At 39.0% G+C, this 251,064-nt stretch overlaps 7 protein-coding genes and 2 non-coding genes across 24 annotated transcripts; 6 read left to right on the top strand and 3 right to left on the bottom strand.

Annotated features, from left to right (window-relative positions):
• Positions 1-9,055: 9,055 nt before the first annotated feature.
• On the top strand, positions 9,056-48,284 carry DNAAF4 (dynein axonemal assembly factor 4). 2 transcript variants are annotated; one of them, XM_045823236.1, is made up of 9 exons: positions 9,056-9,178; positions 9,543-9,690; positions 10,865-10,998; positions 20,174-20,405; positions 22,130-22,275; positions 23,456-23,565; positions 42,783-42,936; positions 43,989-44,094; positions 46,136-48,284. In XM_045823236.1, exons 1-9 carry the CDS (start codon positions 9,056-9,058, stop codon positions 46,243-46,245), a joined length of 1,263 nt encoding a protein of 420 aa, XP_045679192.1. In that variant the 3' UTR covers positions 46,246-48,284. The 2 variants fall into 2 exon arrangements, with proteins under 2 accessions (XP_045679192.1, XP_045679193.1); XM_045823237.1 differs by lacking the exon at positions 43,989-44,094.
• Positions 48,285-60,882: 12,598 nt separating this feature from the next.
• PIERCE2 (piercer of microtubule wall 2) lies at positions 60,883-67,995 on the bottom strand. Its single transcript, XM_045823512.1, has 2 exons — positions 67,739-67,995; positions 60,883-61,260 (listed from the first exon to the last, which is right to left on the bottom strand). The coding sequence occupies exons 1-2, from the start codon at positions 67,754-67,756 to the stop codon at positions 60,913-60,915; spliced, it is 366 nt and encodes a 121-aa protein (XP_045679468.1). The 5' UTR covers positions 67,757-67,995; the 3' UTR covers positions 60,883-60,912.
• Positions 67,996-68,134: 139 nt separating this feature from the next.
• On the top strand, positions 68,135-116,615 carry CCPG1 (cell cycle progression 1). 4 transcript variants are annotated; one of them, XM_045823924.1, is made up of 12 exons: positions 68,135-68,271; positions 89,912-89,980; positions 92,504-92,624; positions 96,534-96,610; positions 98,286-98,490; positions 101,001-101,096; positions 102,857-103,105; positions 104,493-104,504; positions 107,925-108,046; positions 112,395-113,803; positions 115,872-115,969; positions 116,490-116,615. In XM_045823924.1, exons 2-12 carry the CDS (start codon positions 89,921-89,923, stop codon positions 116,504-116,506), a joined length of 2,466 nt encoding a protein of 821 aa, XP_045679880.1. In that variant the 5' UTR covers positions 68,135-68,271; positions 89,912-89,920; the 3' UTR covers positions 116,507-116,615. The 4 variants fall into 4 exon arrangements, with proteins under 4 accessions (XP_045679880.1, XP_045679877.1, XP_045679878.1 ...); XM_045823921.1 differs by having other exon boundaries at positions 115,872-116,615; XM_045823922.1 differs by lacking the exon at positions 104,493-104,504 and having other exon boundaries at positions 115,872-116,615.
• PIGB (phosphatidylinositol glycan anchor biosynthesis class B) lies at positions 106,993-146,052 on the bottom strand. Of its 3 annotated transcripts, none has more exons than XM_045823927.1 (12): positions 145,920-146,052; positions 143,943-144,078; positions 143,359-143,476; positions 139,302-139,406; positions 137,500-137,618; positions 134,176-134,316; positions 126,386-126,437; positions 124,957-125,168; positions 124,292-124,356; positions 119,269-119,482; positions 117,277-117,457; positions 106,993-107,505 (listed from the first exon to the last, which is right to left on the bottom strand). In XM_045823927.1, exons 1-12 carry the CDS (start codon positions 146,050-146,052, stop codon positions 107,347-107,349), a joined length of 1,635 nt encoding a protein of 544 aa, XP_045679883.1. In that variant the 3' UTR covers positions 106,993-107,346. The 3 variants fall into 3 exon arrangements, with proteins under 3 accessions (XP_045679883.1, XP_045679882.1, XP_045679884.1); XM_045823926.1 differs by having other exon boundaries at positions 106,996-107,505; positions 137,500-137,630; XM_045823928.1 differs by lacking the exon at positions 106,993-107,505 and adding an exon at positions 116,602-116,977 and having other exon boundaries at positions 137,500-137,630.
• LOC123808985 lies at positions 107,300-107,403 on the top strand. The gene has a single exon (XR_006783871.1). It is a non-coding gene; the product is annotated as a U6 spliceosomal RNA (small nuclear RNA).
• PIGBOS1 (PIGB opposite strand 1) lies at positions 145,987-149,766 on the top strand. Of its 5 annotated transcripts, none has more exons than XM_045823933.1 (2): positions 145,987-146,099; positions 149,397-149,766. In XM_045823933.1, the coding sequence occupies exon 2, from the start codon at positions 149,470-149,472 to the stop codon at positions 149,632-149,634; it is 165 nt and encodes a 54-aa protein (XP_045679889.1). In that variant the 5' UTR covers positions 145,987-146,099; positions 149,397-149,469; the 3' UTR covers positions 149,635-149,766. The 5 variants fall into 5 exon arrangements, with proteins under 5 accessions (XP_045679889.1, XP_045679888.1, XP_045679886.1 ...); XM_045823932.1 differs by lacking the exon at positions 145,987-146,099 and adding an exon at positions 146,169-146,292; XM_045823930.1 differs by lacking the exon at positions 145,987-146,099 and adding an exon at positions 146,183-146,418.
• A 4,146-nt stretch (positions 149,767-153,912) lies between these two features.
• Positions 153,913-154,069, bottom strand: LOC123809069. The gene has a single exon (XR_006783942.1). It is a non-coding gene; the product is annotated as a U1 spliceosomal RNA (small nuclear RNA).
• Positions 154,070-157,259: 3,190 nt separating this feature from the next.
• RAB27A (RAB27A, member RAS oncogene family) lies at positions 157,260-222,670 on the top strand. Of its 6 annotated transcripts, XM_045823559.1 has the most exons (8): positions 157,664-157,807; positions 158,257-158,386; positions 174,071-174,187; positions 199,173-199,347; positions 202,025-202,110; positions 204,317-204,420; positions 208,730-208,853; positions 220,363-222,670. In XM_045823559.1, the coding sequence occupies exons 4-8, from the start codon at positions 199,195-199,197 to the stop codon at positions 220,559-220,561; spliced, it is 666 nt and encodes a 221-aa protein (XP_045679515.1). In that variant the 5' UTR covers positions 157,664-157,807; positions 158,257-158,386; positions 174,071-174,187; positions 199,173-199,194; the 3' UTR covers positions 220,562-222,670. The 6 variants fall into 6 exon arrangements, with proteins under 6 accessions (XP_045679516.1, XP_045679513.1, XP_045679515.1 ...); XM_045823560.1 differs by lacking the exons at positions 157,664-157,807; positions 158,257-158,386 and adding an exon at positions 157,260-157,295; XM_045823557.1 differs by lacking the exon at positions 158,257-158,386 and having other exon boundaries at positions 157,650-157,807.
• Positions 222,671-228,223: 5,553 nt separating this feature from the next.
• Positions 228,224-244,008, top strand: RSL24D1 (ribosomal L24 domain containing 1). The gene is made up of 6 exons (XM_045822735.1): positions 228,224-228,376; positions 232,484-232,597; positions 234,580-234,652; positions 240,465-240,528; positions 241,234-241,319; positions 242,825-244,008. The coding sequence occupies exons 1-6, from the start codon at positions 228,296-228,298 to the stop codon at positions 242,902-242,904; spliced, it is 498 nt and encodes a 165-aa protein (XP_045678691.1). The 5' UTR covers positions 228,224-228,295; the 3' UTR covers positions 242,905-244,008.
• The last annotated feature ends 7,056 nt before the right edge of the window (positions 244,009-251,064 follow it).

Here is a 251,064-nt window from a genome sequence, read left to right as displayed (position 1 = left end):
TCTGAATGGAAGTTGGACAGCCAAGAAGTTGAAGTAGACCCGTTCATCCAGACCGGTAGGAGGGGCAGAGAGGAGAACCTGGGTGCGGGTTGCGGTGCGGGTCACGGTGAGGAGAGCAAAGAGAGTTGGGCGCATAAGGCAACTGGGGGCCCATAAGGCATCTGGGGTGCGCAAGATCACAGCAGGTGGATCCTGAGTATGCAAGCAGCAGCTGGTAGACCCAGTGAGGTGCCGATTGTGGAGCAGGGCAGAGCACGCAACCCAGGATGCCAGGGAGGGGACTGAGGTCCCACAGAGAATGAAACTACCACCATTGTTCCCTCCCACCCCCGCCCCCACATACAACAACACAATCTAGCAACTGGGGTGCCCAGCCCTGGTGAACATCTAAGGCTCCGCCCCTCACCGTAACAAGAATGACCAGACCAAAAAAATTAAAAAAGAGAGAGAGAGACATGTCTCAAACAGAAGAACAGATCAGTGCCCCAGGACTCATCATTTTAAGCAACCAAGAGAGAGCCAGTCTATCAGATGCACAGTTCAAAACACTGGTGATCAGGAAGCTCACAGAACTGGTTGATTTTGGGCGCAAATTAGATGAACAAATGCAGGTTACCATAAAAGAAATGAAGGAAAATGCATAGAAAACCAATAGTGATGGGAAGGAAATGGACTCAAAACAATAGAGTGGACCAGAAGGAAGAAAAAAAAAAAACAACCAAACAGGAAAGAATGGAGAAATAAGAATTCAAAAAAAACGAGAAGCATAGGAACCTCCAGGACATCTTTAAACGTTCCAACATCCGAATTATAGGGGTACCAGAAGGGGAAGAAGTAGAGCAACAGATTGAAAATGTATTTGAACAAATAATAAAGGAGAACTTCCCCATTGTGGCAAAGGAAATAGACTTCCAGGAAGTCCACGAAGCTCAGAGAGTCCCAAAGAAGTTGGACCCAAGGAGAAACACACCAAGGCACATCATAATTACATTAGCCAAGGTAAAAATGAAAGTGAGAATCCTAGAAGCAGCAAGAGATAAGGGGACAGTAACCTACAAAGGAGTTCCCATCAGACTGTCAGCTGATTTCTCAAAAGAGACCTTACAGGCAAGAAGGGGCTAGAAAGAACTATTCCAAGTCATGAAAGACAAGGACCTATATCCCAGATTACTCTATCCAGCAAAGATTTCATTTAGAATGGAAGGGCAGATAAAGTGCTTCTCAGATAAGGTCAAGTTAAAGGAGTTCATCATCACCAAGCCCTTATTTTATGAAATGTTTAAGGGACTTATCTAAGAAAAGGAGATAAAAAAACATGTATAGTAAGATGACAGCAAACTCACAATTGTTAACAACCACACCTAAAGCAAAACCAAAAGAAACTAAGCAAACAACTAGAACAGGAACAGAACCACAGACATGGAGATCACATGGAGGGTTAGCAACAGGGGAGTGGGAGGAGGAGAGAGGGGGAAAAGGGACAGAAAATAAGTAGCATAGATTGTAGGTTGAAAATAGATAGGGGGGTAAGAATAATATGGGAAATGTAGAAGCTAAAGAACATATGACACATGGACATGACTAAAGGGGGGATGTAGGTGGGAGAGGGTGTACAGGGTGGAGGAGAGTGAGGGGGGAAATGGGACAACTGTAATAGCATAATCAATAAAATATATATAAAAATAACGATTTAATTTAAAAACATGAAAAAAAGAAAATGTGAACATAGCATACCTCTTTTATTTTAATAAATTAGAACTTCAGTTTTGTTAATAGAAAATGAATTGGAGAGTTCTACAATCAGCAGCTTAACTATCCCTGAAGCAGAATGGTATTGTCTTACTATGGTGACAATATTAAGAACACACTTGTGTAGGGAGAAAATAAGGACATCTGCAATAGTGTCAACAATAATTTTTTTAAAAAAGAATGAACTTGCTTGAATGACAAGATAAGGTTGTCAAAAGACTTTCAATGTTTGAAGCAACCATCAGGTGCCTGTAGTTTCACATGAAAAGAAGCTGCATATAGAGGCCCATGACAGGTTCATAAAACTTGTACATTCTGACTTCTGGCCAAGATGGAAGTGTAGATGGATACACTGTGCCTCCTTGCACAACCAAAAGGACAACAACAAACTTAAAAATAAAAAAACAACCAGAACTGACAAAAAATCAAACTGTATGGAAGTCCAACAACCAAGGAGTTAAAGAGGAAACATTCACCCCAGACTGGTAGGAGGAACAGAGACGGGCATCCAGGTGGAGAGGACTCACAGCAAGGCAGTGGCTGGAAGAGTGGGCGGTCCCACATTTGAATGCAGATAAACTGGGAGGAACAAGTGGGGAGCAAGACAGACCATGCAACCCAGGGTTCCAGTGTGGGGAAATAAAGCCTCAAAACCTGACTGAAAAAAAACTGTGGGGGTTGAGGGAGCAGGAAAAACTCCCAGCCTCACAGGACTGTTTGTTGGAGAGACCCACAGGGTGATAGAGCATACACAAACCCACTTACCAAAGAATAAGCACCAGAAGGGCCCAATTTGCTTGTGGGTATACCAGGGTAAGTGACTGAAAGGTGGCAGAGAACTGAGCAGATTGCATTGTTCCCTCTCGGACCCCTCCCCCACGTACAGCACCACAACTCAGCATGTGGGTTGCCCTGCCCTGGTGAATATCTAAGGCTCCACCCCTTACTATGTAACAGGCACACCAAGACAAAAAATATGGCTCAAATGAAAGAACAGATCAAAGCTCCAGAAAAAATACAACTAAGCAACAAAGAGATAGCCTATCAAATGCAGAGTTCAGATGCACTGGTAATCAGGATGCTCACAGAATTGGTTGAGTATGGTCACAAAATAGAGGGAAAAGTGAAGGCTATGAAAAGTGAAATAAAGGGAACCAACAGTGAAGGGAAGGAAACTGAGACTGAAATCAACAGTTTGGAGCTGAAGGAAGAAATAAACATTCAACCAGAACAGAATGAAGAAACAGAATTCAAAAACAATGAGGAGAGGCTTAGGAACATCCAGGACAACTTTAAACATTCCAACATCTGAATCATAAGAGTGCCAGAAGGAGAAGAGGAAGAGCAAGAAATTGAAAACTTCTTTGAAAAAAATAATGAAGAACTTCTCCAATTTACTCAAGTCTTAGTAAATCCCTCCCATTGATCTGCCAACAGCAACTATAAGAGGAGAGTGTACTCAGCACACACAAAGGGCACACCTTGAGTAGCCAGCTTGGGTGATAGGGGAGGCTGTGCTGCAGAACCCTACAGGACACCTACTATATTAGGCCACACTACCAAGACAGTGAGGCATAGCAGCTCTACCTAATACACAGAAACAAACACAGGGAGGCCAGCAAAACAAGGAGATAAAGAAGCACGGCCCAAATGAAAGAACAGATCAAAACTCCAGAAAAAGATCTAAATGAAATGGAGATGAGCAATCTATTAGATGCAGAATTCAAAAGTTAGTTACAAGGATGCTGAAGAATTTTGCAAGGACCTCAACAGCTAAAAAAAAAGACCCAGTTGGAAATGAAGGATACACTAATGGAAATAAAGAGCAATGTACAGGGAAACAACAGTAAAGTGGATGAAGCTGAGAATCAAATTAATGGTTTGGAATATATGGAAGCAAAAAACTACCATGCAGAACAACAAAAAGAAAAAAGAATACAAAAGACAAGGATAGTATAAGCAGCATCTGGGACAACTTCAAGAGGTTCAACAGTTGCATCATAGGGGTACAAGAAGGAGAAGAGAAAGAGCAAGAAATTGGAAATCTACTTGAAAAAAATAATGAAGGAACCCTTCCCTAATTTGGCAAAAGAAATATACATACAAGTCCAGGAAGCACAGAGTCCCAAATAAGTTGGATCCAAAGGGGGCTACACCAAGACACATAATAATTAAAATGCCAAAGGTTAAAGATAAATAATCTTTTTTAAAAATGTATGTACTCTATTGATTATGCTATTACAATTGTCCCCATTTTTTCTCCCCTTTCTCCCCCACTGCTCTGCACCCCCCTCCCACCAGCATTGCTTCCTCCACCTTGGTTCATGTCCATGAGTCCTATATATATGTTCTTTGGCTTCTCTATTTCCTATACTATTCTTAACCTTTCCCTATTTGTACCTATCATTCATGCTTATTTTCTGTATGTTTTTCCCCATTTTCCTCTCTCCCCCTCCCTGATGATAACCCTCCATGTTATCTCCATTTCTGTGATTCTGTTCCTGTTCTAGTTGTTTGCTTAGTTTATGTTTTAGGTTGAGTTGTTGATAGTTGTGAGTTTGTTGTCATTTTACTACATATGTTTTTTATCATCTTTTCCTTTGATAAGTCCTTTTAACATTTCATATAATAAGGGCTTGGTGATGATATACTCCTTTAACTTGACCTTATCTGGGAAGCATTTTACCTGCCCTCTTACTAATGATAGCTTTGCTGGATAGAGTAGTCTTGGATGCAGGTCCTTGCCTTTCATGACTTGGAATACTTCTTTCTATCCCCTTCTTGTCTGCAAAGTTTCTTTTCAGAAATCAGCTGATAGTCTTATGGGATCTCCTTTGTAGGTAACTCTCTCCTTTTCTCTTGCTGCTTTTAAGATTCTATCCTTCTCTTTAATCTTGGGTAATGTAATTATGATGTGCCTTGGTGTGTGCTTCCTCGAGTCCAACTTCTTTGGGACTCTCTGAGCTTCCTGGACTTCCTGGAAGTCTATTTCCTTGGCCAGATTGGAGAAGTTCTCTTTCATTATTTTTTCAAAGAAGTTTTCAATTTCTTGCTCCTCCTCTTCTCCTTCTGGTACTCCTATAATTTGGATGTTGGAATGTTTAAAGTTTTTACAGAGGTTCCTAAGCTTCTCCTGATTTTTTTTTTTTTGAATTCTTGTTTCCTCATTCTATTCTGATTGAATGTCCCTTTCTTCCTTCTGCTCCCAATTGTTGACTTGCGTCCTGGTTTTCTTCCTGTTGGTTCCCTGTATATTTTTTTTTATTTCACTTTGCATAGCTTTTATTTCTTCCTCTATTTTTTGACTATACTCAACCATTTCTGTGAGCATTCTGATTATCAGTGTTTTGAACTCTGCATTTGATAGGTTGACTATGTCTTCATCAATTAGTTCTAGTTTTTGAGCTTTGATCTGTTCTTTCATTTGGGATATATATTGTTTTTTGTCTCAGCATGCCTGTCACATTGTAAGGGGCAGAGCTTTGGGTATTTGCCAGGGCGGGGCAACCCATGTTGCGGCATTGTAGTGTTGTGTGTGGGTGAGGTTTCTGAGAGGAAACAATGCCTCTTGCTTGGCTCTTGCTCCACTTTAAGTCACTTCCCCTGGTACCCACAAGCAAATTGGACCCTCTGGTGCTGATTCCCAGGTGGGTGGGTTTGTGTATGTACTAGGATCCTGTGAGTCTCTCCAACTAATTCTCTTGTGAGGCTGGGAGTTTCTCCCACCACCGCGACCCCCACAGGTTTTTACTGCCAGAGGTTTTGAGGCTTTATTTCCCTGCACTAGAACCTTGGGTTGCATGCTGTGTGTTGCTCCCTAGTTCTTCCTCCTGGTTTATCTGCACACAAACTTGGGACCACCCGGTCTGCCAGCTGCCGCCTTGCCTATCTGGGCCTCCAGCCACCACCTTGCTGTGCATCCTCTCTGCCCTGGCTGCCCATCTCTGCCCCTCCTACCATTCTGAATGAATGTTTCTTCTTTAGTTCCTTCGTTTTCAGACTCCCACAGAGTTCAGTTTGTCAGTTCTGGTTCTTTTTTTTTTTTCTTGTTCTTCTTTTGGTTGTGCGAGAAGGTAAAGTGTATCTACCTATGCCTCCATCTTGCCCCAAGTCCAATAAAGAGAGAATCTTAAAAGCCACAAGGGAAAGGTAGTGAGTACCTACAAAGGAGTTCCCATAAGACTATCAGCTGATTTCTCAAAAGAAACTTTGCAGGCAAGAAGGGACTGGCAAGAACTATACAAAGTGATGAAAAGCACGGGCCTACAAACCAAGATTATTCTATCCATCAAAGCTATTCTATCCATCAAAGCTATTGAAGGACAAAGTGTTTCCCAGACAAGGTAAAACTAAAGGAGTTCATCATCACTGAGCCCTTATTATATGAAATGTTGAAGGTACTTATTTAGGAAAAAGATCAAAACTATGAACATTAAAATGAAAACAAATAACTATCAACAACTGAATCTAAAAAACAAGAACAAACTAAGCAAATAACTATAACAGCAATAGAATCATAGATATGGAGATCATTTGGTGGTTTATCAGCTGGCAAGAGGAAGAGGCGAATGGGGGGAAAGGTATAGGGATTTAGAAGCATAATTGGGTGGGTACAGAATAGACAGGTGGATGTTAAGAACAATATAGACAATGGAGAAGCCAAAGAACTTACATGTACAATCCATGGATGTGAACTAAGGGTGTGGTGATCATACAAGGGAAGCAGGGAACCTGTCAGATGGGAGCAATGGGGGAAAAGCTGGGACAACTATAACAGGATAATCAATAGAATACACTTAAAAGATAAAGAGAGAATCTTAAAATCAGCAAGAGAAAAGCAGTTTGTTGCCTACGGGGGAGTTCCCATAAGTCTGTCAGTTGATTTCTCAAAAGAAACTTCGCAGGCTAGGAGGGACTGGCAAGAAATATTCAAAGCTGTGAAAAGCAGGACCTACAGTCAAGATTACTCTACTCAGCAAATCTATTATTTAGAATTGTAGGGAAGATAAAGAGCTTCCCAGACAAGAAAAAACTAAAGGAGTTCAACAACTATTATTATATGCAATATAATAATGGGACTTTATTTAAGACCCATTAAAGGGACTTATTTAAGAAAAAGAAGATCAAAACCATGAACAATAAAATGGCAAAAATACATATCTATCAACAATTGAATCTAAAAAACAAACTAAGTAAGCAAGAAGAACAGGGACAGAATCATGGATACAGAGAGGGTTTTGATGGTTGCCAGATGGGAGGGGGTTGAGGAGGAATGGATGAAGAGGTGAGCCGATTGTAAGTACAAATAGGTAGTTACAGAATAGCCATGAGGATGTAAAGTACAGTGTAGGAAATGGAGTAGCCAAGGAACTTATACACAGGACCCACGGACATGAACAATATTGTGGGGATTACCTGAGGGAATGTGGGTTGCTGGGTGAAGAGGGCCAAGGGGTGAAAATCAGGACAACTGTTAATAGCATAATCAATAAAGTATATTTTTAAAAAAGACTTTATAATTGAATTAGTTTCAAAGCTTGTGAAACACTTTTTAGTTTAGTAAGTCATGAAACAGTGTATAAATTAATGATGTTTAAATTAACAGTTGATGTAATGATTCAGTAATAAAACTGATCAGGTTTTTTTCCCTTTTAAAAAAATTGTTTTTCAAGTACAGTTTTCTGCCTTTTCCCCCCATCCCTCCTCAAAAGGGGAGGAGATTTTAATTTTTTTCTTAAATTAATTCATTCAGAGTGTAAAAGCTTAATAACACTATGGTAGTCAGAAGAACAATTTCACCTTGAAGGTATGTATGTTCTTAACAAAGTGATTCATAATGTATTTTCCTGAAACTCCCAACTGGCATACAGTATTCTTATTATCTTTCATATATATTGTATTACGTGTGTTTTTATATAGTGGGAGAACATAGACTTGAAATTTTTATGTAAAAGGAATACATAAACCCTGTGTTTTGAAGATAATGCACAGTTTGAAATAAAATGGTAAAAGTAGAACTAGAATTAAAGGGTTGGAGGGAGGGAATGCCAAAACAAACAAGCAAACAAACAAACAACCATAAAGAAAGAACCGGTGGATTGATTGATTCACAGATTTCTGCACTTAGGCAGACAAGGGAAAAGAAGTCTAAGGTGGCTGCAGTGTTGAAAGTTACAGAACCTTGAGATGATGAACCACTGACAAATTTGGGTAAGGTAGTGAGGGGGTGGCCTGCTTAAAGGAAAAGATGTTTGTTTTTTTCCTCCCCAGTCTGTTGCTTCAAAACTTTTTTCAAGAAATTTTTCGGGACCTTTGAAATTTGTGTAATGGGCCCCCAAAGTGAGAAGTTTAAAATCCAAAGCCCTAGATGGCCAATTTTCTTAAAAAATTTTTAGTTAATTTTCCTTAATTAGGTAGCAAGTGCCCAATTTTCGTGTAAATTCACTGTTTTTAACATCAAATTCCAGTAATTTATAAATCTGATTTAGAGAAAACAGCCCGGGGAATAAACACTGGAATGAGAGAGATCAGGATCTTCATCGCGGTTCTGCCAGTAATCTGTGGCAATAGGGTTCTAGATTCCTTAAATATGTCGAATGACTATATGATCCTTAAGTCTCCTGCCTCCGCTGATCTTTAAGTTTCCTTCCTTAAGCAACAGTAAAACGTATCCGTGTGAATTCAACTTATCCTACAGGTGAGTTGTGGCAAGCATTTGTCAGGTGAGTCATAGGATCTTTTCTCCCCACCTCTCACACAATAGAGTGAACCCTACTTACAAGCTTTTTTGGTGGCCGTTAAATTATAGGATATGAAGAACTACAATAGTACAGATAAGATCCCGGGCCAGGATACGTGCAAAGCAGGAACACCAAAGGGTGCTAACTCTTCCAGCCTCCATCAGAACCAACTAAAGGCCAGAGCTTCAACGGCGCGTGGGCTTCGCACCTGCTTCTGGAGGGTCACGCTTTCCTACCCAGTAAGCCCATATTCTTGTTTGCATTCTCAGACGGGAAGATCTTTACTTGCCTAAACGAATGTGGGCCTAGTTTTCGGAGACATGCTCAGACTTTGCGGAAGTACTAAGACCCTAAGAAGTGGTCTAAAGACTCCTCCAACAGGCCCAAGCAGCGAGGAGCGGAATCCGCCTGGGGTCGCAGAGGCGGCCAGGCCTTCTCTGGGAACACCGGGTGCCTGGGTCCCGCCTGACCCGGAAGGGCTGGAACCTGGTAACCCCGGCTTCCCTAGCAACCAAGCTCGCGCCAGTGCTATCCGGCTGCACCAGCCGCAGGGTCTGCCTCCCAGGATGCCCCTGCAGGTGAGGGATTACAGCTGGCAGCAGACGAAGACTGCGGTCTTTATCTCTGTGCCCCTCCGGGGTGTCTGCATTAGAGAAGCGGACGTGTTCTGCACGGAAAACTATCTGAAGGTAGGAACGCGAGTCGTGCTTGCCGGGTCCCCGGGGCTGCGGTCCGAAGCTTCTGCGAGTGCGCCCAGGTGTTCGCGAACGGACGCGTCCTTCCACAGAAACGTCCTAAAACCTTAGTGCTATTGAAAGCGACAACAAACGAATCCGTACAGGTGATACCTCATCTGCAAGCAGCTGTTATCAAATCAGAGATTGTTTTTTATCCAGGGCTCCCTACATATATCTTGCTGATCTTTCACGATCTGGAATAAATTTATAGTAGGCATTTAAGGAAATGATTTTGACTTCTATCACTAATTTCTTAACGGCTGTGTTTTTAATTACTGTAACTAAATTAACCTTCGTTTCTCCCCCTTCTGAATAGGTCAACTTTGCTCCATTTTTATTTGAGGTGTTTCTCTATGCTCCCATAGACGACGAGAACAGCAAAGCCAAGATTGGAAATGACACTATTGTTTTCACCTTACATAAAAAAGAAGCGGTCATGTGGGAGACCCTTTCTGTGTCAGGTGGTAAGTTTTTTTAAAAAAGATTTTATTTATTTATTTTTAGTGAGGGGAGGGGAGAGAAAAAGAGAGGGAGAGAAACATCATGTGGTTGTCTCTCTTGCACCCTTTTCTGGGGACCTGGCCTGCAACCCAGGCACGTGCCCTGACTGGGAATCCAGCTAGGGAGTCTGGTTTGCAGGTGGCACTCAATCCTTGGAGTCACACCAGCCAAAATCAAATTTATTTTTTAATATTCGTGTTTTAATATGATTAGTTTTCTTTATAATTCTATGTATTTTATTTCATGCATTTGAAAACATTTATGGCTTTATTCTGCCAAGGGGTCAACATTTATGGCTTTTTTCTGCCAAGGGGTCAGATGCACTAAAAAGTTTAAGAACCCCTGCCTAGGACCTGATTCATCCCTGCCCCCCCACCCCCCAGACCTTACTCTCCTCCTCCTCACCCTCCCCACACCAAGTTTTCTCTCCTCCTGTTTTTTTCTCCCCTCAAAGTCTAGATCCCTTCCTGATTCCTCTTTCCCTAAGATAATTTACATCCTCCCTAATGAATCACAGCCTGTGTATAAAACATTTAGTCACTGAATATAAATTGGATCATAGCCTGTGTGTAAAACATTGAGTCACTGGATATAAAAATAATTGTGAATGGTAAAATTCTATATATAACAAGTCATGTTACTTTATAATTTTTGCTAGGGCTGGCCCTATACTCTTCATATGTATAAATTACCTTTTAAGTTTGTGAAGGTGATTGATCATACCAGATAGTCTCAACCCATTTTCTTTTCTAAACCCTGTAGTGATGATTTATTGTGATCAGGTTTATAAGCAAATAACTCTGCTTTCTCAACAGAGGAGGATATATGTTTTGTCTTTCCCCTCATCTTGTCTCCTCCCTCTGCTTCCTTCTCTTTCTCCCCCCCCCTCTCGGTTCTCCCATCCCCCCCATTTCCCCTTTTGTTTACCCCCTCTTATTCTGTAGTAATTACTATACAGTCACTTGCTTACATTTTAATGTTAGCTTCTTGGCCAGTTTAATACTGAGAAATGTTTTCATTTCTCCATATGAAGTTGGGTTCAAAAATATCTCATCCTCGTTCATAATATTAAGCAGTTTTCTCCTAGTAAAACAAATTTATCATAATCCTAATTTAGTGATATTCTTTATGTTTTAGTTGACAAAGAAATGATGCAAAAAATAAGGGAGAAATCTGTTTTACAAGCACAAGAAAAAGCAAAAGAAGCTATAGAAGCAAAAGCTGCAACAAGGCGTGAAGATCAAAAATATGCACTAAATGTCATGATGAAGGTAAATTGCACATTGATAGAAAAATCTTCTGATTAAAGAGATGATAATAAACTATGTAAGGATAATTAGTTCCAACCTCACCTTTTTGTTCATACTTTGGTTATAGGACTTACTACGTTATAGAGACTATCTACTAATTACATGTGTTCCTGAAAATCTTTTTTTAAAAGATTTTATTTATTTATTTTTAGAGAGAGTGGAAGGGGTGGAGAAAGAGAGGGAGAGAACCATCAGTATGTGGTTGCCTTTCACATAGCTCCAACTGGGGACCTGGCCCACAACTCAGGCATGTGCCCTGACTGGGAATTGAACCAGCAACCCTTTGGTTTGCAGCCTGTGCTCAATCCACTGAGCTACACCAGCCAAGGCAGAAAATCTTTTTTTTCAACGATTTTATTTATTTCTTTTTAGAGAGAAGGTAAAGGAGGGAGGAAGAGAGGGAGAAAAACATTGATGTGAGAGAGAAACATTAATCAGTTGCCTCTTGAATGCACCCTTACTGGGGACCCAAAGTTGCAACTGAGGCCTGTGGCCTGACTGGGAATTGAACCGGCAACCTTTCATTTCGTGGAATGAAATGAGCCACACCAGTCAGGGCCTGAAAATCTTTATGAAAGTTGAGGGTGTAAATATTAGATAATTATAGATTTACTTGTTTCAGTGAGAATTTTCTGTTTCCAGGGGTCTCAGAAATGATAAGGTTTTATGGTATATTTTACCCCCTTCTTAATCTTGGGATAATGGACACAATTATTTAAAACAAGAAAAACACTGAATATCAACAAATAAATATATTTTTAACTGTTGAGGATTTCAAGTTAGAGCTTTAATCAGCAATATATTTTGAGATATAATTTATATACCATACAATTCACACATTTAAAGCTTACAATTCATCCAGAGTTGTGCAACCATCACCACAATCAATTTTAGAACATTTTCATCACCCCCAAAGCCACCATGCCCATTAGCAGTCACTCTCTGTTCCTCCCATCCCCTAGCCATAGGCAACCACTAATCTAAGTCCTGTCTCTAAAGATTTACCTATGCTAACTTGTTTTTGCAAGTAATTTCTTACTGCACATTCTCATTTTGACATTGTGAAATGATTAAGGAATTTATCACAAGCATGATCTCGTCAAGAGCTCTGTGAACCCATGACTCTTTTTTTGCACTTGAAGCACTAGTATTGCTTTTATAATCAGAAGTTTATAATTCCAAAGATTTCACCACTTCTTTTATCACTTCTACTTGACTTTTAAATATAGCCTATCCTTGTATACTTTGTTTTTTACTTAATTAACCATGTGGTCAGCTGGCCAAAGATTTCTGCTTATAGTATACTTGATGAGTTCCAGTTTTTCTTGATTGTATTATCATTTCTGTCAGCCTTTTGATTTTTATAATTTTCCTGAATTTTATTTTTTAAAAAGACTTTTTTACATTTTTAGAGAGGGGAAGGGAGGAAGGAAGAGAGGGAGAGAAACCTCACTGTGCAAGAGATACACTGATTGATTGCCTCTAGCACACCCCCAACTAGGGACCTGGCCTGCAACCCAAGCACGTGCCCTGACTGGGAATTGAACTGGCGACCTTTCAGTTCACAGGCATGTGCTCAATCTACTGAACCATACCAGCTGGGGCAATTTTCCTGAATTTTAAAAAATACAAGCAAAATATTAAATTTGTGACAACAGATATTTACTGAACTAATAAAACAGGGTACTGCTGGCCTTGTAAAATGAGTTTGGGGGTATTCCCTGCTCTTCAATTTTTTGGAAGAATTTAAAACCTGTTAGTATTCTTTTCATTTCATTTCATTTCATTTCATTTCATTTCATTTATTTCATTTCATTTATTGTTGTTCAAGTACAGTTTTCTGCCTTTTCCCCTCACCCCAACACCCCAGCCTTCCCCACCTCCCTCTCCTGTTTCCACACTGCCCGCCCTTGTTATTGTCCATATGTCCTTTATAATTGTTCCTGCAAACCCTTCACCCTTTTCCCCTGAAATTCCCTCACCTCTCCCCTCTGGTCACTGTCAGCCTGTTCTCAATTTCAGAGTCTTTGGTTATATTTTGCTTGCTTGTGTGTTTTGTTGATTAGGTTCCTGTTAAAGGTGATATTGTATGGTATTTGTCTTTCACCGCCTGGCTTATTTTGCTTAATATAATCCTTTCCAGTTGCATTCATGCTGTTGCAAAGGGTAGGAGCTCCTTCTTTCTTTCTGCTGCATAGAATTCCATTGTGTAAATGTACCATAGTTTTTTGATCCATTCATTTACTGATGGGCACTTAGGTTGCTTCCAACACCTGGCTATTGTAAATTGTGCTGCTATGAACATTGGGGTGCATAGGTTATTTTGGATTGGTGTTTTAGTGTTCTTAGGATATAATCCCAGCAGTAGAATTGCTGGCTCAAAAGGCAGTTCCATTTTTAGTTTTTTAAAAAAATTCCATACTGAAAAACTGTTAGTATTCTTTTTCAAATGTTTGGTAGAATTTACCAGTGAAGCCTGGTCCTGGTCTTTTATTTCTTAGATGGTTTTTGATAACTGATTTAAGCTCCTTACTTGTCATTGGTCTGCTTAGATCTTCTATTTCTCCATGATTGAGTCTTGGTAGGTTGTATGTTTCTAGGAATTTATCCATTTCTTTTAGGTTGTTCGATTTGTTAGTGTACAGTTTGTTCATGGTAGTTTCTTATGATCTTTATCATTCCCATATTATCAGTTGTAATGTCCCCTCTCATTTCTGATTTTTATTTTAGTCTTCTCTCTTTTTTCCTTAGTCTAGCTAAAGAGTTGATGGACGTTTGGGTTACTTCTACCTTTTGGCTATTGTGAATAGTGCTGCTATGGACATGGATATGAAAATATCTTTTCCAGATCTTGTTTTCATTCTTTTGAGTATGTCTGTACCTAGAAGTGGAATGCTGGATTATATGGTAATAATGATCTGTTTTTTAAACCTCACCCAAGGATATGTTTTTATTGATTTTTAGAGAAAGAGGAAGGGAGAGAGAGAGAGAAGAGGAACATCGATGTAAAAGAGAAGCATCGATTGGTTGCCTCCCATATGTGCCATGACGGGTGACCAAACCTGCCATCTTTCTGGTGTACAGGATGATGTTCCAACCACTAACCCACCCAGCCAGGACAATAACTCTATTTTAATTAAACTTTTTTCTTTATTGATTCTTTTTAGAGATACACAGACAGACATTGATTTGTTATTCCACTTATTTATGCATTCATTGGTTGATTCTTGTATGTACCCTGACCAGGGATCCAACTTGCAAAACTTGGTATATCAGGACAATGCTCCAACCAACTGACCTACCCACCCAGGACCTACCTTTAATTTTTTGAGGACCTGCCACACTGTTCTTCATAGCGTCTGCACCTTTTTATATTCCAAGGAGCAGTGAATAAGAGTTTCAGTTTCTCTATATCCTACCAAAACTTGTTATTTTCCCTCTTTTTTGTTGTTTTAAAGATTTTATTAATTTCTAGAGAGATGGGAAGGAAGGGAAAAAGAGAGGGAGAAAAACATCTATGTGTGAGAGATGCAGTGCTTGGTTGCCTCTCACATGCCTCCAACTGAGTGCCTGGCCCACATCAGTGCATGAGCCCTGATGGGGAATCGAACCAGTGACCCTTCAGTTTGTAATCTGTTTAGTCCACTGAGCCACACCAGCCAGGGCTGGGATCGTTTTCTTAATTTCTATTTCTGTCAGTTTGTTATTGGTGTATAAAAATGCAGCTGATTTGTGGATATTAATTTTGTATCCTGCTACTTTGCTGAATTCATTGATTAGTTCTAGTAGTTTCTTGATGGACTCTATGATCAACTGGGATTTATTCTGGGAATGCAAGGTTGGTACATTTGCAAATCAACAAATGTGATTCACCACATAAACAAAATAGAGGATAAAAACCACATGGTTATAACAATAGAAAAGGCATTTGATAAAATCCAGCACCAATTTATGAAAAACCTCTTAGTAAAGTGGGATTAGGGGGAACATATCTAAGCATAATAGAGGCCATATATGACAAACGTACTGCCAGCATTGTATTCAATGGGCAAAAACTACAAGCATTTCCCTTAAGATCAGGAACAGGATAGGGATGTCCATAACCTCCGGTGAGGTCCACGACAAATTTCCCAGGTCTGTGGTCATCGGTAATTTCGAATTTGCCGATGTAACCATGCTTCATCATCACAGTTAGAAACTGGACGATGATGGCTTTGGATCATGGCCTGATAAGAACCTGGTGTTTGCTGCTTTTTTCAGCATTGTTGACACACTTGAGAGCATCAGCCTGAACAGTCATGTGCACCATTATGGCAGCGTGGAAAGATGGTGGGAAGAGTCATCTTCATATTTAAAGAATGGCTTTGCTCTTTATAGAATTTGTGGTTTATAGTTTTTATCTGTCAGTACTTTGAACATGTCATTTCACTATCTTCTGTCCTCCTTTGTTTCTAATGAGAAAACAGCCTTTAATTATATTGTTTCCCTGTATATGATGAGTCTTTTTTCTCTTGCTGCTTTTAAGATTTCCTGCTGTGTTTAGCTTTTTTACTAATTTTGTACTTTATGTTGGATATTTGTATTTATTTTCCTTTGGATTTATTGAAGTCGTTGGAGCTTAGGGTAATATTTTCATCAAATTTGAGAAGTTTTTATCAAAATTTTTCGGTAGTTTTGGTTGAAAACTAGATATTTTAATTAATAGATGATAGCAATTCTGGCTTCTGTTTTTTTTTTTAATTTGTTTTTTGTTTATTTATTCAAGATTATTTTTTAGCAGCTTCCCTTGATTTTAATTATGAAATCAGTCTAGTCTCCCTTGGATATACAGCTGCTGATGTCTCTGCTAAATTTTTTAATTTGTATTTTTTTAGACTGGCTTCCTTAGGGGTCTTCCCTGTGTCCGTATAGCTTAACTGTTAGTTAATGCTTTGGGCAGAGGTAGTAGAGGCCTCCTACCCTTTGCCTGTTGATCTGTGTGTCGGTTTGAGAATACCTGCAAATTTCGAGCCAGGTCTCCTGTCTCCCTTGGCTTCATTTTATGCCAGCCTTCCTGGGTCTCCCCCACAAATACATAGCTTTCTTTAGCCAGGATTATATGGTGAGCTTACCACAGACTTTCTATTGCCCTTGTTTATATGATCTTTATGTTAATTTTCTGACTAGTAAGTCACTTACCCTAACCAGGACCTCAACCTCAGACCTCAACTGCAGATTTTCCCTGTTTATTCCCAACCAAGTCTACAGTTTTTATCCCCTTAAGCCACAGGTTTTTCCTGCCCCACCCTGAAATGAGTCCTCCCTTTCTGCCAACAAAGCTGCAGGGTTTTTCATTGTTGTTGTGAGCTGCATGTTGGTAAAACTGCCAGTCTTGTTATTCTAGCTGGAAGTGGGTGGTTGAGAGCAACCTCAGGCTGGAGGGCACAGCCTCCCACTGTTGTTACCTGTAACTTTAGCAGTTTTTCTAGAACAAACCCTTCTCATTTTGCAGGCTGTCTTTGGTTAATTTCCAGTGCCTTGAAATTGTTGTTTTTGATAGATTTGTCCAGTTTCGTACTTGGTATCTGTGGATGGGAATTGACAGTTCACTCATCCCTCCATAAAACTTGCACATTTTCTTTTGTAGATGAATTTTATATTTATTTATTAAGCTCTCTAAGAAGTTCTTTTGGTATTTTGATTATATTTACATTGACTTTAGAAATTCATTTACAGAACATCAACATATTTATAATATTTCAATCTCCCTCCAACACCATGGCATTTATCTCCATTTCTTCAGACTTACTTTAGGTATCTCCAGCAAAATTATTTGGCATACGTAGGACTTGCTCATATTTTGTTAAGTTTATTCTTAGCCTTTTAAAGTTTTTTCTGGCATTTACTAATGAATAATTTTTTCCACTGTATTTTTCAAATCGCTTATTTCTAGTTTATATGTAAGTTTGTTTTTATGAGTTTGTATTAAGTTGATCTTATAAATGAGTGCCTTGCTGAACTTACTTTTTGGTTGTAATAGTTTGTCAGTTTGTTATTTTGATTCTTTTAGGTAGTCTACAATATTATTTACAAATAATGACAGTTCTGTCTCCTTATAATCCTTATTTATATTTCATATTTTAAACATTCTATTATATAGGTTACCTCTAGGAAAATAGTAAAATAGTAGGCATATTGGCCTTAGTGATTTTGCTAGAAGTATTTCTAATGCTTTGCCATAAAATTGAACATTGTATGGGTCCTTTTAGCAAGCTAAAATTTTTCTGTTATTCCTAGTATCGGCTGATGTTTTGTCATGTGTTGAGGTCATGTTGTTTTTCTCTTTTAATTTCCTAATATCATAAGTAAGAAACACCCTATTTGATCAAGGTATATTATAATTTTAATATTTTCTTCAGTTCAGTGTGCTAATATTTTATTTATTATTTCTGCATGTAATTGATAAGTAAAATTATTTTAGAAAGAACAATGCCTCAATAAACCATTCATTCCAAATTAAAAGAAATACAGACTTCCCCTTCTTCAGGAATTGGGTTTAGGAGTTGCTAATTACTCTCCTTTTAGTTAAATTTGCTGTCTATAGTAAAGCAATATCTCACACTTTATGGCATCCTTTTTTGAGCAGTACAAAGTACTTAAAATTCAGTTTCTTCATGTGTGATGATTGCTTTTCTAGCCTTCTGAATTTTTCTGTTACTAAGCATTCCTTCTTTATGTGGTAAGTGCCCCGTACTACTTTTGTTTTAATAAGAACTTCAGCCCTGGCTGGTGTGGCTCAGTGGGTTGAGTGTTGTTGGCCTGTGAACCAAAGGGTTGCTGGTTTGATTCCCAGTCCAGGCACATGCCTGTGTTGTGGGTTAGGTCCTCAGTAGGGGGAGCTTGAGGGGCAACCACACATTGATGTTTCTTTCTCTCTCTTCCCCTCTAAAATAAATAAATAAAATCTTTAAATAAAAAAATAAAAGAACTTCAAGAATTGTTTAACATTTGTGTATCTCTGTTTCTCTTTGATGTATATAGTTTCTCTTCTCCTTTTATCATAAATTTTGTAGTATTACCTTCTTTAAGTTTTTCTCTTCTTTCTAGTTCATACTGTCACATGCTCTGTGAAGCCTTTCTTGGATCTCTGTTTCTCTTTGATGTATATAGTTTCTCTTTTCCTTATATCATAAACTTTGTGGAATTAACCTTCAAATTTTTCTCTTCTTCCTAGTTCCTTCTGTCACATGCTCTGTGAAGCCTTTCTTGGTCCCTTCTTTTCCACATAACTCCCTAAAGAGTTAGACTATTTTTTTTGTCTCAAAGGTAGTTTATTACAAATTAAATTACACATATAATTATATATATAATATATGTAATATACATATATTTCCCTTAACTAAATCTTGGTTATGATAATAGAACTTTCCTGTTACTTTTGATTATAAGAGTAGTCTCATTTTGGGTAATTAAGACTGTCTTAACAGTTTTAAAAACTTCAAAATTCATTCCACTCACAGGCCTTATGAAAGGTAAGGGTGTTCTGACTTTTTACATACTTTTCCCTTCTTTCATGTGTTGGGGAAAAGAGGGAGGAAAGGAAAAATGGGAAACATATTATTAAACTGGGTGAAGTTGTCATCTCTTTTTAGGTTGTGGCTGCCTCTGGCTAACACTGACTGTTCATCATTCCCTGTTGTCAGGCATTAAAAGCTGGCTCATTGCCACATGCAGAGTCCTCCTGTCCCAACCTCTTGGCAGCCGTCTGAACTTTAGGATTCATAGTAATTAGCATCTTTTGGGCTTAGTTTAGGCCTTAGGTACAGTTCTGGGACTACAGGAAACTCGTGTTCAATATTCTGTGAAATTTATTTTAAAGTCAGTATTACACAGTTCAATAGAAAGATAACCAGTCTTCCAGAAGAGGCCATTAAATCATGCAGATGTTACAGGATACTTCTTCAGTATAGTTTTCATATGGATAATGTTGATTCTGTATCCTAAAATAATTCAGCCTCTAGGAAACTTGGTTCCAGCATGTCATTCTGTTACTGTGCCAGACATATTATTTAAATGTATATTAATTTACATTTAAATTAATGAAACAAAATGAAAAATCAGCTTCTCGGTCACTCTAGCTACATTTCTTAAAAATCTGAAATAATTAAACAGTTATTAGACTTCTGAAAAAAACTCTTGATATAACCTTGTGGTTGAGAAAGAGCCACATTGTAAGTGCTTAATTAACCACATGTGGCAGTGGCTGCTGACTTGGATAGCACAGAACATTAGCATCATCAAAAAAAGTTCTGTTAGACACTGCTTCTCTAGAGGATAGATGTGAGAATTTTTGTTCTCTAGAGGAGAGAGGTGAGAATATTTTAATTACCATGGGAAACTCAGATACATAGAGTTAGTCATATATACCAACCAATTTTTTTATTTCAGAGTTTTATCTTTCTTGCCCTTATGAGGGAAGTTTATAAAAGGGAGAAAGTTAACATATTCTTGTGTAGTATACTGCTTTTAACTTATTTGACATTTAGCTTTTCACATGGAAGTTCCAAATAACAACTATGGCAAACTAGCTGGCAATGGAATTCAAAGTTCAAACATATTCCAGAGACAAACTCTTTAGTTCATCCTTTCTATTTTTATTCTAAATATTCCTCATTCCTCAGGCGAAGGTTGGCACAACTGCAGTCCTAAGACAAGGTAAGACTGGCAAAAGTAAAGAGGCAAATGTTTGTGTGTGTGTGTGTGTGTGTGTGTGTGTTTAGGTTTTGGGAAAAGTGACTTGACTTTTACAATAGAAAAATAGATTTTTTTTGTTACCAAGCCCTTTGATATCATCTAATTGAATGCTTACCCACATTTTACTTGTGAGTAAACTAAAGCTAGAGAAAGTAATTTCCTAAGATTGTATCAATAGTTAATGGTAAATATGAACTAAAACCTATGTTTCACAACAACCAAATCACTGGGCATTTTGCTAAATTATTTACCATTCTCATTTTAATTCTTTACTTACTGCTAATTATTGCTGCAGATACAATTACAAGAGTTTTGAGGTAAGATTAATTATTGTAATGAACTTATTTTTAAAATGTTGCTTTTTATATGTTTTAAAATTTTTAGTAATTGTAATTGTTCACAGATTGAAGAAGAAGAGAGGAAAAAAATAGAATGTATGAAAGAAAATGAACGGATAAAAGCAACTAAAGAATTGGAAGCATGGAAAACATGTCAAAGAAAAGCTGAAGAACAAAAAAGAATTCAGAGAAAAGAGAAGTTACATCAACAAGAAAGGCCAATTGAAGAAGAAAAGAAAAAATTAAAACATAAAAGTCTTACCGGAAATTCAACATCTAGAAATATTGCCACGAAAGGTACAAGAATTACTTCAGTGTTTCCTGGGAAAGTGAGTCCTGCTGGTAAAGTATATAGGTCACTTTTGTTGTTGTTGTAACATATTTTTGATATTCGGTCCTTATTATAGTTTATTGAGAATAAGTATTGCAACACAAAGACTAAAGTAAAAGATTTATTTTGTCCTCTAGGAAGTAGTGAAGTTTTATGATAAAATGAGCAGAGATTCAGTGTTGTTTTTGCTTGTGTGCTTCCTTTTGAAATTTATGAAAGTGTTGTTAAATATGTATTTTAACTTATGTCTAAAAAGACTTGGGGTGGACTGTCAGTACGAGGGACATTCATTTATTTCTTTAGAGATACGAAACTAGGATTTTTATTAAAAGACATTTTCTTCACCTGACTCAGTAAAATGAGTACTGTTCGGCAAACAAGAGTTCTTCTGGCCTTTGATCCTGGTATGTTAAAAATAGTTAAAAGAACATATTTATTCTTTTTAAGGTTTTATTTCTTTATTTTTAGAGGTGGGGGAGGGAGAAAGAGAGGGAGAGAAACACCAATGTGCATCTGTTGTCTCCCACACACCCCCGACCTAGGAGCTGGCTTGAAACCCAAGCATGTTCCCTGACCAGGAATTGAACAAGGAACTTTTCAGTTTGCAGGCTGGCACTCAGTCCACTGAGCCACACCAGCCAGGGCAAAAAGAACATATTTATTGAAAGCTAAGAGTTTGATTTTTATCTCATCTTAGAATATTAAGCTTTGTTTAGTGTATATGTAGCAAATGAAACATTTTGTAGTAAAATCACTTGTATAATAGTAATAATTAACATTTATTGGTGATCACTTTATGCCAGGTGACTTTACTGGTTGTTTCACTCAGTTTTCACAATAGCACTTTGTGATAAATGTTGCTATTCTTATTTTAGAGGCAATAGATGTTCATAAAGGATAAACAAATTACCAATAAGTAAACCTGTGGTATTTGAACCGATATCTGTGTGCATCTGAAACCTATGTTCTTTCCACTTGGTTACATGTCATTACTACTTTAACAATGAGGTCTAGCATGTGGGAAAATCATTTAGAGTGAATATTAAGTAGTAACCATTATTAAATATTTTATTAACCATTATTTTATTGTGGTTTAATTTAACTACCACAATACCTCCTTCTTTAATGCTATTCAATAAAATATTGATACCAGTTAGAGTATATGAAAATATTTCATTCCATATTTCAAATACTGCTAAACAAATTTTATGTTTTCAAATACTGTTGCATCCAAAACACACTTTTATAAGGAAGAAGTATCTTCAAGATCTTGATGATACTGATTTTTACACAGCTTAATTCACTTTACTGATATTTTATTAATAATTTTATGTTTACCTTTATATTGAGATTCACTTACATTTTTTAAAATTTTTGTATTGATTTTAGAGAGAGAAACATCAATTTATCATTCCCCTTATTTATGCATTCATTGGTTGACTCTTGTATGTGCTGATCAGAGTTGGAACCCACAACCTTGGTGTATTCGTACGATGCTCTAACCAACTGAGCTACCTGGCCAGGACCTGCCATACTTTCAATGATGGATTTTACATTCCTTCCTATAGAAAAGTATCTTTGGTTTATTGGTATAGAATTTTAGAAGTAGCTTTGATGTATAACTTATTTAAAAGTCAGTGTGTTAAGTACAAAATGAGAAAAAAATAACTTATTAATATTGTTTTTGAAGGGAGAAACTCAGAAAATATATTTTCTGAGAAGTTAAAAGAAGACAGTATTCCTGCTCCTCGCTCTGTTGGCAGTATTAAAATCAACTTTACCCCTCGAGCATTCCCAACTGCTCTCCGGGAATCACAAGTAGCAGAAGAAGAGGAGGTAGGAGTACTTGCTGTTAGTTACAATGACCATAATGAAAATACTTTATTTTTTATTATTTCCTTATGAAAAAAATATATTTTTCAGGATTGTTTTTTGGGCTCCAGAATGCTGATGACAGAATACTGCTTTACTATGCAGTAGTCTTGCCTATTCCAAGAGATGAACTGTTGCATGTGCTATTTATTTTATGAGGTGCATCATTTTCTTTAGTAGATTTGTAAAGTTTGGATCAGTATGTGTTGTGATTAGGACAGATTTGAAATTTATTATTAATATATTATTACAATGAGTTATTAATATCAGATATTTTAGTGTTTGATGCTTTGTAATTAATATCTTTCATTCATTTATAAATTCCTGAGCTTTGGTATTTTAAATATTGTATCTTCAGTTATATAAGCACTAACAACTGCATTTCTTTACTGTAAGGTGTGAACTGATACCTCTTCCAATTGAGAAGTTGTGGATATAATTGAAGATACTTAAGATATAATGACAGTTTATAAGTATTAACATTTTTCTTTTTATTCAACAGTATATTACTTTTATAGTTTATTATTTTATATTAGCATACAATATTATAACTTTTTAATATAGAAAAATAAAAAGATAAACTAGAAAAGTAAAATAATACTCATATGAACTCCCAAATTTGAATGAAGTGTGCACTAGAAATCTTTACTCTTGACCAGCTATTAAAGTAAAAAAAAATTTTTTTAACATATAAAAACTGGAAGTTTAAAATCACCTTCTTTAAGTACTTTTTTAGTCTGCTTGGGCTGCAGTAACAAAATACCGTAGACTTGATGGCTTAAACAACAGACATTTATTGAATGTTTCATAGTTCTGTAAGCTGGGAAGTCCAAGATCAGCGTGCTGGGGTGGGTGGAGGGAAGAACAAGCACGCTGGTGGTCTCTTCTCCTTTTGTAAGGACACTCGTTCTGTCCTGGGGCCCTACCCTCATGATGTCATCTGAATCTCATTAACTCCCAATGGCCCCACCTCCGTATGGCATCACATTGGTGGTTATGACTTTAACATGAATTTTGGGGGACACAAACATTCACTACATAAGCAATAGTATTTCTGTCTTATGTAGGAAGATGGGAATCTAAAAGTAAGTGTTAATAACAAAAAGACCTTTGTGTCATTCATTAGACTTCATTCTCATTTCAGTGGCTGCACAAACAAGCAGAGGCAAGGAGAGCAATGAATACTGATATTCCTGAACTTAGGGACTTAAAAGAGGAAGAAAAGAACCCAGAATGGTTGAAGGATAAAGGAAAGTAAGTTGTTTGAACTCTGGCCATGAGATTTATAATAAATTTATGTAGACATTAGTTTTTCTGACATTTTCCAGATATCTTGACATGTTTGTGTGTGTGTGTGGTTGTTGGAGAGAGAGAATGCAAATAAACAGATTAGGTAGGCAGAGCCTCCATATTAAAAAGTCAGATCATATAACAATGAAGGCTGTTATTTTTATTTGTTTTTATATTTAAATGTCATAGAAATGAAAAAAATCACATCTTTTGGATGGCTTATTAAAAATCCTGTTTTGGTCCTGGCCTAGTAGCTCAGTTGGTTGGAGAGTCATCCCATACACCAGAAGGTTGTAAGTTCCACCCCCAATCAGGACACATACTTAGGTTGCATGTTTGACCCTTGGTTGGGATGCATATGGGAAGCTACCAATTGATATTTCTCTGTCTCATATTGATGTTTCAATGTTTCTCTCTCTCTCTCTCTCTCTCTCTCTCTTTCTTTTTGTGTCTCTCTATCCCTTCTCCCCCTCCCTCTCTAAAATCAATAAACATATTCTTGGATGAGGATTTTTTTAAAATCCCTTTTTAAATCACATTTGATAGAATACCTACCTAATACCTCCCTTAAAAATCTGTTTCTTAAAAACTAGAGCTTTGATTATTCATATCCATATTTTAAAAGATTTCCAAATTATCTTGTAAATTGTCATTTTATATCCAGGCAGTCCTTTTCCCATTTATTATATATATGTGGTTCCATGTGTCAATATTTTTATACACTTATCAAAAACAGTGAGTTCTGGCACATTCTGAGTGGCAACTCGATTCAAATTCATATTTTGAGACAATTGTAGATATTATTTATTATATATCATATATACATTGTATTTCCTATTGCTGCCATAACAAACTACCTCAAACTTAGTGGCTGAAAACAATACAAACTTATTATATTAACAGTTTTGGAAATCAGAAGTTCAAGTTGGGTTTCACTGGGCTAAAATCAAGGTATCAATTGTGATCTTTGAGGAGGCTTAAGGGGAGAATCCGCTCCCTTGCATTTTCCAGCTTGGAGGCTGCCATAAACACTCCTTGGTTTATGGCCCCCGGCCAGCATTTTTATCACCCTGAGCTCTGCTTCCATAGTCATATCTCCTTCTCTGACTCTCACTCCCCTGCCTCCCTCTTTCTTTCTCAAGGACACCTGTAGTTACATTAGTCCCATTTGCACAGTTTAGGATAATTTCCTGTCTCAAGATCCTTAGTTACATCTGCAAAGTCCTTTCTACCCTGTTGGTGAACATATTCACAGGTTCTGGTGATTTAGATGTAGACATCTTTGGTGGGGGAAAGGGCATTAGCTGTCTGTAAACCATATGTGTTCTCTCTTGGTCTTTCCTCATGTCAATTATAAACATCAGAGACTGATTTGTGGCATTGAGCTGGAGCTGGCAATTTTTCTGAGTGTTAGAAGCCTGGGGCTGATAAGTTTATTCCTTTTACTTCTATCAGTAAAACCCATTGTGAACCCTTCTCCTATTTCTCCCTTTCCCTCTCTGCCTCCTTGTCCCCCTCCCTCCCTTCTTATGTATTGAACCATTAAACATCTATTGATTGCTCGCTGTTTGCCAGACTGTGAGCTAGACTCTGAGCTGCAGAGATCAGTGAAGGAGAGAGATATATACAAATACTTACAACACTGTAAGGGAAGTACAATTTCTAGAAAAGAACAAAGTAATATGAGAGTACAGAGGAGGGACACCTAACCTTTATGGAAGGAAGGTAGGATCAGGAAAAACTTCCTAGGGAACTTAGTACCTGAGCTCCTTTTAATGAAAAGTGAGTTTGAAGAGGAAGGGAAAGAAAGGTATTCATTTCAGTCAGAGGAAACAATATGAGCAAACCCTCAAAGACAAGAAACAGTATGATATGTAGGTCAGGAACTGTGAGTCATTTATTTTTTGCTAAAACAAAATTTGAGGCTAGGATTAATAAATGTACCTAGATAAATAGGCAAGGGCATTGTATGCTTGATTAAGACTCTTGTATTTTATTTTGTAAGGTGGGGGGAAAATGTGTTGCAGAAACTAAGCAAAGGCCTTCAACTGTGGCATTGTTGTAGGTGTGAAAAGTGCAATTTGAAAAATATTTAGGATGTAAAATAGGTGGAACTTCTTTTTTTTTAAGATTTTATTTATTTTTATTTTTAGAGAGGGAAGGGAGGGAGACAGAGAGAGAGAGAAACATCAATGTGCAGTTGCTGGGGGTCATGGCCTGCAACCCAGGCATGTACCCTGCCTGGGAATCGAACCTGTTACACTTTGGTTCACAGCCTGCGCTCAATCCACTGAGCTACGCCAGCCAGGGCAGAACTTCTTGAATAATTTTTGGAGATTGAGAAAGGGGCACCTACAGGTGACTTCTGTGTTCCCAGTATGAATGATTGATTGCCTGATGCCACCGAATGAATTAGAGAATACTAAAAGAGGGGCCAGATAGGGGGGAATGCAGGTAAGTTCAATTTTGAGTATGTTGAGTTTGAACTGTCTTTGGGTCAGTCTGGTTAACAGTGTCCAGCAAGTTTGAAACTCGAGGGAGGCCGGCACTATAGATATAGATTTGGAGGTTATCGGCATTTATATGGTGATGTGGACCCCGGCTCATGGGGTCCGAGACATTGTGGATGAGATACGACAAATTCATACAGACTACCGAGTCCTGTGGAGGAAAAGGGACAACACAGCCACTCTCTCAAGGGGAGAGCACCCCAACCTTTGCCTTGACAAGCTTTCATTGCTCTTTTTGAGCACATTACATGATGGTCCTCATTTACTATGCAGAGGTTCACTTTAGTTGGTTACCTATTACAGAAAACAAAGGAGAGGATCCTGCTCATCACATCACAGAGGAAGGATATTTGCAAATGCAAAGGGAAAAGTAGTTGAACTGGTTACACTCATCCTTGGAAGGTTTAGCACAGATTTTAGGAAGTTACTTTAAAGATATGTAGTAAATGTTTGCTGCTTCAATTCAGGGTGAGGGAGTTTTAGCAAAAAGCAAGTCTCAAAATGGCCTAGGTACAATGCAGGCCTAATTCCCCACAGGAGAACCTATCCATGGGCATAGGTCCTGTCTGAACCCACGCCACGCACAACAGTTTCCTATAATATAGTAGTTGAATTTTTTCTTTTTATTTTGACAATACACTTATGAAAGCTGGGAACAGTGAAACAAGGAAGGGCTTGCGATAGAAGAAGCAACAGGTGAGAGCTTAGGCAGGGCTGTGCTGGCTCTCCAGAAATGTTATAGGAAAGAAGTGAGCCTATGTGGGGCTGCAGTTTGCTCATTGAAAAGTCAGAGAAAAGGGTGCCTTGGAGACAGGTTCATCGGGCTAGCCCAGGACAAGCTGCCACTGCACATTGTTCCTCTGGTTTCAGGCCACATGGGAACCTTTAGAGTTTAGGATATGCAGGCCTGAGAGGGAAGAAAGATGTGGGTGTACTCCACAGAGGAAGAACACACTATAGTAGTTGAATTTAGAAGAGTAGGGGAGATATCCAAGAAAAGTCTGTAGACCAGGAGAGTAATGGCTTGAGGATAAAACTCTGACCTACTAGCATTTGAAGGTCTGGCAAAAGAAAAGAGTACACAAAAATACTCCCAGAGCCAATAGTATAGAAACTTTAAGGATAGACTCTGGTTTTTCTTGTTCTTTAAGAATATAAAATGTTTGAATAGATTTGCAAATGCCACAGAAGAGATGATTAAAATGTCTCCTAAAAAAGTGGAGATAATGGGTTCAAAGCCAAGGGTGGATATATTATCTTCATTTTGTATTCATCCTCTTATTAAAAGTGACATGCATTTAAGATTTTTATAAAAATATATCTTCTGAAAAAAATTCACACAGCACATATGAAATGCAAGTTCCCCTTGCATTTCATCCAGTCTATAGGCCTCCTTCCTATCCTGTTCCCCAGCTGTACACACTCTAAATCATTCTTTTTTAAAATTATATTTCATTGGTTATGCTATTATAGTCCCAATTTTCCCCTTTTGCCCCCCTCTTTCGCCAAGACCCAGTCACTCCACTCTCTCAGAGAAACCACACACCATTGTCCCTGTCCAGGGGTCATGCATATGTGTTCTTGGGCTACTCTATTCTTTATGCTGTATTTTATATCCCCATGGCTATTCTGTAACTACCTGTTTGTACTTCTTAAACTCTTCATTTTTGCCCATCCCCAACCTACCTCTTACCTGGCAACCATCAAAATATTGTCTGTATCTATGATTCTGTTTCTCTTCTGTCTGTTTATTTTGCTTTTTAGATTCAATTGTTGATAGATATGTATTTATTGCCATTTTACTGTTCATAGTTTTGATCATCTTCTTCTTACAGAAGACACTTAACATTTCATATTATACTGGTTGGGAATAATGAACTCCTTTAGCTTTTTCTTGTCTGGGAATCTCTTTATCTGTCCTTCGATTCTAAATGATAGCTTTGCTAAGTAAACTTGGTGGCAGGCCCTTGGTTTTCATCACTTTGAATATTTGTCACCAATTCCATCTAGCCTGCCAAGTTCCTTTTGAGAAATCAGCTGACAGTCTTTTTTTTTTTTTTAAGATTTTGTTTATTTATTTCTAGAGAGAGAGGGAGGGAGAAAGAGAGGGAGAGAAACATCCATGTGTGGTTGCCTCTTGCATGCCCCTAACTGGGAACCTGGCCTCCAACCCAGGCATGTGCCATGAATGGGAATCAAACAGACCCTTTTGTTCACAGGCCAGCACTCAGTCCACTGAGCCACACCAGCCAGGGTCAGCTGACAGTTTCATGGGAGCTCTCTTGTAGGTAACTAACTGCTTTTCTCTTGCCGCTTTTAAGATTCTCTCTTTGTATCTAACCTTTGACATTTTAATTGTATTGTGTCTTGGTGTGGGCCTTTTTGGGTTCACCTTGTTTGGGACTCTCTGTCCTTCCTAGACTTATAGGTCTATTTCCTTTACCAAATGAGGGAAGTTTTCTGTCATTTTTTCACACAGATTTATAGTTTCTTTTCTTTCTTCTCCTTCTGGCACCACTGTGATGCCGATGTTGGTACACTTGAAGTTGTTCCAGAGACTGCTTATACTATTCTCCTTTTTTTGGATTCTTTTACTTTTTGTTGTCCTTTTTGCTTCTTTATGTTCCATATCATTGATTTGATTCTCAGCTTCATCCACTCTACTGTTGTTTCCCTGTAAATTGTTCCTTATTTCAATTAATGTAATTTTAATTTCTGTCAGGGTCATTTTATGCTGCTAAGGTCCTTACTAAGTTCCTTGAGCATCCTTATAACCATTGTTTTGAACTCTACATCTGATAGATTGTTTCTCTTGATTTTGTTTAGCTCTTTTTCTGGAGTTTTGATCTTTTCTTTCATTTGGGCCATGTTTCTTTGTCTCTTCATTTTGGCAGCCTCCCTGTGTTTGTTTCTATGTATTAGGTAGAGCTGCTTTGACTCTGTGTCTTGGTAGTGTGGCCTAATGTAGTAGGTGTCCTGTAGGGTCCCATGGCACAGCCTTCCTTATCAGCCCAGCTGGGCACTCAAGGGTCACCCTCCGAGTAAGCTGAGTACACCCTCATCCTGCAGCTGAGCTTTGATTGCTGTTGGCTGGTAAAATGGAGGTATTTACCCAGGCCAGTCAGCTGCAAGGACTGGCTGTGACCACTTACCAGCAATATCTGCTCTTCGTTGAGGATCAGCTGTGCAAGAGCAGGGTGGTATTGCTCCAGCATGGTCTGTAGCTGTCCACTGGGTGCGGAGGCTTTGGGGCTTCCCAGGTGGTGTAGGCCAAGGTCTGCCTCCACCTGTGTTTTGCCCAGAGCCACCCTGCCTGAGCTATAAAGTAATCTGAGATGGCTGTGAGATGGCTGTTGCTTGTGCTGGGCTTGGAGATTCCCAGGTGAAGCCAAGTTGTGCATCTAGAATGGTTGCTGCTGGTGCTGGGCCTATGGCTACTTAGCAAGAGGTGCAGGGGTCAGGGACTCACTGAAGCTGGCTGTTGCTCTTTTGAGAGAATTAAGTAAGTTATGAAGCATGAGCCAAGACTAGTCATTCATATGGAAAAGCAGCTTGTGTGGGCCAGTAAGTTGGATGAGACAGAGTCCCTGGGGTCTTCAGGGTGGGCAAATAGTGTTAGCCAATTTGATGGAGTCTCAGATATGGTACCAGCCTGCTGGCTCTGTGGCTCTGTAGGGCAAGGGTTCAGTAAAGGGACAATGGCCTCTGACCTCCTTTCTGTTCCTCAGCTCTAGCCTGGATGCTAGAAACTTCAGATTCTTCTTGTATGCCACTGGTGCCTTTTAAGCTGCTGCCCAGGTGCTATTGGGAGAGAGCTGCACCTCCAGCTCTCACCATGATGCAGGACAATTCAGTTTCTCCCTGTATGTTTCTGATGCCTTTCAATCTGCTGCCCCCATGCTGGAGCTCAGATGGAGTATGTCTGAGTAAGTCTATGTGCAGGCCCTTTAAGAGGAACTGCCTTGGACTCTAGCAGTTCCTGTCTTCCACCTGTCTCAGTCTCCACTGGTTACTTTTTGAAAGATTTTTTAAAAATTTATTTATTTTCAAAGAAAGGGGAAGGGAGGGAGAAAGAGAAGGAGAGAAACATCAGTGTGTGAGAGAAATACAGATCAGGCACTTCTCACACGCCCCCAGCCAGGGACCTGGCCTACAACCCAGGAATGTGCCTTGACCAGGAATCGAACTGGCAACCTTTTGGCTTGTGGGATGATGCCCTACACACTGAACACCAGTCAGGGTGGATAGTATTCTTTATTCTCATTTTTCTAATGCAGAAACAAGGGCTAGAATGGTTAATAAACTAAGCTAAGGTGGTGGTTAATAAGATGAACCAGGATTCAATCCCAGGTCAGTATGATTGTGAAGCTTGTATTCCAGCCACTGTTGCATACCTCTCAGAGATGAATGAAATCTTCTTCCCATCCTTTTATTTCAATTGATTAACCACAGCCCAGGTGGTATGCTATGCATCCTTTCAGCATGAGAGTGCTGGAGTGTGCATAGCAGAGTGGGCTGTCCTCTTGGATTAGCTACTTTCCTGTAGAAAAAGTTGACAAATTAATCTGAAGTAGGCAGAGATACTTTATTTTCTGAGATTAGAGGGAAGAAAGTGAGGACAAGGTAAGTTTCTAACAAGAAAAATTGCTTAGTGGGTACTGTTGAGGGCTGTGCTTGGTAGGAAACATGAATTTAGAGAGATGCCAGTCAGTACCACTGTGTGATTTACCTCCTATAGTGTTTAGTCTTTGGGTTTAAGAGTAGATCATTGAGTGCGAGTTGAACTTTTGACTGACAGGAACATCGGAAGACTAGTAGTGCAAGGAACCAGATTACTCATGGGAGAAATAACTCAGATGTTTAGCCATGAAGCCCAGGCTGGTTTAGAAAGGAAGAGATGTCATGAGCGGCTCAGTGGCCTGAGAAAAGGGAGCAATTACAAGAGCAGAGGGCTCTGTGAGTTGAAGTAGTTTAAAGGGAAGGTTGGCAGAATAGAAAGTTCAGGTCAGTGGCTGGGATTCCACAGTTTGATGGTCCTGAGGCAGTGTAGTTCAGCTGATGACAAAATCCAAGGTGTGGCCCTGGCGGTTGGTAGCAAAAATAGAGTTGAAGGGAAGGCAATTTGAATTAAGGACTTCTAGGTATTTCAAGGCTAAATTGATTAAGGGGTCATATAGGTAAGCCTTAGAACCTTCTGGAATTATAGAAGGAGTTGGGATGGAGACAGATACTGGGAGCCAAGTTTCAAAGCCCTCAATAAATAAAAAGGAATGATTTAAAGAGCCACTAAATGCCAGTGACCTGAAGACTATAGGCTAAAGATGTCAGGGGTCTCAAAGGATGATGACTTTTATGTAAAGGGGAGAGCTACTGCTAAGTGAGTCTGGAGAGTGCCAATGTCTGCTGTCCCAGTTCCTTACGTGGGGTGATGAGTGTCTGGTGAGGCTCCGTGTAGAGGGAGTAGAAGTAGCACTGCCCTCAAGGTAGAGCCAGGTTTATTTTAGAAAGCATTCTGTGGAAGATTTGTGGGTATAGGGAAGGGTTGGGATGGGAGGTAGAGTCAGTTAAGGCAGAAACAGGAGTAAGAAAGTGCAAAAGAGGTGGCAGGGATGAGAGTAGGAAAGGCTAATGAATAAGGACTTTAACTTGAGGACAAGGGAGAAGCATGCCTTTTGATCAGTGCCCAAAGATAACAACATTGGTGGACATGCTTAGACAGTCCTTTGGCACAAGGTGTTTTGGTGCTGGGACTGGCTAAAGGTCCTAGGCAGTGTTGGTCTGATCTTATTTCTTTAAAAAAAATTTTTTATTGTATATTTTTCATTTCCACTTATTCCCCTTATACCCACTACCCCTGCCCGCCCAGTCATCAGACTGTTGACCATGTCCATGAGTCCTTTTTGATCTTATTTCTAATATATACTAATGATGTGATTTGGATTTAAGAGTGGAAAGGGCAGATAAGATCATTGAGCCAGGGCTGAAATTTCGACTGATAAGTATAGCAAAAGACGTGTGTGTGTGTGTGTGTGTGTGTGTGTGTGTGTGCAAATAAATAAATATAAAATTGACTGCTGATGAGAGCAATCAATAGGCAACAATCTATTGCAGAAGTGTACTTCGTGGCAGGCAGCTATGACTGGTAGATTGTAATTACTTGAGTTCCTTTTGTTTTTGTACCATGTTGCCTTACAGTCTTCAATTAGGTAGAAAAAGAAGGAGGAGCAAAATAAGAGGAGAAGAGAGTTAAAAATGAGGAGAGATGGAAGAAAACTTAGTAACTAATGACAGCCGGGGAAACAGTGAAGCACAGTTAATCATAATGCCAAGCACAAACAGATAAAAGGAAAGAATTGTTAGAGAGAAATGTATCCTCTCTAGCAATGTAATGCAGTACAAAAGATAGAAACAGACATAATAGAACTGATTCAGAAGGAAGGTGTTGAACTTAAGGCAAAGGATGAAACACTTTCTTCTCCAGAGGCTTTGTTTTATGGTAGCCCTCTCTATTTACACAGGCAAAATGCCCTCTTATTGTACTACCCTTTCAGAGAAGGGTGTGCCTTTCAAAAGAGCAGTAATTTGAGGAAACTGTTTAGGGGGTTATGTGTATTCAAAACGAAGCTTGTAGAAAAAGCCACAGAATGTTTTTATTTTCTTTACCCAGCTTTCTACTGCTGTGTCTTAGTTTTAAATGTCAAATCTACCTTTTAGGAAAATACCTAATCTTATGTAATTTTATTTGCTCATGAAAGCATTTTAGCTTTTCCATTAACATGTGCCAGGTAGATTTTTACTGAGAACATCTCACATAAAATAGAGTCCAGGTGCTCATATTTAGACATGACAGGGTGTGACGTTATTTAACAGCCTGCGTGACTCAGAATCTGAAAATGACTTAATTGCTAACCTTCAAGACATTTGTAATCATCTAAGGTATAGAGACCATCGTTCTGTCCCACTGACATCGATCTGTGTGTGATTTTTAGCATGTTTTTTTTTTAACTAACCCTGTCTTAACCCCAGACTTTAAGTCCCTTCTTTCCCCACACTAGGTCCACTGGAATCACACCTGCATACCTCACCCTCCATAGCAAATTCTGATGTTAGATAGGAGGGAATTAAGTATCTATATAATTGTACAAATTAGCACCCAGCATCGTAGTACTTACTTTTGCTACATAAGATCACCTGCCCTAATTCTAGTGTATGAATTTTCTTTTTATTCTCTTAGCCAAGTACAGATTTTGTAGCCTGACTGATACTCCAGTCCTAAGAGTGAGGCTCTGGGGGGGTAGGTAGAGGTGGAAGAGGGTATGGGGGTGATAAATGGTGATGGGAAAAGAATGGGTACATTAAAAAAAAGAGAGAGTATGAGGCTCTGGCCCTGGTGGGGTGGCTCTGTTGATTGGAGCATCGTCCCATACACCAGAAGGTTGCAGATTCAATTCCCTGTCAGGGCACATGCCTAGGCTGTGGGCTTAATCCCTGGTCGGGGCACATGCAGGAGACAACCAATCAATGTTTTCTCTCACATCGATGTTTCTCTCTCTCTCAAGCCAATGAACATATCCTCAGGTGATGATTAAAAAAAAAAAAAGAGTAAGGCTACACTTTGCTTTTGCTTTTCTTCTTGCTGACCAAGTTAATTCTGCTTCTGAACCCCAGCTTTGTATTGTAGCAGCCTGCTATTTGCTGACAGACTAACCTAGTGCCAATTGGTCAGAATTTCTGGATGCTTGCTATTTCTGAATTTTCTGTAGATGTATTCTGTTTTGCTGTCTGGATGTCCTTTTACTTCATGTTGGATTTTTAAGAAATTAAATCTATAGGGTAACATTGGTTAATAACATTATAAAATTTTCAGGTGGACGACATTATAATTTGACATCTGTGTACTCTTTTGTGTGCTCACCACCAAAAGTCTAGTTTCCCTCATTGTTGCGCGTGGGTCACCGGCCAGCAGTGACCACGGAACGCTGTGGATGGCTCGACGAAAACATGCGAGAGAAAACACATGCACAGAGACAAACTAGTTTCTGTGGGGAAGTAGGGACGAAATGGCCACCCCCCTAGAGGGGAGTGCGCTGATTTACCGTCCATACCTGCTTTTATTAGGTTAATTTTCATAATAATTCAGGTAAAGTACAGTACTCATTAGGGGAAGTAAGGAACCATAGAAAACAAAGAACTCTGCTGGTCTATTGAGTTGGGGGTCAAAGAGCTATAAGACTGAGGAACAAAATAACTTCCTCCTAAGACCCTTCTCATTCAACTGAGAGCATTCTAAACAAAGAAGGTTTCACAGTAATTTACATATTCTTTCTTAGGCCTGATCACCCCAGGGAATCCGCACTTCTCAGTACAGAGCTGCACCACCCTGTCATTGTTTCAGGCTTAGGTGGAGCAAGGGAACTAAGGCAACTGGGAGACAAGGAGGTTTTTTCCCAGACGCTGAGAACTCAGGCTATGTCAAAGCCGAGGAGCGAGGGTCCATCACCCCCTTTTGCTGCAGCCCCCCAAGTCCTTCTTTTGGGGGGCCTCCCAAAGTGATCATTCCTGTCTTAGGTTGTTCCCCCCTGTGGGGAATCTTACCCGTCTTTGGCTAACCCGACCAAGCTTTTTGGGGTTCAGTTATGAATAAAGCAGCAGAAGCAGCATTCCTGCCAGGAAGATAAGCTTTTGTCTCCTTGCTGGCTTACGGTTCCAAGGGCGTTCCCTTAGCCTTAGCCTAGGCAGGGGTTTCAGCTCCTGATACCAGTCAGGGTGGTTCCCAACACCTCATGTTGGGCTTTTTTCTTTTTTAGTTTTTTTTGGGGGGTGGGGGCTGATATATTTTCTTTTTAAGATTTTATTTATTTGTTTTTAGAGACAAAGGAAGGGAGAAAGAGAGGGAAAGAAACATCAATGTGTGGTTGCCTCTCACACACCCCCTACTGGGTACCTGGCCTGCAACCCAGGTATGTGCCCTGACTGGGAATTGAACTGGTGACCCTTTGGTTCGCAGGCCAGCACTCAGTCCACTGAGCCACACCAGCCAGGGCTCATGTTGGGCTTTTTGATGCTGATTGCTGACCAACTGTTACTATATTCTCCCAACATGGCATACAGTTCTACTTGCCAAATTGATTTCCTTTGAATAATTTGGTCTGGGTCCATGCCCTGGCAAGAACTACAGTGGATTAGCTACCACACTTTAATGGACACTGGGAAATGTCAGGAGACTCATGGGTCAGAGACAAAGGACTTTGTTATTTAAGACACAGCAAGCAGCATGAGCTTCCTGCATGTTGGTTCCCTTTGCCCTTCAAGTCCCACAGGGCCATTTCACAGGTGGGCCCAGGTGGACGCTATACACACCGTAGGTTTGCACTATAGCTGAGAAGGCTGAGCTTAAGGAACATTTTTTATAACATTGTAAGCAAATCTGTCCAAACTTTGCCTCACAGGCAGATATTGTCTTTATTATACAGAGCAGCAAACAAATCTGCTTTGTCTTGTGGGGAGGCACTCTTTATCTTTCAAGGTTGCGTGCTATACAAACATCTCTCTCTCTCTCTCTCTTTTTATAGAGAGAGGGAAGGGAGAGAGAAAGAAAGAGAGAGAGAAACATCAATGTACAGTTGCTGGGGGCTGTGGCCTGCAACCCAGGCATGTGCCCTGATTGGGAATCAAACCTGCGACACTTTGGTTCGCAGCCCGCGTTCAATCCACTGAGCTACGCCAGCCAGGTATACAAACATCTTTGAAAAGATAGTCCTGAACAAAACCTATCAATGGCTCTGACATAAGAAATGCAGGAGACCCTTGGAGAACTGTCTCCCAACAGCCCCTTGTATCTGCCTACTTTTAATACATATCTGCCGAATCTGCCTTGCTTGGCTTCATTTTAAAAACTCTGTTTATGGAGAATAGATAGGTTTCTCATGCTGCTACCTTCTGCCTGACTTAAGGAACTTTAGATCTGTATTCTAAGATGACTTCTTTGAAGTAATTATAACTTTGTTCAGTTGCTTGTTTGTATGTATTTTACAGCCCCTGATATTCTGTTGCAGTGCATCTATTATGGCCTGACTTAGTATGTAGTATCCTTTTCCTCCTTCCATCCTGAGTGCTAAATTTGTAATGGTTGGTGCTCTAAGGCAAACTGGTACCAACTTTAGAAGCTCTTGAGATACCCAAGAATATTTTATACCCAGACAAGAGCTGAAAGAGACAAGGACTTTCAAAGTCCTTTGAGGGGCAGTGGGTGCATCAGTCCCTATTGCCCACAAAGCAGAGCTGTTCTGTCTTCTTGTAGAATGTGTTGCTCCCTGCCCCCATCCCAGTTTCTAAGCCCAGCTACTTTGGATTTTTCTTTCTTTCCACTTCACTTCTTTCTTATCATCCTGCCTCTTGTTGCTTTTCCCACACTCAACTCTTGTACAAAATGTTTGACCCCTTTGGCCATTGCCAGTTAGAATGTTTCTTTCTTTACAAAGGCAAACCAATCAGTCATCCTAAAAATGAGAGGAGTTTGCAATTGTCCTTGTCTCTTGAGTACAATAAGCACTCGATATATGTTTAATGAATGAGGACTTTTGCATAACTCTTTTTACTAGCATTCCCTTATTTTGGGCTTCTGGGTAGAGTTAATAGTTATTAGCTCCTCTGTTTAAATTTGATGTTCAATGCTTACTGCTTCTTAGAGGTTTAATTTTTTTCCTTTTTCTTTTAAAATTTGGTTATTTCTGAGTTCAGACTATTTTTGGTTGTTTGTAGTGGTATTGAATTTTAGTGAATATAATGTTCATATGGATTTATATTTTAATATATATGTAAACATTAAAAATTGTAAAACTTCATAATTCTTGCTATTATGCATCCTACAGTGATTTTTTAAAAATGCTGTTCATTGTAGCTCTTCCATTTGAACCTGGGAGAATTTTTCTGAAAAAACTGTTGTATTATAAAATTGTAAACTTGTATTAAAGGTGAAAGTGGAACTGTTCTTCAAATGAATATATTACTATAAGGTTTGTACAGATATATAGATCAATGGAATAGATAATCCAGAAATAACCCTCACATACCATATGGTCAAATGATTTTTGAAAAGGGTGCTAACACTATTCAGTGGAGAAAGGACAGACTTTTCAACAAATGGAGATGGGAAAACTGGATATCCACATGCCAAAGAATGAAGATTGACCCTTACCTAACATCATATACACAAATCAACTCAAAATAGATTAAAAAAGCTAAACATAAGAGCTAAAACTACAAAATTCTTAGAAGAAAACACAGGGTTCTGCATGATACTGGATTTGGCGATATTTCTTAGATGTGACACCAATAGCACAGGAGATTTAAAAAAATAGCTAAGTTATAATGCATCAAAATTAAGAACTTTTGCTCTGGTTGGTGTGGCTCAGTGGATTGAGTGCTGGCCCACAAACCAAAGGGTCACCAGTTGGATTCCTAGTCAGGGCACATGCCTGGGTTGCAGGCCAGGTTCCCAGTTGGGGGCACGTGGGAGACAACCACACATTGATGTTTCTCTCCCTCTCTTTCTCTCTCCTTCTCTTTCTCTCTCCCTCTCTTTCTCTCTCCCTTTCCCTCTCTAAAAATAAATAAATAAAATCTTCAAAAAAAATTAAGAACTTTTGTACATCAAGAACACTATTGCTGGGGACTTCCGGTAAGATGGAGGCTTAGGTGGACGCACCATACCTCCACATACAGGCAAGATTAGAACAACAACAATTTAGAGCCAGAATAACACCAAGAACTGACAGAGAATTTATCTGAATGGAAGTCGGACAGCCAAGAAGTTGAAATAGACCCGTTCATCCAGACCAGTAGGAGGTGCTGAGAGGAGGAGCAGGCGCGGGTTGGAGCACGTGGAGATCCGGGAGAACTGGGTGCATAAGGCAACCAGGAGTGTGTAAGGCATCTGGGACGCACAAGATTGCAGCGGGTGGACCCTGAGTCCACAAGCAGAGGCTGGTGGACCCAGTGAGGCAGCGATTGTGGACCAGGGCAGAGTGCGCAACCAAGGATCCCAGGGAAGGGACTGAGGTCCCAAGGAGAACAGAGCTACCGCCATTGTTCCCTCCTGCCCCCGCCCCCACCCCCACATACAACGTCATAATCTAGCGACTGGGGTGCCCATCCCAGGTGAACACCTAAGGCTCCACCCCTCACCGTAACAAGAGCGACCAGACCAAAAAAAAAAAGAGAGAGAGAGAGAGAGACATGTCTCCAACAGACCAACAGATCAGTCCCCCAGGACTCATCCTTTTGAGTGACCAAGAAATAACCAATCTATCAGATGCACAGTTCAAAACACTGGTGATCAGGAAGCTCATAGAATTGGTTGATTTTGGGCACAAATTACATGAAAAAATGCAGGTTACCATAAAAGAAATGAAGGAAAATGCACAGGAAACCAATAGTGAAGGGAAGGAAACTGGGTCTCAAAACAATAGAGTGGACCAGAAGGAAGCAAGAAACAACCAAGCAGGAAAGCATGAAGAAATAAGAATTCAAAAAAATGAGGAGAGGCTTAGGAACCTCCAGGACATCTTTAAACGTTCCAACATCCGAATTATAGGGGTACCAGAAAGGGAAGAGGAAAAGCAACAGATTGAGCACGTATTTGAACAAATAATAAAGGAGAACTTCCCCATTCTGGCAAAGGAAATAGACTTCCAGGAAATCCAGGAAGCTCAGAGAGCCCCAAAGAAGTTGGACCTAAGAAGAAACACACCAAAGCACATCATAATTACATTAGCCAAGGTAAAAATGAAGGAGAGAATTCTAGAAGCAGCAAGAGATAAGGGGACAGTAACCTACAAAGGAGTTCCCATCAGACTGTCAACTGATTTCTCAAGAGACCTTACAGGCAAGAAGGGGCTGGAAAGAAATATTCCAAGTCATGAAAGACAAGGACCTACAACCAAGATTGCTATATCCAGCAAAGCTATCATTTAGAATGGAAAGGCAGATAAAGTGCTTCCCAGATAAGATCAAGTTAAAGGAGTTCATCATCACCAAGCCCTTATTTTATGAAATGTTAAAGGGATTTATCTAGGAAAAGAAGATAAAGAAAAAACATGTATAGTAAAAGGACAGCAAACTCACAATTATTAACAACTACTCACAATTATTAACAACCACAAAGAAAAACCAAAAGAAACTAAGCAAACAACTAGAACAGGAACAAAACCACAGAAATGGAGATCACATGGAGGGTTAGCAACAGGGGAATGGGAGGAGGAGAGATGGGGGAAAGGTACAGAGAATAAGTAGCATAGATTGTAGGAAGGAAATAGACAGGGAGAGGGTAAGAATAGTATGAGAAATGTAGAAGCTGAAGAACTTATAAGTATGATACATAGACATGACTAAAGGGGGGGATGTAGGTGGGAGAGGGTGTACAGGGTAGAGGGGAGTGAAGGGGGGAAAATGGGACAACTGTAATAGCATAATCAATAAAATATATTAAAAAAAAAAGAACACTATTGCCCTGACTGGTATGACTCAGTTGGTTGGGTGTTGTCCCACAAAGTAAAGGTCGCCAGTTCAGTCCCTTGTTCAGGGCACATGCCTGGATTGTGGGTTCAGTCCCCCGATGGGGCATGTCTGAGAGGTAACTGATTGATGTTTCTTTCTTACATCAATGTTTCTCTCTTTTTAGCTCTCTCTCTCATCCCCTATATCTAAAAATAAATAAATAAAATCTTTTTTAAAAAGGAACACTATCAACAGTGAAAAAACAGCCCATAGAATAGAGAAAATATTTGCAAATCATATATCTGGTAAATAATATATCTAGAATATGCATATATATAAAGAACTTCTACAACTCAACAGCAAAAGATAATGTATCCCTATATTTATTAACATGGAAAGATGGTCATATGGTTGAACTTTTTAAAAATGTTCCAAAACAGCAATATATAGTATTGAGGAGGAAAAGTGGAGCAATATAGATAAGGGAGAGCACAATTCAGGGAAAGAGAGACTAGTGGCTTTTTAAGAGGAAATCTTTTTTTAAGGGTAGATACTTTTGGTCAGTAAGATGGGAAAGGAGGTGAACAAGAGATTTCTGGGAAAGGATTTCTTGCTCATAAGGATCATATTTCAGAATATACTTCTAATGAATATTAGAATATTAGTATATTCAGAATATTCTTCTAATGATTATTGTGCCTGAATGTGGCACCTTGTACTATGCAGCCATTTTACACCCATGAGGAAAACCAGCCCTAGGATGCAGCTCAGTACAATAGAATGGAGAAATGGATGGAACCTGGGCCTTTGATAACATCTTTGATGTGCTGGTTATATTGGGCATGTTCTTTCCCTCTGGACTTTTTAAATCATGGGTGTCAAACTCATTTTCACGGGCAGTCACATCAGCCTTGTGGTTGCCTTCAAATGGCTGAATGTAACTTTAGGATTGTATAAATTTAACTACTCCTTAACTACGGGCAAAGAGGTCCATGCTGCCGCTGGGTGGAAACAAGGTGCTGGGCCAGATAAAACAAGGTGGAGGGCTGGATTTGGCCCTTGGGCCTTGTGTTTGCCACCTGTGTTTTAAATGTAAGATCATTTATTTCCTTACTGACTTAAGCCAATTTGAAATGGGGTTCTGTTACCTGTGGTCAGTAACATCCTAGGCTGATCAGAAGCATTTCAGATATGGAAATTGTTGTCACAGATTTAGCTTTCTTAGTTTGTGAAGGTTAATTTAAACTTGAGTCAGACTTAGGTTAGATGTCACAGTGGTATCATTTTATCTTTTACTCAGGATTTACTGGCTGCTTTTGTGGGTCTGCTTTTGATGTTATCATGTGTAATATTTTAGAACTGTAAAGTATGCGCAATTGACTGGCAATGAATACAAAGATTTATATGGCACTTTGTGGGGGGGGCTCCACCCGCATGATCCCCCCCCACCCTCAGCCACCACAGATGAGAATAAGTCTATCAAGACATGATCTGCTTGGGGAGGAAAGGTGGCTGATCTCTCACAGGAGAAGGACCAAGAGCCTTTTCCTCAACGGCTTTTATTGGGTTCATTTACACAGGAATTCAGATAAAGCTCATTGCTCATTGTTGGTAAGTAAGGATCAAATAACAAGGAACTCTGAGGGCCTATTTTGAGTCAGGGTCAGATAGCTAAAGAGCTGTAAAAAACTTTGAGAAACAAACTTACTTCTTCCTTGGACCCTTATCATTCAATTGAGAGCATTCTAAACAAAGCAGGTTTCACAGGATTTTACATATTGTTTCTTAGGCCTGATCACCGGGGAACCCACCCTTTCCAGCATAGGGCAGCACCACCCTGTCAATGTTTCAGGCTTAGGTGGAGCAAGGGAACTAAGGCAGCCAAGAAACTAGGAGATTTCTCGCAGACAGTGAGGACTCAGGCTATGTCAAAGCCGAGGGGTGAGGGTCCATCACCCCCTTTTGCTGTAGCCCCCAAAGTCCTTCCTTGGGGGGCTCTCACATGATCGTGCCTGTCTTAGGTTGTTCCCCCCTTGGGGAACCCTACCCGTCATTGGCTAACTGACCAAGCATTTGGGGGCCAGTCAGGGTGAAGTAGAAGGAGCAGAAGTGGTGCTCCTGCCAGGGAGATAAGCTTTTGTCTTCTTGCTGGCTTACGGTCCAAGGTTGTTCCCTCAGCCTTAGCCTTGGTGGGGGTTACAGCTTCTGATACCAGGCAGGGTGGTTCCCAACAGCACTTCTATACTTGGCAAAGTAATTTTCCATTTTCCTTATGTTTATACATTTTTCAAAATTCTGAAAAACTAAAAAGAAACATTTTAAATAAATTCTTCAATTATGTACATCTGTTTATTTTAAGAGAATTTTGGAAGATTTGAACTGAAAGAGTATATCTATTAGGATGCTTTTGTTTGCCAGTAACCAAGAAAAGCCAATTTAAACTGGATTTATGTTAAAAGGAATTTATTGGCCAATATAACTAAAAAGCTAAAGCTGTATTGTATTTTAGGTAAAGCTTGATCTAGCAAAGCTTGTATCACTAAGGACTGTTTCCTTCCGCCTTTTTATTCTTTTCATAATTCCATGGTATCAGCTTTATTCTAGTATTTGCTTCTCCCATGGAGTTAAACAATTTAGGCTGTGTGCTTTCTTCACTTATATCCAGCAGGGGGAGTTTTTCCAATTTTTCATTCTCTAACTGTGCATTCTGAATGCAATTTTGGTCATAAACCTATCCCTGAGTCAATCATCCTAGCAAAACCCTGGATGGTGTTGCTCAGTGGATTGAGCACTGGCCTGCGAAATGAAAGGTCTCTGGTTCAGTTCCTAGTCAGAGCACATGCCTGAGTTACCAGCCAGGTCCCCAGTTGCAGGCCTGCAAGAGGCAACTGATGAATGTTTCTTTCCCTCTCTTTCTCCCTCCCTCCCTTCTCTCTAAAACATAAATAAAATCTTTAAAAAAATGTAGCAAGGAGAATGAAATATGTCTACTGGCTTAAACTATTGATGTCTCCCTTGGAGGTAGGGGCAAGTTCATGTGGATTACATGCTGATGTATGTGGAGTCAGTGTAGCCTACAACCCCAGTTGTACAGGGAATAGAAAATATCCTTAGATATTATTTCTGTGTTTCTGTTTCAATGTTATATATTTTTTTCTGTTTTTGTCTCATTAGCAAGTTGTTTGCAACAGAAAACTATTTGGCAGCTATTAATGCATACAACTTAGCCATAAGACTGAATAATAAGATTCCACTATTATATCTGAATCGGGCTGCTTGCCATCTAAAACTAAAAAACTTACACAAGGCCATTGAAGATTCTTCTAAGGTATATATATATCTTTATTTATATATGGTACTTTAAAATTGTTATCCTCCTATTTATTGGTTTAAATGATGCCCTTACCTTTTATATGTTAATAAATAATTGAAGATTATTTAAATAATAAAAGACTTTAAGAATCATCTTGCTTATTATACCTTTTTTTCTGAAATGAAAGATTTTTTTTTTCATGGACAAGGAACTGGTGTTTCTTGAGATTGGAAGTTAGAAAGTTTTCTATCAATTGCTACTATATTGCCTTGGTATATCAGTTGTAATTCACATGGAAATGAGTAAATTGTTGCCAGTTTGTGCTCACCTTTTTCCTTATTAAAATTTTGCACACATAATGCAAGGTAGAAGGAAAAACACTTGATATCACTACCACCCACACAGGAAAAGGCTATCTCAATAATTTTTTTCCATTCTCAGAATAACTTAGTATATCCTAATTTTCATTACAAATATCATGTCATTATTTTAAACTGCTAGTTTTTTTCTTTTTTTCATATCAAAGTAACTTGTTTTAAGGGAAAATCACATGCTAAATCTTTTATGTGACTCCTTGAGATAAAGGATGTAGAGGAAACAACCAAGTCCTCATACTTTGATCTTATTTAGCTACTAAACAAGAGATAATTTTTTATGTAGTTTTCCTTTTGCTAGTACACTTTTGTTATAAACAAATATTTATTGAATAAATGAATAAACTGAATCATCTAATGTGAATATAAAACCCACAAATTCTATTTAATCATTCTTGCTATTAAGGGTAAATCTTGAGAGGTTTCAAAGGATAAATCATAACTTTGGGGGAGAAGGTATGAACGATTGAATAATTCCTTACTTTTTTAAATATAAATATATGTATTTAAATTCCTGTGCTAGCTAAGCCAAATTTTGGGTGGGTGAGGGTTTGATGCTTATTTTCTTTCTTAACTTTTTATTTATTTTTACATCACCATTTGAGGCTTGTTTTAAAGTTAAGGCTTTTACCATGTTTTTGTTCGAGTTTAAATCAGAATGTTGTATCTTTCCCCTACTGTTTTTTTTGTAAGGCACTAGAATTATTGACACCACCTGTTGCAGACAATGCTAGTGCAAGAATGAAGGCGCATGTGCGACGTGGAACAGCATTCTGTCAACTAGAATTGTATATAGAAGGTAAGAAAATGATAGAAATATTTTGAGTTCCAAATTATACTCTGAAAAAAATATCATTGGGATTATTTAAGATCATACTTTTTAGGACTCCATTATTTTATATTTTTAGCATTTAATTTATTCTTTGTAATTTATCTGACAAAAAATGATTTCAAAATAGTTTAAAAATTAATTATTGTAGAAGGGAGTTAGAACAAGATGTAATCATGGAAAGTGCTGTGGTATTAACTTTTCCACGTAAAGATGTGTGATAAAGGATATAAATGACTCTCTAGGTGTAATAGAAATTTTTAAGTGATATTCTTTAGACACACACACACACACTCAGAAATCTAGCACAACGTGTGATCATTGCTTATATTTGTAACACTGTACCAAGGTTTATAACCAAGCCCCATGTGTACAGAAGCCATAGCACTTATTTAACTGTTATTGTTTTATATTTCTAATGAATTCAGGCACTATTTACGATTAGCTCCTCATGCTTGCCCCCAGGGCAAAGTATTGTAGTAGCCAGAGTTTTATCTTCAGTTCTCCGTCTCCCATACCTCTCTCCCCTATGCCTATTTAGCTTCCCTGCATTCAAGGCCTAATGGGCCCTAGTCTTTAAAAGTTTTATTATGTCTTCATTTTTCAAACTCGTTTCTGCCATTTTTAGAAGATTTTCCTAACCAAAACATTGAAATTAGGTATATATGTCCCATTTTTTTTAGTGCCTTAATCTAGCTTCATGTAGATAAAAAATACCAAGATAGGAATGAAACATTGTAATACTATCTTTACAAATTATAATAGCATTAGACTTTTTGAGCTAAAGATGAGAAAATGAAGGGTTGGAGAAGATAAGTGATTTCTATGAAGTGGCATGGCAAATCAATAGCACTTAAGAACTCGTTTCCAGCCTTGGCTGGTGTGGGTCAGTGGATTGAGCACCAGCTTGTGAACCAGAGAGTGGCTGGTTTGATTCCCAATCAGGGCATATGCCTGGATTATGGGCTAGGTCCCCAATAGGGGGCACGTGAGAGGCAACCACACATTGATGCTTCTCTTCCTCTCTCCCTTCTCCTCTTTCCAAAAATAAAATAAATAAATAAAAAATCTTTAAGCCCTGGCTGGTGTAGCTCAGTGGATTAAGCGCGGGCTGCGAACCAAAGTGTCGCAGGTTCGATTCCCAGTCAGGGTACATGCCTGGGTTGCAGGCCATGACCCCTCAGCAACTGCACATTGATGTTACTCTCTCTCTCTAAAAATAAACAAATAAAATCTTTTAAAAAAATCTTTAAAAAATAAAAGAGCTTGTTTCCCTTCTTCCAAAGAAATTCTTCCCATTGCCTTATTGGTAAAGATTTAGATTCAGTTTACACACACACACACACACACACACACACACGTACATATATATTTTAATATTTTAAACACTTTATTTATTCATTTTTGGAGATAACAGAAAGGAGGATGAAAGAGAGGGATAGAAATACAGATCGGTTACCTTTCCCACCACCCAAGTTTGGGGTGGTGGGCAGCCCTGGCCAGGAATCATCAGCAAGTTTTTGCTTTGCCTGGATGACGCTGCCCCAGCTGATCCACACCAGTCATGGCCTCAGTTATGCATTTTTACCAAGCCCTCCACAATGCTTTCCTTCTTCACCAATTTTCCTAAAGAAATTCTGTAGATATGATAACTGCAGAAAAAACCCACAAACTATAGGTTATGGGTTATATCATTATATGAGTTTTATTGATTCTGTTCATGCTTTAATGAGTTAAAGCTCTTAGCTTATTTGTTCCTGAATTTAAAATAACTGCTTTTTACTGAATCCTGAATGAACTCATTATACTTATTCCTGAAATCACTGAAAAATATCTATAGTCTATTAGAGATACTACCCTGTGTGTAAAGCTGGGCCTCTGATTTAAAACCTCGTACGGGTCCTGAACATGTTCTTAGTTGTTATTTTTATTTTTAAAAAGTGTTGTATAGATAATATAAGTAAGTATTTATGAAATATTTTTATTGATCATTATTATTGTATAAATATAGGCCTACAGGATTATGAAGCTGCACTTAAGATTGATCCATCCAACCAAGTTGTACAAAATGATGCTGAGAAGATTCGGAATATAATTCAAGGAACAGAACTAAAATCTTAATGACTGCTAGAAGCAGCTAGGTATTATAATGAGTATTGTTTTAAGTTTTTCAAAGATAACTGGAGGTATTGGGAATCTTTGTATATATTATGGCTGATTGTGCAGAATCACTTTATTTTAGTGCACTAGTTCTGTAGAGGGAAAATAGTATAAATCTATAGGAAATGATATGTTTGAGTTGAATGGCTTCTGAATAAGTAAATCAAAATAAGAATAATCTTATTTAGTTCTTTGCCTCTTTATATTAATATATAATTTAATTACATATTTTTGTTACAAAATTCAGCTTGCCTGATAACTAACAAAATACTTGTTGGTGGTGATTACCAGGACACTTCCTGATTCATTTTTAACAGGGTAGAATCTTAAAATGAAAAGATTATATTTATAAAGTATTTTTGTTTGTATCAAATATGCTATGTAATTGTCTGAATGCTTGACCCTGGTATAATCAATACTGATGTGTTCATGTAGTTTCCAAGTGCACAGAACTGTTTTTTTTTTTTCTTTAATGTCTCCACCATTTGTTGTTTGAAGTTAAATCAGTTCAATCTAGTAAAACAACTGTTTGGAAAACCTAATTTTCAATTTCAAACACTACCTGAAGATAAGTTTTCTAGTACCTTCAAGTACACCAGGGGAAAAAAGAGCAAAAGGTGAAATGTTAACTTAGAATGTTATGTTATTGACATTGGATTGCACCATTTGTGTTGTATCAGTGTGATGGTGCAAGCTTTAAGTAAAGACAGTACAGCTTCCCTTTTACTTATGGTAGTTGTCACAATTCTCTGATCATGTTGTTACCGCAAAGGGGACCTGGCCCTGAGTGGTTCTGCCAAGGCTGCTGGTAGTGTGTGGGTTCTTGACTTCATGCAGGAAAGATTTCCCAACGAGAGTTCAAGTGCTTTTAGAGGATGTTTATCAAAGCTGGGGACAGAGAAACAAGGAAGGGCCTAGGATAGAAGAAGCAACAGGTGAGGGACTAGGTGGGGAAATAAGCCTAGGTTGGGTTGCTTTGGCTCACTGAAAAGTCAGAGAAAAGGGGACCTTGGGGACAGGATCAGGGGGTTTACCTGGAATGAGGAGTGGCTGCCCACTGCTCCCTGGTTGCAAGCCTCATGGGGGTCCTTTAGAGTTTAGGAGATGCAGGCCTGTCAGGGAAAGAAGAGGGGCAAGGGGCAAAGGAAAGGCACAGTGTGCTCCTTGGAGGGAGAGTGTGCCTCTGGGACCTTCCTTTGGAGGGTTTTAAAGGCTGAGTGTTTATGGGAGGTCTTGGGGAGGATCTCAGTAGAATATTCATCAGCTTTATGCTGATGTACCAAATGAGATTTATTCCCTTAACTTCATCTGGCCTTGGGTGTGGTTGGCAAATAGCACTAATTGGGTTTCTGCTATCTACCACCCATAGTAGGGTGATTTAACCTATTTACCCTCTGGTTGGGGAGAAGCATAAACCATTTACTCTTAAGGGTCCTTGGTTACAGAAGATAGGATTTAGGGATTTACTAGATGGCCTTTAAATTACTTGGCCTTTATCTGTCTCAGTTTCCCTCTTCCACTTGTCCTGGCTTACTAGCCTGTTGTACAATATTTAGATGATTTTTAGGAAAAAAAAACTTGGAAAAGTTTTTATAGTATTTGGTCATCTGATGTCATTCAAGTGGATTATAAAACAGCCTTGTTTTTTTTTAAGGCAATGTTTTTATGAATGTATAAGAGATCCTAGATCAGCAATCTTGAAGTTTTAATTCTTTGAAGCAACTTTCTGTCCAGTTAGTCCTGATAATCAATCCTTATTCTCTGTCCAGTTTTTCCTTATAATCAATCCTGGTTTGTTTGTTTGCTTGTTTTTATTGTTAAAAATAAATGAAGCAAAATAAAGGTAGGTCTTCCTGTGTGTCAAACACCATTTTGACATTCAAAATATGTTGACCAACATAGTTTTTCCTCTGGCTCTTCCTATTACCATCCCAATCAGAAAACAAAAGGTTCCTATTAGCTGGAGGAAGTAGAAGGGAAAGTCTTCAATAGTTATTTATGAATATTTTTGACCCTATCCTCTAAATAAAGTCTTGGTTTAAATGCAACTCGTGCACGTTTGTATTGATGAAATACCTGACTTCGTATTGAGCAGTCTCTTATGGTTTCCAAGGGACTTTTGGTTTCCGTGGACATGGTGAGTGATAGAGCTAAAGTACTGATAAAGACACTTTCATTCCCTTTATGATTAAAGCTATGCCTCCCAAATAATTGTGCTATTGTTAAAGCCCGTGAATAAAAAGAAAAAAATTGTTATAGTTCTTTTTTTCATATGCCAGTTGTTTGATTAAAATTAATGTCAAAATACCCAGTAGATAAAAAATTAAATGTAGCCTTTACATAAATATCAACTGGAGAGATCTTTAATCCCCCACTACTGTGTGATGACCAATGTAAGTTAAGGGGGTCTCAAATGTTGGAAAAATGTTAGTTTCAGGTAATAGCTAATAAGTTTAGTAATCAATGTATGTAAAAAGTTATTGTTTCATGAACTGAAGGTAGGACCCACCTTGGCACAGATGAAAGAATGCTGCAGCTTTTATCTGGTTAACTTTTCCCTGAATTCCAAACTCCTTACCTGCACTTTTCTCCTTATAAAAAGGGTTGGTTTAAAATGGAATTTAAGACAGCCTGTTAGGGTACAAACCCGCAGTCTCCTCAGATTTCCAGCCTTCTGAATAAAGTGCCCATAAAGATTCAATCCCTGTCTCTGCTTATTGGGTCTTGTAGGTGACATCAGCACAAACCCCAGCTTTTCTGGTTTCACATTGTGTACACGATTATTAAAGAAAATTTGGTTATGAACAAATACCAAAACTGTATAAAAGTATTGCATACAGCCCTGGCTGGTGTGGTTCAGTAGATTGAGTGCCGACCTGTGAACCGAAAGGTCACTGATTAGATTCCCAGTCAGGGCACATGCCTGGGTTGCTGGTCAGGTCCCCAGTTGGGGGCGTGCCAGAGGCAACTGGTGGAAGTGCTGAAGATTGCCCTAATGCATGATGGTGTGGGGGTTAAAAGCTAGGCACCCCAAGATGTGCCTCTATAGGATGTGGATTGTTTTGAGCTAAAGGCAGTGTTAATTGAAAGCTCAGCAGAAACTTGTGCCCCTCTCTTTACTTAGAAGAACTTGAACTAGGGGCCTACCCTAATGGAATATTATCAGCAAAAGCTTCTTTGACCTATCTAGAAGGCAGAGCACACTTCTTTCTACTTACTAAACATCTATTCTTATCCTGCAATGATCCTTTGAAGCCCCCAAGGCACCTTACCTTATCCCTGTCTTAGAATGTCTTCTGTACCTCAGTGTCCCTTTTTATTTCTGAGCCCCTCATGCATATGGGGTCTCTGACTGTCTCATGTATGTGGGGTTCCCATGTATATGTATGTATTCGATTTGGTTATTTTTCTCATGTCTGTTTGATTATTAGATGAGCTGAAAGAACCTTGAGACTGGAGGAAAGTTTCTTTACCTGTAATAGGGTGCAGCCAAGGGGCCAAGGTGGGGGGGCCCAAATGGATTTGGAATGGGGTCCAGAACTCAAGGTGTCTGGGAAATATTAGGAAGTCCTCCTCCCTACCCCCACAAGTGTGAGCTGGGGAAAGGGACACATGGAGCAGGGCCATTGAGAACTGTTTTGCATAGCAACAGCTTTGTACTAACCTCTGGCATGGTCATTTAACATATCTATAACCTTCAACTGTTTGCATAGATATGTTAAATAGCTGTGGCCATGCTCAAAGCCAGGGGAATGGAAGTAACTTCCCCCACAAGATGTAACTGGGGGGACAGGTCCCCCGAGTTATGGCGCCTGCGTGGGAGCTTGGAGATGATTGGTTCCATGCCTGCCCAGAATCACGATGGCAGCGCAGTAAAGCTGGAAGGATATGAGAGTGCTGGCAAGTGTAGCCGATTGTGGGAGGAGTTGGAAATGGGGCTGCAGAGGAAGACTGGCATAGGGATTTAAACCCAGATGCGGCAGCATGGGAGAGAGAAAGAGACTCGGCAGCCATTGTGCAGGAGGACCACAACCAGAGAGAACCATTCGGTCTTTAGCAGAGTGGGCACTCCCGCAGCCCTGTGAGACAGAATCACTGTGCGGCTTTAGCAGAGAACCGCCACTAGGCTTTGGCAGAGTGTCGACCCCCCTTCTTGCAGCCATTGCAGAGAGAGAACCATGCAGCTATAGTAATAGAGGAGAACCACGCAACTTTGCCAGAGTGGGGACCCCTGCAGCTTTAGAAGGGGGAACCACCACCCAGCTTTAGCAGAGATCCCAGCAACACAGCTGATGGTGCTGGAACCAAGGGAGGCCTACCAGCCGAGCACGGATTACTGGGAAGAACTGGGGGCTGCCTGAACCAAGGACTTCTATTTTCTTTCCTGAGATACGGTACCCCAGACTGGGCAAAAGGGGGAAGGAAGGACTGTGTGTGTGTTTGTGGGTGTTTTAAGAGACTGGGATTTTGATGAAGACATTAGGTCACTACTTTAAGTCTGTACAGATTAAATAAACATTTCCTTTCCTTTTCACGAATCTCTGGCATTGAGAGATGTCTTTCCTATAAGGCGGCGGACATAACAAACCTGGGGGGTTCCTTTTGGTAATAGTATATTGCCCTTGGCCCCCTTTGTTCCCCCCCTTTGTTTTGTAACACTCCCCCACAAGGATCTAGTACTTGGAATTCCCAAAGCTGCCAAAGCTTCAAACAACCACCAAGCCCATCTTTGTGACCTTGTACCCAATTGTGATAAGCCTCTGTATATCAGGTTGGTGGAGGCCTTATGTGCTGAACACCAAATCAACTTAATTAAGGTTGATGACGATAAGAAATTAGAAGAATGAAAAAAAGGAGAGATTAGGGGAATGGATAGGTCTCTGTAAAAATGACAGAGAGGGAAAGCCCCACAAAGTGGCTGGCTGCAATTGTATGGTAATTAAGGACCATAGCAGAGGGAAAAGAATCCCAGGCCAAGGATGTCATTGAGGAGTATTTCAAATGCAAGAAATGAACAAATAAAAAACTTGGCTCTTGAAAAAAAAAGGTATTCCTGACTCTGGCCAGGTTGCTCAGTTAGTTGGAGTGTTGTCCTGATAGGCCAGGGTTCCTGGTTTGATCCCTGGTCAGAGAATATATGAGAATCAACCAATGAATACATAAATAAGTGCAACAACAGACTGATGTTTCTCTCTGTCCTCCTCTCTCTGTAAAATCAATCACTCAATCAATCAATAAAACAATTTTAAAAACACATTCCTTGAAGAAACTACTTTTAACATTACTTAAAACATACTTTATTTTTGCAATTTTAACGGCCTACAGAAACGTGTGGGGTTTTTTAAAAGGTTTTTTTGTTGGTTGTTTTATTTATTTTTATATTTTTCAAGATTTTATTTATTTTTAGAAAAAGGTGAAATTGGTTGCCTCTCACATAACCCCCAACTGGGAACCTGGCCAGAAACCCAGGCATGTGCCCTGACTGGGAATTGAACTGGCAACCTTTTAGTTCACAGTCTGGTACTCAATCTGTTACAGAACAAACAAGGGGGGCCTGGGACAATATACCATTACTGAAAGAAACCCCAGGTCCGTTATGTCCGCCGTCTATAGGAAAGATGTCTCTCAATGCCAGAGATTCGTGAAAAGGAAAGGAAATGTTTATTTAATGCTATACAAACTTAAAGTAGTGACCTAATGTCTTCATCAAAAATCCTAATGTCCCTTAAAACACCCACAAACAGACACAGTCCTTCCTTCCCCCTTTACCCAGTCCAGAGTATCGTATCTCAGGAAAGGAAATAGAAGTCCATGGCTCAGGCAGTCCCTGGTTCTTCCCTGGTAATCCGTGCTAGGCTGGTAGGCTTCCCTTGGTTCCCGGCACCCTCAGCTGTGTTGCTGGGATCTCTACTAAAGCTGGGTGGTGGTTCCCCCTTCTAAAGCTGCGGGGGTCCTCACTCTGGCAAAGGCATGTGGTCCTCTCTCCACCGTTCCAGCCATGTGGTTCTCTCTCCCAGGGCTATGGGAGTCCCCACTCAACCAAAACCGCGTGCTTCTGCCCACAAAGCTGCGGGGAGGAGGGGGGTCGCCATTCTGCCAAAGCTGAGTGGCGGTTCTCTGCTAAAGCTGCATGGTGATTCTCTTTTGCAGGGCTGCAGGAGTCCCCACTCTACTAAAGATGCATGGTTCTCCCTCAATGGCTGCCATGTCTGGGTTTAAATCCCCGCACCAATCTTCCTCTGCAGCCCCATCCTCCCACACTCGGCCACACTTGCCCTCAATCTGCTGTCCCTTCCAGCTTTTCTGGTCGCCATCGTGAGTCTGAGCAGGTGTGGCCCCATGTCATGGAGCCAACCTTCTCCAAGCTCCCATGCAGGCGCCGTAACTTGGGGGACCTGCCCCCAGTCACATCTTGGGGGGACTCCCTTTTCATCCCCCCTGGCCCAGAGCATGACCATAGCTATTTAGCATATCCAAGCGACTAGCCAAAAGCTATAGGTATGTTAAATGACTATGACATGGATTAGCTGCAAAGCTGCCCTGCATGTTCTTGCTCTGTGTGCCCCTTCCCCCAGCTCACACCTGTGGGGGAAGGGGTGAAGACACCTTAAAATCTCCTGGACACCTTGAGTTCTGGACCCCATTTCAAATGCCCATTTGGGGTCCCCTCTCTTGGCTGCACCCTGTAACAAATCCACTGAGCCATACCAGCCAGGGCTGTTTGTCTTAGAGACAGGGGAAGAGAGGGAGAAAAGAGGGACAGAAACATCCATCAGTTGCACACATCCCCAACTGGGGACCACCCTGCAACCCAGTCATGTGCCCTGACCAGGAATCAAACCTATGACCTTTTGCTTTGTGGGACAATGCTCAACCAACTGAGCCATGCAGGTCAGGGCAAAACATGCTTTTTGTTTAGTAAAACAAATTGCTTAGTACCATACCTAGTATATAGGAAACTCATAGAATTTTTAAACTATTATAGATAGTAAAAATCAGCCAACTTTATTTGGTCAGAATATATTGTTCAGATTCTTTTAGATTCTTTTTATCTTTTAATTTTTTCAAAAAATGTTTTCATTTATTGATTGATTTTAGAGAGCGGGGAGGGGAAGGGAAAGAGAGAAACTCAAACTGTAAAAGACACCAGAGTTCAGGCTGCCTGTCACTACCAAACCCAATAAACAATGACAGCGATTGAATCTTTATGGGCGCTTTATTCAGATGGCCAGGGATCTGAGAAGATGGCAGGCTTATACCCTAACAGACCATCTTCCCTTTTCTTTCCAGGCCAAGGATTTCATAGCAGGGAATAAACAAGGTGCGGTAAGTTGTGGAGGATACCGGCCAGCAGTATCCATCTCAGCTGAGGGTGTTCATCAAAACATGCTAAAAACATACACAGAGACAACCAGGTCCTGTGGGGGAATAGGAACAGCAGGGCCACTCCTCACGTGGGGAACACCTTGGCCACCCTCTCTCTGGTGGGGAGAGCGTGCCATTCCCCCTCTGGAGAGGCTTTTTGTTGGTTTTGTTTGAATAAGAATTCAGGTAAAAGCTCATTACTCATTGCTAGGAAGTAAGGATCAAACAATAGATAACAAGCAAGTCTGAGGGCCTATTTTGAGTCAGGGTCAAAGAGCTGTAAAACTTTAAAGAACAAACTTACTTCTTCCTTGGACCCTTATCATTCTACTGAGAGCATTCTAAACAAAGCAGGTTTCACAGGAATTTACATATTGTTTCTTAGGCCTGATCACCCAGGGAACCCAACCTTTTCAGCACACAGCTGCACCACCCTGTTATTGTTTCAGGCTTAGGTGGAGCAAGGGAAGTAAGACAGCCAAGGGATAAGGAGATTTTCTCCCAGATGATGAGGACTCAGGCTATATCACAGCCGAGGAGCGAGGGTCCATCACCCCCTTTTGCTGTAGCCCCCAAAGTCCTTTCTTGGGGGCCTCCCACATGATTGTGCCTGTCTTAGGTCGTTCCCCCCTTGGGGAATCTTACCCGTCATTGGCTAACCGACCAAGCATTGGGGTTCAGTTATGAATGAAGCATCAGAAGCAGCGTTCCTGCCAGGGAGATAAGCTTTTGTCTTGCTGGCTTATGGTCCAAGGCCACTCCCTCAGCCTTAGCCTTGGCAGGGGTTACAGCTTCTGATACCAGGCAGGGCAGTTCCCAACAGTAAGGGGTTTCGAAAGCAGGTAGAAGAAACTGCAACATTCCTGTCCTGGGCGGTTAGCTCTTCCCAGGGGCAGGTGGTCGTTTGCCCCTCCCTGGAACACAATGGCCTGGATGCCTCTACTTGTCCTCAGGGGGTAGTCTTTAGCAGTGCCTCAGGAGGTCTCCTGTTTTCCCAGGAGCCAGGATGGGCCTTATCTGTAGTTTCTGAAACAAAAGCTTTAACATATACATTACTTGGTAGGCTTATAACTATTTACCTTAAACTAAAATTTTCCAACTCTTAAGTCCCCTATCAAAACATTTATTTGTTGTTCCACTTCCTTATGAATTCATTGGTTCTTTTTTTTAAAAAAATATTTTATTTATTTTAAGAGAGAGAGGAAGGGAGAGAGAAAGAGAAGGAGAGAAGCATCAGTGTGTGGTTGCCTCTCATGTACCCCGGCACTGGGAACCTGACCTGCAACCCAGGCATGTGCCCTGACTGGGAATCAAACTGCAACCCTTTGGTTCGCAGGCCTGCACTCTAATCCGCTGAAACACCCCAGCCAGGGCCATTGGTCCATTCTTATATGCCCTGACGAGGGATCAAACTTGCAACCTTGGTGTAATTGGACAATGCTCTTAGCAACTGAAGTACCCAGGCAGGGCAGATTAGATTCCTGATAAGGTAAAAGTATATTTAAGATAGTCTTTTCGTTTTTAGTTAACAGAGGAAAAGGACTGAAACAAACTAGTAAAATACTCTTTTGGAAAGATAAGTTCAAGTTTTATTTGAAGGTGGGAGGTCAGGCTATATTTCCAGTAATGAGTCTGGGAATGGAACTGTAACTTCCAACATTATGATTGTGTAAAGGTGGAAAAATTTGTGTAAAGAATGTGAGGTTTTTTGTTTTTTTTTTTACTTAATGTGTGTTAAATATTTTTTACAAGAACTGGTTTTTCAAACTTATCTGAAATGGAGGCTTTCTTTGATAAAAATGACAAAACAATTTAGGGTTGCATAGTCCAAAATGTACTGCATTATTTAGTATATCTCACAGGTAATGAATTTAATAATTTACAGTCCACACTCTAATGCTTTTTTTAGGTTGTACTTATATAGTCCATGTCAATGTAAGGCATGTCCAAACCTGTGAGAATTTTCATGAGTTTATTTGAGCCAAACTGATGACAGTTGTCAGAAAGCAAAACCTTAATGGATTGAGAAAATGCTCTGGAAAATGGCAATTTTGAATCTTATTTTATATATCACAATCAAAAGAAGAGGCATAAGGAAGTTACAGGAAATCTATTGGTGATAGATCAGGGAGGTGGGAGAAAGCAAAGCAGGGAAACCTCTGGAATTAGACACAGACTTCTCTTACACAGGTGGGTACAGGATAGTTAACAGTCAACAATTAACTCAATAATAGTAACAATAAGGGGATTTATAGTCTCATCCCTAGCCACAGGGGTTCTGGAAAAAAAAGTTACTTTGACATTCCAAAGGTAAGATATCTTAGATGCAAAAAGACTATAGACAGGCTCAATTAACTGAAAGTTTTTTTTTTGTTGGGGAAGATTCTAGTCTAGGACAACTGTCCCCCATGATCTGCTTTTAGGAAAGTTTTTAATTTGAGACAATCCTATGTGGTTACTCTGGTCTCTGAGTTTGTAAGGCAGCCAGGCAGGCCTCCCCTGAGCTTCTCAGGTTTACTGTGTGGTCCCTTTTGTTCCACATCCAATTGGTGAATAATTCTGTTCATTTAGCCTATCCATGCCTTTAATTTTATCCACTTGAGTTCTTTAAAGTACATATTAAAGAAACATTACTCTGTGGTTGTCTTCAGCTACATTTTCTCTATAGAACTGTTTATTATAGGTCAGCAGTTCTCTAAATATGGCCCTATCAGCATACAAATATGTTATATTACAATCCTACCTTAAAAATTACCTTTGATGCTACATTTACTTCTAGCTATTGTCCCATTTCTCTGTTCTGGGTAGGGCGAAACTACTCTAAAGTAGTTTCTACTTCTTCCATTCTTTTTTTAAAGAGCTCATTTATTTATTTTTTAGAGAAAAGGGACAGGAGGAGGAGAGTAGGAGAGAAACATCAATGTGCACGAGATGTGCAATGTGCACCAGTTGCCTCTTGCACCACCCCACCCTGCAACCGGGGAGCTGGCTCACAACCTGACCTTCCCATTTGCAGGCTGGCACTCAATCCACTGAGCCACACCAGTCAGGGCCTTCCATTCTTTATAAACCTACTCCTATACAGTTGTCCTCTCCACCACATCACTGAAACACTTCTTTCTCGTTGAGGTAACAATGACCTCCACATTGCCTAGTCAAGCCCTCAGATCTCCATTCACTGTTATCTCCCAAGATAAATTTTACATAGTTGGGGCATTCCTTTTTTTTTATTTTCTGTTTTCTTCTTCCTTTCTTTTTTCTTTTATTTTTCATTCCCTTTTAAAACAAATTTTTCACTTGGCTTTAGGCATCACAGTCTTCTAATTTCTTCTACTTCACTAATCACTCCTTGTTGATCTCATTTGTTTATTCCATTCATTCTCCTGATTTCTAAATGTTGGAGTTCTGGGAGCTTAGTTCTTGGGTTTCTTTTCCAATGATATTTTATCTTACCTGGTCTCATGATTTTAAATATTTGTGTCAATAGTGGATATTGTTTAAATTTATTATATTCAAATTCGGCTTCTCCCTTGAACTCTAGACCTGGTATTGAATTGCCTCACAGCAGCTGATTTTCCCCAGAACTGTCCCTTCACTTCCTTCAGGGCTGTGGCCAAACATCTTATCAGAGACTTCCCTGACTAACCTACCTAACCCAGCTTCTTGACTGTGCACTCCTTCTCCCCTAACTCTATTTATTTCTTTGTAAAAAAAATTATCTATTGATTGATTTTAGAGAGACAGGAGGGGAGAGAAAGAGATTTGTTGTTCCATTTATTTATGCATTCATTGGTTGCTTCTTGTATGTGCCTTGACTGGGGATCAAACCTACAACCTTAGCAAAACAGGACAGCACTCTAACCAATGGGGCTACCTGACCAGGGCCTTATTTTCTTTTATAACACTTATAATCTGGCATGTTTTATACATATAGACACACATATAAACATTTACATGTAATATATGCATATATAATATTTAATATGTATAAATGTGACATATATTTATAACTAAATATATATGTATATATTTATAATTTGCAAATATTTGTCTATATATCAATCTGTAACATGTGTAACATATTAACAAATATTTACTATATACATTTATGTGGGGGGGCTCCGCCCACAGGCCCCCCCCATCCCCAGATGAGAATAAGTCTACCAAGACATGATCTGCTTGGGGAGGAAAGGAGGCTGATCTCTCAAAGAGAAGGGCCAAGAGCCTTTTCCTCAGTGGGCTTTTATTAGGTTCATTTTGCACAGGAATACAGGTAAAGCTCATTAATCATTATCAGGCAGTGGGGATCAAACAATAGATAACATACAAAGAACCATGAGGGCCTATTATGAATCAGGGTCAGATAGCTAAAGGGCTGTAAAACTTTGAAGAACAAACTAACTTCTTGCTTGGACCCTTATCATTTAATTGAGAGCATTCTAAACAAAGCAGATTTCACAGGATTTTACATATTCTTTCTTAGGCCTGATCACCCAGGGAACTGCCTTCTCCAGCACAGGGCTTCACTGCCCTCTGTCATTGTTTCAGGCTTAAGTCAGGCAGGGGGAGCGAGGCAGCCAAGAGATTAAGAGACTTCTCTCAGATGGAATGAGGACTCAGGCTATGTCATGGCAGAGGGGTGAGGGTCCATCACCCCCTTTTGCTATAGCTCCCTAAGTCTTTCCCTGGGGGTCCCTGTGATCATGCCTGTCTTAGGCCGTCCCCCCCTTGGGGAATCTTACCCATCATTGGCTAACTGATCAAGCATTGGGGGCCAGTTATGGATGAAGTAAAAGGAGCAGAAGTGGCACCCCTGCCAGGGAGATAAGCTTTGTCTCCTTAGTGGCCTATGGTGGGAAGGTCGCTCACTCAGCCTTAGCCATGGGGGGGGGGGGGGTGGTTACAGCTCCTGAAACCAGGCAGGGCAGTTCCCAACACATTTATTTATATATATATTTGTATATATAAATAAATAAAAATAAACATGTGTACATATTTATGCATGTTTTTTGGTCTGTTTTCCCCTACTAGGATTTACTAGAATCTAAGCTCCATGAGGGCAGGCTCTTAGTGCCTAGAATAGTCCCTAAACTTTAATATGCAATGAATGGCTACATAATGGTATTCCAGACAGTGTGCTTGATCTCAAGATATTCATCCTGAGAATTTTAGCAATAACAAGAAAACAAAAAGCCTAACAACCTGTCATAGTAAGGAACATTAGTCTAATATGTAGATTTTACACATTAAAAAGTTGACTCTACTTGCCACAAATTGATCACCTACAGTGAAGGGAAAATGGCTTGTATAGTTTATGTGGAGAAAAAGCTAGTACATTCAAGTTCTATTGTATTATTTGCTTCAAAATCATGTGCAGTCCCTCAATTTTTGCTGTTTTAGAGGTAGTGAACAAAACCAATTTTTCTTCTTGTTTGTGCTGTTAACAAATAACAAATTCTGAAAGAATTTCATGAGGCTGTAGAGTTTGCACTGTTTCCTCACATCAAGCCTTTTTTTTACAGAAGATCATGCTTTTCTGATTCCTTAGTGACTCACAGGATTATTCTTTCTAATTGATGCTAATATCCTGAACCTAAAACCAAAAGGGAGAAATAGGTACAGTGACAGTAACAGCTTTTTGGTAAAAGCAACATCCTCTTTGGATTTCTTTTGGTTAGGGAAAACATGTAGTAATGCAGGTCTTCTGTAAAAGTGAAATGGTATAATACAAACTTTCAGAAAATGGAGGACACTCTTCATTTTACACCATTTTGGCTTATGAAAGGTTTCCCAGGAATACTGTACTCTTGGATAGCAGGGGAAGCCTGTATCAAACTAATTGCATTTATAAAACTATGTCACATTCTCTCACATCTTTATACTTACATACATTCTGTTTTTTCTGCTTGGACTGACTTTTCCTTTGATTTGGCTTTACCTTCTCCAGGATGCTTCTGATCAGGTTGGTCTCATAATTTTTTTTTTTTTTTAAGAGAGAGAGAGAGGCCTGGCTGGTGTGGCTCAGTGGATTGAGCACCAGCCTGTGAACCTAAAGGTTCAATTCCCAGTCAGGGCACATGCCTGGGTTGCAGGCCAGGTCCCCAGTTGGGGCAGTGTGTGGGAGGCAACCACACATCATTATTTCTCTCCCTCTCTCCCTCCATTCCCCTCTCTCTAAAAATAAATAAATAAAATCTTTAAAAAAACAACAGCAGAAACTAACATCATAAAATTTAAAAAGAGAGAGAGAGAAACATTAATTTGTTGTTCCACTTATTGATACATTCATTGGTTGATTCTTGTATGTGCCCTGACTGACCAGGGATCGAACCAATTACCTTGGTGTATCGGGATGATGCTCCAACCAGCTGAGCTAGTTGGCCAGGGCTCCTTGGTCTCATTTTGAGCCATTGTCTCTATGTCTAAAAGACTTTTGTATACTTTACATTGCATGAATTATCGCATATTATTAATTTGCCAATCTCTTAAAATTCACTGAAACAATAAGATTGTCTTTTATTTTTGTTACATTTGCATAGTATAGTATCTGCCATAAGCAGGTATTTAATAACTGTTTGCTGAGTGAATGAATAACAAGTCCTCTCTTCCACAAGCCTGGCAGAGGGAACTAACATTTCCCCAGGTTTGAAGCCATTACTTGAAATAACACAAAAGTGGGCAAACTGGTCAGAGTCTTTATTTTAATCTTTTTCTTAGACCTCCCGTGTTGTCGTGATAAATATACTCAATAGGCAATTGAGATCATGAAAGTTTTTTGATGTGTGGGGCGTACATGTAATAAATAAAGTAAGGATGTACAAAAATGCTTCTACCTTTTATGCTGCTTTTCTGAACACATTTGTATTTAAGAAGTCAATGTCAGCCCTGGCTGGTGGCTCAGCTGGGTGGAGTGTTGTCCTGTACACTGAAAAAAGGTTGCGGTTTCAATCCCCAATCACATACCTAGGTTCTATCCCTGCTTGGAGCATGTGTGGGAAGTGGCCGATCAGTACTTCTCACATTGATGTCTCTCTCTGTCTCTCCCCCTTCCTCCCTCTCTAAAATCAATAAACCGTATTCTTGGGTGAGGATTTTTTTTTTTTAAGTTCATATCACTCAGTTATCAGGTGAAATGCTTCATTTCTTAAAGATATTCTTTAAATTCAAATATTTTTATATTTCAAATTAGGAATTCTAGCCTTAGTCTTAAAATTCATTTTTTCCTGAGTTTATTTTCTCTTAAATATACAAAGGAATACATTTTCATAGAGTGTGTTGGAAATTAGGAAAATCAAGGGTTCTGCTTCTGTCAAGTGCAGTATTGAGAGTGTTATTTTGATAAAATCCAGTAGCTCTGATACGGCTTGAAAATTCTTGCCCTTTTGGAGTATAATTGCAGGGAAAAAACTGCGGTATAGGTGAAAATCCACCATAAGCACTTGAACTGGTTTTATACATGACCATCTTAGGTTGTGATAGTGAGGTTGCTGTATGGAGTGTCTTTGGATCCAACATGCAGGAAAACACAGGATTTCCGGGGTTCACACAAGTAGGCAGTTGTTCCGGTTTAATTTCTGTGTCTGAATTTGAAGCTGAAGCACTTTTCTTATCCTAAAACATAAACACATCAAATCATTCTCAATTATAAAGTTCTGGAAAAAAAAACAAAACTATTCAACTTAGTCCCAACCCTATTTTATACCACTCACAAAAATCAACTTGAAATGAAGACTTAAATGTAAGATCTGAAACTGCAAAACTCCTAGTAAAAAAATAGGAAAAAATTTCCTTCATATTAGTCTTGGCAAGGATTTTTTGGATATGACCCTAAAGTATAAGCAACAAATGCAAAACTAAACAAGTGGGACTACATCAAACCAAAAAGTTTCTGCACAGCAAAACAACAACAACAACAAAAACCATCAACAGAATGAGACAATCTATAGAATGGGAGAAAATGTCTGTGAACCATATATCTGATGAGGGGTTAATATTAAAGATATTAAAAATATATGAGGAACTTGTGTAACTCAAAAGCAAACAAACAAAAATCTGATTAAAAATTGGTCAGAGGACCTGAATAGACATTTTTCTAAAGAAGACACACAAATGGCCAAGAAGTACATGAAAAGGTGTTTAACATATGTGGAATCTAATGAACAAATTGAATTAACAAGCAAAATAGAGACAGACTCATAGATAGAGAGCAGGTTGACAGTTCTGGGTCAGGAAAGCACTGAGAGGGTAGAGGGATCAAGCAAAAAGGAAAAGAACTCAGGGACACAGACAACAGCGTGGTGAGTGCAGTGCAAGGGAGGAGGTGGGTGAAGGTGGAAGAGGATCTAGGGAAGATAAATAGTAATGGAAAAAATACAATAAAAGTTAACTATTAAAAATATGTACCTACAGCAACACCTGTCCAGAAAGTATCAAGCTATGTAATGTGAAAAATAGAGACATTTATTGAAGAAGATACAAGACACAAGAAACATTGTACATAGGACAATGACACCTCAGTCCCCTTCAAAGTAGGCACCCTGGGACCTCACACAGTTCTCCCAGTTACCATCAGCTGCCCCATCATATTTTACTGAATCTCATCGATGTTCTGAAATCTCTTCCCTTTCAAAGGTGATTCTAGTTTTGGGAAAAGCCAGAAGTTGCAGGGTACCAAATCTGGGCTGTAGTGGGGCTGAGTCACCTGTGTGATTTGATGTTTTGCCAAAACCTCTGCACGTGATGTCAAGCATGAGCTATGATGCATGATTGGGCATGTCATGATGAAGCTGCCAATCACCAGCTGCCCATATCTGCAGCCTTCTGAATCACCCAAATAGTTTCCGTAGAGAAATGTTCAAACTTAACACAAAATCTGATGCAGATTCATTGCTCTACTCACTTTTTTTTGAATGTGACGGCCACACAGTACACATGCTCACCCAGGGGTATCCACCACCCCCACTGACTAGTACAGTGAAGTCATCATTGTTCATGCATGTGCATTCCAGTCCACTCTCCTTGGCTGCCAGGTTACATCAATGTTGCACAAACCGTTCTTGTTATATTAACAATGGTTGGACTTTTTCTGGACAGAACTGGTATTTGAACCAGAATAAAGTTGTAACAAATAAGTTTAAACACACGCATATACAATGAACAACATGAGAAGACCACAATGAGATATTATCTCACACCTGTTAGAACTGCTGTCATCAAGAAGTGCAGAGGTTAACAGGTGCTGGCAAAGATGTGAAAGACGGGAAACCCCTATGTACTGTTGGAATGTAAACTGGTGCAGCCACTGTGGAAAATTGTATGGAGGTTCCTCAAAATATTAAATATATAACTACCATATGATTCAGCAATCCCAATCCTGGATATGTATCCAAAATAAATAAAATTTGGGGAAGGAAATTTTTCCTCTATCCTAGGTTCTTTTGGCTAGTCTAATAATCAAATTGACATGAGACAGGTTAGCAGTAGAAAAACAAAAGTTTAACAAAGTTTAAAAGCTTGTGTACTTCATATAAATGGGAGAGACCCAAGGAAATTGAGCAAGTCTGAAATGGGTAAAGCCACTACCTTAAATAATATCACCAGCTAAAGACAAAATATGTGGTGGGTGGGCAGTCGGTTATGGGAGGGGGAATTACCAGGAAAGCACAGTAGCCAAGTGTAAGGTGGTTTAGCAGATTTAAGTCCTCAACTTCTCCATTAATAGTTGTTTCCAGAGATCAGGTTATCCCCCCTCTTCCTCCTAAAGTGAGGGAGTCACCCTTACAAGTGGAAATTTCCCTTATACAGATACATATAAAAAAAGCTTTTACAAAAGGGTAACTTCTCAGTTTTTAGAGCTTTTCCTATGTTGGCAGCTTTCTTAAAAATAATCAGCCTAAGCCCTGGCTGGTGTAGCTCAGCAGGTTGAGCGCGGGCTGCGAACCAAAGTGTCGCAGGTTCGATTCCCAGTCAGGGTACATGCCTGGGTTGCAGGCCATGACCCCCAACAACCACACATTGATGTTTCTCTCTCTCTCTATCTCCCTCCCTTCCCTCTCTAAAAATAAACAAATAAAATTTAAAAAAAATAAATAAAATAAAATTAAAAATAAAAAATAATCAGCCTAAACTAGTCCTTATGCCAGAGGCAATAAGGGATGGCAAATTTTGTTTCCTTATAGAAACCACTATCTCAAAGAGATGCCTGCACCCCCATGTTCATCATGGCATTATTTACAATGGCCAGGCCACAGAAGCCACCTCCATGTCCATGGAAGGATGAACAGGTAAAGAAAATGTGGTATCTATACATAATAAACAGAGAAAGACAATTACTGTATGACTGTACATATTATTTGGAATCTAAAAAAAAAAAGCCAAACTTATTAAGAAAGAGTAGAAATGGTGGTTGCCAGGGGCTGGGAAAGACTGGGGGAAATGAAGAGATGTTAGTCAAGGGGTATATACTTCCCGTTATAAGTTCGGGGGATCTGTGTACAGCGTGGTGACTATAGTTAACAATACTGTATTATCAGCATGTACTTTAAAGTTGCTAAGAAAGTAGATCTTAAATATTCTCACCATATACACACAAAATTGTAACTATGTGAGGTGATGGAGGTGTTAACCTTATTTTGGAAATTGTTTCACAATATATTAATATATCAAATCATCATCTTGTATACCTTAAACCTACACAGTGTTACATGTCTGTTATATCTCAATAAAGCTGGAAAAACAAAACAAAAAACGTAGCCCTAGCCACTCCACTTTTTTGGGAATCCTGTTCTCTTGAGGGCATTTGGGAATAATGGTGGGCATCCCTTCCTAGCCTTTTGGCTAAGATCAAGTGTAGAGTAATGGTGGTTGAGTGCTCTGAAGGAAAACAAAAACAAAACCCAAGATATTTATGAAAATACATAGGAAGTTCTAACCTACTGTGAAAGGCTAAAGAAGGCCATTCTGGTGAAGTGTCATTGAATCTAAAAGTATAAGGCAAGGAAGGAAAAGACAGAGGTGGGAACAAAGAAAAAGTGTGGCCCAAGTCAAGTAAGTTGATGTGAGAATAGAGGGGCAGATGCCAGACTGCAGGGTGGTGTTGGCTGTGTTAAAAATCTGGATCCTTATAGTAAAAGCAAAGGTGAGCTATTTAAGGGTTTTATGGAGGAGCATGCCATGATGTCAAAAGTTTTAGTATGATTACTTTGGCTGTTGTCGGGGCCTTGAGTGGGTGTGGAAAGGAGCTATATAGCAGGCCAGGTGATACTCAGGCTACTGGTTCCTAGATCATACTTGGAGTTATAGTCAGTCCTCACTAAAGGCTTATAGAGTCTTGGAATTTGAGTGAAACCAATTTTACCATAGGCTAACTGATATAAACAAGAGTTAAGTTTGTAGGGCATCTCATGAATGTTATCACAAGGACTTGCTGTACTAGCTTATACCTTTGTTATAAAAGATGTGGCTAAGTGGTGGTCAGGGGTTTAAAAGGCCTTTGGGAGGAGTTAGAATGTACTGGGATATGGGGGACCTAAGCCATTGCCTGTGCTGGAACAAAAAAGGTATGTGTCACTGGCTTAACACCTGATCACGAGATTCCCCATTATCAGAAGCAACTGAAGTTTAGCCAGCAGGTCTCAGAAGCAACTGAAGTGTAGCTGAAGGCATCCTGCTGGAAACCAGGTGAATCTTCACTGCTCCTCCCCTCTCCCTGGAGCTTTTTCCCCCAGAACAAGGCCTATAAATCTCCTGGACTTTCTGTCATTGAACCAGCCATCTCCAATCATAGGACGCTGTCTGGCAAACACTTGTACCCAGGACACCGGGGGCAGATCAGCAGGGTAACCTACCCCCCCCGGGGTCTGCTACACACCCTTAAAAAAACCTTCTACCCTTTCCCTTGCAGCTGTAGTCGGCTTGCACTCAGCCCGCCTGATCTCAGCCTCCAATAAAACCCCCAATTGGCTCTTTTTGGCTCCTGGTCCCTTCCTGGCCACCTCAGCTACCCAACAGGAGAGAGAGAGGGCTATAATGATACCTACATGGATTATACAAAAACAAGTCAAGCAAACTAATTGGTAAATTTGTTTGTATTTGTATTTCTCCTGCTGTAAGGGTTATAAAAGCACATATTAAGTGTTACCAGGGCTGGTTTCTGATGCTGGTGCTCATAATAGCTGTGTGACTTTGATGAAATTGTTTTTACAAGGGTTCAAGTTCCTTGTCTATGAATATAAATTAAAGGAGATGGATTAGATAGTATTGTATCCTAATTTGAGGACTCCCTTATTGGGGCTCTCCAAAATAACAGTAGGAACTGATTTTCTTTTTCTTTTCTTTTTTTTTTTAAGAGAGGGGGAAGGAGAGAGGGAGAGAAACATCAGTGTGTGGTTGCCTTTCACACGCCACCCTACTGGGATCCTGGCTTGCAACCCAGGCATGTGCTCTGACTGGGAATTGAACTGGTGACTCTTTGGTTCGCAGGCCAGCTCTCAATCCACTGAGCCACACCAGCCAGGGCAAAACTGATGTTTAATTATTCAAAAAGCATAAAGGAAAGTATGCATTAATAAATGCACTCTGTGGGGGTCCACGTAGGCAAAAAGTTTCGGTAGTTAAAAAATGTCTAGATTTCCTCCGTAAGGGAAAGCTTCTTAGGTGGAAGGTGGCTGCCCTGTGATTTGTGGGGAAAAGTACCAACTCTAATTTACTTTATGGACACCCAGTCAGGTTGCCCAGGGCAACCTCAGGCACAGAGGACTCCTTTTCATCACATCACCCTCCACCACTGGCTTTAGAATTCTGTAATACAGAAAACCAAATCTAGTCAAAATAGACAATAAATTAGCTGATAAAACTTTGTTGGTATAATTTGTACCCCACAATCTGGAAGTTAGAGTCTACCTAAATCTTTTAGATCTCCAGGATAATTCACAAATGTTTATAGACTTAGAAACAAAATACCCATTGATTTTACTTTACGTCTGAGGCCCTCACTACAGCTTTCTTATTTGGGTTTCACCCTCTTTAAGTCTGATATACTTTTTACTTTTCTTTTTTCTTTTTTATTGACTTTATTGCGGTTACACTGGTACCAAAATTACATAGGTTTCAGGTGTACAATTCTATAACACATTCAAATCTCATATTCTTAAATGTGGAGTTCAAACTAGATACAATTGAAAACAAAATAGCCTCATTCACAGAATAATGAAAGGATTATTTTAAGTTAACTGCCAGTTATTCACGGGGTCAGAAACTGTTTTGTACTTAAGGATAAAAAGGTAAACTAAAATTGTAAATGATTATTTTAAAATTGACTAGAATTGGCTATGAAAGTGCCGTGAAAAGAATAAAAATCTATAAATAGATGGTATTAGCTTACTTACTAATTTAATTTTTAAGCTTCTCCTAGAATTAGACTCACTAGAAGTCTGTGACTTTTCAAAGTTCTTCGGTATAATCACACATATTTAAAAAATAATAAAAGCGAGCCATTGAAATAATAAAAATATCCCTTAGAGAAGCTGTAATTATGAAGTTAAAATGTTTTTTTTTGATGTGTCACAGTTGACATATCACAGTTAAATATAGTGACAGTTAAATATAGTAACCTCCAAAGCAAAAGATCTGAAAGCCTAATTTTGAGGCATCCTTTTATTTCAGCTGAGGCCCACCATCTTCCTTGTTAATGTTTTCCTTTTTTTTTTTTTTGCCACTATTGAGGGACGAAAGTTAAACCTTAGCTTTCTCGTTTCCATCAATAGTGAGTATAAGTGCACCATATCCTTTGATAGCTCATATCTTTTGAACAAGGTACAATGTAAACAAATGTAAAGTTTACAAGGTGCGTTTTCAAAGCTATGACCTCACAGCTTGCAATAGGGTAGGAGTTGCATACCATCCCCAATCATCTTTACACCTTCAGAGCAATTCTGGCTTAATGCAATAATGCACATTTGCATCTGTGTAGCCTAGTAGTTGCCTAGAAATTTTTTTGGGGGGGAGGGGTCAGATGGGACTACGGGTGCCCCAAATTTAAAGCAAAGAATATTAACATTCACAAAACATCCAGCCCTTTGCCCAAACCCACCCAGTCATACTCGGTCATTCTCGGTGTCGTCTTTGTTTATTTTTTCGTCAGAGTCTTCCAGTAGCAGACCGCAAGAAGACCGGCGAGTGCCCCAGGGGATGCGGCCTTTTTAGTACACCCAATTAAATCCGTATCAATATCCGGAGCAGTCCTCCAGGGTGAAACCGCGAACCCTTTGGAGAGATTGTAGCAGCCCGTCTCCATAACAACCAGCCGCGGCGCTTCTCCTACCAGCGCCGGGCCCGGATGTTGTGAGGCTCGCGGTCCCGTGGCCCGGCGTCCAGCAGGCTCTTCGCGGCGTGCCGCGCGCCTCTTTGGGAGTCGTAGTTCTTCTCTCTGCAGCTGCCGGACTAAAGGCGCGGGAGAGACTACGAGACCCAGCATGCACTACGGCGGCCCGCCGGCCGCCGCCTCTCGGCTGCAAACGCTTGCAAGCAGGTTGTTTTTATGAGAGGCGTCACTGCGCTCTGAGCTGTGAACACCGCCACCGCGACAGCCTGCACAGTGGAGCGGCGGTGGGGCTGCCCCTTCTGGTACGGTCTCGGGCGGGTTTGCACCGAGGGAGAGGAGTCGCGGCTACCTGTCGCGGCCCTGGTTGGCACCGTAGGATCAGCCTGGCGGAGGCACTCGCGCGGTCTCATCTAGGGTTGGGGTTGCCGGGCCCCGAGTTCGACTCCTGTCGCCTGGAGCGGGCTGGGTGGCCCGGTAATCCTAGTTGCACCGCCCCCCCCCCCGCACCCCTCGCGGCCAGAGTCGGTTCCTGAGGTGTCGGGTCTGGTGGTCTTGCAGCCTCCGATCCCCACGTGGCGACCCCAGCGGTGCGCCAGGGGTGGGGGGGAGTTGACCGCCCCGGGTACCCTCCTTTCTTCACTGGGCTGGTTTGGGGTACTTCTCGGTCTTGATGGTGAGACTCCATATGGTAAGATGTGATGTGCGTCACCCTGCTTGGTTTTCAACTGGCCCATCTATTTTGGTGACGTTTGAGCCCTGTGATGCCAGGAATAGAAAGATTAAATATTAAATAATGCCGCTGAAATTTCTTCTTGTACGCCAGGCTGATAATGATCAAATCTCCCTCCATATCCTTGTTCTTTACCCGGCCGCCTTTAGCGTTGGCGTTCCTAATCGATAAATTCTCTGGAGAAGCTGTCCGTTTAGTGCCTTGTATGCGCTACACGTTTCCCTTGTTTAATGAATCCAACTGCCATTGGGAGCGCCAGTTTTAACGAGCTCAGCCCATTAAGGCACTTTGTTGTGTGGTGAAATTTGCACTGCTTTATTTTAGCTATCTTAAAAAACGGAATGGAGTTTTATTGTCGCTAGAATAGGTAACTACTTTGGTACTGCGAATTTTTTGCGTCTTCCAATAACGTTACATCCCCTGGATAGTCCTTGAAACGTCACTATTAGTCCATCATATCTGTGCCTTAAGGTTTCAATCTTAATTAGGCCCCCAATTTCTTGGTGGTATTTGGTGTGAATGGTTTACTATTCTGTCTTGAGCTCTGATTCTAAAAAGGAAGGGAAAGAGGAAGTGGGGTGTTATTTCAATGCATAATTTAATTCTTTATCTATGGATGGGATTCTAATTATACAAACTTAAAAAAATCATTCTCAAATGTGTAAATTACTTTTAATAAAAGTAGGTTAGAAAATAGTGTAATTCTAATTTTGCAAACCGTATACATAGAACTTAGAAGCAATTATATGTGTATATGAAATGTCAGCATAAGAAATGTTTAAACTGTAGGGAATTTTTATGAGTTTATTTGAGCCAAACAGACAGCTGCCAGGAAGCAAAATCCCAGCCGACTGAGAAAATGCTCCAGGGAATGGCAGTTTTGTACCTGATTTTACACATTACAATCAAGGGAGGACACCTAAGGGGGTTACAAGAAGTCCACTGGTGATAGATTAGGAAGGTGGGAGAAAGCAAAGCAGGGAAATCTCTGGCATTGGATAAAAAGTAAAACCAATAAGACACATGCCTCTTACATTTGTGGGTATAGGATAGTTAGCAGATAACACAATAACATTAAATAACAGTAACAGTGAGGGGTTTTGTGGTCCCTGTTCTGGTGCAGTGAGGGTCCCCAAAAAGAAATTACCCTAACATTCCATAAGTATGTTACTTAGATGAAAACAGGCCTTCCTTGAGCTTGTTCAGTTTAGTATGTGGTCCTTTTTGTGTCCCAGAAATAAGACTCAAACAATAGTTATAAAAGTGAAACTACAATTAAGATTTTTTTACACTTTCTGGTATTTTGCGGACTTTCTATAGAAAAACTTAGTTTTAAAAAAGACAATAAGTACGGCAGTTTCAGTTATAAAGATTCTTTAAAAATTACTTTATTTTTAAAAGATTTTATTTATTTTTTAAACAGAGGGGAAAGGAGGGAGAAAGAGAGGGAGAGGAACATCAATGTGTGGTTCCCTTTGATGCCTCCCTCCTCCCACTGGGGACCTGGCCCTCAACCCAGACAAGTGCTCTGACTGGGAATCAAACCTGTGACCCCTTGGTTCACAGGCTGATATGATGCTCAATCCACTGAGCCACACCAGCCAGGGGGAAAAAAAAATACTTTAAAAAGCAAATAAGTAACAAAGAAAATTATGAAATAATTGTTGAAAAGGACAAGAATTTGTTGGGACTGGAAAGGTCAAATAACCTGTTGACAATAATTCTTAGCCTTTGTATATCATCTCATTTTGGTTTGTTTTTTCACTTTGTACAGTAAAATCAGGCAAAAGTGCTTAGGCTTTCTTCAGTTAAGGCAGTGCAATCTTGATTATTCCTGTAAATCCATCATGTGACAATATATGGGAATATTAATCTGAAAATAATCCAGATCTGGATGTAATAGAATCTTTCATTTATTGTTTTGTAAGTACTTGACAGTGGAAGTAAAGAAGTTAAGCAGTTACATGTCTGATATTTTGAACATGGATAGATAAGTAGCATATTATTTTGCCCACATTTAGTTTTCCATCATACAGAAAGGGCCATAATGTTCTGTAGGAATAGCCTATGCATTTTTGTAATTTTCAGTCTTGAAAGATTGAGGTTTACCTCTTCCCCAATTGTCCATTAACAATAAAATACCCATTCTGAAGCTTTTTTTTTTTCTTCCAAGCTCCAGTATTCATACTTTATTTTCTTAGGTTATCTTCTTTGGAGCTTTACTTCTCTCCCCAAATTTCATTTTTTTTTCAATGTTTTCTACCTATATTTTGTGTACTGTGTTGGTTTGATATTTTATTAGATATTTTGGTCCATTTATAGGGCATAAGAAGCATGCATAGTTAACATGTATGATTTATGATTTAGTTCCCCAGTATTGTTCAGGTTGTATAATTATATTCTTATCCAAGTTAAATAAAGATTTTAAAAAATTAAGTGAGCATGAACTGCTAAGATCATAGAAGTAGTAGTTTCTGAACTTGTAAAGAGTAGGGATACAGCAACAAGGCCTGTTAAGCCCAGGGTTTTTTAAAACAAAATGCAGACTCATCTAACAGTGCAGAACTATTAGAGGCTGAATTGCATTTGTGTTTGTGTGTGGTTAAGGTGAGGAAGTTGCCATATTGTATGTGATAATTTACATTTTCAAGAATTTTCTTCCTGGCAGTTCTGCAATTTTGACTAGATTGAAACAGCTAAAAAATATGAGTCAGTTTCAAAGTCCATGTCTCATGTATTGCACCAGATAAACTTGAAAATAATCTCTCAGTTTGAACTCCAAGATGAAATTTAGCCCTGTAATCTGGGGAGGATTGCAACTGACTGATATATTTTGGAATTTTTTTTAAAGGGCATTTAATGTGTGGAAACCTGTTTAAAGGCCTATAGGGTTTTTGAAGGAAATATTCGAAAATAAGTAGAGTGAGGTAATGATTTTCCTCTGTCATTACAGGAAGTCTATCTAATTTTTCTTTGGTGCTTGTCTAAAAATCACTACCCTAAAATCTTCTGATACTTTTTGCCAGCATGATGGGAGGTAAATAAGGAGCATTGGATTGGGAGTCAGGATGTTTAATTATGTTGAGCAAATAATGTAATGTGAGGGGTCTCTATTGTTTCTATTTGTGTTGTAAGTGATAGCCAGTTATTTACTTCATGGGTATTTGTGAAGATCATTCAGATACGAAAATACTATTCGGTTAATGACAGAGTGAATCATACAAAGTATTATTGTCCTGCTTAAATAGCATTTAAATAAAACATTATGCATTTGAAGTGTGATGACTCCATGTGATACTTTTTGACTGGAAAGTTTGATGGAGAAATAATCAAACATGATCATGATTTGGTGTTTCTGGAAGAGCTTTTTTGCTTTTTATTTTTTTGATTGAAGGAAACCTGGCCCCTCTCCTGACTGTGACTTTGCACTCTGCTGCCTTAAAGGTCCTGAAACTGCAGTGTGCTTTTTTTAGTTGGGCTTTTAATTTTGGCTTTGATTTGTTTTAATTGCACATCTAAAGTATAAGGAAGATCATCAGTCTAACTTAACAGTAGAAAGTGGATGTTGTTTTCTTTTTTTTTTTTTTGAGGTATTCAGAAGTCTTTTTAATATCTATTTTAGAAGAAGAAATTTTAGTGAGAACACACTAGAAATTAGTAATATGTAAAATATATAACATAAAGTAAAATAGGTATGAGGTCAAATGTTTAAAAATTTAGAAATTTATTTCACACTCAGCAAAAGAAAATCTTCCAAAACCTGCCTAAAATGTGGGCAGTGGATGTTGTTTTCAATGTTAAAATGGTACTTTAAGTTGATTTCAGGAACAGGTCCACTGGGAGAGATACATTGTATGTGTAAGTAAGCTGGTCTTTCAGTGCAAGAAATAGTTTTTGAGCTTAGATGCCTCCTGGGTAAGTCAGCCTTGCCTGTTACAGTTAGGTTGACATATTACATGTAAAAAAGTGTTTTGGAAACTTTGTTAATGAATTCTGAGGACTTTATGAGAATAAATATAAGTAAATGAAAGAGTGAAGAAATAGTAATTTATCATGGGTTAAGACTGTTTATTTGGTTAGTTGGTAATGCAGATAAATCTTTGCCAATATTTTTAAGATTTTTAAAATTTATTTTTAGAGAGAGGGGGATGAAGGGAGAAAAAGAGGGAGAGAAACATGGATGTGTGAGAGATAAATTGATTGGTTGTTGCTTGCATGCCCTGAAGTGGGGACCTGGCTGGCAATCCAGAAATGTACTCTGACTGGGAATTGAACTGGCGACCTTTTGGGTACTCAGTCCATACCAGCCAGGGCTTTACTAACATTTTTATTTAATTTACTACTAGAAAGTAATAGTGGATATATAGGAATATATATATTTAATTACCTATTTTGTAATAAGGTGTGCAAACTTTTAAAAATGGAAGACAGTAAAAATGCATAAAATTCCTTTTTTGTTTTCCATCTTTTTTTCCAAATAAAGTTGTTGAAGACAGTTGTGAAAAAAATTAGAACAGACATGGCTGGAGTGGCTCAGTGGATTGAGTGATGGCCTGTGAACCAAAGGGTCACTGGTTTGATTCTCAGTCAGGGCGCATGCCTGGGTTATGGACTGGATTCCTAGGAGGGCGCATGTGAGAAGCAGCTGCACATTAATGTTTCTCTCTCTCCCTTCCTTCCCCTCTTTTTCAAAATAAATAAGTAAAATCTTTAAAAAAATAATGAGATAATCCTTTTGTGAAATATATGTTTAAACAAAATATAGATTGTATGATGAATATGTATTTTTAACAACTGAAAACTGATTTTTTAAAAAATTTTAGAATAGAAGAAAGCAAAGAGTCAGAATCCAAGAGTTTTAATTATTTATCCATGATAGGGAAAGGGAGCCCAGAGGGGCTTGTGGTGCCCAAGTGAGGACAGTATGGAGCTGTGTTAAACTTACGTATTTGTTGGCTCTTTCAGGTTTTTCCAAAATTAAGATATAACAATCCTGGAAAGTCAGGATTTTTCTCAGAAAGAGAATACCTGGTGGAAAGAATATTTCTAAAGAATTTTATCTATTGATTTGAGAGAGAGAAAGGGGAAGGAAGTGAGACTGATTGAAGGAAGGAGGGAGAAAGGGACATTGCTTTGTTGTTCCACTTACTCATTTGTTTCTTGTATGTGCCCTGACTGGGGGTCGAACCTGCCACCTTGGTGTGTCTGGACAACACTCTTACCAACTGCACTAGTGAGCGAGGGCCAAGAATATTTCCATACTAAGAGGTATTTTAATTTTCCTATAGGATTTTGGGTTCGTAATGCCTATTCACTTTATTTCAAACTTTTTATCAAAGGTATGGCTTCTTTTAGATTGGGGCAAAAAGGGGATACTTTTATCTTCAACTACCACAGTACTTGCTTTTGTTTCCCAACTTGAGGGATGTTACATCATAGAAAGAAACTTGTGAAGAAATTGTATTGACTAACTTCTTGCAGAGTTTATTTTTTAGATAAAAAGGTTAATCTGCTGCCTCCTTCTGAGCATAAAGTGAAATTACTACTCCTGTTCAAGACTTTTTCCCCAGATCCTTATCTTTAGTGATAGATTTCAGTGTTTTAAGTGGATTTCCACTCAGAGCTAGACCTGCTTGTCAGAGATGGATTATCTTTGCTTCCACTTACCAGGAGGCAGGACAACTGTAGGACCCTTGTCTCGATGCCATAAGTACTGCTCTGTGGACTCATCCAAGACCCAAGTCTTCTCTCTGCTGTCAGTTTTCCACTGATACCTCAGATACTACATTTTTTAATATGATTCGCATTATGCCCTTAAAATATCTTGAAGAAACTGATCATCTAGAGAATGATCAGATTTGAATCAGTCATTCACTGTATTGAAAATTGGGTTTACCTTTTTTTTTTTTTGGATTTATTTACTTATTTAATCTTTATATATTTTTCCTATTACCATTTAGTCCTGTTACATCTCCTCTTCCCAAGCAATCACCACACTGTTGTCCATGTCCAGGAGTCCTTTTTTCCTTTTTCCTTTTTGTTCAATGCCTCAACCCTCCCTAACTACCGCCCCTGCCCCCCACAACTGACCCCATTAGCTGTCATCTGTTCTCCATGTATAAGTCTGTCTCTGTTTTGCTTGTTAGTTCAGTTTGTTCATTGGATTCCACGTAAAAGTGAAATCATATGGTATTTGTCTTTCTCTGACTGGCTTATTTCACTGAGCATAATGCTCTCCAGTTCCATTCATGCTGTTATAAAGGGTAAAATTTTGTTCTTTTTTTACTGCTGAGTAGAATTCCATTGTGTAAATGTCCCATAGTTGTTTTATCCACTTACCTATTGATGGACACTTAGGCTGCTTCCATATCTTGGCAATTATAAATAATGCTGCAGTGAACATAGGGGTGTATGTTTGTTTATTTTTAAAAATGTTTTTCTTTTCTGCTGATTATAAAGGTAAATGCTCATTGAAAATTTAGCAGATATATTACATAGAGACTTTTCTTAGATTTGAAAGATACTCTTGAAAATTTAATACATTGTATATAGATTAATGTAAATAGGATTTTATTATACATATTATTTTCTGACATTTTCCTTAACATATTATAATAATCCTATGTCAAGACATGTTTGTTTTGTCAATGGCAGCATTAATTATAGATATTGTAGTTTTTAATAAATTCATTGTTGGTAAAAATTTCACTCCTAATTTTATGTTATAAAACTTGTTCTAATTCCCATGTAGGAGTTTCCATCAGATAAATTCTGGGGTGCACGAGAGGCAATGACACATTGATGTTTCTCTCCTCTTTTTACCTCCCTTTGCCTCTCTCTAAAAATGAATAAATAAAATCTTAAATGGATAGGAAATAAAATACAATTGGTAGGTCACAGGGTATTTGCCTGTAAAATTTGGTAGTTATCGCAAAATTACTCAAAAGTAAAACCAGAAAAGTCAGTGTTTGTTCTGTCACTACCAGAACCAATAAGTAGGACAAAGATGACTCTTTATGGACGATTTATGTGGATGGCCAGTGATCTGAGAAGACTGCGGGTTATGTACCCTTAAAAAGTGACTTAATATCTCTCAAGCTGACTCTTGATAAGAAAGGGTAGGTAAGGGGTTTGGGTAAGGGTAGGTAAAAAAGTTAACTGGGTAAGAGTTGCAATCCAGCACAGATTTTCCTAGTACTTCTTTATCTGTTGATCATAAAGTCTTTATCTGCATCACCTGCAGTCCCTCCCCAGAACACAATGGCTCAGATACCATCTCCATCCCTTGCAGACCCCCTGGCGCACGAAGGTTGAATTGCTGGTTGACCTCCTGGTATCTTGTAGTCTGGTTCTTGGAATAACAGCATTAATCACTTAAGCCTATGAACTGAGGTTAAAACCATTAACTCTTAAATTTCCCTACCAAAAGGATAGTAATCTACATTTCCAAAGTTTATGGGGTCTGGTTCCTCATATCTTATTTAATTTACTGACCTGTTTAATCTTCTTAATCAGTTAGACATTAAAATAATCTTTCTCTTGGGGTATCTTTGGTAGCAAGGTACAGCATAGTTTTTTTACTATAAGCCATTTTTGTGTCTTCTTATTAACAGTGGTTCCCATCCTGTTTGGCACCAGGGATTGGTTTCATGGAAGATACTGTTTTTGTGGACTGGGCCAGGGGATATTTTCTGGATGGTACAAGCACATTACATTCAAGTTCACCTGCTCTGTGGCCTGGGTTCTCTGGCCCGGGGTTTGGGGACCCCAGGTCTATAAATTTCTTACTCATGTTCCTTACTGAATGTTCTATTCCATTTTTTAACCTCTTTCTTATTTATTGGTGCATTTTAAATGCTTTGAGAACTCTGTCATTTATGTCACAGATATATTCCCAATATATAATTTATATTTATAGTGACTTTTATGATTATGATTTTTATATAGTAAAATATTTTCCTTTATGATTTCTGCATTTTGTGTAAAGCTTAGAAAAATGATCATCTTTCCCCCAGGATTATAAAACTTTTTGAGGGTTGTTTTTGTTTTGTTTTGTTTTTGGTTCTTTTGTGTTTTCATTTTATATCTCTAAATCTGTGTGCCATATTCTTACCAACTAATTGGTCCTGAAGTTTTTTTGTTGTTTCTTAATTTTTTTAAAGATTTTATTTATTTAGAGAGAGGGAAGGAATTGAGAAAGAGAGGAAGAAACGATGTGTGAGAGCTATATTGAACGGTTGCCTCTCATATGCCCCCAGCTGGGAACCTGGCCCACCCCTGAGTGGGCCTAACTGGTGGGAGTCTAACTGAGTGGGAGTCTAACTGGTGACCTTTTGGTTCGAAGGCCAGCACTCAATCCACTGAGCCACACCAGCCAGAGCTGATCTTGAAGTTCTGTGAAGCATTAAGTAAATAATGCTGATCTTTTACAAGACAAACAAATCATGAAAGTCATCAATTTGAAAGTCTTTCGCAACATCACATTTATGAAGTTTAATGGAGGCTTTGGTTTTTGAGTGATATAACTTAGCAAAAATTGATTTTTTCTTCCCTGCTTTGGGAGGTAGGTGAAGGAGAACAATGAAATTGCCTTTCTCTCATTTTTTAAAAAAATGATTTTACTTTTAGAAGGGAAGGGAAGGAGACAGAGAAGAAGAGAAACATCCACATGACAGGGAAACCTCTGTTAGCGCCTGGACCAGGACCTGAACCCACAACCAAGGCATGTGCCCTGACTGGGAATTGAACCTGTGACCTTTTGCCCAACCAACTGAGCCACACTGGTCAGGGCCTGGTTTTCTTTTTTTCTTTCTGTCTTTTTAGTTAAAAGCATTTTATGTGAAAGTGGCTCTTACTGCATCTCTTTCATTTTCTACCTTCCACACAATCCACGGGAATACTTTTGTCATGTGTTTTGAGTGTCTAGGTTGGCAGCTACCTCTTAGTTCCATATTCAGATATGTTGTCCCTTGATCATGTTTTGAAAGCAGCTGAGTTTGGCCTTTGCTTGGTGAAAATATTTTATAAGATTTATCTGCTGTAAATAGTTTAAACATCCTATAGAACCCTAATCTTTTTCAAATAAAGGGTTTACTGACCATTCTAGCCAGTAAGCCTTGGAATCAACTTCCCTAGGGTCAACTTCTATTTCCCACGGTGCAAAAATCTAGTGATTTTCAACCAGTGTCCTGCAAGAATTTTTAAATCATGCAATACCTGACTATTTAGTCAGGGCACTGACTTCTTTTCCCTTTGTTTGTCAAAGAAAAAAATGACAACAGATAGCACAGCAATAGCTGTCAGGTTTGTCGGATAGGCAAAGATATTTTTTGGCGGGCTACAGAATTTTAGTTATTAGTTTATGTGTGCCATGAGATGAAAAAGGTTGAAAATCACTGCCCTAGTGGGTAATAAGCATTCCTACGCTAGGTTTCTTTATTGCCAGAGTTTGGGGACTGGAATAAGGTTGACCTTGTAAATAATTTTTAAAAAGTGTAAACCGACCCTTCACTTAAGATCAGACTATTTGGAAGAAAGAAAGCAATACAGTGGAAGCTTCTTCCCTCCCACAATTAATAGGATGGCAGACTTTATTTACTGAAAGAGACATTTCTTACCATTTAACTCCAGAAGTACTTAAGTTAGAATATTTTTTGAAATGTGAATTTGTGCCAAATTATTAGTAAATCTTAGATGATTTTTTTCTGGCATCACTAATGTTTCATCAACACCTAACATCAATTAATGGCGAAATAAATTATGATAAATAGAACAGTCTGTTACATAGTCATTAAAGTCATTTTTTAATAATTTACATAGCCCTGGCTGGTGTGGCTCAGTGATTTGAGTGCTGGCCTGTGAACCAAAGGGTCCCTGGTTAGGCTTCCAATTAGGGCACATGCCTGGGTTGTAGGCCAGGTCCCCAGTAGGGAGTGTGCGAGAGATAACCACACATTGATGTTTTTCTCCCTTTCTTTCTCCCTCCTGTCCCTCTGTCTAAAAATAAAGTCTTTAAAAAGATAATTTTTATAAAACATTAAAAAAATTCTTAAGCAGTTAATTGGGAAAAGTAAGATAGAAAACTCATGGGCCCCAAAGCTTACATAAAATATTTGGGAGGGTATATTCCAGGTGCATTTAAATAAAATTTGTAGCAAATATAAAGTGTGCCCCCATTATTGAGGAAGACTTACTTCACCCATGTTTTTGTTACCTTTGTACATGCTCTTCATTCTGCCTGAAATGGCCTCCTCCCTTTTATTTGCATGTTTTACTTCTGTTCATGCTCACCTTGTATGTTGCCTAATTTTTGAAATCTATTTTGAGCCCTAAAAGATACTAATTAAAATAAAAGGGTTTAAAACAGAGCCATATAGTTGTTGCTCAGTAAATATTTGTTGAATGAATATGAGTGAATGAATGAATGAATGGATGGATTTATCTTAATTGCTGGAAGGGTGGGGGGGCAATATAAATGTAGACAAAATACAACAAGGTAATAATGAACATAGAGGTAAGAATTCTAAAATGGAATCACGAATGAAGATATTAACTCCACACAAAATATACACTGTGAGGTTCTTTATTCTTTTATGTGTGTGTGCTGCACTGTTCATTATTTCAGTACTGAAGTCAGTTTCACATGTCTCACATTCTCCCCTGTCCCTCCAGTTTTGTCAAGATATAATTGACGTATAACATTGTATTAGTTTAAGATGTACAAGAGGTTTGCATATTCTTACCAAGGCTAGGTGTATGAGGGAAAACTCTTCAATGACGTTAGCCAATTGCTCAAGATAAGCTCAGTTATTCTAACATGAAAATCAGAAACAAATTTCTGCTTATGGCCCTTCTAAAGATCTTTGAAAATGTATTTAACTATGTGCTTACTCACCCTTTCAAGGAACAAGATGATAAGTTCAGTAGGGCTCTTTTTTTAACGACTTGTTAACATAGATTAGTGCTGTCACAAAACAAGGTATAGGTTAGGGGTAAGGTTAAGTAAGATGTGGGGTGCTCTTTGCACTATGCAGTTAAGAGTAAAGTGCCTTTGGCTAGATCTGGACTAGGCTCCACTATCTTTGCTGAGATCATCTTCAGTATCATATGAAGAATGCTGTTTTTTTCTGACAGACATAAGAGTATTATCTGGTTGACTGCTGCAAGCAAGGCGAAGTCTTAACAGAGGCCAGCTCCAGCTGGAGACTCACATCTTTTTGTTGAATAGGTTGTCATAAACTTTGGTAAGAGGTTGTTTTAAAACCAAGGAGTACAGTAATAGGAATCATACCACATGGGTGATGTGGCATTAGTTCTTATCAAATTTCCCTTCCTTGCCATTGGAGATTTTTAATAGTAAGCTAGAATGGGCAACTACGCCCCACACCTAGCTGGATGATAGTGGATTCCTTAAGCTTTTCTACTTAGACCCATTCTTGTGGTGGTTAGTGATTTTAGTGGCCCTAAATCCCTGTTGAAAATAGGCACGATTAAAAATATATTCATAATTAAATGTTGCAGGTTTGATTCTCAGTCAGGGTACATGCCTGGTGTGTAGGTCATGACGCCCAGCAACCGCACATTGATGTTTCTCTCTCTATCTCCCTCCCTTCCCTCTCTAAAAATAAATAAAATCTTTAAAATATATATATACATATATTCATAATTACACTAAGTTTAACAGGCAAGTGTAAGGACTGGGCTAGACCTGAAATTGGAGTTGTACTCATCTCATTAGTATTTCTGATGTTTTACTTCCTGATATGAATAAATCAAATGCTTGCATGTCTTTTACTATAGATGAATAGAATGATGAGATTGGAGATTAATAAGTATGTATTGTGTGACTTTTTTCTGACTAGTAGGTCAATTAAAATTTGTATGTGACATTAAAAATAAAATTGGAGTTCTTTATCAAATTTTGAACTTACTAGTAATTGGTAAAGTAACTCAAGGGAAAAAAGTAATATAAGCCACCATTAAGCAAGTTATACTAAGAAGTATGGAAGTTATACTAAGGATTAAGAAGTAAATGCTATAGATTCAAGGGAAGGAGGGATCAGTGTGTCAGAAACAGTGGTTGGTCTCTGAGAACTTAATGGAGAAGGGCTGAGCCTTAAATGCAGAAATTAGAAGGAAGGAGAAAGCGTTCCAGGGAGTCTGACTTGATTAAGCATAAATATGGAGGTTAGGGCTATTCATTCTATGTTCAGAAGACACAAAACAAGAAATTACTTTGACCAGGTGATACATTTCAGGAGGAGAGCTAATCAATTAATTGCAAGGCAGACTAGAGCCAGATAGTGGCAGCTTTTGGATGTCACCTTAAGAAATTTGACTTTATTGTACAGAACACTTCTCAAAGTCAGGGGGAGACTTTTGAATGGGAAGAAGTATTTGGAAATAAGTATTGTACGTAACCTGCAATCAATTTTATCTTTGCCCGTATGTGTTTAGATTGGTTGTGTGTGTTTAGGGGGCACTAAGAAAAGAGCTGAAACTGTGATGAGTACCAGTGATAAAAACGGCACTTTATTGGTACAGGATCAGTGGAACAGAATGGAGACTACAAACTGATTCTTAAATGTACGGGAACTTATAAGACAAAAAGTAGCATTTTAAATCAGAAAAGTTATGGAATATTCAGTAATTAGGATATTTCCAACTCACACCCAAAGGGAAGAACTCCAGATGCATAAATGAAAAAGCTAAGTGTCAAAGGGAAAACTGAAAAACTATTAGTAGAAAATATAGGAAAATAGATTTTATAGTCTTGGGAGTAGGAAAGACTTTCTACCAAGATATAAAATATAGATGCTATAAAGGACACAGTATTCTTTATTCTCTATCCTCTACCCTCTACATTTGACTGCATAAAATTAGAAAAACCACCTAAGAAAGAAGATATTTTTAAAAAATTGAAGCATGCTAGAAGGAAGCATTTGCAGTAGGTATAACAATGAATTCATTCATGACCCAACTTAATAAAGAACTTCTGCAAGTCAACAAAAACAACCCAGTTGGATAGTGACATATGAACGTTAGATGATTCACAGAAAAGGAAATACACAGTGCCAGTAAATATTGGAAGAGACTGCAATCCGCTCAGTCATCTAGGAAATAGAGATTAAAATAAGATCTTTTCTTTTTCTCATGAGATGATCAGAAATTAAAGATGGCTGTTACTGTGTTGGTGAAGCTGTGGAGAAGTAGGTAGCCTCGTATGCTGGTTGGAGGCCTTCTCTAACAACCTTGTTTAAAATGCCAATCTCTATTCCCCACTCCTAACATTGTTTTTCTCCTTGCATTATTTTTCTCCATAGTACTTGCCACCTGGCTTACAACATATTCTGCTCGTTTGTATTTTACTAGATATAAACTGCCTTCTACTAGAATACAAACTCATTGGGGGAGGCCCTCCCCTGCCCCTAGTGCTGTATCTCCAGCACTTGGGTAATAGTTCACAGTACATAGGTGTACAATAAGTGTATGTTGAGTTTATGTTCCAGATCAAGATGGACTCATTTAAAATATTTCTGTAGGGTTGGTATTGGACAAAAAATAGAGTAGAAAGAACATTTACCTATTATATCCTCACCCGAAGATATGTTTATTGATTTTTGGTGGAGGGGAATATCAATGTGAAAGAGAACCATTGATCAGCTACCTACTGTGCACGATCCGGCTGGGGAGTGAACCTGCAGTGTAGGTATGTGCCCTGACTGGGAATTGAACCCACGACCTTTTGGTTTACAGGATGACACTCCTGTCAATTGAAGCAATTGGCCAGGGCTAGAAAGGACATTTTAAAGGTTTCATTAGTTGGAATCTTGAATCCTCTTCCCTTTTTCAAATAAAATCTAGTTTGAAGTAGGCATCTTCATATTGTTTTGTGGAGATAAAAAGTTTCAGAACCTTGAAAAGCATTATAGGAATAAGTTCTTAAAAGCTTTCTAGACTGACTCATTTTTGATCACATGTATAGTAGTGCAGCAGCACTTTTGGGACTTTTGCTGACAGCCCATTGGCTGGTTTACTTCGGAATTATAGACGTGTGGGAGAATAATGCCCCTATTATTCCTCATCATGTCTAATTCTAGAAGATACAGTGGTTGAAACCTTACCTTTCTGTAGTAAAATGTAGCTACCCAGGAATGATGAAGGGCACCATCATGTCAGGTACCAGTCAGTAGGTTATACTTTATGGGTAAAATTAATATTGTTGCTGTGTTGTTAATTTTGACAGTTGGCACCTAAAGTGTTTTAAAATTATATCTTTGGTCTATAACTCTGCCCTAAATTTAGCCTACAGCTGCCTATTTGTTGTTTCCAATTGGGTGTGATAATATCTATCTTAAATTTAATATGCCCCAAACCAATTTACCAGTTTTCCTCTCCTAACTTACTGCTTTTGAAGTCTTCCTGTCTCAGTTCTTGTATTTGTTCAGGCCAAGAGTCATCCTTCATACCCCTAATTCAGAATCTATCAGGAATAGATAGATACTGTTGTCTCTACCTTCAAAATACATGTATAATCTGTTTACTCCTCACTGTCTTCACTGCTGCCACCCTGTTTCAAACCACCATCTCTCAACAGGATTATTGTAGTAGCTTTGCAAATGGTCTTCCTGCTTCTTCTGTCTTTGCTTCCCCATAGTACTGTCTCAATAAGGCAGTCAGAGTGAGCTTTCTATTCCTTTCCTCAAAAATCTTTTGTGACTTAGTATCAGTAAAAAGCTAAAGTCTTAGGATCTGTAATTATTACTTATAAAACCCTTAAAAGGGGAAGGGTTTGCGCATTTACATGCGGTCAAATTATAATGAGAGAAGAACATCAGGGTTCCTCCAGAATTTTTAGTTAACAGTGTAGACTTGGGTCACCAACTGTACTATCACCCAAGAAATCTGTTTATCTTTCTTGTTAACTACCTAGTATGTGTCCAGCAAGCACTATACTATGTGCTGGGAATACATAACAGGCAGGCAAATAAGCAATTACAGCACAGCATTCTACTTTTAGTAGATTAGGGAAACTACTAGTCTTTGGGACTGAGGTCAGGGAATGCTTCACAAAGAAGTGATGGCATTAGCTGAAATAGGAAGCAATGGGCACAAGATTTGGGTTGGGATTCATGGGTGGGGAATATGCAAAACTCCAGAGTTAACAGAAAGCCTTGCCTTTTGGGGCAGTTGAAGAGTTTGAGGGAAAGGGATTTGCTGGAAAAAAGATACGATGCTAGAGAGAAAACTAAGATACTCCAAGCCTTTTGACTGTTGTTCTGAAGACGATGAAAAAGCTTAAAAGTTTTAAGGAATGACATATGAGATAATCATTTTAGGAAGATCACTTACAATGGCAGCTTTCAGAGTCAGTATCTTTAGGGTGGGGCTCAGAAATGTACTTTTTAAAATTTGCTTTAATTGCACCACACTTAACTTTTTGAGAACAGCTGAATTAGGGTGGCTGTCTAGTATGACTGAATTTTTCTCATCCAAATTGTTACTTTGGTGTTATGGTTAGTAAGAATCTTTTTTTCCTTATTTGGGCTAGATGTCAAGCTTGCCCTTCATTCAAGACAAGTAAATAAATGGGGGGCTGGTTAAAGTGGGCTCTTTGATTTGAGACATTCAAATACGCTGAAGTCCCAATTTAGCTGTGTATTTAATTTTCTTTTGAAATGTTTTTACTTCATCTCTGAGCTAGTAGAGTATTTTGTGACAAAGCAAAAGCTAGGAATCACCTGTTTTAAAAAACTTTAAATGGAAATTACCTAGAGAAGGGTAGGGAATACACACATATTAAATATCCCTGATTGTGTCTGATAACTCAGAAGTTTTGGAAGGTTATTAAGAAAATAAAGCATCTGCTCTGGCTGCTGTGGCTCAGTAGATTGAGTGATGGTCTGCAACCCAGAGTCACAGATTTGATTCCTGGTCGGGTCACATGCCTGGGTTGCGGGCCAGGTCCCCTTTTGGGGGTGTATGAGAGGCAACTGATTGATGTCTCTCTCCCATGTTGTTGTTTTTCTCCCTCTCCTTCTCTCTCCCTTCCTCTCTCACTACAATTAAATAAATAAAATCTTAAAAAAAAACCAAAGAATCAAAGTCTCAGGGTTGAGATGCAGGAGCAGTGAGAATGTGGGCTGCTAGAAGAGGCAGAAGATGGGGTATAAAAAGGAAGGAGAGAAGCTTTGTTTTCATTTTTAAAAATATTTTATTTATTTATTTTTAGATGGGAAGGGAGAGGGAGAAAGAGAGGGAGAGAAACATCAATGTGTGGTTGCTTTTCACAAGCCCCCCCACTGGGGGACCTGGCCCACAACCCAGGCATGTGCCCTGACTGGGAATTGAACCAGCAGCCCTTTGCTTCGAAGGCTGGCACTCAGTCCATTGAGTCACACCAGCCAGGGCAAGAAGCTTTCTTATGGTGAAGAAATAATGCTTTTTTGACTTCAGCTGTTTAAAAAATATTTTGGGGGGGAGGGGGTGGGGGAGGAAGAGAGGGAGAGAAACAGCAACATGAGAGAGACATGGGTTGGCTGCCTCTCACACAACCCAGAACTGGGGACCTGGCCTGCAACCCAGGCATGTGACCTGACCAGAAATACAACAGGTGACCTTTTGGTTTTCAGGACAACACCCAACCCATTGAGCAACATAAGCAGAGCAGCCGTTTTTCTTTATATCAAGGTCCTGTTTGGTACTTTCTTGTTGCATAGAGAAAAGTTTTTCAAGTTTACTCACTTAACCACAAATCTGGTAGTTATCCTGTGCATTCTCCTTTCCATAATTGGTTATTTAATTCTCTTATAAAAAAGTCTTTTCTGTCTTTTCAAATTTCTGCTAACCCCTCCCTTTCTTCTTTAACTGCATCAATACTGGTTAAATTTAGGAGCTCATCTTTATCATGGAATATTGCACTGATTCCTTGAATCTCACAGATCTAGGCACCCTTCAGTTGCTTTCCCATCTTAATATATGCCCTTTTAAAAATTCATATTTGTTCTTACAATACTCTACTCATGCTAAAATAATTTCCTTCCTTAAAACTTTATTCTTTAACTTTTCTGCCTTCTCATATTTTTAAGTCCCAAGAGGTCATGGACTTTGTCATGTTCTCGACTGTATTTCCAGAGCCGAGAAGAGAGCCTTCTATAATCCTGGTGCTCAGTGGCTAAAGAGCTTCAGGGAATACATCAGGCTGCTGCTTTTTTTTTTTAAATAAAGATTTTATTTATTTACTTTTAGAGAGAAGGAAAGGGAGGGAGAAAGAGAGGGAGAGAAACATTAGTGTGATACATTAATCATTTGCCTCTCCCACACCCCCAGTTGGGGACCTGGCTGGCAACCCAGGCATGTGCCCTGACTGGGAATTGAATCAGAGACCTTTTGGTTCTCAGGCCAGCACTCAATCCACTGAGCCACAGCCGCTAATCTACTGAGGCAGCTGCTTTTTAAAAATCAGTTATATATGTATATATAATTTATATTTATTTTATATATTATGCATTATATATGTAGTGTATATGTGTGATATTTTATTCCCTTTTCCTCACTGATACAACACATGTCAAATATCCCAGATAAATGAATTTCTTTAGGTTTCCCTAGTCTCTGTGGTGTTTTTTTCCTTCTCAAGAAGGTAGAGAAGGCAATAATATGACTCATGCTGGTTTGTTTCCTTCAAGTTCTTCATGCTAGTCTCATGCTGCTTCTAGTATGTGATTTGGTTGTTAGAATAAGCATTGTTTAGGCAGGATCTGTAAGTTCCCTGGAGCTATTGTGGAAGAGCTTATGTAATAAATATATAATTATGAACTTGTTAAAAAAATACATAATTAACTTAATTGTTTAGCATGACTCCTTTTCAGATTGCCTCGTACGTAAATCAGCATTTTGCAACCAGAGTGCAGTTTAATGCTCGTATAGAAATGAATTACACCATTGAAAAATAACTAAAAAATTTATATGTTTATCAAATCTAAAAATTTCCTGTTATTAAATGGTAATATTTTCAACTAATTATTCTCATCTTAAAATAATATTCAACAATTTTAAAAATATATATTTATTTTTAGAGAGAGGGCAAGGGAGGGAAAGAAGGGGGAGAAACATTACTATGTGGTTGCCTCTCGCATGCCCCCTACTGGGGACCTGGCCTGTAACCCAGGCATGTGCCCTGACTGGAAATTCTAACTGGTGATCCTTTGGTTTGCAGGCCGGCACTCACACCACTGAGACACCCCAGCCAGGGTTATATTCAACAGTTTTGGTATTTTTTCCAGAATATATTATGATTTGGAGTTTCATTTATATGTTCTTTTAGAGATCCTGTACTTTTACCACTTACCACCAACTAGTTCTCAATAATTTAATTATTTTAGTTTATTTTTTTACATTTGATCTTTATTGTATTTTTTTCCATTACCATTTAGTTCCCTAATACCCCATCCTCCCAGCAATCACCACACTGTTGTCCATATCCATGATTCCTTTCTCCTTTTAGCTAAATCCCTTCACCTCCTCCCCACCCCAACTAGCTGTCAATCTGCTCTCCATCTTTAAGTCTCTCTCTGTTTTGCTTGTTCAGTTTGTTCATTAGATTCTACATATGAGTGAAATCATACAGTATTTTTCTTTCTCTCATTGGCTTATCTCACTTAGCATGATGTTCTCCAAGTTCATCCATGCTGTAATAATTTTATTTTTTACAAACGTAATTAAACATAGGTTTTAGATTTAAGGATTTCTGTCCCCCTTGCCACACATGCACACAAGAATACTTTATGAGGGTAATCTTGTATTTCCCAACTGCAAAAAATGGCATTTAATAGTAGACATAGCTTGACAGAAAAGGCACATGTTACCAGTAAATAATTGTTCAGTTTAAACTATGAGAAAACTTAAGAGCAGGCTACTTATATCCTTTCCCCTGAAAAAATAATAATGATATGAATATAGTAATAGTAGCTACTATTTTGTTGAGATTACTGTGTTCTAGTCACTGTGCTAAAGGCTAAACATGGATTATGCCATCTAATCCTCAGAAAGTCTTATGAATAATAATACTATTGTTAACCCAATTTTCAGATGAAATGGAGCCTTACAGAAGTTATCTTGTCTAAGACCACAGGTAGAAAGTAGTGAAGTCAAAACTGCAATCCAGGCAGTTTGCCTTGGAAACTTCTGTTCTCATCCATTCTGCTATTAGTTTAAAAGGACGGAAAGAACCCAAATACTAGTCCCTCCCATCATTGTTACTTTTATAAAGTAGTGTTAAAAGGTAGAAGATATAAATGAAAAAACTCATGATCCCACTAATTGTAGGAGGTTGGACCCACAAACTCTAAAAACCCTATACTATTTGATTACGTTCCTTAATCAAGAAAAAAATCCTTGCCATCAACAAATAGTCCAGAGAAATGAAAAGTACCAAGAAACAAAACAAACAAAATTTACTTACAGTATGATTAGGCTTACTTCACACTATATGAATACAGTATATCCCAGTCAAGAAATCAGTAATTCTTGTGAAGTTAAAAATGTCAAGAGAAACAATGTATATTCACATATTTTATTTACTGACCTCTCTGAAATATGTCAGAATTCATATGGCTAATGTAACTTTTCATATTAAAATGTTCAAATACCTAACAAAAAATATGTTAATGTAGTATTCAACATGTGACCATTATATTAGGTGCTAAAATTCAGGTTACAAATATAAATATCAAATAATATCATACTGTTGGTTTAATAGAAAATAAAACAGTTGTGTAGTCATGCTCAACATGTTGTGAAGTAAAGAGAGAAATGGGCAAGGGTGTCAAAGAGGTATGCAGAGATTTAACAGTTCATGTTATCTGTAGCCCTTCTGACAAACTGTATAGGGAAATACATGACAAATGCTCTCTCTGTAATATGGTGGCTTCAGTTCATCAGTGGTCACTGTGTTCATGCATTTTAAGCACTGAAAACTAGATTCAAAGTCTGTTCAACAAGCTAATAATACTATAAGTCCCTTATATTAAAAAACATACTTTAAATTTAGAAAGTTCAAGATATAGCCTACTTGTTTTCACAATTTAGATACAATTTAGATTATACTACTGTATGTAATGAGATATACTGCTGTGCACAGTTAATTCTAGTTAACATATTTTATATTTGTTAGTCATCAACAGCACACATTTTATATCCAAAAAAGAAATACTTTCAATCCAGCAAAATTTGTTACATTTAATTTCTTTTAAAGAGGAAGAAACTAACCTTAAGAATAGGCTTTTTTAAAGCTCACTTTCAAATTATTGATAAAAACTTACTAAAAGAGGCCGTGGCTGGTGTAGCTCAATGGGTTGAGCACAGGCCTGTGAACCAAAGGATTGTTGGTTCAATTCCCAGTCAGGGCACAAGTCTGGGTTGTGGGCCAGGTCCTCTCCGTAGGGGGAGTGCTAGAGGCAACATTGATATTTCTCTCTCCCTCTCTTTCTCCCTCCTTCCCCCTTTCTCTAAAAATAAATAAAATCTTTTTTTAAAAGTTAAGAAAGAACTTAGAATGTCTGTAAAATATTGTATGGAACCTCATTTATAAATCCTTATTTGACCATTCTCCTTTCCTCTGGCAAAAGAATAATTATTTATTAAAGATTTTATTTATTTATTTTTAGAGAAAGGGGAAGGAATGGAGAAAGAGAAGGGAGAGAAACATAGATTGGTTGTTTCTTGTACATCCCCAGTCAGGGACCTGGCCTGCAACACAGGCATGTACCCTAGGTGGAAATCGAACTGGCGACTCTCTGATTTGCAGGCTGGTGCTCAGTCCACTGAGCCATACCAGCCAGGAATAGGCTTTTACTCTTTGCTGTCAGTTTCCTGTTCACTGTTTTGTCAACTTCCTCACTCAATTAAATTGGGTTCTCCTTTCCCTTCAGTTCTGCCTGGCCAAATCCTACATTTTCTTGCAGACCCAGCTTTCTTCTTCATTCCAACAATATGACTCCTTAGAGTATTTCTAGCTCAGGAGGATCTCCTTGTCTTAAAAGTATTTACTTATGTGGACATACAATTATATCCTTTATGGTAATCCATGGGTGGGTTGTCTCAGTTTCAACTGAGAGGTAGTAAGTCATTTTTCATATTTGGGTCACTTACAGTACTTCCTATAGGATTTTAAATAGTATGTCTGACACATTAATATGTTTTTGTGTTTGCAGGCCTCAAAAATGTCTGAAAATTCCAGTGACAGTGATTCATCTTGTGGTTGGACTGTCATCAATCATGAGGTATGCTATTTAATACTTTTTATAAGGCATTTTGTAATATTACAGTGTTAAGCAGTAATTTAAACGAGGTTCTTTGAAAGCCAATATTTTTCTACATTTAAGTATGTGCTTTCTTTGTCTATAGCTTGGACATTTTCCCACCTACATTAAATTTTATTACTGAAAACTCTTCATGAACCAGAATCATCTACATTATTGTACATTATTTTTCTCACCTTTGAGACAGTAGGAAAATATTTATTGAAGGTTTATTATTGGTCAGGTCCTATGCTTTACCTACATTCTCATAATTTTAAATCTCTGGTATAAATTGTTTTCATTCTCATTTCATAGTTGAGAAAAGTAAAGCTTAGAGAATTTGAGTAATGTGGCCGAGAATAGGTAACTGGAAAATATCAGAGCCTGCATTTAAACAAAACAGAAAGGAGCATGGAGAACATGTGCTCCATTTATAATAGGTATTAGCAGAAAATATGTATTGATGGAAAAAGGGCTATGGCTAGAACTTTATTACAGAATGAATTTTATATAGAAGTATGATGTTATAAAATTAGTATATAATAAACATATTCTCACACTGGCAATATATGTTCATTTTAGGAAAATCATAAAATATTGATGAATAGAAGCAATAACAAAAGTCATCTATACCTATTACAGTTTTAATGGATTTATCTGTTTTCCTGTTTGCTTTTAGGATCTCTTAAGCTTTGCTTGCTTTTGTTCATTAATAAAGATTTTAAATGGTATATATATGTATATATATATATATATGCATATATTTTTATCCTCACCCAAGGATATGTGTATTGATTTTAGAGAAGGAGGGGGAGGGAGAGACGGAAGAGAAACATCCATGTGAGATTCCCTGTGCGCCCTGACTAGGGATCCAGCCCACAACCTAGCCATGTGACCTGATCAGGAATTGAATCGCAGTCTTTTGGTGTATGGGATGACACTCCAACTGAGCTACTTAGCCAGGGCCAATGTGATATTTTTTACAATTTGATAATTCAAGATTTAGACAAATGGCTAGTTATATCTTCTAGAAAACAACATTAACAAAAAAAGATTGCTTTTTCCACAGGAAAGTTTCACAGTTTAATACCAGCTGTACCAACTGGTTTCTTCCTTCCTTCCTTTTTGGTGAGGTAGTTGTTTTTTTTTTTTTTAAATAAGTAACTTTTCTATTTTTAACCTGTTTTCTATGAAGCTTAGATGAACTCCCATAGCAACAATTTCTCCGTCAAGCATAATTAACTAGGAGCAAGGCAGCTGTAGAGGTCCTACTTGTGGTTTGCAGTGTGAAGCAAGACAACAAGCGAACCATTCTGGCACTTAGACATGTGTGTCATCAGGGCATTCTGTATTAGGGGTGTCTTGTCACAGTAAATCATATCTATACTTTTATGTCTCTTCCCTCCATATCTGGTTATCAGGTTCTACTCTTCTTTTGCTCTTGTCTCTTACATGTGTTTCCTTTTCCTTTCCCATTGCCCCCATTCTCATTTAGGCCAGAACCGATCTCCCCTGTGATCCCCAGCCCATCCTTAACCTTGCTTCTGTTTCTGTCATTCTCCTACCACTTTAGGCAATCCCAAAGACTTACATTTAGAATTCTTTAGTACTCAACTCGAAACCCACTTGTTTAATGAATTCTTTTAAAATTTGTTGTTTTGAGCTATGTTTATCAGGAGAACTCAGGCCTTTTGGTTTCATCGGTTAGTAAACTATAGGAAAATTGAGGGAGGAGTATGGGGAGAGGCAGAATCAAATGAGTGGTTAACTTTATTTTGCTAATTAAGCCACAAGATCCACTATTTGATTAAAGAAAAGACAGCCTGATTGAAGCTGAAAACAAATTGAGAACCAAAAAATGTTGTATGGCAGTTTTTACTTCTTATCGCTCATTTTTAACTTTACAAATGAATGATAACAAAACTTAAAAAAAAAGTCTGACATCAAAGTAAGGATAGGTTTGAAAGTAATAATCTAAAATTATATAAGCAAAGTTTACTTCATTAATCTGATGGGTTCGTGTTAAGCCTTGTCCTTAAACTTTTTTAGTTTTACATTGCTATAAGAAGTAGTTACTTATATGTGGCTGTTTATCTGAATAGGCTATAAATTTGAATTTTGGATTCAAATATTTTATGTCTTATAATACCTGTAACAAACTGCCTTGTCTATAGTAGTAGTTCTTTACTGTTGAGTATAAGCAAATTAGTAGAAATGGATAAGTTCAGAAATTTTTATCCTTTGGGATTCAAATTTATTGCTTGGGCTTATAAAATAGTCATCAGATCATCTGACTTCTGTTTTAGAATCTAAACCTGTTCTCCATTATGCTGTTTCCCTGCCATAGACCTTTATGGACTAAACTGAACAAAAAGTAGTTGGATTAGATCTGTTTTCTTTGGAGTATGGCAGCATTGAGACTTGTGGTAATGGAAGCATCAACTTGTAGTCAGACCTAGCTTTGAGGAGCTGATAGATAAATAACCGGTTTTCACTTCTCTCTAGGGGTCTGATATAGAGATGGTGAATTCTGAACATGGGACAGCCAGTGACAGCTATGAGCTCTCCCCAGAGGATTCATCTTTAGAGCAAGAGGAGCCACAAGTATTGCAATTAGAGCAGGGAGGTAAGAGGTTTAAAAAGTCTGGTTTTTAATTTTTTTAAATAGGATGTGTGAGGGACGTTACAAATCTTACCCTCATCTGGCTACTCTAAGTGACTGGGTCACTGAAGGACTGGAAGTTGAGTGTGTGGGTGGGCAGGCAGGCCTGCAGAGCCTGGCGGTACCGTCCTGCGCAGGGGCTTGTTTATTTGCAGCTGTACTATGTTTGGGCCTCCAGATAACTCTTTGATATTACATGTGTTAGTAACTCAGTAATATTAATCTTGATTAAGACTAGTGATGTCCAAAATTATTGAATCATCACAAGTGATTTACTAAACTCATTTCCAGTTATTGTCACACTTAAGAGCACTTTGGGTAGAGGTGGTAAATGATATTTAACTACTGTATTACATTTATGTTATATATAATCATATGAGTTTGATGTTCATATTAATTAGAAATATGATACCCAGATAATTAGTGCATACTCTTAATCTTCATATTTAAATTACCATTATTTCTTTTTTAATATATTTCATTGATTATACTGTTACAGTTGTCCCATGTTTTTTTGTCCCTTTTATTCCTTTCCGCCCTGTAACCCACTTCTACCAGCATTCCCCCACCTTAGTTAATATCCATGGGTCATACATGTAAGTTTTTTGCCTTCTCCATTTCCCATACTATTCTTAATGTTCCCCTGCCTATTTTGTACCTACCATTTATTGCCTGTACCTACCATGCTTCTTATTCCCTGTACCTTTTCCCCATTCCCTTCCGCCCACTCCCTGCTGATAACCCTCTCTGTGATTCTGTTCCTGTTGTAGTTGCTTGCATTGTTTGTTTGTTTGTTTTTAAGTTCAGTTATTGTGAATTTGTTGTCATTTTACTGTTAATATTTTTCATCATCATCTTTTTCGTAGATAAGTCCCTTTAACATTTCCTATAATAAGGGCTTGGAGATGATGAACTCCTTTAACTTGACCTATCTGGGAAGCAGTTTATCTGCCTTCCCATCTGAATGATAGCTTTGCTGGATAGAGTAATCTTGTATGCAGGTCCTTGGCTTTTATGACTTGGAATACTTCTTTCCAGCCCCTTCTTGCCTGTAAGGTCTCTTTTGAGAAATCAGCTGACAGTCTTATGGGAACTTCTTTGTAGGTAACTGTCTCCTTTTTGCTTGCTGCTTTTAAGATTCCCTCCTTCTCTTTAATCTTGGGTAATGTAATTATAATGTGTGCTTCCTTGGGTCCAACTTCTTTGGGACTCTCTGAGCTTCCTGGACTTCCTGGAAGTCCATTTCCTTTGCCAGATTGGGGAAGTTCTCCTTCATTATGTTTTCAATTTCTTGTTCTTCCTCTTCTCCTTCTGGCATTCCTATGATTTGGATGTTTTTAAAATCATTCCAGAGGTTCCTAAGCCTCTCCTCATTTTTTTTGAATTCTTATTTCTTCATTGTGTTCTGGTTGAATGTTTACTTCTTCCTTCTGCTTCAAATTGTTAATTTGAGTCCTGGTTTCCTTCCTGTTACGGTTGGTTTCCTGTGTATTTTCCTTTATTTTACTTTGCGTAGCTTTTATTTCTTTCTCTATTTTGCGACCATACTCCACCATTTCTGTGAGCATCCTGATTACTAGTGTTTTGAACTCTGCATCTGAAAGGTTGGCTGTCTCTTCATCATTTAGTTCTATTTTTGGAGCTTTGATTTGTTCTTTCATTAGGGCCATATATTTTTTTGTCTCAGTACTCCTGCTGTATTGTAAGGGGCAGAGCCTTAGGTATTTGCCAAGGTGGGGCAACCCACTTCACTGTGTTGTGGTGTTGTATGTGGAGGAGGCGTCCAGAAGGGAACAGTGCTGCTTGCTTAGCTCTCAGCTGGCTTTTGTCACTTGCCTTGATACCTACAAGCAAATTGGGCACTTCTGGTGCTGATTCCTGGTTGGATGGGTTTGTGTGCATTCTAGGACCATGTGGGTCTCTCCAACGAACTCTCTTGTGAGGCTGGGAGTTACTCCCACCACAACAACTCCCACAGGTTTTTACAGCCAGAGGTTTTGAGGCTTTATTTCCCTGTGCTGGGACCCTGGGTTGGATGGTCTGTGTTGCTCCCCAGTTGTTCCTCCTGGTTTATCCACACACAAATGTGGGACCACCTGCTCTGCCAGCTGCTGCCTACCCTGGTCCTCCAGCCACTGCCCTGCCTCGAGTCCTCTCCTCCCTGGGTACCTGTCTCTGCCCCTCCTACTGGTCTGGATGAATGTTTCTTCTTTTTAACTCCTTGGTTGTCAGACTTCCATACAGTTCAGTTTTATGGCAGTGCTGGTTGTTTTTTTGTTTTTAAATTTGTTGTCTTTCTTTTGGTTGTATGAGGAGGCAAAGTGTATCTACCTACCTCTCCATCTTGGCCAGAAGTAAAATTACCATTATTTCTAAACTTAAAAAAAATTACTAAACATGTAAAAAGAACATTCCTCCCTTACTGCCACCCCAGAGAATCCACATGGAGGTGCACATACTAGAAATATAATAGATTATGCCTGTTAATCTTATTTTTACCTTACCTGTTAATTATTAATCTATTTGAACTGTGATTGTCCTCTTTCTTTCTTTTTTTTTCTAAGATTTTATTATTTATTTTTAGAGAGGGAAGGGAGGGAAATAGAGAGAAACATCAATGTGTGGTTGCTGGGGGTCATGGCCTGCAACCCAGGCATGTGCCCTGACTGGGAATCGAACCTGCGACACTTTGGTTCGAAGCCCAAGCTCAGTCCACTGAGCTATGCCAGCCAGGGCTTGATTGTCCTCTTTCATGGCTCAGAGATCTCTTTGAGAATCTGAAAGCTAGGAATAGTACCTCCACCCAGAATACATGTATATTAAAAAAATCTCCATACTCCTTAGGAGTCCCTGGACTCAAGTATACCTTTATTGAGGAGTCTTACCTGCAGAATAATATTCTGTTAGGGACTGTGTAACACAAAAGCACTGGGTGGTTGTTTTCCTTTTTTGGGGGTATGGATTAAATTATATGAGAAATATATGTTCATGATAGGAAAAAAGAATGAGGAAGAAATTTAAAACCATACACACACACATATTTTTTTGGTCTGTAGATAATTGCTGTAACCATTTAGTATACAGGGTAGGGCAAAAGTAGGTTTACAGTTGTAAGTATGTGAAAGTGTATTCTTGTATTATTATTTATTGTTGTATTACTTTCCATATGAACAACTATAAACCTACATTTACCCCACCCTGTATATTCTTTGCTATGCATAAATTTATGTTTATTATATATTTTAATATTATTTGTTAATATTGTATAGCCTTCTTCATTAAATATCTAATATTATGATCTCTTGTTTCCACGTTTTTTCCTTTGATGAGTTTTAAATAAAATATGTTTGCTACAGTGACATCATTTTTCTGCGTTCAAGTTCTTGTTTTTTACTGTCTATTTTTTATTTTATGGAGTTTGTAATTTGAAGCCATAATTTTGATTCCTGTGTTACTAGACATTAATGGTCATTAGAAGAGTGGTACCTTTAGTTTGAATAAATGTTAAGAATGCAGGATATATCTGCCATCAGATTTCTGAGAATTGATTTTCCATGTTAACAGGTTTTTATAAAAACCTTGGATTAAGTACTTTGTAAGGTAGAGACAATATTTATTTAGAGATTGTATTGTTTTAGTTGCTCCTACATGAGCTCAGTTCCTTGTCTAAACTTATCACCTGACAATTTCAAATATTGAAACAATTATATTTGAAATAACAGATCGTTTTAGCAACAGAAGAATGACTTTGTGTATCATTTGATTAAATCTATTAAAAAATTAGGAATACATTTTATGTACTCAGATTATTATTATATTTGTAGATTGTCAAAGGGACAAAGTATAACTAAATTGATTTTCGCTTTATATCAGCGAGCAGCCAAAATGTCACAATGTTAGTGGAAGAAACTGCTTATCCAGCTTTGGAGGAAACGAAGTCAGCACGTGAGGTAAGCTGTGTTTTAATCTGGAAATATGGTAAACATAGAGAATACTACTTAAAGCTTCCATTTCTGGTTGTGCATTCTGTTCCTATTTGAATTATAAACAAATTTCATTGAAAATTTTGAGATCCCCAGATCGATTACTTTTAATTTTAAAATTATTGGCTTTTATTTAAATTTCTGATTGAGAAATCTTTTAATTTAGACAAGTAATTTCTTGGTCATTTATGATCAGATAACCCTGAGAGATTACTTTCTATAGAACTGCACTTTTCATCCACATTCCCCCTTTTTGGTCAAATAGTGTGGTCTTAACAGTGCTAGGAAGGCTCATTCTAGGAAGTCTCAGTATTGACATCTTGTGAACACTGGAGATGGGGCAATATTGTAATCATGGGATTTGAGTTGAGGCTGTTTTCCCAAAAGGAAAAAGGCAGTTAAATGGAAGACAGTCAGGTCTCATGGTCTTCACTGTGAAAAAAATACTCAGACCATTTCTATCCTGTAAACTGTCATGACTTGAGTTCTGCCTTCCATCTCATTTCTCTGTGTTTGGATCAAGTATAACACTTTTGTAAGCCACGAAAAGGGTGTTAACAGTGATAGATGTTCAGCCATCATAAACAGTTGTACTATATAGGAGAACCCAAAGAACAAGTATAACTATTATGACTAATATCATTAGCAGACAGGAGAGGACAAAATGGATTCGGAGTTCGATATTAATCCATAGGTATACAGGCCCGTTGATGTCTTGTGATATAGTTTGTCTGATTAGGTTGTGTTCCTTTTTTTAATTCACCACCTGAGTATGTGTTTATTGATATTAGAGTGACAGAAAGAAATGGATTTTAGAGAGAAACGTCCATCAGTTGCCCGCCTCCGCACCCATACATACTCCAACCAGGGATCAAACCCACAGCCCTTTTTTGCCCTGACTGGGAATTGACCCTGCAATCTTTTGTTGCACCAGATAGTGCTCCATCCAGCTGAGCCACCTTGCCAGGGCACATCCTTGAATTACTGTATTTTGCTGTGCATAATGCGCTCTTACGTTTGGTGCGCATTATACACAGGATTGTTATGCACACGGCATGTAATCATTGTGCCCATATATAATACACATCCTTATTTCTCCCTCAAAAATTTGGGCAAAAAAGTGTACATTATACATGGAAAAACACACTGTTTTGAGAAATTAAGCAAAACAAAGGTCAGTTTTTATATTTGAGAAGAAACTAAACCTTATCCTTTAGCAAGTAATTGACTTCTAGATAAAACTAGATGATCTTTACATGGCATAGCTATTAAAGTTTATTACATATATAACCAGGAAAATTTAATCAGTCTTTTAAATGGCTCCCTGAGTTATGCTAAAATAAACCCATGAAACTGGTGAGAAATCTCTCCTCTCTGTGGTCATTGGGTGGTAAAGGTGGGCTTCTTAGCATCTGTAGCCTACCAGGAGTAGGCAGCAGTTAGAGAGTCCAAGGGATTTGAAGGTGTTTACATACTAAAAGATGAGCCTACTATTGAGTAATCCTTTCCTATGGGCAGAATTCATACCTTCTAGTTTAAGCCCTACTGCTTACATACCATTATTTACTTTGAACTGTGTAGAAAACATAAGGCCCTTAAATAATTGTTGAATTTAACTGTCTCTAAAATTGTGATTCTTTAGGGAGAGGAAGAAAGGTCACCTGAAGACAATGTCTACTTTGGAACTGTCAGTGACGATTCTGATATTGTTACCCTTGAGCCACCTAAGTTAGAAGAAATTGGAAATCAAGAAGAAGCCATAATTGTAACAGATGTACAGAGTCCAGAAGACTTTAATATGGGCTCTTCTTCTAGCAGCCAGTATACATTCTGTCAGCCAGAAACTGGTAAGTACTATATAAAGAATATACTGATAACAGACGTAAGGAGCCCTGTGACCACATTTTATATAATTGTTTGTTTTATAATCCTAAATCTCAAGTTTTGAATATATTTGAGTCAAACTCAAGAAACACATTTATAAACACATTTATAAAATTTACTGTCATTTAATATTTTCCTAGACTCTAGAGCCTAGAGCACAGTTGTCTTTAACAGTAAAAAGTTATCTCTTAATCATTAAGTGAAAGACAAAATATGAAAGTGAAAGACAAAGCCTCAAGGAGGTTTGTTAGTATCTCAAACACTCCAACCAAAATGTATTTGACATTTTTTTTAGATCTTTTTAAGATTTTATTTATTTATTTTTTGAGAGAGGGGAAGGGAGGGAGAAAGAGAGAGAAAGGAACATCAGTGTGCAAGAGACATATTGATTGGTTGCCTCTCTCATACCCCCAACTGGGGACCTGTCCCACAGCTTTGGCATGTGCCCTGACTGGGCATGGAACCAGCAGCCTCTTGGTTTGCAGGCAGGCCAGCACTGAATCCATTGAGGCCACACCAGTCAGGGTACACATTCTTTAGATCTTTTAAGAGTGGGAGATTGAGCCATTTTACCTAAAGATAGGAGAATGTTAAGATTTTTACCTACATTAGTAAAAATTTTCTATTGTAGAAAAAGTGAAAGAAACTTCTCACTGAAACCTTTCAGATTTACTCAATGATTAGTCATTTAATAAACATTTACTGAGGGGTACCATGCGCCAAACAGGGCTCAAGTAGATGTCAGTACAGCAGCATCCCACGTCCCTGACTTTTAGATTTTAGATTGATTTATGAAAATGCGTGAATTGTGTCATGTCTTAATGCAGTTAATGCCTGTTGTTTAATCATTTGGAGGTTAAAGCGTAAGTTACTGAACTAATTCCCTTCTAGAATTTTTTGGCTCAATTTTAGGGTCATAAATGACAACTTTCAATGTGATATAATATTTAAATACAACTTATTGGAAAGATATAAGAAACAAACCTATAATTAATCCACAGTTGCAACTTAAGGGTGAATTACAGGAAAGAAACCTTGGAACACTATCAGTAATTCCAAGAATTTCCTAAGTTGATACAGAAACAGGAGCATGTAGTATCTGTTTCAGATCATTTCCTTAGATTTTACCAATCTTTAATATTTACATTTATCAGAATCATATAAAAGAATTTCTATTATTGCAGTTAAAGTTAATAAAATGTCAAGTAGAGATTTAAAAAATTATTTCATTTAATAACGAGTTATTTTCAATTAGTGTATCAGTAATTTGCCTATAAACAAGCTTGAAAACACTTGATTCAGATGTTGAAATACTCATCTGGCATTCTCAGTGGTCATAGAGAAACTTCAGCCTTGGCCAGAATAAGGCTAATGTAATTGATTTTAGAATCCATTTTAGTCATCGAATTTTATTTTATTTACTTAAATATAGGAATCATGCTATATTCAAGTCTCCCCCCTCCCCCTCTTTTTCTTCTTTTTTAAAAGACCATGCTGGGCCTTGGCTGGTGTGGCAGTGGATTTAGTGATGGCCTGTGAAGCAAAGGGTTGTGGGTTCGATTCCCAGCCAGGGCACATGCCTGGGTTACAGGCCAGGTCCCTAGTAGGGTATGTGTGAGAGGCAACCACACATTGATGTTTCTCTCCTTCTCTTTTTCCCTCCCTGCCCCTCTCTCTAAAAGTAAATAAATAAAATCTTTAAAAAACCCACAAAACTTAAAATTAAAAAAAATTTAAAAAACAGAAGACCACGCTAGTTTAATTAGAGAATATTAGTAGGCAAGAAAAGGTACTTGAAGCTAGAGTTTTGCAAAAGGGTCCAATCAGACATTTGAGAAATTTACATGTGCTCTTAATTGTTTTTCAGATAATTGGACACTTCAGAGCACATTATTCTAGTTTTTATCTAACTTTATAAATTTGAACTTTGGAATTTTATAGATTCAGTTAAGAGGTATAGTTTATTAGGTATATTTTTATCCATTGCTGTTCCTCCCAAAGGACAATGTTAAATAATAAAAAATGACATTGGGCTATGTTGAAAAGACTACATAGAAATCAGTTGCACAATTTTTGTTCTCTATCCCTTTTCCCTTTTTTTTTTGGTTTGTTTTTGGTTTAAGTTCCTGCTACCCATTGGTTACTTATTTTGTTTTTTCCTTTTCCTTTCTCCATCTCTGTAGGATTTCAACTTCAGTTTGTTCTTTTAAATTAGATTCTTGTGACAGTAATCTTTTATTGATGTAAGAAGGCTCCCCACCCTCTTCATGTGGCCCTCTTCTCCCCTGAGAGAGCAAAGGATGTAGTTGTAGAAAAGTTTGTATTGTATTTTTTTTTTAAAGGCATGCTTGTAAGATTTTGATGGAGCACAAATAACAATGTTAAATGATAATTAAAATAAATATTTTCAGTTCTTTTTCCTTTTATTTATAATAAAGCTTTATACATCTTTTTCCCTGTTTATTCACAAAAGAAAGGTGGTGGGAGAAGCTGTGGAAGATTCCTGAATGCATAAGGGGATGGGATGATCAGCTGAAACACCACGTTCCTAGCCAACTCGCTTTCCAAGGTGGTGTGACTAAATGTATCAGCTTTTCTAGAGCTGAGTATGCCTAGTCACATTTACTGTTTACTTAGTGCTTTAAAGATATCTGTTGTCAGCTATGGTACTCTATAAACAAGTGTTCAAGTTGATTTGTAACAAAGCTGGCTAAGCTTATTGCATGCCTTTGCATTGCTTGCATCTTGGACTGTGGGCCAAACAAAGCTTTAAAAGGTATTTTATAAATCAAAATACTTCGACAATTAAAATAAAATTTTAAAAAATACTTCAGCTATCATATGTATGGGTTAAAAAAGATGGAAGCATTAGATAATGTGAATTTATTAATATGGGTTAAGCTAGTTTTTTGACTTGAAATGTATAACGAAGGCAGTATGTTAATGTAGAATTGAAAGTTTATTTGAGGACTTTTGGCAAAAGGTTTTTTTTTTTACATTTACCCATCTTAATACTATCAGAACGTCTGACTTAAATACTCCAACCATGGTCATGCCTTTGTATTATGTAATGCTTTGTTTAAATCTTCCTTTCTTTCTCTTTGTCCAAGATATGTATAACCTGACAGCTGAGGTGAAGGTATCTTGGAAAAACTAGTGATCTAGAATAATCAGATAAACATGATGGGTGTGAGGGTCATGAACAAAAAGCTCTCTCACTGGCATCTGTGTCACTAAACCTTAGGAATATTCGTTCATTCAACAGTGCCTTCTGTCTTTGTGTTTGTTGTTGTAAATGTGAATGTTAACTGAATTCTCCATGAGTCTTCTTTAAAAAGTATTGCCTAACCTAAGTCACCAGTTTTCCTCTGGCATGGATAACCTGTCTTTTGAAGAACGGTTTTGCTTTTTTGAAGCATGAATGTTGGTTGTTTTGTAGCTCTGTGCATCAAGTTTAAGTTCACATTTTATCCTTACTTTCAGTGCTTTTTTTCTTTCTAACTGGCCTGGGGGAATTATTATTGAGTCATATAATCTTCTCTGCCAACATGTAGTTTATTGGTAATGTGAAAACGTGTTAATAGATTACACATGGGAAAAAAAAACGAAGGTAATTTTTCTAGTGGATATGTTTCCAGGACTTGAGATTTCTTGTGAATTAAAAAAAAATTTGTTTACTCTTTTTTTTCATAAAGAAGGAGCAGCACCAAACTGGTCCTTAATATTGGAGATAGCTATTGTGTCACTTCCTCATGCTGACATATTTACTAGAGGGTAAAATTAATAGCCTTCTAGTAAGAGTGGCAGTTGAAGGGAAGGGCTCATCTGACATCTGGAAACCTGTGTTAAACAATAGTTCTTTGAACTTTGATTGTAGACTCATGGGATGGAAGTGAAACTAGGGTCCAGATATACCCACAGAACTGCTTATGCGTGTCCCTCGGTTCCTTAAACAGTTGAGCTTAAATTAACATCTGTTTGAAACTGAATGAAGAGATACAGGGTTTGTTTTTTTCTTTTAGAAATAGTATTTGTAGCTCTAATATCAAAGAAATTTAACAGACTATGAGAATGATTATTCCAATAGTATAAACTACAGGAGAGGTGTAACGAAAGACCTTCAAAGACATACAATATGATTGACAGATTCTTGTGTATCACAGTTGAAATATTTTATGCTTTGGCAATATGTTGACAAACCTGAAAATTTGGGGTTTTGTTTTGGTTGTCTTATGTAAAAAAGGCATGAAGGGGTGGCATTAATTATTGTATATTTACTGGCAAATCTTTTCTAGAATTTTTAATACTCATCTACATTTTTTTCAATAGTATTTTCATCTCAGCCTAGCGACGACAAATCAAGTAGTGATGAAACCAGTCATCAGCCCAGTCCTGCCTTTAGACGACGCCGTGCTAGGAAGAAGACCATTTCTAGTTCAGAATCTGAAGAGCGACTGCTTCCTGAACAAGAAACTGAACCCCCTAAGGAGTGTAAACGCCATTTCAGTAGTGGCCTCAATAAGTGTGTTATACTGGCTCTGGTGATTGCAATTAGCATGGGATTTGGACATTTCTATGGTAAGTAATTGATAAGCTGATGGCATAGGGTAGAAACACTAAGAGTGAGGAATCTTGGGATCTGTTTTAGTGTCCTATGTGCTTATATGATTAAACACATAGGACATGTGTTTACTGTTTGTATGATTAAAATATAACCTTGAAAAGCTTGCATCCTGTTTGATCCTCAGTTTTCTCAACTGGAGAGTGGAGATGGTGTTGCCTATTTCACAAAGCTGTTTTCACTTAAATTAAGCAGTATTTGTTTAAGAAATGGAAGGATTATTAGCATTTATGTTTTTATCATAAGAAAAAGATTGGAAGATTAAAAATCTGAAGTGCTTACCGGGAGGCAAATCATTTATTTTAAAATCATAATTAAAGCAATTTGAACTTTATTAGGAGACTTTATTAGGAGGATTATTTAAATCCCATTTGAAATAGTTATAATAATTGTTGCTCATTATTTCTGCCTTCCCCTTTCATGTAAGCTTTGTATTTTGTTGCATTTGTTTTATAGTTTAGCATTATATTTTGCTTACTATTAATCTTGTTAGTGTTTTTTTATGTATATTGATTATCTTAATGCAAAGCCTTTAAAAGTCCCTTGGTTGAAAAGGAAGGAATTCTATGTGGTGTTATTTCATTTGAGTGTCCAACAGTTGAATCTTATTTAAGGTACATATTTTTGCACAAAGATGAGAGCGTAGCCCTGACTGGTGTTGCTCAGTTAGTGGAGCGTCGTCCGGCATAAGTGAAAGGTCACTGGTTCAGTTCTGGTCAGGGCACATGCCTGGGTTGTGGGCCTGGTCACTGGTTGGTTCACATGTGAGAGGCAGCTGATCGATGTTTCTCTCCCTCTCTTTCTCCCTCCCTTCCCCTCTCTCTAAAAATAAAAAAAAAATCTTTTAAAAAAAGATAAGTATTTGAGAACTGAACATTAACACTCTGCTTTATTAGAATCAAAACAAATGTCTTAGATATTGTCAACAAATTTCAGTTTGTCTTATATTAACTACATTTAGATTTTTTGAGTATGTAATTCACAATTTAATTTTCTGAAGTATTCCTGTTTTGCTATTTTATTCTGCCAGTGTGTTCATTATATAAAGATTGAGGAAATACATGTACTCTTATGTTGATTGTGGAAAAGATAACATTATTCAACATAGTACACTGTTAGGGTAATTAATGAAGACAGTTAATGCTTGATTTAAATCAGTCAGTAAAATATATTTCTTATAAGTGCCTGCTTGAATTTAATACTGAAATACTATCATTTATATCCTCCCTTGAAGTTTGTTGTAATGAGATTTAAGTTGAAATACATATATTTAACTTTTTTCATTATCTAGCTGGAGCAAATGTGTGAATCTGTTTTTTTGAGCATGATTCTTTTTCCCTGCAGGTAAACATGGAGGTAACAAAGGAGAAGGTCTTATCTTAATCTTTTTTCCTACTAAAAATAGAACAGTGATTTAATGTTTATCTAAATTCCATTAAAACCTCACCACTTGCATGAACTTCTAAGTATTTTGTAGAAAGATCAATTTACAGAGGAGTGCTTTCAAAATTGAGAAATTATTGCCACTATTTAGGATCTTGGTTACTTGTAAAATTTACTTTAATAATTATATTTAACAAAACATTGTCCTGCGATTGAAATTAGCTTTTCAGAATATGAAAAGACTAAATAATACAGTGTGAAGAAGGTTGATATAGTAAGAAGACTGGCTCAATGGACATACAAAAACTTGACTGAACAACTTACTACTTTTTTCAGTCACTGTTTAAAGGACATTACACTTTTTTCATAACTCTGGCACTAATCTCAATGTTAAGAGCTCTTTTGAGTTGACTTCAGAGCCACTTTGAATTTCTCATGCACCATGAAGTCAGGTGTTGCATACCATAATGTCATTTGCTTTATAATTTAACGAAAACATACTACTAAGTGAAATCACTCAGAACATTGACCAAGTTTGGCTCCATAAAATTTTGGAGTTTCAGACCTAGCCTGGAAGGAAGAGAAAACTAGCATGACTGAGGATAGGAAAATGGTGTACTTAAAAGTATTTGGACTGCTGCAGGTTCTGAAACTGCATATAAAAGTTTAAAGAAAAATCTTCATACGTGAAGCACCTATCTTCCTTACCTTTCTTTGCTCATAGACATCCGTGTTCTAAATTATTAGTGGAGTTCAGCTGGACTAGTTTTCTCAAGAAGTTTCTTGAAGTATTGATAGGCTGTCCTGCTCTTCAATAGGTAATACAACAGAGTATAAGTAGGTGCCACGGTGTGTAGCATAGACAAAGAACATAGCTCAAAGGCTATACTTAGTCAACCTGGAGGTGGTAAGATTTGAGTTGTGTTTGGTCTTATTATGCTTATGCTAGGTGGAAGGAAAGGAACATTCCAGCAATGGAGAACCTGATAACCTGAAAGTAAACTTGCTGGGTTTGGGAGCAGTGAGGACACTGCCTGGACTATAGCAGGATTTTTATTTAGAATAATGGAATGTAAAGTTGGAATATGTGGCATGCTGTTAACATTGTCAAACATCTTGGAATGAGGACAGGGGAGTTTGATTTATAGAGTAACCTGATGGCAATAAGTTTAGAGAAAAAGTGCAGGAAGGAAAATGGTGTGAGGAAAATTAGGCCAGTCATCTGGGAAATTTTGTAATTTAGCTATTTGGTGATTAGACCCTTAATGATAGAGATGGTGGGGATGGAGAGAAGGTTGGTGAAATAAGGGACACTGAAGTAATAATGGAAAATAGAACTTTGAGATAGGATACCCAAGATACTTGTTTTTTTTTTGTTTGTTTGTTTTTTGTTTTTTTGTCTTAAATTACCAGGAGTGTGCGAGCTGCTTTACTTTTGGAGATGGGGGTATGGCTGGGGAACAGTTTTATTTAGATGATACAGGAAATAGATGGTGAGCCATTTTGGTTTTTACTGAACTTTATTCTAGAATGGTTTAGGGTAGCTGTTGAAGTTTGATTTTTTGTTTGTTTCCCTGAAGTTGTTCCCAGAATTGTGCCCAACAGACAGCTGGATATATTGTATGGAAGCTCTGGTCAGATTTGTAGAGAAGTCTTAACAGCAATGATAGCAAAAACTGATAGTGGGTTGGTTAATGTAATTAATATAGATAGACGTGTACACATGACCAGAAGGCCAAAGATTGTATTTTGGGCAGTAACACTTTGTAGTCAGGCAGCTGAAGATTTAGGAAAACAACAAAACAAACCCCAAAACCTCTAGGAGTGGCTGCTTTCTTGCTCTTGCAAGGGGGTGGGGAACCGGAGTGAGACTGACAGTCATCAAACATGCTATATAATAGTACTGCCAATTCGGGGCTCGACACATAATTCTAGGTTATTTTCCAGTGAGCAGAAGAAATTCATCCTATTAGAAGTTTGAAAAGAAAGATTTTCTGTCACTTGGGGAACTACATATGTATTTATTTCAACATTTAAAAAAAATCAGAGATTCTTTTGAGAGATACTGAAACAAATTTTCCATGCTTTTATAAATTGGAAAATTTAAAGAGGGGGTATGAATCCTAAGAGAGTATCAGCTGTAAATTGGTAACAGTTGTCTGTAATTTGGCAAAGGATTTCCCTTTAGTGTATATCAAGCTGTACTGAAGAAATTAAAAATTAATTTTTTAGCAGTAAGAGAAGAAATAGTAAACTATCATTACATCTACTCATTACAAAATTCTTTACATAAGGCTATGCTACTCAGTGGATGTAATACTAAAATTGTCAAATGCATTTTGCCTTATTTTTGATTGTGGTGTTTTTGTTCTCTTATGCACGAAGCATGTAGCAGCATGTGAACAGGCATGTATTGGCAAATTAACATTTTAATTTTTAAGGTGATTTTAATTTTTTTAGTTGGTTTAAGATCCCTGTAGCACTGCTGGGATAGGGATGGTGGTGCTGTAGTACAGATGTAACAAACACAGAATGCTCTAAAGATTTGGCTTTGAGAATGGTGGGTGATCACAGTTAGTCATTTATTTTCCTTGCTGTAACTTTTGAGTTTGTGTTATATTATTTAGGAGAATTATAGTAAGAAAAAAATAGGCGTTTTTGTTTTTCCTTATAAACTGTGAATAGACTCCATGCTTTCTTTCTTTCTCTGTCTGGGAGAATGCAACACTTTATGTATTTCAAAGAGCCCTCAAAAACAACAGACCTGAGTCCTCGCACGAGCAGTACATACACTGAAAATGGAACGATACAGAGATTAGCATGGCCCCTGCACAAGGATGACACACAGTTCCGTGAAGCATTCCATATTTTGTGCAGTGTCCCAGAGGGCATCCTCATACTGTTTAATTAGCTCAGAACAAGTATGAGTCAAGGCACAATGTGTAGCTCTCAATAGCATAATAGTGACATTCCACTGTAAAAAAAGAAAAAAATAAACAGACCATAGTGTCTTCTTTATAGTAAGATAAAAACATTACCATAAATTGTTTTCTTTGTTAGGGTAATATGGACTGGCTTGTTTTAATCAAAAGGATTGTGAGCTGCTTAAATATCTCTGGGTATATGAGAAATAAAAAATATGTTAACCTACTTGGCATAATTTATACTATATTAACATCCATCCACTACCATTTGATGAACGATATCATGAGACTTATTCATACTTTGTTTATATATTCAGAAATTTTATAGAACTGTGAAATGCTAATATTTTGAAGAAAATGATCCTACCTTGATTAGTTACATATATGTACATTAAATGTTTTATTATATGTTTAACATATTGGTAATCATAACATTTATGTTATCTCTAATAAAAATTTTCATTTTTAGGCACAATTCAGATTCAGAAGCGTCAACAGTTAGTCACAAAGATACACGAGGGTGAATTGAATGATATGAAGGATTATCTTTCCCAGTGTCACAAGAAACAAGAGCCTGTTACAGATTATAAGGTGTGTACTACTAACACATTTTTTAAAAATATATTTTATTGATTATGCTATTACAGTTGTCCCATTTTCCCCCTTCACTCCCCTCCATCCTGCACACCATCTCCCACCCACATCCCCCCTTTAGTTATGTCCATGTGTCATAAGTTCTTTAGCTTCTACATTTCCCATACTATTCTTGCCCCCCCTCTATTTTCTCCCTACCGTCTATACTACTTATTCTCTGTACCTTTCCTCCCCTTCTCCTCCCCCCACTCCCCTGTTGCTAACCCTCCATGTGATCTACATTTTTGTGGTTCTGTTTCTGTTCTACTTGTTTGCTTAGTTTGCTTAGTTTGCTTTCGTTTTAGGTGTGGTTGTTAATAACTGAGTTTGCTGTCATTTTACTATACATGTTGTTTATCTTCTTTTTCTTAAATAAGTCCCTTTAACATTTCCTATAATAAGGGCTTGGTGATGATGAACTCCTTTAACTTGACCTTATCTGAGAAGCACTTTATCTGCCCTTCCATTCTAAATGAAAGCTTTGCTGGATAGAGTAATCTGGGATATGGGTCCTTGTCTTTCATGACTTGGAATACTTCTTTCCAGCCCTTCTTGCCTGTAAGGTCTCTTTTGAGAAATCAGCTGACAGTCTGATGGGAACTCCTTTGTAGGTGACTGTCTCCTTATCTCTTGCTGCTTCTAGAATTCTCTCCTTAATTTTAATCTTGGCTAATGTAATTATGATATGCCTTGGTGTGTTCCTCCTTGGATCCAACTTCTTTGGGACTCTGAGCTTCCTGGACTTCCTGGAAGTCTATTTCCTTTCCCAGGTTGAGGAAGTTCTCCTTTATTATTTGTTCAAATAACTTTTCCACTTGTTGCTCTTCCTTTTCTCCTCCTGGTACCTCTGTAATTTGGATGTTGGAACGTTTAAAGATGTCCTGGAGGTTCCTAAGCCTCTCCTCATTTTTTTGAATTCTTGTTTCTTCATTCTTTTCTGATTGAATATTCTTTCTTCCTTCTGGTCCACTCCATTGATGTGAGGCCCAGTTTTCTTTCCATCACTATTGGTTCCCTGTGCATTTTTCTTCCTTTCACTTAATGTAGCTTTCATTTTTTTATCTAATTTGTGAATAGAATCAACCAATTTTGTGAGCATCCTGATCACCAGTGCTTTGAACTGTGCATCTGATAGGTTGGCTATCTCTTGGTTGCTTAAAGGTATTGGTTTTGGGGCTTTCATTATTTCTTTTGTTTGAGCCATCTTTGGGGGGCGGGGTCTGGTGGTGCCTGTTATGTATGAGGGGCGGAGCCTTAGGTGTTCACCAGGGCAGGGCAACCCAGTCGCTGGGTTGTGATGCTGTATGTGGGGGTGGGGTCAGAAGGAACAATGGTGCTTGCTCCACTTTGTGCTGGATTTCAGTCCCTTCCGCCACTTCCTCCAAGCAGACTGGGCTTTTTGGTGCTGATTTCTGTGTGGGTGGGCTTGTGTATGTTCTGGGACCCTGTGGGTCTCTCCAATTAATTGTCCTGTGAGGCTGGGAGTCTCTCCCAGCATCTCAACCCCCACAGGTGTTTTCAGTCGGTGATTTGAGGCTTTATTTCCCTGTGCTGGGGCCCTGGGTTGCGTGGTCTGTCTTGCTCCCCAGTTTCGCTTGGTTTATCTGCACGTGAATGTGGGATTGCCCGGTCAGCCAGCTGCCTTGAGCACTGTGCCTGGGGTCTGCCAGCCACCTTTTTGCCGAGACTCCTCTCCACCCAGCTGCCCAACTCCCCGCCTTCTACTGGTCTGGATGAATGTGTCTACTTTAACTCCTTGGTTGTCAGACTTCCATACAGTTCAATTTTCTGTCAATACTGGTTGTTACGTCATTTCTAAATTGTTTTCCTTATTTTGGTTGTGCGAGGAGGCACAGTCTGTCTATCTATACCTCCATCTTGGCTGGAAGTGTGCTAACACATTTTATTAAAAAGTAATTGTTAGCCAATAATTAATGCTATTCAGATTACGGGTACAGTACAGAATAGCAAATCAGTAATATTGGTAATTGTTGATTCTGTACTGTGTCCTAGTCATTGTACTCATGTACAGTATTTCTCTTATTTCTGACCACAACCCTGTGAATTAATCAAGTCTTAACTTTATTTTAAAGATGGAAAAAGGTTCAGAAAAAGTTAAATAACTTTCCCAAGGCTAGCAACTGGCACAGCTGAATTTGATTCTGACTTCAAAGGTGTTAGTCCTAATCACTTATATTATAGTTAACATTATTTTAAGTCGGTATTATATGAAATACATATCATTATTATTAACCTAATTTTTATAGAGCCAAGCAAAACATTTTCATTCATTCATTGAGAAAGAGGAGTGTTTGTAGCCTAAGGTCTTCCCTTAATCAAGGAAAACAGTCAGCCAGTTTTTTTCCTCTGGTTTCTTGTTAGTTCTGATGCAAGAGATAGCATGTTATACTTTCCTACCTAAAACTCACCTTGTTCTAGCAGGACTGTGTTTGTTCATTCTGTCCAGTTACCTAACACATTTGTGGATTTATGAGGACCAGCAAAATAGCTAGTCTCCCATCTAGTTCTTCCCTGGGAAGGGTGTGTAGGGATTGTAGATAAATTCAGGGTAGGAAAAGAATAAACTGTTCCTTTTTCCTTCACTTTCCCCTCATTTCCTTTACACTTTATGTAGTATCCCTTATAGGATTATGATTATGTTTCTTTGGAAGACAGAATCCTATTTGACATCTGAATTATATCTTTCAGGAAACAACTATGGAAGTTGGTTGTAAATATAGTTTTTCCTGCCTTGGTCAGAGAATGTTTTCAAAAGAGTATCCATTTTCTTTCACCAGAATGGTTTCTGGTTCCTTAGGCTTTTAGGAGACTCACCCCGCATAGGTCTTTACTGAGTCAGTTCTTGCAGAGCACTTGTCTCCATCTGTTAAATGTTAGATGTGGTTTGGTTTTTTGAAGATCATCATGGAAGACCTGCCCAGGATCTGCTTACCAGTCACTTAATTCAAGAATATGGAGTTTACTGGATCCTGCAGTCATTCTCTGGCTGCATATGACTGTTCATTTAAAGATAATGCTACATCCCTCAGTTCTCCCCCACAGCCCACTTTTGTTGGTTAGCTGAAACTTGTTTTCTCTTACAGAGCAGGTGAAATGAGTATAATGAAACTTTAATAATTCATTCTCTGAAGATTAATGAGCCAGACAGTGAAACATCCATTTCAGATAGTTATTTTTAAGTGGAAGATACTGTCATTCTCTTAAAGGCCCCCCCCCCCTTTTAACTTGTTTGTGCAAATTAGCTATTTTTCTAGTCTGATTCATTTGGGATAGCTGTATTTGTGGTAAATCAAGCAAAATTTAAGTATGATTTTGCAGATTTATACATAAGATGTTTTAACTGACTGAATACTGTTAATAACCATTATTAACCTATATAAACATGTTGTTTAGTTTCTGGCTATTTTGCTTAGTGTGTTACTAATGCATATGTTGAAAGAAAAATTAGACCACTCAAAGCAAACTTGAACTGCAGCAAACTTTTATAAACCTGATTGAACATAACTTTTTTCTATCAAAGGTGCTGACCTTGGAATTATATTACTAATCTTCTCAGTTTCTTTAGAATATTACTGAATTTGGGGGAATTAGTTATAATAAATGTTACCAAGATTCATTCTGCCCTGTAAAGTGTAAGAGAAATTTTATGATTTATCAGAACTTAGAGATGTTGATTTGTATAGGACTAAGAGGTTTCAAATAGGATGAAGATTATTGAAAGCTTTCTCCTTCTAAGAGTGCAATGAATATAAAGAGAATTTTTGAAGCATCATGTCATCTCCAGTTGTAATTATACTTTCCATGAAAAATATTCTCTCTCACACAAGGATCAGAGAAGCCCTTAGTCCTGTCTACATTCTTGTGATGAGCCCTATCAGGAAAGATTGGAATCCTGTAGTCAACACATAGGAGGCTAATCTCCTTTTCTTCTAACCTGTAAGTGGGCCTAGAAACCAGTAAGGATTACAAATGACTATGGGAAATACTAATCAGAAGTACCCCATCTCTAGTTTTAGAATCCTGGAGACAAACCAAATTCTAATTTTTAACAAAGTCTTCAATCATGCAGTGCTCTTATTTTGGTGTTGTTCTGCTGTGCATTTTTGTGTATCAACCTTGTATTTTCCAGTTTTCATACATTGGAAATACATAAAGACTAGTCTATACATAAAGACTATATATTTGCATAAATATACACTAAAAATTTATGATGTATTATATGTTAAAGATTTAAATTCAGCTTTTAAAACACTTGGCATTTTTCTTCTCTTTCACAAAAATTTAGTCATTGAAGGAAAACCTTGCAAAGTGTCGGACCCTTACTGAAGCAGAGAAGATGTCCTTTGAAACTCAGAAAAAGAACCTTGATACAGAAAACCAGTATTTAAGAATATCTCTGGAGAAGGAAGAAAAAGCCTTGTCTTCACTACAGGAAGAGTTAAGGAAACTAAGAGAACAGATTAGGATATTGGAAGATAAAGGGACAAGTACTGAATTAGTTTCAGAAAATCAGAAACTTAAGCAGCATTTGAAAGAAGAAAAGCAGAAAACACACAGCTTTCTTAATCAAAGGGAGACTCTATTGGCGGAAGCAAAGATGCTAAGGAGGGAACTGGAGAGAGAACGACTAAAAACCATGGCTTTAAGGGTGGAACTTCAGCAATTAAGCTCTAGGCAGTCAGCTGGCAATCCAGACTCTCCCAATGTATTGACTGAACAGAAGGAAGTAGAAATCTTACGGGAAAGACTTACTGAGCTGGAGCGGAAGTTAAACTTTGAACAGCAGCGTTCTGATTTATGGGAGAGACTGTATATTGAGGCAAAAGATCAAAATGGAAAACAAGAAACTGATGGAAAAAAGAAAGGGAGCAGAGGAAACCACAGGGCTAAAAATAAGTCAAAGGAAACATTTCTGGGTTCAGTTAAGGAAACATTTGATGCCATGAAGAATTCTACCAAGGAGTTTGTGAGGCATCATAAAGAAAAAATTAAGCAGGCTAAAGAAGCTGTGAAGGAAAATCTGAAAAAATTCTCAGATTCAGTTAAATCCACTTTCAGACATTTCAAAGATACCACCAAGAATATCTTTGATGAAAAGGGCAATAAAAGATATGGTGCTACAAAAGAAGGAGCAGCTAAAAAACCCACAGTTTTTAGTGAATATTTATATCCACAGTATAAGGCGCGTACACAAAACCAGAATAATAGAGGCCCTACCATGCAAAAAGAGGGAAGGAAAGGAAAGCCAATTCATTTTGAAGAATTTGGAAGAAATACAAATTCACAGAAATGCAGTGCTGAACATGGCTGTAGTGAAAATTATAATTCTTTCAGAAAGGCTTGTTCTGGTGTATTTGAATGTGCTCAACAGGAATCCATTAACCTATTTAATATGAAAGTGTTGACTCCTGTAAGGATAGATGAATTTAGACAGTTAGTTGAAAGGTACTTAGTAGAAAAATTGGATAGTTTTCATCATTGGAAAGAATTTGATCAGTTCATCAATAAGTTTTTCATACATGGTATCTTTATACATGATCAGAAGCTCTTCACTGACTTTGTTAATGATGTTAAAGATTATCTTAAAGACATCAAGGAATATCAAGTAGATAATGATGAAGTGTTTGAGAAGTTGGATGAATACATATATAGACACTTCTTTGGTCACACTTTTTCCCCTCCATATGGACCCAGGTCGGTTTATATATCACCATGTTGTAATAGTTTTTAACATTTATAGATTGGATAGCATTTTATCATTTGATAAGTTGCTTGGAATGCTACTAGTGCAAAGTACTCTTTGTAAAAAAAAAAAGTACTATTTGTAAATGTACTTTATTGCTAGAGAATTTAGAATACATTAAATTTAAACATAATTTTAAGTTAATAGATACTACAAATTGAAAAATTTATATAATCAGTTTGACTTGAGCAAATAGGTAGTTTAATTTCTACCTGAAAAATCAGTTAAAGGTGTATACATCTTAGTTTATTTTGTTTCTGTAAGATTATTTTCCTTTAATCTTTTATTTACTTTTGGTAAGCTAGGCATGAACAGTGCAAATTAAATTTTGAAATCAGAATAGTGGAGTAACAGTTCAGATGTTCCACTTTTCATTTGTCAATTCCATTTACTAAATTATGATATTTAGTACACTTACTACAGAATTATTGTTGATAAAGGTAGAGACATTATCAAGGAGGCAAACTTGGCAAGCCACAAGTTTTAACGTGTGTGCTTTGTAAATAACTACTAAAATTAATGATATCTATTACTTACCAGTTCCATATTCTGTAACATGAAACTTGACTAACCTTCAAATGTTAGCTTTATTTTTTTACATTTGACATAGGTATCTTTTTGAATAAAAGTAATGTGTCTATAAAATAATGAGACTGGTAGTGGTGAATTTAGTCATTTAATTAGTATCTAGTAGTACTACAATGAGCAAAGCACTGTGAGGCTGCCCTGAGGAAACACGAAAAATTCTTGCTGAGAAAGAAGTCACAAGCTATTGGAGAGATAGGTAAATTAATGGAGGTATAGAGGCACTGTATGTAGTGGCCTCAGTCTAGGATATGTGGGAAGGCTTTATGAGTGAGTGGCTTTTCAACTAAACATTTTTAAACTAGCTTTTGAAGGAAAATTGAATTTGTTAAGCAGATAGGGTAGGGCATTCCACTCAAAGGGAACTTTGATTTGGAGATCTGAAGACATGCCACTTCAGGGAGGCAAGGGTGGTGGAGGAGTATGGATAGAAGAGAATATGTAGCTCATGAATAGCTTCATTTTATGCTCCAGGACATGCTTTATTGCTTTTTGGATCAGTGGCAGCAGTCTGAAGAAAGTCATTGGAAGGGCGAAGCTAAGATGGTCATTAAAACAATACAGACGCGAAGTGACGAGGATGAGTGGAAATGGGGAGACAGAATTGAATAATACACAGAAAGTAAGATTAGTGATATTTCTTGTTAAAGAGAAGTAGAAAGTGACAATGGTTTCCATATTTCTGGGTTGGGTCATTAGTTGGATAGTGAAAGTACTAAGATAAGGAATACCAGGAGGTTTTAGATATGGGGAATTGGAAATGAGAATCGTGCTTAGAGGCACCTATTGACATCCAAATGGAAAGGATTTGTTATGTGACTATCTGTAGCCCAGACTGTGTGTGTGCCATCTAGGCTGGAGTTACTTATCGGACTCTTGGGGAACACCAACATGGGGGTTATAGGAAAAGGAGGCTGAGAATGACAAGACCAGAGAATGGCATCATGAACAACCAAAGATGATCTCAAGTAAGAGGAGTATATGTGTATCAAATGCAATAAAAAGGACTATTTCTTGGCTTGGGAATTGGGTGGCCATGGATGGCATTATAGACTGTTTGAGTGACATTGTGACAGAGGCCTGATTAGAGAGAGAGAGGAAGACAGTACATGTAGACATTGTGAACTTTAGCTGTAGGACAGGAAAAAAAAGGCTTTGTTTTGTGTGCAAGAGATGAATATACATTTCTGCTTTTTCCAGGAAAGAAAGAAAAATAATTTTAAAAATCTCATTATTTTATCGTCACATTTTTTTACCCTATAGGATAAAATATAATAGTCTGGCATGGTTACACTATGATTGTACTTCAGATTAATTTAACATCCTACTTCAGAGTGTTCAGATAATAGATTAATAGAGAAAAACATTGAAATTGTTCCTTGTTTAAATAAATTTAACTCTAACCTAGATGAAAAATGTGTTTACTGCTTTCAGTCGACCAGATAAAAAGCAACGTACAGTAAATATTGAAAACTCCAGGCATCGAAAACAAGAGCAGAAGCACCCTCAGCCACAAGCTTATAAGAGGGAAGGTAAATGGCATAAATATGATCGCGCTAATGGAAGACACATGGCAAATGTCGAAATAGAATTGGGGCAATTGCCTTTTGACCCTAAATATTGACCATTGTGATTAAGTTAAATTAGAAAACTAACAAATGTGGATGCTTTCTACAATGTTTGGTGTTGAAACTAGGATGAGATTATCAAGATAACAATGTCTTTTTACCATTTCTAAGTTTGATGACTATTATTACTTAGAAGCATCAAACAAAAGCTTACTAACCTGCTGTTGTTTAGCTTTGCTGAATATTTTTCAGCATTGGAAATGTTCAACTGTAGTCCAGGTACACAACAGATTTTGTGCATGAAATGAGACTTCCTTTCAGTGTATGAGTTTAAAGCAAACCCAAATCATACAGGACAAAGTGTAATTAACACTGATATTTGTGTTAAATTTGCAGTAGAGCTTGATAACAGCACATTGTGATGGAATTTTTTCTTTACATTTTATAATCTTACTCTTGCTTCTTGTCTTTTTGTGGGTTCAAGAGCCCGTTGACTTGTGAAGAATTTGCTGCCTTCTTATGAGCTTGCTGACTTGTTCTCTTATGAAATTTCTTGCACATCTGAATATTGTGGAAGAAACAATAAAACTACCACATGAGGAAAACTAAAGGTCTTTATTTTAAAAACCTGGCGTTGTATTAATATACGATTTTATACTTTGTGATATTTTTCATACATTTCCTCAGTAGTACTATTTGGTAAAGCAGTTCATGGGTTTTTTCATGTTCCACGAAATCTTACCCAGTGTTTATTAGAGTAGGTAGGCAACATCTGAGTATTTCTACCTAGCAGTGTCTATTTCCCTGGGAAGGATCTCAACACAGTTCAGAATTTCATCTTCTCTGGAGTTTCCCTTTTAACTTCCGTTCATAGACATATACATGACTTCCAGTTCGACCTTCTGGCAAGTGAGTGTGGAAGAAAACAGCAGTTCTCTCATAGTTTCTTGAAATCAGGAAAGCACTTATTTCCTAGAAATAAATATTTAAATAAAGGCTACATTTTGCTAAGTACTGGTTTCAGAATTTTAGAATGACCCATTGATTTGTGCCTCTACGTTTTTAATAAAAAATGCAATTCCTTAAATTAACTTACGCAAATTACATAGTTGGATACATACAGATATTGATACACATAGAAGTGCTGATTTTGTCTGGGGAAAAGACAGCTACCAACTATATGGGTTAAAGACCATAAATATGTTGTCTGTTTCCAAGTGTTTACTAAACCTAAGGTGAAACTGTTTTTCCCTTTTTTCATGTTTCCTTACCTCTTCCAAAATGCTGAAGAGGATCAAGTAAGTAGGCAATGTTGAATTGTTGTGAAACTCTTCATACAACCAGCTTAAGGGATTTTGGTAAAATAGATCTGCTTCATCAAGATACTGACTTTTTCCAGTCAGGTCTGGGGGACATTGGAGAAATCTCATCGGAAGTGGGTAGTGAACATGGCTATGAAAAGAAAATTACCATTATAGTTATAAGAAGTTTAAAAAGTGAAAGTTTTCAAATTATTCTTAAGATATATAATGTTTACATAACAAAATGTGAAATCTGAATGTAAATTGGGTTCCAGTTTAGGTGAAGAGGCAAGCCTTTAATGTAGTTTTCTCAAAGATGTATGATCCTTACAACATGTACCTGTGCAGCAGCAGCATAACCTTTATTTAAGTAAGATCCAGTGATAGCATTATATGTTCACTGGTTAAAGTCCAAATAAGTAATGGTTCTACTGTGTATGGAAGACTATAGCAGATATAAAAAAGATGGATTGATAAATCATGATAAATTAATGCGAGTTACTTGGACCATGCAAAAAGCCATGTTTATAACTTTGCCTCAGGAAAATTTAATAAAAATAAATACATGATAGAAATTTAGTTTTATCTTTGAAATGCATAGAAAGTAAATTTACACAAGACCTAATACTTTCATGACTTTTGTAATTTTGGAAATAAGGGGAAAACAGAAACAGCTGGCACCTTGTGTTCCAAAGTAGACATCACACTTTTTTTGCTGCATTGTGTACTTTGAAAAAATGTAAGATGAGAACTTGGCAAACTATACAAAAGCTTGAGACTTTAAGCACTGCTACTGTGTATGGAAAGCAACTTGGTACCTGTAGAATTTTTGTTCTCTGTAGTGTTACCACTAATGTGAGCGTGGAGGGATGGTGAATGTGCCTCTTTCAGCTCCAGTCTTTTTTTATACAGTAGGGGAAGCTGAAGTTAAAGGGACACTTGGGGTTTTACATGTAACCTGTGACTTTTTTGCTAGGCCATTCTAATTTTCCAAATTATGTATTAATCGTTGACATTAATGACTGATGTAAAGAGTATTCAAAGAAATGTTACATTATCTTAAAAAGACAACTTGGATACTAGGTTGACTGTGCACGTGCAAAATTAACTTCAGACTGTTTAAAGCCAGATTAATAGGTGTAAAATTTTCTACATAAAAACTGTTTGCCCTTGTACTGATATTAGGCAGTTGATAACTAATACACCTTCCTGACAAGCATAGGGCCAAATGGATGTCTTTAAATGCCCTGCATAGTTAACGCAATTTTATTGTTTTATTCCCAGAAACACCTAATTCAAATATTACAATATCATCTAATTGAGTTCACAAGTGAGACAACTGATATCCAAAGAGATTAAAAAGACTGGTTAAAGACCAGTGCAACAGTCAGCAGTAAATCTAGACTAGAAGCGAGTGTTTTGAGATTAATTCAAAATTGTAATACATATAAGATGTATGTATCAAAAAAATTTGTAGTAAGATCGGTGATAATTTCTTTACTAAGAAATTAATCCCTGGCTGATGTGGCCTAGTTGGTTGGAGCATAGTTCTATAAACTAAAAGGTTGAGGGTTTGATTTCTGGCCAGGGCACTTGCCTAGTTGATCGATCGATGTTTCCTTCTCTCCCTTTTTTCCCCTCTCTCTAAAATCAATAAGTATGTCTTTGGGTAAGGATAAAAAAAAAAACCCAAACCATCAAATAACCTATTAGGTATATATTTAAATCAAATCAATTAAATCTAAATTGTTTAAAAATTTTGAAAAGGATATTGAGGTTAAAAGCGGCATATGACTTCCATCAACATAGTTCAAATGGTTTTTTAAAAATTTATCTGAATAAATGTGGAGCTTCAAATTTTTTATTATTGATCAGTGATCCATTAATTAATCTAGGAATCTGAAAGTAATTTTAAAGTAGTTTCATTTTCTTAATAGCATAAAGTGGAATAATTTTTGTTACCTATATAAAGGAGTAGAGTGGCAAGGCATCATTACAAATACTGAAGCTGCAGATTCATTGGGATTGTTATAACAGAGTTCTTGAATATGAGTCATAACATCCAAAGTACCTCGTTGATGAACTAAACCAGTATAGAGTGCAAGGAGCATATTTGATAAAAACAGGAAACTTAAAGCTGTTTTTTTCCACATTTTCAGGTGATTTAGTGAATACCCTGTATGAAAATAGACATGATATGTTTAATCATAACACTGGCAATCTTGCTTTCTTATAACTAAGCAATTGTTCACTATAAATGCATTTATAGTATTTCATGGAATTAGCACAGCTGTACTGCTGTCATAAACAGGATATAATCAGTAGGTTGCTCTGACCATTCACTGTCATTGTTTTATTGTCATCTGGGTCTTGACCTTTTTATAGGAAAAGGAATAGAAGTACAATGGGAAGATTATGGCCGGGGAGTCCAACAGACCCAGATTTGAATTGTTGCTCTGGCACAAGTTGCTTTACTTTGCTGAGCATTAGTTTCCCCAGCTGCAAATGGGGTAACAGTACTTTTTTTCAAGTATTAGTAAAAAAGGTGTGTGTCAAGTGCCTGCCCTAATACATAGTAGTTACTAAATAAATAGGACTTTTATTTATTCCATTACCTCTCTTCTCTTTAGTATCTGAAGCAGTAGCAATGGATTGTGTATACACAAGTCCCAGTAATTCTGGAGGAAGTACAGTAGAATGTCCTTTTAAAAAAATACATCACTGGGCTCCTGGGAGATTTTCAGTGTTCATTATGAGTGGTGGCATGGATCTCTTTTTTTGGAAGAAGAAGAGCCAAGTTTTTTTCCCCCACCACTCCCCCACTATAGTGTTGGAAAATTTGGAGATGCTGAACAATTTTACTTTTTTAATGCGGCAGAGGTTTGTCCCCCTCCCATAGTCCTACTCTCTAGCAATAGTCACTGATAATGCACATATTAGGATCTGTTGAAAATACCTTCAAAGAACAGGCCTTTTCAGTGGAAAAGAATGAGCTTTCTTGACATTAGATTTTATGCTCAACATACATTGTTTTCACAGAAATAGATAAATAGTTATTTTAGAGTTTGGGTGTTGGGGATCCAGTCTCTGGCCTGCCTGAAATTTTAGCACTGATTCCCATTGGGGCAAGCCACTGTTTTCCATGACCATCACCTAATTGACTATTATCAGCTGTCTTAGCTTGGCTCAATCACTAAAAAAATAACTGAACATGGGTAAAATTAACTTTGCACTGTTACCATTTAAACTACACTAACAGAGTTGACTTAGGAAGAATTGTAGTATCACATTCACTCAAGAAGTCTTAAATGCTCGATTCTGTTCCTCTATGAATGTTCTTAGGTAAAGTTACCTACAGTTCATTACATTCAGTAGTATATCACATGTCCATTTTGCCTAGCACTGCTCGAAACTGCTTTGATGAACCAAAGAATGTTATGAAAAGCAGTGTGATACAGCCAAATCAAGAAACCCAAACATAACTTTACACTTAAATTTAAATCTGTAAGATTTTTGAAATGGTAAAATGAGGAACCTACTAAAGAAAATGAGAACTAGAATTAGCTTTATTCGAACTGAAATACGATTCCAAGTTCTGCTACTTGTAATAATTCCAGCTACAGATACAACAGACCAGCAAATACAACTTCAAAGTGAAGTGCTTAGGTTGACAGGCAAAAACCAGAATCTTCCTGGTGGGTTCAAATTACAAAAGGGTACATTAAAGCCCACTCTGGCAAGTCCCTAACTCTCAGGAATGTTAGTAAGTATACCATGGGCCTCTAATGTGGCTCCCTCATTAACAATTTTTTCATTCACTAAGCATTCACTTAAAGCATTATCAGAAACTGGCATTAGGGATACAGTAGTATGGGTACCATACAAAATGGAATACAGAGTGGTGAATGTTGTAAAAATGGTATTCTGCATTGAATGCAGGAAGATACTGTGCTCGTATTCCTAGCTTCAATATTGAAGGTCTTTTAAGTTAGGTAGTGCTTATGTTGGTTTTTCACTTTCTGAAGCTAGCTCACTTTAAAATGATGGATCCTTTCAGTGAGAAATGAATCTCCCTATTTGAAGAAATAAAGATAATTTGGGAAGAGAAGAAACAATTAAATAGTCTTGAGTTTGACTGAGGTTTTTCAAACCATCTAACACTGAAAAGTTTCTGGGGGGTGGGGGAGGGTTTAGAAAGTAGACTTGCTAAAGGGAGAGTTGGAAAAAGAACAGCTTTAATGCTAGACTGATTTACAAGAGAAGCCCAGAATTCATGGTTTCCTTATAGGGAAACAGTGGTTTCTCTTATATTTAAAAAAAGTAATTAAGAAGGTCCTAATAGCTACCACCCAGTAAATCTACTTAAATGTACATACAAACAAGGAGATGCAGTTTTCACTAAAAGGGCCCGCCCTAAACTAACATGAGCTAGCTTACAAAATTTGTTACCACCCTATAATGTAAGCCTGTCCTAACTTGAAATATAAGACCCTGCTCCTAATTACTGCATAGGTTTTCTGTCTATCCTGTAAAACCACTTAAATCTTTCAGCTTCATGTAATTTCCATGAGAACAAGGATATAGTATGAATCCTGGTGACTACCTGTCAGAATACAAGCCCCTTCGTTTTACATAATGACGTTTAAATCTAAGAATTTCACTGTTAAATAGACCAGAGGCACCTTTATTTTATGGATAAGGAAACTGAGACACAGGTTATAAAGTTCACTAAGGATCAGAGCCAATTTAAGAAGGTATGTTTTTCTATGGTTAAGTCCTATCCTATTTTTGGATAGAGCTGAGGTACACAAACTAGAGAAGAAAAGTTACTGCAGATTGAAAGAAGGAACATAATTATTCTCTTCCTGTGTCCAGCCCCTACATGAGCCTGAAGTTCATTTTGCATCTCAAATCTGCCCTGACTGGGACCGTGGTGGAAGTGACAGTGTGCCAGTTCAGTTCCATGCTTGGGCCTCAAAGGGTCTTGCACACTTCTGTTCCTTCTCTTGGAACCCTGCTTTACAGTAAGTGAACAAGCCCCAGCTACATGCAGAAGAGCTAAGGTATCTTGGCCTATAGCTAGCTGAACCCCAAACGTGAGAGCCCTGCCTAGGTCTGTAGAGCTGTGTGTACCTCATCTGCAGGTAATCGCACTTAAGTGAACTCAGTGGAGATGGGAAGAACTACCCAGCTGAACTGTAGACTTGGAAATAATAAATGGAGCTTTAAGTCAGATTTTGAGGTACCTGGTATACACATCAATTGCCAATAGAAGTGTCATGTTCATATAAAATCAGGTTCAAACAGTTCATACAAGAATAGAAGAAAACTGGCACTTGAAGTACGAGGTAACTCAAAATTTCAGGTGTTAGAAAAGACTCAAACTGGGCTATTGAACACATCAAGGACTCCAAAGAGAACTGTTGTTTGACATCCATCCTGAACATCCAGAGATTTTTGTCTAGGTGAGCTCACTATTTAATTGGTCCTCTTTTTGGAACCTTACGACATTAAAAGAGGTCCAGTTCTTAATGGCAGTATGAGTGTCCCAAGAATCAAATTCTGGGGCCACTCAAGAACCTTGGGTACATCCTGTGAGGTCAGGGGTTCTGGTGGGTCTCGGTCTTTCAGGTATCCTTCTGAGTGGATGGACACCAGCTGGGAAAACGATTTTTACCTGTTAAAAGAGGATCTCTCAACCCTCAATAGCATTTTATCTTAAGTCTTTGGGACTGGGACCTAGAGATTACTGGGATCCTAATACTTAAGTCTTTTGGGCTGGGAATGAGGTTCAAAAAGGCAGTCTTTCCCTGAAACACTTTGTGAAGAAGATACAAGTGAAATGCTGGAAAACTCCAGATTATAAAAGTGAAATCAAAACAACTTCCTAAATTAAACAACACGTACATATTTGTCTTCCAATAGTTTGACAATTCTCACCATGGCAGAAACCAAACAATTTAATTATAACTAACTCAAGTTCATTACAAAAAAAGATAATGAAAACTGGTTTATGAACAAATTTGCTGTGGTAAATGAGCCACTATTCTTAAAACAAATAGTTGTTAGACATCTATTTTTTATTATGTGCCTGCACTATATATAAAGTATGATCATAAAGCAATGACATTAATTTTGGTTTCAGTACTTTAGATATATAAATACAGAGGATGTATATTTGTACTTCAATGCAAAGAGTACATCTGAGATCTGAAAGAGATAAAGTGTATGTACTTGGTCAAAGAAGGCTGCCTAACCCTGGTTCTTTGGAGTTGCTTTATAAGTAAAAAGGTTGATGCTGTTAATTCCCTAGCTTTGCCCTGTCTCTAGTCCCAGTTGATTACTCATTTCTTCCTCCCCAGTCCAGTGATTTTTTTAGTGATTAATATTTGAAGGAAATCAACAGTCATTTATTTTGAATTGAAGTTAATAAAGTTTCAATTCATAGTTTCTCCAAAATAAGCAGTGTAAAAATTCCAAAGCTGAATGATATAAAACTCTAAAAGTGACATATAAAAAAAAATTGCAAAGACCTACTGGAAAAGATGAAGGGCCAAAAATAAAATCAGGTGTGAATCACTTTACAAATTGCATATGCATTAGAGTGAGTCTTAAAGAATTAAAAACTAGTATTAATAGCTACAAGTATATTTACAGAACAAAACTTACTAATATAATCATAAAGTATCTTTTCTAAAATAGACATTATTCCATCGCTTTTTAGTGAGAGATTTCCAATAGCCAGAAACACTGCCACCAGAGGGCACTTCAGACAGTGGATCCTTATGATTTCATCTCACTTTATAGGACACAGCAAAAAGGATAGTTAGGCTGCAAAATGAGAATACTGCAGTAACATATTTTATTATTAGAAGCAATTCTCTTTTAGCCTAGTTGACAACAAGTATTTTAGACTTTAATGAGAGTTTACTGTCTTTTACCTACTTCTATATAATTTGTTTCTATATTGAACAAAAATACTTACCACAGAATACCATACAAAATGGTAAAACTGGATAGATAAACCTGAATTCTTTGTGGCTCAACATGCTATAATAGAAAAACAATAAAATATTTTCTTATATTACACACTTTAATAAATTAATGCATTTAAAATGAAACAATTAACAGGACACGTTCTTCGAAGTACTGAGACTGAATTTCTTGCTTCAGGAATGAGTATCACATTTTTCAGTTGTAAGGTGATGTGTTAAAAATAACCCTAACATTTGATGTGAGTGTCTAAGGTGCAATTACATTCTAAGAAATTTCTGTTACCAATCCAAGTCACATTACTCAAATTTGGAAGAAAGATGCATACATTTTCACTTTAGAATATTACTTCTCTGGTTCCTTCCATATTTAAAATTTTGGTAGTCTGTTTTTTAAGACCTAGAGATTAGGTCTTAAATGAAATTTGTTCAACTTCCTAAAAATTGAATGTAATCTTTGTTAAGTAAACTAAACTATCAAAACAATTCATTCTATCTGAGCACTGGTGTAATTACTACCTTTTCTGTTTGCTAAATTATCCCAATTAACAAGTCATAATCTTTAATGCATCTCCAAAAGGTAACAGTTTACTTTTTGAAGAATTTAATTTCTTGGTAACATTATTAAAATTAACTATTTGAACAAATAAAATCTTACCTGTAAACCAGAAGTGTCCACAGCACAGTCACCAAAAGTATCTGGTACCTCTTTGGGGCTAGAAAGCAGCCATGAATAAAGAAGGGTAGGTGAGTGCCCAGAACAACTGGAAATCCTTGACTGAAGTACCAGTGCCATGGATGAGAACCATAAAATGTTCCCAAATTCTGCAGCACGTTAAATTTCAAAAAATTATACTGAACCAGAGTCCACTGGCATAGTTGAAGGAAAGAGAAACAGAAATGTGTTAGTGCCAAGCATGAATCTTTGGCATTAGGAAATTTGGCAGTATCTTGTCATTAAATCAGGAATGAAGCCTAAAAACCAAGTAATAGTTTACAATAATAATTTGGATTAATGATCATATGAAGTATTTTTTTTTATGTTCTAAGTATTAATGTGTTCTTTGTTAATTTGTAAAAAAGAGGTTTTTGAGATTCAAGAAAGTGAATACACATTCAAATTTTGACCTTAAGTTTTACATAAAATTAGAGCTAAAGCCCTGGCTGGTGTGGCTCAGTGGACTGAGCCTGTGAACTGAAAGGGCACTGGTTCGATTCCCAGTCAGAGCACATGCCTGGGTTGTGGGCCAGGTTCCCAGCTGGGGGCATATGAAAGGCAACCAATCAATGTTTCTCTCTCTCTATCCATCCCCCTCTCTCTAAAAGTAAATAAAGAATATCTTAAAAAGTAAAATACATTCTTTAAAAAAATTTTTGATTCCAGTACCTCACATCACATATTACCTAGTACGATAAAGCTTTGGAAACACTGCAGTTTGAAGTATGATACAAAGCAGATAATCAAAAGCAACAACAGCTAGTGTTGAGTACTTGCTTGTGCCAGGCACCACTGTAAGCATTACATGTGTTATCTCATTTAGCCCTTTAAGGTTATGAGACAAGTACCACAATTGTTTCTAGGTAAAGAAACAGGCAAGAAAGGTACATGACATATCCAAGGTCACACAGCTAATAGCAAGGGCACTACGCAATCTGATTCCAGAGCCCTTAAGCGACTGAAAAACAAGTAACTTAAAAACAACCAACAGTTACGAGATTAAAATGCCAAGCCAAATGCTTGAAGAATAGAGTATTATGGTTGATTTGAATTCTTAATGATTACCTTGAGGCCAACTAAAGTCATTAAAAAAAAAATCTAACATTTACTGCTTACAAATCTGACAAAAATGCCTTACAAAATGTACTCCTGAATTTGAACTAGGAGTACACAGTTCTGTTATATAGAAAGTGCAACAACTTGAACCAAAGGCACATGTTGGCAGTCTTTTTTAATGATTTGCCTGTGTTTCCAAATACTCATGAACTAAAAAATCGGGTCAAGCTTATACTGTAATAAATAGCTAGATTTACATCTGTTGTACATCTATTTACAATCTGTTGTAAATACCTTAATATATTTTACTCACCTGACCAAAAAACATACGATCGATTATCAGAGAACAACTCAAAGCGACAAATCTGAAAATGAAAAACAAAAGGATGATTAACATTCTGAATTTACTGAATATCCAGTATTGGCATATGGGTTTGCAAAAAGTGCCTTTTATCAAAGCCATTTTTGAAAAAGCCACTTTAAAAATGTTTTAGTTTCATATACTGAATATGGATTTACATGTTTTGAAAGACATTACATAGCTGCATTTAAGCAAACTTAAAAAAGTACTAAACACTGTGTTATGTAATGCTGCATAACAAATGATCCCTAAACTTGGCAACTTAAAACATTTATTTTCTCAGTTTCTCAAGTTAAGAATTCAGCCAGGCACAGCTTAGCTGAGTGTCTCTGGCTCAGGGTCCTTCATGAATTGTCAAGATATTCGCTGGGCTGGTTAAGATGAAGGTGTAGGTAAATGTGCCTCTCCTTGGACGATGACAGCAAAAATTAGTACTAGACTACAAAAACATCACCTGGAACTGTCAAAAAATTAAGCAGTGTGTAAGTCCGACAACCAGGGATTTAAAGAAGCCACAGTCATCCAGACAGGTAGAAGGGGTGGAGACGTGTGGAGGTGCGGAGAGGTGGAAAGGCATGGGGAGAAACAGAGGCACAAAGTGGCACAGAGAAGTGTGGAGATGTGGAACAGGTGGCCCCACATCCATATGTGGTGGATAAAAATTGGGAGAGAGATCTCAGGAGTGAAGGATCCCAGGCAGACCACGCAGCCCAGGATTCCAGCACCAGGAGGATACTGTATTTCGCCATGCATAATGCACACATTTTTGCCTAAGTTTTTGAGGGAAAAATAAGGATGCACATTATACGTGGGTAGTACTAATTCCATATCTATATAAATGTTTTTAATTTTTTAACTCGTGTTAAAAGTGTAACTCTAGAAAGCAATAATGATATCCATATACAAAATAATACCCTGGAATATGATAATCAGGTTTGTTTCTAGATATAAATTAAAAATTGAATTTAAAAAATAAAATGACTTTTTCCCTGAAAGTTTGGGCCAAAAATGTGGGTATGCATTATACGTGGAGTGTATTATACACAGCAAAATACAGTAAGTCCCCATAACTTCGGCTGTAAAAACCAGTGGGGGGTTGGTGCAGCAGAAGAAACTGGGACTCTCAAGAGACTCCTCTTAGTGGGTTGGCAATAGGCTTACGACTCATGCAGACTCACCCCCTCTGGGATTCAGCACCAGTGGCATACAGGAAGAAATTGAAGTGACTGGCAATAAAGTGAGTGCTGGGAGACAGCTTTCTCCTGGGTACGACTCCAGACACCAGGCAGCAGAATTATCCCCTCTTTTGAGCCCTCTTCCACACAGGTTGCCCTGTTCTGAAGACTGTCTAAGGCTCCACCCCATTAAATTCACAGGTGCACTTTTATACAGTAGGCCACACTACTAAGACAAGCAGTCAAAGCAGCCCTGCCTAATACAGAGAAGAAAAAAAAAGGGAGGCTGCCAAATTGAGGAGATAGAGCAATATGGCCCAAATGAAAGAGCAAACCAAAACTCCAGAAAAGGAACTAAACAAAATGTACCTAAGTAATCTATCAGATGCAGAGTTCAAAAAAGGTTATCAGAATGCTCCAGGAACCCATTGGGTATTTCAACAGCATAAAAAAAGACCCATGCAGAAATGAAGGTAAGTGAAATAAAGAAACATTTACAAGGAACCAACAGTTGTGTGGATGAAACAGAATCAAATCAATGACTTGGAACATAAGAATAGCAAGAAGAAAAAATTTTAAAAATGAGGATAGGCTAAAGAGCCTCTGGGCTCTTTAGACATAGAACATCTTTAAACATAGCAACATCCAAATCATAGGGGTGCCAGAGGAAGAAGAGGAAGAGCAAGAACTTGAAAACTTACTTGAAAAAATAATGAAAGAAAACTTCCCTAATTTGGTGAGGGAAATAGACATACAAGGCCAGGAAGCACAAACAGTCCCAAACAAGATGGACCCAAACAGGTCCACACCAAGACACATCATAATTACAAATGCCAAAGGTTAAAGATAAAAAGATAACATTAAGAGCAACAAGACAAAAGCACATAGCTACCTACAAAGGAGTTCCCATAAGACTGTCAGTTGATTTCTCAAAAGAAACTTTGCAGGCAAGAACAGACTGGCAAGAAGTATTCAAAGTGATGAAAAGCAAGGACCTACAACCTAGATGACTATCCAGCAAAGCTATCATTTAGAATTGAAAGGCAGACAAAGTGCTTCCTAGACAAGGTAAAACTAAAGGAGCTTATCATCACCAAGCCATTCTTATATGAAATGCCAAAGGGAATTATATAAGAAAAACATCAAAACTATGAACATTAAAATGGCAATAAATTCACAACTATCAATAATTGAATCTAAAAAACTAAGCAAACAACTAGAACAGGAACAGAATCATAGGTATGGCGATTATAGAGGGTTATCAGTTGGGCAGGGGAAGGGAGAGATTAAGGGAAAAGGTGCAGGGATTAAGAAGCACAAATTGGTAGTTACAGGGGTTGTTAAGAACAGTGCAGGAAATGGAGTAGTCAAAGAACTTACATGCATGACCCATGGACATGAGCTAAGAGTGGGGAGTGTTGCCAGAGGGAATGGGGGTTACCAGATAGAGTGGGACTAAGGGGAAAAAGTTGGGACAATTGTAATAGCATAACCAAAATATATTAAAGAAAAACCCAAGGTGTTAGCTAGAATTATAGGTTCATCTCAAGGCTTTTTGGGTGGTAATGGGGAGATTTGCTTCCAAGTTCACTCACAAGGTTATTGGCAGAGCTTAGGCTCCCCCATGTGACCCTCTCCTTGAAGCTGCCTCAAGACATGGCATGTGGCATCCCCCAGCACAAGCCAACTAAGAAAGAGTGAGACAGGCATCTTAGATGGAAACCATGATCTTTACAAACCAGTTGTGGAAGTGACATCCCTTCTGCCATTTCTGTTTGTTAGAATTAAGTCAAAATGTCTGCTGCATGCTCAAGGTAAGGGGATTATACAAGATTACTAGAATTATGATTTAATGAATATTAAGGTAATGAGATTAGTGGAGGGCATCTCAGGCTGCCTGTGACAAACACACACAGAGCAGAGGATGAGTATGTGGCTTCATGAACCATCACAATATGAACATAATTGTGTGACTGTCATATAGATCAGGACACAGCATCAGTGGCACTTCAAAAGGTCCCTTCATCCCTCCAACCAGTCAATCTCCACTCCCTTCCCAAAGGGGACCACTACCCTGACTTCTGACAGTATACAGTTTTACCTTTTTTGAATTTTACATGGAATCATACTATATATACTCGTGTCCAGTTTCCTACAATCAACGAATGTGAGATTTAACCATTTTTTTTGTATACTGCAGCAGTACATTAATTCATAATATTGTACAGGATTCCACTGAATTCGTATGCCACAATGTATTCTGTTGGTCACTGTGCTTCCCTTTTTTAGGTAGTATTAACAGTGCTATGAACATCCTTTGACTCATCTTTTGGTTCCCATATATATGCCTTTCTGTGAGTATACACATAGGGTTGAAATTACTGGGCCCTAGGCTGTAGGCACAATCAGCTTTAGTTTATACTTAATTCCAAAGTGTTGTATCAATTTACATTTCCACAGGCATATATAAGGGTTCTATATCCTTTTACACCACTTGGGTAGATTCATAGAAGCATGTCATGATGATTTTCTTTACATTTCCTTGATGACTGATGAGGTGAGTATTTTTACACTTCCTAGCTATTGAAATATCTTTCGAAGTGCCTGTTCAGGTCTTTTCATCAATTTTCTATTAAGTTGCCTTTTTCTTACAGATTTTTGTAAGTTCTTTATATAATTTTTGTTATTTTATATTGTAATTTATACATTTTTGTTTTTTTGTATTGCAGATACCTTCTGATCTATGCCTTGCTTTGCTTTTTCACTACTTAATGGTGAATTTGATGAAAAAAGTCTTGAATTTTAACATATTCAAATTTATCTATCTTTTTCCTTTATACTTAACACTATGTTCTATTTAGGAAATCTTTGCCTCAAGGTCACAAGGATATTCCATCATATCTGGCAGAAGTGCTACTCTTTTGCTACTCTTTTACCTTTACATTAGTATCTTTTTTTTTCAAGATTTTATTTATTTATTTTTAGAGAGGGGAGGGAGGGAGATAGAGAGAAACATCAATGTGCAGTTGCTGGGGGTCATGGCCTGCAACCCAGGCATGTACCCTGACTGGGAATCGAACCTGTGACACTTTGGTTCGCAGCCCGTGCTTAATCCACTGAGCTACGCCAGCCAGGGTCCTATATCTTTAATTCCCTTGGGCACAGGTGGCAAACACAAAGCCTGTCACCTTGTTTTATCCGGCCTGGCACCTTGTTTCTACCCAGCAGCAGTGCCAAGCTCTTGCTTAACTGTTAAGGAGTAGTTACATTTATACAGTCCTAAAATTACATTTGGCCCTTGGAAGGCAACTGCAAGGCTGATGTGGCCCCCGGTGAAAATGAGTTTGACACCCCTGCCTTGGGTTTTTGGTTTTTATTGGGGGGCTTATGGTGGCAAGTCAGAATCAATATTAATTTTTTATATGGATATCCATAATTCTATACTTATTGAACAGACTATCCTTTCTTTCTCTGCTGTACTCCAACATCATTGGAGCCGGATGCTGTTACAGATGCTGGAGATAGAGCAGTTTAACAAAGTCCCTGCATTCATGAAGTTTACATGTTAGTGGGGAAAGACAGATAGCCAAACACAAGTATGCATTTGTAATATATATTTGCCAATTGGCAATAAGCAATAAAATGGGCATTTATGTCTGGGTCTGTTGCTGGACCCTGATGTGTTCCACCAGTCTATCTGTTTTACCTTGCATTAATTACCGTAACTTTGTAATTAATCTTGATATGTAGAAATGTGAGGCTTCCAACAGTTTTTTCCTCCAATATTCTACTGGCCTTTTTTTAAAAAAAAAAGATTTTATCTATTTATTTTTAAGAGAGAGGGGATGGAAGGGAGGAAGAGGGAGAGAAACATCAATGTGTGGTTGCCTCTCACACGCCCCCTACTGGGGACCTAGCCTGCAACCCTGGCATGTGTCCTGACTGGGAATCAATCAACAACCTTTCAGTTCACAGGCGGATGATCAATTCACTGAACTACACCAGTCAGGACTCTATTGGCCTTTTGCAGTCTACTTAAATTTAAAATCAGCTTATCGATTCACCATCCCCCATCCCCATATTGGGATTTTAACTGTATTGCACTGAATAGATCAATCTGGGGAGAACTGGTATCTTTAAAATATTACGTCTTCCATCATGAACGGCATATTCTTCCATTTATTTAGGTCTTCATTACTTCCTTCCAATAATGTTTTGTAGCTTTCTGTACAGAGGTCTTATATACCTTTCATTATTTTATTTGTAGGCATCTGATGTTTTTTGATGCCACTGTAAATGATACTTCTTTTAACTTTTGTTTTGACATGTTTTCTGAGGAAAGTTGCAAGAACAGTACAAAAAATTCCCATATATCCTTCTCCTAGTACCCTAAATATTAGCATTTTACCATATTTGCTTCATCCTTTTCTTTGTCTCTTTAAATATAGTTTTTTTCTGAACTGCTGACAATAAGTTGCAGTCAAAATTCACCTGTATCCCTAAATACTTGAGTGGGTATTTCCTAAAAATAAAAAAATTCTCTTATGTAAACCACCAATCCTCACAGTCAAGAAATAAACACTAAGTCTTTATGGCTATCTAATTTATACCTTGTTCAGATTTTGCCAATTGTCCCCAAAATGTATTTTATATAAAGAAATAAAAGCTCCTGGTCATATGTTGTGTTCAACTGTCATGTCCCTTTAGTTTCCTTCATGAAGTTTACGTTCTAGTGTGGAAAGACAGTCTTTTCCCTGAGCCTTTTGACTTTGGGAGCAGACACTGTGTCTGACCTCTGAATCATCAAATGCTAGACACAAAGTATGTTAAAGCTTGCTGAATGACTAAACGATATCATAGTGCTAAGAGTAAGAGGATTTTCATCCCCCTCGGTGTAAAAGCCTAATGACTACGCCCCTGTTCTCCCTCTGACCTCACTATCACATTGTCCCAAGCTCACTCTTTTTTAGACACACCGGTCCCCTCCGCTGCTCCTGGGAAATGCCAAACAATCTCTGTGTCAAGGCCTTTGCACTTTGATTCCTTTGTCTGGAATATTTTTTCCTCCTCTACATGGTTCACTCAGACCCCTTAGGTTTTGGCTCCAGTGTCACCTTATCATGGTGGGGTCTTCCTCAATTACTCTGTAAAATGTAACACCCTTTCCACCTTGCACCAGCATTCTATCCTTCTTATCTCATTATTTTTTCCTATAGCACTTATCGTCAGTTGACAAATATATATTACAAATGCATGCTTGTGTTTGGCTATCTGTCTTTCCCCACTAACATACAAACTTCATGAATGCAGGGACTTTGTTAAACTGCTCTATCTCCAGCATCTGTAACAGTACCCGGCACACACTAGGGTTAAATACGTAAATATTTGCTGAATGAATGTATTACATTCAAAACAATTTTTATAAAACAGAAATGACAACAGTGGTTTAGTTACCAGATGAATTAATCCTTTTTACTATTATCAAAAAATACTTGTATAGAGTGTATACTAGTATATGAAAAGATCACTGTTCTACCTGGCTGGTGTAGCTCTGTGGATTGAGCACGGGCTGCAAACCAAAGTGTCGCAGGTTCGATTCCCAGTCAGGGTACATGCCTGGGTTGCAGGCCATGACCCCCAGCAACCGCACATTGATGTTTCTCTCTCTCTCTCTATCTCCCTCCCTTCCCTCTCTAAAAATAAATAAATAAAATCTTGAAAAAAAAAAAGATCACTGTTCTAAGAGTCAGAATACATTCATCCCTTATTAATAAATAACTGTGTTGGATACTCTGCTAGATACTTAGGTTAAGTCTGATCTTACAGCTCAAAGTATAGTTAGAAGACCTGGGTTTCAATCTTAGTTCCATCATAGCAACCAACCTAATGACTTTGGCTGACTCATTTTTAATATCGCCAAGTCCATTCCTTCCACACAACAAAAACACCTACATTGCTAGATGAAAAATTTTGAAAATCATGTGGTAATATGTGAATGCACATTATAAATTATAAAGCTATGTACAAATGTAAAAAAAATCAAGTTTCTCTAAAATGCACCCAGGAAATATTTAAGAAATAATGCATAGGAAAGTTCTAAGAAGAATTGCAAAGATTCTTTCTCATTTAAGCAAGTTAAAATACTTATAGTTAACCAGAATCATAAATATTGAAATATAAATTTGGGAATATTTTGTTTCCTTAGTCTGATAATTCTTATTGACATTAGAAGATATAATTAAAAGATGTAAAATTATTTTTTTAATCATCACCTGAGGACGTGTTTTTTAATTTTAGAAACAGAGAAAGAGAAACACTGATTGGTTGCCTCCTATACACACCCCAACCCTGACTGGGGACTGAATCTGCAACCTAGGTGTGTGCCCTGACCAGGAATCAAACCCACAACCTTTTGATGTATGGGACAGTGCTCCAACCAACTGAGCCACTTGGCCAGGACAAGTTGTAAAATCATGTTCATAATATATAAATTACAGGTTATTAAAATTAAAAAATAAGAAACTATATAAAAAATAAAATCAACAGATGGACTATAGCAATACATACCCTACAGGTAAGAACTGATGTAGAATAAGATCAAGCTTTCTCTGTGCTTGCCAGAAATGTCTGAAGAACAAAGGTATCCATGGAATGAGAGCTGTGGGACGAATTATGAAGGCAAGTGCCACCAGGGATGAGTACTTGACACTATAAACAAGGAAAATGTATTGTCAAGACAACTGGCAAATGAGTTTAGAAGTTATCTACTATTTACACTTTGATATAACACTTTGAAAAAAATGGGGGCATTTTCCTTTTGGTATAAATAGCTATGTGAACTTGGGAAAGTTACTTATACTTTCTGGCTCTTAAATTTTTCTCATCCTTAAAAATATAATATCTAAGGTTTTTCCCAGCTCTAATATTTTGAAATCAACAGTTCTTCTACGTCTTATCGTTGGTCTTGTTTGCTGAAAGGTATACTATCTTTCAACCATACAATCCTGCCAGTTGCTTTCCTGATGGAAAAATGACCGAGTCTCCCATAGGAATATCAAAGTCACACAAAACCATTCTCTAAGAAAGACACCAACTGTATTTAAATGAACATTAGGATTATTTAGGCAATGCTGGGCTTCTGAGCCCATATGATTTTATTTTGAAAGCTGCAAATTATAGCCAACATGTATATGATTTAAAAAAACTGCCATAAAACCTAAATGATGGATCATGAATAGAAATGTGGATTTTTACTATTAGGACTTCTTTCAATGGCTAAAAAAGATTTAATCATGGACTACAGGCAGAAAATTATCACCCGGAAATATTCTTAGCCCTGCTAAAAATTGAAAGCTAGCAAACAAAAATAACTTTATGGTACTATTATTTACCTGTTAACAATTACAATTATTATTCTTAGAATTGACAATCCTAACAATTATTATTGTTAGAATAATAATATACAATTATATTATTATTTATAATTCTTTACAATTCTTACAATTTTATTAAGAATAATTATATAATTCTTTACAATTATTAGTTATAATTGTAACTAATAATTGTAAGGAGGTAACAGCAAAGATTTCAAATTCAAATGCTTACACAGATCAAGTAAGTGCTCAAAATGAGTGATGTAGGCTATGTGTGGACTCTGATATTGTCATGAAGGGATCCTGGCCCAAAATGTTGTTAGACCTTCTATTTTATTTTTTCCCCAAGAGAAACCAGAAATCCAGATGTTATGTAAGATTATCCAATTTTAAAACTTGCCAAGCAAAATAAAACAGTTCTGGCTTGCTCTGACTTGCAGACAAGTCTTCTGCTATAGTGAAACTTTCTAGGGGACAATCAAATGTATATTTCCAGTCCTAACCTCACCCCCAATTTTCAGGCTTGGACTTCTTACTCCTTTCTGACAATTTCGACATAGATCTCTTCGTGGCGTTCAAAATCAAGTGTCTGAAATGAGTTCCGCAACTTCCCCTCACACCTGTTCAGTGTCTAGTATGTAAGTTAACCCATCACTCAGTTTCGCAGTCTTAAAATCTTGGAGTCACCTTAAATAGCAACTTCTCATCCATACACCCACTTTGTTTCTCTCCTATTCCCACTGGCATAATTTCACATCAAGTCCTGACATTTGTTGGGAATCTTTTTGTAGTTTTTTTTTCGTATTGCTCAGAAACATTGCTTTACTTAATAATAACGTCATTGTTATTATCAATACTTACTGAGCACTTTGCACTAGGTCCTATGCTGTACACTTTACATGGATTTTTATTTAATTTCTATGACAGCTATTCTGTTATTCTCTTTTTACAGAAATCAGTGCTTAGATATTCTCATACCACCCTTAAAAATCTTTCACTTATAATACTTGGATTTCAAAGTACTTTGCAAAATGTCATTTACTGACAGGCTAGGAATAGTACCTGTCATGGAAAGAATACTTATATAGTGGTGACTTGTCCCACGTGGTCCTCCTTTCCTGACTGTTTTGGAGAAGGGCATCTGAGCCCAGGCAGCCAATGTAAGGCTGACCAGTGTGAAAACTATGTCCAAATAGGGACAATGACATTAAAAAGACCTAATCAGATTCTCTCAGGTGAATGAGAGGTACACAGGAAGTGGACAGAGAGACTGGCTAAGCCTCAAAATGATGGATGACTAAAACAGGGATTCATAGGCTGGGCTATAAAGGCACAAGAAAATAGCCCATTCCTCAAAACTACCTTGCATTCTGCATAACCTTCTAATTCTTGTGTGTGGCTGAGATATTCTGTAATTTTCTTGCAGGCCTGACCACAAGCCTAAAATGCCCATTTTCCTTATTTGCACTTTTTGTCTTGTAGTCAAGTCCTCATCATATAGATAATTGAATGACTATTCTTGCAGTCAGGAGTCTAATGCAGAAATGATCTTACTTAATTTCATCCTCATAACCACCTTTTTATATACGAAGAATGGACACTAGTTTCTTAACTAGACTCAAACTATGGCATGCTCCCTTTCATTACATCCTAAATACCAGCTACTAAAGAGAATTCTTTCAAAATCAGACATGATAATGTCCTGCTTCTCAAAAGCCCCCAATGGTTCCCTACGACCTACCTATAAAGTTCTACTTCTGGAGAAGGGCCAAGTTCCTTTCAGCCTCATCCCTTATTCTCTTCTCCCATAAACCGTACCACATATAAGCTACTTTGGAAAAACTGCCAGAAATACAGTGAAGCTCCCCCACAGCTCTGTGACTTTGCTCATGTTGTTCCTTTCACTTGGTATTTGTTTCCCCAGTTTATATGTATATGCCCAAGTGAAGTCCATATATTTTCCATTTGCCCTTCTAGATGTGTTCTCTACTTTTCACCTACTGCATGTGCAGGGAGGCTCACCTATATAGACCCTATCAATGGGCTATCTTGCTTTCTGATTGCCTTTAGCTAATTGGAGGATAGCAAGTTGAGTCAGGGTATTTCATTCTCTCAGCTCTCTCTTTGTTATGGCTACAGGCTGGCTGTGCCTTCTGCTGGGGCCTGGTGAAAGTTACAGATCTGCATGGATTCTAGTAATGTTTCCTCTCCTTGCTCCTTGGGGCCAAGGAGTAGTAAAAACTTCCTGATGAGCCCAGTCCTGGGGTACTATGGTATCTCCTTACTGGTTTTTCTAAACATCTATATTCTTGTAAATGGTCTTTTTATTAACCTCTCCTTAATTACTCAGTTTGAGAATATCTGTTTCCTGCTATAATAAATGTATCCATTAAAAATTTATTGTTGTAATAAACTTCATCAACATTATGGAGTCCACTGGACATTGAAATATGTTGATATTTAAGATTTTTCAAAAGCATGCTTTAGAGTTTTGTATATTAACAGTAATATATCTTACCTGTTCATAGACTTTGAACCTTCCAAAGGATAGTAGAAAAGAGCAATTATGGTGAGAACAGTTTCCATGGTATTGGTAAGAGTTCTGGTACAGCAATACCACGTGAACCAAGAGCATAACTGGCAAAAAAACTAAGAACAATTATGAGCAAATATATACGGAGTGGGAAATTGACTTTTAGTGTTCTATTCTACAGAAAATAGCCAGCAAGTCTAAATAGTGCAAAAATCCTATCAAAAGGTAAGTAATGTGAAAAGTAGGCATGCCCAAACATTGTTTTTGAGAATTTGTATCAAATACAGGTCTATGATATCAGATCTATATTTATTAAAGTTAAGTTTATACTTTCAGATACATTTTTATGGCATTGCATTTGATCTAATCTCACTTCCCACTAATAAAAGGCACAAAACACAAATCCTTTGATGGTACAGTTTATAGAGAACTGAAGTTTATAACTATGTTCTCCTAATCAGTATTACTGAACTTGTTTTATAGTACTGCCAAGTAAATTGATCATTTTTATTGATCTTGGTTTGGGATGTTGCCCTATTTCTTGATGGAAAATTAAAACAACATAAGAGAGAAAAAAACCTATCAGGAGACATCATTAAATTTTAATTTGGAGATTGATTAAATTAATCAACCAGTTTTTAGAAAACTATGTAAACATCATCAGTAAGTCTACAAAACAACTACCTTAAAAGAAGCCTATTAGTTGATGCAAGGGTGTTAAACAGGCATACTAGCTTCCTATCTCCTTAAATATAGCCTTTAAAAATTGTTTCCAATTTTTGTGGAGTTAAAGGCTTTTCCTAAACTAGAAAAACCTAGTGCTTCTACTTTGGAGCAAGGATTTCAAAGGCACTATGCCTCTGTCATTGTAGGCTGAGCCTTCAGCAGTGTACAGAAACAGAAAGTAGAGACTGTTTTTATTCTGGAATCAATTAGCAAGGGCTCATTTGCTAAACCAATCTGTCTTTTTAATGCAAATCAACACACTACCTGCAAAAATATGTCCTGTTAATCTTTCATAAGTTAATATTTATTAATAGTTATGTTATATCCCAGAAATGTGTTGGTGAATTGGTTACTCGGAATTTGAAACATATTTTCCATTAAAAACAGTATTAAAAAAGGTAATTAAGATTTCTAGGGTGGCTCAAATAAGCTTACTTTAGGAAAGAGCCAAAGTAAAGTAGCAACAGTATTTCAGCCTCCAATCACTCTTCAGGATATGGATTAAATGGGAAAACCCATTCAAGATTTGACTGTGAGATCAGGAATCTATCTTCCCACTGTGAAATAAGCTAAATGACAAAAGACTGCCTTTTACACTACCTTCTCTCCCTTAGACAGTCCAGCTATTTCAAACACTCTAGCCCGAGGTGAAGAATGCTTCGGTGAAAAGGTATTTCTCAGGCTGAGGAATAGTGAACAGGGCTGTAAGTGGCTGAGGTCATTGGTGAGGTAGGCAACAATTTAGAACTATTCCTACTGAATGTTATGGCAAGTGAAGCAAGGACTCTGGCAACTGGAGGAGTGAAGATGCTTCCAAAGGCTGTCTCCTAGGGTTCAGCCTCTCTGGGTTTGAGGGCATCAGGGACTGCTGCCTGGGGCCCAGTCCGGAGAGAGATGGTGTGCACCACTCGCATTCTACTGTCCTTGATTATGGAAGTACCTCTGTAAGGCTATATGAATTGTCTTCTGAAACCAGTTGGGGAATCGATATTGTTCCCTGTCTTTCATGCTTATAGGAATGAGATGACTGGCATAGAGTTTCTAAAATGTTCAAGACTTACCACCCATTTTGCTACTTGCTGATTTTCTAGTTGCTTCATTAATGAATAAAGCCTCAAGTCGGCTATAGCAGACAGAAGTGCCTGGGCAAGTCTAGGAATCCAAATCTTCATGGGTGGAAAATAAAAGATATTAAAAACATCTGTTAGTTCACACTGAATCACCATGAGATATCAACAAGCTAATCCAACTATCAATTGAAAGCTGTACTTAGTACAAAAGTAAATATACTGTATTATTTTATTCTACAAAAATTGCTGTTTTTCTACAAAAATTACATTAATTTTTCATGTAAATACCCAAAGTAGTTTTACCATTATCATATGTATATATATACACATATATATAACACACTACTAATTTTAGTTTAAAAAGTCAGCAAACCATTTCATTCTGTTCAAGTTCTATTTTAGAAGCATAGTTATTTTCATTAGGATAACAATAGGTAATTTAAAATAAGATGTTTATAGTACTGTGTGCTAGGTGCCACATTAAGTATGTACTTTATATATATCAGCTCATTCAGTCTTCCAAATAATCCCATGATATAGATAGTATTTTATAAATGAGAAAACTGAGGTGCGGAGTGGCTAGGTAACTTACTTTCCCAAGGCTGTATAGCTAGTTAATGTGAAAGCCAGGATTCAAACACACGTCTCCCTGACCCCAGAGTCTAAGCTCTTAGCGATTAAGTTACAATGCTTCCCCATCTTACAATATAGAAAATGAAATAACATTTAGATGACATTAAAGAGTAAATTTTAGAGAAAATTTAAAAGAAATTAAAAATATTATATATATATACACACAGGGGTGAACAAAAGTAGGTTTACAGTTGTATGTGAAACACAAGAGTTTATTCTTATATTATTATTTATTATTGTATTATTTCCCATAGGAACAGTTGTAAACCTACTTTTGCCCATCACTGTATAACTTAGAGTTAGTAATTTTAATGCTATACATTAGCATCTTAAAGTTTTTTAAAAAAGTGTGTCATAGTTATCATTAACAAAATAGCACTTTGCTGTAGAGCATAATTTAATGTTGGTTTATTCAAAAGATGTTTCTAAAAATATATAAATTCGTATTTTTGTTGGCTCAAAATATTAACTTTACATTATAATTAGAGCTGCTTAACTTTCAGTTGCCTATGACTTCTAACACTTTAGCTTTGTGTTCTTTTTCTTTTCATTAACCTGTAAATAACTGCTTAAATCTTACAGGTATAAGTATGCTGTACTTCATATTTTCACTTAAACTGTGCCCCATCAAATGTAGTAAAGGGCACCTATTACATACCTTTTGTTTACTCTGCATGGAGATCTATAAGCTCCATGCTTACTTTCCAGGCCTGAAAGTGGTTCATTTGAAAACTCAATTTGGCTACAAACTTAAATGAGCCAACACTGTAAGGTAGCCACTAAAAAAACTAAAAGAATCCTTGTGCACTGAGAGAAGTGTAGCACTGAGAGAAGTGAAGTAAATGGTCCCACTATACTATTCTGAACGAGTTACCCTACCTTTCAATACTATGCTCAGTCTGGAGACCCTCATTTTAAGGTGGGTATTAATTACAAGATATTTAGAAGACATTATCTGATTATGAGATGTAAAACTAGAGATGTTCATCCTGGATGAATACAACTTTCTGAAAGCCTGTCATGTAAAAATCTTAAAAGCAGGTAGATTTTAGCTCAACACAAAAATAAGTGGAGTTGTAATCTCAGTTATTAGCAGTCTCTTCAGACACTTAAGGTACCATCATTTTCCAGGTTAATTGGAAAAGTTAACAACAGTAAGGACCTAACAAATAATAGTTTCATATGGTTTCTGGAAAATAGAAAGTAGTGGTGTGGGGTAAAGAAGAGAAGGAACACGCCCGGGGTAAATCTGGAACACCAAGCCTGGGTTGGCAATTTACCATTCTATAATCCTGTTCTTTAAGCTCCTGATTCCTCCCTTGAATTCCAGGAGCCAAATGCCCTTGGACCATCTTCTGACTATTTAAAGCCCCATTGTGGTACCTCATCAGGTCTCCCTTCTTTTATTTTTTAAAAGATTTTATTTATTTATTTTTAGAGAGAAGGGAAGGAGGGAGAAAGAGAGAGAGGAAAACATCAATGTGATTGCTTCTTGCATGCCCCCTGCTGGGGACCTAGCCCACAACCCAGGCATGTGCCCTGACTGGGAACTGAACCAGCAACCTTTTGGTTTGCCGGCTGTCACTCAATCCACTGAGCCACACCAGCCAGGGCAGGCCTCCCTTCTTATCCTCCTTTCTTCTCACATGTTCTAAGCCAGCACTGTCTAGCAGAAATAGAATGTGAACCACATATGTAATCTAAAATTTTATAGTGATCAAATAAAAAAGTTAAAAAATCAAACTGATAAAATGAATTTTGTTTAACCCAGTATATCTAAAATACTCATTTTAATCAATATTAAAATTATAGAAATATTTTACATTCTTAGTTCATACTAGGTCTTTGACATCCAATATGTACTTTATACTTATAGCACTTCTCAATTTGGACGACTCACAAGTATTTTAATAACCGGCTAGTGGCTACCATATCGGACAGTGCAGCTCTAAGTCATCCCTCATTTTGTACACACACCTTGTACAGTTTAGAGAGAAATGATCTGGAAAGACTTTGGATCTAGTTTTAGCTCTGCTTTTAGCATGATGTGACCTTTGTCTATGTAAATACTTCACTTCTCTGACCCCTTCTAGTTCCACATTAAATGATCTTTATTTAAAATAATCAATATGATGGTATTAATGACTGATAGCATCCTGATTTTCTCCACCTGGAACATGACTAAGTGCTTTTTTGGGAGGGCTTGTGGTGTGGGGTAGGGATGGTGACCAGGGTAGGTTTCCTTTAAATCACAAAATGGACAGGTGGGGTCAGCTACAGGTTGAAGGCAGTGGGCAGGTCTTGGAGGAATAGGAAGTTTTTCTGTCTTGAAGACCCTTTCATTTATAATACAACTTACTTCCTGGGAAATGAGGCATCCTTGGTGACACTGTGTATATCTGCCCGTGGTTCCAGACTATGCAGACTATACCCTGCATGATCTACAAGCTAGTGGCTAGCCCTGAAAGGAGAAAAGAGAATTCACAGTTCCTAAGTTCTGCCTGTGTCCATGACAGAATCTCTGCTACTGCTCAGGATATTTCCTGATGATCCATTTCACAGGTCTGATCCTTGTTTCTCAGTAATGGCGAATCAAATACCATTGGGAAGGGGAGGGTACAATCCTGTCTTAAAAAACACAAACAAACAACCCCCTGCCCCCCAGAACCTCAATGTCTTTCAGTCTTCAAAAACCCCTCAGGATTTAGAGTGCCTTTGTAATTCTGGGGTACTTCCCTAACAGAAAATGGGGAAGGCCCTAAGTTCTGAGTCCAACTTGATGATAGCTTCAAGGATCCTGACAGTGAGGTTAGAGAAACTTTTGTACCATTAGTTCTTCCTTTGTATCCTCTCCTAACAAATAACCCCAGAAATCCATGATCCAGGAATTACCGCCCTGTTTATTATTGATGCCTAATTACAACATAGCACAATAACTGTGCATAGCATTAAATTTTTGTTAAATTAATTTTTCTAAGTTTTAATTTCAGTACTAAATTCTCAGTGTGTTTATATGTATTTAATCTTCATAAGCTCATACAACATGGTCTTCTGCTCACAAGTTAAAAAAAGATACAACCTGCTCTCAAGTGATTCTCTATGAAGGAAATATACTTCTAAAGTCTAAATAATTAATATATAATATAGTCATTATGAAAATCTTAGCAGAATTGCTCCCAGCAGGACACTTTCATGCTCAGTCTTGTGTTTTAGCACATATTAAAGACTCACATCACAGGATGTCTTTGGAACCCTGTGCTTCCCAGATATGGTCAGAGTTTAGCAACAGTAGCCATTTAAAAACAAATTTCATGATACCAATCAAACCATTTAGTTAATATACACTAACATTAAAAAGAGGATGGAATAAATCTACTTTTAAGGACTATTTTGATTACTCTTATGTAAAACTTACCAGCAGCTGAACATTATCTTTCCCCAAAAGATGCAGAATCTTGTAAATGCTTGCAAAGATTAAGGGGTAAGTGTAACCTCTTAATCTTTCTGTCCATTCCCAGGTCAAATAACCATAATTAGTAATATTAAGGACTAATGTTAAATATCATTGAAACGAAACCTACTTTCATTTTCATATATAAAACTATGTCATTTTTTGATACAGCAGCTGAAAAACACAGCATTTTTTAAAAAACACAGAATTTTATATTAGATATTGAAATTAAAAATGTAACTGGCCAACTAAACTCTTAACTTCAAGACAGAAATGTGTTTTTTTACCTCATATATGTCCTCCACAGTCATGAACACTGTGGGAATATATGCTAAAGGTTAAGTCAAATACATTAACATCAAAGAGATATATATATATTTTATGCATAAAATATATTTAGAAAAGTAGAATAAAATAATGGTGTACTTTGATAAATTAAAATTATTCGGAGAAAATATGAAGGACTGATTGAAAATGTGTAACAGAAACTGCCAAATTCCTAAGAGGAATACACATTCCTAATTTGAAGAAGAAACTACAAAGGATATTTGAAAACCATATGATGTGCAACTTCAAGAGACTGCCAGTACTCATCTGGAACAAAACTTGTCTGGACTAAAAAGCAGTTACATATTCGGAATGTTATGGTAAACAAGACCAGATAAATGCTTTCACCAAGAAGATCTGAAAAACAAAACAAAACAGGTAATTGTGGCACAAAAGTCAGGCAAGTGTTGCTTGCAGAACTGAAGTCTGCTGCTCTGTTTGGCCCCTTGTCCAGGCTCTATTAAGGCATATTAGTGAACTCTGGCCCCTCCAAACTACTCTCAAAGCAGGGCCTCACCGCTGGGTGATTTACCACTCCTTTCACTTAACCAATCTTTCTTGCAACTTATTATATAAAGAGAAGATAAATACTGAAAAAGTGATTGGGTTAACTAAGGCTTTAGGTGGATCCTATATGTGTATCTAATGAAAGAAACCAGCTAACAAATTACTAATTTAGGTAGCAACTTTTTGTATATGTGCCAAACAGTGATCTGTAAATTAAATACAATGATCTGTACATTTTTAAATAAACTCAGTAGCCAGGCACTGAGTTTATTTCTCTTCATGCATAATCTCATTCAGTCCTCGAAATAATGCTATGGGGTAGATATTTGCCTTTTACAAACGAGGAAACTGAGGCCCAGAAGTAAATTGCCTTGTCCAAAGTCAAAAAGGTTGTAAATGACTAAACAGGATTCAAAACCAGGTCTGTCTGTTGACTCCAACATCCTGCTCTTAACCATAGATGGACAGCCGCTAGGCTAAATAGAGAGTATTATTTTTAAATTTAGTTGCCAAAACTTAAAAAAATCAGAATTTATATTAAAGTCTCTGTTGCAGCATTTCAAAACTAAGATGTGGCAACACAGAGCTCAACTGGCAACTGACTGGTACTGAAATACAGAGTGCTTTGACTTACTTAGCCTTGCCTGTGTTGACCTCCTGAGTATGAGTTTGCAACCTACCTCTGATCCACTGTGATTCTTTTATCATTCTGGGGTCCTGCCAAGTCTCCTCCCTTATTTTCATGAAACACATCTTCAATGTTTCTCGGACAATTGCGACATTCAACACAACATACATGCCCCCATTTGAACTCTCCTCTTCCAGAAACACTAGAAGAAAACTCACTGGACTATCGCTGTTGCCCGCCCCCCACTCGCGTGCCTTTTCTCTGTGGACTAAGGCAGAAGAAAAACATACTGTTTGTTGAAAGTATGGTAATTTACTGTCCTCACTAACCTTTACCTTGCTGGCATGCAACTTCTAACAAGGCCTGGGGTAGGGGAAGGAAGCAAGAGGGCTGGGGCCCAGCAGGCTCTCCTCCCCACCACCCCTAATGCCCGGTCACACTCCTCCGACCCTCACTTTCCATTTAGCAAAAAGATTTCCCCTTTTCTTAAAAATTTACCTATTAATGTTTTAATTTTTACTGAATGTATAGGTTTCCTCTTTGTTGTTCTCAGGTTTCCAGAGGAGTAACTAGGCATTCATTTTATACCGCCCGTTTAGTCCTCGTCACATAAAAGGCAACAGTCAATAATTACTGAATGAGGAGTCCAGCTTTAATAAATCCACCCCCACCCCAACTTGCTGGGGTGATTTTTCTCCTGCCAACATCACATCCTGACCAAAGAGAAGGCAGCGGGAACAAATGAAATGGGGCAGGATCGGACCTGGTCCCACTCCAGGAACCAGCCCCTCGCAGCTGCTAAAGCTTGGGTAACGCCTGGCCTGGGTGCCCCCTCTAAATTAATAGGATGGCTGCATCATGCCTAGCCACTTCACACGGCTGCCGGGAAGGCGGCACTAAACAACACACAATACAGTGCCTTGCAAACTGGCAGGGGTGAAGAATCTTGTCTCCAGCGCACATCGATTTCTCGGCACCCCTACCCAGCAGGTGGAGCCCTCGCTCCGAGCCCGCGACTTCCCGCCACAGCCTCTCTCTGGGTGTCCTCAGTCCTCTCACTCACCCCCGAGGCGCCCCGAGCTCTTCTCGGGGCTCACGTAGAGAACCGACTTTCTTTTTCGCAGCTTCACCTTCTCGTGGGAGCGGCTCTGGAGACGGCGGAAAAAGAGGCTGCTGTCGCTGGGATCTCGCTCCATACCGCTGGTGCTCCGGAGATCCGGGGCCAACACCTTCCTCAGCAGAGGTAGGCTGTCATAGCGCGCACTGCTTTTGGACTCACTAAGTTTGGCCTCTGCGAGCAGCCGTCCGGGGCAGACGCGGAGGGAGCTGGGAAAGGGCAACTTCCGCGAACTCCCAAAGGTGGTGATTTCGCCGCGGAGAGCTGCGGTTTTGGTCCGGGCTACTGAACTTTGCCTAGGGCTTGCCCGCAGTTTGCGGTAGGCATTTCCCTGTGTCGCGGAGGTGCTGCCGGCTCCGGTTTTGCTGTCTGTGCGCCCCGGGATCCGGAAACTGCTGGAATGAGCGGATATCATCACCCTTTGCGGGGACAGGCGGGAGGCGGGGTCAGTGATTTGGAGTGAGAGCTGAACGGTGGGAGCTGTCTGAATGGTAATGGTGATAGTACAGGCATACCTCGTTTCATTGCGCTTTGCTTTATTGCGCTTCGCAGATATTGCGGTTTTGTTTTGTTTTGTTTTTTTTTTCTAACAACTTGAAGGTTTCTGGCAATCCTGAGAGGAGCAAGTCCATCGGCGCCATTTTCCCAACAGCATTTGTTCACTTTGTGTGTCAGTTTCACGTTTTGGTAACTTGCAGTATTTTGTATTTCATCATTGTTATATTTGTTATGGTGATCTGTGATCAGTGATCTTCTGTGTTACGATTGTCATTGTTTTGGGGTGCCACGAACTACGCCCACATTAGAAGACATTGGACTTAATTGATAAATGTTTGCATTCTGACTGCTTCACCGCTGGCTCTTCCTCTGGTAGTCTCCCTTTCCTCAGACCTTCCTATTTCCTATACAACAATATTGAAATTAGGCCAGTTGATAATCCTACAATGACTTCTAAGTGTTCAGGTGAAAGGAAGAGTCGCATATCTCTCACTTTAAATCAAAAGCTAGAAATGATTAGACTTAGTGAAGAAGGCTTATCAAAAGCTGAGATAGGCCGAAAGCTCGGCCTCTTGCGCCAAACAGTTAGCCAAGTAGTGAATGCAAAGGAAAAGTTTTTGAAGGAAATTGAAAGTGCTACTCCTCTGAATACCCGTATGATAAGAAAGCGAAACAGCCTTATTGCTGATATGGAGAAAGTTTTAGTGGTCTGGATAGAAGATCAGACCAGCCACAACATTCCCTTAAGCCAAAGCCTGATACAGAGCAAGGCCCTAACTCTCTTCAATTCTATGAAGGCTGAGAGAGGGGAGGAAGCTGCAGAAGAAAAGTTTGAAGCTAGCAGAGGTTGGTTTAAGAGGTTTAAGGAAAGAAGCCGGCTCAGTAACATAAAAGCGCAAGGTGAAGCAGCAGGTGTTTTAACAGATGAGTTGCTTCTTATGAATGAGCAAAGAAAGTGGTTTCTTGAGATGGAGTCTACTTCTGGCGAAGATGCTGTGAAGATTGTTGAAATGACAACAAAGGATTTAGAACATTACATAAGTTTAGTTGACAAAGCAGCAGCAGGATTTGAGAGGATTGACTCCAATTTTGAAAGAAGTTCTGCTGTGGGTAAAATGCTGTCAAATAGCATTGCATGCTACAGAGAAATCCTTCGTGAAAGGAAGAGTCAATCCAAGCAGCAGACCTCCTTGTTCACTCATTTTAAGAAGTTGCTGCAGCCACCCCAGACTTTAGCAACTACAACCCTGATTGGCCAGCAGCCATCAACATCGAAGCAAGACCCTCCACCAGCAAAAAGATTACGGCTCACTGAAGGCTCAGATGATGGTTAGCATTTTTTATCAATAAAGTATTTTTAAATTAAGGTATGTACCTTGTTTGTTAAACATAATGCTAACGCCCATTTCATAGACTTTAGTACAGTGTAAGCATAACTTTTATAGGCACTGGGACACCAACAGCATTTGTGAGACTTGCTTTATTGTGAAATTCTCTTTATTATGGTGGTTTGGAACCAAATCTGCAATATCTCCGAGGTATGCCTGTAATCATAATTATAAACATGTTTGGGTGATCACACAGTAACAATTTGTTGCACGAGGTGGGCAGGGTAGCCTGTTGTACAGATGTGGAAAATGAGGTTTAAAAACATAAAATGAGTTGGTCAGCATCAGCTGGCTAGTGGCAGAAGAATAACTTTCTTTTTTTTTTAAGAATGAAACTAATCTCCTTTCTTTTTAAAAAATTTTTTTAAAAGATTTTATTTATTTTTAGAGAGGGAAGGGAGGGAGATATATGTATATATATATATAGAGAGAGAGAGAGAGAGAGAAACATCAATGTGCGGTTGCTGGGGGTCATGGCCTGCAACCCAGGCATGTGTACCCTGACTGGGAATCGAACCTGTGAAACTTTGGTTCGCAGCCCGCGCTCAATCCACTGAGCTGCGCCAGCCAGGACTATTATTATTGGTATGGTTTAATGATCAATTTCCCAAAGAGCAAATAAACGGCTCTTCTTTTTTCTTTTTAACATTTAGCAGACATGGATTTAACAGATGCTTAGTGATGTCACTTATCTGAGTTAATGGTAGAGTCCAGGAGAAAACAGGTTTTTTCTTTTCCAGATTTAAATTACATTTTAGTGATTTTTTTTTTTTTTTACATTTTAGTGATTAAGGGTAAGCTAGTTTCTAGCGTCAGTTCTACCCCTAATGATTTTTGTGACCCTCAGGATTGATCGAGGAGGCCATGAAATATTGTTTTAATAATGAAACTATGTAAATTCTTTGCTGTCCTCATTCATAAACACCTACCTAGTTTCTCCAGAGACTAAGATGTTGGCAAGGAGTGTAACTTTTCAAGAAGTGCTAGAGTCTTAACTCCTCTACTAGAAGTAAACCCAGCCTAATCTCTGTTATATTTTTGTCAAAAATGGATGGCAAGTGATTTATATTTGATGTCTACTTGTACTTAGTAAAGGATCAAAGAGAACTCATAAAATTTTAGCTTGTTTTTTAAAAAACTATTGTTTTCAATTATACATATTGCCAAAAATATGAGATAATAAAAATGGGCTAATAATGAAAAGTAACATTTCTCTATCTTCTATTGCCAGATGGCATTGGTATGCTTTAAAGGCATAAAGACTGTGACTCGCCCTTGTCCCACTTCTGCCCTTTTAAATTATCCACTTTAAACCTTTGAGCACATTCTGTAACAGGATTTAGCTTTGTTTTACACCATCTCCTAGCCCTCTTTTCCATACTCCCTAAATATATGTATTCCTTTTTTAGTTTAATCAGTGATATTTACATATTATGACGAAAACACTGTTCACTCTGGAGCAAAGTAGTGCCATGAAATCTTTAAAAAGAATCTTGTTCTAACTTATTGCTTTGTTTTCCATTTACTCTGCACACAGATCTGGAGAGATTTCCTGAGTGGAGTGTAATTTTTCAAAACCATCTTTGCACTGTGTGGCATTTATTGAAAAAATGTTTGGGAGATTGACTTTTCCACAACTACTTTTTGCTAGCATCCTTGGAATTGCTGGAGGAATATATATTTTTCAACCGATATTTCAACAACATTCCAGAGATCAGAAGGAATTAAAAGAGAAATTGAAAGTGGCAGAGGAATCAGAAGAGAAGACAAGTTAATACTACATGCAGTTAAACTGTAATTGCTTCAATTTCCTTTGAAATTATGCATTGACTATAAGTAGTCTTGTAAAAACTTCTCAAAATATATGTTAAACATAAATAAATCATAGATGATGATTTTTAAAACTAGCACTGCCGATCTCAGTGTTTACTTTTATTTGCCATTTTATGTCTTTTCACCAGGACAGATTAGTAATTCTCTTCTAAGCCAAAATGAATGTCTTCAGAGATACTTTGTTTCTTAGTAGACATTTATTTTTCTGGGAATGCAGCATATACAGTATCATGGGGAACAGTCTAGACTGTATCTATACAGTAGCTGGGAATGGTGTCCACTGTAGTCTTTGTAGATGGTGTGAACCAAGTTAACCATCTCAGGCAGAACGCCTCTCAATTAGCCTACAGTTAGCCTTCATCAGTCTTTCAGCTCCAGCCCTTTTCCATCCCAGAAAGAGTGAAGTACATTGAGAATTGGTGTGGCTCAGATCAAATGGTTTTGAGGGGGCATATGGTGTTATATAGGGTGGCAAATATGACACAAATCTATTTAATATAAGCAAATTTGCATTAATGGTGGTTAGGGAGGAGTTAATTTGTTATGAAGCTATTCATATACTGAAAGGGTATTTTGAGGTTGCTAAGAACTGATACTTTGTTTATTTTTTCTTTTTGTATTTTTTACATTAGTTTTTAACCTAACACTGTTAAACTTGATATTTTCAATGAGATCTACAAATGTAATCACGTATGTACAAAGTGCTTTTTAAAAACTAAACTCATTTAAAAAAATAAACTTATTTTTATTGATTTCTTTTTCTTGAAAGTAAATGCATTATAACTTAATCAGAGCTATTCACATTGAATGGACAGTATGGGTATTTTTTTTTTAAGTAAATGAAGAAAGAATTACAAAAGTAGTACACATCAAAAAATCCAAACAATACAAAAATGAACACAGAACCATGCATACATTGATTTAATCAGCACATTTAACAGTTTAGTGAGCTTTTGAGGCTTTTAGGCATATAAAGTATATAAAATTTTTAATTAATGTACTAATATCAACCATCTGACAGGCTTGCTTTTGCTTGGGATTCTGTTATGTGTGTCTCATCATTGTGGGCCCCGTCTCAAAGAGCAGCCCCTCTCTGAGATAAGGTGGTGTATAGAGTTGAGAGAAAGTGAGGAACTGAGAGGAAACCTGGAATTGTAAACTTACACTCAATTGTGGCAAATAACACATCTTTTCACATTCTGTTGGTTTTGAGCATGCCATGTGGTCAAGCCCAAAGTCAAAGGCAGGAACATAGACTCTTCCCACAGGGTGCATAGTCAAGTCACAGGATGATGGGTAGCAATACATAATCCTGTTATATCCAAGGAGTAATCATCTAACATCCAGTTAAACTGAATTGCTTTTGATCCTCCTTTGGAGAAGGATGCATTTAGTCAGTTTAGTAGGATGAATTGATTTTTTTTTTTTTCCAGTAAAGATACTGCAGCCATTCCAATCAAAGTCAGAATGAGGTACCACTTCACATACATTAGTATGATTGCAATCAAAAAGAAAGTTTGACAAAGATGTGGGGAATTAAAACTCTTGTTGATACACTGCTGGTGCAAATATAAAACACTAGCTGCTGTGGAACAGGTTGATGCTTCCTCAAAAAAGGTAAACCTAGTGTTGCCATATGACCTAGCCATTCTACTAGATATATACCTGAGAGAAATAAAAAGCGTCCACGTAAAAATTTGTACACAAATGTGCATAACATCATTATTATAGTAGCCAAAAAGTGTAAATAGCCTATATGTCTATCAGTTAATGAATGGATAAATAAGTTGCGGTTTAGCCACACTATGGAGTATTACTCAGCCCTAAAGAGGAATGAACTATTGATACATACTACAACATGGTTAAACTTTGAAAACATGAAAGCAAGGTGGGTATAAGAGTAATTCTATTTGTCCCTGGCCACTGTAGCTCAGTGGATTGAGCGTGGGCTGTGAACCAAAGGGTCACCAGTTTGATTCCCAGCCAGGGCACATGCCTGGATTGCAGGCCAGGTCTCCAGTGGGGGTCATGTGAGAGACAACCACACATTGATGTTTTTCTAACTCTCTCCCTCCCTTCCCCTCTGTCTAAAAATAAATAAACTCTCTCCCTCCAAATAAAATCCTAAAAAAGAGTGATTCTATTTGTATGACAGGTCCTGAACAGGCAAATGCATAGAGACAAAGTAGATTAATGACTGCCAAGGACTAGGGGAGAGAAGGGATAGGGGATGACTGGTAATGGATATAAGGTGATGAAAATATTGAACTAGATAGAGGTGAGCATACATCTTTTTGAATATATTAAAAAGTACTGAAATCACACACTTTAAAAGGGTACCATGAATCTATTAGCCATCCCCACAGATCCCTATTACTCAAGACAGTCTGGTTTCACTCCAACCTTTGCTTTCCAGCTTAGTAGTTATCTCCTGCCATCTGCCATTCAAAAATTCTATTATTTCTGACTGATTCTAGAAAGCCATGTTGCCACAGCAGCTTCTGTCAATTTCAGCCCATAAACAACCACCACCACTGAGCATTCCAAAGTTGTCAGTGGTCTCCCCAGCAGTGCATTTTCATCCTCACCAGTGCCTCCGGGAAAGGAATATCAAAGCCTTCCAGTTAACAGAATCAGGGGATAGTTTCTCCAGTCTCATTATAAATCCATTCTAACTCCAAAATCAGGAGTGCAAGATAGGAGAAGAAGAAGAGTTAAAGGGGAAAGCCAAGACAATGATAGGTTATCAAGTGGGCCACTCGAGTTGATCCTGGAAGATTTTCTGAATAGACTTTTACATGTTTCCCAAATTATTGTTTTGAAGTAATTTTGAACTTAGAGAAAAGGTAAAAAAATAATAAAAGGAATTTTTACATACCTCCTATCCAAATTCCACAGATGTTAAAACTTACCATGTTTGATTTAATCTTCCTCTCATCTTTCCATATTTATGTATGTGTGTTTATATATACAAACACCCACATTATTTTTCAAAACCCGTGAGGATAAGTTGCTCACAGGATGCTTTTTATCCCTAAGTATTTCAGTGTGCAAGTCCTGAAAACAAGGATATGCTTTTTCCTAGTTGCAGTATAATGATCAAGATCAGAACGTTAAGATTAATACAATATTATTATCTAGTCTCAGATTTTATCCAGATTCTACTGAGTCCCATTAATGTTCTTCAGAGCAAAAGACAATTTTTTTCCTGCCCTGCAATCCAATCCAGGATCACGTTTGAGTTTGGTTGCCACGTCCCTGGTTTCATTTATTCCGGAGTAGTTCCTCAGTCATCGCCTTTCATGGCATTGACACTTTTTTAAGGACACTGGTTTATTTTATAAAGTGTTCCTTAATTTGGGTTTGATTAATGCTTCCATGTGATTCCATAGATTCAGGTTATGCATTTCTGGTAGGAATATTGCAGAAATGATGTGTCAGTATGGTTTTCAGATTCCTATTTTATTCCATGTGTCACAATCTATGACTGTCACTAGGCTGACTGCATGATTTGTGGGGCCCAATGCAAAATCGAAATGCAGGGCCCCAGGTGTGGATGAGGAAGTTAGTCTCCTCATGGGTCCACCACTCCAACCACAGCAAATCCCAAGGGATTGCAGCCTCCATGCCAGAACATTTTTGGTTCCTGGGTGGTAGTGAAAGGAAGCCCCTGATGCATGGCACAGGGCATGTCTTGTGACACTGACTTCTTGCCCATCTTCCAGAGTGCTATGGGGCACGTGCCCAACCCTCACTCCTCCTGCACTCGTGCCCCAGTGGAAGGCAAAGGTGGAGTGTGGGCTTGCCTCAGCCAAGGTGACCTAGTCTGTGCTCTGGAGCAAGGCTGTGAATGCAAGGCTGGGCAAAACCCAAGGGTCCAGGGGTGAGGAGTGGGCAGTCATAGGAGTCAGAACCATGTGTGAGCAGACTCCAAGCCCCCTGTGTGTTTTATTGTGCCATCAGATTTCACTTATGAAACATAGATTTAAAGATGAAATTATCAAGAATTCTATGATGGTAACTCCAGAGCACTAAATTCTGAGTGCAGAGCCCTGTGTGACTACAAATTGCACGACCACAAAGCCAATCCTGACTGTCACTATAGTGATTTATTTTGATGTTCAGATTGTCCCAGATTTGGCCAGTTGGAGTGCCTTCAAACTGGCTACTCTGTCCTTTTTAAAAATATATATATATTTTATTTTATTCAACTTTTTAGCCAGGGGAGAGTGCAAACACAGTCCCCCACTACCACAAATTATGCAGTCGAGTTTCCCACATTTGGGGAAATCACAGGGGTCAGTGCATTCCAAGTGCAATGGATGTGCCGGGAAGACCACTTGCTCAATCATGGTATCTCTCCTGCCAGGTGAGTATAATGTCTTTTTTTAAAAAATGTTTATTTTATATATGAAAAGTAATATTAAACATCTAAAACTTGTGTTCAGTTTAACAAATACAAAACAAGACTTCTAAAAATTACAAGTAGGCATAAAATACTTAAGAATATACTTTGACAACCACAGTGTTCAGAGGGTTCATTTTTGGAAAGTTCTGTTAATGTAGCTTAAAAACAACAATATATTGACAGTCCTAATAAAAACACACAAGTCCTTAGCCGAGGAGCAGCCCTCTCCCGGGACGGACCCCATGTCCTTCTGACGGGTGCGTGTCATTTTTTGAGCACTCCCTCACTTTCTGGCTCATCCTTTTCTCTCCTAGACCAAATTTTTTTTTCCTGAAAATAGAAACAAAATTCACATTAAAAAAATTAACTGTTAACCTTTTTAAATTGTACAAACCTGTGGCATTCACTACATGCGGAGGGTCGTGAAACTATCACCTCTATCCAGTTCAGGATATTTTCATTTCCCAAAAAGAAGCTCCTTGTGCAGTAGCAGTCACTGCATGTTCCCCATGTGCCCAGCCCCTGGCAAGCAGTCTTCTTTCTGTCCCTATGGATTTACCTCTTCTGCATGTTTCATTTAAATGGAATCATACATGCTGTGACCCTTTGTGACTGGTTTCCTTCACTTAGCATAATGTTTTCAAGGCTCATCCATACTGTAGTATGTATCAGTATTTCAGTTACCTTGGCACTCATCGGCTCAAACCCAGTACTCATTGCATTTTGATGAGAAAAAAAATGTTTTAGCACTTGGCACTTGCTTGGGGCTCGTTGCACTTGCTAGAACTTGTATGAGTCATAATGCTGCCCTGAAAAAGAAAATGCGTTATCACTCGTTGCTTGCCTGCCACAAGTTCTGGAATGAATTAATGAGTGCCAAGTTACCACTGTTTATACTTTGTATAGCAGAATAATACTCCATTGTATGTATATACCATGTTTTGTTTATTCGTTCATCCACTGATGGACATTTAGGTTGTTTCTACCTTTGATGATTGTAAATAGTTCCTCTATAAACATTCAGGTGCAAATATTTGTTTGAATACCTGTTTTTAATTTTGGGGGGCACGTTTCTAGGAATGGACTTGCTGGGGCATATGGTAATTCCTGTTTAACTTTTTGAAGAATTGCCTAATTATCTCCCAAAGTGACTATATCATTTTGCATTCCCATTAGCAAAGTACAAGGGTTCCAATTTCTCTGCACCCTCACTAACACTTATTTTTCTTTTTTAAATGATTATTTATTTATTTTTAGAGAGGGAAAGGAAGGGAGAAAGAGGGAGAGAAACATCGGTGTGAAAGAGATACATCAATCGGTTGTCTCTTGCACACCCTCAACTGGGGACCTGGGCACATGCTCACAACCCGGGCATGTGCCCTGACCAGGAATAGAACCAGGGACACTTCATTTCATGGGCTAGTGCTCAGTCCACTGAGCCATACCAGCCAGGGTTTATTTTTCTTTTCTTTTAAAAAAAAAGTTACGGCCAACCTAGTGGGTATGAAGTGGCATCTCATTATGGTTTTGATTTACATTTCCATAAAGACAAAGACATTGAACCTCTTTTCATGTGCTTGTTTACCATTTTTATGTTTTCTTTGGAAAAATGTCTATGCAAGTCCTTTGCCCACTTTTTGATTGTCTGTCTTCTTTGTTGTTGAGTTGTAAGAGCTCCTTATATAGCCTGATACTATATTCTTATCAGGTATATGATTTGTAAATATTTTCTCCAACTCTGTGGATTATATTTTTACTCTCAACAGGGTTTTTTAATGTATCTTTAAAATTATACATCGCTTTCTCTGGGAAGTCTTGGTTTGGTGTCCTTTATCTGTGTTCAGTGGCAGGCTTTAACTTCCTTACCAGGGATTTTACTCACCACACTGAAGTTAACTGCTTACTAGGTCTTTTAAGTTCCTTAAGGGCAGAGACCAACTTATCTCGTTAATGTTTGCATTTCCAGTACCTAATGCTTGACTCGCTGAATGAATAAATGGGCCATAGCACCACTGTCTGTTTTCTGATCTGCCTGCTAAACTGCTGGTGACAGCCCTAGCAGCATGCAGAAGTGGGGAGGGCTGAAGAGGGGGAATCTTCCAATATCTTATCAGCCATTAGTAGGTGCTGCATTGTTGTGCCCCACCCCCATCTTAGCTGATCAATGACTCCCAGTGCTGTTTCTCTACATGTCGGCATGGGGCCACTTTTCCTGTCTTACCCTCAACCAACAGCAGTCCATTGGCCCTTCTTTCAATGGGGTGGCATTCCTTGAAACCATTACCCTATGGTGAAATCTGTTATTCTTTACTCTGAGATCACTGTGTTATATCTGCCTGGAAATATTAGATTGAATGTATATTCAATATCTGAAATATCTGGCAATGTCATATGGTTATTCTACACGTGATTTTGTAAATTAGGCACACATCTGAGAAGCTAATTGTACTGTGATGCAAACTGCGAATAGTTACAGATTGGAAGGACGACGGGGCTGGGCAGGTGGGTGGGGGCAGCTGGAATTTGTGGTGCAAGTGGAGGCAGACCAGTGAGATAGAACAGATGAGAGGAGAAGCTGGACTAGGGCTTCCAGTCATTTTGCATTGTTTAAAAGTGGAATTATTTGGTTCAGAAATGCTTTGCCTGAGAGTCCATAGGGGCAGGCCCAAGGCCATTGCACAAACACACCCGAACACTGGAGGAGAAATTTGGCTGTCTCTGAGTGGGAGCCTGGTGCCCCACACCCGCTTCCCAGCTGCAGGTCCCAGCTTGCCCACACAAACCCGCTGGCGTTGAGAGAAGGTAGCGCTGGGGGGCAGCAAAGGCACACAGATTTCTCCTAACTGTATTATTATTATTATTATTATTTGCTTTTTTAAAAAAACGAATTGCTCTAATACTCTCTTAGAAATTTAATTTAGAGTGATTTTATAATCAGAAGTAGGCTGCACGACCAGAAACCCCGTTTGTCATTTTCTTCCAGAAATACATGTACTTTCCCCTCTATCATTTTCAAAAAATGCCAGAGCTTTCCCTTGTCTTAGGAAGGCCATGCCCAGGCCTACGGAAGAGAAGCTGGCGGGGCGGGATGGACCATGGCAGAGCTGGACACCCGGCGCACAGCAGGCCCCAGAGGAGGGCTTCAGGAACCCCGGGCAGGCACACTTTGCAGCTGCTCAGCACTTCGGCTACCAGGTAGAGACACTGATCTGATGCCTTACAAAACACTTTTAGAAAATAGCTTTTGGAGGAGAAGATTTGGCGAGAGTCACCAAACCATATGTCGGAGCGCACCGATTCTGGAGCAGTTTGCAAAAGTCACCCTGTGTCCTAAACGAAAACTGTGTCCTAAGGTTTCGCGCCTTCCAGGAAGGGGCAGTGGAGACCTGGCTGGGGCCAAAGGAGGCGAGCGGGACCTATCCGTGGCTCTGAGGACCACTCAGCAGGTGCAGCGGGTCTTCGAGCTGCGCAAGAGGCGGCGCCCGCCCACCACCCGCGCAGAGTCGGGCGCGGGGGGAGGGGGTGCTCCCCGAGGTGACAGGAGGAAGCGGGAGGTGGAGGGTGAAGAGGAGGTCCCGCCCCACCTCGCTCTCCTTTACGGGAAGTGATGTGGGGCCAGACGGAAAATACTCGCCAAAAAAGGACGGCAGCAGGTTGCCGCAGTGTGCAAGGAGGCAAAGCAGCGTGGGGACAGCGGGCTGAGCCAGGTGAGGCGGGCGGCTGCTCTCAGTCGGGGAGGCGCGCTCGGGCCACCTGCACCCGCCAGGTTCCGCTTCATCCCACAGGGCTGAGCCGGGCAGCGGGAGACCAGCGCGTCTGGCCCTGGGGCTGGGCTGGAGGCTGTGACTTCTTCTCTCCCCGCCTCTGGGCGGCTGAGCTAGCCAGAAAAGTTGCTTTGCTGCTCCCAGAATGGCTCTGGATGGCCATCACGCAGACCCCACGATGACAACCGCCTGGGATGGGGGTCTGCTTTGGCGCGAGGTGCTAATGCAGTGTAGTCCCAGGTTGGTGTGGGGGTGCTGAGGTCAACTGTGGGTGGCATCCAGGTGCGAGGGTCCTCATCAGAGTGGGAGGAAACTTCTCTGGGAGGAGAGGAGGAAGGTCCCAGGCCTCCAGCACTGACCTCTAGTTCTTTTCTCCCTCTTGCTGTTTTCAGTTGAATTTTTGAACATTTTTACACCACCTTTGTTGGTCTGGGTGTGGACAGCAAACTAGAGCGGTGGCAGAGGTTTCTCCCTTCTTCTGTCAGTCAGACAGAAAACTCTACCTGGCATCCAGGTCCTCAGGTATTGACTGGTTTTAGTACTAATGTGATGACAGATTTCAGTAACTATTGCCAAAGGCTTGTCTGTGTCCCAACGGATCACAGATTACACAAAGGCCTGAAGAGAAGGCAATCTTGTGAGCACTTGATTTTGCCTTCCCAGCCTCTGGTTCCTGCTGGCCACCTGGCCACATGGCCTCAGAATGTTCTGCCACAGGGCTCTTTTCCTTAGCTCTGGGCTAACAGCTGTTTTCCCTGTACTGGATGGCTTCCCACTTTATGGTTGGCCCATCAATCAATGTTGGGAGGGGTGAAGAGTATTATGCCTTAAAAGTTTTCTGTAATTATTGCTGATTTAATTTGTTGATGCTTCACTGTTCCTTTCTTCTTCTTCTTCTTCTTCTTCTTCTTCTTCTTCTTCTTCTTCTTCTTCTTCTTCTTCTTCTTCTTCTTCTTCAAAACTTGCTTAGGGTGGGGCATAATCTGGAATACAGGGTTTCTGCAGGTGGTTGGAAGCCAATAAAGGTTAACATAATGCTGAAAGAACTTGACTGAGGATCATTCTCTTCTGTATTTTATATTGCTTTTCATTCACATTTTCTTCCTTTCCTTCTTTCTTTCTCCCTCCCTCCCTCCCTCCCTTAATTTACATGGCCTGCTTTGATGTGAATTTTAATGAAGTATAACTAATTTATTTTTTCTTTTGTTGCTTATGCTTTTAGTGTCAAATCTAAGAAAACATTGCCAAATGTCAAGTCATAAAGATTTATGTCTGTTTTCTTCTAAGAGTTTTATAGTTTTAGCTTTTACATTTCAATCTTTAATCCTTTTTAATTTTTATATACAGTATGAGGTTGGGCTCCAAATTTATCCTTTTTCATGTTGATATCCAGTTCTCCTGATAGCCTCTTTGTTGAAAAGGCTATTTTCCCCCCTTTGAATGGTCTTGGTGCCTCTGTTGAAAAGCAATTGACTGTAAATGTGAGGGTGTATTTTTGGCTTTTAAATTCTACTCCATTGATCTATATGTATTGCTCTTCCTACTCTTACTCTAGTACCGTACTGCCTTGAATACTGTAGCCTTCTAGTAAGTTTTGAAATGAGAAGTGTGAGTCCACTTTGCTCTGTTTTTCAAGATTATTCTGGCTATTCTGGATCCCTTGAATTTCCATATGAAATTTAGGATCCACAACTTCTTTCAATTTCTGTTGCCATGGTTTTATAACAGATGCAAGGGTTTTGGAGTGGGCAACAATCTGTAGGAACCAGACTCTTGATTTTTCCATCTTAAACCTGCTTTTCCCTTAGTCTTCCTGATCTCAGTCAGTAGCAGTTTCATTTTTCCAGATGCTCAGGCTAAACACCCAGGAGTCACCCCTGGTTCTCCTCTTCTTTCTCTCATGTCCCCATCTAATCCGTCAGAGAATCTCACTGGTTCTTCTTTGAGAGTATATCTAGGATAATAATCTTTTCTCAGCACTTCCACTGCCCCTATCAAGTTTCTATCATTTCTGTCACCTGGGTCACTGCAAAAGCCTCCTACAGGGCCCCCTGGCTGCCACCCTCACCGCTCTGCAGTCTGTTCTCAGCACAGCAGCTAGAGTTGTTCACTCCACTGCTCAAAACTCTCTGATGGCTTTTTACCTCAGAAGAAAAATGAAGTCTCATCATGGGCTATAAGCCCCTTACATGGTACATGGCTTCATCTCTTATTACTTTTTCCTTTGCTTATTCTGCTTTAGCCAGGCATACCTCAGAACCTTTGCACTTGCTGTTTCCTTTGCTTGGAATGCTCTTCCTCCAAATGTCTGCATGGCTTTCTTACTCATTTCATTCAGGTCAAAAGTCATCTCTGTATTATATGCCTTCTTGAACCATCCCATCTAAAATAGCATCCCTCACCCTTCTCATCATTTTATGCTCCCTTATCTGGCCTATTTTTCTTTAGAGTATCAATAATACTGTCATCTCTCTCTCTCTCTCTCTCTCTCACACACACACACACACACACACACACACACACACACACACACAACATTTGTCTTCAACTGATAGACTATAAGCTCCATGAATGTCAGGAATTTGTTGTGTTTACTATTGTATGCATAGCATTTAGAATGGTTTCTGGCACATAGTAAGCACTCAAAAAATTATTGAATGATTGAAAAGGGAGTGGGAGACTGAGAAATGGATATCGCTCTGCTACTTCTTCCTTCCCATTTTATCTAAGAGAAGTAATGTCCATAGTTACACTAACATCTAAGTGTCTTTCCTTCTGTCCTCCTGTTTTCCCCAAGAAAACGACCATACCCTCCTTGGAAAGGGAGAGGTAAGACAGCGGAAAGGTGAGGGCTCTGCTCTTCCCACAGTGGCGTGCAGAGCCTCTTCTCTGGATCCTGGGGAGCTTGGGGTGGGGGGGACCTTTCTGCGCCCGTCTCCAGCGATTCCATCTCTTGTGCTGGTCTAGGGGGAGAATGAAATTCCTTGGAAATTCAAAAAATAGAAATTCATTTCTTGATGAATACTTTCTACTGCAGTGAATTAATCTTTCTCTGGCATCTAACTGAAATTGCCATCTTGGAAACCCATTTTAACATTTAATTAAATGACGACTTTAGATTCAAATATTTATGTGTGTGTCCTTGTTTCCACGGCAGATTGTAATATCCTGGAGGCCAAGCATGACTTCAGTTCACTTTTGAATTTCATACTGCCAGGTATCTTAGACAAAAAGGACTGTTCAATAAACTCTTGCTAAGTGTACCAATAAGTTAATGAATAAACCTGGATTTATTTTCATCATTTGAAACTTCTAGTCCACACATTTAATTTTTCTTAGCCAATACCTCCCAGTCCCCCTCCTCCTGCTGCGGCTGGTGGAGCAGTATTGGCCCCAGTCGAGGGGGCTTTCCTGCTGCTCTTTCCCAGGGATAATTGAATGAATTGACCTACGTTGTATGGTGATTCATCTATGTTAGTTTTAAAAATTGAAGCTGCCTTCCATTGTTATTTAAACTTATCTTGGAATGTGCCCTACTTATATCTTCACTGCAAAGTGTGAAAAATGATTATTTTTACATATATATGAGATATATATTCCTAGTAAATTATGATAGGTTTGTTGTTTCAAAAACAAAACAGGGCTGCATGTGGAAGTGTGAGCCCCTATATAAGGTGGAGGGACTCCTTTCTCCTTGTGTGTGTGTGTGTATCGAATCACCACGGTGTATGCTTTGGATAACTTACAATTTTATTTTTATTTTTAAAAAATAAATAATAATTTTATATGTAAGTTATACCTCGACAAAGCTGAAATTAAAACAGAAAGTTTTAACAGAGCCCCTAAGAAGCAAGATTGCCTTGCCATTGTTAAAATAAGGTTGCCTTCTGAAAAGAGTAATTTTTCCCTTTCATTGCCTACGCTTTTTATGCCTTGTGCTGTTTTTGCTTGGATCACATTTATTCCTCTGACTCTTGGTCAGGAAGCTCGTGTTTACGATCTGGTTTCCCTTAAGCTGATTACCTTGGGAGCAGACGTGAGCACTGAGTTGGAGGAAGAGATAAAGGGTGGGTAATTAGCTTGATGTCCATAGGACGAGATGTGGGGAGTGGTGGGCAGGCAGCGTGTTTGGCCTTCTGTCTGCCCATGCTGTACAGAACGCACACCACACTCTTTCTTGTGTGAGTGAGGTCTGCTGGCACTCATTTTATTTACAGCCTTGTCTACTGGAGAGGAATGTTGAAAGTTACTCCTCTTTTCCTATCTTTTGTCTCTATACGTGCTTCTCTTGAGAAGGTCTCCCATTTTGTGCCTCAGCCACTCTTAGAAACACCCACATATATGGAGCCAGATTTCTGGGTTTTAAAATAGAAATTTTAATGTGGGGTCAGAGGTAGGGTACAATATTCAGCCAAAAAAAAGGCATTTTGGATAAACAATGAATAATATTTTACTGTAAGTGTGTTACCTGCAATGTTTGGGACATATTTATACAAGTATTTTAAAAATATTTGTTGTTTTTATGAAATGCAAATTTAACTGTGTTTTGTATAAATCCATGTTAATGCACAGGCAATGCATCGATCACAATAATGTTCATTGAATGACCGAGTGATTGCCCATTTTGGTGACTGCATGTGCCCATCTTAAGGAAGGAGAGGACTTGTAAATTCAAAAAGTATTAGAATGGGGAAGAAGTTGGAGAAGATTCAGTTTTGCTCTAGATTTTTGTAGTGAAGGAAACTCACATCCAGAGACGTTAAGTCACATTGCAAGATCACACAGTGGCAGGGCCAGAAATGGAACTCTGGGTCCCGCGGTTGCTCTGCTGCATGATGTCTTCCCTTAAAAGATCATGTACAAGTTGCTCATGTTTTTGTGTTGACCCTTAATTACTTTTGTTGCCACCCTCACATAATTACTCCAATATCCTGCTGTCTTCCCAGGCCCCAGATCCAGTGTGTGACAGGCAAAGACATTCTCAGGAGACACCCTTGATTTTCCCCTGCAAGCCACATGACTGTCAAAAGCTACCATTTGATTGTAATCCCTGTAATGATGCCAAAAAGCCTGTCATTCTTTTGACATGTTTTTATTCCTTTTAAGGTCTTGTTAATATATTTATTCCTTTTGAATTTTTATTGCAGGATGCTTTGGTTAAGGTGGACCTACTGAGAGTAATTCCAGAATAGACAAGTACTGCATTGTCTTACTGAAAGCCTGCTTGCTTTGCATGGCCCATTCCTATGAAACTCCTCATCCTTCTGTATTTTGGTAGAAAAAAATGTGGAAAATATGTGGTGAGAACCCATATAGGTAGATAGGTATATGTGACTAGCCTTTTAGTGATGGGTCCTTATAAAACAGTGGGTTATTTTATTGTTATTATAAAGTCATTTGCATCTATTTAAGTAGTCTTGAAAATGAACATAGCCTTGTTCATATAAAGTCTTACCAGCTGCCAGGTTTAAGCATAATAATAAAATTGGTTGCCAAGAGACTACAAAGTCTGTTGGTTCTTATTAACTGCAGTTCAACTTTCCTGCCCTGATCCTACCACCTGGGTAGCCAGTCAGCCAGCCAGTCTTATCTGGGTTGTCTGGTTATGTGTCTGCTGTGTATTTGTATCATTGAAAACAAAGACGGGGTCTCAGTCAGCTAAATGGAGGTGATGGCGAGGTGTTTCTATTCTTGCTGTACCGCCTCTGACATGGGAGGAATGAGACATACGGAAACAGGTCATGTCTTAAGTGTTCGTTGAGATACCTAAGAATTTTAAAACATAATCCATGGTTGTGGTCAGGATTTCTTTCTTTCTTGCAATGTGTGATTACTTTTCATGATGAATCTCACCACTACAAGGGAATGACCCCAAAAATGAGTAAAGGGTTCAGCATGCCTTGGCAAGATACGGTATTGTCCTTCCAATCAGATACTGGAGACCAAATGTGGTCCAACAAGCTGTTGGCTGTTCCCGTCTGGGTCTCCCGTCATCAGGGACAAGGCCAGCTCTCCATCTCCTCCACCCCCCCCCCCCCCACACCCACCCCTGCTTCTGCGCAGAGGGCTGGGAGGCCAGCTGTGGTATTTCCTCCGGGAGTGACTTAACCCTGTGTTCAGGAGCTCCTGCTTGATTATGGAGGAGCCGACATGGCTGGGAATCAGTAGCCTGCTTTTTAGTCTCTGATATTGCTGATAGTTAACTATGTGATATTACACCAGTGGTTCTTAATTGAGCCAGTGTTTGACCTCCTCATTCCAGGGGACCATTAGGAACATCTGGTGACATTTTTTATTGTTCCAACTGGGGAGTTACTATTGGCATTTAGTTGGTACAGGCCAGGAGTGCTGCTAACACCCTACAATGCACAGGACAGCCCGTCATGACGAAGGATTATCCTGCCCAAATGCCAGTGGTGCTGAGGCTGAGAAACCCTGCCTTAGACAAGTCACTGAACCTCGCTGGCCTGCAGTCGCCCGAGTTACACATCCTCTCCATCACATACAGTTACTAAGCCTCACTGTACTACTGCTGTCTTTCTAATCTCTCCCTCACCCCAGTTCTAAGTCATTAAATGTGGACTGAGAGCCACTGCCCTCAGGGATTGTGTGGAGTGAGGTCCTTGTGGAGGGGTCAGGTTGGCCATTTGAGAGGCCTGGGCCCTGTGGGGACAGCCTGTCAATAGGAAGTGAGAGCCGAGCTGTAATACCTCTGCCCCGAGATTCAGTGCGGGTGGGGGAGCCTGCCAGAAAGCACAGAGTGTTGTGACTGAAGGCTTGGCGCCTGAATTCCTCAGAGACCTGAGCTCTCAGCACCTCAGATGGTGGGCTCGCAGATGCCCAGGGGGGTCTACTTCCTGAAGTCCCCTGGCCCCCATACCCTTGTGCCAGAGGTGCCTCAGACACCAGAGTTTCCCAAGGAAGTAATGACTGGGCAGTTTCTTCATTAACACCCCATTTCCTGCTTAACTAGAGCCTCTCTGGGAGATTAAAAGTCAATGACAAAACCCTCTAACCTGAGTCATTAGCCCATTTTGCCACTTAGATTAGGAAACCTCATTTATTCCACTTAGAGCATCATACAATTTAAGAGCTAGTAGGCACCTTAGAAAGCACGTAGTCCAGACCCCCTGGTTTCTAATCAATTACCCATGGCTAACTGATGGCAGAGAAGGTGTTAGAAGATAGGTCTGTTGATTCCCCCTTGTATTATTTCTATATCCTTATGCTAATATTTCTTGATTTTAACCAGTTGTAAGAGGGGCAATCTAAAATTATGTTGTTGTGTTGTTTAAAGGAAGTGACTTTCAGATGGAACTTCACTAGCAACCAGTGTCTCTTGAACCCTTCTGAAATATCACAGGAAGTGAAGCAAGTGTGTTATGGTATCACCCACGGCAGCGCAGCCCAGAAATATCTTTGTACCCGCTATGGCTATGTGCCAGGCACCAGTTAAAGACCATCATTTCTTGCCTGTATTGCTGCTTTTCTGGTGCCATTCTAGCCTCTGTCATTCACCCCTCTCCACAGCTCATTCTTCACACAAAGCCAGTGACCTTTAAAAAATACAAATCAGATGATACCCTCATATCCTTCTTCTGTTTAAAATTCCTCAATCGCTTCCCACTGCAGTTGCTGTGATAACTAATCATTGAACCTCAGTCTGTGAGGGTCTATGGTTTGAGCCCTGCTGGCCTCCATGACCCTCCGCTCATTCCTGGGCCTCCATCTTCCAGCCTCATCTGCTCCTTTCTGCTCCTTGGAAATGCCACGCTCATTCCTTCCGCAGAGCCTTTGCACTTGCCCTGAACTTGTTCTCAATGCCTTTCCTCCAGATCCTCATCTGGCTGGTCCCTTGGCCTCATTCAAGTTTAATTTCAAATGTCACCCCTGAGAGGCCTTCCTTGACCACTGCGTGGAAAGTAGTCCTCCAGTCACTCTATCCTCTTATTGTGTTACTGTCTTCATAGCACTTATTACAGTTTGAAATGATTTTATCTTTCTGATCACTTATTTATTGTCTGTCTCTTCCTGCTAAAATGTTTTCGCCATGAGGGCAGGGACTTTGCTCCGTGATCGACTGTTTGCTTAGCACCTAGAATAATGCCGGGCACGTGGAAGATGCTGAGTTAATGAGTAAGTAAGTGAGCAGATGGTATTAGAGGAGACTGCTTGACACATTTAGTTCTGTGTAATTCCTGATTTGTCTTACACATTGGAATTCGTTTTATTTTTTAAACTAACATCAGAACGCCAGTTCATTGATACACAAGTAAAGGAACTGTTAAGCTGACTTGTTTCTTTGCTTTGTGCTCACTCCCTGCAGTTAAAAGCTCCATGGGAAGCAAATAAAAAAAGAGAAGGCAACTTGGTAAGCGCAGGCTCAGGGCACAGGGACCTGGAAATCAAAAGACCGGAGAGCTCTACTGCTGGCAGCGGCCTGCAAGATTGCCATGGCAATGCTTCTTCAAAACTGGCTGCTCAGGAGAATCGCACAGGGAGATTTTACTTAAAACACACTCCCCCCCCCAGACACATTTCAGTCTCTCCTTTGGAGATTCTAACTTTTTAGGTTTGGCGTTAGGTCTGGGGAATCCATATGTTATTTGAAGTGCTGCTGTCATGACTGATAGTGCACAGCCAGGTTTAGGAATAGGAGACCAAGCCCACCTCTGTCCCCAGGTGAGGAAACTGAGGCTCAGAGGGATCATGCGCTTCACCCAGGGCCACACATCTAGTGAGCTGGCAGATGGCACTCCTCTCTCCCAGTCTCCTCTCTGCTTTTCAAAAAACATAGCAAGGATGCTGAGTGAACTAAGTCAGACAGAGAAAGACAAATGCCATCTGATTTCATGTGTTTGTGGAATCTAAAGAACAAATAAGCAAAGAATAGTAGAAACAGACTCATAAATACAGAGAACAGACTGATGGCCAGAGGGGAGAGGTGTGGGAGGACTGAGTGGAAAAGGTAAAGGGATTAAGAAGTACAGATTGGCAGAGAATGGTCCCAGGGAAGTAAAGCGCAGCGTGGGGAATATAGTTGATAATAACTATGCATGGGGCCAGGTAGGTACCTGCAATACAGGGGGGGTCACTTTGTAAAGCATATGAGTGTCTAACTATTATGCTGTACACCTTAAACCTATACACAATCATATTGAATGTAAACTGTAATTGAAAAATTAAAAAAAAAATAGAACAATTGTCTGGACCAGAGGCAGCCGAGCCTTGGAAATTATTGGTTTATTACTTTTTTCTATGTTTACATGTAACTAACCAGTCTGGTATCAAACAGGAAATGCCTACAGCATAGTTTTAGTTTTTTATTTTTATTACCAAGCATCAGATTGGTTAGACTTTCGATCTGGGGGCTGTAGAGTGGTGGAAAAGGTGTGGTTCTGGGACCAGCAGCGTCAGCACTATCTGGGTGCCTGTTAGACATGCAGGTTCTCAGCCCCATGCCAGATGGACCGAATCTGAAACTCGGTCTGTTCTAAACCCTCCAGATGATTCTGAAGCCCAGGGAAGCTTGAGAACCTCTGTCTACCAGGACATTTTACAAGCCTACCATTGGTTAGAGCTGCCGGCCTCGGCCTTTTAGTTGGTGACTCATTAAAGTTGAGGCTTTAAAGTAAGCCAGACATCTGCTTTCCTTGGTGACATTTATTCAAAGCAGACTATAGTTATAAATCTTCATTAGAATACCATACACACAACAAAGGAGAGGGGGCGGAGTCATACTATTTCACACCTGCTGTGTGCTAGGCACTATGCTCAAGGCTATTACTCGTTATCTCATTTAATCCTCACAATCTGCGATGGGGATATTATTATCCTTCTTTCACAGATTTGGAATCTGAGGCTGGTGGTGGTTAGACGTGGTCTTCCTACAGGTTATTTGCCCATCTGTCTTTGTACATTTTGCTGTTTTCTCCCCAGAGCAGCTGCTCTCAAACCTTATTGTGCATAACCTCCCCCCGCACCCCTGGGAAGCTTGTAATAAATGGAAATGCCTCAGTCTCCCTCTCAAAGATCCTAAATCAGAGGCCTGGATGGAACTCAGGACTTTGGGTTTTCGTCAGGCGGTCACGCCAGGTGATCCTGCTGCCGGTGGCATCAGACAACCCTTGGAGAAATTCTGTCCCGAGTCCATTCATTCTTGCCCCAGCGGTTGGACCAGATGACTCTTAAAGCTTCTCTGAGGGTCTGTGGTTCTCCAGAGTTTCAGGCTCCCAGGCCTTGGGCACTGGGGGGCAGGGGGCATGTTGGCAGAAGTAATATGAACACGGGAGGAGGGAACTGAGGAGGTGAAATGGAGATGTCTCTCCTACGCCTGGCTGCTCGTTCTCTCTCTGCTGCCTCTTGGAGGGTTCCCAAGCCGTGTGCTGGCTGTAACTTGTGGCCCTGTCTGTTACCAGCCCCTGATTGTGCAACTTTGCTTACAGCACCTTCATCCTTATGTTGTTAGGGTGCACAAAAGTGACCAGTTTTCTCCAGGTGGTAGGTAATATCTGTTCAGTACTGAGATACTTCAGCTTTCGAGGTCAGAAGTGGTGTTTCATGTGTTTGATGATATCAGCCTGTATTTTTCAGGGATAGAATTGACATATATAGTGAGTGAGTTATCAGTCCATTCAGAGACAGTGATTTGGTGTCCCTATGAAGGAAGAAAATAAGATGCAAATTTTAAAGAGAATATCAGGTATCATGCCTGATGTTCTTCTTTGTGAGGTGGCGTCTGATTTCCATCCAAAAGTTTAGAAGCAGCTACTGACATAAATATTCTAAGTCTTACATTTTGTGAAAAAGATACATGTATCAAAAGCTCATGGAAACCTACCAGGCCTTTGCCCAGTGTAGAAGTCACCGATGTTGAAATATTAAATTCCTTTAATATCCTGAAAGAAATTGTATAGGACAAGGGTGGAAATTAACATGTGCAAACATGTCAGCTGTCCAGTAAGAAAATAACCCAGGCACAGTTAGGTTTCTAGGAATACCTTGTTTGCCACTGATATCAGAGTTGACCATAACTGAGTACAGTAGCTGGGGCTGCCGTTTATTGAGACCTTGCTGTGTGTCAGGAATTATACAAAATCCTCTCATTTGTTCCTCAACAGACTTTCAAAGTAGATATAATCCTTCGTTTCACTGATGAAGGAACAGGCTCAAAAGGATTAAGTCCTTTGCCCAGCGCTGGGGCTGGGGTTTCCAGGGACTCAGGACTTCCGGGGTGCGTGGGGATGGCTGGTTACTCCGAGTGTCCCCAGCTTACTGACCCACAGCTGGTAGCTAGGAAGTAAGCCCAGTGGGTTCTGAGTGGTCAGGCCGATGGCTCACGTATGGAAACTTGCCGATTGGCCTCACAGAGAGCCCTTCAGAGTATTTCTTCATGCCCATTTTCCTCTGTTTACACACAGTTCTAAGGAGCTTGGTTGTGAGGTTTCTTTTAGAAACTGCACACTGGGAGGGGACGGAGGGCAGAATCTGGAAAGGCATGCTGGTTTCCACGGTGAGGGACAGCCGACTGACCGACAGAGAAGGCGTGGGCAGGGAGAATGAAACATGAACTAATAAAAGACAAAATCAGTCCAGAGGTCAGGAGGCATTCATTATAAGGGCAAACATATCTTAATGAGAAGAGCTATTATTGAACATTTATTATGTGCCAAATACTGTTTTAAGTACTTTATAGGTATTAAGTTATTAAATGTAATTAAATAATTCAATTATGACAAAAATAATTCTGTTATTGTCCATTCCACAGATGAGGAAACTGAGGCACAGACAGGTTAAGTAACTTGCTGGAAATCACACAGCCAGTGAGCGGCAAAGCTGAGGTTCAAAGCCAGACAGCCTGTCTGCAGGGCTCCGTGCTCAACCTCCTGCTTCGTGTGGGTCCTAGCACAGCGAGTTAGTGATGTTTGTTGTGGTGTTCTGAATCCTCTGAAAAAAATAAAGTATGAGCATTCCATTTTATTTTGTATTATTTACTTGTAAAGATTTTATCAAGGTTATACATGGATCTAGACCTACAAGGCGTGTTGAAGAGTCTCCTCTCCCAGCTCACTTCCTGCTCCTCGGTCCTCCGCTTTCAATTTTTGCAGTTAATTGACTCTAGCTGGTAGTTACAACTCCTGTCTCTAAATGACACACTTCTATTTCTGTGGTCAATTTGATTTTGTTTTAGGCATTACCGAGTGACACTTTATTATGAAAGAAGAGAATTTTAGCTCGGTTCTCTGCCTACCCCAACCACCGATGTGTACCACTTCCATCCCCTTTTTCTTCCTACAGTACATCACAGTTTTAGTTAGATCAATATGTTGTTGGCTTCTTTTTATCTTTAGGCCTTCTGTCCAGGGTTGGGCAGATTGTCCAGAGGATCATTTGCACACCAGTTTGTGGAGAATGCCTGCATTCTGGAAGTCATTGTGTAGGTGGGTGGCTGGGATAGGGGAGTTTGTGTCTCAGTATTTACTGTGTAACTTCTCACTGCATTTCCCTCTCCACTGATGGTTGCTCTTCCTCTGAGAGCCTTCAGGAGTCTGACCCTCAGAGTTTTACTCTCTGCAGAGAATAAACCTTCACCCTCCACCAGAGCTGGAGGAGTTGCAAGGCTGGGATCTAAGCAGGCTTCCACCATGTTTAGCCCTGACTTTACCCTCCCCCACCTCCAGAGGTGTTTGGGGCTATGAAGGCCTGAGCCTTTCTGGGGGTTCTGTGACTGACTGTTTCTTGGCTTTCCCTACTGGCAGATCAGGAGTCAGCTTTCCTGGTCCGCTAATTGGTTACCTCCTGTCCGTCTACTTTCTAGCATCCAATATTTTATTGCAGTTATTTTCACTCACTCTCTTTGTCCTTGTAAGTTTATGTCTAAATGAAATAAAATTCCCTTTATTGTTATAGTAGTGAGATTTGGCCATCTTATCCTGAAGTCTGAAGGACATTTTAGAAAGCCTTCCATGTAGAAGAGTCAAAAAATGCTTTGCTGCTCTATTAGGAAGGCTGATAGTTCTGGGGAAAATGGGGTTGCCTAAATTTTACTTGCTATTCAAAGTGTAGTTCTAGGACTAGGAGCATCAGTATTACCTAGGCATCACCTGTGTGCTTGTTAGAAATGCAGATTCCTGGGCACCACCAGTCCTACTGAATCATCAGTAGCATTTTAACACAACCCTGGGAGAGCCCTATGTATGCTGAAGACTGAGAAGTGCTACTATGAAACTTTATGCCACTCTTGTAATTAGACTAAGCTAACACTAATGGACTTGAATCTGGTATTTAAAGATCTTGGCTCATTCCCGTACTAAATTATCATCCAAATTCTAGAGTTGCTGTGAGATAGTAAAGAGGAGTGCCTAAGTTTTCATGAAAAGGCACCCTCATCCCATTTATACATCTGAGTCTGTGACAGATGTGAACCCAAAGTTCTGGCTCCCACGGGAGATGTCAGAGTGGTTACGTTCCGACTTTTTTAGTTGCTCACAGTTCTTTGGGTTGGTGACGGTGCCACAGAACAGCCCGCACTGCTGCCGAAGTCCGTGGGGGTCTGCTGCTTACCGCCTGCGGGGAGACCTCTGGAGCCCGAAGTCTGGTGGAAAAGGAAAAGGGCTTGCTTGTTTAAAGGCTATGCAGTTTTGGAATGCCGGCACGTTTCTCCCTCAGAGGCCCGCTAGCTTTAAAACGCCCAAAGACTCAGAACCCCTCTGCCAGGCCAGTTTGAAAAAGTGCGTGGAATCCCCTTTCCTATACTAAAGTACCGAGCTTTAGCCCCGTGGCTCAGTGGACTGAGTGCTGGCCAGTGGGCCGAAAGGTCGCCTGTTCGATTCCCAGTCAGGGCACACGCCTGGGTTGCGGCCAAGTCCTCAGTGGCAGCGTGGGAGAAGCAACCAGTTTATTTTTCTCTCCCGCCTTTCCTCTCTCTCTAAAAATAAACAAATAAAATATAGTAAAGTACCATCCTCTGGGGAACGCAGATGTCTGCAGCATGATTGTTCAGGCAGCTTAGTTGGTTCCCACTTCGGCCCTAGGCGTCTCTCACAGGCCTGTGTGCGCAGTCGGCGCGCGCTGCCCTGGCTGTCTGTGCCAGAGGGGGCCCACAGGATTCCCAGACTGTGCCAGCTCGTGTCCACCGCCTCGGGAACTCAGACCTGCTGTGGCCCCCTGGGCTGGCCAGGGGAGCGGAAAAGCCCGTTTGTTCCCCTGTGCGTTGCATCTTAAGGACTCGGCCCAGAAATCCACGCTCGACGGAATGTCTGACTTTTTCATCCATGTGCACCAACGCCTGCCATTTTTGTCAGCTCCCCAATGTCTTTGACTCTCTTCCAGTTGCCGTTTTGCTCGAGGGGGCAAAGTTCCTAGCCAAGTGCAAGGACGCACAACCCTCTGGGTCCGAGGTGGGGCCGCGGGCCCTCACAGCTCACGCAGGCTCTGTACCAGCTTCTGCAGGCTGCATCACGAGCTGCTCGACTGCCAGGGCAACACATGTTCGCACAGTTGCATTGCCTTTGTTTACAGTAGCCCCCAGGGTGTGGGATGGCTGTGCTGTGGTTTTGGTCGCGTTTCCTGCAAACCTTCAGCCTGTGAGGGTGGGTGCTGGCTCTTGTGGCTCTTGGGTTCTCTTCCCCCCTCCGGAACAATCTGGCCCGACCCCCCTGGGACTTTGTAAATTGGATAGGTTGAGTCTTTGGTGACACTTTGCACTGCTAAAGTCAGAGGGTGGCAGAGGAAAGAGTCATTGGTTTTATGTCCAGCATCTATCTCAGTGACAGGAAAATGTTCAATAAATGATTATGGACTGAGTAAATCAAATGAGACAATTTCTGTGTTTAAGATATCACCAATCAACAAGAAATAAATCGATAATTATCATACAGGGCTGACCTGTTCGAGGAAAGAGTAGTACAGAGAAGGGGTATCCAACTCAGCATTGCTCCTTGGAAGAAGGAGCCAAAGGGCTAAATCTCTCTGGGAACAGAGCTTGGTGGGTTCAGAGCAGTGGCTTTCAGTTCAGCAGGTATCAGAACCACCCCGCAGGCTCGGTAAAACAGACTGCTGCACCCTTTCTTAGAATCTCTGATTCAGCAGGCCGGGGGTGGGGCCCAGAATGTGCATTTGTAACAATTTTCCAGGTGATGATGATGATTTCACAGTTTGCAAACCGCTGGTTTAGAGATTTACAGATAGTTCCGGTGGCTGGAGGCAGGAAGCAGGGAGTGGTAGGCCACTGAAGGCCAAAGCCTAAGGAGCACGGATTTCATTGTGGAGGCGGTGGGGAGCCATTGGCAGGTTTTACAGAGGGGAGTGATGGAGCCCCGTTTGCCTTTTGGAAAGATTACTTTGGGTGAATGTGGAGGATAGATCAGTGGTGGTGCCAGGTTGTAGGCCAGAAAACCAAGTAAGTGGTTAATTTTAGCCCGTCAGATGAGCAATACAAGCTTGGAGTAACAGGGAGAGAAGGAAAGAGCCCCAGGTGTGGGGGCCAATTGGAAGTGGGTGGGGAAGAGAGGGAGGGGCCACTGCGGCCTTCAGATTTCTGGCTGGGTGTATGTTGGGACTGTGCTACTAAACGCACAGACAGAAGTGGGTCTGAAGCAGGGTTGGGGGGGGGCGGAGTGCAAAGGAGGTAAGTTGAGGGTAGCACGTGTTGAATTTGAGATGCCAAGGAGATATCTGGGTGGACGTCTGCAGTAGACAGTTTTACTTACGGGTCTGGAGGCCAGGAGCGAGAGTTCTAGTAAGCCATCCCGCCCTCTCCCTCCACCACTTCCATTTACCTCCTTTATAATTTGTTTAGATCAAGCATTGTATTTGTAAAGAAACAATATTAGTATAACCTTGGAGGGGCTTGAGGACACGATACTTTTAAAGATGTTTTTTCAAGAACACAAATGTTCGGCTTTATTGATTGGGGGAAAAGAAAGAGTTGAGATATGTGTTAGTGTTCTAAACATAGAAGAGGTTAATACAGCCACTTTCTGTCTGGGAGGCCAGTCAGAGTAGGGTTTAGTAAACTTGAAAGGGTGAAACCACTTGACTGGCTTGCAGACCATATGACGAACAGCTGAGACTAATTAGCTGGATTGTGGGTTTTTACAGAGATGCCTGATTTTGAAAGTGGATGGGGCAAACTGCTTTTCAAAAGACTCTTTTGAAAACTTTTGAAGTAGGTGATTCTGACTTTAACATTTCTCTTTGTATTAGACAAAAGTAAGCTTTTTGAAGAGGACATGTGATTGGAAGTTGTCTAATTGTTGAAGTGTTGCGAACTCCAGTCCCTAAAGTCATAGAAAAACAGCCAAGGATTTATACTTTGTCAAGGTATGGTTTTACATTTATCTTTTTTTTTGAGAGGTTTTGTGTTCTGCCATGTCATTTTGAGGTACTTAAAGTGTATACAGTTTAACATAGAATGCCACTGCACATATTAGTGTTTTTTTAAATCACAGACTTCAAGATGTCTGCTAAACTTGGTTAGTTTGAAAAGTGTATTTTCAATGACCAGAGAGTGGGTATGAATACTGACTGCATTTTTCCTTTCTTTTATGAACTTTAAGAAAGTAGTAGGCTTTTATTCTCAGATAACATGTTGATTAAGAGAGCTGACTAAAGAATTATATTGCTCTAAGTGTCTTGTTCATCCTCTGAGGATTTTATTCACGACAATTCGAACTTATTGGGATATTGTTTTGAATATTGTTAATAGCTTTAATGGAGAAAAGCTTTATGTTAAGTATGTGTTTTAGCATAAGTTGGTATTTTATAAGGTGTATTTTTCCTATGAATTAAATTTGCCTTCAGATTATTAATGTTGATAGGTTTGGTAATGGCATTGTGGTTACGTATGGCAGAGTCCACATGTGTGGGGGAATCATCCCCCACATATGAGAGATCTGGGTGAGGAGTATGATGGCACACTCTGTTGTACAGTCCTCTCTACTTTTGGATTTATTATACTGCTTGTTTGCTAGGGCTGCCATGCCAGAGTGCTGAGAACTAGGTAGCTTAAACAATAGACATTTATTGCCTCATAGTTCTGGAGGCTAATAGTCCGAGATCACGGTTTAGGTAGGTTTGGCTCCTTCTGAGAGCTGTGAAGGAAGAATCTGTTCCAGGCCCTTCTCCTTGGCTTGTTGATGGCTGTCATCTCCCTGTGTCTCTTCTTGTCATCTTCTGTTTATGAGTGTCTGTGTCCAGATTTCTTCTTATGAGAATACCAGTTATACTGGATTAGGGTCCACCCACTTGATTATCTCCCTAAAGGCCTTGTCTACAAATAAGGCCACATTATGAAGTACTAGGAGTTTGGACTTTAACATACAAATTTTGGGGCAACCCAGTTCAACTCATAACAGATAAATTGGAAAGATTTCATAATGACACATTTTAAAGATTTGCCTGCAAGTTCATTCAATAATCATTTGTTAAGCTAAGAACCTAGACTGTGCTGGATGCTGAGTGAAGATGAGTAAGACATGGTCACTGCTCACTAACACTAGTTTAATCAAATTTAAGGATATAACTTCCCGCGTACATGTTCACTTATCTCTTCCATTGAGCTGTGGCCACTTTCACAGTCGCAGTCCTTGGGGCACAATTAAAGTCCTGGCACATGGGCTGTTCAGTATCTTTTGAGAGGCACCAGGAAGGGCTATCTTACCCCCAAGTACCCTCATGATAGGCTAGGTGAGTGGAAGGACCCTTAATATTCATCTAGTAAAACCGCCTCATTTCACAGATGAAGAAATTGAAGCTTAGAAGTGCTAAGGTCATTTGTCTGATTAGTGTCAGAGCCAAGGCAGGCTTGACTTCCACTTAGTGTGCTGACCAATACCTCGTTTTGTTTTCTTTGCCACAAGTTCATGCTTTTCATCTAGGACCAAACCCAGAGTCCCATTATGAGAAATCGCCGTGGGAAATAGCCTTAATAAGAAGCTGACATTCTCTGTCAAAATTCTTGGATTATAGGTACAAAAAAAAAAAAGCTTTGGAGAGTTTATTCATGAGGGTGTTTCATCCCTAAACAAAGGGGTTTAGTCTCATCTTGGCTGCTCTTTCTCAGTGTCTTACATTTTTACCTTGTCCTTTCCAGACACAGTATTCAGTGGCTCAGCAGCCATTAGAATACAAACAACAGTTTTTCTTCTTTCTTGTTGCTGCCCACAAGACAGGAACTGCGGCAGAAAAAGAATGCTGATGAAACCTTGCCAACCAACAGGATGGCACCATGGCAACTAGGACCTGCGCATGTTGGCAGGTCTCAGAGCCCAGGGCTGCCTCTGCTTCTGCCCTCTCTAGACCCTCAGTTCCTGAGTGCACAAGGAGGAAATGCTCACCACTTCCCCCTGTTTCTGTTTTCTCTTTTTAGGATTAAAGCTTCCTGAGATATCTGCCCATCTTTTGCTATTATTATTTCCTTCTTCTTCCCTCTGAACTTGGTTGATTTAGAGTTGGAGCTCAGGGTATGGCATACGTGATAGCTGATGAGTCATATAACATGCCCATTAAAAACTAAAGCTGATTTGTGCAGAAGCCATCGTTTTTTTTGTGCCGTCTCGCAATAGGACGGCTTCCTGCTTTCTTCTGTGTTTCTGATGCTGCTGTGTCTGGGTGGGTCTCCTGCCCTCTGTGCAGAGCAGAGGCTGGATTCTGTAGGGACTGGAGGGCAGGGAGGTAAAGAATGAGATGAGGGTGCTGCCTGAGAGGTGAGCTTGCATTATTGTTGCTGCTTCTCTGGAGGCAGGAGCTACCCAGCTCAAACAAAAGCTGAGAGCATCAGTTTTTTGTTTTCCCCATTTCATACGTGATTAGGCTTCTCTGCTCCCTGATGTAATCTGCACAGGACCCTTTAGATATGAGTGCTAGATTCATCACTCAGCAATATTAAATGGGTCCACTGTTTCACAAGAGGCAAGTCCAGACTGTTTTAAGCTCACACCTCTGTGCTGGGGTGACTGATCCAGCTTAGGGACTATCATTTTAAAAATCTTCTTCCTAAGTGTCCTTCTTGAATCCCTCGTACTGATCCTTCCCTCTTGGCCCTCTCTTCACTCTGATTGTCCATCTTATCTCTCCTTGGACCCAAGAAGTCAACTGCGTTAGATGACTCTAAAACCCATATTGTTAACCCTTATTTTTCTTTTGAGCCCTACTTCAGTTTCCCAAACGCCAGGTAAACACAACTCTCTGGAAGTCCCTCAGACATGAGGGACATTTACTGGTCATGTCCCAGACAGTATAACGTAGGTGAGAGTATATCTGGGCCCAGATTTTGGCTCTGCCTTTTACTGGCTGTGTGACCTTAGAGACTTTAACCTTTCTGTGCATTAGTTTTTCTCATCTGTAAATTAGAGAGTTCACAGGGTTGTTGTAAGGATTAAATTTGTTAGTATTTTAAAGGGCTTAGACAAATACTCAGTAAGCATTAGTTATAATCATCTCAAATCATCTTTCCCTCTTCTTAATGATAATACCATTCATTCAGTTACCAAGCTCAAAGTTTTGGTTTTCTTTAATGCCTATACCAGTCAGTTAAGAAGTGATACTGATTTTTCTTCTTCCTGAATATATCCTGAATTAATTCCCACCGTCATCCCCACTGACACACTCCATCATTCCACATAGTCTCCTGATCCTCTGTGTATTCCCAGTCTCCACGTGGCTGCCACAAAGATCTTTCTAAGGCACAAACCTCGTGTTCCTTGCCTTCGAAAAAGCCTGCAGTGGCCTCCCTTACCCAGAGGAAAACACGCAAACATGTCAGTGCCACATAAGAGCCCTCACAGGCCTAGGTTCCAAACTCCTATCTTTTCAGCCTCTGTCTGGACAAGCACCCATTAGCCACATCCATCTACCAAGTCCCCTAAATGCATCATAAGCTTTTTCTGTCCTAGTCAATCACCCCAGTTCTTGCTCCCTTCTCATGGCTCTAAGCCTGACCTGTGCTTTGTACCCGAATGTGAGACAGCCCTTACCTAATCCCATCAAAAATCAGTAACACCTTTTGTGGGGTTGGCATCAATCCATTTTGTTGACAGTGTCTATTTTCTTCAAAGGATAATGCTTATTCGACATATGACATGAAGTCCTTTACCACATCATCCTGTGAATTGTTCAGTACTTTTGGCAGTCCTAACTAGCACAGTAAGACAAGAAATAAATAAGGTATAGAGACTAGAAAGGAAAAACAAAATGGAATATTTTTAGCTGCCTAACACATTATTATTATAATTGTCTAACTAACTACAATTATCACTATTGTTTAACAGATTATTAGAATTAGTATAGTTAAATAATAAATAGAATGTATATATATATATCACTCACAATAGTGACAACAAATAAAGTATCAATAAGTCTAAGAATCTTTATGAAGAGAATTTACTTACTGGCAACGTTTTTAAGGCATTTAAAAGACATAAATATATGGACATGGATAGGTAAATTCAATACCATGAATATGTCACTCTTCTCAATTTCATCTATAGATTAATGCAATCCAGTCAAAATCCTCTTATGGTTTCTGAGGAACTGAGATGGAAGTGAGAAAGGTCAAGAATGTACATAGTAAAGTGGAGGGGACTGGTCCTCCCAGATGCAAAGCTGTATTGTAAAGTCATAGTAATTAAGGTCTTGTGACATTGGTCCAGGTGTAGTAAAAATGGCCAAAGGGACAGAAAAGAGAGAACCTTTAAACAGATCTTCCCATATATGTTGAATCACTAAGGAAAGGATAATTTTTTTTCAGTAAATGGTGCTATGACAATTAGGTATGTATCCTTCAGAGAAAAACAATGAAAGCGGATCTTTCATACACCTAACGAATCACCACATTTTTCGCACCATAAGGAAAAATAGAAAAAAATTTTGAAGCAAAAAATGTGGTAAAATATTTAATAACATAAGTAATGTAATATTTCACTAGTGTAAATGTAAACAGAACTCAACAGCAGCATTAACAACCATTATTCCTCCAAAATTGGGGAGGGGGGTGCATCTTATAGTCTGAAAATACAGTATGGATCAAAGACTTAAATGTAAATGGCAGCACCTTTAGGAAATAATATAGAAGAATATCTTTATCACTTTAGCTAAGGAAGGATTTCTTAGGCATGATATAAAGAGAAATAACTATTAAAAATATTGACAGATTTGACTACTTGAAGAATGAGCCATTAAAAAAGTGAAAAGACAAACCACAAACAGGAAGAAGATATTCGCAACATCTGTAACTGACACAGGACAAATATCAGGAATATATGAACTCCTTCCTGCATGTCCATAAGAAAAAGACAACCCAATAGAAAAACAGGGAAAGGATGTGAATGTGTTTTTTTCCATCAGCAGAAACTGAATGTCCAACAAATTTTAAAAAAGATGCTCAACCACATTAACAATCAGAGAAATGCTAATTTAGATCACAACGTGTTACCATTTGGAGAAGTCTTACAATAAACACCAAATGTTGAAGACGTGAAGCTGGGAGCATAAAACACTACACTGAACAACAATTTGGCATTATCACATACTACCGGACATTCACATACCTATGCCCGAGGAATTTCACTCTTTGTGTATCCCAGAGCAGAGCCTCCCCTTTGGTGTGCCCTGAAGTGGTTCAGTTGTGTTGAGATATTGAACCCCTCTTCTCTCAGAGTGGATGGGCAGGGTCTGGCATTGCTGGAGCTCCCAGATCTGTTGCCCTCATGAGCATTTGCCCCACTCTGTCATGCAAACACGAAAAAGGTTGGTAGGCAGTTTCCTGGAGAAACTCTTGCTGGGTGCATCAGGAGACACACACATGCATATTTATTGCAGTGGTGTTTCAATGAGAGCCCCTAAAATGTGGGATGCAGTTTAGTTAAGCTAATTCTCCTCTGAAAACCCACAGGCATTAAGTAACTAGAGAAGGTTTTGGCATGGTGTTTCTTAACATCAGTGGTACAAGTGGTAGCTATTTCAAGCCAGATGAGAAAAAGGCTGAAGGAAGATGATATTACTCATGACCAGTATGCGTTTTCACTACCATATAGTCGGCTGGGTGTGTAAGACATGGGAAAGGTCTGAGTTTTGAATCTGAGTAGATGCCTTAATAAAAGCTCCCCAAAGGAGAGAATGCTGTGCAGCCAAAGTGACACCCAGTTGTCTTCGCTGACATTTCCCTCTTACTTACCTCCAGATAAAGTGTCTAATGACAGAGGAATGATGTCTGCAAATGAAATGTCATCAGAACAGCAGGGACTGCCCGGCATGTGCCGTGTAGTTTAGTTTGGCTGGGAACACCCTGCTGTGATCCTTGGTCTTACATGTTCTCTCTTCTGTGGTTTGGACAGTCACAGCCTTCTCTTCGGACCTTTCACTGTTGGTCCCTCTGCCTCTGTCCCAAGGACAGAGATCAATGTGGGACCACAGGGAAGGGGGATGGTTTTCCGGAATGTCTCTTTGTTTACCCATAACACTCAGTATGTTTTAATCCAATTTCATCATCTCTTCACTCCAAAAATATGATACCCATCCTCAAAAATCTTATGTCCACTCCAACTTTCTCCCTTCCCCCCATTTCAAACATCCTGTTTCTGTCCGCAACACCACATTCTTTGGAGTTCTTTCTCATTGTTTGCTTTGACTTCTACCCAGGGTGGCAATGCATTCTATTATTTTTAAATTAACGTCGCATAAATATCTTCTTCCTGTTCGTGGTTTGTCTTTTCACTTAAAAAATATTTTATTTATTTTTAGAGAGAGGGGAAGGGAAGGAGAAAGAGAGGGAGAGAACCATCAGTGTGTGGTTGTCTCTTTTGCTACCCCTACTAGGGACCTGACCTGCAGCCCAGGCATGTGCCCTGACTGGGAATCAAACCAGCAACCCTTTGGTTTGCAGGCCCACATTCAATCTACTGAGCTACACCAGCCAGGGCTGTCTTTTCACTTTTTTTTTTTTTAAGATTTTATTTATTTATTTTTAGAGAGGGAATGGAGGGAGCAAGGGGGGGGGGAGACAGAGAGAGAGAGAGAGAGAGAGAGAGAGAGAGAGAGAGAGAGAGGGGAACATCAATGTGCAGTTGCTGGGGGTCATGGCCTGCAACCCAGGCATGTACCCTGACTGGGAATCGAACCTGAGACACTTTGGTTCGCAGCCTGCGCTCAATCCACTGAGCTACGCCAGCCAGGGCTCTTTTCACTTTTTTAATGGCTCAATCTTCAAGTAGTAAAATCAATATTTTTTAAAAGTTATTTCTCTTTTGTATCATGCCTAAGAAATCCTTCCTTAGCTAAGGTGATAAAGATATTCTTCTCCATTATTTCCTTTGTTTCATTTTTCCTGCTGCTGCCCTTGTCTAGGCTTTAAGGAATGAGAGGGGAAATAAGGGACAGCTGCCACCATGACCCCATTTGAATTTCTCATGGCTGTACTCTGAACTTTGAACCTAGAATCATGCAGCGTAGAATGTTTGTGTAGGGAAGAGACCTCTCATTTGAAATCTGAGGGAACGAGGCAGTTGGGGCTGGTGACCCATGCTGGTAGCAGATGGTAGCAGAGCTGGGACTAGAACTCCACACACTGATGGGTTGGTCATCCAGCCCTCTCCAGCTTGTCACATTACCTTATAAGCATTTCCTTGAATTTGTAGTTTATATTTCTCTTGTCTCTCTGACTGTAAATTTTGAGAGGAAGAGTGATATCTTATTGACACTTGTAGCCTTTGAGGTAGTAACAGGGTGTGCTCTTGTACTAAACATGCAATCTTTCCCATTCTTCATCATCTAGCTAAGACCTTCCTGACTTTGAAGGTGCGCAGCTCAGGCCCTGGTTCCTGCTCGAAGCCTTGGCCAGATAGCTCCCTCTTTCTGGCCTCCCAGGGTCTGCTTGTCTTAACCCCCATCTTACATGTAGCCAGTAGTTTACAGTTTATAAAATGCGTTCACATACTGTATCCTTTAATCCTTCCAATAGTCTTGCTAGATAAATATTGCCATATTGAGGAAACAGGCTGGGAGAGGTTATATGACTGGCTGTAGGTCATGCAGCTAGGAAGTAAGTAGCAGAGCTCAGGTCTTCTGACTTCATGCCCATTTCACTTTTGCCATGCTGTGCTGGGTGGTCTAGGTGGTGTGATGGACAGCTTGCTCCTGCTTGTCTTGCCTTACTCGTCCTTTGTTGACAAGCAGCTCATTTTGTTTCTTCATCCTAATTACCTATTTTGAGAGGAGTGGCTGGATCACACATTTTTTTTTTCATGTCATTCATAGTTGCTAACACAGTACTGGGCACATAGAAGTTGCTTATCAAATACTGTTGAGTTGAATGCAAATATAATTTAATTTACCAAAAAAGAGCAGCTATCAGTGGAGCCCCAAGACATTTTTTGGATCACTCCTAAATGAAATCAACAGGGAACAGAGGGAACCAGAGGAAGGAAGAGGCTGTTAAAGAAAGCCAGATGGCAGAAACAATTAGCAGTTGAGTGACAGCTGGCCTATTGTCAGTCAGCTGGTGAGTGGTGGTGGAGAAGCAACACACAAGTAGACAGTCTTCCGGAAGTATCAAGTTTTCTGGAGAGAAGAGCACACTCACGAGATGGGAGAGGGGTACTTAGAATTAGCATAAAACCCATACAAGTTAAGCAAGATGAATCATTCAGACATACTGAGAAGACATTGGTTAAAGGAATACCCAGAGTAGGATATGACTTATGAGGACAGGTTTCCAGTGGAGCAGGCAGAGAAGCATTTGGCTTAGCTCCTGATCATTCTGTTAATTACTGAGGCTGTGAGAAAAGGAGCATAAATAGGTGAGGATTTTCCATTGAAACACCTTTCCTCCCCTTTCCCTACTATTGCAATCAGTAGGGCTCAGTCCTAAGCCCTGGAGGTCATAAGTGAAGAGAACCCCAATAACTATACGTGTCATCTCTGCACAGGGGTGCAGAGTGATGACCAGCTCTGTGGGTTTTCTGGTACTGCCCCATTTCACCTGTTCTTGCGCATTTGTCCCATAAAACAGTGAGATGCTTAAGAGATTCTGATATTTTGACAAGCAAACTTATGTTTCCAACTCTGTCTTTTTGAAAAGGGTCACGAAAAAATCCACTGGCAGACCTCATGCCCCAGATTTTGACTTGAAAAATCATACTATATCTCTTGAGTTCATAAACATTTTATATCTAAATAAAAGTGTAAAACTTTTCCACTAGCATGCATATGAAAAATGTCTGATTTCCTAATAGAAGTATACACATGCTCTTTTATGAGCTCTGGAGAACATAAGATCAAGGTCTTCTAGATTAGAAGTAATAGAACTTTAATTCCTTCCTATGTCAGAAATATTCATAGTTTAAACTATTTTAGAGGAGCTAAAGGAATGTGTATCCCAACTGCTTAAGGTGCCAGCAATTAATGGAGATTATTTCAAATTAATACTTGTAATTTCTATGCAGAATAATTTTCACTATCATGTTCTTTACAGTAGACTCTAAAATGTAAATATGTAAAAACTTGGTTTTGGATATTCATATATACATTTTTAAGGTGATTTCTCATTTCTGGGAAAATGGATTAATATGATTGGAGTTTATTGTTAGAAGTTTTAGTTTAATTTCATTGCTTGATAGTTAAATAGCAACTGTATTTTTATGTGATGTGCAAAAACATATGGGAAAGTTTAACTTAAAAAGGATGCCATTGATAGCATCACTTTTTGAAATGGAAAGATAATTCCCTAGGTCAAAAAATTTCACTTATAAACTTTGGCTATTAAATGTGTTGGTATGTGGATAATAACTTTGTATTTTATTTTATTCATTTTTTAAAAGATTTTATTTATTTATTTTAGAGAGGGAAAGGGAGGGAGGAAGAGAGAGAGAAACATCAATGTGTGGTTGCCTTTTGTACATCCCCATCTGGGGTCCTGGCCTGCAACCCAGACATGTGCCCTGACTGGGAATCAAACTGGTGACCTTTTGGCTCACAGGCTGGCACTCAGTCCCCTGAGCCACACCAGCCAGGGTTAACTTTGAATTTTAAAAAGCGGACTTACTAAACCACGATTATGGAATTATGAAAAAGATATTTGTGTGTGGCTTATAAAACCTTTCCCACTACTTTATAGTCACCTCTCTCATATGTAGAATCTCATTTCATCCTCATTAAAAAATTGCTTAATAGCACATTTCTTTATTTCCCTCCTAACACTAAAGCAAAATTTCTAAAATTGTTGCTTATCAATTTCTTATACACTCGTGGATATTTACATGTCCATAGTGTTCCTTTCATGTGCTTTATGATCCTATTGTCTATAATTTTCTTTACCCTCTTGGCTTCTTCTCTTGCTGATTTCTACTCTCTCTGTGAACACAGAATCTTTATCCTTTGTTAGTAAATCTATATTGAAATTTCTTTATTCAGTTTTTCTTTTTCTTTTTTTTTAAACAGGATCCTGTAGATTCTTTGAGTGATTGTCTTGCCCACTGTAGCCTCTATATTCTTAGCCTCCTACTTTCAAATACCTTCCTCAGAGGTTCATTCAGAAAAGAGGGGCTTGGTTCCCATAGATGCCTTATCTCAGGCTTGGCTGATGTCAAAGACGAGGTATGGCTTTGGTGGACCCATTTGTAACTTGGATGCTTTGATTTTCATCTCTCCAGGGCATGAGGGAGAAACTTAGTGAAGGAACCTGGCTGGAGCAATTAGGGGGAGCCTTTGAAATTGAATGGGCTAAGAATAGAGGAAAGCAAGTGGATGGAATATTTTGCCCTGACTTAGAAGGTGTCAACTAAAAAATAATATTGACTCAGTATCTTGTCACCAAAAGGATTTATTATGGAAAAAGAAATGGTTGCAAAACAAAATAAAACAAGTACATATTTCTAATTTCAAAAAAAAAAAAAAAGGAAAGAGTTGCAACCCAGTGCATGCAGATGTGGCAAGCCATGCGCGCTCTCTGGCCTGTGTGCCAAGATGAAGGAGCCTCTGTATAAGGGAAAAGGAAGTTAAGGGCAGGGGCAGTTAGAACCATCGAGCTTTATTATAAACAGAGTTTTTCCTGTAGGGTTCTCGTGATTCCATAGGGTACAAGAACTTCCATAGAGCCCTAGTTCCTCCCATACACCCTCCCAATGGATTGTGTTTTCTTAAAGTTCCAATTAGTCTTTATCAAAGGTAAAAGAATCTCTGTGGATTTGATGAAGTAACAACTACTTGGGCCTTTTCTAGGTATTGTTTCTGCTGACTTTGATGAGCTAAGTAAGTGTTCTCACCAGTCAGTATGGCAAGATGACCTCCTGATTTCCCCCCCAAATCCATAAGCCACTTCTCCCCTTTTTGAATGTCTTAGTTTGTTGGTATTTGACTTTGACCACCCGCCTGGGACCTCCATTTGTATTTAGCCCCTTGTGGTCTGGAATTGGTTCTATGCCGCTTTAACATAAGGCTGCCTGTATTGGTAGGCAACACTAGGTAGGGGTTGTTCTGTTCCCATCTTCCCTATGCCTCTTTCTCCTTTCCTGTAGCTTTCTTAGAGTTTTAAGTAGCAATGGTTTTATGTACATGCATACCTCATTTTATTAACTTTACTTCACAAATTTAAGTTTTTTACAAATTGATGGTCTGTGGCAACCCTGTGTCAAGCAAGTCTGTTGGTGTCATTTTTCCAATAGGCTCAGATGATGATTAACCTTTTTTTATTTTAAAATATTTCTTATTGTGCAATTAACATTTTTTAAATAATGTAGTATTTTTAAGGTATGTTCACTTTTTAGACAATGCATTTGCACACTAAACAGACCACAGTATAGTATAAACATAACTTTTATATGCCCTGGGAAGCCAAAAAATTTGTGACTCACTTTATTGCAGTATTTACTTTATTGTGGTTTTAGAACCAAACTTGCAGTATCTCTAAGGTGTGCCTGTAAAACATTCCTCATAACATATCCATTAGCTGCAAGAAGGAGTTCTATGGATAAAATACAGGGGTGGGCAGAAGCAGGTTTACAGTTGTAATACAAATAAATAATACAAGAATTAATAAATAATAATATGAGAATAAAAATTGTTTCATGTGCTCATAACTGCCAACCTACTTTTGCCAACCCCTGTACAACACTAGCAATGTTTATTCTGAATTCATAGAAAAAAATTAAGTTAGTGGAGAGAATTTTGTTTTTCTACCATTGGTATTTGAAAAAAAAACTGTGCCTCTCTATGTTATTCTGTGCTGTAATTTAGTATTAAAGTGGCTCCTGACAGCACAAAATAATATTCTCAATTATTTTGTTTTCTATGTCAACATTTTATTAATGTTCTTCAAAGACTATTTTGACTTGTAAAGGTTCCACCCAAGTATACATTCTCGAGTACATCAAGACTAACCTGGATATATTTTCTAATGACCTCAGTATGCCCCTTTAAATACAGGAAAATATCACCAACGTGGCTGGTTACAAATATCTTCCCAACAGTTCCCTTTTTTAAGAATGCTGGTTTTCTGTCCCAAGGGGTGGTGCTGCCTCTTCGATCTTTGACGGCCAGTTCGGTCTAGATCTTCCCAGGGCTATCCAGCCCTTGACCCACACCTCTTCTTTCCTCATGAGTAACCAATGGTCATTGTCCCCAAGACTCTTTCCTATAGACTTACTCTTTCAAGCTCTAGGCAACACTTCTTGTTTTTCTTCCTGGGGACACCCAGTACGTTTCAGGTTTCCTTCCCCGGTGAGAAGAATCCTAAGGTTGTGGTAAGTGGAAGAGATCTGAGAGGTGGCATCTTTAGGAGTTGTTAAATAAAAAAGCCTGGGAGACTTTATAAGAGAGTTGTCTATCTAAGGTGTTTAGGTAGCCAGGAAGTGTTTGGGTACAAAGCTGAAGGCAAATGAAGTGACTCAGACCCAGCCTGAACATAGAGCTTTGTGTATTAGCTTTCCAAGTGTGTACAATGGAGCTCTTGTTAGGGCCTTGTTGGGTCCACAGACCTTGAAGGTGGGGACCTTACTTTTACTCCTTTCATCAGAATGGCTTTACTTTCATTTGTTTTATATGATAGAGTGCCATGTACGATTTTATTTGAAGAAACTTGCAATAGAAGTTGTGTCAACAGGTGGACTAGAGCACTTTCCTGAGCGTAAGATTTGCTGTGATGGCATTATGTAGGTTTCTGAGACTCGATATGGTAATATCCGACTGGCTGTGAAGACATTGATGTACTATGAACTTAGAATAGCTCTCACATTTATAGAAGTCAGACACGAAGCTCCCCAAACGTAAAATCATCTCTACAGTGATCTGTAATAAAACATTATGAGGGTAAAACGTTATGAGGCAGCACACTGTGCTCATTCCTCATTGCTCTGCTGACCGTCCTAACAGGACGAAAGCAAACATGGGCTGAACACATGTCGGAGCCCGGCTGTCATTCACAGAGTGGAGCTCACATATGCTTCCTTTAATATTTTCCTTTAATATTCTCACATATGCTTCCTAAGAATGGACACATGAATCCACTCTGAATTTTCTTTAAAGGTCTATTTTATTCTCATTTGAGAGAGAGGGGAAGAGAGCGAGAAAGAGAAACATCGATCATCGATCTGTTGCCTCCTGCACGTGACCATGTGCCCTGACTGGAGATCAAACTGGCAACTCAGACGTGTGCCCTGACCAGGAATCCAGCCAGTGGCCTCATGGTTTATGGGATGATCCCCAACCAACTGAGCCACACTGGCCGGGACCACTCTTCGTTTTTTTAAAAAGGAAAGACAAAGAGAAAAGACTAGTGCAAATTACAGTCTTTTCAATTAATGACACATTTATAAGAATTTCAAGTAACATGTATGCACTAAAGGCAGAAGCAAATAACTTAGGAAAACAGCATAAATGAACACTTTAGAGGTCCCCAAATCTGATCTATAACTAATTTGACTATGAGAGTTTTTATTCCAATTAAAAAAATACAATCATGGACATTCATAAAACTTAACTCATCTTAGCATATCCCTCAAAATTTGATATTATGGAGACCACATTTACTGACAAAAGTGCAATAAATTAGAAATCAAGAACAATAACAAAAAAGCCAGCTGTGATCTGAGAGGCTGATTTAGAAATTGGCTTGATGGCTAATTTCATTGAGAACCACAATGATGGAACATTGTGGTTCTCAGTCCTTTTGCACAGGTAAACCCAAGACACACCCCATTCTATCAACAGCTGCTGATAGAAATGCAAACAGTCTGTTCTAAGAGTCTGCATACTGAATAGGTGGAACGAGGAAAGACTTCTTGAGAATCAATAAGAAGTATATCTGATTAAACATTGTCCATTAGGTAAATTTCTTTTCTATCCTTTGGATTCAGCTATTAAAGAATATGATACTTAGGAAGCAGTTCAACAAATGTTATAAATATATTAATGGAGAGACTACTCCTGACAAGGACCAAAAGACCCGTAGCCAGCTGTCTATAACTTGTTGCCTCCTAATGAGAGAGGCTGAGAATCCTAGTATTATTGTTTTAGTGGTATGAAAACATCAGGAAATGGATTTTATTTTCTGGGTCTGTTTTAGTGTTTTTTTTTAACTAAAATTTTTCTATTTCTATTTTTTAAAATTTTATTTGAAAACTCTAAAAATTGAGGTATTATTGGCATACAGCATTCTAAGTTTCAGGTGGAAAACATAATGATTCAATATTTTTACGCATTGTGCAATGATCACTGTAATAAGTGCAGTTGGCATCTGTTACCTTGAGTAGTTACCTAAATTTTTGTGTGTGATGAGAACTTTTAAGACTTACTCTCAGCAACATTCAAATATGCGGTCCAGATGAGGGGGTGGGAAAAGATGAAGTGGAGACAGTTCTAGGATAGGTGCACAGTCCATAAGGAAAAATATCTATGGCTTTGACTGGTTGTGGGCAATAGTCCTGAAAATTCATGCATCAGTTGATATGGTGGCATCTACAGGTTCTATTAATAGCTGCCTGGAAGTTGATTCCAAGCTCCAATATACATTCAGGACTGTGAGAAATCTGCTGTTAGTTGGCCCACAGCTATTAACTAATTAATTACTTTTGTCTCTCGTCTTTCACTCTAACTTGCTGTAATTTAGTGTAGAACATCTCAGAAATTTTCTCTTGTCAACTCATATTCTCATTTTTTTAAAAAGGCAGTGATAAAGGAGTCCTCTCTTCCCCAGTTACTGCAAACTCAAGGGATAGTTGTCTAATTATTTTTGTTATTTGGACAGTCATCCTTAATAGGTCTTGCTTCTTCTAACTCATAATATTTTCCATCCTTAATAGGTCTTGCTTCTTCTAACTCATATTTTTCATAATAGTTTTTTCTTGGGCTGAAAGAAGCAACATTGCTTCTTCACAAAGTGAAGTGATTTGCTTCTTGATTTGGTGTGTTTCCCACACAGATTGACATCTTTCCTATATTACAGCTTGTGAAAGACTTGAGGAAGGTGAGCTGCAAGTGGGAGCCAGTCTGTGTTGGTCAAAGGCCTTCCCATGCATGTCCCATGTTCTGGGAGGATGAGGCTTGGCAGAATCCCAGATTCCCTTTTCTCTTTCTAGGTCAAAAATGGAAAGGTGTTCTGTGTTTGGCAACCCTGAAATGCACATTCTAATAGCAAGTCCTTTGGTGCTATTTGGTGTGTAACCCTCACGGTCCTGGACGTGCTAGTGGAGCTGTCACTCCTAGTGTTTCCACCTTTGAGTCTCAGGCCCCGGAGTTTGGTGGCACTCTGACATAGCCGGCACTTCTTCACTTGACCTATTCAGAGCTTGTTAATAGCAGAATTCCCTCTGTCACTCCTCCTTTTCCACTTTTGGAAAATATTGTCAGTCCCTTCTTTGAGTTTTGTAAAGTTTCAGAGTTTTTAAAAAGACATATGATCAGTATTGAAGCCTTAATCTGTTGTAATCATAAGAACAGCTGTGATATATTGATCTCCATCAGGCATTTTACTGATCACTTTACACAGGTAGGTGGTGGTGTCCTTTTGTTTGAATTTAGAAGATCCTGACCCCAACACCTGTTACCACTGTCTCCTCCTATATCCCCCCAAAAGTAACTGCTGAGTGTGAGTAGACTTAATAGATTTTATACCTCTGTTGGATTCTTGGAGACATTCCTGCTTCATGGTGTCGTTAGCAAGCACATTTAACCATGGGTTGGACATTCCATGCAGTGGCATATAGTTGTGTCCATTATGAGGGTGCTGTCACATTATTTGAGGTATTGCTCAGCCAACCAAACAGCCACTCCTATTGCTACTGTATTGCCTATATTTTGCAAATTACATGTGCTCTAGTGTGCCCTTTTTTCTGTTACCTATACTTACAAAAAAAAAGGTACTTGTCACGAACTGTAAGCAATACAACACCCAGTGTTTTGGTAAATTTACTTTCCATAGATTCCTGTAAACAGTCATATCCTGATCATAAAATATGCTAGGGCAACAAATAACATCTTTTGAGTCAATGGTCTTCATATATTTAAAAAATCCAGTATCTCATTTAAGTCATTGACAGTGGTCATCCAGAAGAATATTTTCTGCTTTCAAGAATTGTTCTGGTACCCCTTATTTCCTAATGTGTAGTTGCTTTCACTATTTGTTTACTGGGTTATGTTGGTCACCTACTGAGGTAATGTTAACATTCCTTTATTGTGGTTTTTTCTCTTTAATGTTTATAAAGAATTTTCAAATGTCTAAAGGAAGCTTTTGCAAATGAGGATAGGTTTGGATGTCCTGGCAGTATTTGGAAATCGATATTTAATTCAACAGTATTTACAGGTCATTTATTTTTTCTCTGAATAACCTGGTATGTTGGCATATTACTATCTGTTAGAACTTAGCCTTTTTACTTTAAGTGAGGAAATGAAATATTCCTATGTAGCAGGCACACATTAATATTAAGCCAAAAGATATGCAAATTTAGGTCCTGTCAGTTTGTATCCTTGAATATCTCCCCTTACTGTTAAGGATGGAACTATACAAAACTCTGTATGATAGGAATGCATTTATGAGTCATAGGTTATAGGCGAATGTCTAATGCAGTTACAATTGAATACTCTGAATTTTGATAAAATCAAACTCATCTTTCAATAAGGAAACAAGGAAGAGCTAGATTCCAATTTCCTTCTATCTTTCATCACCACTTGATTTCTGCTTCCCTCTGCCTCAGATGTTTGCACAAACAAGAAAAGCTTTTGTTTACAATTTCACCTATTCCACTCTCAACCTGTCTACTCACACCTAGCCAAGAAATTGAGAGGAGGAAGCTCACGGGCACTAAGGGCAGAGACTCTCTCTCCTCTTGTGGAAATGGGTAGTCTTGCTTTTGGTCAGTACACATCTTGCTTTTGTAGCGAGAGTAGACGTGTTGTACTTCAGCTATAGGAACTGCAGCGGCCTAAGAGGGCCAAAGCCCTGGGCTTGTTTGGTAAACACAAGTTGCCCCTACTGATATGTTGGTACACTATAAAATGCCTCTTCTCTCCTGCCCCACACTGTGTGATTTCTCTTCCCTCTTCTGCTGTCTCTGTTACCTGTGTCCTCCACAATGCCAGGTATGGCCCAACAATCGTGCCACAAAAAATCAAGGAAAGCCTACTGCTTTTTAACATTAAAGTTAAAAAACACCAGTAGACTTTATAGTTCTATGCCAATCATTGGTATGTGAAACTTTTTTCTCCAAATGCATCCCTGGATGAGGGGACATTAAAATGTTTGAAAGAATATGTGGCAATATAGTTCTCAAAATGCTGATGTTCTGTGCTGTTATTGGAAAAGTAATATTGTCGCATGTTCCTATTTCTACATAGAAATCAGGCCAGGACAACTGAAGTTCATGAACTATGTAAGAACATCGTAATATTTTATTAAGCATTCTAACAAATTCAAAATATTTTCTGGTAAAAAATTCTTCACAATATACCTTATGTTTCTTTTTTTAAAACTTTCTCTTTATTCTCTATTGAGCTTTATATTTTTATTCCTTTTGCATCTTCACATGAATGCCCAAAATGTGACTTGTTCACACTTTCATCACATCGAGAAAGCATCACTCTCTATACAGTTAGTGTATGTTTGTACAGACGTTGAGTTCCCTGTAAGGATCATAAGCAGATAAAGTAGAACCATCAATGTTCAGTACTGTATATGGCACATGGTAGTTGTTCAGTTCAGCTAATATCATCCTATTCCGTGGGCGATAGAGGGAAAATTTGCCTTTTAAGAAATGGCTGTCCTATCTGGAAGAGTTCTAGAAGGATTCTGCCTTGATAGGGGATCCAAAGGCTGGAGTCTGTGACTGACTTTAATAGGAAGCTTCACAGGGAATTTGGGCTACAGTGTGTACGTCTGTGTGTGTGAGCGAGGGTGAGAGAGAAAAATATAAAAAATATGTCTTTACCCTTTGCTCTTAACTAAATATGCTCTTAATATGCTCTTACTAAAACCACTCTCTTCTTATTCCCCGAAGAACCAACTAAAATACGTTTTATTTTTTTTAAATAAGGGAGAAGATCATTGACTTTCTCTCACCAGGCAGTTATCACCTGTTACGCCATGTTGAGGAAGTGGGTGTTCCTTGCTTTCTATTGTTAATCTGATGAGTGAGGGTGGAGAACACTTTGAAAAAATATTTGTGTAAGGAGGAGAGACAGAAGTGAGCTGAATAAGAAAGTCTTTTGCATCTCCCAAACTGGGACATTCTTGACTTTTCAGGGGACATTTCCTTGAAGTATTTAGATGCTACTTCAGGAAGCTACAGGTTTAAAGAAATGACCTCAGGTTCAAGTGTTCTTTATAGATTCTATTTTTTATCTTATTAAATTTTAGTTTAGGACTCAGTTCTTTCTTCACAGTTCTAGAAGAGGACTATTGTCTGCATATTGATCCTGGGAAGCTAGATTGCTACATGATGATGTTAATAGCAGTTACTACTTATAATAGAACTTACTGCATGCCAGGCACTGTTCTAAACTTTATATGTATATGCTAAGTTAGTCCTCACAAGAGCCATCTGAGCTAGGTTTACTGTTGTGCCTCATCATATCTAAAATGTGTTAATGCTGCATTTTTTATTTTGTTATGGGATGTTAATCAAAGGTTTTCACACACCTGTATCTCCAACGCCACCTGATTGATATATATATATGTATATATATGTATATATATGTATACATATATGTATATATATATAATTTTTTTTAATCTTCTCCTGAGGATATATCCACTTATTCCAGAGAAAGGGGAGAGAGTGAGAGAGAGCAAGAGACAGACAGACAGATAGACATCATTGTGAGAGAAACATCGATTGATTGCCCTCCTGCAGTACCCCTACTGGGTACAGAGCCTGCAACCTGGGCATATGCCCTGACTGGGAATCGAACCCATGAACTTTTGGTTCATGGGCTGATGCTCCAACCAACTGAGCCATACCAGCCAAGGCTCCAGCACCACTTGATTTAATAGCAACTGCTAGGTGTCATGGGTTGTAAAACCGTGAAATATAAGACCCACCCCAATTTTAAAGAAGTTAAAATAAGGAAGTATATGCACATTAGAATTAATAAAATAAAATGACATTTCCATTTCACAGTTGAGGAACTGGAGACAAAAGAGAGAAAAATTTCCAAAGTTACATGACTGGATTCACATCTAGGTAATCTGGTTCTAGAGTCCATGCTCTTAACCTAGATTTTTTTCCTGTTTTTCAATAATAGGTTAGAGTTGAGCCATGCTAACATGTAGACAGGCTGCACAAAACACAGTTACTGATCCCCTCTTTGTGGCATCTGTGCCAGAATCTGTGGCACCAATATCCTCCTGAAGGAAGAAGTGTGTATGGTGTTAACCATCTGCCTCTAGGGCTGTGATGAGGGTTGCTACACTAACGCATGTGAAGTGCTTGACACGTGGGCATCTGACGGAGGCTTCTAACCCATGTTTAGCATCAATAAGTTGGAGTAATTACTGGAAATATGCAAAAAGTGTTGTGCCCAAATTTTAAATTCTGCACTGTGTGTTTTTACTCTTTCCCTCTCTGTTCTAAAATTCTGACATAAAACATAATTTTTGTTCCCCGTGTTGTAGGTTCAATCCCCAGTCAGGGCATATATAGGAGGCAACTGATTGATGTTTCTCTATTAAATTGGTGTTTCTCTCTCTTTCTCCCTTTCTCTCTCTAGGATCAATGAACATATCCTTGGGTGAGGATTAAAATAATAATAGTAATTTATGTTATTTCCATACTTAGTGACTAGTCACTTCTTTCTGAGAAAAAAACAGGCCCCAGAAGAATATTTAGGATGTGAGTGACAAAAAATAAGAAACCAAAAATAATTTTTTATATGACGATGGTTCTATATGAAAACCTACCAGCAGTTGAGCCTAAACATTAAGTTACCTTCACTTATTGGAGGGAAGCAGTGGTGAGACAGGCACATAGGGGACTTCAGGATGGGGTTGAGGTTTGCTGTGGACTAGGATTATCTTCTGCTGAAAGAGGGAATAATTCCATTAACTGCAGGGTCTGACTATCTAGACTGCAAGATAAGGAGCCTGTCATCACCAACACACTGCCCAAACCCTGAAAAATCCTCATTATCACTTTGAAGACTTGCCTGTTCCCTGACTCCTTTTATTTCCTTGCTGCTTCCTTACTCTTTAGAATTCTGGTCTCCACTAACCCAACCTGGCTGGTCACTGTGGCCAAGTTAGGACAAATACTACATAGCCTCCTAATACGCTAAAAGTTTCCTCAGCTGAACTGTCTATTTCATTGCTGGGTCATGGATTCGTGTTTCGCTGCCAGGTCCGTGAGGTGTAATGGGAGGTGACTGTTCAACCAAAGAAGCCTGAGTCACTCATCACTCTTTCCCTATAGTTTATTGTACCCTCCTCTGCCAGCACTCCTGTCTCCCAGCCTGTGTACCGTATTCTAACACGGATAAGCGGCTCAGCTGTAGAAAGAAACCTTACTGCAGTGGAAGTAAATATTTTGATTCAAACTGATTACAATTGAAGTAATTACAAGTAAAAATTTAAGTCTATTGGTTTAGCATTATGGACTAATTATTGTGAAGGATACTGAGACAGCAGTATCCATCATGGCTGCAGATGCTCGTTGAAACACAAGAAAAACATACACAGGGACAACTGAGTCCTGTGGGGAAATAAGTATGAAACGGCCACTCTCTCTAGTGGAGAATGCCCTGTTGTCCCGCCCGAGCAGGCTTTTATTGGGTTCATTTACACAGGAATTCAGGTAAAGTTCAGTAATCATTACCAGGAAGTAAGGATCAAACAATAGATAACAAAGAAGTCTGAGGGCCTATTTTGAGTCAGGGTCAGATAGCTAAAGAGCTATAAAACTTTGAGGAACAGACTTACTTCTTCCTTGGACCCTTATCATTTCATTGAGAGTATTCTAAATAAAGCAGGTTTCACAGGATTTTACATATTCTTTCTTAGGCCTGATCACCAGGGGAACCCGCCCTTTCCAGCACAGCGTTGAACCACCCTCTGTCATTGTTTCAGGCTTAGGTGGAGCAAGGGAACTAAGGCAGCCAAGAGATTAGGAGATTTGCTCGAAGACAATAAGGACTTAGGTTTTGTCAAAGCTGAGGGGTGGGGGTCCATCACCCCCTTTTGCTGTAACCTCCAAAGTCCTTCCTTGGGGGCCTCCCACATGATTGTGCCTATCTTAGGTTGTTTCCCCCTTGGGGAATCTTACCTGTCATTGGCTAACTGACCAAGCATTGGGGGCCAGGGAGAGTGAAGTAAAAGGAGCAGAAGTGGCACTCCTGCCAGGGAGATAAGCTTTTGTCTCCTTGCTGGCTTACAGTCCAAGGTCGTTCCCTCAGCCTTAGCCTTGGTGGGGGTTCCCAACAAATTATTATGTTACCTTTCTAGTCCTGAACTGTTTGAACATTTGATTGGTTGATCTGGACTGTTTTGAACTAGTAAAGACCATTTTGTAGGTGACTTGAAATAGTTACAAGCAGTTTGATAAAACTAAAGCAAGTATGATGTGGTTGGAGATAGATTTACACTAGTTTGATTCAGTAAAATATACTCTGAATCAATCAAACCTTCTGTGTACCAGTCAGAACCTTCTTGTCCGGGTCTAAACTTACTAGCGTGAGCTAAAACTAGCCTGAAACAATTTAAGCTATTAAAACCAGAACCAAATAATTTTGGTTAAATATATCTGAGTTTAGCCAGAGTGGCTTTAGATCAGTCAGAGATAGTTTTATAGGTGGAACCTTTTTAAATCAACTCTTTCCCTCTGAACTAATATGAACCATTCAAACTGTTGTGAACCAGTATGAGTTTGTTAAAATGGATTGCTGTGTGTGTGTTTTATACAAATTTGAATTTGCTTTTAAGCTGGTCATAACTCTTTTGACATCAGCATATCTATTTAAAATGAATTGAAATTTGTTTGAACCAGTGAAAATGGAATTAGTTTGCAAGTGATCTTTATTGACTTGGCAAACTACTCTGAGCCAGTCAGCAGTCTTTTGTGCTATAAATATATATTTAAGTTCCCCAGTGTCAATTTCAGAAGTTGTTCTAGGTCTTCAGAGCCTGTGTGATCTGTCCATCAAGAGGAGAAAGGAGTGAGCTAACATTTACTGAGTACCCAGGATGTGCCAAGCGTTGTGCTGGGCTCTCTGCAAAGAGTAGTCTACTTAATCCTTAGAACAGTGCTGTGAGGTAGTGTAGATGATCTTTTTTTGTAGAGTGGAAACATGAAATACAAGACAAAGACATCCGAGTAGCTGGTATGTGGGAAACATGGGATTCAACCCATGTTTGACTTCAGAGGTCATGTATTAAGCTTCCTTGTGTGATATCATTGTGATATCTAGTTGCTTTTAAGCCTAACATGCATTTGTAAAAAATGTGAGTAATGGACCCAGAGTTTGGGCTAGGATGGACATTGGGCTCATGGTTAAGAGACCTATGTTCTTGATTGCACAAATGAGTTAACCTCTCTGGGTTCTGTTTTATCCTTTAGAAGACTGAACCCAGAGAATGAAAGGTCTGAGCATTTATTTTCAAATCAGCAAGGCAGGTCATTGTCTAAAGGTGCAGTCTGAAGAGTGCAAACTATGATTAGTTTTAATGGTGGTAGCTATACCTTCAGTTATAGTGTTTGGTTTGTTAACACTTCCTTTAGGATGGCTTGGTTTGGGAACAAACTCATATGTACTGCTTTCAACATGAATAGAAAACAAAACCCATGAAGATAATTTGTATACTTACATGTGTGATTCTTCTCCCATGATAACTAAACACATTAACTTTTGGTACAACAGAGATCATTTCATCTGTTTCTAAATTACACTCAGGTGGGCTTAGAGAATTGTAGAATAGTGATGCCATTGGCTACAGCATTTTTCTCTTGTATCTTAAATGATATGAAAACATAGTTTTAGAAATGGCCTACATTTTTCAAAGGACATGTAAACAGGAAATAAGGCAGCCATAGTGTCTTCTTGCACCAATGTCATTATAGAATTTGGAGTTGCTTTCTGCTTCCTCATTCATTTTGAGGGGAACCCCCAAAATGATTAAACATTATCTTGACCTGCTTTTCAATTCTTAGCTCTTATTTCTAAATACCTTGGAGCCAAGGGAGATGCTGTGATATGACATACTAGAATATATTTTTGTACCCAAATGATCATCTTCTGGAGAAGAATTCTGTTACATACCATTAATACTGTCAACCTACACCTGTGACTGCAGGAGCTATAACATAGGAAAGCCATCATTGTAAAGTGTCACTCTTTATAGTGTGCAAATAGAATTATGAATGTTTGTAGAGGCTCTGCCCTTATCGACTGACCTGCCGTATCTGAATGTGAAGTCACTGATCTGCACTCAGGCACCAGATCTGAGGAAGTACATTGCAGTGGCTCTTGAATCTCAGCAATCAGGATTTTTGAGCATAAAGTGAGTCACCAAATTGAGGATGGGGTGGGGGAGGCAACCTTCAAACCTGATAAATGTCCTTGACAGAGTTTTTATTAATTTTATGGATCTGTGGGAATAATCCTATAGGATGTATTGAGAATTGTGGTAAAGTTGCTGAGTAAAATGGGGCTGGGTGAGACGGGGACAATGAGAGGAAAATCAGCAGCATCTAACATAGGGAATCTGACCTGTGTATGGGTTGGTGAATATGTATGTTTGAATGGGCAAGTAGAGTTGTTGTCAGTGCTAATGAGGTAGCTGATTAGTTTTCTCATTTTCAGGAGGATTTGTTGGTATTAGAAATGGAAGGATAAAAAGAAGTCTTCCAAAGAGCTAGATTACATTTTTAGTCAGACTGAAATATTGAATAGTTTGAATCTTTTTAGAGCATAATAAAAAAAATAATAAAAAGTGCTGATTGCAAAGGATAAAAAAAAGTATGGTTAGGTCTTTCTGGTAAAAACAAGAAATTTTCTTCTCTAAAGTAGATGCTCATGTTAGTCACCATTGGAGAGCTTAATTGGTAGCATTTCTGGTTAGAATACCAAGGCAAGCATAGGTAAATGAGCCACCACAGGCGTTGAGGAACTATGGTTTCTGCATAGTGACTGCTTGAATCTGGAACTGAGTCCCTGAGTGAGCAGTGATAGTCCAGAAGAGTCTCATTTAATATGTACCTAGTAACAACCACCACCACAACAACAACATAAAGAAGCTGCAAGCCAAATTTTACTTGTTAATTCAGCATTATCTTTGAAGGAATTATAATGATATGTGAAAATGAATATGAATTATTTCATTTAAATTCATAAATGAAATTGCCTAGAAGTGCAAGTAATAAGAGAAAAAAGCCAAGGATCCAGCACTAGGAGACTTTGAAAAAGAAGTGGGGGAGGTGAGGAATTGGAACCATTTGTGCTCCAAGGATTATTATTATTCCTGAAACATTCTCCTTTCACTTTTGTTTCTTCATTAATTTTTGTTCTATATGATCTGCTTATAAGACTCAATGACATTACCTTCTTGATTGTCATTGTTGGTTTGAATTTTTATCTTAATGGTACTATAATATGTATGTTAAATTTGAACTAAACTGTTAGTTATTTATTATTTCAGTAGCATCTCTTCTAGCAAATTGTTAGGACCTTGGAGGCAGTAAATAATATCTACTCCTCTCTTCACAGAACCCTTAGGCATATAGATGTTACATAGAAGTACTTGACCTGGATATTAAAATGTGACTTTATCCATGAAGGATTCTAATATTTTCTACTGGCTTTTAAATTAATATGCATTTGTTTGTTTGTTTGTTTTTTGTAGGTGAACCACTGAGTTCTTCATTATGTCTGATGGAGACTATGATTACCTCATCAAATTTTTAGCTTTGGGAGACTCTGGAGTAGGGAAGACCAGTGTACTTTACCAGTACACAGATGGTAAATTTAACTCCAAATTTATCACAACAGTGGGCATTGATTTCAGGGAAAAGAGAGTGGTAAGTTCTACATCTTTCTAAATAAGAATGTAATCTCTGAGTCCACATTTACCTGTCTGTTTAGTTTACTTTGTAGGAATTAGGAGGACAAAGGCTGTAATCCAAAATTAAAGGGTACATATGAAAGTGTTGTGTTCATCTGGGTGGTGTAATTTAAAAGGCTGTGCTGAGGGACACTTGGTATACAACCAAGCAGACAATGTAAAAGTGAAGATTCTTTTGAATTTTCCCTTGATACCTTTTTGGCTTTTGTCTTCTCTCTGAACTCCACAAAATTATTTGTCTACCTTTGTTGTGAATCCTATAAACCAGTCTTACTGGGATCCCTTGGATGTGCTGTTAAGGTTCTCTTTCTGTCTTTGGATTTTAACAATTTGATGATTGTGTGTGTTTAATCTTTATGATTTTATCTTTCTTGGAGTTTGCTGAATTTTGGAATGTACAGATGAACATTTTCATAAAATTTGGGAGATTTTTGGCTATTATTATTCAAATATTTTTCTGCTTCTTTCAATCTCTCCTCTTTCTATAGGATTTTCAGTACGCATTTGTTGGTATATTTAATGGTGCCTCATAGGTTTCTGAAACTCTTCATTTTTCTTCATTTTTTTTTCTGTGCCTTAGACTAGATAATCTCAGTTGACCTTCAAATTCAGTGATTATTATTTCTGCCAATTTAGGTCTACTTTTGAGCCCCTCTTATGAATATTGTGTTGTTATCTGTATAGTAGAATATCTATAGTATAATAATTATTTAAAATAATCTATCTCTTTGTTGACCCTCTGGATTCAGTAGGGCATTATTTGCATACTTTGCTAATATTTTTTTGTTTTTATTTTATTTTACTTTATTTTTTAAATCATTTTTTTATTGTTCTATTATAGTTATCCAATTCCCCATCCTCCTTTGCCCATCCTAACCCCCCACTCCCACAGTCAATTCCCACACTATTGTCCATGTCCGTGTTCTTTGTCTAGTACCTTCAATTTTCTTTAGTTCTTTGAACATATTTATAATTGCTGGTTTAAAGTCTTTGTCTAGTAAGTTGAACACCTGGGCTTCCTCAAGAATAGTTTCTATAGGTTGCTTTTTTTCCCCAGTGTATGAGGCATGTTTTCTTTTTTTTTTTTAAGATTTTATTCATTTATTTTTAGAGAAGTAAGGGAGGGAGATAGAGAGAAACATCAATGTGTGGTTGCTGGGGGTTATGGCCTGCAAACCAGGCATGTACCCTGGCTGGGAATTGAACCTGGGACACTTTGGTTCCCAGTCCACGCTCAATCCACTGAGCTACGCCAGCCAGGGAGGCATGTTTTCTTGTTTCTTTGTATGTCTCATAACTTTTGTTGAAAACTGGACATTTAAAATAATATAATGTGGCAACTCTGCAAATTAGATTTCTTCCCCCCTTTGAGAGTTTCTTGTTTTTTTTTTTTACTGTCTGTTTTTTATTTGTTTGTTTGTTTACTTATGTTGCTATTTGTTCATTTAGTGACATTCTTGGTCTAATTTTGGAAAGTGTATTCTTTGCTATGTGTAGCTCCAGAAGTCTTTGCTCAGTTAACTTAGTGGTCAGCTAATGAGTGCACAGAGAATTTCTTAAATTCCTTAAACCAGAAAGTCTCTCATCTTTTCTGAGGGATTGTGTGTTTGTGTGTGTTGTGACATGTACTTAATGCTCCTGTAGGTGGTTTGGAAGTCTGCCTTAGCTTTCACTTCATGCTTGAGAAGAGCTTGAAGGCCAGTCAGAGGTGAGGGATTAGGGCCTTTTTAGGTCTTTCCTGGGCATATGTACAGCCCTACACATGAACATGGCCCAGTAGGTACCAAGGAATGTTTTCCAGCTTTTCAAACCTTCCTATGAACATCTCATTTCTACTTCTTTATTTTTTAAGTCCTTTGGTTAGATTTCTGTTAGTCTCAACTATATTTGCTTTTGGTAGCTGTTAAATGCTTGCTGCTGATTATTTTCACCAGTGCCCAAGGTATAGGGTCATTCTCACAGAGCAGCTCTGAGTCAGGTAATGTAAAGACCAGGCCTGTGAATGGAGCCTTACAAGCAGCTTTCAGTTCTCTGGGGGTGAGACTTTGGGGCAGCTCCAAACCTGTTGTGCCTCCACTGCCTGCAGCGGCTGCTGTTCTGATGGTTTTCACAGCTGTCATGATTATGTACCTGTTGGTGTTCAGAACTATTGTGGAGCTGGGGAGAGGGTGATGAGAACAGGGCAAGTTAGAACAGCACAAAACTTACTATTTTTACTGACATTCAGAGTTCTGAAAAAGTTGATTTTGACAATTTGTGCCAATCTTTCCATTAGCTTTTATGGAGAAAGAGATTGTCAGCGGTACTTTCTATAAAATTGTTTTAAGAGTACTTTTTAAAGATGGGATGGGGAAAAGTCATAGAAAGGTAGTATTTCTTGAGATATGTGACCTGAGGGAACTTTGAAATTGCATATTATTTATATATTTCATAATATATTTATAAAATATATGTTTTAGTACAAATTATTATATTATTCAAAGACAGTTATTTGAAATAAAAAATACAAATAAAGTTGTATTCGAAATGAGATTTTCTTTAGAAGATTTTGCTAGAGCTGCACTGAATAGGAAAGTAAGAAGAGTTCACTGGTCTCAGAAGTTCTCATTTTTTCATTTGTTTTTCTGTTTTAGGTATACAGAGCCAATGGGCCAGATGGAGCTGTTGGCAGAGGCCAGAGAATCCACCTGCAGTTATGGGACACAGCAGGGCAGGAGAGGTATGAGATCTTCAGCTTTATGCCTCTAACCGGAGGAAAGGGGTAAACAGCTGTACTTTTCTTGCAGTGACCTGAGCAGGAAAGGGCCAGCTGATTGGCTGATTTGCATCTGGATAAGATGTACAGCCAAATCAGCAGTAAATTTATCCGAGTTGATAACAGTGGCTTTATTTCATACAAGGTCAAAGGAAAAATGAATCCTTTTCAGAGTGGACCAACTTACTTATGGACTTATTTCTTTTTCTTCTTCATTTTCAAAAAGACTTATACACCTTTTTCCATTGACTTTTGCCACTTAGCCACAAAAAAAACTACAGAGTTATACATATGTATTATTCTCACCAGATTGTTGAAACCTAGTGGAAAATCTGGTTGGAATTAACTCACATGATCAGAAGTTGCTTAACCAAAATAAGTCACATGAAATATTGATGTAAAGTTGCTTTCAGTTAGCTAAGGTTTTTTTTTTTTTTTTTTCCTCACAGATTCCTTGAAGGATTTTATTTAGCTGAGATTTATGTTTCTTTCTCACAGATTTCCTCGAAGGATTTTTAAAAACTTTTTATTATGGAAATTTCACGTATATAGAGAAGATAGTGTATATGATGAACTCATGCATTCATTTCCCAGTTTCAACTGTCATTAAGTTGTGGCAAATCTTTTTTTTTTTTAAGATTTTATTTATTTAGCCCTGGCTGGCGTAGCTCAGTGGATTGAGCGTGGGCTGTGAACCGAAGTGTCGCAGGTTCCATTCCCAGCCAGGGTACATTCTTGGGTTGCAGGCCATAACCCCCAGCAACCACACATTGATGCTTCTCTCTCTCTCTCTCTATCTCCTTCCCTTCTCTCTCTCTAAAAAAAAAAAAAAAAGATTTTATTTATTTATTTTTAGAGAGCGAAGGGGGGAAGGAGAGAGAGAGAGAGAGAGAAACATCAATGTGTGGTTGCTGGGGGTCATGGCCTGCAACCTAGGCATGTGCCCTGACTGGGAATCGAACCTGTGATGCCTGGTTCCCAGCCTGCGCTCAATCCACTGAGCTATGCCAGCCAGGACTAGTTGTGGCAAATATTACTTTATGTGTATCCCTCATTCCTATTCCCTCTCCCAAATACTTTTCAAGCAAGTTCCAAATATCAGATTATTTCATTCATAACTGTTTTGGTATGTGTCTCTAAAACATAAAGACTATTTTTGTAGGACCATTGACTAGAAATGTTTGAGAAAACTTAAAATAAAATATTAAATGACAAATTCATACCAGTATTTTCTTCCCTGGAGCCTATGTCTGTCAGTTGCAAGCTTTGCATAAAGGCAAAATAAAAGGAAACTGTTAGAGGGAGCAAGAGGGGAGACAGCAGGTTAAAACCTTGGAAGAGAGGGTACCAAGAAAGTGTAGGTGCTGAGTCATTACCACTCCCACCTTAAAGCCAAAGGAATGGTTCATCAGAGGTAAGAGATTGCTGTAGAGATTGGAAATCAAAGGACACAGAACACGTTGCAATGTCAGGTGAAGCCAAGCCACAGAACAGGGAAAACATGCACAGCCAGTCCCATTGTTTTGGTCTGGTTAACTCCTACCTGATACTAAATTATTGGTTGAGACTAAAGGGTCACGAACTAGTTTTGTCATCCCTGTCCGGCAGGCTGGGTTTTCAAATCACATGGTCTGTTAACACATAAACTTATAAATAATAAGTTTAATAATAATAATAAGGGATAATAATAATAATTTAATAATAATAATAATAATAATAAGGGATAAATAACTGTCTCATACACTTTTGGAATACCATCATCTAATTTTTTATAATTTTATGTTTATGTAGATTGTTTTTATTTTAAAAGAAAATTACAAGTATAACTTTTGATAATTGTTGGCATTTAAAAAATCTAGATATATTTCAAATAATCTTTCTTGCCCTAGATAGCTATTTACTGTATTTTGTAAGATACCTAATATCATTGATTATACTCATAATTTTATACTATTAAAGTGCCATTTATAATAGTATACTTCACTGAATCTTGTGTCACTAAAAGCTGTAATATGCATGTGTTATGTGAAGTTATTAGAAACAACGGCATGTTATTAAACATCTAATTTGTTATTGATGAACTATTGTGGGAGGCTGAGGCACTGCTGGTGGCTTTATATTTCAGGAGTGGGGCTGTGGTTTAGGTGATCAGTCTGCTTTATGTTCCTAGGTTCCGAAGCTTGACAACAGCATTCTTCAGAGATGCAATGGGGTTTCTTCTGCTCTTTGATCTGACAAATGAGCAAAGCTTCCTCAATGTCAGAAACTGGATAAGTAAGTGTTATCGTGTCCCTGCCTCCCACTCCCTACAATAAAATGCCCTCTTATATTCTACTTTTGTTGTAAATCGTTTTGGGAGAAATCTTAGTACTGCTCTAAATGATATTTAAAGGAGCAAGATTATTAGTTTAGGGGCAAGATAACTGAAATGCTCTGCTTTTCCTAGTAATACTAACCGAGCTGTTGAGTTCTCCTGTGCTCCAGGTATCAGGCGGCGCTTTCCATGTAATCTCTTCATCAGCCTTTTCCACAGAAGGGACTCAGCCCCATCTTGTAAAGGAGGGTGTAGAGACCTAGAGAAGTTAAATCACTAAGTATCTGCTGGCCTATTGTGCATTATCAAGTCTTGTACCATTCCGGGGGTTTAAAACATATTACACAGATTATGTATATTACATAAATATCTTTGGAAGGCTTAATGGATTAGACTTCTGGCTGCATGTCTCTTCTCTGCTTAGAGGCCCCTTTTAGGGTCAGACTTTGCCAGGAGGACTCTAGAAATGCATTGGCAGAAGTGGTCCCCAGCATAATATGTATATATAAACTTTCATTTTGGCTTTTTGGAGAGATCCTAGCCTCTAAAATGATTGTTAGTAGCCATTTAAAATCCTGCTACTTGGCCAAATAATAACTTGTAAATGGTATATTTTCTTCCATTGGTTGTATTAGTACAACCTAGAGAATTGATTGGGAAAGCTGTGATGTTAGAAGTCTACTTATTCTTTAATATATGGCAAAGTATGGCCTCCAAGAAATTTTTTGGGATAACTTTAGTTGGAATAAATTTTTTTGTCCTTCACTACTGCTATTACATTTGGTACTAATTTTAGGGTCCTTATCACAGATCATCTTGAGTTGTAGTTGTTTAAGCATGCACCATTTTTCTTAGATTTTTAAAAAGATTTTATTTATTTATTTTTAGAGAGAGGGGAAGGGAAGGGGAAAGAGGGAGAGAAACATCACTCTGTGGTTGCCTCTCATGTGCCCTTTTCTGGGGACTTGGCCCACGACCCAGGCATGTGCCCTGACTGGGCATCATACCTGTAACCCTTTGGTTTGCAGGCCAGCACTAAATCCACTGAGCCACACCAGCCAGGGCATCTAAATGAGATTTTTCAAAGCATTGATTAATTTACTTTTTATAGAAGTAATTTAGTCTTTAGAAAAAGCTAGGAAAAAATAAATAACAAGAAAAACTACCAATAATCACACTTTCCAGACCCCACCAAATAAAAAGTTATTATTATTATTTCAATCAAATTATTATTATTTGATTCTTGGCTTCATCCACCATTGGTTCCCTGTAAATTTTTCTTTATTTCACTTAGTGTGATCTCCATTTCTGCCCGGGTCTTTTTTATTCTGTTGAAGTACCCATTGAATTCCTTGCACATCCTAATAACAGTGTTTTGAACTCTGTATCTGATAGATTGCTTATCTCCATTTTGTTTAGTTCTTTTTCTGGAGTTTTTTTTTTTATTCTTTCATTTGGGCCATGTTTCTTTGTCTCCTCATTTTGGTAGCCTCCCTGTGTTTGTTTCTATGTATTGGATAGAGCTGCTTTAATACCCTAATATGGTTTTGTGGCCTAATGTAGTAGGTGTCCTGTAGGGTCTGGAAGGAAAGCTTCCCCTATGACCCAAACTGGATACTTGAGTTGCACCCTTTTAGTGGGTGAGTACACCCTCCTCTTGTAATTGAACCTTGATTGCTGTTGGCAGGAAAATAGAGGGATTTACCCAGGGTAGTCAGCTGCAAGGATTGGTTTTAACCACTTACCACTAACCTCTACCCTCCATGGAGAATCAGCTGTGCAGGGGCAGGGTGGTGGTGCTCTGACATGGTCTCTAGCTGTCTATTAGGTGTGCAGGTTCTTAGGTTCTCCTGGTGGTGCAGGCCAAGGTCATCCCCCACTTGTGTTCTCCCTGGGGCCACCCTGCATAAGCTATGAAGCCATCCAAGATGGCTGCTACTTGTGGTGGGCTTGGAGATTCCCGGTTGAAGCCAAGCTGTGAATCTAGGCTGGCTGCTGCTAGTGCTGTGCCTGGGGCCACTTAGCAAGAGGTACAGGCATTGGGGGCTTGCTGAGGTGGGCTGTTGCTTGTTTGAGAGGATTCAGGAAGTTGTGAAGCATGAGCCAAGACCAGCCTTTCATATAGAAAAGTCACTGTTAACAGCTTAGTGGGCCCATGAGTTGGATGGATGGAGCCTCAGGGATCTTCAGTGTAGGATGAACAGTGTTAGCCATATGATGGAGTCTGAGACATGGCACCCGCCTTCCAGCTCTGTAGTTCTGTGGGGTAAGGGTTCAGAAAAGGGACGATGGACTCTGCCTGCCTTTCTGTCTGAGAGAAAGCTGTCCCTCAGCTTTTGCCTTGATGCCAGAGACCTCAGTTCTTCCCTGTATGTCAAAGTTGCCTGTTGCAAATATGCTTTTAAAAGAAAATGAAGAATGAACATTCAAGTAGCTACTCCAGTGCTGGACTCAGAGGGAGTGAGTCTGAATAGGTCTGTGTGTGAGTTCTTCAATAGGAACAGCTTGGGACTCCAGAAATTTCTTCTACCAACTCAATTCCCACTGTTTTTTTTTTTTTTAAGCTAGCAATTTTGGGGACTTAATCTTCCTGTTGCTGGGGCTCCTTGCTTCCAAGATATTTCTCCCATATTTTATTCACCACACCTGGATGTGGGGTGAGCCTGTTCTGCATTTCTGTCTCCCCTAGCTGTCTGGATGGATGTGGTTTCTTTAATTCCATAGTTATCAGACTTCCATTCACCTCTACTTCTTACTGTTCTTAGTGATGGTTGTTCTATAGTTTCATTGGAATTTTGATGTGGTTGTTACTAGGAGGCTAGCCGTGTTTACCTGTCACTCCACCTTGACCAAAATAAACATTATTAAACATTATTACTAGTAATATTTACGTAGCCCTTTTTCTCCTTCTCCTCCTTTTTCTTCCTGTTCTACATACCACTTCTAAACGCTGCAACATGTTAACTTAGTGGTTCTCAAGTGTAGATGTGCATCTGGATCACCCAGAGGGCTTGTTAAACACAGATTCTGGGCCCTGTGCTGAATGTTTCTGATTCAGTAGATTGGTGTTGGGAACTGATAATTTATATTTCTAACAAGTTCTTAGGCTGCTGGTTCACAGATCTTGCTTAAGAATCACTGAATTAACTCATTCACTCCTCACTTTAACCTTATGAATTAAGTACCATTACTATCTGCGTGTACTTATGGTAAAACTGAGGCACAGAGCAGTCTAATAAGTTTCCCAGGGTGGCACAGCTAGTAAATGGCGGAGCCAGGACTCAACCTTAGACATGCTGGATCCTGAGTTCATGCTTAGACCCATGCCGCTGGACATACAAGGCATTGACAGCACAGAGCTGCTTCAGAGACCAGAAAGGTTTCACAGTAGAGGTACCTGAGAAGCAAGTCTTAAAGGAAGTGAGGGGAGTCTGTGAAGGAAGGCTGTGGTGGGGCGTTCAGTGGGGTGAGGACAGTATGTGCAACAGCCTGGAGGAAGGAACGCACGGGCTGGTATTGGAAACTGCGTGGTTTGGTTGTGCCCATGTATTTCTCGTTTCCCTGGTTGTCCCTTGAGGGCAAAGGTCATTGTTTTGAAATTCTACACCAAGTATCAGGCCCAGGTTAACACTCAGTAAATGCTTGCCACTGTGACTTTCTCTTGATAAGAAAAAATGAACACAACTTCATAATGAGGAACTAAAATGTCAACACTTTCCTGGTTAACCATGATAAAAAATAAATTAGGCCATAAACTTTGTGAAAGTTTGGGCTGTTTTAATTTCATTATAGGGTGTGTTAAGTAATAAAAAGACTATTTTCCTTCTTTGGAAGATTAGGCTATTTAGCTTAATGAAGCTCTTTTGTTTGATTTAATTGCTTTTGAAAATTATGTCTACAGGTTTTCAGGTGAAAGAAATAAAGGCTGTGGAATAGTAATTGTAATCCCCTGCTTTTTGGGGTTCTGGTGATGGAATCATTGACTGTTTATTCTGGATTTTCTCTCTTCATTTAATCCTGTATCTAGTTTTAAATGAATTTATTCTGCCTTAGAATAATAGAACAGTGTGAAAAATAGATAAAAATAGATGAAAATAGATGTTTTAGATGAAAATAGGTTAGCTTATGGGGAGATAACTTTTAAAATTATGATTGCTGGGGAGAGAAAATATGTGGAAAAGTTTTAAAATTAGCAATGAGCCCTAGACCATTGATCACACACTCATAATATTGTTTACCTATAATTTTCTTATCTTTTTATATTCACAGGCCAGCTACAAATGCATGCATATTGTGAAAACCCAGATATAGTGCTCTGTGGAAATAAGAGTGATCTGGAAGACCAGAGAGCAGTGAAAGAGGAGGAAGCCATAGGACTTGCAGAGAAATATGGGTGAGTGTTTGGTGGAGAAATCTAGAGAAAACATTTCCAATGTAAACACATGAGTACATGAATAGATAATACAAAATATAAAAGCAAAAAATAAAACCAAAGCACCCAGATATAGGTCTCGGGAGGTGTAAAATATCTACTTTGTATATTAATATTATATAATAGTGGGACCCATGGAAAGCACATTGGGGGTGGGCCCTCGTTCTGTGCTTCAGTCCCACTTTCTCAGCCTCTTGGTGTTTGAAGACAGACAGCTTTATGTCCTAGTTTTGTAAGGCCTCCTTTGTAAGATGCAAGTGGGAGACCCCTGGGATAGGAAATCCTCTGGGGTCAGCAAGGAAACTTCAAAGCCAGTGGACACGCTGCTGTGGAGAGCTCCAGCACACGAGCAGGCCTCGTTGGCTTGGAAATTTCTGTGCTGGGAGGGGAGTGTGAAGATCCCCTTCGGTTTAGACTGTGTTTTTGTGGTGGATCACAAAATCAGCTGAATACTGTCTATGTTTTTGAACTCTGGGAAGAGGATCATAGTAGCAGCAGCATTAATTGGACATGGAAGGAGGGGTCAGCCACTTTTCTCTCTACAAAGGGCACCTCTACTAAGGAATTTAGGAATTTGTACTTTACTTTCTTTCTACCGTTGCTACAATGAGAACTCAAATGTGTATGTATTAATTGCCCTTAATATAAGTTGGAGGCAGCAAGTGGGGTTGAGGAGTGGTATGGAATATAGGGGCCGTTACCTGGCTAGTGGCCCTGGTTGTTAGATGGAATCCAAGGAGGCCAGCGGAAACCCTTGCCCTGTTCATCGTATGACCTCTGCTTTGCTCTTTCTTGGGCTGATGAAGGTTCAGCAAGCAGGGAGTTGCTGAAAGCCTTTGGACACAGAGGGATGTTATGAATACTTTGTTCAGATCAGTCCGGGAGTTGTGGTTGGAATGAAACGGAAGGAGGAAAGATGGGAACAGAGATCGTAGTGATCTGTGAAGTGGGCAGGGGCTAAATTTGTGGAAAAGGAAAAGGACTCAATCAGAGAAAATACATAGGGTGAAGCAGAACAGGATTTTAAATCTTTCTCAAGTCTAGCTCATGGAGCAAGAGGGTCATTCCCATCAATGATGCTGGCTTACTCTGGTAGGGATTTGCAGTAAGATATGGAAGTTTCCCTCAAGGGTAGGTGGTGTTGAACCATGTTAGAAGCACCTGGAGAACTTTTAACGAATACTTATGTTTGGGCCTCACCTCTGGGCTTCTGACATAATTGGTCTGGTGTGGTTTTTTATCAGGCACAGTTCAGTTGAATATATACTTGCATATAAAGGGATTTGATGTCATGCAGTTGTGGGAGCTGTGTAGGCAATCTCTGTAAGGTGCCGAGTCTGATGCTGAAATTTGAAGTCCACAAGACAGGTAGTTAGGAAGGGAAGACAGACTTAAAGAGGGAGAGAGCAAGAAGCAGCCGGGACCTGTGCTGACAGACCAAGCCCTGTGTCGGTCATTGCTACCTCTGACCTGGACAGTGTGGGTGTCCTGCAGCAGCCAGGACACTTCTTACAGAGCTAAACAAAGACACTTGGCCCAGGAGTTGGAGCAGCTAAAGGAGGACCTAGAGAAGGTGGAGCAGGTGCAGGTATGGCTGCTGGCTTATGACAACGAGGTGAACTAGCAGATAAATGACAGTGTACGAGAGCCACAGGATGGCTTCTGCTTCATTTCCATCCCCTAGATCTCTGTGGTTCACCCTAACTGGAAGGGAATTCTGGGAAATGTCGTTCAACCTAGCCAAGTTGACATATTTCAAAGGCACAGTAGATGGGGGCCTGGGCACTGTTGTCTCTTAAAGCCCTTCACATGATTTTCTGGCACAGTGGTTGAGAACCTCTGTCTGAGGTGACAAAGCCCCACAGGTGACTCAGGTAGGCTCCCACTCCAGCCCTGGTTGAGAGGCACTCCTGCAATGGAGTGGGCAGTGATCAAATACCACGGAGGATAGTGAAGTGCTGAAGCTGGGAACTGTGTTGCAAGGGGGTAAGGAGGAAGTAAGTGGTGAAGCAATGGAAACCACGAACCTGGACCATGCTTTTGAGAAGTTAGTAAAGGTCAAAAAAGCAGAAAATAGGGCAGCTTGCAGAGTTAGTTAGATCAAACAAGTATATTCTCAAGTACAGGGGCACAGTCAAGATTGACTTATTCCTCCTCTGGGCTTCTTCAGCCCTTTGCTTGTTGCCGTGGTCCTCAGATTTCCACTTCCCGTCTAGGAAGAGCCCGCATTTGTCTTCGGGCCCTGTGGGGCATCTGTGGATACTGGATTGTTTCTCCTGTACTCAGATCACAGGCCTGGGGAATATTTTAGAGAGAGAGGCTCAAACTGAAGTTTCTGGATTGAATTAAAATGAGGAGAGATAGGATCAGCAGATAAGGTCATTGAAACTGTTGGAGAAGAATGGAAAGGGATGGAAATAGAATTCTCTTAAGAATAAGGAAGTACAAAGTATAGTTCCATAGGCTGTTTGGAAGTTTCAGAGGAAAATATGATGGAGCAATTTGGTTCATTGCTTATAACAAATTTGACATGGAAATTTAATGATTATTTTTACAGAAATCTTTTTCATTCTTAATGATAATATTTTCATTGGTTGCACATGCACTAAAGGGCTACATTGGTGACTTGATTTATGTGTTGTATGAAAACATGGTTTATGGCATATCTTCATATCATTGCTGTGTTGTCTGATAAATTTGCACTTTTGTTATTATTATTTTGTTATTATTTTGCACTTTTGTTATTACTTTGTTATTATTATTACCTTATATCCTCAATTCAGAAAAATGGATTATTGGTTCACAAGTGATTTTCTGAAATAAACATACATTCAGAAAATGGCAGACTATGTCTCAGAAAAACTTTGCAAAGCTAATAAAGAACATGTTCCAGTGCAGATGTGGAACAGAAATCCGCCCATGCTGGGACCAGCAGATCAGTGAGTGAGCCCGGAATGGAAAGGGCACATCGGATGCGTGATGATGCATAACAGAAAATTTATTTTTAGTAGACTAAGAATCCATTTACCTCTCATTCCCTGTAAAATCCTTTTTGCTATAAGACTTGGTTAAGTGGTAACATGATGTTCTTATATCACTTCCTAACACAACAAACTGATTTATTAGTAAAACAATCACATTTTTCTAGAATACATACAAAATAATATTTTCCAGTGTTTTATATTGAATAATATGTCAGTGAAGTCAGAGAAGAGAACAAAACAGGTTTGTTCAAATCCGTAGTCCTGCCAGTCAAAAAACTATTACAATTCACATTGTTGCTGAAACACTTGTGAGAATAGCTACAAAGCCAGTGACAAATGTGTTTGAAGAGAGCAGAACACAGTGTTGCCGACAGTCCTTTCGTAGGTGGTGCTGCTGGATCTCAGGCTTTAGTGTGCTTCAGAATACCTGACCACTGGGCCCCACAGTTTCTGATTCAGTAGGTCTGTGTCGGAGTCCCCAAATTTATATTTCTAGTTGATTTCCAGATGTTGCTGCTGGTGGTTGAGGACAGCACTTTGAGACCCATCGGTGTTGGTGCCAAGTACTATCATGTGTGCATGCTGGCAGATAGTTTCCTTGACAGACTAGCTGGACAGAATCACATACAGAACATGAAGCTGTTGTTTACTTGTGCCATGTGTGGGTGAGGGTAACATGTTCAATTATTTCTCACTGGAAAATCCATGCTAAAGAGAAAAAGGATTGTTTTCCCCTTACACAGTTAACTGTATCAGCTGTGATATAGACTCAGAAGGGATGCTGGGATTGGTACTGAAGGAGCACCAGCCACAGTGGGAAGGCAAGGACTTTGTGAGTAAAAATGGTTGTACCTATCCCTGGCTGGTGTAACTCAGTGGACTGAGCACTGGCCTGCAAACTAAAGAGTCAGCAGCTTGATTCCCAGTCAGGGCACATGCCTGGGTTGTGGGCCAGGCCCTCAGTAGGGGGCGTGCAAGAGGCAACCACACATTGATGTTTTTCTCCCTCTCTTTCTCCTTCCCATTCCTTCTGTCTAAAAATAAATGTAAAAAATTCTTTTTAAATGGTTGCACTTAAATTCCCTCCCATGCTCTGCTTTACTTAGCAGAGATAGTTGGTGGTCATGATAAGCCTTTTGTTTCTGGTTCAGAGTTGCAGAAAATAGAGAAAATTGTGAATGGGATGAAAGCATGGTGATTGAATGTACACCTTTCGTGTGCTGGGCAAAGAAATTAGCAACACATTTTTTAAAAATTGAGATATAATTGACATATAATATTGAATTATTTTCAGGTGTACAATATAATAATTTGGTATGTGTGTATACTACAAAATGGTTACCAAAATAAGTTTAGTTAACATCCATCGCCACATATAGCCACAATTTTTTTTCCCTTGTGATGAGACCTTTTAGGGTTTACTTTTTAAGGGGCAGCACATTTAAAACAACTTGTTTTCCCACGGAAGACTGTTGGCTATTGATGAGGAAGGTGCTCAAGAGTTTCTGGAATGAAGGATGAGTTTAAAAACATTTACTTACAGTATTCATAATATGAGTGCAGTCCATTTCTGGAATTTCAAGTGGCTTAGTTCAGCAGAATGCTCAGTGTTCATCTAGTTTGAGCTAGATGAAATGAAGTATGAATAGCTTGAGCTCTAGTGGTTTGCTTTGCAAACTGGATGACATCAGAGCCCCACACAAGTCAGTATAGGATCTAGGTTTCATTTGGCACAATCTCCCAGGTTGAAATCATCCATACACTAGCCCTTTACTGCAGCAGTTTTCAACCAGTGCGCCTTGTACACTGGTGTGCCACGAGACTGTTTGGTCAAGGGCATTGACCTCTTTTCCTTTAGATTGTCAAGTTAACAAAATGACCACAGCCAACACAATAGTAGCCTTCTGGTGTGAATGCCCTGTCTTGAATCATAATATATAGGTCATATAATAGAGTTGCATTTTATTGGTCATGTTGCATGATAAGGTTGTGTCTGATTGGCTAATTCTTGGTACCAGAAATCCTTATGTACAAGTGTGGGCACGTGATTTTTTAAAAGGTTACTTTGAAATCACATTTCTATTACAAGTACTGTTTACTATTAGTAATTAATATTACTGTTAGTAAAAGGGTAGGTAGTTCTATTATTATTTTTTGTGAATAAATCAAAATTATACCTATTTTTGTCAGGTCAGCAAAAATATATTTTCTATGTGCCACAGAATTTTAGTAATTGGTTTATGTGCACCATGAGATGAGAAAGGTTGAAAACTGTTTTTTTTTTTACTGTAGTATCGTGTTTATTAAGCATCCATCAGGCTCTGAAAGGTAGTGAGACCCAGTTCCTACTTTAGTGAAAAATTTCTCCATAATTTCTGGTCCACATGAGCCAAATATCTAGAACCACTTGGGAGAATTCTTAAATACAATTGATTTTATTCCTAACAAATCCTAAGTGGGACCTTGGATCGTCTAGTTTTTTAGAAATAAATAATAGGGAAACAACAAGCTGCATGTGAATCCTGGTCTATGGCATGAACTGGTTATTTATAGTTATCTTAGTGAAAAACTGCAAATGATGATGGCCCTTCATCAATTTGAAGCTGTTTGTCATTTTCTTCATTTTATTTTATTTTTAAATTTGTGATTAATCTATTTTTAAAAGCACACTAGACTGGTGTTCTGCAACTGTTCCCAATGGCCATTTTGTGGTCGCTTACAGATCGATGGCACCATTGGTGGGTGGCACAGGACTTTTTTCAAAGGTTTGCAGATATGCTTCCTGGTAATGCTGCTTTAGCGCCACCATGTGGAGAGAAGGAACAATACCACTCTTTCTGTGGTTAAAAAATTACAATTGATCCTCTTGAATTTAAACTAAGATTATTAAACTTTTGCCTAGTATATTTTAGGAAAAGCAGAATATTATTTTTAGAGAAAACCTCATTAGTTAAACTTTTATTGAACTCTTGCTGGATGCTAGGCTTGTGCTAAGCCCTTTACCTGTATTATCTCATTTCCTCTTTAACACAACCCTGTGAACCACGGTTACCCCTTATTACACAGGTACAGAGAAGTGTTCAGATGAAGTTCCCCAAATGCCTTCTAAAAGTGAACACCCAGAAGATGTGAACGTGAAAGTATTACTAACTCCATCCACTAGACTTTCTGTGTCCTTAAGACAAGCTGAACAGTCTAATTTTCAAATGTGAATGCAAGGCACATTTCTGTCTCTGGAGCATCATTTAATTATGGAAGGAGAGTCTTACTCCAGGGTCTGCTCTGTGATCACACCTAGTTTGCTTTTTGTCTGGCAGGGCAAAGAGCTGAGAGTGGAGAGGAGTGAGTGTAGTATTTTGTTCCTGTAGAAACAAACCCGCATGGCCCTAATCCCTCAGGAGACTCTGAATGATCAGTCTAAAGATTTTAAGGTTGTTAACCTGACTCCTGGTCTCATGATCTGGAGGTTCACAAATGGCAGGAAAATACACTTTTAATCGAAGGATGTAAGTTTGTTACCTGAATTTGGAATTATAAATGTAAACTACATCTTGTTAATACTCTACATCTTTTAATGTGAGGGACTTAAAATATACATCTAATTCATACATCCTGAAAAATCACCAATTAAATATTTGCTTAAGTAAACAGGAGACAATAGCTCATAGAGCTCTTGATCTAGCATCATAGAGCTATGATGCTAGAGGCATCAGTCATTTCTGCTTAAGTCATTTATACATTCATTGGTAAAGTAAGATCCATTTTCTGTCAGCATCTGGTGATGATCACTTGGGGGAATGAGGGGCTCAATGAGGAGTGAAGAGGGGCAAGTGCTTTGGAGCGTGAAGCACTCTGGCTGGGGTAGGTAGATCTGCGTGAGCTGTCCCTGATGCATGGAATCGTGTCCCAGGTATCAAACTTTAGAGCAGTACTGTAGGTCAGCCACACTGTGGACTAAATCAACACTAGTGGGCTAGTCTGGGAACTTAATGTTTATAATGCTGCCAAGGTCTCTTGGAACTATGAATTTCCATGACTCAGTGACACTGCTTCTATGTGTTCTGTGTTTTAAACAACAAAATCACAAGCAAACTTTTGTACCTACCCATTTCTGTGTTGGAAGTAAGAAATACTTATCAATGACACATTTGTCAAAAAATGACACATTTCCTACATGTCAGATTTCAATCTAAGCGCTTTAAATGTCAACTCACTTAATCCTTATAAGAAGATCCTGCTATTATCTGTTTTCCAGATGAAGCAGCTGAGGCCCAGAGATTAATAGCTCGCCAGTGCTCCCCCTGGGTAACAAGTGCTAGGTTCGCATCCAGGAAGCCTGGCTCTGGAGGTTATGGCTCTTGACCATTGTCCAAATTGTCTGTGATTTCCACACACAGGTTTCAGTCTTTAATTTTTTTAACATATTTTATTGATTATGCTATTACAGTTGTCCCATTTCTCCCCTTCACTCCCATCCACCTTGTACACCCTCTCCCACCCACTTCCCCCCCTTTAGTTCATGTCCATGTGTCATACTTATAAGTTCTTTAGCTTCTACATTTCTCATACTATTCTTACCCTCCCCCTGTCTATTTTCTGCCTACAATCTATGCTACTTATTCTCTGTACCTTTTCCCCCTCTCTTCTCCTCCCACTCTCCTGTTGCTAACCCTCCATGTGATCTCCATTTCTGTGGTTCTGTTTCTGTTCTAGTTGTTTGCTTAGTTTGTTTTTATTTTAGGTGTGGTTGTTAATAATTGTGAGTTTGTTGTCATTTTACTGTTCATATTTTTTATCTTTTTTCTTTGATAAATCCCTTTAACATTTCATATAATAAGGGCTTGGTGATGATGAACTCCTTTAACTTGACCTTGTCTGAGAAGCACTTTATCTGCCCTTCCATTCTAAATGAAAGCTTTGCTGGAGAGAGTAATCTGGGATATAGGTCCTTGTCTTTCATGACTTGGAATATTTCTTTCCAGCCCCTTCTTGCCTGTAAGGTCTCTTTTGAGAAATCAGCTGACAGTCTGATGGGAACTCCTTTGTAGGTGACTGTCCCCTTATCTCTTGGTGCTTCTAGGATTCTCTCCTTCATTTTTACCTTGGCTAATGTAATTATGATGTGCCTTGGTGTGTTTCTTCTTGGGTCCAACTTCTTTGGGACTCTCTGAGCTTCTGGACTTCCTGGAAGTCTATTTCCTTTGCCAGAATGAGGAAGTTCTCCTTTATTATTTCTTCAAATACATTTTCAATCTGTTGCTCTACCTCTTCCCCTTCTGGTACCCCTATAATTTGGATGTTGGAACGTTTAAAGATGTCCTGGAGGTTCCTAAGCTTCTCCTCATTTTTTTGAATTCTTATTTCTTCATTCTTTCCTGTTTGGTTGTTTCTTTCTTCCTTCTGGTCCACTCTATTGTTTTGAGTCCCTGTTTCCTTCCCATCACTATTGGTTCCCTATGCATTTTCCTTCATTTCTTTTATGGTAACCTGCATTTTTTCATCTAATTTGTGACCACAATCAACCAATTCTGTGAGCTTCCTGATCACCAGTGTTTTGAACTGTGCATCTGATAGGTTAGCTATTTCTTGGTTGCTCAAAAGGATGAGTTCTGCGGCACCAATTTGTTCTTCTGTTTGAGCCATCTCTCTCTCTCTTTTTTTGGGGGGGGGGTCTGGTCACTCCTGTTATGGTGAGGGGTGGAGCCTTAGGTGTTCACCAGGGCTGGGCACCCCAGTCGCTAGATTGTGACGTTGTATGTGGGGGTGGGAGGGAACAATGGCAGTAGCTCCATTCTCCTGGGACCTCAGTCCCTTCTCTGGGATCCTGGGTTGCACATTCTGACCTGATCCACAATTGCTGCCTCACTGGGTCTGCCAGCTGCCACTTGTATACTCAGGGTCCACCTGCTGCGATCTTGAGCGCCCCAGATGCCTTACGCACTCCCAGTTGCCTTCTACGCCCAGTTCTCCCTGTTCTTCGTGTGCCTTGACCCGTGCCCGGCTGCTTGTCTCCGCCCCTCCTACCGGTCTGGATGAACAGGTCTATTTCAACTTCTTGGCTGTCGGACTTCCATTCAGATAAATTTTCTATCAGTTCTGGGTGTTATTCTGCCTCTAAATTGTTGTTGTTCCAACCTTGGCTGTGTGTGGAGGTACGGTGCATCCACCTATGCCTCCATCTTGGCCGGAAGTGGGGTTTCATAGTCTTTAAAAGTACTTTCAACTGTGTTTCCTCATTTATGTCATTAAAACTGACTTTGGGGTAATTTTCAGGAGCCAAAAGGGAAGAAACTATGGAAAGTAGAAAGAGCTTAATGGTGATTCAGTTGAGGCATTTAGTGAGTTTGAGGACTCTAGAGTTGGAAAGATATTTATAACTGAATTTGTGGAAACTTTAAAAATTAGATGCATATTATTATGATTAGTATTTATAAGGAAGTTTACTATTTAACTACTTTTACTTTGTATTTTCAATTTTAGCCCATTGTTCTTTGGGGGGAGGGATTCATTTTCTAGTTGCCATCCCTTGAAACAGCTAATTTCTAAATGGTGATGGAGTGATCAAGCCTTCCCCTTAAGCCTAAGAAATGTTCTGTAGAGATTAAATGATTCTTTGTGGGTGTCACTGAGGAAGAGCATAATGAAGAAAACGCAAGTATGTGAGCCTTCAGAATTCTCTATCCAAAATTAAATTTCTGTAACAATGGCAATATCACAAACTCTCCCTGAGACTTAGCTCAATAACATCATAGGCAGTTGATAAATAATTATTTACTGAGCCCCCATAAAGGATATCCTCTTAACACTTGCTAATCAAATATTGCATGAGACCAGGAAGGGCGGGTAGAAAAGATACATTATCTTCATTTTGTGGATAAGGCAACTGATAATGAGGGAGGAAAAAATATTGACAGTAACCAAAGTGGTAGACAGGCAGGAGATTGCAAAACCACGAAGACCATGTAGTTTGCATGGCAGAGACCCTTCTCTGATTAAGATATTTTGGAGTCAGCATATGAAGGGCTGTCAATACAGACATGGTAGAATCATTGGAGCAACCCTCTCTTACAAAACAGATGTGTAGATAAATGCTGAAATGAAGTGAGTTCCTTAACCAGTTTTTAGAAGTTGTACTAAAGCAGGGGAGAAGTGCAGAAGTCAAGTTGCCAGTCCTGTAGGAAGTGTGCAGATAAGACAGAGGTTGTCTTGAGGAGTCGCAATGGAGAAATAGCCTTCCATCCGTGCACATGCACACCCTCACCTGCTTCTTAGTGATGTAAGAAGCAGAACAGCCCTGAAAACATCTGTTAAAGCACAAAGATGGTTTTAAAAATCTGTAAGGTTTCTCTCATGTGGAAGCTGCTGCTGCCAGGAAATAATACAAGAGTAACTGAAATTGTAATTTGAGTCATTGATGCAGTGTTTACATGCTGGACAACACAGGAAAACAAAGACATTCTTTAGGAAAAGTAATAATGGGGGATTTTTAAATCCCTATAAATGTAAGAAATACTTCACTGAATTCAATTGCAGGACTCCTTGAAGTGTTAAAAAAATTCTTTTGGAGTTTTTACATCTGAGAGCATTTTGGCCAGATTCCTTAAGTGGTAGAAATGAAATCAACAGTTTGAGGAAATACAATTTTATTACCATGTTCATGATTTTATTAGAAAAAGGTGGAAGAATCTGGCAGTTGATTAATCCTGTTGAAAAGACTAATTCAATGCATTAATTAATCCTGTTGTAAAAACTAGTTCAAATGTATAAAGCATGGCCACCATGAGATTATGTGAAAAGCAGCCTTATAATTTTGAAATAAAGCTTTGTGAGTTACTTAAAAAATTGCACACGTACCACAGGTCTTTGGATAATAAAACAAACATACTTAAGAACTCTGGGAAGCAGAATTCAGAATGTCTTCCAGTGGATGATCCAGGAATACCACCTGGAGGTGACAAGCAGCAAAGCGTTTGGCAGACACAGCCAGTGACCTCAGATTTCTCTCTGATGTCAGCATTTTTAGTTTTTTAATTTCCCCATGTGCAGTAAGTAAAAGAGATTTACCTGCTTTGGACAGGACATATGACACATCCCCATACGATGTATGTAAGTTTGGAAGCTGTTGAGCCTGTGGCTGAGTTGGTCATGCTGGAGTCAAACAGCTGTGGATTCCACGACTAGCTCTGTTCCTTTCTAGGAACAGAAACTATGACATTGGAAGAGTTACTCTGTCTTGTTGGTCCACAGTTTAATTATCTGCATAATGGGAATAAAAACTTTCAGAAATTTTTACACCTCTATTAGGAATACAGTATCAATGATCTTATTTTTTTTTATTTTTTTAATGTAATGTGCACTAGTAACGTGCTTTTGTTGCCTTGTATGCTTGTATTTGTACTCTATTTTTTAAGCAGAATTATCCAGGGCAAAGCTCACTGTTCTTTCCTTCTACAAGTCATTATATATGAGTTGTCTCTGCCTTCCAGAATCCCCTACTTTGAAACTAGCGCTGCCACTGGGACAAACATAAGCCAAGCAATCGAGACGCTCCTGGACCTGATAATGAAGCGCATGGAACGGTGTGTGGACAAGTCGTGGATCCCGGAAGGAGTGGTGCGGTCTAATGGCCACGCCTCTACGGAGCAGCTAAGCGAAGGAAAGCAGAAGGGGGGGTGTGGCTGTTGAGGAGTCAAGTGAGCTACACAGTGATTGAAGTGGCCAGTGCCTGTAATCTTCTCTCTGGGCGGTGTACCGCCCAGAGAGAGATGAATGGACATTGTGTACAAGCTCCTTCTCACCATTCCAATTAGACCAATCAATAAAGCATCCAGTTTTAAAATCAGTTTGCTGCAGCTTTGTAAATATTTCTTGAAGATTCAGCCTGAGAGTTAGGAGAAATATTGCACATAGCCAAAAAAGTGCCTTATAAATCTTTAGCCTGTGGCAGTAGATCAGTCAGGGATTGAGGATTTTGTAGCCACTGCGGAGTGTGTTTATTGTGAAGGGTGACGGAAGTTATTGTCACCTGTCATCGATCGGCCCGGTGTCTCACATTCAAGATCTGAGATGCAATTATAAGACTACCAGTCTTTAATCCAAATTAAATGATCTTACTTGTACTGTAAGTAACCTTGAAAATGCCATCTAAACTGCTTGAATATTAAACAAAAATATACACAAACATCAGTTCACTATCCTCAAATATTAATTTATGTAAGCATTCTCTTTAAAATGAGCACTGCACAAATTATGGCCACATCTATAGACCTCAAACTGGACTGACCAATTGTATACTCACTGTGGTTCCTGTCAGTGGGAAAGGGTTTGGGGGTGAGGGCAGGGGTGGCTTAATGTAACATGAGCAACAGAAAGGTGGGGCCTCCAGCTCCCTGCTGTTCCTGTTGCTCTGACAGTTTGACTGAAGGGTCAGGGGACTCGATTTTCATGGCTTTAGTTCACTGTGATCTGTGCATTTACACTTGACCTACATGCTGGCCACATCTGAACACAGCTGGTGCTCATGCTGAAGCTACTTGTAGTAAGTGAATATATAGCTTCTTTTTCTTCACATTTACGACGTTGGCCTACCATCCTCAAACTGTGCCTTCGATTAGCATGTGAACTACTGACTGATCTTCTGTACTCACCGTGGAGCTCTGTGTTGTTGACATTTGCAACTTGTTTTATTTTTACATTGGTGGAACTGAAGGAATTAGTTTTTAATTATGTAAATGTTTGTTTGCCATTTAGTGGAAGATAGATGTTTATATTTAAGCAGTTACATTTGTACTCTAGCTCCAAATAAGACAAACTAAATGTTCTATGGGCTGTATTTTTCATGGATATCATGGGCACCTGTACTTGCTGGGTCTTGCCAAGGTCATGCATTCTCCTACATTGCCAACATGTCTTCATACCAAATTAAAGGTGGTTTTAAACTGTGCTTCATGGCAGTTTATAAAGATCAAAGGGGAAATTCTTATTTATTAAAGTTGTTTAAATAGATTAAAATATCCAAGATACTTAATAGCTATTTAGAAAGAAATACATTATCATATAAATAAAGAATAAAAGTAAGTGTATTTCATGGAGGCAAATGTTTGGCAGAAGTATAGTCAGAAAACACAACTATTATGGAACGCAATTGCTCTTACATGAATATTTTCAAACACATTTTTACTGAGTATCTGTCCAGTTTGTTGCCACTGCCCTCCCACAGTTCCCTTAAAAAACTTAGCTGTGGTTGCTAAGATATTTTTATTTCTGTCCGTAAAATAAGACCTTCTTTTAAATCCTAAAGAAGTTGTCGTGTCCTCTGTGTTTGAATTGTGTGTTCTAGTGAGGAAGGATCCAGACACGTCAGGGGCAGAGTCATGATCATAAGCATTGCCTTCCAAAGTTGCCATAAATGTTAGTGGAGTAAGTCATGTTTTTACATCTACATATCAGGGGACATTAACTGTGCTCTATTTGTGTAGTTAAGAAATCAATTTTCTGTGTTTCTGTTTTTCCACAACCAAAGGAGCAGCTCGCTATAAATTCCATTCGCCTTAAATATAATGTGCAGTTATATGTGTATACATGACACAGTGTACACACACAAACCATCTTTGTTATTGAAATAACTAACCTTTATTCTCTTTGGAAAACCTTTGTTTAAATTTGTTACTGAAGTGCCATATTTTTGTGAGTCAATGTATTTTTCTATTTATAAGCCTGTGTAACAGTGAAGTGTATCTTCTGTGAACAGTGTGCCAACTGAGCTTATAATAAAATAGTGCTCTAGTCTCTCAAGTTTGTATGTGAACATAACTTCTTTTTCCATCACACTGTTTCAAACCAGAGGTCATAATGCTGAAGGAAACCAAATTCAGGGACACAAATCCATTTGGTCCTTGATGAGGGGCCGGCCAAGACAACACATTCTGGAAATGCAATCCGAATATGTTATTATCAAATGTTTGTGGAGCGCCTGTGTCCCCCTCACTCACTCACTCCCCTGCGTGTGCACTGGCTTTGGAGCGGTGAAGTGTGCCGCTGCCTCAGGAATATTCGTTGCGCTCTCTGTCTGGAAAGCCAGCCTCCCAGCGATCTGCATGGCGCTCTCCCCCATCTTTTAAAGCTATTCAGATGTCACCTTGCCCAAAAGGACTTTACTTCCCAGTTTACATGTAATACTAATTGCTCCCCTTCGTGGCCCCAACCAGATTGTTACTTCCTGACCTGTTGTCCACCTTTGCTTTTGTACAGGTCACTCATCGCCACGTGATACATTTGTATGTTTGTCTCCGCCTACTAAGATTTAAACTCCAAAATTGTTTTGTGCTACCCAGAAATATGCCTGGTAAACATTACTCAAATGGTTATTGGTTGATTGAATATAGTACATAAGAGGCAGCAAGGTCAATTAAAATAGTTTTCAAAATAGGGGTCCCTATTAATGTTCAAAGACAGAGGAGTAGAATTTGAAAATTAATAGCTTCAAAATGGCTCACATATTATAAATCCATACTAGCTTATTATGAGACATTAGGAAATTTGAGAAGTACATTCTGATCTTTTGAAGTTGATGTTAAGATAATTAAAATTTATTTAAGAAATATTCCATAAGGAATGTTTTGTTTGGCATTGATTGTATAAATGGAAAATTTCCATTTTGGGCAATATGACTATATGATAGTGATTATGTAACTGAAAAATTCTCCCACTATAAAACACTTAGGTAATGTTGGATAAAATATAATGAACGTATATTTAAATGTGCTGTTGACTGCTCGAGAACGTAAAGGAAATACCCTAAGACTGCCCTTCCCCCCATGACTCAGATGGCAACCACAACGGCAGTGACAGGGGGTGGGGGGGAACTTATAACCAGCTGACACTGAGTGTGGTTTGGTTCTGACAGTATTAGTATCCAGGGTGCTTTGTGTTAGTGTTAGTGGCTACATGCCATGAGGAGAGAAAGCCTCGTATCTGTTAGAAGTAGTGTGCTGGAATGGAGAGCCCCCTGCCCACAAACACGCAGAGCCTGGGTCCAGTATGCCTTAGTCTCCCCTGAGAATTTATAACCCCGAGTCTGTTTTTACACAGGTTTGAGGTTTGAGTTTACACTACTTTTTTTCTTCCTGGAAATGTCTAAACTAAGAAATTGATTAAAGGCTTAACAACAAAATGATTTGTGGTTGATGATACATCTGGATTATTTGCCAGAGGCAAAGCAAAATCTTTTCAGAGTGAACATCTCCACCCAGACCTTACAGGATTCTTATAGAAAACACACTACTAAGCATGGACTCAAAATTTAAAATGACAACCCATTCCTTCCTCAACCATGAGTAAGGGCCAGTAAACCCCAAACAGCAGTACTTAGTCATGAAGAACTTCAAGTAATATACTTACCAAGTGGATACTATAAAATAAAAATGTTGAAAATAATTATGAACATAAAAGGAACTGAGACATCTGGAAAAAGAAGAAGACATTATTAAAGATACAAGACTGGTTTGAATTAAAGCAAATTATCTCACCTATGAAAAACACAGCCATTGATATTGAAAATTAAATGGTCAGAAGTTAAATGGCAAGTTTGACAGGGCTGAAGAGAGAGCTGGTGAAGCAGAAGCTAGGTCAGAGGAAATAACACAGAATTAGCAGAGAGAGAGGAAGAGTTAGTATGAGAGACTAAGAGATCTAGGGGAAAGATAAAAGCTCCAACTTATGTCTAATTGGCATTCTAGGGGGAGAAATTAAAGAAAATAAAGGAAGAGGCAATATTTGAAAAGGAAATAGCTGAGAATTTTTCAGTAATAAGAGTCATACACCTTCAGTTTTAGGAATCATAATTCTCATGCAGGATACATAAATAGTATTTCCAAAATTTTGATTCAATTATTGGATGTGAAACATACGGTTTTCTCCCTGTTCTCTTATATTCTATTATGATTAAAAGGAAAAAAAATGCTAAGACTGGCTACTCACCTATGCAACCTAAAGTGAAGCACTGAGTATGCTCATATGCTGAAGGGAACAGAGTCTCAGATGAAGCCTTAAGGTAGGGGATTAAAAACGTGGCTAAGGGATGTGTGCTCTGACATTGAAGGTCAGAGGGTAAAGTTGGGTGACCACGTAGGTGAGAAGGGCAGGACATGTCTTGTTCAAGCGGCAGGATGAAACAGAGAGCTGGGAAGGATCTGTGTACAAGAGCTTAGGATGCCTGGGGAGAAGATTAAATAAGGGTAAAATAATTTTCAGTCTCCTGGTTGACAAGGAGGTGTTGGGCAAATGTTTGTTACTAAAATTTCTGGTGTTTGCCTTGGTTTTTAGCATTGTTCTGGAATTACCAGTTAAATAATTAGACATGAAAAATAACTAAATATTAGATAAAAGGAAAAATTATATGTAGTTGCCAATTATAACTAGACAAACTGATACTGGAATTTAAATAAAAAAACAAACAAGCAAACAAACAACAACAACAACTGTGAGGAATGTCCAGAAACAATGAATGAGGTGAAGGAAGGGAGAGGAGGACTTCAGGGAAACCAGTTATTTAAAAAAATTACTTTTCACAAAAGCATGGGTGGAACTGTAGACTATTATGCTAAACGAAGTAAGCCAGGTGGCAAAAGAGAAATACCATATGATCTCACCTATAAGAGGAACCTAATAAACAAAACAATTGAGCAAAATAGAGCCAGAGGCATGGAAACAAGGAACAAACACAGCAACCAGAGAAGGGTCTAGTCAAGGAACAGATACAAATGACCCGTGGACATGGACATGGACAACAGGGTGGGGACTGATTGTGGGGGTGAGTGAGGGCGGGCAGGGGAGAGCAAACTGGGGCAGGGTGGGGAATTGGGACAACTGTAATAGAAAGCAAAAAATTAATAAAAATAAAAAAATTTAAACACTGTGTAGCAGGCACACAAATAGACAAATATATCAAATAAAGCAGAGTCCAAAGGTAGACCCATAGAGAAGTGAACATATGGTATTCTGCTGGGTGTGGGGGGGTGGTCCCAAACTACAATCCTGTGTCATTATTTACACTTAAGTAAATTCCAGAGTAGTTGCAAATTAAAATGTAAAAAATGATACTATAAAAATAATGGAGAAAAATTAGGAAAAACAATTTTGAAGAGGAAAATTTAGTTCCAAGCAAAACACTAAATGTAAAACCATAAAAGATTGGATAATTCTGGACACACAAATAAAACATCTCCACATGGAAAATACTATAAGCAAAGTTTAAAATATTGGTAAATTAGGAAATAATTTCTGTCAGCAGAGAGCTAATCTTTATATGTAAACTACTAGTAAAAGTCAACAGCCCTGGTTGGTATAGCTCAGTGGATTGAGCATCCACCTGTGAACCAAAAGATTGCTAGTTTGATTCCCAGTCAGGGCACATGCCTGGGTTGCGGGCCAGGTCCCCATTTGGGGACCTGTGTGAGAGGCAACTGATAGATATTTAAGAAAAAGAAAAAAAGAATACAAAAATCAACACCACAGTGGAAAACTGAAGGATATAAACAAGCAATTCAGAGAAAAAATAGATTTCAAACATTTGGAAAGATCCCTAACTTCATTCATAATTAACTGCAAGTTAAAATAATAATAGAAAAAAGTTTAACCTTAGATTGACAAAATCACCTTTGATAAAGAGGTGAGGAACAGACAACTTATTGGTAAAAACTTTCAGGAGACATTTAGTATTATTTACCAGATTTTAAAACTGAACATATCCTCTGACCCAGCAGTTCTATATAAACCTTTATTTTTGAAAAAAAGTAAATATATCAGTATAGATGGTTATTATGTCAAAAGATAGGAAATATGTTTACCCATAGGCAACCAATTAAAATACCTTCATACAATTGCATGTATGTATCTATAAAAAAGAATGTTATGTGTTCATTGATTATTAATAACATGTGTGTTGAATGCTTAATTATGGGCCAGGAACTATTCTAGGCACTGAGGATATAGTAAACAAAGCCACAAGAATCTCTACCCTTATGGAGCTCCCATTGCAATGAAGAGAGACAGATAACAGCAGAAAAGTGTGACTACAATGCTTATTAGTGTTATAAAGAAGAGAGTGGATGTTGGGATTATATCCTAAGAGTCCTGAAACACCAATTCAAAAGAACCTATGCACCCCAATGTGCATAGCAGCACAATTTACAATAGCCAAGTGCTGGAAGCAACCTTGGAAGCAACTGAAGGTGCCCATCAGGAAATGAGTGGATCAAAAAACTATGGTACATTTACACAGTGGAATATTATTTAGTAGAAAGAAAGAAGGAGCCCTACCCTTTGCAACAGGATGGATGGAGCTGGAAAACATTATGCTAAGTGAAATAAGCCAGTCAGTGAGGGACAAATACCATCTGATCTCACCTTTAACTGGAACATAATCAACAGAAGAAAAAAGCAAACAAAATATAACCAGAGACATAGAAATTAAGAACAATCTAACAATAATCAGAGGGGACAATGAGGGAAGGTTTTTCAGGAACTACTATCAAGGACATATGGACAAAACCGAGGGGGAGGGAGGAAGCAAGGGAGGGAGGTGGGTTTGGCTGGGGTGGGTGGGGGGGGGGATATGCAGACGACTGTGATTGAACAATAAACAACAACAAAAAAAGAATAGAGTGGAGACACACACATACAGTATGTTTGGCTATGCACAGAAAATCTCTGGCAGTTAATAAAAGGAGAGGATTGCCTCTGAGGAGGAGTGCCGGAGGTCGGGACTCAAGTAAAAAACGTTTGGGTTTTGTTTATCTACCACATATGTGTATTGCTTAGAAGGGGGCTGGAGCGAAGGTGAAGAACACCAGCACAAGTCTTTTAAAAATTGCTGGTAAAACCTACCAAGCCCACCTAGCTAGCCTCAGAGACTCAACTGCTTCCCTAGTAGTGAGTGCCCGAGTAGCAGAGGTTCTCGCGGCGGAAGCCAGGCAGGTAGGAGTGAGACTGGAACCAGAGGCTAGGGAAAGGGATGGAGAAATGAGCTCGGACAGACAACGCGATGTGTGAAAAGCTCTCCAAGGGGCAAAGCGCAAACCGAAGAAGAATAAAGGCTGACGTAACGGGGTATGGCAGAGAGGGAAACTACGCGCTGTGACAAGGAGTTCAGTAGGCAGCGAGGAGCCACGTTCCACTTTCTTGCTGGGCTGCCGGGCCAACCGCGCCGTTCTGCGCCTGAGCCAAAGGACAGTGTTTTTGCCGGCGTGGCCACGCGAGGGCGCTGTCAGGGTCGGATCGCTTTCCAGGGGCCTGCACAAGCCAGGATGCTCACCTCTTCCGAGTCGGGAACTCAGAAGATAGTCACTTCCCGTGACGGCGTTGCGTCACTTCCTTTCAAACTCGGCGTCTAGGTGGTGTGGTTCACCACGCGCATTCAACATGCGTATCGAGAAGTGTTATTTCTGTTCCGGGCCTATATACCCCGGCCACGGCATGATGTTCGTCCGCAACGATTGCAAGGTGAGGCGGCCAAGGCCAGGGCGCACACCCAATGCGCACCCGCGGGGCTGAGGCCTAGCCCGCTCGGCGTTGCTCTGCGCCTGCGGCGTTGGGCCAGAGTACCCGCGTTCACCCCGAGAGGGAGTCTCTGCGAGGAGTTCCGGATTTGATCTTCCACTTGGGGAGTTTCTTCTCGAGGGCGTCCGGAATGGAGCTGGTCGTCAGGCTTCCCTGGGGCGAGGTTTGGCCGCTACACGGTTCGAAAGTGGGCCCAGCCAGCCCCCACGGGGCGTGGGGTCAGCTAGGGCGGTGTGGCCACTTTAATACGCGGGCCAAGTTCTTCAAATCAGAGAACTTTGTTGTAGGCATGCCAAGTCAGGCGTCGTTGCTAAGGTCCGTAGCTTAGAGAGCAATGACTTGGGACTGTCCATTGTGTGTAGAGGTTGTTAGAAATGTTGCCTGTTGCTTAATAGTAGACTTGTGTTACGAAGTTACTGGAAGTGAATTGGGGAGAGTCGTAAATGGAAAGGCCCAGAAAGGAGATGACATTGATCCTGGATTTTGAATTTTGCATGAGAAAATGAAGAGAGGGCATTCTAAGTGGAAGGAGAGTGAACAGTTTGAGCAAAGGCACGGAACGAAGCCTTTGTTATGGGTGGTGAAAGAGGCTTGAGGTAGGGCAATAAATACAGGTATAAGACTATATGCAAAAAGATTAGTCTATAAAACATAAGATATACACGGACAGATACACCGTAAAGCCTGGTTATGAAAGATTTTGTGAATGATACATGAATCTTCCTTCTCATATCAGAATGAATCTCATTTCTCTGCTTTCTTTATTGACACATTGTTTTTTGGAATTTGACCTCTCTTACATTTGCCTGTGAATCACTGAGAACTTGTTAAAAAAATACAGATTTCTGGTTTCCACCAGATCCATTGAATTGGAAAATCACCCCTGGGTGGTGATTTTGGCATGGTAAAGAATTACAGTTCCTACTTTATTTTCTTATATCTCTATTATAGATGGAAGATACTGAACTCATTAAATTAGGAGCAAGGGACCTTGCTGAATATTGAGGGACCAAAGCTTTGAAGTTTGGGAACTTCAAAGAACACGTAGAAGATTTCGAAAACCTGCTTTCAGGAACGTGCTAAAAAGATTTATGAAACGAATCATTGCCAGGTTGGAGTCACATTCACGGTGGTCAATATGGCTTTGTAGATTATCTGGTCATGATTTTATATTTGATGATTGTCAACTGGGTGTTGAGATACGGACAACAGATTGTGGGAGATACCTAGAGTTGGGTGTTGATCAAACATATTGGAAGTTCAAGTTGATGAGGAAGTCTTAGGGTGCTGGCAAGGACGGGGAAGCTGAGTGGATCCAGAAAAAAATTGGGGGAGTAAGAAGTGGAGGCCCTGAAGCACTAATGAAGAAAGAAAAGACAGGCACATGTCAGAAATATTGTAGGTCTGGTTTGGGACGACCACAATAAAGTGAGTCGTAATTTCTTTTTTTGCTGGTAGAGGGTCTTCTTTCAATTTGTAAAACATGCAACACCTGCGAAGTGCAGTAAACTGAAGTATGCTTTTGTCTCCATGAATCCCAGTCTCTATCTCCTTACCTCCTGGTCTGAATTTTGCACTTGATAGGGTAATGCTGTTTGTACCTAACAGTGAGCCCAGTGAGATAGAGTTCCTGATTACCTCAGATCATTTTGCTCTCTGAATTAATGTCACTGCCATCTGCTAGAAATGTAAGGGTCATGTTTGACTTCTTCACCTTATCTAGGCCTATTAAGGACTATTCATTTTGCCTTTGCAAAGGATAGTGGTGTCTTTGCTTTCTGTTTCCCTGCCCTGGTGTCAGATTAGGCACTTTTCACTTTTCTAGCCTCCTAACTAGTCTTTTTGCCTTTATGCTCTTAGCTTTTGGGACCATCTGTCATAGAGACTAACGCTCTTTCACTTCTCAGATAGCTTCTTAAAGGTGGAATTAGTGTTATGTTCAATATTTTTACATAGTTTGCAAACAGGAAAAGTACATACAACCTTAACGAGTACTTAATAAATGTTTGTTGAATTAGTGGAATTAGGGGGGGTTGGAGGACTTTGAATGAGGTGTGATTAGATAAATCATTTGCACGTTGAAGATTGAGGATGGTGCTATAGGACTAGGTTAAAAGGGCAACTTGAGCCTGTGAAGCTTTGTCTTACACATAATCCATTTCCCACCTACCCCACTGTAGATTTAAGCACTGTATTGTGTTTCCATATTACTTTATACATGATTATTGTATGTAGCTTTATCCCATTCTTTATATTCTAGTCCAATTGCGATCTCTCTTATTTGGAAAGTGAGACTTTACCACATTTAGGTTGCTAGCCTAAGTTCTGAGGATAGGGATTAATGTTTTAGTTATTTGTCCCTAGCACCTAGTGCAACATCAGGCCCATAGTAGATGTGCTTTTTTTTTTTTTAAAAGATTTTATTTATTTATTTTTAGGGAGGGAAGGAAGGGGGGGGAGAGAGAGAGGGAGAGAGAGGGGGAGAGAGAGGGGGAGAGAGAGAGAGAGAGAGAGAGAGAGAGAGAGAGAAACAGAAACATCAATGTGCGGTTGCTGGGGGTTATGGCCTGCAACCCAGTAATGTACCCTAGTTGGGAATCGAACCTGGAACACTTTGGTTCCCAGCCCGCGCTCAATCCACTGAGCTATACCAGCCAGGGCGTAGATGTGCTTTTTTTTTTGCTCATTGAATCCACTTCCCATCTCCAGTGACTCCAGGCATTTCAGATATTTCATTGTGATTTTCAGGTAAAATGTTAGGCATGGACCTCAAATCGACTTCCCTGTATAACTTTAAGCTGTTGATTCTTTTTGGAAATGAGGAGACCCAGGAAACCTTCAAATCTGTCATTAGCTGTATTTTGGAAATGGGGATTTATCTAGGAGTTATCTAGTAGATATTAAACATAGGAGGCTTTTACTTAAAAAGATTACTAGTACTTTGGGCTGAAAATACTCAAAGAATTTTACTGATAATAATTTCATAGTTACTCCAGGAAACATAGTGGTGCTTGTATTTTCCAATTACTTTGAAATTAATTCAAGAATGTAGATACACTTTCATTCAAGTCCCTCAGAAAATGGCTCTCAGTTGGTATGGGCCTAGATCAGATTAACCTAGCATTGACCACTTCTAAGTATGTCCTAGTGTGTATAAGGACTTGCTTGAAAATCCCCATAGAACAAGGTGTATGTAAAATGAAAAGTATTTTGGCTTGTGATATATAGGCTTACTTAGCTTGAAATGTTTATACCTCATTTTGACCTATTTTTAAAAATGGGTCACATCTTCTAGGTGTGATAATTCAACTCTAAAAATTACTTTTTGTCTTTAGATTTTTTTTAATAACACACAAATTGTAATATGTTCTAAGACATTACAAAGTAACAAAATAATGCATTTTAGATATAACAATGAGTCCCAATAAGCCATTTCAGGAGCACATTGAAGTATCACTGAGGCATTAAATTGTAAGTGCTGTTGAAAGATCACATCATTTGGGATGAAGGTAGAGAATTAAGGTAATGACGAATCTTCCTAGTAGATGTATGGGTACTTTAGAAAAGAAATCTATAGCGAGTTTTAGTTGCCTTTTTGAAATTATTTTGTGCAAAGATGGAAAGAACCAAAGGAGATTTCAGAATGATGGTTTGAAGCTTTTAACCACAATGAGGCACATAGAAAGTGAATTTTGAAAAATATTCTGATATGGGAAGTGATTTAAATGAATGACTTTCCTTAAAATTACTCTTGATTCCAGATTATTATAAGGTTTTACTGTTATTCTATGAAAGTGGTAGTTTTTAACCATAATTTCAGGGCTTTTAGCTTTTAGTTATGAGGATGCTTGAGAGTCAAATTATAGTTCAGTTTCATTTTAATCTGATGTGTCCAAACACATCTAGATGGTCTTGTAAGTAGAAGCAATTGTGAGTGAGAAACATTGTCATTTTTTAGACTTCATGGTATATTTTGTCTGGTTAAGGGTGACATCCTATGATAGAAAAATTTTTAATATTGACTTCTCATTATTTTAACTTTTCTTGTAGGTGTTCAGGTTCTGTAAATCCAAGTGCCATAAAAACTTTAAGAAGAAGCGCAATCCTCGCAAGGTCAGGTGGACTAAAGCCTTCCGTAAAGCAGCTGGTAAAGAGCTTACAGTGGTGAGTATAGTTTTTTTTTTAAGATTTTTAAAATGACTTATTTCTTTATTTTTAGAGAGGGGAAGGGAAGGAAAAAGAGAGGGATAGAAGCATCAATGTGTGGTTGCCTCTCACGTGCCCTCTACTGGGGACCTGGCCCGCGACCCAGGCATGTGCCCTAGACTGGGAATTGAACCTGCGACCCTCTGATTTGCAGGCCCATGCTCAATCCACTGAGCCATGGCGGCCAGGACAATGAATATAGTTTTTACAGTTTAAAATTTTCAGGGTTTTCATTGGGCGGGGGGTGGTGGTTATGTGATTTAATTAACTATAACATGATTGATGAGTGACTTACTCGTATTTGGTTATGGTAATAATTCTCACATGATCCTAAAACCCATAAATCTGTAGAATTCTGAAAAGGAAAAGAATTTCTAATCCAGTTTATAGAAGTGATTTTCCTTATTCTCAAAAAAGCTATTTTTATTTCTTGCAAAGAAAGGGGGAAATCGTTTAAATGGTTTGGGGTGAAGTTGGAAATTGCTTCTTGGGGATTTTGAGAGGGAGTTAAGAGATTAATTAAAGGGGTTCTGAATAGTAGTGAGGGCTTGGTTGAGATTTGTAATAGACTCATTTATCAGTTTATAGATTTCCTTAGGAGGACTGAGTCTGAGAGCAGAGAAACTAGTAGTACTGGTGTGAGGAGGAACAGTGGGGCTGAGGGGTTTCACGTGTGAGCCCCTGGCGTCATACTGCTGTTCCTGAGTGGTGGGCAGGATCTGGGGAAGCCGATCTACATCAACCCCTGCAAAGGGCCGAGGGGGGCGCTGCTGCACAGGCTGCCCTCTGGGGAGGAGGGTCTCTATTAAACTGTCTCCTCCCTCCCTGACTTCCTCTTCCCTCAAACCCAGGACTTCTTTCCTGCCTCTCTGCTCCTTAAGGGCAGTATCTAAGTAGTTGCCATGAAGCCACATCCTTTTCTGGCTTCTTTAACACCAGAGATTTTCAATGAATGTAATGAATATGTTTTGACACAATGCAAGGCCAAATTACAATTACTGTTACAAAAATAAATTTCAGTGTGGACAAGAAGAAACATGCACCTCAGGTGTAGGTGGCAGCTGTGTGAGTGAAGAAAAGATGCCGGTCACAGTCATTTGCGGGTGACCTTGTCATTGTTGATGTTGCTGTGATGTAAATAGAGTCATGTGGATGTATAATAGAGGAAGCCAGATATAGGTTGAGTTTTGTTCCATGTGCCTGTGTTAGGTAGATTTGAAGACCAAGAAATACCTGTCATTTTCCTAAGAAACCTGTAGCTTTTCCAAAGTTGTTTTTGCATGTTTTAAGATAAATAGGATTAATGGTCAAAATACCAGCTTCATGTAGAAGGGGCCTGAAGAATTTCATGGCAAAGCTTATGCCATGTAGAGTAGCACTACACTGATTTGAAGATGTGTAGTTTCACACCTTTATGCTATAACACAAAGGTGTATAGGTCTTGAAATATATAAGCATGATAGGTATTTAGGGTTGAACCATTGAAATTCTCAATGTATGGCTGTTTTTTGATCTATGAAAAGTGGTAATTTCATATGGTTCAGCCTGATACAAAATTTTCTGACTGTGAGTCTTATCGAGGACTGGGAAGTTAGGGAAACTTTTTCAATTTGTTTTATTATCCCGATTGTTATATGCCTCTTAGGAGGGACGGGGGCTGAGTTGTCCCCTGCCCCCCCCTTCCGGCTCCGGCTCCGGCTCTGGCTCCGGCTCCGGCTCCGTTTGAGAAGCACTAGGACATAGAGAAGGGCCGTCTGGGGCACCGTGGTGGGGACGGAGAAAAGGTTTGAGACCTTGCGTTGTGTTGCCGGATCACCCTGAGGGAACCCTGACGTGTGTTCATAGTTTGAAACACTTGGGATGCTTGTGGAAAGGAGAATAAATTTTAAGAAATGTGTCTTTCATACCTGCGTAAAAACCATGTTTTCACCCCCTTACAGGATAATTCATTTGAATTTGAAAAACGTAGAAATGAACCAGTCAAATACCAGCGAGAGCTGTGGAGTAAAACAAGTAAGTGAAAAGGGAATGCCAGGCACTTTCAGGAGAGATGGGTTTGGGATATTGTTGCAACTTTAATGCCCCTTTGTTGTTTAAATACTACATTTCTTCTCTTTTTTATTGGCTAGCTTTTGTTCTGTTATCCTCATTTTAATGATTCTGTTGTATTTGTGTCTTCTATATAAACTGTCCGAAATCCCTTCCAGAAGTGGCTGATGTGTCCACTATAAATATAATGTAATTATTAAATTTAATATTATTTGAAGTGTCCATACATATAAAACATCCAAGTATCTGAAAAAAATAGAGATGGAGAATACTTTTTTGGATGAACATGGCACAGTTAAAATACACACGAAACCTAGAATACTTACAAGTTATAGATAATTTGATTTAGGGATATAAGCAATGTATTCTGTATACCTTATAAGATTTAGCGCTTTGGTAAAATAAAAAAGTACAGCACTTTAGATAATTACAGATTTTCTGTCAGAATTGATAAGTGCTTAACTTAGGTAAAAATGAAGGCATAGGTTACTGAAATTAAAAGCAGTAATATCTTGTTCTTGTCTTTGTTTTTTTCGGAAGTAGGCAGAGACTGACAATAAGCCCACATGTACTAAAATTTAGTTTCTTAAACCAGTGTGTAGATTCCGCTGTGTCTCTCTGTGCACGCGTGTTTGAGTTTGAGGGTCCCGGCCCTGCCTTTCTTTCCCCTGTGGAGTCTTTAGCCAGTTCAGTCTCAGGTCGAAGGTGATGTAGTGTGTGAACCAGAAGTCCCTGTTGCTCAGAATCCCACAGACTTTATTGGTCAGTAGTAGACCTCAGACAGGGCCTCCCTTACAATGTTCTCCTCTGTCACAGGACTTCAGGAGAGGACCTGAGAAATCGTGGGTGGGCCTTTGTGATGGCATTTGGTGCCCTCTAAGTTTTCATCTTCCTGAAGTGTGTAGAAATCAAAGTCCAGGTCTAGAATTGCCTGTTCCACATAGCACTAAATATTCTGCCCCTTGGTGTGTTTTTTTCTTTCTTTAAAAAATTTTTTAAATTTTAAAAAAATATTTAAAAAAATTTTTGTTTTGTAATTAGAGGGAGAGTTGTTCTGAAAAGCAGTTGGTTTTATTGGGTTTATTTGGTAAGGAAGTAACATTTATTCAAACTCAGGATTTCTAAAGAGATTTATAATTTCATAGGATTCTTTTTACTTATTGTTTGATTTGAAAGAGAGAGAGAGAGATTGATTTGTTGTTTTATGTATTTATGCATTCATTGGTTGCTTCTTGTGTGTACCCTGACTGGGGACTGAACCCGTAACCTTGGCTTATCTGGATGATGCTCTGACCAACTGAGCTACCTAACCAGGGCCAGGATTCTTTTTTTTTATTGTGATATAATTGCCATATTGTTACAGAACACAACAAGGGGGGCCTGGGACGATATACTATTATTTAAAAGGCCCCCAGGTCCGTCATGTCTGCCGCCCGAGGAAAGATGTCTCTCAATGCCAGAGATTCGTGAAAAGGAAAGGAAATGTTTATTTAATGCTATACAGACTTAAAGTAGTGACCTAATGTCTTTATCAAAAATCCCGAAGTCCCCCAAAACACCCACAAACAGACACAGTCCTTCCTTCCTTCCCCCTTTGCCCAGTCCAGAGTACCGTATCTCAGGAAAGGAAAAACGAAGTCCATGGCTCAGGCAGTCCTCTGGTTCTTCCCAGTTAGTCCTCCATCTCGACTGGGAGACCTCCCTGGGTTCCCGGCACCCTCCGCTGAGTCGCCGGGATCTCTGCTAAAACCAGGTGGTGGTTCCCCTTCTAAAGCTGTGGGGGTCCCCACTCTGTCCAGGCCTCGTGGTTCTCCCTCTCAGGGCTGCGGGAAGGGGAGAGTCCCCACTCTGCCAAAGCCGCGTGGTTCTCTCTCCTAAAGCAGCACGGTTCTCTCTGGGATGCAGGAGTCTCCACTCCATCAAAGCCGCGTGGTTCTCCCTCTCAGGGATGTGGGAGTCTTCACTCTGCTAAAACTGTGTGTCTCTCTCCACAATGGCCATGATCCTCTCTGCACCTCCACAGCCACATGGTTCTCTCTCTCAGGGCTGCGCATGGTTCCCCCTCCTAAAGCACCATGGTTCTCTCCTCAAGCAGCATGGTTCTCCTTCTTAATGGCCACCAAGTCTGGGTTTTAAATCCCCGCGGCCAATCTTCCTCTGCAGCCCCATTTCCGACTCCTCCCACACTCGGCTTCACTTGCCAGAATTCGTATCCTTCCAGCTTTACCAGGCTGCCATCATGAGTCTGGGCAGGCGTGGCCCCATGTCCTGGAGCCAATCTTCTCCAAGCTCCCACGCAGGCGCTGTGGCTTGGGGGGGATCTGCCCCCAGTCACATGTTGGTGGGGAAGTTACTTCCATTCCCCTGGCTCAGAGATGATCACAGCTATTTAACATACCTAAGCGACCAGCCAAAGGCTATAGATATGTTAAATGACCACGCCAGAGGGTAGCTGCAAGGCTGTTGCTATGCAAAACAGATCTCAATGGCCCTGCTCCATTTGTCCCTTCCCCTAACCCACACCCTGGGTGGGGGGATGGAGACATCTTAAAATCTCCTGGACACCTTAAGTTCTGGACCCCATTTCAAATGCCCACTTGGGGTCCCCCCTCTTGGCTGCACCCTGTAACAATATAACATATATTAGTTTCATGTGTACAAACATAGCGATTTGATATTTGTATGTATTGAGAAATCACAACAGTACGTCTAGTTAACATCCATCACCTCACATAGTTAAAAATTTTCCATAGGATTCTTAAATTGATTCCAAAAGGCACTCTTGTCAAGGACATTATTGGAAGATCTTAAAGCATTTCTGGACCCCAGAGAGTTTTTTTTCATTTTGGCCTTTGTTCTCTCTGTTACTACTTGAAGATAGTAGCTCCAGATCACCCTGGCATGCCTTATTTAGTGGTTATTCAGCTTGATGTTGAAACTGGGGCACGTACCTTATTTTAGTTACGTGTGGATATGCAGTTGCTATGACCCTCCGTGCTGGTTTCATGTTGTTTCCATTGATTGTGGGAAATATTGTGGTGTTCTGTAAGACTGCGTGTACTTGAACAGTGAGCACTGATTGCCACACAAAGATGAAGAGGGCGCACACAGTCTCTGCCCTCCCGGTGCATTTTAATGAGTACGCCTCCTTCACTGCTTCTGTTGGATGGTAATTGGCTCACGTATGATCACAGTCTCATGCCCTTGCCCCACTTGTTGATATGGCTGCACGTCCTGTAGGAAGCGGTGCTCTATTGAGGTTTTTTTTTCCCTGCACACATTATGTTGTCTTTTCCTGTTGGGATCCTAAAGATAGATTTTCCAAAGATTTCTTGGGTAGACAGTATGAGTCTTTTGGAACATAAAGCTATTTCCTGCTGGCTTACACAATTAATAGTTGTTAGTAGTGTTCCAGGAAAACATTTTATTCTTCTAAAAGATTTCTTGATTCTCCACATTCCCTATTTCAGTATCATCTTCTCTATAAACTAGTTTGTTAACAATAGTTTTATATTTATTGCGTATATTATAAAATTGCGTGAAGGTGTGGACTTGCCAGCCTTTGTTAAGATGCTGATGTCTGCAGAAACAGCAGCAGCAGAGCTTTGAAAGCAGTGATAGTAGGAACAATGATTTCTCTTTGATTCATGTCTCTCTGTACTGCAGATCCATTTTTAATATCTATTAGATGCTTCTTACATTTAAAATTTTTTGGTCTTCTGGAATATCCAGAAATGCAGTGTCTTATTCTTGGAAAGGATGTACCTTCCACTTGTGTGTTTATTTCCCTTCTGAGTAACTTCAAGATGTGGAAATGCTTCTGAGTACTAGAACTTGCCTTTATCATTTTTGCTGAAAGGTAGACAAAGAGGAAAAAAATAACATATCAAGTATACAGGATAGGGCAGAAGTAGGTTTACAGTTGTAAGTATGCAAAACATTTTATTCTGGTATTATTTATTAATTATTGCATTTTCCATACAAACAACTGTAAACCTACTTTTGCCCCACCCTATATTATTAATTCTAAGCCACATCATGCACAGATTTAGAATTAATATTGTCTTATAGTTATTCATATAAACATCATCTTAATTTAGGGACACCATGGGGTCTTTTGGGGAATCTTATTAAAATTCAGATTCTGATACAGTATGTCTCGGTGGGGCCTAAGATTGTGCATTTCTAACAAACTTCCAGGTGGTGTCGGTGTTGCTGGTCCCCAGCCTGCACTTAAACAAGTTTTTATTTTGACATAATTTCAGACTGAATAGAAAAGTGGCAAGAATAGAATACCCTTACATAGATATCCTTACTTTTACTCTAGGTATCCTACATCTAGATTTCCTGAATGTTAACATTTTATTAAATTTACCCTTTCTCTCTCCCTTTTCTTCCTTTTATAATTTTTTTCTGAACTGTTTAAGTTGCATACATAATGATCCTCTTCCCTAAAGAGCTTAATATGTATTTCCTAAAAATAGAACATTCTCTCATACAACCACAGTGCAGTTGTTCGAATCAAGAAATTAGCACTGATATAGTAGTGTCATCTTAGACATTTTTAGATTTCTCTAATTGTCCCAGTATCTTTTATTGCAAAAGTTGTTAGAATAGTACGTGTCACACACCTCTTTAGTCTCTTTCAGTTTGGTACAGTTCTTGACTTTTCATATTTCATGATATTTGACCATTTTGAAGAATATGGGCCAGGTGTTTGTTTTAAAATTCAGATGATGTACATTTGGCAGGAACACCATTGACATGACGTTGAGTTTATCATTGTCCTGTCAGGAGGCACCTGCTGTTCATTAGTCCTATTACTGGCAGTGCTGCTTAATCTTTGGTTAAGAGGGTATCTGCAGGTTTCTACACTGTAGAGTTAGTGTTTTGCTTCTTGCAACTGATAACTGTGTTGTGGGGAGATACTTTTGGACTGTGAATGTCCTGCTATTCTTCAGCTCCACAGACTGCACTGACAGAAGCTAGGTTGGGAGTATGCTGTATGGTAGCGACCAGCCACAGGGTCTGCTGAGCACTTCAGATGTGGCTAGTCAGTCAAAATGTGCCGTAAATGTAAAACACTCATGGTTTTTGAAGATTTGGTATGAAAAAGAAGCATAAAAGGTCTCAGTAACATTTTTTATATTGATTACATATTGAAATGACAGTATTCTGGGTATGTTGGTAAAACAAAATATATCATCAAATTTAATTTTGACCTGTTCCTTTTTACATTTTTAATGTGGCTGCTAGAAATTTAAAATTATGTATGTGGTGTGTCTTATATTGGACAGTGCTGATGCAGATACTAGAGCATAGTTGGACTCAGCTCCTGTACACACTTTCCAAAATAGGTGACTCTTAATGGCTGAGAATATGGGAGATTGGTTGACTGGTTATTTTACCAGTATTCATACTGTGCTGTATCCCAAGCACTTGAAGAAAAAGTGGTCTTTCTGACCAGGAAGGTGCTATTACTTAGGGAGACGACAAATTCAGAGTGGGATTAGTTGCTGTTAATCTGAGTTCTCTGTAGAATAAAATTTGAAAAGCACTGGATTGCTTTAACATAGTTAGAGAAATGATACTTGTGAAAGTGAGAAAGTTCATAGTGATGGCAACAAAGGGTACATACCTTCTTCAGCTGTTTTAGGAGGGATTTTTTTCATTGAGTTTTTCATTTAATCGGTTTCTAAATTAGAATAAAGAAATGATTTTTAGAGCTCTTGCTTGAGTGTGAATAATTTGCCAACTCTTACGAATTTTTTTGTAGTTGATGCAATGAAGAGAGTCGAAGAGATCAAACAGAAACGGCAAGCTAAATTCATAATGAACAGGTATGGAAAACGTGTTGAATAACTTGGAAAAATAATTACTAACACACATCTAGAGGCATTTGGTTTTATTTCACTTCTTACTTTCATGTAACTTCAAACTTACAAAAATTGGCAAGCATAGTATAAAGAACTCTTATATATTCTATTAGCATTTTGCCACATTTACTTTAAGCCCTGTTGCTGTGGTCATCTGTTACAGAAAAGAAGCATGTGCCAACAACGCTTTAGCTTTCAAAGATTGTTAAAAGGGGCCTAAATGTTTGAGAACAAGTCTCAGTGTTTTTTTGTTGTTGTCACTGAATGTCTTAAGAATTTGTGCTCTTATAATTACTGAATGATTTAAAAAATTGGGTAAGAAAGACTGCTCTCTGAGCAGGAAAGATCTAGGCACTAAAGAGATTTATACTACGTGTGCATGATAGACAGTGATCTCTGACAGTTAATGTCTTCAGTTTCATTCCTTCATTCACTCAGCAAGTGTACATCGAACCCCCATCTCGTTTCCAATCAGTACTAGGGATACATTGAACAAAAAAGTTTGTAGTGTCAGAATCCTGTTTAAGCTAATTAGGAACTAGAAAATAACTGAGTTCCCACTCTTCATCCGTATGGCTTATTTAATTAATACATTTTGTTTTTAAAAATTATGGGTTAATGTGTAAAGTTGTAGTAATTGAAATTTTGGCGTTAATGTTTTTACCCCAGGTTGAAGAAAAGTAAAGAACTACAGAAAGCTCAGGACATCAGAGAAGTCAAGCAGAACATCCACCTCATCCGGGCCCCTGCTGCAGGTAGGTGGTGCTCTGCCCACTGGCTCTCCGCTTTCGGGAGAGAGGCGAAAAATCCAGATTTTTGTGGTCTGTATAATTGGGTGTCAGCCAGCCTTTTAAGGGTATTTTTTTAAAGTAAATGTTGTTATCTCAGTACATTTATGATACAACTTGGTTAAAAAATATAATTTATTCAGTATATTAGTTTCAGTCAACTTTTTATGTATGCTGTTTCTTTTCTGTTCTTCATAAAATCCTATTTTCTGTATGGTATCTCCCCAAGTTAATCAAAATGAGCTGACAAATAATTTCATAGATAATTTTGTCTCATACCTGTGTTTATTAAAGGACAGTTTTGTATTAGTAGTTCCCAGATGTTGGTCAGTATGGGAACTGCTCAAGGAACTTGGCTGAGGTTGGAAATACAGAGGCTGAGGCCCTTTGAGTCTGGGCCTCAGGTCCTTAAGTAGTTCTCCAGGCAAGTCTGATACATACGTTTGAGAACTACAGTTTTGTATTAGAACCTTGTCTTTGTGCTTATGGAACTTACCGATAGTCACTCATTTGGGCAGTTGTATGCGTAGTTTCTTTTGTGAGGTGTGAGAAAACCAGTCTTTTACTCAGCTGGCACCAAGTACAGTCTGTTATACAATTTACTCGTGCAGACTTCTTAAAGAGAGAAATTTTGGTGAGATTTAGTTGAAGATTTGATTCCTGAATGATTCCGAGCCTAAACCTTAATAAAGGTTAAATTCTGTAAGCACATGTTAAATGGATTTGTGTTAAGTCCTACCTTGGTTGTTTTTGTACCAAATTTTATTAAAATAGAATCCTAGAGTATTTGTTTCACATATAGATGATATAGACTGACACCCAGAAAACAATAAGAGTGAATCATTGTAACCTAAGTTTTTAGGGAACCTCAGAGGTTGGTGATCCAGTGTTTAGAGCAGGGACCATAGATCCATGAGGTCCAGGGTTCAAATTTTATCCCTTTGATTTACTGGACTTACCAGCTGAGTGACCTTTGGCAAGGTCATCTGTCTCTGTGCCTCAGCTGTTCTTCCCCCCCACCGCCCCCCAAGAGTGACACTATTTATTTATTTATTTTTAAAGATTTTATTTATTTATTTTTAGAGAGGGAAGGAAGGGAGAAAGAGAGAGAGAAGGAAACATCAGTGTGTGGTTGCTGGGGGTCATGGCCTGCAACCCAGGCATGTACCCTGACTGGGAATCGAACCTGTGACACCTTGGTTTGCAGCCCGTGCTCAATCCACTGAGCTACGCCAACCAGGGCTTCAGCTATTCTTATCACTACAATGCAAGTGGTTATGAGAGTGAAATGAGTAAATGTAGGTAGAATGCTTACTTAATGTATGGCATAAAACCTGTATAAGTGTATTTGCTATTCCTAAATATCTTAGAAATGGTAAGTTTTATTTTAAAACCTCCAGTTTCCTTTATAAAGTGTTGATATGTTCTATAGGGTCTATAGGTGATAAAGTTTTTGATTTCTTTTGTTAAAGGCAAAGAAAAGCAGCTGGAAGACAAAATGGTACAGAAACTACAAGAGGATGTGGACATGGAAGTTCTTCATGACGGTTAAACCATTTCTGTGAATGCACTGAGAAATCTTCTTTAGAGGCTTAGACATTCTAAGTTCCTCATTTATTTTTTACTAAAGGTGACTCAAATGAAAAGCTGATTAAAATTACATCTCTTCTACATTGCTGCCTGCAAAACATCAGATAATAAGGATGCTGGATTGCTTCTCACTGGTAAACCTTCACTCTTAGATTTACTTATGTAAATCATGAAAATTCTGTAAACACAAAGTGCATTGTGGACATAAAATGATCATGTCATTTGGATAATGACACCATTTATGTAATAACTAGTGACAAAAATTCATGGCTGGTGATATATAAAATAAAATTTTCTTTGCAGTAAAAATATTCCCTTTACTAACATTATAGAAGGAGGGATACATTTAAGGAACTAATGAACAGTATGATAATTAGCCCCAAGTACTAATAGCTTTTGTTTTGATTTCAGTATTTCCTGTCTTGGTTTATCAACATTTTAGAAGAACATAGTGGCCTCATATACTGAAGCCTAATTCTCTCGGATATTTTCACCTGTGAGGATAGGCAGTCGTAGATGTTGGGGTGAAAGCTGAATGGTCGTTTCTGAAATGGCACTTCGCTCTCTAATTTCCACTTTGGAGAATATTTTAACTGGAGATTCCTGGTAGAACAAGTTGTAGTTTTCCAGCTCAACAATGATTTAGAAGCAGAGGAATCTAGAGCTTTTTAAAATGTTTGCATGATTTTCTTTTAAAAAGCTAATTGTTTTTGGGAAAATTGAATTTGGGTAGAATGTCTGTATATTATTTGCACATAAAATCATTTCTGTAGTGAGTGTCTACATACTTATTTAAAGGTACTAAAGATAAAGTATCGATTACTTGGAGGAAAATAACTTCACCCACATGTGCTACTGAAAAATATATACTTAATGCTTCATGTTTCTGTATTACATTATTTATGAGTATGAAAAATATTAAGTAACTCAGTTTTTATATTTTTTAGGACAATCTAGAATAAGTTTCAAATTCTTAGGGTTATATAATTATATAGACTGACTAAATTTTTACTTCAGTATTAGTAATAAAGTGGACTGATCACTGATCAAGTGTTAAAAGACTTGATTTCCAGTGTGGTTTTGCCTTTGTGTTCTTACTTGTAAATGTAGCTCATTTGTAAACAATATTATTGATGTAACAATATATACACACGTATATATACATATATATACACAATCAAAGACATTTGTAAAATTAGTCAAAGTTTTCTCTCCATACTGTATTCATGTTTGTTTTAATATAAACATGTTCAAAATTATATACTGTTAGGAAACAAGTTTCCACCATGCTACTTAGGGAGCAACTTGCTAGTGCCTTAAGACCATGTATTTTGGGGAAACTGAGCTAAAACAAAGAGCTGACACTACATCTCGTGCTTAACATCCAGACAGTTGCCTTAACTGTCAGGATGGATTTCATAGTAATTTGAGAGCCTAGTCTCATAAAGTTTCTGTATTTGACTGCCACAGTTTTATCCTCTGTAGCTGTCTAAGCTCGGATCACTGAGATGAGTTGTCCGTTTAAGATGGTCCCTGGGTGTTGACATGGTACCATGCATTTAGGCTACTAACTGTGCCTGGGCAGTTAGCATAACACAAAAGCATAAAATTGTCCAGACATCCATCACACAGATCTTTTATACGGCACACCTTGGAGATAGTGCAGGTTCGGTTTCAGACCACCACAGTAAAGTGAGTCGTAATCTTTTTGCTTGTGAAGGATCTTGCCTTCAGTTGATAAAAAATGCAACATCATCTTCCGGCCAAGATGGAGGTGTAGGTAGACATACTGTGCCTCCTCACACAACCAAAATAAGGACCACAACATTTAGAAACAAAATAACAACCAGAACTGACAGAAAATTGAACTGTATGGAAGTTGGACAACCAAGGAGTTAAAATAGACACATTCATCCAGACAGGTAGGAAGGGTGGAGAGTGGAGTCAGGCAGCTGGGCAGAGAGGGGTCGTGGCACAAAAAGCAGTGGCACTGGGCGTGTAAGGCATCCCAGGCACACAAGACCACACTGGGCGGACCCTGGGCACGCAGGCGGTGGCTAGCACACCCCTGGTGCAGGATGGCAACAGGCAGACCCAGCGAGGTGGCGATTGTGAAGCGAGGCACTGTGCACAAGGCACAAGGTGGCTGGTGGACCAGGTGGTCCCACATTCATGCAAAGATAAACCAGGAGAAACTGGGGAGCGAGACAGACTGAGCAACCCAGGGTCCCAGCACGGGGAAATAGAGCCTTGGGTCATTGATTGGAAATACCTGTGGGAGTTGAGGTGTAGGGAGAGAATCCTAGCCTCATAGGAGAGTTCGTTGGAGAGACCCATGGGGGCCCACCCACATGGGTATGAGCATTAGAAAGGCCCAGTTTGCTTGGGGGAAGTGGTGGAAGGGACTGAAATCAGACAGAGAGCAGAGCGGGTGCCATTGTTCCCTCTTGGGCCCCACCCCCACATACAGCGTCACAACCCTGCAACTGGGTTGCCCCGCCCTAATGAAAACCTAAGGCTCTACCCCTCATACATAACAGGCGTGACACGACAAAAAAAAAAAGGCCCAAACAAAACAACAGATTAAAGCTCCACAGCAAATACAACTAAGTGACCAAGAGATAGCCAACCTATCAGATGCACAGTTCAAAGCACTGGTGATCAGGATGCTCACAGAATTGGTTGAATTTGGTCACAAATTAGATGAAAAAATGAAGTCAATGGTAAGTGAAATGAAGGAAGATGCACAGGGAACCAATAGTGATGGGAAGAAAACTGGCACTCAAATCAATGGAGTGGACCAGAAGGAAGAAAACCAAACAGAAAAGAATGAAGAAACGAATTAAAAAAAAAATGAGAGGCTTAGGAACCTTCAGGACATCTTTATAAACATTCCAACATCCGAATTATAGGGGTACCAGAAGGGGAAGAGGAAGAACAAGTAGAAAACTTATTTGAACAAATAATAAAGGAGAACTTCACCATTCTGGCAAAGGAAATGGACTTCCAGGAAGTCCAGGAAGCTCAGAGAGTCCCAAAGAGGTTGGACCCAAGGAGGAACACACCAAGGCACATCATAATTACATTACCCGAGATAAAAATGAAAGAATTCTGGAAGCAGCAAGAGATAAGGGGACAGTAACCTACAAAGGAGTTCCCATCAGACTGTTAGCTGATTTGTCAAAAGAGACCTTGCAGACAAGAAGGGGCTGGAAAGAAGTATTCCAAGTCATGAAAGGCAAGGACCTACATCCAAGATTACTCTATCCAGCAAAGCTTTCATTTAGAATGGAAGGGCAGATAAAGTGCTTCTCAGATAAGGTCAAAAGGAGTTCATCACCAAGCCCTTATTATAGGAAATGTTAAAGGGACTTATCCAAGAAAAAGAAGATAAAAAATGTACAGTAAAATGACGGCAAACTCACAATTATTAACCACACCTAAAACAAAAACTAAGCAGACAACTACAAGAGGAATAGAACCACAGAAATGGAGATCACATGGAGGGCTAGCAACAGGGGAGTGGTAGGAGGAGTGAGGGGGAAAAGGTACAGAGAATAAGTAGCATAGATGGTAGGTAGAAAATAGGGGGAGGGCAAGAATAGTATGAGAAATGTAGAAGCTAAAGAATTTAAGACACATGGACATGAACTAAAGGGGAATGTGGGTGGAAGAAGGTGTGGAGGGGAATGAAGGGGGGGAAATGGGACAACTGTAATAGCATAATCAATAAAATATATTTTAAAAATGCAACATTGAAGTATGGTAAAGCAAAGCACAATAAAATGAAGTATGCCTGTAGTCTCTTAATTGCTTAAGAGCAATGTAGAGCTAGAAATCATAGAAAAGAATATACATATCTTACAAAACCTTGTAAGAGTACAGAAAAAATTCTCACGTTAAAAAGAAACCTCTCTAAAATAGGAAACCTTAAGATGTTTATCCTGTAGAAGGGAGTTTGAGAAGGACTGGCTATTTTACAGTATGTCATGAAACAGACAGCATTATTCTTACCTTACAGATGGAAAAGTGTAGGTCTAGGCAATACCTCTTTTCACACATCTAGCAGGTGGAGACCAGGATTTCCGTCCATACAAGTCTGTCTCCAGGATTGCTCTGCATGTATGTAGAAGGGATTTATCCAGAACCTCACAGAGTCAGCCTTCATAAATCCAGGTGTTTGCTGTAAGAGATCACTATGTAAGTCACTTTTGTGACATGTGATTGTGACTTGGTTTCTTCATCTAATAAATGGAGATAATATAACCAACCTTAGGATTTTTTATGAAGATCCAATCAGTTAGTACATGTAAAATAGTCATTTTAAGGCCACTGCCATAGTAAGCTAGTGTTTCAATGTTAGCTATTAGGATTAGTTGTGTACCCTACCCCCCTCCGCCCCTTCCCCACCCTGTTCTTTAGCTCACATTTTAAATGAAAATCTGGGAAAAGACATCAGACTTTAATCACTCAGATTTACAGTATAAATTACAATATTGAATGAAGACTACCTTGTAAAAGTTAACAGGGCAGCCTGCTGAAGTAAAAGTGTTGAAAAGATAAAGGGAAAAATCAATATTAGAAAATAACTCAATTTCAAAGGACATAGGAGTTTCCCCAAGTGTATATCCCTTTACCGATACATAGAAGACTTGAAAGCTAATACATTTTACTGTTCATGTCTTTATACTGTGTTGATATAATCATTTTTGTATCTGAATTTCTTTTTATAGGAGAAGTTACCTTTATCTAAATAATGTATTCTTCTGAATGTAAGAAGCTCTACCTTCTGGTGCCACAGGGTGAGCCTCTGCTTGAACATTCTCCCTAGGTTTTGAATCTTTAAAATTTTTATTTTCCAATTACAGTTGGCATAATAACTAATAACTACAATATTAGTTTTGGTCATATAACATAGTGATTGGACATTTATATATACCTTATGAAATGATTACCCTGGTAAGTCTAGTACCCACCTGGCACCATGCATAGTTATTACAATATTATTGACTATATTCCCTGTGCTGTACTTTTTGTTGCCAGGTTTTGAGTGTTAACTGAAGCTATTGTGGGGGTTGGAGGTGATGTTTCTGCCATATTCCCTTCCCTGGGGTACCAGTTACCTGATCTGTTGTCCTGCCTCCTCTTCTGTGTCCTCCCTGCTTCCATCCCCATGATCCTGCCAGTACAGTCCTTTTGCCAGAGTTTGTAACCAGAAGTCTTGACTGACGTTCATCCCCATCCTCTCCAGCAAATCTAGGCAACCCATTTCTATCATAATCTAAGAGTAGAGGGGCTTGCTTACTCCAGGCACATGTTAAATACTTGGTGTATGGAAGGTGCTCAATACATGTGACTAAATGGAAAATGAGTGTGTAACTATATGCAAAGTTTACTTCATATAGTTTACTTAAATAATGAGTAACTTGAAAGATACAAAGAATAGATTACCAGAAGGGAGAAACATGAGCAAAGGAAGCAGCCTTTCTGTGACTTCAGATTGGCCCTGTTGGGAAGACCTGCTGAACAAGCAGTGCCTGCCTTGGATTGCACACCTGATTCTACTGCTTCAGTCCAGCATTGGTGAGAGGCCAACCTGCGTTTCTGGGCCTGGTTGGAGTAATCAGGTCAAGAAATCCCAGGAAGGACTGAGCATGGGCTATTTTCTGCTTTGCTGATGGAGTTAGTACTGTATTTCAGGAGCCACAGAATCTAAAACTAGAAGGTAAGGACAACAGAGTGGGTGAATCTGTTAAAACAGCACTGCTCCCAAGCAATGTTAACTAACCCCAAAATACAGCAGATTGGCCCCTTCATATTTTGAAAAACTTTGTTTTCAGAATGCTAGCTATTAAAGACTTGTTTTGTCTAATATTTGTCCAATAATATATATACACATTTGGTTTGACACTAAGCCATGGAATCTAAGGAGGACCACCAATGAAAAGTGCAATGTCATTCTAGTCAGTGAGCCACCCCACATGGTTTTTTTCTAGCATGTACTTAGTGATAGTGTCACATATTTCCTCTTCTGATGTCTAGGAATGGATGTAGGCAGTGAGCAAGTTACAGGCAGACTGCCTGATTAAAAGGATACAAGAAAAGAAATTGTAACTGGTGATGGATGTTAACTAGAGTATTGTGGTTACCCATTTTGCAACATATACAGATCAAGCATCCCACTTCCAGATTTTAAACTACAATACAAAATTACAGTAATCAAAACGGTATAGTATTGGCATAAAAAAAACACATGGATTAATGGAACAATAGAAATGGAACAGAACTCAGAAATATACCCATGTGTGTATGGTTAATTAATTTTCCAAGGAGTGAAGAATATACAGTGGGGAAAGTGTAGTCTCTTCAATAAACACTTGGGAAACTGAATTGTCATGTGCAAAAGACTGAAACTGGACCCCTAAAATAAAAAATCAATTCAAAACAGATTAAAGATTTTAACATAAGACCTGGAACTATTAAACTCCAAAAAGAAAACAGGGGGTAAACTCCTTGACAGTGGTCTTCACAAAGATTTAAAAATTTGACACTGCAAGGTAACAAATCAAAAATCAGTAAGGTTAAATGAAACCAAAGCACTTGTTCTCAGTGAAGGAAGCCACCAATAAAATGAAAAGGCAACCTACGGAATGGGAAGAAACATTTAAAAACCATATATCTGAGACCCAACTCAATAGCAAAGAAACATTTCCAACTAAAAAATGGGCAAAAATTCTGAATAGATATTTTCCCAAAGACAACATATGAATGGTCAATAGGTACATGGAAAACTGATTAACATCCTAGTCATCAATAATGCAAATCAAAACCACAATGAGATATTACTTCAATAGCCTGTTAGAATGGCTATTAGGAAAAAAGATGAGGGAGAAGTGTTGGTGAGGATGTGGAGAAAAGGGAACATTTGTACAATGTTGCTGGGAATGTAAATTGGTATATAGCCCCTATGTAAAACAGTATGGAGGTACCCCGAGAAATTAAAAATAGAACTATTATTTTCTAGCAATCTCAGTTTTCATTATCTTGAAAGATATCTGTACTCCCAGTTAACGGCCGCATTACAATATCCAGTGTGTAGAAACAATGCACAGATTATGTATCATAGAGATGAACACTTGAAACCTATATGGCCCTCTTAACCAATGTTACCCCAATAAATTTAATAAAAGAAAAAATAGAAACAATCTAAATGTTCCTTGATGGATTAATAGATGAAGAAAATGTAGTATATATATGTAGTATAAAATGGAGTATTGTTTAGCCTTAAAAAGGAAGGAAATTCTGTTATTTGTGAGAACATGGATGAAACTTGAGAGCTTAGAACCTGCTAAGTGAAATAAGCCAGACAGAGGAAAGGTAAATACTACATGGTATTACCCATATATAGAATCTTAAAAAAGAAAAAGGTGGGGGTTACACTTAGAAACAGTAGAGTGGTTGCCAGGAGCTGGGTGTTTTGGAAATGGGTACCACTTTCAGTTATAAAGTGAATGAGGTCTGAGGATCTAATGCATGACATGGTGACTATAGTTGATAACTATTGTATAATAGGAATTTGCTGAGAGTATGAGGGGCCCCCCAAAAAACCCAAAATTGTCTTCTGGAGGGTGAGCCCCTGGTAGTACAGGCTTCCCCCACCAGGTGAGTGTTCTAGGAACCCATCTGTATCAGTGTACCAGCTGGCGTTGTTGTGAGAGGCTGCATTCAGATTTTTCTTGAAGACTCAGTGCATTTGCCCATTTCATGATGGGTGATTTACGAGGACACCTGCTCACACCATGCTGGATGGTCAGCAGTTTTTGACTAAAAACAGTGTGAGCCTGTGCCCCACCCTTCCTATTGACTGGCTCTTGCCCCAAGCAACATTTTTGTTTTCCCAGATGAAAAAGTCCTCAAAGGGAAACATTTTCCTGATGTGGAAGAGGTGAAACAAAAAACAGCAGAAGCACTAGAAGATATCAAAATCAACAAGTTCAAAAACTGTTTTGAGCAGTGGAAAAACGTCTCAATAGCTGCATTGCATCTGATGGAGAGTACCTGGAAGGTGACTGAAGTTTAAATTCTGGGTTTTTTTGGGTCCCCCTTCATAGACCTTAAATGT

Source organism: Phyllostomus hastatus, unplaced genomic scaffold (genome assembly GCF_019186645.2).
Source record: "Phyllostomus hastatus isolate PE091 unplaced genomic scaffold, TTU_PhHast_1.1 phas_scaffold_501, whole genome shotgun sequence".
In the NCBI taxonomy this organism is placed as follows: Eukaryota; Metazoa; Chordata; class Mammalia; order Chiroptera; family Phyllostomidae; genus Phyllostomus; species Phyllostomus hastatus.
The sequence above is the reverse complement of the archived record's forward strand: the minus strand, read 5'-3'. Positions and strand labels throughout refer to the sequence as shown.

What these genes read in the sequence shown, in the direction of transcription:
- DNAAF4 (XM_045823236.1), top strand. Translation starts at nt 9,056, where the DNA reads ATGCCCCTGCAGGTGAGGGATTACAGCTGGCAGCAGACGAAGACTGCG. An exon ending in AAGTAGCAGAAGAAGAGGAG is followed by an intron (nt 22,276 to 23,455) that starts GTAGGAGTACTT and finishes TTCTCATTTCAG; the next exon opens with TGGCTGCACAAACAAGCAGA. An exon ending in CCATTGAAGATTCTTCTAAG is followed by an intron (nt 42,937 to 43,988) that starts GTATATATATAT and finishes TTTTTTTGTAAG; the next exon opens with GCACTAGAATTATTGACACC.
- CCPG1 (XM_045823921.1), top strand. Translation starts at nt 89,921, where the DNA reads ATGTCTGAAAATTCCAGTGACAGTGATTCATCTTGTGGTTGGACTGTC. An exon ending in GGACTGTCATCAATCATGAG is followed by an intron (nt 89,981 to 92,503) that starts GTATGCTATTTA and finishes ACTTCTCTCTAG; the next exon opens with GGGTCTGATATAGAGATGGT. An exon ending in TAGCCAACTCGCTTTCCAAG is followed by an intron (nt 101,097 to 102,856) that starts GTGGTGTGACTA and finishes TTTTTTCAATAG; the next exon opens with TATTTTCATCTCAGCCTAGC.
- PIGB (XM_045823926.1), bottom strand. Translation starts at nt 146,052, where the DNA reads ATGGAGCGAGATCCCAGCGACAGCAGCCTCTTTTTCCGCCGTCTCCAG. An exon ending in GAGCTCGGGGCGCCTCGGGG is followed by an intron (nt 144,079 to 145,919) that starts GTGAGTGAGAGG and finishes TTTGTTTTTCAG; the next exon opens with ATCTTCTTGGTGAAAGCATT. An exon ending in AAGATAATGTTCAGCTGCTG is followed by an intron (nt 139,407 to 143,358) that starts GTAAGTTTTACA and finishes CCACCCATGAAG; the next exon opens with ATTTGGATTCCTAGACTTGC.
- PIGBOS1 (XM_045823933.1), top strand. Translation starts at nt 149,470, where the DNA reads ATGTTTGGGAGATTGACTTTTCCACAACTACTTTTTGCTAGCATCCTT.
- RAB27A (XM_045823560.1), top strand. Translation starts at nt 199,195, where the DNA reads ATGTCTGATGGAGACTATGATTACCTCATCAAATTTTTAGCTTTGGGA. An exon ending in GACACAGCAGGGCAGGAGAG is followed by an intron (nt 202,111 to 204,316) that starts GTATGAGATCTT and finishes TTATGTTCCTAG; the next exon opens with GTTCCGAAGCTTGACAACAG. An exon ending in GGACTTGCAGAGAAATATGG is followed by an intron (nt 208,854 to 220,362) that starts GTGAGTGTTTGG and finishes TCTGCCTTCCAG; the next exon opens with AATCCCCTACTTTGAAACTA.
- RSL24D1 (XM_045822735.1), top strand. Translation starts at nt 228,296, where the DNA reads ATGCGTATCGAGAAGTGTTATTTCTGTTCCGGGCCTATATACCCCGGC. An exon ending in TCGTCCGCAACGATTGCAAG is followed by an intron (nt 228,377 to 232,483) that starts GTGAGGCGGCCA and finishes CTTTTCTTGTAG; the next exon opens with GTGTTCAGGTTCTGTAAATC. An exon ending in GCTAAATTCATAATGAACAG is followed by an intron (nt 240,529 to 241,233) that starts GTATGGAAAACG and finishes TTTTTACCCCAG; the next exon opens with GTTGAAGAAAAGTAAAGAAC.